We start from the raw sequence: 288,358 nt of genomic DNA on the forward strand, positions 1-288,358 counted from the left end.
GCTACCACTTTGCAGCAAAGGGCATATATCATTATTTTGTTCTAATCTGCAACCACCTGACAGGCTCAAGAAGCAATCATGGCTAAGAACCAGAATCTCAGATATTGTATAAGTCATTGTTGCTTTCCAATTTAGATTTAGCTGATTCAAAGCTAGCAAGAAAGGAAATTTGCATGAGAGAATATTATATGAAAACAGAGTTCACAGTAGTATGCTTTATATATATACACACACATACATATGTGTGTCTATATGACATTAGGCAAATTAGCCAAGGCCTCAAATTTCCTCTTCTGGAAAATGGAGATAATAGCATCCATCTATCTCATAGGATTACAAAAGTGAAAGCGTTAGTCACTCAGTTGTGTCCAACTCTTTGCAACCCCATGGACTGTAGCCCATCAGGCTCCTCCATCCATGGGATTTTCCAGACATAAGATTATGGTGGGTGTTAAATGAGATTATCTATGCCAAGTGCACAGCACAGCACCTGGTAAGAATGTGTACCATAATATATAGCTTATGTAGCAGTGTATAATTATCCATTTTTTAGAGCAAAGGTTGGATAGATATAAACCTAAGTCTTAACAATGGTTATTTGCAGGGGCGGGTATTACAGGTGATTTCTATTTTCTTTCCTTTGTTTTGATACTATTTCTAAAATTTCTCCCATGAGTCTATATTACTTTTTTTTTTTTAAATAAGAAGTCAGTGTCCCTTTTGTACTGACTACCAAAGTAGTTAGGAGGTTCTCACTTACTGGAATTATGGGGCATATAAATGAGTGTCTGGAACTGCCTGTGGTGGGTCATCATAATGGTCCCCAATGAATCCAAGTGTCCATGTCCCTTTCCAAATGTGATTTTGCTGCTCCTCCCATCAACAAAATGAGTCCAATTTTCCACCACTTGAAACTGAGCTGGCTTTGTGACTTGCTCTGACTGATAGAACATGACAGAAGCAATGCTGTGTGAATTTCAGGACACAGATCTTAAGAGAACTTGCAGCTTCTGCCTTTGCTATCTTGCAACCCTGAGATGCTTCATGCTGTGCAGACGCCCAGTTTAGCACACCTGGAGGACAGCCATTGGGCCCCGAAATACAGCCAGCGTCAACTGCCAGACACGTGAGTGAGACCATCCTAGACTCTGTCGCTCCAGGCAAGTGGTCAGATGACTACAGCTACACAAGTGACCACAACTGAGCCTGAGAAGTAGACATCTATTCAATATACAATATTGAGAGACACAGTATAATATGGATATTTTAAATTGCCTTGTGTTGGGTTGATGTGTTACATAGCCATGGGTATCTGAAACACTGCTCTTCATAGATGCCTAGGTTGCCCTACTTCATAGTGGATGCTGCAGAAAGAAGGGTTTCTCTCCAAACATATTCATTGTACAGTTGCAGAGAGTAAAAAAAAAGTCTTCCTTTTATCTTTGCTTTGTTATCTGAAGTTAAGCTTGTGTGCGTGTGCCTGCTCAGTTGTGTCCAGCTCTTTGCAACTCCATGGACTGCAGCCTGCCAAGCTCCTGTGTCCATGGAGCTTTGCAGGCAAGAATATGGGAGTGGGTTGCCATTTCCTTCTCCAGGAGATCTTCCTGACCCAGGGATTGAGCCACATCTCTTGCATTGGCAGATGGATTTTTTACCATTAGAGCCACCTGAATTTAAGCTTGCTGCTGCTGCTGCTGCTGCTGCTAAGTCACTTCAGTCGTGTCCGACTCTGTGTGACCCCATAGACGGCAGCCCACCAGGCTCCCTTGTCCCTGGGATTCTCCAGGCAAGAGCACTGTTGTAAATCGATATGATTGTCCCTTAGTGTATGAAATTGAGGATTTCCTTAATCACCTATGCCAGGGGCAAGAGTGCTCATTGCCAGGGGTCAGTGTTGGAAACTTTTGATAAACGTTGTTTCACTCTTAATTTCTTGTGTGTCCCTCATTTTTTCTGGGGCTACCCTGACTTGGATATCAAGGGCCAAAACATTCATTCATTCGTTATAAGTTCAGTTCAGTTCAGTTGCTCAATTGTGTCCAACTCTTTGCGACCCCATGAATTGCAGCACGCCAGGCCTCCCTGTCTGCTGGGGTCCAGCCTCGGCTGATCCAGGGAGTTCGAAGCGGGGACGGCGTCGGTGAGGATCAGGATACAATAGCTTCAATTAGATATTAATTAAAGATGTAAAGAGTAATAGAATGAGGATAGCTCAGTAGGAAAATTCAGTGGAGAAAAGAGGCTGAGTAGCTTGGTTTTCACGGGAGACCAATAAAACTTCAAGACAAGAAGCTTGCACCACTTACGTAGGCCACAGGCGTCCTTCCGTTCTCCCGAAGGAGAGGAGATACTGAGGCCTCCCCGGTCGGATCTTAGAAGCCCAGGCAAAATTAGTAAGCTTGGTGGGTTCCGCGGTCCAGATAGAGACTCAGCCAGAGTGAGAGAGAGAGAGAGACATGGGGAGACTGGTATTTCGAGAAACTGATCCCAATTCTTTATTTTCCATGGTCTACTTTTATACACTGAGATGTTATGCAAAAGTCACGCGGGGTCAGCAGTCCTGACTTTTATCAAAGTCAGGTGCTTCATGCAAATGTATACAGAGGTCTTAGGGGTGTTACATCATCTTCTGGCCAGGGGGCCTGCTGACAATTTATGACCCTCTCCTTGTGACAGTGGTCAGTCAACCAGGACACTTATTTCTCCAGGGGTGATTATTCTTAAAACAGACGCCACCCAAATAAAGTTACATTCCTATAGGGTGAGGGTGTAGTGGGTTTTAGTTAAGGGAAGAATTTACTTAGCCTAAGGTCTAATGTGGTTAATATCAAAGGTTAATACTTATTTCTTCTATATATTCATTAATGTGTGTAAGGGCAGGGGATGTGGAGACTTAGCAACAAACATTGGCTCAACAAATGAAAAACCCTTCACCAATACAATTTCTAATCAGCCCATTATACTTATACTAATAGTTTTCTAACTTTTCTAAGGAACCTGTTCTTAGAAGGTTTAAAGCATCTCATGCCTCTCACGGTTGGGAGGCTGTGAGCAATCACATGTGGCCGGACAAGCCTGTCAGGCAGGCTAGAGAACCTTCAGAGGAGTTTGTAGGTTAAAACACTCTTGTCACTCCCAGGAGTTTTTATTAACTGGAGCTCTAAGTTAACTCCTTCTCTGAAAGAGGTGGTGGGGGACAGCCCCCCGTAAAGTCAGAGGTATAGATGAGCACAAAGTAGTAAAGTAGGCAGGCTCTGCTTATGGGGGTAGATGCTCGAGGATTTCCAGGGGGGCTCCTGAGGCTTGATCCTGCCTTTGCGTAAGTTGAGCCTCCTTCCTCATGACCTTTGCCATGGGCGGAGTGCCTCACTTTGGCCCCCAACACCTGTCCATCACTAACTCCCAGAGTTTACTCAAACTCACATCCATCGAGTCGGTGATGCCATCCAGCCATCTCATCCTCTGTCATCCCCTTTTTCTCCTGTCCCCAATCCCTCCCAGCATCAGAGTCTTTTCCAATGAGTCAACTCTTCCCATGAGGTGGCCAAAGTACTGGACTTTCAGCTTTAGCATCATTCCTTCCAAAGAACACCCAGGACTGATCTCCTTCAGAATGGACTGGTTGGATTTCCTTGCAGTCCAAGGGACTCTCAAGAGTATGCTACTCCTTAAATATTTGTTGAGCACACTGAGACTGGGTGAAGCAATAAAGGAAAACAGATGACTTTAAGGCATGGTCACTGGTCTCCAGGACAGGAAGACAAGATATGCAGATAATGTTACTAGAAACTAATACATGCTACAGCACAGAGTGAATTACATACAACTCATCCAGCATATGAGTGTAGGGGAGAAAGCCTTCCAATTATAAGGGTCCGGATTGGGTGTATAGGAAACACACAATTTGACTTTAGCCTTAAAGACTGAATTAAGAATTTGGTGGAGGTGAGATAGTAAACATCCCTCTGGACAAGGAAATATTCACAAACAAAAGACAGGAAGGAGAGACATACAAGACACAAGAGAGGTGTCCAGAATACAAATTTAACTGAAGTGGAGGGTTCATTGACTGATTCATTTATTGATTTAACCAGTGTTTACTGAAGGCCTGCTAAGTGTCAGACACTCTGTTAGTCTCTGAAGAAAATATCTCTGAGATAAATGGCAGGTGGCTCATCTCTAAAGAATCTAGTGTGCCTGCAGCAATACACCATTGTAGTGGATAGGATGATAAGTATCAAGGCAGATAAGTCTGGAAAAGTAGGTCTGAGGCCTAACTATTGGAAGACTTTGAAAGCCAGGATTTCCCCCCTGTGGTTCAGAGAAAGCTCCACTTAAAAAAAAAGAAGGAAAAAGAAACTTTCTTTTTTTCACATTAAGCTTTCTTTGAACAGTATAATAGATAAAAATGGAATTTTTCACTCTCCATCCTTTTCCTTATGGAAGCCCCAGGGTTCCTCTACAGTTTTAGAGAACACAGCTTCAAACATGATATTATTGTGCAGGCTATATAGAGGCTTATTGAAATTCTGTGGTTAGAATCAAGAGAGTCACATAATGTATGTACAATGTCCAGTCAAAATAGATCAAAATTGTTGAGCAATTTACTAGGTAGCAGGTATCATATCTACGGTTTCTTGTATATCATTTAATCTTTACCACAACCCCATCAGGATGGTTCTATTATTATTAATATTATCCACATTTCAGAAGGGACAAGGGGTGTTCAGAGGTGAAGTAAATTCTCCAAGTTGCTTAGAGGCCAGAATAGAGTCAATGAGACCTCAGGCTGTGTATCAAAGTAAAGCTGGGCATGAGGCCTCTAGGCTATACTTTCTCTTAATCTACTCATCACACATCAGACACTTGATTACTGGTATTTCTTAGTATTGTCATTATTTCTAGAGTACTTAAGAGCATAAGTACCTAGGAATTGCTTCATACCTTTGGATACTATCATTTTTGGATATATAAATTTAGTTAAGGCAGCTCCAGGAGATGGTGAAGGACACGGAAATCTGACCTGCTGCAGTTCATGCAGTTGCAGAGTCAGACACGACCAAGTGACTGAACAACAAACGCAGAAGAGTTAATGGCTAAGAATCACTAAGTTTAAAGACAACTTGTTCCAATACAGTAAATAAGATAGCAAATGACCCATTATTTACTATTCATTTGTTCTATTGGGGTGTTACACAGAATCATGAGAATATCATCTTAGTGGGTTTTGAGGTACTTATAACCATTTTCTCCATAAAGAAAAATGAAAAAAAAAAAAAAAAAAGGCCAAGAAAAGTACTAAGAATTGTATGGATATAACTCATAGTTAAAGAAATGTAATTTCAAACAATGAGTTTCCAGAGCTGCCAGGTAGAGTCGTTCAGCTTGGACAATGTGCAAAGGTGACTGACCAAGGGAGGAGCGGTGTGGAAATGGAGCCCTGAATGGAAAATGTTACACTCTGTTGTGGTTGGTGTGCATTTAGAAAGTTGGGGGTAGGGAGGGAACTTTTAAAATTCATTCACCCAGGCTGATGGACCAGCAGTAGCTACAAAAACTAACCCCAGATCCTACCTTGTTATTAAAAAGATTTTGGATGCTTAAAAATTTTTTTTTTCATTCACCCAGAAGGGACATCTTTTTAAAAATTCAAAGAAATGCATTCTACAGGTGTAAAGTAATATTTCCCACCTATTATCATTGGCAAAGATGAAAACCTTTTTGTTAAGCCCACAATTGGTGAGAGTGCAAGGAAAAGGGGCAGTCTCTTGCATTGATTTTAGGAATTTCTGGAATTTAAATTGGGACTGCCTTTTAGGAAATCAGTTTGGCAATATCTTAGATTAAAAAAATGTTCTCGCAGCATTGATCTAGGAATTCTACTTCTATGAATCTATGCTTTAGATATACTACACAAGTGGGCAAGGATAGCATTATAAAGTGTCCTTTGCAATGTTTGTGAAAAAAACAAAAACAAAAACCCAGAAAACTATCTACATATTAGTGTAGGAAAGTCTGATTAAAAAATTATCGGGACTTCCCTGGAGGTCCAGTGGTTAAGATCCTGTGCTTCCAATGCATGGGGTGTGGATTTGATTCCTGGTCAGGGAACTAAGATCCTACATGCCTTGCGGTGCGGCCAAAAAAAAAAAAAAAAAAAAAAAAAAGGTGTGTCTATATAGTGGTGTAATATGGAGCCACTAGGAAGATATCTGTATGTACTAGTATGAAAGGATATATGGAATGTATCTAAATGAAACCAATCAGATTGCACAACATTTTACATATTATACTCTCATTTGTGCAAAAAAAAAAAAAAGGGAACATACATGTGTGTGTTTGTGGAGCTACAGGACATTTCTGGAAGGATATATGAACAATAGTTAACAAATGATTCCTTCTGGGAAACTAGGAGAGTAGTGGTATGGATTTTAATCTTCCATTTTATATTCTGTTTGGTTGTTTATTAAAAAAAAAAAAGATGAAAACAGACAGGAGGCGTTTTGGGTTCCATGTTCACTGACCATGAGGGTATTACATAAGGGAAATGAGTCAGAGAAAGACAAATACTGTGTGATATCACTTACACATGGAATCTAGGAGAGCTGAACTCACAGAAGGGAACAGAAGGATGGTTACCAGGGTTGGGGTGTGGGGGAAAATGGGGAGATATTGGTCAAAGAAGAACATACTTTCAACTGTAAGATGAGTAAGTTCTGAGGATCTAATGTACAGCTTTGTGATTATAGTTATTATTATATCATACACTGCTGCTGCTGCTGCTGCTAAGTCGCTTCAGTCGTGTCCAACTCTGTGCGACCCCATAGATGGCAGCCCACCAGGCCCCCCCCGCTCCCCCCCGGCCCCATCCCTGGGATTCTTTGGGCAAGAACACCGGAGTGGGTTGCCATTTCCTTCTCCAATGCATGAAATACACTAGAAACTTGCTAAGAGAGTAGATCTTAAATGTTCTTACCACAGACAAGGAAATGGTAATTATGTTACATGATGGTGGTGTTAGCTAGTGCTATGGTGGTAATCATTTTGCAATATGTATATATGTATATACTGGTCATACAGTGGATTTATACAATATGTCAATTATATCTACTACAGCTGGGAATAAGGGAGTTTGAGGGAAGCCAGCTGTGAGACAGAGATAACTGTGCTGCAAGTTTATTACTTGGCATGCACAGTTGTGTTCAGCTCCTGTGAAAGGGAAGGGAAGGAAGCAGGATTGGGCAGGAAGAAGGTGGGCTATGAAATTGTCTCAACAATACTCTCAACTAAGCCTTTTGGAATCTCTGGAGCTGGAGTGGCTCTTCAGAGTTGTCCTGCATTGGAGTGAGAGGGCCAGGTAAGTCTTGATGTACCCTGGCACCAACCCGTCAACAGTAAGCCTGTCATAGGAAGATGTAACCTCGGGAGAGGAAACTCAGTGGCTGAGTCAAATCTGGTCTCCTATCATGCAAAGGAATAAGTCTCCCAGTAATTTTATTTTTGAAATTTATGGCATGCTAGATCTTAGTTTCCTGACCAGGGACTGATTGAACCTGGGCCCCCTGCAGTGGAAGTGTGGAGTCTTAACCACTGGACTGCCAGGGAAGGTCCAGTCTCTTCCTCCTAAAGAAGGAACTGAGTGGTATATTTAACAGCACTACCGTTGAAAAGAGGAGGGCATGGCAACCCACTCCAGCATTCTTGCCTGGGGAATCCCATGGACAGAGGAGCCTGGAGAGCTACAGTCCTTAGGGTTGCAAAGCATTGGATACGACTAAAGCAACTTAGCACACACGCACGCTGTTGCAAAACCCATTTTTCTGTAGGCTCAATAACATTTTGAATTTGTCAGGAAAACGCCACATAGTTAACCCTTTTATAGACAACTGATCCAGCTAAGAATGGCCCTGGCTTTTGGCTCTTATTCCTCAAACCTCGCCTTCTCATATTAAAATATCAACCAAAACCATATAATTGCTGGTCTTCCTGAGCCCTTAATTTCTCATATTCAGCAAATTGTAAAAGATGAAATGTCTTCTATATTAGAAGCATCACTTAAAAAAAAAAAAAAAAACCAAACTCTGCTTCCACCCACTCATTGCAGTGGTCTTAAATCCTCAGAATATGCTACCTGCCCTTGGGAATTAAGGGAATACTGCAAGCAGCAGCAGCAATGGCACCCCACTCCAGTACTCTTGCCTGGAAAATCCCACGGACGGAGGAGCCTGGTGGGCTGCAGTTCATGGGGTCGCTAGGAGTCGGACACGACTGAGCGACTTCATTTTCACTTTTCACTTTCATGCATTGGAGAAGGAAATGGCAACCCACTCCAGTGTTCTTGCCTGGAGAATCCCAGGGACGGGGGAGCCTGGTAGGCTGCCGTCTGTGGGGTCACACAGAGTCGGACACAACTGAAGCGACTTAGCAGCAGTAGCAGCAGCAGTAGTACACGTAGAAGTAATACTTTGACTACACAGAAACCCTCATTCTTTAACACAAATAATGTTTTATTGAAGCTGAAGAAGCATATCACCTTCCAGTGTTTTTATATTAATAATCAAGCTAGCTTGTTTTGCCTGTTCAATAAAGGGGCGAGTAATTTGAAAGTAATTAAGTTGGCCTGGTTTACAGGAGTGTACCACCTTGTAAATGAGTTTATCTGGAGAATCTGGATGCAATCAAAACATAATGGAACACAACCTCCCTTTGGGAAAGTAAATCATGTGGCTTGAGAGGAAGACAAAGGAAAGCTCTCTTGAAGGGAGCTTGTGCTTCTGAGTTTGTGGGTTTAGCAAGATCGGTTCTGGGGTTGGATGGCAATAATACTGGCTTCAAAGCAGTCTTTATCCTTTAGTAATTCCCTAATCCTTGTTGTTATGTGAACCAGCAAACATCTGAAAGGCAAAGCTGTAGAGTGGAATTAAGATGGTTTCCTGAGGCGGAGAGCTTCAGTGGGAGCAAAGAACTTGCAGGGTTCTGCTGGAAGCCTACATTTTGAGAAATTTAGTGAATGTCAATTAGAAACAAAACGTTCAATGAATCTCAGGATAATTATCAGTGCTAATCACAGGTATACAAACCACCAAAGTGGCTTCCACATTATAGAAAGAGTCACTAAAAGGGGGAGATCTCTCCCAGGGGTGACACGGAATTGTATGTGTTGGGAGCTTACTGGTTTGGAACTGGAGGCTGGAGGATCTACTTCCAACCATTTACAAAACGCTGAGAAAAACCATGTCTAAAACATTGGTCCACTTCAAAGAATGGAAGGTGTCATTGCCAATGGAGATGATGGATGCATCGAAGCCCGCTCAGGTCGCCCCTGAATGCTACCATTTTTCTTTTCTATGAAAATAAATATTCAATGAACAAAGTTATCAAAAGACCATTTCTTAACGTTTTGCTTAGGGACTCTGATTGTGAACTTAGTTGTATAGCCGTATATAAACCGGGGTTTATTATTACTGTTACTAAGGAGAAACCCAGGAGCTGCCTTTAAATAAGATACTAGGTCATAATAATTGACTAAAATTACTGATTGATTGGATAACATCATTAAAATGTAATTTTCAGTTTCTTGAGGTGTAAAAAGCACAACAAATAGCACATATTTAAAGTGTACAGTCTGGTAAGTTTTGACATATAGATTCACCTATGAATCCGTCACCATAATCAAAATAATGAACACACTTATCACCCCCCAACCCTGCGCAAGCTTCCACGTGTCCCTGAGTAATTCCTCTCCCACCTCATTCTCAACAGCCATTGGCATGATTTTTATCACTATGGTTTAGTTTGCATCTTAGTTTCCATGTACTTTTTTTTTCTTCTCGGTCTGGCTTCTTTCACACTGTTCAGTTTTTGAGATTCGTTCGTGTCATTGTGTGCATCTCATAGTTCATTCCTTTTTGTTGCTAATTAGTATTCCATTGTATGACATGATGGTTAATTTTAGTGTCAACTTGACTGGGCTAAGGGACGTCCAGATAGCGGGTAAATCATCATTTCTGGATATGTCTGTAGAGGTGTTTCAGAAGAGATTAGCATTTGAATTGGTAGACTGAGTAAAGAAGATCCACCCTCACCAATGCAGGTGGGTATCATCCATCTAATTTAGAGGGTCTGAAAAGTGAAAGTGAAAATCTCTCAGTTGTGTCCAACTCTTTGTGACCCCATGGACTATGCAGTCCGTGGAATTCTCCAGGCCAGAATACTGGAGGGGGTAGCCTTTCCCTTCTCCAGGGGATCTTCCCAACCCAGAGATCGAACCCAGGTCTCCTGCATTGTCTGGATAGAACTATAAGGCAGAGCAAGGGTGAACTCGCTCTCTGAACAAGAACATACAACATGTTAAAATTATTTTGTTTTCTATTAAAAAAACTAATTAAAAAGTAATCATAGCTTTCAACTTTTTAAAAAATTGTAATAGAAGTCAATAGGATTTACCTTTACAATTTGAGTGTTTGCACATTATATATGAGACTGTTAGAAAAGGGGATAATTTGGGGTGGGTTGGAAAGAACGGAAACTTCTGCTGCAGCAGGGAATAGAGGACTGTAGAGACTAGACTTCTCAGGTGGAGGGACAGGGCATTAAGTCTATAAAAAGAGGGGATATAGGAGAAATGGAATATAGAATCATAGAACTTGAGGCACAAAATTCTTTAGAGGTCACCCAGTCGAATGTCTCATTTTTGAAAAAAATGTCTGAAATGCCATGGGATAGCACAGAGCCTAAGACAATAGAAAAGATGGAAAGGGAATATGGAATATTCTTGATGTTTAAATGATGACACCTGAGGTCTATGTTAGAGGCCGGTGATACCATTACTTTCTAAATTATCTTTGTTAAAACCAGAAATGCCTTTGGGCTGATAGACTCATAGGCACCCAGCCTGGTTAAAAAAATGTGTGCTGGATTTCAGCCTTCTCCTACCCCTTGGGCAGTGTGCTTTCGTGAGGTGTGCAAAAGCCACACAAGTGTCCTTCCCCAAGCCAAAGAGAAATCTGGGAACCAGCATTTCTAACTTCTTTGGTTTGAGAGGGAGGTGATTAGAGTCAGTGCAGTTTGAACATGAAGGTTCAAACAAAAAATAACTTTTCCAGCAATCAGGCATAGAACGGGGTGGCTAAAACTTGACAGTAAGGCCAGTGGATTGAATTTAAGGCACTGAGGATCTAGGGTAATAGTGGATTAAAGGCAAACTGGAGAACTCTATTTGCAGAGGTCAGGTTCCAGTGGAGCATCTGTAAGGCTAAAGAAGGATGATCACAAGGGTACCTGAGAAACTGGTTAGTATACTATTCTGAATGTAGCTGTTCAGTCATTCAGTTGTGTCCGAATATTTGCAACCCCATGGACAGCAGCACACTAGGCTTCCCTGTCCTTCACCATCTCCTGGAGCTTGCTCACACTCAGGTCCATTGAATCAGTGATGCCATCCAACCATCTCATCCTTTGTCATTCCCTTCAAATCTTTCCCAGCATTAGGGTCTTTTCCAATAAATTGGCTCTTCACACTAGGTGGCCAAAGTATTGGAGTTTCAGCTTCAGCATCAGTCCTTCCAATATATATTCAGGACTGGTTTCCTTTAGGATTGATTAACCAATCAATCCTTGTAAGGAGATCAAGGAGATCTCTTGATCTCCTTGCAGTCCAAGGGACTCTCAAGAGTCTTCTCCAACACCATCAATCATCATCTCCAAAAGCATCAATTCTTGGGCACTCAGCTTTCTTTATGGTCCAACTCTCACATCTATACATGACTACTGAAAAAAACAATAGCTTTGAATATACAGATCTCTGTCAGCAAAGTTATGCCTCTGCTTTTTAATATGCCGTCTAGGTTTGTCATAACTTTTCTCCCAAGGAGTAAATGTCTTTTAATTTCATGGCTGCAGTTATCATCCACAGTGATTTCGGAGCCCCCAAAAATAGTCTGTCACTGTTTTCATTGTTTCCCCAACTATTTGCCATGAAGTGATGGGACTGGATGCCATGATCTTAGTTTTTTGAATGTTGAGTTTTAAGCCAACTGACACTTTTAAGGCAGCTCCCCTCTTTCATCCTCAGCAAGAGGTTCTTTAGTTCCTCTTAGCTTTCTGCCATAAGGGTGGTGTCATCTGCATATCTGAGGTTATTGATATTTCTCCTGGAATCTTGATTCCATCTTGTGCTTCTTCCAGCCCAGAATTTTGCATGATGTACTCTGCATATAAGTTAAATAAGCAAGGTGACAATGTACAGCCTTGATGTATTCCTTTCCCAATTTTGAACCAGTCCTTTGTTCCATGTCTGGTTCTAACTGTTGTTTCTTGACCTGCATACAGGTTTCTCAGGAGGTAGGTAAGGTGATGTGGTATTCCTATGTCTTTAAGAATTTTCAGTTTGTTGTGATCCTCATAATAAGCAGAAGTAGATGTTTTTCTGAAATTCCCTTGCTTTTTCTATGATCCAATGGATGTTGGCAATTTGATCTCTGGTTCCTCTGCCTTTTCTAAATCCAGCTTGAACATCTGGAAATTCTCAGTTCATGTACTGTTAAAGACTAGCTTCGAGGATTTTGAGCATGACCTTGGCTAGCATGTGAAATGAGTGCAATTGTGTGGTAGTTTGAACATTCTTTGTCATTGGGATTGAAACGAAAACTGACCTTTTGCAGTCCTGTGGCCACTGCTGAATTTTCCAAATTTGCTGGCATATTGAGTGCAGCACTTTTAACAGCATCATCTTTTAGGATTTGAAATAGCTCAGCTGGAATTCCATCACCTCCACTAGCTTTGTTTACAGTGATGCTTCCTAAGCCCCACTTGACTTTGCACTCCAGGATGTCTGGCTCTAGGGGAGTGATCACACTATTGTGGTTATCCAGGTCATTAAGATCTTTTTTGTATAGTTCTTCTGTGCATTCTTGCCACCTCTTCTTAATATCTTCTGCTTCTGTTAGGTCTATAATGTTTCTGTCCTTTATTGGGCCCATCTTTGCATGAAATGTTCCCTTGGAATCTCTAATTTTCTTGAAGAGATCTTTAGTCTTTCCCATCCTACTGTTTGCCTCCATTTCTTTGCACTGATCACTGAGGAAGGCTTTCTTATCTCTCCTTGCTATTCTTTGGAACTCTGCATTCAGTTGGGTATATCTTTCCTTTTCTCCTTTGCCTTTCACTTCTCTTCCTTTCTCAGCTATTTGTAAGGCCTTCTCAGACAACTATTTTGCCTTTTTGCATTTCTTTTTCTTGGGGATGGTTTTGATCACTGCCTCCTGTACAATGTTATGAACCTCTGTCCATAGTTCTTCAGGCACTCTGTCTATCAGATCTAATCCTTGAATCTATTTGTCACTTTCACTGTATAATTGTAAGGGATTTGATTTAGGTCATATTTGAATGGCCTAGTGGTTTTCCCCACTTTCTTCAGTTTAACTCTGATCTGAGCCACAGTCAGCTCCCAGTTTTGTTTTTGCTGACTGTATAGAGCTTCTCCATCTTTGGCTATGATACTCTTTTTATAGGGTTGTAGTACTCTTTTTTTTTAAGTAAAATTCTGAATTATTTAACATTGATTCAGTTATAGATTGCTGCTTAAGAAACTTTTCTGAAATGTAGTCACTTAAAGGAGTTGTTTATGTAGCTCATGAATCTGCAATTTGGGCAGGGCTCAGTGGGGAAGACTTGGTTCTTCTCCATTGGATGTCAGCTGGGGTAGTTTGAATAACGTCAGGAGGATCTACTTTAAGATGGTTCACTAGCATGGCTGGCACGTTGATGCTGGCTGTCAGGTGGAGCTCAACAAGGACTGACAGCCTGGGGCCTCTCTTTCCTTCCATATAGTTCCTTCCACATGGGCCTCTCCATGGGTTGTTTTGGGCTTCCTCAGAGTATGGTGGCCGGGTTCCAAGAGTGAGCATTCCAAATGGCAGGAAGTAGAAACTGCCAATTTCTTACAGTCTGGGTCTGGAAATTTGCATAGTGTCACTTCTGCTCTATTATATTAGGTAAGCAGTCACAGATCTAAGATTCAAGGGGATGAAATGTTGATCCTTCACCTCTTGGTGGGAGGAGTTTCAAAAAATGTAGTGGGTGTATGTTAAAATTATACAGGTAGAAAAATGCACCAACCGTAAGGGCAGAGTTAAGAGAATTTTTTTGAGTTAAGAGAAATTTTGCATAATAAGTGTATCCATGTAATCAGCAACCAGAAGTCACCCTCTACTCACCCCCATACACTGTCCTCTTCCACTCACTACTCTCTCAAAGGCAATCAACATCCAGGACTCTAATATTAAAGATTAGTTCAGTGTTTCTCAACCTCGGCTGGATAATTCCCTGTTAGGGGTGAGATGGGGAACTGTCCAGTTCATTGCAGAATGTTTAGCAATATCTTTGGCCTCTACCTACTAGGTGCTAGGAACACCCCATCCCCTTATCGTGACAACTAAAATGTCTGTAAAAATTGCCAAATATCTGGGTGGGGGGGCAAGTGAGATCACCCCTAGACCCTAGTTAAGAATCACTGGGTTAAAGATATTATCTCTTCTTTATTATTTGTCTAAATCCCACTTAATCATTGAGAACATAAGTTCTAAGAGGCTTCATGTTTTTATTTTTTTATTATTATTAATTCTGTTTTGCTTTCAACTGATTCCTCAGTCCCTAGAATACTGCTTGGAGTATAACAGAAAATTGAGACTACGTATTGGATGAAGGAGTGAATGAAAGATAGCAATTCTGAATAGGGATTTAAAGACTCAACTCTACATATGTTTATGCAGCTAAACCTTCAGTCACACATAATTTGTTCATTTTTGTTAGAGATGCCATTTTGTGAAGTTCCCATGGATAAAAAGTCGAGAATATATATGCTTGTAATAAAAATCTATATTGGTTAATTTCTTCCTGCAGCAACAAAAAATATGGGTCACAAGAATAGACAAAAATTATAATCACCCAGACAAACAGGCAGCATCTCATGATAGTGTTAATGATTTACTGTAATAGGCCACAAAATGTGGTTTGTAATTGCAGTGATGGCTTTGTGAAACAGGAATGTGCAATAACAAAGTTTTCTTTAAAACCTTGGGTGAGGTACTAGGTTCTAAAAGATTAGAAGAGGAAGAGGAAGAAATACGAGATGGTAACAAGGGGGTGGTAAGTTATTTCTTTACAGGAAAAACCTAAAAATTTCTTTTGGAAGACAGCCACTGACTTTATTCTGAAAACATACCTTCTTCCCTCCAGCATGTGACAGTGTGACGTCTTACTAGGTAAATTTCTTAAAGGTTATCCCAAGAAGAGTTTTCAGAGAGATTCTCAATGACTTTTGGCAGACATGCCCTTCTTTTTAAAATTCCTAACTGCATTTATTTACTCTTCAGTCAAAATTGTGTCAGAAAAATGGACACAATTACTAGTATACAAGGCAACTGAAGTTAGGGGTTTCATGAAAACAGAAGTTTGTAGTTGAGAAGGCTCTTAAAGATCATATGATCATTCTGAAGAGGCAAACTATAATACTGCACAATTTTGAATACCTTGGGTGTTATCCTGCTTTCTGGGTCATTCTGAATTATTTTATCTCCTTGAAGCCACCTCTGTTAAAAGTGAAACTTGTGTAATCCTCAGCGTGTAGGGTAGTGACTTGCCCAAAGAACTGGTTAATCACAGGAGAAGTATTATTTTAAATATATTTTACTTTTATTTATTTATTATTTATTTGGCTACACCAGGTCTTAGCTGGGACATGCAAAATCTTTAGTTGTGGCATGTGGGGTCTAGTTCCTTGACCAGAGATTGAACCGCCACTGAAACACCAGGGAAATTCCAGGACGAGTAATTTTGAGCCAGTCCTCAAAAGAATCCCACCCAACATACATCTTATGTAGCAAAGATAGAAGAAATGTAATACATAAAAGCATAAAGCAATAGATGAGCACAAATACTTCTATCATCAACCTTACAGGCTTGACTGACTTCACAGGCTTTGTTGCCTGAATAATGTGGCTAGTTAACGTCTGAATGAAATAAATTTGATATGGATCATTCAAATCCTTAAAGTTCAAAAGATGTTACGCTGTCTAGATTTTTACATTGGAATTTGAATACCACTTGTAAAAGAAGTATGTCTGTATAGTGGGTTTTTTTTTTTAATTTCCTAAAGATCTGAATATGTTAAGACTTGTTACGCTGTGAAATGCTTATGAGTCATTTCAGCAGAAGTGGTTAGGGATGAGGAAAGGGTGGGAGTGTAAGTGTAACAGTTCTGTATGAGGCAGAAAGGGAGATGAAGGAGAAGGGAGGATATTTTTGGATTCCCTTTTTGAATAAAAAATAGCTTAAATCAGGTAATTTGTTTACTTTTAAAACAGGAAAAAAATGACCAAAAATCTGGTTTGGATTTTCGTGAATGACACACAAACTCTATTTCAGGAGAATAATTGTCATAACTGCAGTTTGCTTTCTTAAAATATCTGAAAAAATTCCTTCCTAAACTGTAACTCCACAAGGATAGAAAAACATATTTATACCACAGGGTACTTGTACACAAAAGGTATTTGCTCCTTCCATGTAACTTCTACAGCAATATTTAAAGAACTTGGCAAATTTACTGCTTAAATTAGAAAAAAGGAAGGGAAAAGGAATTGACATGTAGTTTGCTTTCACTAGGTATAAAGTTCTTTTATTTTCATTCCTTATCTGACAAAAATATACAGAATATGACAGACACATTGGGCTAGATGCAGGGGGTGTAAGGATGAGCAAGACACAGTCCCTGCCCTCCAAGTGTTTTCAGTCTAGAGGGAGAAACATACACATACCTTTAGAGATACATGCTCACACACACAAACACACGTATCCCTATACACAACATATACACATTCACACACAAACATACCCAGCACCCATACACTTTCACACATGCATACACATTTATATGTAAAAATATTTATACACACACACACACACACAAAGTTTGGGAGCTCACAAAGTGGAGACCATGAGTAGAGGATGCTTTCAAGTTACAAAGGGAAGGAGAAAGAAATAGCAGAGACAACAATCCTGTGAGACAGCTGTTACAGAAGCTCAGTAAGGATGAGAACAGAGTCACAGTGGAGTTGTTAAACGCTAAGGAATTGGTTTACTGAGATCTGCATTCAAGTTCGAGTCTTCCATTACTACCTTTGAGGCCATGACCATGCTATTTATATTTAATGGTGTCTCAGTTTTCCTCACTTTTACGTGGGAGCTATCACAGAACCTACCTCACAGGGTTGATATGAGGTTTAAATGAGATGATGCATGGAAACCACACAGCGCAGTGTCCAGCATGTAGTAAGCACTCCATATATATTCAGTTTCTAATTTTCAGTGGTATCCCTGCTGTTATCAGTGAAGATTAGTGATCTGATAAATTGTGAAAATAGTTCTCCTCTTACCAATCTGTTAGTGAGTGTTAGTGACAAAACATTGGGTATTAAATGAATATTATATATATGTATATATATATTTTTTCCACGTGGTCACTGTTTAAGCTTAATTTTTAAAGGATTAAAAATTCAAGGGAGCCAAATTATTTTTTACAGATAACACAAACATCTAGATATTACGGGAATCCTAGTCATTACTGGGAAAATTGGAATCTGTCTAAATATCGTCTCATTTGGCATTATTAAATAATTTCTGTGGGTGTAGCTCCATGGAAAAGCTATAAAAGCTATTATTAACTCTCCATGATCATTTCACCAAAGTATATTAGTGAGGTTCTTGATCATCTCATTTATACAATAATGACAATGTCATTTGATATTATTCATTGATATGATGAAGCAATTTATAAAATATGAGGTAAAAGTGGCCAGTATATACCTGAAAAGGCTACATCACCAATAATCAGAGAAATGTCAATAAGAGATAATTTTGGACTATCTTGGCAAAGATTAAAAAGACGGATTGGTGCTATTGAGAGTCTGGTAAAACTGACATTCTCATACATAGATTGTTAGTAGGAAGAGAGAGCAGCACTCTACAATCTTTCTGGAGGCCAATTTGGCAACAGGTAAAAGCACTTTAAATTATGTTCTTTGAGTCAGCAGTTCCACTTCTTGAACTTTCTCTTAAAGAAATATAATCAGACAAATACACAAAGATGCTTGTATATGCATGCTCACTGCAGCGTTGTTTGTAATGACAAAAAACTGGAAACCACCTAAATGCCTGCCAATGGAGAAATGCTTCAATAAACGATGGTACAGCTATATATACTGGGATTCTATGTCCCTATTAAAAAGGATTAGATATATCTATTTGTGCTGGCATAGAAAGATGTCCATGATCCATATCAGATGTCATTTTATATTAAAAATCATATGCACAGAAAATAATTTGGTCATATTTTTTTGGTCATACATCTATAACTTTTTAAAAGTAGTTTAGTTTTGGTATAATTCCTTTCTCCAGGGGATCTTCCCAACCCAGGGATCAAACTTAGTTCTCCTGGATTGTAGGCAGATTCTTTACCATCTGAACCACCAGGGAAGCCCCAAATTCACCCACTGTAAGTCTACAATCCAATGATTCTTGGTAAATGCCTATAGTTTTGCAATCATTACCACAATCCAGTTTTAGAACCTTTTTATTACCACTCAAAGTTCCCTCCTGCTCATAAGGTTTTAACTCTTAACATGGTTAGGTTGGGGGTGAAGTTGGGTAGGGTGAAGTCAAGAGGGGAGAATTATAGACAGCTTCCTAGTTTATCATTTCTGTATCATTTGACTTAATTTACAACAAGAATATGCTATCTTTTAATTGAGAAAATGGTAAAGGTTTTTCTATCTTGAAAAGAACAAAAAAAGGAAAGACATATCCTTGGACCCAAATCTACTTCTTATAATTTATCCTAAGGAAATAATCAAATATGTGGAAAAGGATCTGTGAACAAAGATATTTATCAATGTTTATCAATGAAACAGAGAAAAGTTGGTATGTAATCTACTAAATATCTCATGATGGAAGAAAACACTAATCACTGAAATATGAAAAGCACAAGTTTCAAATCTTTATAGGCAGTATAATTTTATCCATGTAAAAAAAATTAATGTACAGCCAGAAAGTTCTGTTTGGAAATATGATGAAGTCTTGCCAATGGTTATCTCTAAATGGTAGAACTATAACACTTTTAATTTTTTTGTGTATTTCTTCATTTTCCACAATGAGCACATATTATCTTTTCATGTAAGCCACCTACATAAATGATAGCAATTGAAAATAGATTAATTATGGCATTGTTTTCACAGGTGTTTATGCTTGTCAAAACACAAAAGTATATAGTTTAATTTTATTTATTCCTTACAACGACTTATTTTTTAGTTTTAATTTTTATTAAAATATAGTTGATTTACAATGTTATTTTCAGGTGTACAGTGAAGTGATTCAGGTATACGTATATATATTATATATACATGTTCGTTTTTATTCTTTTCCATTATAGGTTATAAGACTATCAAAAAATATAGTGTCTTGAGAAACAAAATCACCATATTCCTCTTACTGGAAACCGGGTTTTGTTATGTCACTTTGGGATTGGACGGCAAAATGATTTGGTAGGGTTGCTGCTGCTGCGGCTGCTAAGTCGCTTTGGTCGTGTAGGACTCTGTGCGACCCCAGAGATGGCAGCCCACCAGGCTTCCCTGTCCCTGGGATTCTCCAGGCAAGAACACTGGAGTGGGTTGCCATTTCCTTCTCCAGTGCATGAAAGTGAAAAGTGAAAGTGAAGTCGCTCAGTCGTGTCCGACTCTTCACGACCCCATGGACTGCAGCCTACCGGGCTCCTCCGTCCATGGGATTTTCTAGGCAAAAGTACTGGAGTGGGGTGCCATTGCCTTCTCCGTTGGTAGGGTTACATAGCAATATGTCTTCTGCTCCAGATAACATTCATTCATTCATTCATTCATTCACGAGACCGGCTTACCTGTCATATGCCAGGAATGTTGGTATAGTACCTGGATATCACGATGACTAATCAGCGACTGCCTTGAAAGTGCTCTCTTCTGAGGACGGGAAGGCACCATCTGACAGATCCTAGCCAGCGCCCACAGTAGGTAGTCTTCCACTAGTGCTGTACAAGGGGGCAGGAGACAGGTCAGGTAGTGAAGGCCTTAGTTGGCGGTTCAGATGGAGTCATGAAGGGTGATACCAGGATGATGGCTATGGAAGTGGCCAGAAGACAGATTAGCCTCAAAAGAATGCCCTAGTCATCACTTAAGAAGTCGGCTTAACTTCTTTATATTTATGTCTATTTTACGTGCACATTTTTAATAACAGCCAGAACTGAAATTGAGCATTTACCAGCGCAGGCACAGTGCATAGGGATTTTTTCCATTGCCTTTACTCCTCGCCACAATCCCCAGATCGGGACTTTAAGGACCTTGACTTCATCATGAAGAAACTGAGGCTCGGAGAGGTTACCCGCCCAGGGTCAGAGAGCTGATAAATTCTGGATCCTAAGCAAACAGCCATTGCATATTCTTCCCTCTCACTCTATTCTGGGGCTCGTTTGAGAGCGAAAAAGTCCAGATCCGGGCAGCTCAGCTTTCACTCTTTACACATTTTCCCAGATCCAGAATGGAGGCAAAATCCGCTAGCACAACCAAGAGGGTCGTGCGCAAAGGGCAACTCCGTCAAAGCCGTGGACTGACAAGGATTTGGGGCTTGGAGGGCAAACCCCGGGGAACCATCAACCCGCTGCCCGCTCTACGATCCACCTCGCACCCGGCGTAGGGCGCCAGCAAGCCTCTTTGGGCAGCCAGCTTGCGGGACTCAACGCGCGTGCGCGGCGCTAGAGGTGCCACCCCCGCGCGAGCGCGCGGAGAGCCGAGCGCGCGGCCGGGGGAGCCGGCGGGCGCGCTGCGGCGTCGGCGTCGGTGCGCGCTCCAGGCAGAGGCTGCGTGGGCTCGGGAGGGAGCGAGGCGGCGGCGGCTGCGCCCCAGAGCCCAGGGGACGCGCGGGCCTCGAGCCGCGGGAGCTGACTGCTGCAGAGGAGACCCGGGGTTTCCGGCCCGGGGCAGGAGAGCTCGGCCAGCCGACTGCTCGCCTCAGAGCCGCCAGCTGCGTCCCTAGCCCGGAGTAGCCGCCGCCCCTGGAGACTCGCTTTGACAAGGGCCTAACCGCCGCGGCCGCTGGCGTCCGGACCGCTCGGACCCGTCGGGCCGGGTGGGGACGAGCGTCGGGGCAGGTGCCGCCCCACAAGGGCCGGCCGGGGGCCAGGCGTTTAGCCGTGCAGCTCGCGGGCCGGGCTCGGCGGAGGGGCCGCCGCGCAGCGCCCCCACCCCGTGGGCCGGAGGGGGAGTCGCGCCCCGCCTTCCCCCGGGACCGCCTGGCCGGAGCGGCGGGAGCCCGAACTGCCCGCGCCCGCCGCCGCCGCCCGCCGGGCTCGCGCGGGAGACGAGGGAGGAGAAACTTTGCCTCTTATTGTTTTTGATCCTTAAGTGTGAGGAACTCTGTTGGGGAGGAAAAATGTCCTTCTTCAATTTCCGTAAGATCTTCAAGTTGGGGAGCGATAAGAAGAAGAAGCAGTACGAACATGTGAAGAGGGACCTGAACCCAGAGGAGTTTTGGGAAATTATAGGAGAATTGGGCGACGGAGCCTTTGGCAAAGTGTACAAGGTAAGAGGGAGAAAAGGGAAGTTACACTTGAGAGATCAAACAGCCAGCGGCCGGGAGTGGCACGAGGATTTCTCGCTCTCGCGTCCCGTTCCTATCTTTGGGACCTTCTTTTGACTTCGTAAACGTACGTTGAAACTTTATTTAGGTTACCATCCGAGGAGTAGCTAAGACGTAGGGTTTACAAAATAGGGCCTGCATGTAGTTTAAAGAATGGTTGCCAAAGAGAGGCAAGGGATACAGTCTACTCTGTTAAAGGTTAAAGGAAATGAGGGTGTTCTTACATTAAAAGGAGGGGTCTGTCTGGTTTGGCCCTCAAATGTTTTCATATCAGAAACTCATTATACTTTAAAGTGGATTTCTATTTTTCTGTGAAGCTGTTTGCATTCATTTAAAGTGGATTTCTATTTTTCTGTGAAGCTGTTTGCATTCATATATATGCTTATACTAAAATAGTTCCCTTTTGGGGTCCAGGGTATGTATTTGGTTGTATCTATAGCTTATACATAACCAGTCTCTTGGGATGAGAGCAAAGCGATTGCTACTTGTAGACTATTCTTGAGTTGGTTGCTTGACAGCATACTGTAAAATGGAATGTAATTTCTGATAGAAAATTTCCAGAAGGAAACCTGCATCTGATACTAGTTTCTAAATATAATAAGCACTGACTAGAAATCCATTCCAGGGCTTAAGAAATTAAAAAACACGCCCCCCCCCCCAATATATATACACACAAATATTTTTTATACCCAGATATTCATCTCAGTAGAAGGAAGTTTGCTGTTTTAGTCTGAGGGCATTTGTGTTAAATGTTTACTATCCTGTAAGGAGTATACGAATGATGTCATTGGAATATTTTCATCTGAAGGGTGAGGTTTTTATGAGACAGTTTTTAAGGGGAAGGACCCACAGGGTTGCCTAGATGTGAAGTATAAATAACTTATGTTTAACTTACACTAATTTGGCCCCCACAAAAGTCCTGGGAGACATGCAGGTCACTAGTATCTCCATTTCATAGATGAGGATGCTGAGACACAGAAATTGTTCACATTCACACCAGTCACAGCCTAGATTTGAACTCAGCTCTTCTGACCCTGTGTTTATGATTACTGCTTTTTTTTTTTTTAACTTAAACCTCTGGTGGTAGAAGTGATATCATTTTCCCTTCTTTCTAAGCACCATCCCACCCTGCCTTTACACTGGCTCTGACACATCTCAAAGCCCCGCCTTCTTAGTCTGAAATGTCTACTCTCTTCTGTGTGCTTTCAAAACACATTGTTCACATTGCTACTATGGCACTATTAACACACATGTTAATGTGTTTATGCTATTATGATAAGACCAGGGGCCAAATTCTGATACACATTTGGGTTAATTCTATTGCCTTAGCACATAGTGCATTTCTCTTTCTATTTGTTGAAATGAAAGAATGTGAGTTACCTGCTTGTGAGTGCTGCTGATGCTCTTGTGTGCTGTGAAAGTTGGCAGAGTAAACTTCAGTACCTAATGTGGAGGGTGTGGATTTCAACAAGAGCTTACAGTATAGAAGTGTGGTGCTGCTGCTGCTGCTAAGTCGCTTCAGTCGTGTCCGACTCCGTGCGACCCCATAGACAGCAGCCCACCAGGCTCCCCTGTCCCTGGGATTCTCCAGGCAAGAACCCTAGAGTGGGTTGCCATTTCCTTAGAAGTGTGGTAGACAGGGCTTTTAGTGCAGTGGGAAGATGCTTCTGGGAGTTAAGAATTGTGTTTTATTGCTGGTTGTTGCAAACGAGCTTTGAGGTCTTGGACAGGACACTTAATGTCTCTGGACCTCCTTTTTCTTAGCTGGAAAATCATAGATTTCCCTAAATGTTTAGATTCCTTTACCCATTAATGTTGTGTGAGTATGCAGTTATCTAGGAAAGGCAGTAATAAATCCTCGAGGTATCTGGGATCTGGTAGTTAGAAGGCAGTAGGTGATTATGGGCAGTTTTCATGGTATAAATGTTTTATTGAATAGAAACAGTGTAGTATTAAGATACTGGCTCTGGAGTTGGACTGTATCTTGGCTCCCTCAATAGCAACCTCTGACGTTGGGTAAGTTACTTAATCATTCCATGTCTCGTTTTTCTCATCAGTAAAACTTACTCCTCAGTATGTGAGAATTAAAGGAAATAATAAATGTACGAGACGAAAAAGGGCTCAGGAAATGGCAGAAAATTACTGTCGTTATATTTAGAGCTTGAAAGCGAAATATGGGATGGGACAGGAAAAGGGACCTAGGAAGATAGTAAAACCATTTTCTGGCACAGGCAGATTGTGTTGACATGCTAATACTCTGTGATTTAATTCTTTCATGACATTGCAAAGTGAATATGTCTTCCTATAGTGAGATACCTATTGAAAATTTTCTGAAAAATAAGAGCCTTACTCCATGTAGTTTAACACTGTAAGACTGTGTCAAGGATAATTTTTGTGGGCTTGGTATATATTTTAGTGTGATATTTGAAGAATGGGAGTTCTTTGCATCTTCTGTTTTTGTCTCACTATTTTATGCTTCCAAGGAGTAAGCTGGGAGCTTTTTAAAACAGAAAATTTAAAATTTAAACTTGTCTCACTTGTTACGTCTTTTTCATAACCTCTTTTCCTGTCCAAGATTCCCTAGAACATTTAAAAATTTATAAACTTCTTCCGTGTAGGAGAAAAAGCAATCAAACCTTACAATAGTATGTATAGCGTGCAACAGAAAGCTGTTTCTGAAGTTGATTCCAACTCGCATATGTTTATAACTGTTTACAAAGATTAATTTCTAAATAGGCGATTGTCTTGTGTATTTAGTTTGAAACATTTTTTCATCATATAGTTGTATTCTTTCCACTTAGTCCTGCACTACATAGCTCTGTAACAGTTACTGTCTTGCTTGAAAGAGCTTCCTGATTTTAAATTTATTTTCTCTTTTTTTAATAGTATTATTTGACATATAAATGAAGATATGTAATATCCCTCACTTTTTTTTTACATTTGGAATTCTGTTGCTTTTAACAGAAAAAAAAGAAGGAATGCCATAAAATGATCTGTTGAATTGAAGCTGGGTTACTGACTTGCGCTGGATGAAAAGTGATTCATTTTATGACCCAGATGGGCATGCGCCTTTTTAAAAAATAGTGAAACATATAATCATTATATTGAAAAGTACAACACATAGATGTACATTTAGCAAACAGTAATAAAGTGAACTCAGTATTAACAACCGTCAGAGTAAAGGAATTCTGCCAGTGTTCTAGAATCCTTTTCACCTCCTTTCTGAATTGGTTCTGCTCTCCCACTAAAGGAAACCACTATCCTGTCTGTAAGTTATTCATTTCTTTGCTTTCCTTATACTTTACTACCTAGCAGTGTATAACCAAGCATCCTAACTTTTGTGTGTACTGAGTGTATTTGGCGTCTTACCTCTTTCAGAATAGCTTTAGGTTTGTGAGATTTGTCTTTCTTATCACTAGAGCTATAGTTAATTTTAATTGTTGCATAGAATTCCAATATATGATTATATCACCAGTTATCTACCATTGTCCTGTTGGCTATATCAGTTGTTTTCAGTTTTTGGCTTTTATACTGGTGCATGTATGCATGAATTTCACCAAGACTTAACTTAGAAGTAGAATTGCTAGGTTATAGGGTAGTGTATACCGGTTTACACTCCCACCAGCATCCTATGAGAATTTTCCTTACTCTGCGTTCTCTCCACCATTTGATATTGTTGGAATTTTTTAGTTTTGACAATCTGATGTTTTATTTTGCACTGTGGTTTTAATTCATCTTTTCTCTGACTACTACTAAGTGTTTCTTTGCATAGGATTGTTAGTAACTTGGATTTCTTCTTTTGTGTTCAGTGTCCTGTTCATGTTTCTCTTGGATGTCTTTTTCTTGTTTGTTTGTTGTGTGTTCTGGATTTTATCCATTTGCTGATTATGGCTATTGCAGATACATTCTTCTTCTGTGCCCATCTTTTCATTTTCTTTATGGTGTCTTTTATGAACAAGAAATTCTTGGTTTTAACATGCTTCATCTTGTCTGTTTTTTCTCTTTCAGTTACTGCTTTCTGTATTGTATTTGAGAAGTGCTTTCCTGGGGTGCCCTTGCAGTTGTTGGATGGGATGCTGCCTGATTCATGAATCACCTAATAAAGCCAATTCGATTTTTGAATTAAAAAAAAAGGCGAGAAAAGTTTTCCTAACCTTAGATCATGGAGATAAACCGCTATCTTATCTTCCAAGAGCTTTTATGATTTAGCCTTTAACATTTATGTCTACAACCCACTTAGTGAAGATTTTTGCAAATAGTATGAGGCCGGGGGTCCAATTTCCTTGTTTTCTACAGTGGGCACACACTTGTCCCATGGCTCGTCATTGGGGGAGACTGTTCCTCACTGCTCTGTAGCATGTGTCTGTTTCTGGGGTTTCTAGTCTCTTCATTGATCTGTTTGTCTGTTCCTTTATCGGTTTTCCACTGTCTTAATTAGGGAAGCATCAAAACAAATCTCTGCTAGAGAAAGACTTCCTTTTCCTCTTCTTCAGCAATGTCTAGTATATTCTTGGCCGTTAGGGCTTTCATGTACATTTTAGAATTAGCCTAACTGAGTTACACAAAGGGCTTCCCATGTGGCTCAGTGGTAAAGAATCCTCCTGCCAATGGCACCCCACTCCAGTACTTTTGCCTGGAAAATCCCATGGATGGAGGAGCCTGGTAGGCTGCAGTCCATGGGGTCGCTAGAGTTGGACACGACTGAGCGACTTCCCTTTCACTTTTCCCTTTGATGCATTGGAAAAGGAAATGGCAACCCACTCCAGTGTTCTTGCCTGGAGAATCCCAGGGACAGGGAAGCCTGGTGGGCTGCCATCTATGGGGTCGCACAGAGTTGGACACGACTGAAGCAACTTAGCAGCAGCAGCAGCAGCCAATGCAGGAGACACAGGAGATGTAAGTTTGATCGCTGGGTCGAGAAGATCCCCTGGAGAAGGAAATGGCAACCCACTCTAGTATTCTTGCCTGGGAAATCCTGTGGACAGAGGAGCCTGATGAGCTACAGTCCGTGGGGTTGCAAAGAGTCAGACACGACTAAGTGACAGAGCCTGCACACACGCATGCACAAGTTACACAGAAAACCTGTTGTACGTTTTTGAAGGAGTTTTATTGAATTTATAGATTAACTTTGTAAAAAATAACATCTCCATAATACTTGGTCTTTCCATCTATGCATCTGTTTTATTTCTAGATCTTTTTAAAAAATATCTGTCAATCAGATCAGATCAGTTGCTCAGTCGTGTCCGACTCTTTGCGACCCCGTGAATCGCAGCACGCCAGGCCTCCCTGTCCATCACCAACTCCCGGAGTTCATTGAGACTCATGTCCATCGAGTCAGTGATGCCATCCAGCCATCTCATCCTCTGTCGTCCCCTTCTCCTCTTGCCCCCAATCCCTCCCAGCATCAGAGTCTTTTCCAATGAGTCAACTCTTCGCATCAGGTGGCCAAAGTACTGGAGTTTCAGCTTTAGCATCATTCCTTCCAAAGAAATCCCAGGGCTGATCTCCTTCAAAATGGGCTGGTTGGATCTCCTTGCAGTCCAAGGGACTCTCAAGAGTCTTCTCCAGCACCACAGTTCAAAAGCATCAATTCTTTGGTGCTCAGCCTTCTTCACAGTCCAACTCGCACATCCATACATGACCACAGGAAAAACCACAGCCTTGACTAGACGAACCTTTGTTGGCAAAGTAATGTCTCTGCTTTTGAATGTGCTGTCTAGGTTGGTCATAACTTTCCTTCCAAGGAGTAAGCGTCTCTTAATTTCATGGCTGCAGTCACCATCTGCAGTGATTTTGGAGCCCAGAAAAATAAAGTCTGACACTGTTTCCACTGTTTCCCCATCTATTTCCCATGAAGTGGTGGGACCGGATGCCATGATCTTAGTTTTCTGGATGTTGAGCTTTAAGCCAACTTTTTCACTCTCCACTTTCACTTTCATCAAGAGGCTTTTGAGTTCCTCTTCACTTTCTGCCATAAGGATGGTGTCATCTGCATATCTAAGGTTATTGATATTTCTCCTGGCAATCTTGATTCCAGCTTGTGTTTCTTCCAGTCCAGCGTTTCTCATGATGTACTCTGCATATAAGTTAAATAAGCAGGGTGACAATATACAGCCTTGACATACTCCTTTTCCTATTTGGAACCAGTCTGTTGGTCCATGTCAATAATGAATCATAATTTTCGTCTCTAGAATCTTAGGAGCTCAGACTACTTTGGGAGTGTCTTAAATGCTTTGTTTTTGTATTGGAATTTCCTCCTTGTTTTGGTTATATACATCTTTCAGTAGTCTTCTGAGAAAGGATACATGGAAGGTTTATTTTTTTTTTAAGACTAGGCCTGTCTGAATATGTCTTTATTATAAAGTCACACTTGATGTATAGTTTGGTTGTAGAATTCTAGTTCAAAAGTACATTATTCTTAGGATTTTAAAGACTTTTCCATTCATTGCCTTTTGGCCTCAAGTGTTGCTACTGAAAGTCCGTTGCCATTTTGTTTTCTGGTCCATTGTGACCTTTTTCTCTTGATAGCTGTTAGAATTTGCATTTTATCCTCTGTGCATGGTAATGTACTTTGATATAGGCATTTTTTTTCTTCCTTTCATTTTGCTGGGCTCTTGGTTAGTCTTTTCAGTTTAAAGACTCATGTTCTTCAGTTCTGTGACATTTTTCTTGCTCTTTTTATTTGACATCTCCTTGCTCACCTAATTAAATGGCTCTTGTGGTCTTAGGATTCAAGTAAAAGAGTTAAATGGACACTTAATTCTTTTACTTGACCTCTCTCTGGAGCATTTGAGACCTTTGACCATCATTTCCTTTAAAAAGCTGGCTTTTAGGTCACCATAGTCCTGAATTTTCTCGTACCTCTGTGTCTACTCTTCAGATGTTTTTGCTGGCTCTTCTTGCTCTTCCTGACTTTCAGTGTTGGGATTCCACAGGGCTGGATTTAGGCCCTCATCTTTTCTTTTGAGAGCCCATCTTTTCCCGTGGCTTCAGTTACCATCTACATGCAATTTTGGTCTCTATCTCGAGATCTCCTTTCTGAACTCTGGATCTACCCATCGAGCTATCTATTAGAGCTTTCCACTTGAATGTCTCACTGCTGCTGCTGCTGCTAAGTCACTTCAGTCGTGTCCGACTCTGTGCGACTCCATAGACGGCAGCCCAACAGGCTCCTCTGTCCCTGGGATTCTCTAGGCAAGAACACTGGAGTGGGTTGCCATTTCCTTCTCCAGTGCATGAAAGTGAAAAATGAAAGCGAGGTCGCTCAGTCGTGTCCGACTCTTAGCGACCCCATGGACTGTAGCCTACCAGGCTCCTCAGTCCATGGGATTCTCCAGGCAAGAGTACTGGAGTGGGTTGCCATTGCCTTCTCCGTGAATGTCTCACAGATTCCTTAAACAGCAAGTAAAAAACATGAATTAATTGAATTCCTGATGTCAGTCCCAAATTTGCTTCTCCTGTGTTCCTCATTCAATAATTGACATCTTCATCTACCAATTGCATAGACCAGGGACCTGGAGGTCATTCTTAACATCTTCTACTTCCTTATCCCCCAGACCCAATCAATCACCAAGCCTGTTAATTTTACCTATAAATATTTCTTCAATCTGTCTCCTCCTTTCTTTCTTTATTGTTGTAATACTAGTCATAACTGCCATTCTCTCTTACTTAGACTACTGCAGCATTTTGGTGTATTTTGGGGCTTCATATAAATGTAAGTATACGTGTGTTTTGTGTCTGGCATCTTTTATTCAACATTATGAGTAAGAATTCGTCTCTAGTTGTATGTAATAGCCCTCTCATCTTTTTTGTTCATTGTTCTATAGTATTGCAATATATGAAGTACTAAAATTTATCCATTCTACTTTTGGTGAACTTCTGGATTGTTTCCACTTTTTGTATATTAAGAATAAGACTTGTGAATATTGTTATACATCTTGATGTACATTTACATCCATTTCTATTGGATAAGTACCTGGGAATGGATTCTCTAAGTTATTGGCTACATGTGTTTTAAGATTCAGAAGATACTGCCAGTCTTCTAAAGTGGTGGTACCAATTTACACCCCATCAGTAGGGGTGGCAGTATTCTGAATTGTTCTATATCCTTAGCAACACTTGCCACTGTTATTAATATTTTATGTTAGCTATTGTGAGTGAGAAGTGGTTTTATTTATATTTTCCTGACGACTGAAAAAATTGAGTACCTTTTCATGCCTGTTGAATGTATTTGGGTATTTTTTTCCAGTGAATTTTCCTATTTGTTGCCGATGAAAAAAATAACTTTATCAATGTATATAAAACACAGAATTCACCCATTCTATGTATATAATTTGTTGAGTTTTAATAAATTAGTACAGTTGTGCAACCATGACTGCAGTCTAGCTTTAGAATCCTCTTATGACCACCTGAAGCTCTCTTGTGCCCATTTACAGTCAATTCCTGTTCCCACTGGGGTTTTATTTCTCTGATTACTAATGAGATTGAGTTTCTTTTTATATACTTATTGGCAAGTGCTCATGTTAAAGTCTTTTGGGTTCTTTTTCTCATTGGCTTACGGGAGCCTGTACTCCCTGATACTAATTCTCTCAAGGTATATGTGATGCACCTTCTTTTCTCTTGCTTTACAGTATGTCTTTTGTTTCTCCTTATGATGGCCTTCTTTATATAGATGTTTCAGATTTTAGTGTAGTTCAGTTTATTAGCTTTTTATACATAGTTGGTGCTTTTTGTCTTCAGAAAATTTCCTTACCCAAAGTGGTGAATTGTCCTTCTGTGTTACATTCTTAAAGTTTTATGGTGTTGTCTTCTCTATTAGGTCTGTAATTAAACTGATGTTGGTTCTTGTCTACAGTATGAAACAGGGAGTCCAGTTTCATTTTTTCTATGTAGATACCTAGTTGTCTCAACACCATTTACTGAAAAGATCACCCTAAAGCCATATTGCTTTTCAGTGCCTCTGGCATATGTCAAATGTCCATATACTCATGATATATCTCTCTGACATTCCTTATTTCTTTAGGATAAATTCTTAGAATTGTTAGGGCAAAATACATGATCATTTCTTAATGTTTACTGTGAAGTTAACTCTAGAAATGTATAAACTTATCTTAAAATTAATTTTTAGTTTTGCAACGAATTTCTATTGATAAGGAACATTAACTTATTAGGGATAAAGTTAGTCTTTTTGGCCATCACTCTAATTATTGTTCCTTCTCTTCTCTCCGTAAATGTAACTATTCGGTTTCTGTATCAACTACCATGGTTTCTTTCTTTCCTTTTTCCTTCTGGCCCTGCTGCACAACTTGCAGGATCTCAGTTTCCTGAGCAGAGGTTGAATCCAGGCCATGGCAGTGAAAGTCACCACCAGGGAACTCCCCATCATCAGTTTCATGTATATGTTCCTCGATATTTTCTGTATACTTAACATACATGTACATGCGTTATGCCTGTTTAAACAGCCTAACAATGTTCTATTTCTGTGCCTTTTTGTTCCTTGACCTTTTTCAAGGTTAGTTTTTATCCTTTTAAAAAATATTTACTTTTTCGCTAGACAAAAAGAGTATCTGTTTATTTCATTTTCCATATCTTTGATTTCTAAAGATATTGCCATTTTAAAAATAATTGAATTATCCATATTCTGATGAGCTGTTTGTTTTCTTGTTGATCTGAAGGTACATTTTATGTACTATGAAAATTAGCACTTTATTATAATGGTGCATTTATTTTAGTTAAATTAGTTTTTGTTGCTTTTTTGATATAAAGACATAGTGTTCTTTATTTTAAAAAAATCTGTCAGTGTGTTTCTTTGCCTTTTTTCTTCTTCGCTTTCATGCTTAGAAAAACTTTTCCCTACCCAGGAATTAGATACATATTTATCTATATTTTCTTCTTGACTTTTAATAGTATAAAGAGTTTTAATTTTAATTTATCTGGAATTTAATTTTTTTCTGTAAATTGACATGAAGCTCTATTTACCCTTGTCGTTTAGTCACTAAGTTGTGTTTGACTCTTTTGCAGCCCCATGGACGGTAGCCCACGAGGCTTCTCTGTCCATTGCATTTTCCAGGCAAGAATACTGGAGTGGATGGCCATTCCCTTCTCCAGGTTGTCTTCCCAACCCAGGGTTCAAACTCGCGTCTCCTGCATTGGCATGCAGATTCTTTACCACTGAGCCACCAGGGAAGGGCCTGTTCTACCTGAAAAAAAAAAAAAACCCTAAAATATATTTTATCTGTTTCTAAAAATTTGAATACTATTCTTGAAATAATATATTATATTATAATATATATTATATTAATATAATATAAAATATTATATTATGCAGAATATAAAGGCTATATAAAATATTATATTAATATATAAAGTATTATAATATATATTATGTTAATATAAAATATTATGTTATGCAGATTATAAAGAAGACTATATAAAAATAATACCTTTTAGGTTATATCTTTTAGGTAACCTGTTAACAAAAATTCAAGGGGATACTAATGTGGTTAGAAGGTTGAACAGTACAAAAATGATAAAATTGAAAAATGAAAACGTTTCCCACCAGTTTTTTTCCCCAAAGTCAGTCACTGTAACAATATCTGTGTGTCTTTTCAGATAAAATTTTATGCCTGTTTGAGCATATGTATGAATGCTTGTTTGTAAAACTGAAAATATATTGACACACACACACACATGTATGTACAGGTGAACTCAACTGCATATCAAATTGATAACATAGGCATACTGGAAAAGTGCTTGAAATGATTTTTGAGTAGAGTACTCTGACTAGTGGGATATATTTATTTATTTATTTATTTTTAAATTTATTTATTTTAATTGGAGGCTAATTACTTTATTGTAGTGGTTTTGTCATCCATTGACATGAATCAGCCATGGGTGTACATGTGTTCCCCATCCTGAACCCCCCTCCCACCTCCCTCCCCATCCCATCCCTCTGGGTCAAGACTAGTGGGATATATTTAAAGGATAAAAAGAATAGGAAAGAATGCTTGAACTTGATTTATTATTATTATTAATTTAAGTTTATTATTTAATAAACTAGGTTTATTACTAATAGTGATATTGATGTTATAATTCTGAAAATACTTTATATATACTATAGGATAGAACAAATTAGTTAATATAGTTTTGTTTTAAGAACTAGGGTTATAACTGAGAGAAAGGGGTTAAAAGCTTGAAATGTAAGGAAGAACCCTGTGATGCTGATTTTTGAACTAGAGGTTTTAGTTTGAACTTACGATATAACACATTCACTTGTGTGCACATGTACACACATACAATCAGTTCAGTTTAGTCGCTCAGTCGTGTCCGATTCTTTGCGACCCCATGAATCGCAGCACTCCAGCCTCCCTGTCCATCACGAACTCCCGGAGTCCACCCAAACCCATGTCCGTTGTGTCAGTGATGCCATCCAACCGTCTTATCCTCTGTCGTCCCCTTCTCCTCCTGCCCTCAATCTTTCCCACCATCAGGGTCTTTTCAAATGAGTCAGCTCTCCACATCAGGTGGTCAAAGTATTGGAGTTTTCAGCTTCAACATCAGTTCCTCCAATGAACACCCAGGACTGACCTCCTTTAGGATGGACTGGTTGGATTTCTTTGCAGTCCAAGGGACTCTCAAGACTCTTCTCCAACACCACAGTTCAAAAGCATCAATTCTTCTGCACTCAGCTTTCTTTATAGTCCCAACTCTCACATCCATACCTGACTACTGGAAAAACCATAGCCTTGACTAGATGGACCTTTGTTGGCAAAATAATGTCTCTGCTTTTATAATATGCTGTCTAGGTTGGTCATAACTTTCCTTCCAAGGAGCAAGCATCTTTTAATTTCATGGCTGCAATACATGTATACATATTCCTATTTTCCACCGACAAAGGCCTAGAAATTATGATCATTAATACTCCTAGCTCTGGGTTTCTAAATACCATTCCCCATTAAAACTAACCAGGACTCATTGAAATGTCTGATCCAGGTCTAAACTAGAGAAGTACAGAATTGATAAAATTGAAAAGTAAAATCCTCCCCACTCCTCATTTTTTCCCAGAGAATCCCGGGATATATTGTACCAGAAAGCTCAAGAATATGAGCTTTATGCTCATATGCTCAAAAATCAAAGAATATGGTCAAAAATTAATGGGGACATGCCAAAGAGTACAGGTTAGTTTGAACTACAAAAATATCAACAACAAAATAGTAACCTGCTAGAGGAATGCTAACTAGTTGATATATAAAGACTGATATAATTCAAAAAAACTCATGCAACCATACGATAGTAATTCAGGCAAAAATTATTGATGGACACTAAAATCATTGTGTGAAAGAGTGTGGAGGAACAGGGTTTCACCCCATAAGTATTGTGATACCACCCCATATAACTCACCTTTACAGTAGAGAGAGCTGATGGATACCATCTTAAGTGATCAAACCTAGGGTTAATCAACAGTAGTAAGATAAGCTGTGTTTTCTGGTGCTACTCATTGGGAACTGTATAATCACCTAATGTTGTGTTTTTTATTAAAGATATTTAACCTGAATCTGATAATGAGGAAACAGACAAATCCAAATAGTGGGACAGTCTACAAGAGAGGGATTTGAAAGCAAGGATGACAGATGTTAACAGCTGGTAACTCTGGGTGAGGGCTGTGTGGTTGGTCACTGTCTGTTTACTCCATTTCTTTGTAGGTTTGGATTTTTCAGATTAAAAAAGGAAAGGATCATATTTTTAAATACTGTTCTGCACATTGCTTTATTTCACTTAACAGTTCTTCTTTTCTCATTTTTTCTCCCTTTATATAGTCTTCACTTTTCTCTTTTTATGAAAGAAGAAAGAAAGTCTCTTTTCAGAATGGGTAACTACTTCTGTATTATGCTACTGAAGTTACCTGGTGTTTATTAAATGCTGCATTGTATTTTGTACTCAATACCACCTGAAGTCCAAATTCCTAGCATATATACATTTATGTTTTAAAAGAGGTAACTGAAAGTTTGAATTGTAAAAATGGCTTTAATGTGCTGGCTTATCTTTTTTCCTTATAAAAATCTTAGTATTTGTGTTGAATTTCTTATCTTGACAAGAACTTGTTTTGGCCCTTTTATAATTTAACATTGAGAATGTTTGTGTGGTAATGATCTTCCTTACCATTTAAAAGTCTTTATTTTTCTTGAATTAATTTCCAGAGGTAGTATGTCTTTGTCCTATTTCAAAATATTTAAAAAAAATTCTTTTTGTGTTCTCATTTTTTCAGCCTTTCAACTATGTAACCCTTGCAAAGTCCTAAAGCTTATCTATCACAGAATTATCAAAAATGTTGCAATTTATTCATGCTGCTCAGAGTCAGCAAGTCCATGAAATAAATGGGAAAACTATGTTATCTGAGAATTGGTAAAACATTTTAGAAATTACTGATTTAACCAACATTAACTTACTATTGACATTCTGTTGTTAGTATCTTGACTGACCAATAACTAGGTTTTCCGTAAATAACCAGAGCAATATAAATAAAGTAGCATTTGGGAATATAAAGTATATTCTTTTCTTTTTTGCAGAATTCAGGAAATGGCACGAAAATGTGTTCTTTTAAAAGCATTTAAATTAATTAATTTGGCCACACCACATGGCATGCAGGATCTTAGTTCCCTGACTAGGGATCAAACCCGTGTCCTCTGCAGTGGAGAAATCCTTTAAAAAAGGATATCTGTAATATTTTCTACCTGTTAATGTAAGAGTATACTGTATAGCTGATCCTCATTATTTGCAAATTTATCTACTTACTAAAATCTATTTGTAGCCCCCAAACCTGTACATGCGGTGCTTTCGCAGTTATTTGTGTACACGTGCAAAGCTATATAAGATGTGAGTGCCTGGATGCCCTTGTTGCGTGCTGAGCTTGAACTTGGTAGTGCTCTGTCTTGTCTCACCTCTCATACAGAGAGGTCCGGAGGATGGAGACAGGCGGGGCTGTGTACTGTAGTGCAAGAGGCTCCTGGTTTGAGACCCATTGGATGGGGTTTGAACCCAAACTCTGGCACCTGTTGTTGGGGCAGCCTCGAACAAATCACCTAACGTTTCTGAACTTCATTTTGTCTTTTGTGAAACAAATAGAATCTACCAGGATGAGTTGTTTGAGATCTAAGGTCTGTATGGGACAATGTGTGTATGTATTTCATCTAGGAGTAGTGGTTCAGTATTCACTAATTCAGGGTTTGTAGTGACTATAGAACAAATGAGAATAAATAGTGGAAATTAACTGTGTATCTTTGCTAAGTTATGTTGAGTAATTTTATTCTTATCTGATATTCACTCTTATTCCTACCAAAATCTTATCTGGTTTCTGAGAAGATCACCAGGATTAGCATGTAATATAAAACAGTTAATAGTATCTAAACAGTCTAAAACTATCTTCTTTCTCTAGTGCTGTTTTTTTTCCCAAACTGCTCTTTGGAAATTTGAATATTTATTAACCAAATATTTAATACTACTGTGTCTTAGTTCTCCCATCTGTAATCCTCAGCTCCCAACACCCCTTTCTGTGGTTCTGCTTTGTGACGTTGTTCTGAGATTTTTGCAGATTACTGTTTCTGTCTTGCCAGGTGCTCACTTTTAGGTTTCAGAAGCGTTGAACACTACAGGAAGGCTGCAAGGAGGCGGAGAAAGAGCCTACATCTTTCTGTTGCCTGTGGCTCCCTGTCGCTTTGCTGTTACTTTGACCATCATCCTAGTGGAACTTCTCACCCCAGCAATAGCTGTCCCAGATTCAGTTTGTAGTTTTTCTAACACTCACAGAGCTAGTCTTATCATAACCTTTACAAACACCAGCTCTGATTGGCTAGTCCTTTCTTCCTCAAAAGGTACCCTGGTCTCACAAGATCCCTCTTCCAAGTTCAGAGACTCAGCAGCAGCTGAGCACCACTCTGTCCTCAGGGATCTGAGTTTCAGCTTTGCAGAATCTTTTCCTCCAAGTTGCTGAGTTTGTGTCATTGCCATCTCTTTCTTTGGTGCCTGTGATTCGTGAAGATAAAAACATAGTGATTTTTAAGTGATCATCACTGATTTTTGAAAACTTTACCTATTGAAATTATAGCTCCTTTAAAATAACATCTGAGTGTTTGTTATTTCATTCTTGTTTTTATTAACATTTGTTTAGTTAAAATTTTGTCTAGAATTTTTATGCTTTTAGGTAGTAGATGTGATTGTTTCTTTTTAACACCTTATTTGCATTATGTTTGTTTAAAGTATGGTTTTGCACACATCAATTTATTTCAGTTTTGAATTTTAGAGTTCTCTCAAACCAGATTGTGATGAATATTTTCAATCAGTAATGTAAGAGGCACTGTATTTTCTAATGTAAAATTTATTTAGTATTTATATTAAACCAAATGGTACTATCACTGACTTAATCAGTATATCCAAGGCAATGGAATAATGAAATTTGTTGCTACAAAGAACCTTAGAGATTATCTAGTATTAATTATTTTTCTTCTTTCATGCCATTCTATTAACAAGTGAAAGATACGTCTTTAAAATCTCTCCTGCCATGGGTAGAGGCATGCAAAAGAAGGACGACTTTTTAACTCTCCTCACAATATCCTTGGTCTCTTACCACTGCTTGTATTTTATAGTGTTCCTTTTCAAGGACAGTTGCTCTGCTCTCTTTCTTCCCAAAGTGTTACATTAAAATGGTGAGAGAAGGACATTTCTCACTGACTTATTTCCTGACTTGGGGGAGGGTGAGTTCCATGTATTATTTTTTCAACTAAAGTGTCTTTCGTAGATAAACTTAATGCCATGTTTCACCCAGTTATGATAGACCTTCAGCTTTTGAACATTTCTGAGACTGGGACAAGTCCCGATTTATTGTTTGATGCCTTCACATTGTTCGCCAGGCGGCAGTTGTGATATGTGTCATCGTGCATTGTGAATGTAGTTGTATCTCCGGTATTATACAGTTGCAGCCATTGATGTTTTAATCAGTAAACCATTTAAGAATGTTGTGAAGAAAGAATGTGAGTCCTGGTTGTCATCTAAAAGCTTCTTTTAGCATCTGTGATAAGATGAAGAGAATATCAGCATTATGATTTCAAAATAGGAGGTAGTTGGCTTCAAAGAAAATTTTCGAGACAGTAGTAGAGGAATACTTTTTAAAGAAATGCTGTATCACCAAAGCTTTTCGTGGCCAGAGAATAATATTGTGTGAAAACACAGACATTAGATAGTTCTGAGTGAAAAAGTGACTCAGAAGAGTTAAGTGTGAAGAAGTGTTTTATTTTTCCTGTATTTACAAAGATAATATACAATAGCAATTTTTCTCTAGCTCTATCCAAAAGAGCTCTTAAAAAGGAATAATGTGAAAATTCTAAATGACAAACTTCTGTCATAGTTTATTAGCAGTTTTTCTTTCTTTGCAGAACATAAGATAATGGGTTTCCCTGGTAGCTCAGTCAGTAAAGAATCCGCGTGCAATGCAGGAGACCAGCTTTCAATCCCTGGGTGGGGAAGATCTCCTGGAGAAGGAAGTGGCTACCCACTCCATATTCTTGCTTGGAAAATCCATGGACAGAGGAGCCTGGTGGGCTAAAGTCCCTGGGATCACAGAGAATCTGACATGACTTAGTGACTACACCATCATTCTCTGAACCCTAAACATTAGGGTTACTTTGTTAGTAATTAGCATTAATTTCTACCTCTGTTTTTACCTAAGGAGGGAAAATGAAGCAAAGTCTACTTAGGAGAATTCCCACATAGAGGCTTATACCTAGTTTAATTGTTCTTCCATCATCATCTCCAAGATTAGGTAATAGATCCCTAAGAAATATCCCATAGACTGATGTTTTAGTACCTTATTGCCTCTATAAAAATAATACATGTCCATTTAAAAATGTAAACTGTGAAAAATACAGAGAAAGTCAAAGGCACGTGAAACTGCCATCCCCCGATGATGTCTTTCCAAGTATTTCTTACATAACTGCTGCTGCTGCTAAGTCACTTCAGTCGTGTCTGACTCTGTGTGACCCCATGAACGGTAGCCCACCAGGCTCCCCCATCCCTGGGATTCTCCAGGCAAGAACACTGGAGTGGGTTGCCATTTCCTTCTCCAATGCATGAAAGTGAAAAGTGAAAGTGAAGTCACTCAGTCGTGTCCGACTCTTAGCGACCCCGTGGACTGCAGCCTACCAGTCTCCTCCATCCATGGGATTTTCCAGGCCCTATGTAAAAATGTATGTGTAGTTTTTGTAAAATCGCATACCTTTCCTGTTTGCTGCTGCTGCAGCTGCTGAGTCGCTTCAGTCGTGTCTGACTCTGTGCGACCCCATAGACGGCAGCCCACCAGGCTCCCCCCGTCCCTGCTATTTAGTAAGTTGCTTTCTTCCATTCAGCAATATATTGTGATTTTTGTTCTGTCTTAAGAAATATTAATTGATTAGTCAGTTAATTTTAATGGTTGCATAATTCTCCATTATAGAGGCATACTGAATGATTTAAGTAGGTTTTTGTTAATGGACATTTAGGCTGATTAAGTTTTCTTTATTATAAACAGTGCTTAGATGAATGTTTTCTGCATGTATATATATATTTTATAAAATTTTCTCCTTATAAATTATTAAAATGGAATTGGACATTTATTTATTAAGACACTTATTACTAGCTTTTGAAAGTTTGCTGTTTTTTCTTATAAAATGATAGACTTGCTGAAGTGATGGTAACATGCATACTGTTGAAAATCTCCTTTAAAGACCTTTGTGTGTGTGCTCACTCAGTCTTGTCCAGCTCTGCAACTCCATGAACTGTCGCCCACGAGACTCCTCTGTCCATGTAATTTTTTAAAAAACCTAGTTAGTATTTTATGATTTGATTCCTAACTTTAAAATAATGATCTTGACTTCTACTACACATTTGGAAACCTTTCCTTTGTAATAAATGGAAATGAGAAGTTATTCAGTTAAAGAAAGAAAATGGAAAAGTTAAAGTACTAAAAACAATGAAAAATGATTAAACTGATGGAAATATAGGAAAACTGGGAAGGGTAATGATTAAGATAAAGAAAAAGTTTTAGAAACAGCCTGGATTTGAATCTCGATTCTGCCTCTTACTTCTTCCTGACCTTGGGGAAGCATTTTAATCTAAGTTTATTTATCCTCCTTTAAAGCAGGAATGCTAATATATCATGGTATCATTTTGCGGATTAACTAATAATAGTAATAATTCGAGATAACATTTTCGAATCCTTTTTACTATGAATGGCAGGCAGTATATTAAATGTTTATATGTATTTTTTCCCTTGGCAAATATCTGTTATATTAATTCTCACAAACTTGTGAGTTGTAAGTACATTTTATTGATGAGGAAGCTAAGTCTAAGGAAGGATTTTGTAAGTTGCCCAAACAACATAGTTATTAAGTGGCAGAATCAGAATTTGAACCCTAACAGTCTGATCCAGTAGAACCTGCAACTTGAAATTCTATCGGTATTAAGCACTTAGCATGTATCTGTTAATATTTATGTTTAGACTACCTTTAAAAAATAAGTATAACAGAGAATGAGAAAATAAGCCACTGACTGGGAGAAAATGTTTGCAAATGACATATCTGATAAAGCACTGTAATTCAAAATACATTAAGAATTCTTAAAACTCAACAGTTTGAAAACCTTTGGTCTGATTAAAAAATTACCAAAAGATTTGGGCATCTCACCAAAGAAGGTATTCAGATGGTCAGTAAGCATATGGAAAGATGCTCAACATCATCTGTCATTAGGGAGTTGTAAATTTAAACAAGGGGATACCACTACACACGTATTAGAATGACAGAAACCTCCACCAGCACAACCAAGTGCTGGCAAGGGTGGGGAGCAACAGCTCAGTGCAGTCACTCGCTCATGACCGACTCTGCGACCCCATGGACTGCAGCACGCCAGGCCTCCCTGTCCATCACCAGCTCCTGGAGTTTACTCTAACTCATGTCCACTGAGTCCATGCTGCCATCCAACCATCTCATCCTCTGTCATCCCCTTCTCCTCCCACCTTCAATCTTTCCCAGCATCAGGGTCTTTTCCAGTGAGTCAGTTCTTTGCATCACGTGGCCAAAGTATTGGAGTTTCAGCTTCAGCATCAGTCCTTCCAATGGATATTCAGGACTGATTCCCTTTAGGATGCACTGGTTGGATCTCCTTGCCATCCAAGGGACTCTCAAGAGTCTTCTCCAACAGTATAGTTCAAAAGCATCAATTTTTTGGTGCTCAAAAAAAAGTTGGACTTTATAGTCCAACTCTCACATCCATACATGACTACTGGAAAAACCACAGCTTTGACTAGATGGACCTTTGTTGGCAAAGTGATATCTCTGCTTTTTAATATGCTGTCTAGGTTGGTCATAACTTTTCTTCCAAGGAGCAAGCATGGCTGCAGTCTCCATCTGCAGTTATTTTGGAGCCCCCAAAATAAAGTCTCACTGTTTCCACTGTTTCCCACTTTAGAAGACAGTTTGTCAGTATCTTGCAAAACTACACATACTTTTACCATATGATCCAGTAATTCTGCTCCTTCGTACTTACTCAGAGAAGTTGAAAACTTAAATCCACACAAAAAGCTGCATGCAGATGTTTATAGCAGCTTTATCCATCATTGCTAAAACCGGGAAACAACCAACATGCTTTCAGTTGCTGAATGAATAAACATGCCTGCTGCATCTGTGTATCCAACTATTATTTAGCACTAAAAAGAAATTAGGTATCAAACCATGAAAAGATGTGGAGGAATCTTAAATGCATGTTACTCAGTGAAAGAAGCCAATCTGAAAAGGCTACATACTGTATGAAAAACAGAAGACTATGGAGACAGTAAAAAGATCAGGGAAGGGGTTAGGAGAAAGAGTGGGATGAATAGGCAGAGCATAGAGATTTTTAGGGCAGTGAAACTATTCTGTGTGATATTAACATGGTGGATACATATCATGTATTTTGTCCAAACCCATAGAAGGCACACCAGGCGTTCATGCTAATGTAAACAGTGCACTTCAGGTAATGATGATGTGTCAATACAGATTGCTCAGCTTTAACAGATGTACCACTCTGGTGCAGAATGTTGGCAGTGGGGAAGGCTGTGCATGAATAGGGAAGAGGTGTATGTGGCAACTCTTTGTACTTTCTGCTACGTTATATTTAGTTTGTGTACATTATATCTACTACTGTGGACAAGAATCCGTTAGAAGAAATGGAGTAGCCGTCATAGTCAACAAAAGAGTCACAATGCAGTACTTGGATGCAGTCTCAAAAATGACAGAATGATCTCTGTTCATTTCCAAGGCAAACCATTCAGTATCACAGTAATCCAAGTCTGTGCCCTAACCAGCAATGCTGAAGAAGCTGAACGGTTCTTTGAAGACCTTCAAGACCGTCTAGGACTAACACCCAAAAAAGATGTCCTTTTCATTATAGGGGACTGGAATGCAAAGTAGGAAGTCAAGAAATACCTGGAGTAACAGGCAAACTTGGCCTTGGAGTACAGAATGAGGCAGGGCAAAGGCTAAAAGAGTTTTGCCAAGAGAACGCACTGGTCATAGCAAACACCCTCTTCCAACAACACAAGAGAAGACTCTACACATGGACATCACCAGATGGTTGATACTGAAATCAGATTGATTATATTCTTTGCAGCCAAAGATGGAGAAGTTCTATACAGTCGGTGAAAACAAGACCAGGAGCTGACTGTGGCACAGATGAACTGTTTATTGCCAAATTCAGACTTAAATTGAAGAAAGTAGGGAAAACCACTAGGCCATTCAGGTATGACCTAAATCAAATCCCTTACGATTATACAGTGGAAGTGAGAAATAGACTCAAGGAATTAGATCTGATAGAGTGCCTGAAGAACTGTGGACCAAAGATTCGTGACATTGTACAGGAGGCAGGGATCAAGACCATCCCTAAGGAAAAGAAATGCAAAAAGGCAAAATGGTTGTCTGAGGAGGCCTTACAAATAGCTGTGAATAGAAGAGAAGCAAAAGGCAAAGGAGAAAGGAAAGATATACCCATTTGAATGCAGAGTTCCAAAGAATAGCAAGGAAAGATAAGAAAGCCTTCCTCAGCAATCAATGCAAAGAAATAGAGGAAGACAATAGAATGGGATAGAGATCTCTACAGGAAAATTAGAGATACCAAGGGAACATTTCATGCAAAGATGGGCACAATAAAGGGCAGAAATGGTATGGACCCAGCAGAAGCAGAAGGTATTAAGAAGAGGTGGCAAGAATACACGGAAGAACTGTACAAAAAACATCTTCACAACCCATATAATCACGATGGTGTGATCACTCACCTAGAGCCAGACATCCTGGAATGTGAAGTCAAGTGGATCTGAGAAAGTATCACTACAAACAAAGCTCATGGAGTTGTTGGAATTCCAGTTCAGCTATTTCAAATCCTGAAAGATGATGCTGTGAAAGTGCTGCACTCAATATGCCAGCACATTTGGAAAACTCAGCAGTGGCCACAGGACTGGAAAAGGTCAGTTTTCATTCCAATCCCAAAGAAAGTCAGTGCCAAAGAATGCTCAAACTACTGCACAAGTGCACTCATCTCACATGCTAGTAAAGTAATGCTCAAAATTCTCCAAGCCAGGCTTTAACAGTACATGAACCATGAACTAACAGATGTTCAAGCTGGTTTTAGAAAAGGCAGAGGAACCAGAGATCAAATTGCCAACATCCGTTGGATCATCGAAAAAGCAAGAGAGTTCTAGGAAAACATCTATTTTTACTTTATTGACTACGCCAAAGCCTTTGACTATGTGGACCACAAGAAACTCCGGAAAATTCTGAAAGAGATGGGAATACCAGACCACCTGACCTGCCTCTTGAGAAATCTGTATGCAGGTCAGGGAGCATCAGTTAGAACTGAACATGGAACAACTTGTTCCAAATAAGGCAAGTAGTACATCAAGGCTGTATATTCTCACCCTACTTATTTAACTTGTATGCAGAGTACATCATGAGAAACGCTGGGCTGGAGGAAGCACAGGCTGGAATAAAGATTGCTGGGAGAAATATCAATAACCTCAGATATGCAGATGACACCACCCTTATGGCAGAAAGTGAAGAGGAACTAAAGAGCCTCTTGATGAAAGTGAAAGAGGAGAGTGAAAAAGTTGACTTTAAAACTCAGCATTCAGAAAACTAAGATCATGGCATCTGGTCTCATCACTTCATGGCAGTGGATGGGGAAACAGTGGAAACAGTGAGAGACTTTATTTTCTTGGGCTCCAAAATCACTGCAGATGGTGACTTCAGCCATGAAATTAAAAGAGTATTGCTCCTTGGAAGGAAAATTATGACCAACCTAGACAGCATATTAAAAAGCAGAGACATTACTTTGCCAACAAAGGTCCGTCTAGTCAAGGCTATGCTTTTTCCAGTGGTCATGTATGGATGTGAGAGTAGGAGTATGAAGAATGTTGAGCGCCGAAGAATTGATGCTTTTGAACTGTGCTGTTGGAGAAGACTCTTGAGAGTGCCTTGGACAGCAAGGAGGTCCAACCAGTCCATCCTAAAGGAAATCAGTCCTGAATATTCATTTGAAGGACTAATGCTGAAACTGAAGCTCCAATACTTTGGCCACCTGCTGTGAAGAACTGAGTCATTTGAAAAGACCCTGATGCTGGGAAAGATTGAGGGCGGGAGAAGGGGACGACAGAGGATGAGATGACTGGATGGCATCACCGACTTAATGGACATGAGTTTGAGTGAACTCCAGGGGTTGGTGATGGACAGGAAAGCCTGGCGTGCTGTAGTCCATGGGGTCACAAAGAGTCAGACATGAATGAGCGACTGAACTGAACTGCACTGTACTTTCTGCTTAGATTTGCTGTGAACTGAAAAGAAAAAATAAAGTTTATTAAAAAATAATAATATTTATAAATCAAGTATGCATTGTAATTGTGGACATAATGATACTTTTGTTTTTAGGCTCAGAATAAAGAGACCAATGTTTTAGCTGCTGCAAAGGTGATTGACACCAAATCTGAAGAAGAACTTGAAGACTACATGGTTGAAATTGATATATTAGCATCTTGTGATCACCCTAATATAGTCAAGCTTCTAGATGCCTTCTATTATGAGAATAATCTTTGGGTAAGTATTTTGGTCAATCTGTAGGAATAGCCAAAATAAGTTAATCGTCCTGAAGAGATTTCTAAGTTGTGTAGACCTTCTTTGAACTACCTCTTCTATTTAGTTACTTATGCTTCTTGAGTGAGAATTGACCCATTGATGAGAGGATGATTAACAACATAGCAACATATCCTTAGCTTCAACAGATGTTTAGATGTGTATTTTAGAACACCGTGTTTCATGATTATTTGACATTGGACTGAAATGTAGAAACTTGGTGAAGAATTTAAAATTTCCTAAATAACGAAATTACATTCCTTTTTTGTTTTGAATTAATATTTTTTTCCAGTTGGAACTTCTTTCTTTCTCTCAAGTCTTTTTTTCCCCCCAGTTTTTTAATTTATTTATTTGTTTTTTAATGTTAGTTTGATGTGTCTTATATAAGTTTCTTAATTTAAATTTAAGTATTTAAATTTTTTTTTAAGTTTCTTTTGTTGTGGCCAGGTCTGTATGTAAAAATTTTATTCATTTTTAGAAAATGTTAGGCATAAATAAATATATAAATAAAATGTTAATATTTATAATAACCAGTCAGTCACTTGCTCTGCACCAATACTAATTTAATCAAGAGGACTTTTTAAAATGGAGTTTTAGTTTGTCTCCTTAAAGGAATAAGCAAAGTATTACAAAAGAAGAGTAGATAGTATAAGCTGTACCTGGCTGCAAATCAAAAGACCTTTCCTTTTTTATTTTGGTGATACTAGGCAGGAGCTTGGATAAATCAGTTAATCTTTATCAGTCTGTTTACTCCACTGTAGGATAATAATGATCTGTCTCCCAAATTATTTTTCATATGATATAATGAATTTGAAAAACAACTTATTGTAAAATAAGCTCCTGTGAAAAATAAAGTGTTGTTCTATAGAGGAGAAAAAACTATGAATCTATACAATTTGTTAAGCTCTGTAATTAAAAGCAACAGCTAGACAACTATGAGGGACAGTGGGAGGGAGAGAGAGACATGAATTAATTGAAGAATCATAAAAATACAAAATGAAAACTGTGATGAGGATTAAGAAGGAAAAATGCATGGTGCTATGTACCAGGGAGGTTTGGGAAGGCATCCAGTAGGATGTGATAAGTGAGCTAGTATCTGAAGCTTTTGTGTGTGTTTTCCCCAAGTTTCTAGAAAACTAAAAGCAATCTTTCAGGATGTATTCCTGTTAGTAAAGTTAAAAAATATTCTTGTTCATTTAACTCACAATAGTTACCTTAAGAAAGGAGAGTATAAAGTCTTTGAGTGGTGAGGGCGTGGATGTATAATATGGCCCTTAATAAACATTCTGTACCAGATAACTTTAGAGAACCTGGGACACTACAAGTTGTGATGAACAAAAATGCGCATACTTCCACAGTGTGTTCCCTTTGTACTTTCTCAAATGTACAGCAAGACTTGTGACTCTTTTTACAAAGGAAGTCTTCATGGTTGTTAGCATAATATTGTTTATGTAACTTAGGTTATTTGATAGCTCTCTCTTTATATTTTTTGCTAGCTTGAAGGAAAAATACTCAGAATCAGTGTGGTGTTAGACATGTGCTTTTTATTTGCCTGCAGATCCTCATTGAATTTTGTGCTGGTGGAGCAGTAGATGCTGTGATGCTTGGTAAATGCCTTTTTGTTCCTTACATTTATATCTTAAATTATACTTTTAAAAAAGTCAGTGGATTTCAAACATTTATACATGTATATTTATCTTATTGTTGAGTAACATTCAGTAAGTTAAATCAGCCTAATTTTTGTATTCTTAGATGACCATGATAAAATTTTAAAATTAAATGTTGTTGCTTCCTGACCTGCATATAGGTTTCTCAAGTGGCAGTTCAGGTGGTCCGGTAGTCCCATCTCTTTTAGAATTTTCCACAATTTATTGTGATCCACACAGTCAAAGGCTTTGGCGTAGTCAATAAAGCAAAAATAGATGTTTTCCTGGAACTCTTTTGCTTTTTCGAGGATCCAGCGGATGTTGGCAATTTGATCTTTGGTTCCTCTGCCTTTTCTAAAACCAGCTTGAACATGTGGAAGTTCATGGTTCATGTATTGCTGAAGCCTGGCTTGGAGAATTTTGAGCATTACTTTACTAGCGTGTGAGATGAGTGCACTTGTGCAGTAGTTTGAGCATTCTTTGGCACTGCCTTTCTTTGGGATTGGAATGAAAACTGACCTTTTCCAGTCCTGTGGCCACTGCTGACTTTTCCAAATTTGCTGGTATATTGAGTGCAGCACTTTCACAGCATCTTTTTTTCAGGATTTGGAATAGCTCAACTGGAATTCCATCACCTCCACTAGCTTTGTTCGTAGTGATGCTTTCTAAGGCCCACTTGACTTCACATTCCAGGATGACCTGCCTCTTGAAAAACCTATATGCAGGTCAGGAAGCAACAGTTAGAACTGGGCATGGAACAACAGACTGGTTCCAAATAGTAAAAGGAGTTCGTCAAGGCTGTATATTGTCACCCTGTTTATTTAACTTATATGCAAAGTACATCATGAGAAACGCTGGGCTGGAGGAAGCACAGGCTGGAATCAAGATTGCTGGGAGAAATATCAATAACCTTAGATATGCAGATGACACCACCCTTATGGCAGAAAGTGAAGAGGAACTAAAAAGCCTCTTGATGAAAGTGAAAGAGGAGAGTGAAAAGTTGGCTTAAAGCTCAACATTCAGAAAATGAAGATCATGGCATCTGGTCCCATCACTTCATGGGAAATAGATGGGGAAACAGTGGAAACAGTGTCAGACTTTATTTTTCTGGGCTCCAAAATCACTGCAAATGGTGATTGCAGCCATGAAATTAAAAGACGCTTACTCCTTGGAAGGAAAGATATGACCTAGACAGCATATTAAAAAGCAGAGACATTGCCAACAAAGGTCTGTCTAGTCAAGGCTATGGTTTTTCCAGTGGTCATGTATGCATGTGAGAGTTGGACTGTGAAGAAAGCTGAGTGCTGAAGAATTGATGCTTTTGAACTGTGGTGTTGGAGAAGATTCTTGAGAGTCCCTTGGACTGCAAGGAGATCCAACCAGTCCATCCTAAAGGAGATCAGTCCTGGATGTTCATTGGAAGGACTGATGCTGAAGCTGAAACTCCAATACTTTGGCCACCTCATGTGAAGAGTTTACTCATTGGAAAAGACTCTGATGCTGGGAGGGATTGGGGGCAGGAGGAGAAGGGGACAACAGAGGATGAGATGGCTGGATGGTATCACCGACTCAATGGACATGGGTTTGGGTGAACTCCGGGAGTTGGTGATGGACAGGGACGCCTGGTGTGCTGCGATTCATGGGGTCACAAAGAGTTGGACATGACTGAGCGACGGAACTGAACTGAACTGATAATATGTGAAGAAACTAATATTTGTGTTATACTTTTTAAAAAGTCATTTCATTGTATATAATCTTCAACAGTGACAGTAAAGGTATTAAAGGTATATAACCTGCTGATACACTTTCACTGTACAAAAATGATTATTTTTTTACTTTTTCGTTGCAGAGCTTGAGAGACCATTAACTGAGTCCCAAATACAAGTAGTTTGTAAGCAGACTTTAGAGGCTTTGAACTACTTACATGATAATAAGATCATCCACAGAGATCTAAAGGCTGGCAACATTCTTTTTACCTTAGATGGAGATATTAAGTTGGGTAAGTTTATTCTTTTAGATAAACCATTTGGTTTTATGCTGTGAGGTTTTTCCCTATATGTCTGTTACTTAATATTGTTCTGTTAGGACTCAAATATTAATATGTGAAACAAAGAGAAGTACGTTAAAATATGTAAAACATGAGAATTACTTCATGTTAATTTTTTAAATTGGGGCTTCCCAGGTGGTGCATTGGTAAAGAATCTGCCTGCCAAACAGGAGATGTGGGTTTGATCCCTGAATTGGGAAGATCCCCTGGAGAAGGAAATGGCAACCCACTCCAATATTCTTGTCTGGGAAGTCCCATGGACAGAGGAGCCTGGTGAGCTGCAGTCCATGGGGTCGCAAAGAATCAGACACGACTTAGTGGCTAAACAGCAGCAGCGATTTTTAAAATACTTCTTGGAGGGAATTCCCTTGCAATCCAGTGGTTAAGACTTGGTGCTTTTACTGCCAATGGCCTGGGAACTAAGATCCCGCAAGACTGAGGTGAGGCTAAAAAAAAAAAAACTTGGGCAAATAGTTATTCATTAACTCCCAGAATTTCTAAGTATAGGCACCTAATATAAAGACTCTTTAAACAATAGGAAAGGATGGATTGTTATTTTTAAAAAGACACACTTTTAAAAGACTGCCTAATAATTTTTCCCTTAAATTTTTATATGTAGAATTAATATTTATAAATACAATACATTTAGAAAATGACACATTATGTGAAACCATTTAGTTTTGTCTTCATTTCCAAAACTCATATCTAGTTGTTTTCTTTTTCCGTCTTTAGTTTTATATTCTATTTTGTAGATACGGTATCTTGGCTAAGCTCACAAAGTAACTAAGTGTAAAAAAGATGCTAAATTAAGTATAAGATTGAAAATAGTTTTTTTTTTTTTGCACTGAGGGAATAAATGATAATTTCATAAGGAGGAATAGATACAGACTTTAGATGGGAAATTAATGAATTTCATATATATACATACAGATAGAAGATACAGTCCTTTTTAAGTATCCCCAAGGTATGAATTCCGAGAAGGCAATGGCACCGCACTCCAGTACTCTTGCCTGGGAAATCCCATGGACAGAGGGGCCTGGTAGGCTGCAGTCCATGGGGTCGCTAAGAGTCGGACACGACTGAGCGACTTCACTTTCACTTTTCACTTTCATGTATTGGAGAAGGAAATGGCAACCCACTCCAGTGTTCTTGCCTGGAGAATCCCAGCGACAGAGGAACCTGGTGGGCTTCCGTCTATGGAGTCGCACAGAGTCGGACACGACTGACGCGACTTAGCAGCAGTAGTAGCAGCAAGATATGAATTAAGAAAAAACCTCTGGTGATGAAGCCTGAATTTGAGTATTTTGGACAGATATTAAAAGGACAAAATATACCCAAAGGCCATGCTGATACCAGTGATCATAGTTCACTTTACTTTGTCATGACCTCTAAGCAGGTATACTTTGATATACTGCTGCTGCTGCTAAGTCGCTTCAGTCGTGTCCGACTCTGTGCGACCCCATAGACGGCAGCCCACAAGGCTCCCCCGTCCCTGGGATTCTCGAGGCAAGAACACTGGAGTGGGTTGCCATTTCCTTCTCCAATGCATGAAAGTGAAAAGTGATAATGAAGTCGCTCAGTCGTGTCCAACTCTTCACGACCCCATGGACCCACCAGGCTCCTCCGTCCATGGGATTTTCCAGGCAAGAGTACTGGAGTAGGGTGCCATCACCTTCTCCTTTGATATAGTACTAAATTTTAACTTTTTTTTTTGAGAAATACATACAGATACAGGAAACCACATTAAGAGTTGTGTAGCTTATTGACTTGTAGCTCTGTACGCAATAGCTTTGTAATCACCACTTAGATAAAGAAATGGAAGTATGTCAGGCACCTTAGGAGCTGCATCACGTGCCTCATCTCAAGTCACTGTCCTCTTCTCCACAGGTAACCTGTATACTAACTTTATAGTAATCACTTCCCTGTGTTTCTTCATGGCTCTATCACCCAGTGTTCATCTCTAGACTTTAGACTTGTCCATGTTTAAAACCTGCTTTTTCTTTGAAGTCTCTTTTGATTTATGGGTCATACCCCCCTCCCCACCATTCCTTTCTTCTCTTTATGTTTTATCTATGGCATGCGTTTTCATGGCATGCTTTCTCAAAGAAATAAAATTTTAGTATTACCATGGTTGTGACCCTCCAAAGGCCCACTGATAGTACATGAACAGATATACAGTATATCTGTGACATTAAAATTTCACGAGGAGAGAGGATCGGAGAAAAATGTCTAAAAAGGCTCTTTAGGAGAGGTGAAAAAAGAAGTTGAGAAACACTCTTCTGTGGGACCTGAGCTGTTAGACCTGTAGTTTCTCTTATCTTGCATTTTGCTGGCTGCATACTCTTGATGCCTTAAGTAATTTCCTCTCTGTATTTCCCTCAGTTTGCAGATAAATCCAAAGACTTTTTGGCAAGAGTCTGTGTGGTTTTGTATTCTTTCATTTAGTAGGACATGGTATTTTAAGACCACAGTCTGAATGTTAAGTATGCTTATAGTTTCTGGACTGGCCTTCATTCTAGGCCCTTCCAAAGGACAGAGCAAGGCTCTCCTGAATTCCTACATATGTCCTATTCAAATTCATGTGTTAATGTTCTTCCTTTTTGAGGCTGAATAATGTTCTGTTACCAGCATATGTATGCACCACGTTTGACTTACTCATTTATCCATTGATGGAGACTTTGGTTGCTTCCCCCTTTGGGCTTCTATGAATAATGCTGTTGTGAACATGGTGTACAATATCTGTTTTGAGTTCCTGCCATCATTTCTTTCGGGCAGATACCCAGATTGTATGGTAATTCTATGTTTAATTTTTTGAAGAACCATCGTACCATTTTCCACAGTGGTTGCACAAATTTACACTTCCATAGCAATGCACAGGGGTTCCAATTTTTCTACCTCCTTACCAGCACTTGTTATTTTCTATATTTTTGATGATAACCGTCCTAATGGGTGTGAAGTGATAGTGGGTGTGAATTTGTTGTGTTTATTTGCTCTTGCATTCCTCCTAGTTTAGTCTTTGTTTCTAAAATGGTTTTTTATTTCTAATTTCTCTTGTGTTCTGTCACCTCATTCATGAGGTTTAAAATGCTGATATATGTTACTTTTTTATGTCTTATATCATATTTTAAAGTCTTATTGCTTGTTTTGAAATAGTATAATTTGGATCTATTTTTGGTACATGTTTTCTGTAAGTGTTCTAAAATCTTATTTGAATACAGCAGTATACTTTTGTATAAAATAATACATGCCATTAAAAATAACTATATTTTTGAAGATTTAGGATGCTGAAATAGTTTTGCGTTGGTTGACATTTAAAATAGTTGCACTTTATTTCATTAATTCATGCATACAGAATGTCTTCCATTTCTGTGACATTGTATTAAGTATACACAGATATTATAGAACCGTAGTATCCTTAGGAGCCATATATACATTGCAATAACCAAATTTTTATTATCAGATCACATTCTTGCAAATGGAGATAAATATGTAAATGCTATTTCAACAGGCCAACATATATCTGCCACATTATTGTAAGTAGAACTGTACAGTACTTATTAATGACCTTAATTTCCCCCTCGCACAAGAATGAAGGTGGCCTCTTGTCCCTCCTCAGGTTACCGCCTGCTCGTAAGAGTGCTCAGGGAGGTACGGCTGTTGGCGGTGGGCATTTGTGGTTTAGGTCTGGCTTTGGACCTCCTTTCCCAGTCATGTTCTGAGGGAAAAAAGTAAAAAGACTGCTAATGGTTCTCAAAAAACACTGAAATGGAGTAAATACTGAGTTGACTGTGTGCTTAATCGCTCAGCTGTGTGCAACTCTTTGTGACCCCATGGACTGTAGCCTGCTCCTCTGTCCATGGGGATTCTCCAGGCAAGAATACTGGAGTGGGTTGCCATGCCCTCCTCCAGGGGAATCTTCCCAACCCAGGGATCAAACCCAGGTCTCCCACATTGCAGGCCGATTCTTTACTGTCTGAGTCACCAGGGAAGCCCAAGAATACTGGAGTGGGTAGCCTATCCCTTCTCCAGGGTATCTTCCTGACCGAGGACTCGAACTGGGGTCTCCTGCATCGCAGGCAGATTCTGTACCATCTGAGCTACCAGGGAAGCCCTCATAACACCATATTAGGAAGTGTAACATCATTCTGTAGGCAGTAGGCAGCTACCAGGGTGTTTTAAAGCAGAACTACCTGGTTAAAAAAAGAAAAAAAACTATATAATAGATACAAATAATTAGAATACAGGGCAGGATTTCATGAGTTTTAAAAGTTCTACTGCCAAAGTATCACAGAGGTTAAAATTACATATATTATTAGTGATAGTAGCTGCCATTTATTGTGTGTATTCTGTGCCAGACCTTGGGGCATGAATACAAATACTAGATCTTTGGGATTTATTCAGTTTTGAGAATTGTGGCATGTCAGATGAAACTTTAGGAGTGAAATGTATATGGCATGAGGTAATTTATGCCGCAGTAGCAATTTTGTGTTGCTATTAATGATCAAGCTCTAAGCTGAAAAGGAGAAAAAACTGATAAAGTTATGATGTTGCTGTGCCCTGTGATTTAAATCAGAAAACATCATTCCTGAGTTTTTTCTTTGTGATGTAATATTATGAGGGAATTAGCAAGACATATGCTGTCATTTGGGCTTCCCCGGTGGCTCAGCAGTGAAGACTCTGCCTGCAATGCAGAAGACGCAGGAGATGCAGGGTCGGGAAGATCCCCCGGAGAAGGGCATGGCAACACAGGCCAGTATTCCTGCCTGGAGACTCGCATGGACAGAGGAGCCTGACAGTCTACAGTCCACGGGATCCCAAAGAGTCAGACACAATTGAGCACGCAGGCATGCTGTCATTTAAGGCTTCTTTGGTGTAATTTCTGTCTTTCACACTATAGAAAAACTGTCCTTCAATTTAATTGTAACATGTAGCACTACTGGACATTTATTTTGAAATGGACAGACTGGTCTGTTTTAAAATTACTATTTTTTTTGTCAGTTCTGAAGAATTTGTGATCTGAAGATGTATAAAGATGGTGGTATTAAGTGTATTAATGATGGAATCTTTTCTGTGGCAGTTTTTTTTTGTGGGGTGGGTGGAGATATGGTAGAAAGAGCGTGGTCAAAATTAGGGTGAGAGGGAAGTTACTTCTCTTTCCATTTTGTGTGCTGTGCTTTGTCACTCAGCTGTGTCCGATTCTTTACAACCCCATGGACTGTATAGCCTGTCGGGCTCCTCTGTCCATAGGGATTCTCCAGGCAAGAATACTGGAGTGGGTTGTCACTCCAATTCTATTTTTCTTACCCTTTAATGACAGTGGTCTTATTAAAGACTTGATATGCTTCTCCCTTAAGTTGAATATAGCAAACTTTGCTTAAAAACTATCAGTAATACTTTTGTATGGTTATTTGTTTCAAGCGGATTTTGGAGTATCAGCTAAAAACACAAGGACAATTCAAAGGAGAGATTCCTTTATTGGCACACCCTATTGGTATGTATTCAGTTTTATGGATTTGCTGCATTAGTTATGTCAGCAGTTATTATATGTTAATTTTGTCCATGTTTGATTATACTGTCTGTCTTTTATGTGGTTTGTGATCACCATTTTAAGTTAAACATCTTAATTTTCAATTCTCTGTCTTCATAGGATGGCTCCTGAGGTAGTCATGTGTGAAACATCAAAGGACAGACCCTATGACTACAAAGCCGACGTTTGGTCCCTGGGTATCACTTTAATAGAAATGGCTGAGATAGAACCACCTCATCATGAATTAAATCCAATGAGAGTGCTGCTAAAAATAGCAAAATCTGAGCCCCCTACATTAGCACAGCCATCAAAATGGTAAAATATTCCTAAACAAAACTTTTTAAGAAGCAAAACTTGAAACTTTATTCTTCTAGCTTTCCAAGGGTATTTAAACTTAGGTACATGGTACGAAGGTTGTATGAAATAGAAAACTGATACTGGTGTGTTTTCGAGACTTAAGGATTATATAAATGTGTATAATTAACTTTCCCCATCAGTTTGAAAATAGCAGTGATTGGAGTTCTACATGAAAAAGTATTTTCTGTGAGAAGCTAAGGCATATATGTGATCTGTATTTGTGGAGGTTAATATAATGGAAGAATTTTTGTGATTTTTAGCTTCCTTATGAACATTTGACTGTATCTCAATGACTTAAGACTATAAGCCTACTTACATACATGTGACTTGTATTTATAAATGAGTGACTTATGGATGTTCTCATGAACTAGTTTTATGCTGAGTTAATACTATTACATACATGATAGAACTTAACCATGGTTTATCATAGTTTTGATTTTAATAACAAGAAAATAAAATAGAATGTCATTATTAAAATTTTATTTTGAAGGTCTTCAAATTTTAAGGACTTTCTAAAGAAATGCTTGGAAAAGAATGTGGATTCCAGGTGGACTACATCTCAGCTGCTGCAGGTAAAATAAGAGTAGTGTGACAGTGGCAAACCATATAGCTGTTGCAGCATCTCTTTAAGATGAATACAGATTCAGATTCCTTCAGTTTTCCTGTCCAAACACAGGATACATTGAGTAGTTAACATTTACTTTACAAACGTGTGGGCCCCTTACTAAGAGGCATTTATTTAGCTTTTAAGTAATTTCTCCTATGCTTTTCTGATTCAGTTTGTGTTCTTTTCATTTTGTTTAGTTATTTCCATTTTGTCAATCACATCCATTCAGTTTCTCCATTACTAGAAAACAAGTACCTTGGTGACAGGGGCCGTGAGCTAATTAATTTTTTTTTTTTAGTGTCTCTTACAGTGAGGGTAAATGTTTAGTAAATATTGCTAACTTTAAGAAAAAATGGGGTTGAAGTGATTGAATAATTTTGTTTTATAGCAGGACTTGTTTGTAATATTTGAAATAAGATTTTTTTTCATGTTTTATTTATTTATTTTAATCTTTATTTTATTTTTTTAATATAAATTTATGTTGATGTATGGCAAAACCAATACAATATTGTAAAGTAATTAGCCTCCAATTGAAATAAAATTTTGTCAAACAATAGTACAGGTAGACAAGTAGAATGACGGATCTTGAAGCAGTTACTGTTCAGTTCAGTTCAGTTCAGTCGCTCAGTCGTGTCCGACTCTTTGCGACCCCATGAATCGCAGCACGCCAGGCCCCCCTGCCCATCACCAACTCCCGGAGTTCACTCAAACTCACATCCATCGAGTCAGTGATGCCATCCAGCCATCTCATCCTCTGTCATCCCCTTTTCCTCCTGCCCCTAATCCCTCCCAGCATCAGAGTCTTTTTCAGTGAGTCAACTCTTCGCATGAGGTGGCCAAAGTACTGGAGTTTCAGCTTTAGCATCATTCTTCCAAAGAACACCCAGGGCTGAGTTATTGTACAACTCCTCCATTATAGTTTTTTAGGTTGCTATTTATCTGGAGGAAGAAGCAAGAAAAATTGCCTTTCTGTCTGTACAAGTATAACCTTCAAATGCATCTTCTCTTGTTTCACTTCCTCCACACTGGAAGACCTTAGTCTGTGCCAAACACTAAGTGCAGAGTACAGAGATGAATAAAATATCTTCTTACTCTTAAAAACATTAGAACTATGTAAAAAAACACAGGTGTTTATATTCACTTTTAACAGAACTTTAAAGCTTTCTGTAATTATTGAGGTTTTATATGAGATGTAAGCATACTATTACTTTTTAAGAACTAGTACTTTATTTGAAACTTGGTTTAATTTTAATTTAGGTTTTAGATTATGAAATTTTCAGACATACAGCAGAGTACATGAAGCTATTACCCAGAAGTAATGTGTTGTCATTTTTGACATATTTCTTTCAGATTCTTAAAAAACATGTGCAGATAGAGTTGCAGGCGGCTCCTATTCCTATTCAGTTCCCTTCCCCACCATCTTATCCCAGATGTACTATCATCTGAAGTTGTTTATATTTTTCCTATTTACATGTCAGTGTTTTTACCACATAAGAATGTGTTTTATATATATGAAACTCACTCCACAAGCATTTCAGTTGTTACTAAGTGAGCTCTTTTTAACGATCAAACAGCATCCTTTTGTGACCGTTGATTCCAACAAACCAATTCGGGAGTTGATCGCAGAGGCAAAGGCTGAAGTTACAGAAGAAGTTGAAGATGGCAAAGAGGAGGATGACGACGAAGAAACAGAAAATTCTCTGGTCAGTATTTAAAAACAAAATTGTGTTTTGGTAATTTTTAGAGTTGAATTTTGAGTTACGATTGCATGTATGTCTAAGAATTAATTGATTGCATTGTTGTTTAGTTGTTAAGTCGTGTCCAGCTCTTTGGCAACCCCATGGACTGTAACCCATGAGGCTTCTCTGTCTGGGATTTCCCAGGCAAGAATACTGGAGTGGGTTGCCATCTCCTTCTCCAAGGGTCTTCCCAACCCAGAGATCAAACCTGTGTCTCCTGCATTGGCAGGTGGATTCTTTACTGCGGAACTACCAAGGAAGCCTGATTTATTGGGTAGCAATACAAAAACCTTTAATTTAGAGGTGAAGATTTATTGAGTTTTCTCCTTGCTTTCAAGTTTGCTCCTTGCTATCCATTTTTGTCATATTTATTATGTGAAGATTTGTCAGTTCTTTAAGTTATTTTTATAATTTTATCAGATTTTACTGAATAAAAATATTAAATCACTATATATATGAATTCATCATTCATATATATATATATATATATACGCACACACATATATGAAATATTGTTTTGGTCACCATCTTATACATTTTTAACACTAAAACTGTATAAAATCTTTTTTAGCCAATACCTGCCAGTAAGCGTGCCTCCTCTGACCTGAGTATTGCCAGCTCTGAAGAAGATAAGCTTTCACAAAATGCTTGTATTTTGGAATCTGTCTCAGAAAAAACAGAACGTAATACTTCTGAAGATAAATTTAACAGTAAAATTCTTACTGAAAAACCCACCAGTGATGAACCTGAAAAGGTTGTGGTGGGTACTGATGAACATGTTAATGATACTCATTTAGAAGCTATGGCTGAACTTCATAATAAAGCAGCAGTAATTGAGGAAAATGGAAGAGAAGAGAAGAGACCCAAGCTTGAAAATCTTCCTGACACAGAAGACCATGAGGCAGTGGACATTAATTCAGTCAGTGAAGGAAAAGAAAATAACATAATGATAACTTCAGAAACAAATACTGAACAGAATCTGAAACCTGAAGAAGAAACAGATCAGGAAAAGCAGCAGATATTTGAAAATAAGATTATAAATTCTGAAGAAATTGAAGATACTACTGTCCAAGGAATGGATTTAGTTTCTGAAGAGACTGGAGAAAAAGAGGCAGATATTCAGGCAATTGAAAATGAAGTTGAGTTTACAAAGGAAGACATCCAAGAGAAACTGGGAAAAGATGACAAAACTGAAAAAGATAGGATCAGTGATACAAGCAAAGTGATAGGAACAAATGAGGCAGAAGATGTTGCTCAGAGGGCAGCTGAGAGCAGTGCTGAGGATGCTCAGCGTAGTGATGGGAAAGAAGTGGGTGACGTAGGCCAGACATTAGTGATCAAGGCCACGGAGGGTCCCGAGGCTGGTGGTACTGAGAAAGCTTCTGTTGAAGAGAGAGTTGAAACTAATGAGACAGACAAAAAATCTGTAGACGGTGAAGGTGAGGAACAACTAATCAGCAGTTCAGAGAACCGATTGGAGACCCGTGAGGAAGTTGGGACAAATGATGTTGAGATTACTGAATCAAGTGGCACTGAAGGAACAGAGGTCAGAACTGTAGTGACTGATACTGACCAGAAAGCTTTAGAAAATGAAACTCCTGATGTTCATAAAGCCACTACTGAGATGGACACAGAGCAAAAAGAAATTCCATGTGAAGTGCCAGTTAAAGCAGAACCTCAGGTCACTGCCGCTCCACAGCCCAGTGAACCTCAGCTTGTTCCAATACCCAGTATTAATATCAATCCTGAAGATGCAGAAAATAAAGGAGAAATAGGTGCTTTGTCAAAAACTGAAACCATGTTACCAGAATCTGAAAATCAAAAGGAAAATGATACTGATTCAGGCACTGGTTCCACTGCTGATAATAGCAGCATTGACTTGAATCTATCCATTTCTAGCTTCCTAAGCAAAACTAAAGACAGTGGATCAATATCTTTACAAGTAAGTGTATATGGGTCCTTGTTTGGATTTGTCTTTGTCGTTTTGGCAGTTGAGAGTTTATGTAAAACTGATGACTTTCAAACAGACCAACACTAAATCAGTGTAGTATTAACCCTATAAAATTCTTCAGGGCTATGAGAGCAATCAATTAAAAAAAAAAACTAGAGAGATTCTGGATGTAATCGTTAAATTTTTTGGTAGTACCTATTTTTGCCAACTCAATATAAATAGTATAATAAATTGCTTACTGGTATTTGGGTTTTCCTACTGCACATCTCTTTGTAGAATTTTAGCAAGAATCAGTAATATTTGACAGAATAGAGGGCTTATAAGAATGATCTCTTTTAAAGAATGTTGAGGATTTAAACATTTCTTGATTTACTACTGGCCATGTAGATGAGCACTCTTAACTCCTCAGTCATAGCCATTTCTGTTGCTGTGTAAATGATTGTGGGAAAACCAAACCAAACACTAAAACCCAGAATGCTTGGAGCTGTTAGAGCATAATTCTCCAATCTGAGTGTGCTTAAAAAGGTAATCATTAGGGAGAGCTATGTAGAAGTATGGAGTGAGGCCGGAGAATCAGTGTTTGTAACAGAAGATCCCATGGAATTCTGACACAAGTGAGCCACAGACTGCTTAGAGACTCTGGATTGACAGGTGGCAGAAAAGCAGGAACTTAGAACTGACCTTAGGGATAGGACTCCAGGGCATGGCTGATCCGCCTGCCTATAATGCCCCAGATTATCACTACATGTATTGCTTAGATGGTCTTCAGTTTTCAGTTTATTTTGTTTCAGTGCCTGAAATTCCATTTTTCTGAAGTTCATTTACAAACTTAATAGTTACAGTTAGCCTATCCAAAAAAAAAAAAAAAAAGGCAAATATTTCTGTGAGAAGGCAACATTAATTGTGGATGCTTTAGTAGGAACTGAAGAAATGGAGAATTTGGAGGTTACAGGGAGGTAGGTTAATTTTGGAGCATGCCCACTTTAGGTTTTAGAAGATGTCTGGATAGGGTGGCCATAGTCCAGAGCTTAGGGGAGAGCAGTGTGAGGATACTGGAAACCTCGAGAGTGGAACAGTAAGAGGGTGAAGACTGCAAAGTGCCAAAGACCAACTTAAAAATTCTAATGCCTTTTAAATGTAGTATTTTCACATTTTCCTTTTGATCCCTCTGCTTTCTAACCATTTCCACCTATCACAACTAAGTAATTATCTGTTCTCAGTGTTTATATGTTTATCAGTGTTACATACTTCTGTTATTTCTCTTTGCCTTTAAAAAACATTTGGATACCAGTTGAGGAATGAAGAGTTTGGTCTTGATAAAGGATTTCAGGCAGAAGCTAGCTGGCAGATCTGGTGCTTTGGGTGGTGTGGTGGAGGTGCTGTCTTTCTAGTAACTCTAAAATCACTCCATCTCTGACCCTGAAATGAAGGAGGGCTGGTGATATTATTGTTGTTGATTAAATGAATTTTGAATCTCAGTTGTGGCAGTATTTTAAAGTTATCTGAGAGCCTTTTCAAAATAAAAGCCTCAGCCTTTTCAGACTTGCTGATTTAGATTCTTTTGAGGGATGTGCCTCAGGAATTCATTTTTAATGGTGTTGTGTTTCTGAAACAGAAAAACAGAGGTGTCTGAGAACCTACAAGGTAAAAAGAGGAAGAAAAGATGGTTAACATATAAAGATTGTACTAATTACTCATTTTGTGAATTGGTCATTACCACTTGTGGCTAATTGTGATGTGGTATCATAAGAATTATACATGCATATCATCAAAATGCATAATTTCACTTGAAAAAGATTGATTTCATCTGTAAAGTCATGTGAAAATCAGATGAGGTGTATTTGGTATAACTGGTTTCAGAGATGTCTTACTGCTTTCTGTTCAGCTTTGTATGTGTAGTCTTCATAGCAGTTAGTTCCATTTCTTGTTTTTGTTTTTTTAAGAATATGTTTTCCTTCTCTAGTATTCCCCATATAACGCCTAACTAAAATAAATCTTCCTCAGGAAACAAGAAGACAAAAGAAAACATTGAAGAAAACACGCAAATTTGTTGTTGATGGTGTAGAAGTAAGTGTAACAACGTCAAAGATAGTTACTGATAGTGACTCCAAAACTGAAGAGTTGCGGTTTCTTAGGTGAGTAGAGGAACAACGTGACTTCAGCTGGTTTTGTGACTTCTCAGGTCTCTGCAGAGTCTGAAGAATAGAGAAACAAGTAGTCTTGGCTAGTTTTGAGTTATTGTTTTACTACTTTCCCATTGGAAGAAAATGTTAGTTTTCAAGTTTTTTCTTGTAAAGCATTACTTCAATGGTGTAATTTTTGCTCCTCTTTTTCTGTTGTCACCGTTAAATTTTATCAGACGTCAGGAACTTCGGGAATTAAGATTTCTTCAAAAAGAAGAACAAAGAGCCCAACAGCAGCTCAATGGCAAACTGCAGCAACAGCGAGAGCAAATTTTCCGACGTTTTGAGCAGGAGATGATGGTAAAGTCTTGGAATTTTGTACCATCTTGTTCATAAAGAAATTTACTGCTTAAAAAAATCACTGCTGGGAGGTTTTAGAACTTCTTCTCTGGTTACTAGATTTCTCTGGCTTTGTGATATGTTTTTGGCCTTTGTCTCTTTGGTGTTCTGGGTGTTTTCTTTTTCTTTTCTTCCGTTTTTGGCCATTTGCCTGACTTACAGTGTGTTGGGTGTCTTTGTTTTTCTTTGATTAAAATCTGTCGTGGAAACCTGGAATCATGAAGCTAATAGATGGTTTGCAAATGTCAATTGCTGGACAACTTTTTATTGCTAAAATTTTACCTCTCAGAATCCAAGATTTTAAGCTGCTCTAGAACAGTTGTCTTCAAAATCGGTTGAGTATTAGAACTTCTTGGGGGATTTTTCAGAATATGCTTACTTCTCTGGCTACTACAGTTCAGCTTCCACATCCCTTTTCACAGCTGCTAGAGAAGTTAGTGCTGACTTATCAAGGGTAATTGTCACTGAGTCTTTAAATTTTTACTTTGTGTCCAAAGTTGGAAAAGAAATTGTTAACATGATATAAAATTTCAATAACTTAAGTTGAACATCTAGCTTAATGTAGGTTAGAAAAAAGGATCATTTGAAATGTTATAGGATTCATGGTTGATTATAGTTCTTATGTTTTTTAAGTGGTAAGGATTGTTTTGTGTGAAGTTTGGCATTGCTGATTTCATTTTTGGGGTCCTAACTGAGAATTCCTAAGGAAATAATGAGCTTTTGTTTTCACTGAGTATTTTTGCAGTATATTCTGTTTTTTCAGAACCTTACAAAAACTCTGTTTCTCCTCTCCCCATATTTTCCAAAATATTTTACTTTTTAATTTTTTAAAAGAAAACACTCTTTACAAATAAGTACCTATGTCTAACATTGCAGTGTTATTCAAGTATTATATAAACAGGAATCTTTTGTTGAGAGAATAGCTTTATAATTCTAAAAGGTTTGTTTCAGTGAAATAGGATGTTTATTTTAAGAATTTTGATGAGGAAGAGTAAGTCTAAAAATGACAAGTAATGGTATGTTCTTAAAATAGACTTCAAATATGACCTTTGATTTATCAAAAATCATATAGGAAAAATATTGAAATTTTTCTTTAGTATTTCATAGCAATTGGATATTCTTCTGGATTGTCTATAATTTTTGAATATTCTATACTTATATAATAGAAGAAAGTATTTTCCTTATTAGAAAAAAATGAAAATGCTCATCTTTTTGAAAAATTTTAAAACATATTTTAGTGAATTTGACTTGTTCAGTATTGCAGAGGGTACGTATTTTATCACTAAGTTTAAATGCCAGTTATCAATATGTGCTCTTAGTAAACATTTTCAGTATAAGTTGATATGAGCATTAATGTTAAATGATCTTGAGCTACATCATTTTACAGAGCAAGAAACGACAATATGATCAGGAGATTGAAAATCTAGAAAAACAGCAGAAACAAACTATTGAACGTCTAGAACAGGAACACACAAATCGCTTACGAGATGAAGCCAAACGCATTAAAGGCGAACAAGAAAAAGAGTTGTCCAAATTTCAGAATATGTTAAAGAACCGAAAGAAGGAGGTAAGTGTAACTACCCTTTTCAATGTACATGTGTTTAAGGAGTAAAAAATAATACTTGTTAGTTAAGTGGCACTCATTAATTTTTTTTTTCCAGTCTTCCCAGCAGTCATGTAGGGTAGCAGTAAGGCTAGAAGCTACCTAATTTTACTGCCAAGAAAACTGGAGTAGAAAAGGTTTTAATGACCTTTTCAAGTTCATAAACACACATTAAATATCCAGCTAACCCTTGAATCAAGACTTCAAATGGAGTCTAATCCATTTTCCTTTTAACCTATCATTCCTCCTTTATTAATGCAATATTCAAGTCCTGACATAGTGATGTTTTTTCCAAGAAAACATGCTATGATCTATTTGCAGGTGGCAACAATATTTCAATTTAGTGTTTATTTGCAATATTTAATTCATGCTTAAAAATTATTTTTTCTTGATTATCTTGAGTACCTTTCTGAGATACTGTGTCCAAACAAAAGCTGAATAACTTGAAATTTGAAATAATATCTCCAAGTTTATCAAAGTGTGAGATACTTTGAAGAATCACAGGTGGAAAATATCTGTAAAGTCATTTGACAAGAATGAATTTTTTCATTTTTCCTGAAACTGTTCCATATTGTCATAGAATCTGTTTTTGTGGTATTATTTACTATTATTATTTTTATTATTGTATTAATGTGTCTTTTTCTTCCCCAATTAAAATAAAACTAAGAACTTTTACATACTAGCAGTTTTGAGAGATAATTTTATAATTTATTCTGTTCCTTTAGTGTAGGAGGAGAATTTATCTTTATCTTTATGGACAATATTATGATCAGATTTATTAGTTTTGGAGCAAACTAACATCAACCAAACTAGGGAATACATTTTCACTTTTGTTGCATGTCCCCAGTACTCAGATTCATTGATTTTAACAATGAAATGCAGAAAATGGAATATCATATTGCTGAACTTCAGGATCTGGTTTTAAAAGGATAGAATCAAATATTAATCGTACATTCTTTGATTTCTCTAGGTAAAGATGAGTGAAATGGTATATAGCCATTTGATGTGGCTTCCATTTCTAAAAATTACTGTTTTGTTACTGTTTATTTTATTTCATATAGAATTGCTTTATATACCATGATGTATGACTTTACTGAGACCAAATGTTAATTTTTCTTAAAACCATGGATAGATGGATAGTTTTTATTAAAAGGTTGCTTTCTAATATCAGATTAAATTTTAAAAATTTTGTAGGTAAATATGTGATTTAATTTTAGAGATAAAAATGTTTCTAGTTATTGTTACTGTTTTAGAGTAGGAGAGGTTTAGCCATCAAACGTGTTTGAGATCGTGATATGCATATTTAAAATAATTATGTATTTTTTTCCTTATTGCTAAACTTCTTGCATTTGGGGAGTCTCTTCTTTTTAATGGTGATTTGGTTTCATGAGAGATTACTGATGGGAAATTGTAAATACACTTGTTAAATCAAAATCAGTCTGTTTCACAGACCGTAAATGGCATGTGGTGATTTGGAATCTGGTTGCTTTTGGTGCTTCTACTTATACACACATGACCGTCTTTCATAGTTGGATTACAGATTTGTTCTTAGGTGGAATACACGTCTCGGATTTTGAAGTGATTAAAAGAAGGAGCTCTAAAATACACTTTATTTTATAATATATTTATCTGGTATAATAAATCATAGCATACTAAACTTATTTTTTGAGGGCTTTATATTATAGATTTTAAAGTTGACAATTGATTTTGGCTTAATTTATCAGCAAAGGAGAATGTTATTCTAATTTAACCCCAAAGTTTTCAAATATGTTCATTTTTATCACACCATGTATAAAATGGTGTTTTATAAAAAAAGAAAACTTGGTGTGCATTTATTTCTCCTTTGTGTTATTCTAAGGCTTACTATTGTTTTTCTTTTGATCTCATTAAGTGGATTTCATTTAGAATTATCTCAGTGGTTTTATCAAGCCAATCATGAAATGTTGCAGTTTTATAAATGAATGGTGTTAGTTTTCCTTATATCCAGTATATCAAACAGTGTCAATAGACAATGTCAATAGATACGTTTATAATTTTATGGTCTTTCAAGGTCAGTTGGGTTTATTGCCTTTAGTTCAGCATCAGTGCTGCAAGTAATTCTTTACTGATCACCTTCAAATTTAAGAGAGAATGATATGTAGGGATAATTAAGCAGCTAATTAACCTTTATATGGTGTAATGTCCCTTTCTGCATTATGATTAAGCATGTTCTATCCTTTCATTTCTTTTTCTTCAAACTAACACCTGTGCTGATGCATGTTGAAAGGAACTTTTTAACAGCTTTATCTGACTTGTAGCTTGTCTGCTCACATAAATGCTTGCTGTGGAGAAAGTATTTTTCCCCACCTCCTGCATGCTTATACACTGTAGGTTATAAATGAAGTGGAGAGAGCACCCAAAGAGCTGAGAAAAGAGCTCATGAAACGCAGGAAAGAGGAGCTTGCACAAAGCCAGCATGCTCAGGTAACAGCAGCAGCTTAATGCTACTAAAAACAGAAAGCGGCATTATTCTCACAGCTCAATAAACCATGGTTAAAAGGGTAAATTCTGTACTTATTATATGATGTTGACATCTCCTCAGACAAAGGGTCCCAGGGCATTCTTTATGTAGTGCTAAATTCACACTAATGGTGACATTTAAGTTGCTAATATGAAATTAAGTGAAATGTTTAGAAAGCTGACTGCAGATGAAATAAACATGTATGTTAATGTATAATCCACTGTATTCTTATTTTAATCGTGATGGAAGCTTACATTTTTAAGTGGTAATGTCAATGTTTGATAGAAGACTTTTAGGACAGAAAAATATAGAGGGTGAGTATATAAGCTTTGTGCGTACAAAAAGAATGCATATTAAAAGGCCATTAATTTGGGAGTCCTCTGTTGGCCTGGTGGTTAGGATTCTGGGCTTTCACTACTGTGGCCTGGGTTCAGTCCCTGGTTAGGGAAATAAGACTCCACAAGCTGGTAAATGATAATGTTAAATGGTAGATCAAACATTTATTACTGTTAAACTCAACAATATAAGCTACTTAAAACCGTATTTTAAATATTAAGTATGTTCTTTTTGATTCAGAATCTAGCAGTTACAAAAATAGTTGTTACCTAAGTAAACTTGATTTTAGGTTATAATAAGGCTGAACCTGTTAATGGGTAAATTCTTTACAAAACTAGATAAATTGGTATTTTCAACAGAATTTTCTAGAATTACCTCACAGTACTCTACGAGGTCTTTTATACTTGGGATCATCTTTCTTTTAATTAAGTTTGTACTCAGCCTGGAGGCAAAGAGAGAAATGAGCTCAGTTTGTAGTTACAAATGTTAATGAAAGGGAGAAGAGACATGGATTATTTATTATTTGTTGCTTTAAATTTCCTTTTGAATGTGGGTTTTTATATAATTTAAAAAGTTGGATCCCAGCCTTTTGAATTTTATAGATTCATGGAAAGGAATATAGAAACCAACAGAAACCTTTGGGGACCATGACCAGTGCATTGTCATTAAAATTTTTTTTGTTGTTTTTTGTCAAGGCAGGATATTTGAAACTGTCATTTACTTGTCACTATCATTTCAAACTAGGAATTATTTTAACACCATGAAAAATAAGAAAAATATCTTGGAACTTTAAAATTTTAATAAAATTAGGCTATTTAAATAAATTTATTATTTTTTTTTTCCTGTGAGTCAAAATTTTGTCTTGGCCTAGTATGGGAATTGCTACAGGCACACCTCTTTTTATTGTTCTTTGCTTCTTTGTGGTTTTGCAGTACTGTGGTTTTTTTTTTCCCCCACAAATTGAAGGTTAATGCAACCCTGCATCAGGCAAGTCTGTCAGCACCATTTTTCCAACAGTATTTGCTTGCTTCATGTCTCTTTGTTACCTTTTGGTAATCTCACAGTATTTCAAACTTTTTTATTATTATTATATTTGTTATGGTGATCTCTGATCTAAAATCTTTGATGTTACTACTACAACTTACTGAAGGGTCAGGTAATGGTCAGCATTTTCAGCAATAAACTACTTTTTAATTAAGGTATGTATGTTGTTTTTTTCAGACAGTGCTATTGCATACTTTATTTAATAGAATACAGTATAGCATAAACATGACTAATGTATTTGGGAAAATTCATGTGTTTTGCTTTATTGCGTGGGCTAGAGCTGAACCTGCAGTATCTCCAAGGTTATCTCTGTTATCAGGTGATAACGCAGGCGCAGTGTTCACTGTGGGTCGTACTGATTTCACCTGTATGAACTCGTGTAGCCTCACAACATAGGAGGTAGTTACTCGTACGACCCACATGCTACAGGTGAGGGGACGAAAGCACAGGAGGGTGAATGTCTCTCCAAGTTCACACATTTGGTTAATGGTGGAGCTGGAATTCTCATCTCGGCACGTTTGCCTCCACGTTTCACACACTGAACCATGTCATCCTGCCTCGTATTTAAGCTACCTGTTCTGTGCCTGGTCTGAACTCTTACTGGCTTGGCCCAGTGGTCGTTAGCCATGTCTTACTGATAGCTGAAGAGGAAGTCCTTCTTGGCCCCACATCTGTTTTTGGATAATTTCAGATTTCACGCCAGATAACAACAATTTGGTTTTGCCTTGTGAAGGGATATGGAGTTTAATTCCAAAAGGCAGTATGTCAGACTCTATTATAGAGTCGAAAGTAAGAATTTAGTGTTGACTGAATCAGGTGATCCAGTGCTTTAATAATGCTTTAATAAAACTTTGTAGGTGATTTTTCATATAGTTTGCGATGCTAGCCTGTATTTTCCGACTAAAGCTAAAATCAGTAGTAAATTTCTTTCTGTAAATTTAATGACAAATTTAGTAAATAACTGATTTCAAAAGTTTTTATATTTAGCTACTGCTTTTGATGAAAATGCTAGATAACTTTACAGAGTCTAATATTTTAAACTTTTTAAAGACTATGAATAATAACCATATAGCCACGAAACTAGAATTTATTTGATAATCTAGTCCAGTGGTCTTCAGACTGTACTCCTAGGAGCTGTTGAGTTTGGAAGGAGCACATTGAGAATTCTTCAGAAATGAGAACAGTAGAGCTCTGTACTCCTAATTCCAGAGCAGTACCGCTTTTCATCTGTTTTATAAACTGAGATTTTTTAGACGAATTTTTTAAAAAGAGAGTTCAGCTGGTTTAAAAAACAACAGCAACAAACTATAGAGGTTGGAAACCACTGATCTAGTCCAGATCCTTCATTCTACAGGCCCTTTTGTTAACTGACTTGTTCCAGGCCTCAGGAAGTTCAGCGTTTGTATAATTATTCTTGCCGTTTACAAAAAGTCATTCAGCTCTGTTCTCACCTGGGAGGCGCGTTGTATTCTGATCCACAGGGCGTTGCTCAGGTCATGATTCAGTCTTTTCAGTTGTCATCTTGTGCAGTCTTCAACGCCCCAATGCAGGACGTAAGTCCCCCGTGCCTTACAGGAGGATGCCTTCTGTTTTACCTGCTTTTCTTTGGCTCACATGTGCCTTTTCACTGTTAGTTTCATTTGTTATAAATCTGTAAGATTGATAAATGACAATGTCAATAGTAATAACCCGACATGAACTTTATAGTATAGTATTCTTTGAAGAATATTCACAATTCTCACTGCCAACCCCCTAATATGGAGGTGGCGTGTACCCATTTTACAGATGAAGACATCGAAGCACAGAAGACTAAGTGATTTGCCTAAAGTTGCAAAAGAGATTAGTGGTAGAGCTGGAACTAGAACACTTCTACTATAGTGTTCTTTTTTCTGTCTACTCCACCACAGATTTTAATCTGAGATTTTCCTCTTTTTTTCAAGAAATGTCTTCCCAATAGTTTTTTCTGTGTTTTTGCACATGTGAGAAATTGAATGAATGCTGTGATTAGATTTTTATCTTCGTGTGAAGTGACGTTTTGATTGCATATATGTTTATGTAGATATTTTAATTATGGTTATGGTCAGAAAAGCCATGTTAAAAGTGGTGATTTCAGTTCCATTTAGTTTTCACTATTCAAATTGTCCCATTATGAATAGTGGGTCGCTATTCTCCATGTTGTAGTTTTAAATTAAGTGTGGAATTCCAGGCTGTATTCTTTCTCACAGTTTCTATAGGGAAATGAGTAGCTTATTTAACACTATAATTTTGTTTGTGATGTTTGATATACACAACTGGAATAGATAGAATACAGCTTGATTTCAACCCCTTCTTCCCCCTCTCTTGAAATTACTTATTTATCTTTATTATTGACAGCCATTGGATTCTATTGTTTTCTAAAAGAGTAAGCAAAATGTTATTTTATGATGAGAGGGAGGAATTAATGAATACAAACACTTTTCTGATCATTACCATTTTACACTTTTCTTTTAAGTTAAAATGATCAAATTCTGTATCCAAATAGCCCCACATATCATAATTCTTCCTTATAGTTTCCTAGAACCCAAAGCTGTATTTTTAACGTTTACAGTTATCGGACTAATAAAATTCCATATCAGAATTAAAACTTGTACATTTAAAGGGCACTCATTTTACAATTTGTATGTCCATTTTGAAATTGTTACTCCTAGTGATAGAATTGATCTGTTGTTATTTTATTAAAGTGAATGTAGTTTGTGCAGTCTTTTTGGAATGTAAGATCACTTTTCTTTTAGATCCTAAGTAATTTCTAATTACAGGTTCCCCTGTGAATGTATTATTCTCGGCTTTTGAAGTTAGGAACTTTAATGAAAGCTCAGTGATACTAAATCTTCATTTCTTTTATGATAATAAAATATATTCATTAGCATGTAAGGGACCCTTTGGACTTCGCTGGTGGCTGAGACGGTAAAGCGTCTGTCTACAATGTGAGAGACCTGGGTTTGATCCCTGGGTTGGGAAGATTCCCTGGAGAAGGAACTGGCAACCCACTCCAGTACTCTTGCCTTGAAAATCCCATGGACGGAGGAGCTTGGTGTAGGTTACTGTCCTTGGGGTCGCAAAGGGTTGGGCGCGACTGAGTGACTTTGATCTTCCCTGTAGCTCAGATGGCAAAGAATCTGCCTGTAACGCAGGAGACCTAGGTTTAATCCCTGGGTCAGGAAGATCTTCTGGAGAAGGGAATGGCAATCCACTCCAGTATTCTTGCCTGGAGAATCCCATGGACAGAGGAGCCAGGCGGGCTACAGTTTGTGGGGTCGCAAAGAGTCGGACACAACTGAGTGACTAACATTGCTGCTACTGCTAAGGGCTCAATAAATAGGAGTTAACTATATTGGTGTTGAAGAAAGGGGACAGATAACTGTGATGGAAGTCAAATCTTAACCATATTGAAAATCAGTATCAAGAATACCTAATGAATAAGGGACCCTTTTAGGTATTTTTAAGCTTTAATATAAACATCAGTTGCATATATTTTGGCTGTGTAATCATCCACACTCTGCTTAATTATTCAAGCCCATAGCTCAGTAAGGCAGTTGATGTCTTTGCAGACTTGGAAGATGAGGAAACATTTCCATCGTTTATGTGCCTTGGTTCTTACCTGTTGATCTGTGTTTTATCTTCTGGAGAAGCATGGTGCTAGTTGTGCCAGCTTCTAGATAACAGTCTTCGCTCTTTTTTTCCCTCTTATATACTGGCCACTTCAGGGCATGCTTCTGCAGTTCTTTGTCATTCACTTTGAATCTTCATTTCTGGATCCTTTTATTCCTTGCTTTGAGTTCTCTGTGGTTTACTTTGGAACTTCTGAACGTATGTTACTGAGGGAAGGGGCCCACTATGCTTTATAGGGACTGACAGATAAAACCAATTTGGGACCAATAGCGTGGAAGCTCCTTGAAGGGAATGCTGTCTTTTATTGATTTTAGTAACCATGGAAGTAGCACAGACCCCAGCATTTATTAAGTGCTTGAAAAAGGTTTTCTTTGAACTGAACTCTTACTTAATTTAGACAAATACAATAATATAACCAAAAATTGCATTGACAAGAAATCACATTCACTTTTTTAATGGCACTGGTTTATACAGGTGACCCTTCAACAATTTGGGTTTTGGGGTGCTGACCGTCCACGCAATCGCACATTCACGTACAACTTCACAGTTGGTCCTCCACATCACAGTTCCACATCTGCACAGTCAGCCAACCACATGATGTTTAGGACATATTTAGTGAAAAAATCCACCTTTATTTGGACCCATGCAGCTCAAACCTGTGTTGTTGAAGGGTTCACTGTATTTACCTTTTTATTTTCACCTAGGTACTTATTTGTCCAATCTTTTACAGTTGATTTCTTTGTCCAAATGTAATATTTATATTTATGATAATTTGGACCAATTATTTTTGTCCACACATATTTTTTTTAAGTTATATATGCAAACTAATGATAAAAATACTGAACAAAATAAAATTTTTGATGTATCTGCAGGTTATATTGTTTATTAAACAAGTTTACATATAGAAATTTTACAGTGAAATTAGAGAATCAGTTTAATTTTTATTATAAATGATATTTACTGTAAGAAAAGAGAAGCTTGAACAACTTATTTTGTTATAACTGCTTATGATAGGATGGAGATTTTGCAGTCTTATTAAATAAATCTAATTAGCTTTGTAATAGTCATTGAGTTCTTTTCTTTTTTGCTATGATAAAGTTATGTGACTGTAGTCAAGTTGGCATTTGTAATTTTTTTTGTATAAATGCTCAGCATTAATTTTATCTATGAAACTGACAATGTACATTGTGTCTTTTTTTAATGACACATAAATACATTTCTTGTCCGCAGTACAAAAGATCATAATCGATACAAAACTCTACTGGCAGTTGTACTTCTTAGAAACAGTTCACTAGTCTTTCTGCTGTACATTTGTATTCATGCTAAAATACAAATCACAATGCAGATGATACAGCAGCATTTGTGACAGCAAATTAACAGGATGTCATGGATGGTGAGACCTGATTCTCATTTCCAGAGAATCAGTAGTAAGAGAAGCATCTTGAGGAACATTGCCAGGCTCACTCTGCATTGAAGACCAGGCTGGTGGTGGTCCAGATGCTGCCAGACTCTGTCCAAGGCCTGAAAAATGGTTCCAAAACAAATCCTGAGGTTTTTATCATCTCTTAGATATACAAGAGAAGGGATTATAGGTGAAGTGCTGCTTCAACCCTAAAGCTCTAAACCCACACTCAAATTGATAAGAATATCCCTTGAATTAATCACAAGCTACCGTAACTGCCAAATGAGGGATAGAGATCCAATTGGTTACTTGAAAATTTTGCATTTCTTCAATATGGGTATTGTTCCTGTTCCATCCACAAATGTATAATCTAGCATAGCAACCATAAGTCCCTTTAACCTTTTCTTTCCTTATACAGTAATTGAGGGATTTTTAAAAAAGCATAAATTTGGCATTTGAGCAAATAGTATGTATTCAGTAAATATTTGTTGAATGAGTGACTCCCAAACATGTTGGTGGAATTCTCTGATTATAAGGAATTTTGTTTGTAGAGTTATAAAGTGTAGCTGTCTTTCCTGTTTCTAGTTCCTGCTTCTCTAGCAAAGCATTATTTCTCACTAAGTCCTTAAAGTATGGCTCTTCTTACACACAGGCTGGAGATACAGACACTGTCTTTCTCTGTTAGTATAGCCATGGTGTTGCTTCCTAACTCTGTTAATAGAAAAATACAGACTTTAAAATTCCCAACTCCTGTTTTACTTGTTTGTTCTTTATTGCCCCCCTTCCTAAAAGGCATTCTTTTTCATTTTTATTGTAGCCACACTCTAGTGGATTGAATAGTCAGTTTTAGAAGGTGTAAGTTTATTTTTTTCTCAAAGATGTCAGCATATTGGGCATTTAATCATGAGTAGTTTATATAGACTTCTTTTGTGTGTATTATTCTTAGTAGTGAGTTCACAATATTAAATATGCTAGTACTTTCTTTCTGGTCTTGAGTTGGGTGACAAATAACATGTTATGCCTGTACTGTATAATTTTTAAATCTAGTTAACTTTAGAAACTTGGTTCAGAAATCTTGTTAATCACTGAGACATACAGCCACATAGATAACTGGATGTTTTGCTCCATAGATACTTACTAACTGATGGTTATGTCTATTAGGAACAAGAGTTTGTTCAGAAGCAACAACAAGAATTAGATGGCTCTCTGAAAAAGATCATCCAACAGCAGAAGGCAGAGTTAGCCAATATTGAAAGAGAGTGCCTGAATAACAAGCAGCAGCTCATGAGAGGTATATGAAATATGTGGCATATGTATATACATAATATGTCTTGAAACATTGCAGAGATATGCTTGGAAATTATTTGAATGCTTTCTTTTGCTAGAGTGGTAGAGGGAAAGATAAAAAGGTAAATAAGAGGAATATACTTTATAAAATTCAGAACTACTGCAGGACATAGAATTCCTTTATGGCAATAGAAGTGAACAATAGAAGTGAAGTAAACATATAATCCCTAAAACATCTTTTTGTCCAGGTGATGCTAGAAATACACCTAAGTAATTTTAGGTGTTCCTTATACCCTGTAATGGTATACTTAATTGGCTACATGATAGAATGGAATTTTAAGCACTTATTTCCTTGAACAAATACCTTGGGTATTTTTTCTTTCTCACTGAGATGATTAAATGGAATTTTAGTGTTGGGAGTGGGGCATTCTTTGTTTACAGGACATTAGAACAGAATGGAAAGTGGTAATGGATATTATCTTTACATTGGTAATATTTCTTTTATAGCTCAGAATGTCTTGTGTGTATTAATTAGTGTATTAGAACACTTTTATGTAAATATTAAAACAAGGACCAGAGTACATTCGTGAAAAGAGCAAAGTGACATTTTGAAAATTACCTTCTCCTTCCAGCTCGAGAAGCTGCGATTTGGGAGCTTGAAGAACGACACTTACAAGAAAAACACCAGCTGCTCAAACAGCAACTTAAAGATCAGTATTTTATGCAAAGACACCAGCTACTTAAGCGCCATGAGAAGGTTAATGAAAAGAAATTTGTTCACTTTTTTGTTCATTTTAAAGTTTGCAGAGCTGTTTATTTTTGAAACTTATATTTTTTACAGAATTAAGTTTTAAGTATCCTTTCTTTTGTCCTAAAATTTATTTGATGAAATCTGGAGTAATTAATATATGTTGATCATTATTGCAAACTTCTTTTCTACAAATTCCAAGAAAGGTAACTAATAAACAGTGCTTAAAGACCTGTTACACATTATAGTCTTCATCTTGTCTCTCAAAGGTAGCTATTTTGGCTTCTTTTTAATTCAGATATCTTAAAAATGTGGACTCCCTGTATTTAGTATAAGAGAGTTAACATAAGACTCTTATTACTATTAGCTTTATTTTTCTTATAAATTTCTTTCTTTCTTTTTTTTTTTTTTTTTTGTCCTAATGGTTTACTGATCAGAATGTAACAAGGGAGAGAATAATTTGGGGAACAACAGCAAAATGACATGTTTGAGCATATTTGTGGGTACTGGGTATTAAATTATCTCAATATCACTGGATTCTGAAACTTTCTTAGGAAACAGAACAAATGCAGCGTTACAATCAACGACTTATTGAGGAATTGAAAAACAGACAGACTCAAGAAAGAGCAAGACTGCCTAAGATTCAGCGTAGCGAAGCCAAGACTCGAATGGCCATGTTTAAGAAGAGTTTGAGAATTAACTCAACAGCAACGCCAGATCAGGACCGTGACAAAATTAAACAAGTAAATAAGCAGATTACTCTCTTCTTTTTTTAGGTGTAGAAGTTTTGGATGGTCTTTAGAAGGACCACATAATTGTGTTGTAAACATTGGGGCCACTTTGGGGTTGTTGATGTTCACCATGGCTCCGTACACACATGGTGTGTCCTAGCTCCCTCTCCTCCAGTGCTGGCCACAGAGAGCTGCTGTCTCCCAGGCCCCGCACAAGATCCAGGTTGATCCCAAGACCGGCCCTGGGAATAAGGTGATTTGACCAGCTTTACAGTCAAACATACGGCCTCACTGTACTTCTGTAGTCACAGTTCCCACACACAAATTAACTGAGGTCACTAAGCAGATAGGAGAAACAAGGTTTGAATCAGAAATCTCTCCCCACCTCCCTACCCCAACCAAAGCCATGATGTAGACTCCAGCTTTGAGTCCTAGCGTATTATTACTTGTAGCTTTAGTTTATTGTACTTTAAGCTTTGTTAAATTCCTTAATTACACTTTTGGAAGATGCAGAAATTACATTGCCTATTAACCATATTTATCTTGTTTTTCTTTTTTATAGTTTGCTTCTCAAGAAGAAAAGAGGCAGAAGAATGAGAGAATGGCTCAGCATCAAAAACATGAAAATCAAATGCGGGATCTTCAGCTGCAGTGTGAAGCCAACGTCCGCGAGCTGCATCAACTGCAGGTCAGCTCCAGAAGCCAGAAGGCAGAGCTGGTGGTAGAGGCAGCACCAGCAGCACCGGTGGCTGGCTTTAAGGAAGTGATAGGTACTCACAGTAAGCTGCACATGGCTTGAGAAGATCCCAGAACGTAAAGGTTTTCTTTCCTCTGTAGACCCAAAGGAAGATCAGTTTAGTATCAGGGGCACCTGTTGAGATTTCCTACAGCCATGATTAGTATAAACATGAAGCTAATTTATGATATAAGAAGTTGCATCTTTCAAAAGTACTATTGAGAATTTGTAGTGTATTTTGCAAAGAAGATGAACAAAGTTTTGAAAATAATGTAGGCTGTTTTGTTCTGAATTTTAAAATTCTTTTATTTCAGTATAAATAGTTCATTTTCTTCAAGGTTTTTGAAAAAAGCGATCAATATATGAGAAATTTTCTCCTGATATATAATTTCTAAAATGTTTACAATTTCAGAGTAGTATATATACATTGTGGATATCGTATATACTTGCTTAATTTTCTAGAGCAGAAAATAGTTTCTAATCCCGTGTTCTGGTACCATTGGATAAAATGCTTGCAAGGTGCCCTCTGAAGTGTCAGTTTTGTGAGTAAACCTTAGAATGGGAAATCAGGATCAAACTAGTTCTTTCCAGTCAAGTTCTTTTTATATGGTAAGTAACAGATCTAGCCTCTAAATGTGCAAAAGTGAAACTATGACTCATTTCATAATTCTTGGTCCTTGGTTGTTAGAAGACAATTTCAACCTCAGTAGTAGCTTTATGTTTGATGAATGTATATATATTTTTATTTTGGAAGATAATTGTATTTGTGAAAAATTGCTAATGTCATCTGAAATTTTTTTAATTCAAACTTTCTTTTCAGAATGAAAAATGTCACCTCTTGGTTGAACATGAGACTCAGAAACTAAAGGAGTTAGATGAGGAACACAGCCAAGAATTAAAGGAATGGAGAGAGAAATTGAGACCTAGGAAAAAGGTAATTTTAAAAGCTTTAATTAAAATACACTTGCATTCGTCCTCCTAGCTGTTGGCTCTTTACCTAATATGTGTCAGGGACGAGAGACACAGAGATGAGGAGTCCAAGTCCCAAAGGTTCAGAATCTAGTTGACGAGCAGCTGCAGATGAGTAGGAGCGTTTCTCTGAAGGAGGTAAGTACACAGTACAGAGTAGAGTAGCACAGTGTACCAGCAACAGAGCAGGAGTACTTCAGTCTGCCCGGGGAAGGCAGGAGGCGTGAGAGAGGAGATGCCTTGTGAGCCAAATGAGGCCTGATGGATGAGTAAGAGCTTGCTGGAAGGACAGACAGATTGGAGTGGGATGGGGCAATTTAAGTACAGAGAAGAGAAAGAGTGAAAATGATGTGTACAGGAATCACATGTGGCTCCCTGTCATGGTAGGGTGAGAGGCAGTGTGTGCCTGTGTGTAGGCATTAGGGAGGGAGAGAAGGAAGGGATGACAGCTTAGTCTGGATGGATGAACTGGAGCCAGATTATAAGGCTCTTACGTGCTGTGTTCATTGACAGTCTAGGAAAGTAAGAAAGGCTTCCTACCCCACAACCAGCCAACCATCTTCCTTATGTGCACTTGACTCCCTGCTAGCCTGGCCCAGCTGGTCAACCATTTGAACTCTGTCTTTTCTATTCCTTATATGATTCTCTCAGTTTTCAAACTTAAACCTTTATTTTCTCTTGGGCTTCCTGCCTGCTACACATTTCAACCATTCCTTTCTTCCCTTCATCCAGTCAGTTAATCAAGGAAATAATATTTAGTTCCTATCATGTGCTGATAAAACTTTCTAGAACTGACCAAGTGAGCTGATAGTGTGGCTTTTAAACTTGAATTTTGTTTATTGTTATGTTTTTGAATAGGTGGTACATTGATGTGTTTCTGAATTCAAAGGGTACACATGGGATGAAAGTGAGAATTCCCTTCTCCAGTTCCTCCTTTCACTCTAACTGTTGCTTTGAATTCCTCCCCAGTTGAACTGGTTGACAGTGGTCACAGTCCGGTGGCATTATCCACCTGTTATTCTTAAAAGTCTCGTCTCACCTGAAGTTTGTGACATAGTCTCTTCTTTCTCTGTGCCTTTTTTTTTTTTTTTTAATCACTTTTCTATGTCATCCAGTCACCTGAAAGGTGGACATTTCCCATTTTGCATTCTTACCTCTGCTCTTTGCATGATGATCTTACAGATTGTCCTGGCTTCAGCTGTGGCATATTTAAGGACAATTCCACAACTTGTATAGAATACAAATTCTAAAGTGATGCAAGTCTGGGTTCGAGTCTCAATGCTGACACTGGTTAATTTTTTCTCCTAACACCTCTGAGCCCCGTTTTCCTCGTGTGTAGAATGAGGATGTTACTGCCTCCCTGATTGGCCTTGTTAAGACAGTAAACAGAAGCTGTGTGTACAGTCCTTGTCAGTTCTTTACAGCACTTAAGATTTGGTCAGGATCAGTGAGTGTTTGTTATTGCTGTAATTTTATTGTTTTTATTATTGGTTCACGCTCTCAGTTCCCATGTCCCATCTGAATGTTCCATTCCTCCTCATTTTATTCCTTCTGTTCCATTATCATCTCATCAGAGGTTTCTTTTTTAGATGACTGTATAAAATAGCTTCAGTGCCCACCTTGAACACTCCTCTGTCCCCTCACCTTTCTTTGTTTCTCTTCATAATATTTATCACCACCAGACACATTTCTTTATTGTTTGTCTTCTCTCACCAGAATGTGAGCTCCTTGAGGGCAGGGGCATCGTATCTCTGTTCACTCTTACATACCCAGCTCCTGGAACAGTTCCTGCACATTGTAAATGATCAATACATGCCTGTTGAATGTTATTCAGTGTTGACTAAAGATTGTAAACTCAGTGGAGGTAAAACTAAACTCAGTAACCCTTTTCATTCGTCTCCATCTCACCTTTCCCCTCTCTCCAGTCCTACCCACCATCGGGTGTTCTTCCCAATATTCCTGTCCTCTTAACTGACATCTAGGCTAGAAACCTGAATTATCTTTCATTTCCATCAGACCCCACATTCAGGCAGATAACAAATAATTTGGACTCTCATTTCATAATCTTTCTTTCCCTTTGCTGTCTTCCTTCTTAAAATTGTTAGTAATGTCCTAAAGGCCCACCTGGTCTCTTGTTCCCTTTCCTCTCTTCGTCCTTGGCTGCCGTCACCAGTGTTTATCCTCAGGAGCATCTCTGATGCTGTCATAGTGGTACTGGTAAATCTTTAGTTTCATCAGAACAGAATGTAAACACCTCACTTGGACTTTGACGCCTTCACGGTGCCACACTTTGGTCACGTCAGCCCTCCTGACTTACCTCCCGCTCGCCACCTTGTTCCCAGTTTCTGGTCCAGTGCTGGGTGTGATCACCATTACTCACAGCAGCTCCAACTTCCTGCCTCTGCATTGTGTCAGCTCACCCTCCCTGGGGTGTCTTCCCCATCCTGTCTGTCAAATTCTTATCTGTCCATTGAAACCAAGCTCACAGTCTTCCTCTGAGAAACTTGCCTGTGTCCTTCTGTCTTTTCCTGTACTTTGTTTTCTGCAGTAGGACTTCTCCTGAGTCACTTTGTCCATAAAGTAACTGATTACCTCAGATACTTAGCAAGTACTTAATATAGTTGTTCCATACTGTATGTAAAGATGAATCTGCCTTAGGTCTTATCTTTAATCTGTGGCTCAGTGTAGAAGAGAAGACATGCATATCAGTAATCAAAATAAAACGTAGAAAATGCTGAAGTTCCAAGTGGAAGAGACGGATAGTAGTTAATAATAGGTGCCATCTGCTGAGTGCCTAATATGGGTTAAGTACATTATTAACACATTTAATCCTCACATAACAACCCAGTGAGGTAGATGGTATTATCCCTGTTTCACAGCAGAAGAATGAAATGGTTCTGTAATATAGAGAAGTAATTGAAGTTTCATGTGGCTGAGCCAAGACTTGAACCCAGAGCTGCGCAGCCTGTGGTCCTGGTGTTGAACAGTGTCTTCTTCGTTAGGATAACGTACAAAGACTTTGGGGCAAGTGATTTTGTCTTGACTGTTTCAGAGTAAATTCTGTTTGTAATACTAGTGCATTATTTCTTTTTCCCTTCCTTTTTAAGACACTGGAAGAAGAGTTTGCTAGGAAACTACAGGAACAGGAAGTGTTCTTTAAAATGACCGGGGAGTCTGAATGCCTTAACCCATCGACACAGAGCCGGATTTCCAAATTCTACCCCATTCCTAGCTTGCATTCCACTGGATCGTAACAGAGGGAAGCATGCTGTGGTTGGGTTTGGCTTTTTAAGTACGTCATTCTGTTCTCTTCATCTTTAGCCGTAGTCTATCAGAGAGCTCACGAAGACAATCACCTGCCTCACCTTCTCGGTGTTTTTTGTTTGTTTTACTTGTTTAGTAACGATGGAGGGGAAGGAACTAAGACAGATGCTGGGCCATGTTGGCAAAGTAGCATCTCACAGTAATTCCCTAAGGTGATTTTTGCATATGCTCTTAAAAATCGTGTTATTTAGATACTGTTACCTGAAAGTTATTTAAAGAAAACTGTTACGTCATTTAAGTATTAGTAAATATCTTTTTACATGACAACTTCTCAGTGATGTCTAAAATCTATAATTGAAGCTCTCTACACTGTGGAGAATTGGAATAATTTTTTGGTGAAGTAGCTCTCATGAAAAAATTTTGAGTGGCTCAAAATATGATATTGATTCAGTAAATAAATCTCTTTAAATGTTAGCATCGGACTCTTTTAAAAGAGAAAAATTATTTCAGTAATTTGTCTAAAATAATTACTTGTTTAGACATAAACTAATAATTAAGGGTGCTAGCTTTATTATATAAAATAGTGCCTAAAACACTAAATTTCAATTCAGTCTAAAATAGCATTTCCTCCTTTTGATTCAACAGGGACAAAACACCCTTAGCATTAAGCATTATTGTTTTTTAAATCTTGCTCGTATTACCATTTGATAGAAGTTTTCATCCTAAAGTATAAGTTGGAAAGATGAAAAAATAAAAGGTAGCTTTTAGATGTCCAAATTGAAAATATAAAACTCACCAAATTAAAAAAAGATAGATTTAGCTATCTCAGCTTATTTCCTAAAGTAATACATGAGCTGGTTAAATGGCTTCTCCCATCTTAGCAACTTCTGTTTAAAATTCTGTCATAGGCCGGCAGGCTCTGAGTTATATTTATGAATATATTTTTCTGAAATGAATCTCAAAAGAGGCATTTGTTCAGAGTAATTTTGAAGGAAGAATTTAAATAAAATATTTAGGCAAATACCAGAAATGACTTTTTATTGTTTTGAGATAAAGTCATTCATATTTTGGTTTTGTTTTTTCCATGTTTAAATTATTTACATGATTTGAGTGGGAAAGTCCTAAAACCTTTATCCTGTGGCTGCTTGATATGTGTAATTATTAATGAAATGTTCACTCTAGTCCTCTTGAGGGTTAGATTTTCAAGCACGTGTCAGGTCAAACAGTATTACAAACCATATTTTGAGGTTGTGAGACAGCACATTTGTACATGAAGCTTGCTGCCTGCCGTTTGCAGCCTATTAATGAGTGCTAGGTACCAAATTGTAGAAATGTCAGTTTTTAGTTATGTTACAGTTGAGGCTGGTGAAAAATGCAAATGAAACTTTGTGGGAACACTGATTCATGTTAAGAAAATGTAAATATCTGTAGCACTTTCTTACAGTTAATTTGAAAACTTTGAATGCTGAACCTTAGTTTGTCAGTGGTTTATAGATGATTTAAAAATGCATGTGATTTTAATTTTGTAATTGTTTTGACAAGCATAATTTACTTGGACAACTTTGTAGGTAGCCTTAATTTCTGCCCAAGTTTGTTTTTTATATAAATATATATACATATATATATTATGTATGGTTGTAAATTCATACACTTATCACATGAATGTGTTACTGTATACAAAACTTTGAACGCTTTATTCTCAAATGCTGGACTGAAAAATGTTTTGAAAGCCTTTTAAAATATATATATATATATATATCTTTATAATGTTCAGGATGATGGAAATTGTTTATATTGTTATGATAGAAATGACAGTATAATGTTACCCAGTGTATTTAATGATTTATTTGAAGGAGAGGAAGAAGGTTCTCCTACCACTTCCTCCTTTGAGATTTTCAGTATATTGACTTTTTAAAAATGAATACTTCAGGCAGTAGACATTTTTTCAGTATCATTTAAATGATATCCTATGTGATGAATGGCTTATGGCCCATAGTTAATTTGGTCTGAATATTTGGTTCTTTTTATTCCTTTCAACTTGACATTCAGAGAATTGAATAAAGGAAAGAGGCTCAGAGTAGAAGGATGGACCCTCTGGTAAGTTTATTAGCAGCTCTTGCATCTCTGTAAAATTACCCTTTGGATTCCTTGTTCACACTCGAGTTCTCTTTCAAATATGACCAGACCATATTCATGTGGGAGCAGGACTACAGAATGATACATATGTAGAGGTAAAACCTTCATTTTAATACTTAGAGTTACATAAATCTTTGCAAAAAGTGTTTTGTTATAGACCGTGCTGTTTGTGCCCATCCCTGCCCCCTTCCTGCTAGGCCCTGTATTCACATACAGAAGAGTGGTCTTTCTCTCTTCCATGAAGTGTACATAGGAGGTTGGGGGGGGCAAAGACACCTTTGCAGTTGAAGAATACAGTCAAATCCATTCCTGATTTGGTGGTTTTGTTGCTGTGACAGAATGTGCTAGGAAATGCGTAAAAGCAGTTCTCCATCCGTGCCCCGTAGTTACTCGGCCTCGCCCCGTCCCTGCGTGCTGTGGACACGCTGGCCACCACACTTCTGCAGGCCTAGCTCATGCAGCTCGTTGCACCAGGTTGCCTTTCCTAGTCCTGTCAATCCATGGTTAGGTGCGAATTGCTGAATTAGCTGCTATAACTCTATGGAGTCAGTTAAGCTTTTTCTTACCCTTTTCTGTGAGGAAGCTATAGGGTGGGTAAAGAGGAAATTTGGAGTGCTTATACCTTGCTGAAAATGTTAACACTTCCCTGTGACAGGATACAGCAAATTGTAATTAAATATAAACTAGAACCAGAGCTACCTCTAAGGAGTGTCTCCTCAAGCACAAAGCTCTCAGGCACATGAGACTCACTGTCACAGAGGGCCTCTGACTTCCTGAGCGTCAGTGAGCTTCAGAAGTGACTGTCCTTTTGTACTCTCCTAGTTCCCTTGTAACTACAGTTTTCCCCATTCCACACTGTGCTGAAATGACAAAGACTCTTCTGAGAAGCCAAATCTGTCAAATGATTTGCTAGAGATACTGTTGACTGAAGGAAAATGGACAACTGAGGTGGAGGAGGAGAGCTCTTTAGTTCCAGTTCTAATAGGCTTCTGATTGAATAAATCCATTCTTTTCTGGGAAATGATCTTTTATAGGAAATGGGATGTTTTCAGTGCTTTTCTTAAGTTGAAGGCACAGCAGTTAATGCCACTCTTGTTGGTAGCCTATGGCTGACGTGGTTTTGATACAGCTTTAAAACTTCTGCTGCTCAGCTTGGGGTAGAGTGTTATACCAGTGTTAAATGTTGGCTGTAGCTTTTTGTGATCCTTCTCTGATTTGCAGTGTAATAACTCCACAAGCTACATTTTTCAGAAAGAATTTGTTTCAGAAAATGCCTCTTGTCTGTTTGGGAGCAACATGTCTTTTCAATCATGGGATTGACAAATGAAAAATAAAGTTATTTCTTAATCTACTTTGGGAAGCAGTCTTTTATTGAGACTCTTTGAAACTAGATTGTCCTGCGTGAAAATGTTCTGTAGCCGTTTTAAAAATCCTAGCTGTATTTTAAAGCTTGCAGTTCTCCAGATCGTCTGACCGGGACAATCAGAGGTACCATTGTTCCAGAGTGTCTACTCACCACACACAAGTGTCCTTTTCACTGCTAACTTGGAGGGAGTGGCTTTTGTCAAGCAAACCCCTCCTTTGAGTGGTGCTTAAAATATTTCCATCAACATATGTGTATATATATACCTCTCTTTTAATGTCCTTTTTTTTCCTTGAAATAGATTATTTTTCTCAAAACATTTCACAAACCACATGACTCATTTCTGCTAAAAATAACCTGTTTTTTTTCATCACTAATATGTTCTGTGAGAATCAGTAGACATTAGGCAGCATCATCTGGCGAGTAGTCAGCTTGGCCGGAGGGAGGCACCATGTGTCACTTTCTAATCCAGGAGCATTGCATACTGCAGAACTCATGCTTGACTTGTTTTTTTTTTTTTTAATGAAACAAAAGAGGCTAAGACCCACTTCCATCCAGCTGAGGACATATCTCATATCTGGGTTCTATTCAGAGAAGTTAGCAGTTTGGGGCTTTTACCCTATTTCTCTTGGGTGTCAGATTCTGTGAAGACTTTGGATAGCTTGGATGGGTAAGTCTCAACTAGGACAAAACTCAAAAGTTTGGTTAATCAAGATAAGAATCATTAACGGGGATATGAATACTTGAGCTAAGGCTACTATTACAAAGACAAATTGAGTCAAGCCTCTAGGTAAAACTAAAATATGAAAAAGGCACGATGCAGTCATTCATTATGCATAGTAAGTTTTCATTAGTAAAACGTCAAACTTAATAAACCAAAAACTATTTTCTTTTCCTTCTTTGCCTCCTTTCCTTTCTTCCTTCGCCCCCCGCCCCCGCCCCGCTTTTATTTATTTATTTTTTGGTTAGATAGATCACATTAAAACATAATGTTAAAAAAGAAAAAAGCCCTTTAATTGGAGATTTTGCAATTGAAATGACTCTTCATCTAACAGACCACGTAAATGTTTATAGACATTGAAAAGTGCTTTCAAACCAACTGCACCCAGTCCCCCACGCGTTTCCTAGGTGCAGAGCAGGGGTGCTGGCTTCCCCGGCAGGCAGGCTGCTCTCCCTCCCCTCCCCTTCTTTCCTCTTTGCCCCTTGCCCTTCTCGTCCTGTCTGCCACAGCCTGGTTCAGGGTAACATACTATCAGCTCTAGTGTGGACCTACGGGACAGCATAGCTGCAATCAAACAGACTTCCTAAGTAAGTGGAAACGTGATACACAGTGAGAAAGAACTAGTAGAAACCCTGTCACCACCCTCAAGGGAAGTAGATTTCTTAATTTTTTCAGTTGCGAGAGTTTCTTCTCAACCAGCTGATTCTGTTTGTTACGACTAGAGAATGCAGGGTAAAGAGGAGAGAGAGGAGCTGGGAGCACAGCCCTGCAGCGTTAACCAAAACAGCCTCCTCGAGTGGTACCCCAATCCCGTCTTCCAGTTTCTGGGCTTATTTTTAAGGAAAAGCTCAAGGGCGCCTGAAACAGCTTTTATGTATCTGGCTTTCCTAGGCTGGTGTTAAAAGAAGCCAAGGCGCTCGGGCCTGGACAGCAGGGAGACCGGCCTCATCCTACAACACCGCACGTGGCCACTCCCGAGTCCACCCTGTGAAGCTGTCTCAGACTGTGTATCTTGGACTGAATTCTGCAGACATACACATTGTCCCAGACTAAGATAAGGGTTCTAGTTGACTATTTGCTGTGTCAGTAAGACAGTGAGCCTCCAGCTTTTACCCTCTGGAGAAGTCTCGACCTAAGTGCCATAAGCCACTGCAAGAACTGGTCCAGGGGGCTCTTCCACCATGGGTTGCTTATGGCTTGACGGCAATGCTTCTCCTCCTCCGCCCAATGTAGAATTGGTCACCTAGAAGTGGGCCAGTGAACAGGAAGTTAGGAAATGCCTTGCAGTCTCTGGGGACTTTCTCTTGGGTAATCACAGCAAGTGTGACCACGGCAAAACTGGCTTGAAAGATGAACTCTTCTGTAAGACTGATTTAAATGGATTACCCCATTTCATTACCAGCCTGGTTTTCCCTCTCCTCCTTGCACTGACACTCTCCTTCCTTTCCCCCTGGTGGTTCACTTGATTGTTACACAATTGACATTGTTGGCAGTGTCTCCTTGTAGTAACTGGCATTTGCCTAAGATTTTCAAGCTTGCTGTGGCACATGCCGCCTGTCTCCCAGGCCTCCAGAAACCCACACCATAGTCGTGAGCCTTACCTTTGTCTCCTTTTTCTCCCTTGTGCCCTCGAGGACCTGGTGGCCCAGCAGGGCCCCTCTCACCTAGGAGGACAGGGGGGCACAGCTAAGTGGGGGCACAGTACAGGGCTCCTCCCCACAGGAGGAGCTGCACGCACTCCCCCATGGCTCTGGCAAGGGAGCTGCTTCCCACAGGGGTGGTCGTTCCACAGGTGGCTGTTTCAGCCACCACTTACCTTTGGGTCCAGGGATGCCCATCTCTCCCTTCTGCCCAGGGGGTCCTGGGATGGCTCCATAAGCTGCAAGGGGGAGAAGCGGGCCTTAGACTAGAGATCACCCGGGTGCTTGGCAAGTAAAGTGATTTGTCGATAATGGTAGAGTTTGGACTTGTAAGAGGAAAACCAAGTTTATCAGCTTTTTAGCATCTCAAGTGTTAATGAGGTTTTTCGGGACTCTGGTTCGTGAGACTGTGCAGCAAGGTAAGTCTGGGGAAGGTAAATGGGGGCTGCCCTTACTTCGGAAAAAGTCCATGAGGTCCTCAGTCACATTGCTGTAGGCGGAGAAGATCTTGCTGATGCCAGGGGGCCCCTGGGGCCCAGGCCGGCCTGGGGGGCCCTGCACCGTGTAGGCCATCCCTTGGAGCAGCCCCTGACCTGTGAAACACAGAGTGTGGTGGGCACAGGGAGTAGGGGTCACCGGCCCCCTCTTCAAGGTGGGAGCGCAGGGCCCTCTGACTAACTCCCAGTACAGTTTTGACTCTTATGCAGCAGCGAGGAAGGAGCCCTGCAACTTTTGTCTCCGGTGTTGGTGAGCAGGTCTCCACCTCCAAGGGCTTATATTGCAGGCCTTTTACTATACATTGTTGTATTGGTAAGCCACAAGGGGAAAGGGCTTAGCCACCAACCTTCCCTCAGCCCCCCTCCACAGTCATAGACACTTCTGAGAAGCACAAGTAAGAAGGGGAAACAAAGGAACCCCAGCTTCTCTGCTCCCTGCAGCACAGGTTGCAGTGCTGACTGGGCCACTTGAACTAAGCTCGTCTTCAGTCCCGGCCCATCTGATGCCAGGACCGCTGTCCTCCTCAGCGTGGAGGTGCTCTCATGCTCCCAACCCCACAGCCCTGAGGCTTCATGGCCCGACTTACGCTGCAAGCTCTCCGACACCCGAACAGCCAGCTCGTTGTAATCCAGACCTCCGGCAAAGCCAGTCCCGAATCTGCCATTGCCGCCATACATGCCATTCTCGGCTGCGGCCCCGTAGCCTCGGCCCATGTCCATGCCAAAGGCTCCCGCTTCGCCCAGGGAGCCTCCACTGGCTCCTCCTATGCCCATGGAGGAGCTGTAGGAGGTGTCCCTACTGAAAGAGGAGGAGCTGCCACTCCGGCTGTAGGAGCTGTCCGTGGACACCAGGCGGGTGTCCCCGGGGGGCCCCTGGGGCCCAGGGGGACCCGGGGGGCCAACGATGAAGCTACGCACATCAGGACCTGGGGGGAGGAAGCGGCATTACTGGGAGCCGGGTCTGGGGGAGAGGAAGAAGTGGGAACTGGGGTGGGGGGCTGGTTCTTGACACCCTTTAGCAGGATGTGAACTCGCACTGAGTGGAGTGTGGGCTGAGAAGAAGCCGGACTTCTCCTGCTGGGGTGGCTAAGGTGTTTAGCCACCAGGCCCTTCAAACCCTGGCCACCCTTTCACAGAGAGAAGCCCGGACTGGGAGGGGACAGAGGAGGGACAGGGACGCCAGGGGCACCTACTTGTGAGATAGCTAATCAGCTCACTCCGGAAGCTGTCACTGTTTTCAGCTGCGTATGTCGCCAGAGCTCCTGAGATGCCCGGGGGCCCTCTAGGGCCTGGGGGACCCGGGGGACCAGGAGGGCCTGGGATGGATGATAAGCCGGCAGCTGAGCAGGAAGCAAGAGACAGAGAAGAATCAGGGATCCAGCACCAGGACCACTGAATTCCCAGCCTGGGCCCCTCTAGAAGGAGGCAGAGGGAGACCCACACACCCGGGTCCTGGCTTCCTCCAGAGTAAGTGCTCCCCACTGCCCTCCACCCCCAGTCCCTAGCCTCATTCAACCCACATCACATCCCCTCCCCCAGCTCTTCTGGGACTCAGAGCTCCCGGCTGGGCACCTGGTCATCTGCTGGCCCGAGCTCTCCCATGACTTCAGAGCACAGTCTCCCCAACCCACCCCCACCCCCACCTCGCCACATCTCCCCCTGCAGGGCTGAGAGCACCTCGCCTGCCTCACTCCTTACTCTGCAGGTAGGATGAGAGATCCTCCGTGCTGATGCTGGACCATGAACTGCCTGGGAGCCCTGGGGGCCCAGGGGGACCTGGAGGCCCAACGATACCTCTGAATTCAGACCCTGAGACACCGAGGAAGAGCAAGGATCAGTTAGGCCTGGACCGCGGGGCTCTGCCCTCCACCCTGAAGCACTTGATCAGATGGCCCTGATCAGCCCTACCTTGGAGCAAGGAGAGGAGCTCCTCATAGGATGTGCCCGGCAAGCCTGGGGGCCCCGGGGGGCCAGGAAGCCCGATGCTGACTCCAGTGCCTGAGGAACGAAATCCCAAGTTGTGATGGATGCAGGTCAGGCAGGGAAGGGAGGGTGGAAACACCATATCGGAGAGGAAGCCAGATGGAAGCCACTTGAACGGAAGTAGGGGCCGGGAAAGGGGTGAGAGGGGCAGTAGGGAGAGACTGGCAGAGACGCAGGCGTGAGATCCTGGGCAAGGACACTGCAGAGGAGGGACTCTGAGGCTGGGGAAGAGTGCAGGTCAGCTCTCTCCTGCTGGGTGTGTGCATGTGTGCGTGCATGCAAAGGTGGGCGTGTGTCTAGAGAAGTGTGCATGTGAGTAGTGTGCACAGTCCTTGCAGAACAGTGCCCGGGGCACTCGCTCTGGCTTCCCTCGCCAGGCTCTGTGACCTGCTCTGGGGCACAGGTTTGAACCGCTCTGAATACCACCCCTCCTCTGGGTTAGGTGCAGCCTAGTGGGAGAGGGTCAGGGATGTCTAGCCCCTGCATGCCCACCCAGGCCCTCCTGCCCCCCTTGCCAGGGGTGCAGACACTCACTGGACATGTAGCTGAGGATGCGGTTGCTCAGCTCTGCATAATCCAGAGACTGGAGGAACCAATCTCCACCGGCTCCTTGCGGCATCAGGTACTGCTGTAGATACTGACGCACATCATCTCCTGAAAGGAGAGGAGGCGCCATGGGCCACTGGCCAGCTTGGCCTCCTTGCAGACCGGCCCAAGTGATGTGTGAGCTTGGACATTGGCAAGCTGCCAGTAGCTGAAGGGGTACCTGCTACACTCATCCCTCAGGAGAGATCTGACACCCTCTGTCCAGCTGACTGCTGGGAGCGAAGCGGGAGTGGCTCCTTGGCCCGAGGGACCGCCAAGTGTGCCTGATAAGTCAGCCAGGAGAGAGGGGCACCCTTCAGCCCCCCAACCCCCACTGCCCCCCCAGGCAACTCACGCCGGAGCGCAGCCAGGATGTCTTCAGAAGAGATGGAGGTGGAGGATGTGCCAATGTTGTAGCCGGAAGCTGTGGGGAAGGAAACCGGGTCACCTGCTTCGCTGGTACTGAAGCAGTGCCCTCATAACTCCAGAATCAAAGGCCTGGTCACCCAGCTGCTTCCCTTGGGGGGAAATGAATGAATGGGGCATTTGCAGGATATTTATAATTTCTATTTTTCTTAATCTGAACAAACCTTTTTTGGAAGCTAGATCCAGCAGCCTGATTACTATGAATTTAATATTGAGCATCACATTCACAAAAAGGGCAAAGCAAGCAGCAAATTAAGAGATGAGGCTCCAGGAATGACCGTGGACCTGGGAGGAGGCTTGTCATCACAGGGGTGGCAAGAGGCTTACTCTGTAAGTAGCTCACGACGAGGCTGGCCAGCTCTGAGTAGTTGAAAGTCTCACCGGTGATGGTGGTGACAGGCCCGGGGGGACCAGGTGGGCCTGGGGGACCCTGAACTCCAGACAGATAAGACCTGATACTGTCACCTGCCAACAAAGAAAGCAAGTCAAGCCTGTCCCCAAGAGGGCGCGTCTCCCCCACAGAGGTGACCTGAGCACTTAACCCACTCGTGGGCCAAGGCAGGTCCAGCAGGGAGCCTGGACCCCCCTTGTTACAGATGGAGAAACTGACGCAGAGTCTGTGCTTGGCCTGGTGGATCTTGAGGGCTGTGGGCCAGCAAGACCCCAGTCGGTGACACATCTGACCAAGCTCTGGTGCCCATGTGTGTGGAAATCACGCCCTCACCTCCATGGAATGTGCAGGGATGCAGCCTGGGGCACGCACACAGGGGTGAATGTGTGTGTGTGTGTGCACACATGGAAAAGTGTTTGTGTATATGAGCCTCTACTGGGGCTCTGTGTCCATGTACAAGTCTATGTGCGTGGGCAGGTGTGAGAAGGTGGGAGTTAGGGAGCTCATGGACCTGCACACCTAGTACACACCTGTGCACACACATACACACGCATCCTGCCCCACTCAGATGTGGGGTACTCACTCTGCATGTAGTCAGAGATGTATTGCTGAATCTCCAGGCCAGAGCTGCTGAGGGAGCCTGGAGGCCCGGGGGGCCCTGGTGGGCCTGGCGGACCCTGCATGAATGTGGTACTTGACGACGATCCCCCTGCAGGAGAGAAGGCCACTGAGTTGGTCTGTCCTCTCTGGGGTCAAACCAAAGAGCACAGGCAATGCCTTCACAGTCTGAGGAGAGAGAGGCTTTCTCAGGAGAACTAGGACAGTGGCAACGAGCTCCTAGGAGCTCTCCCAGGCTGAGTCCTCCCTTTCCTTCGACAGCCTGCGCACTGCCCACACAGCCCTCCTCACCCCTGCACCCCTAGCTCCCGATCTCTGTTCTCGCCGTCACTGTCATCGGCATTGTTAGTCATCTTTATCGTGCAGGCATCCTTGTCTCCCACCCCTGCTATCTTGTAACCTCCTCAGGGGCAGTTCAGAATCTAGCATGTAGAGAAAGTACCTCATTAACACTGAATCATGGATTCGTGAATGAATTAGTTAATTAATATCCTTATTGGCACAATCAACCTCACTTGAAGACGGGGAGAATTTTGGGCACCTTGGCTTCTTACCTCGAGAGGGCCCACCAGGAATGCCAGGAGCCCCTGGGACTCCGGGATCACCTGGAATCCAAAACAAGAAGCTGTTTGCATTGCCTCCTCCAGGAAGCCTCCCCTGGTTAAGCTCAACCACTCTATATCAAATTGTGACTCAACAACTGACCCATGTTTCTCAGTCTCATTTCTGAAATGATACCACAGCTTCCTTGGGCAGAGACTGTATCCCTCCAACCCCGTCCCTTTCTCCCTCAGGCTCTCCTTTCTTCAGCCTCTTCTTCCTCCCACGGCTGGAGCACCAGCACTTAGTCCTTGCCCTCTCTTCGGGCTCTGGGAGCCAGCCTTGTTCCCACTCTCCACTGCCTGCACTGACCTTTGTCACCCTTGGGTCCCTGAGGGCCGGGTGGGCCTGGTGGTCCCTGCAGGTTGAGTCCAAGAGAACCGGAGCCTGGAGGCCAACAACACAGTGCAGTCAGCGGGCGGGAGAGGCTCCAGCAGAGCCTCTGGGGAGAGGCTCCAGTCGGGGGGGACGGCGGTGCTCAGCACTTACCTGAGCCTGACAGCCCTGGGAGGCCTCGCTCGCCTGAGGGACACAGCAGAGAGGGGACGGTCAGCTGCGCCCGCCTCCCTCTCCTCATGCCCCACCGAAGACACCACCTCCCTCCCGAGGCTCCCTAAGACTTATGACACAGCTGGGGCAGCACCGGCCCTCGGGCAGTACCTAGAGCTGCCGCATAGACACGTGCACACACGCACACGCAGGCACACAATTCTCAACCACAGACACCCTCTGATCACTCATTTGGACCAAACCCCAGAAGCTCAGGGATCTCGGAAGGTCAGCCTCCACCCCCTAGGATCGTTTGAGGCCAGTTCTCCTGTACCTTGGTGTCCTCGGGGGCCTGGGGGGCCTGGGGGAGAAAGCAGACAGTTGTGAGACATGTCCCAACCAGATGCTGCGACTTCAAGGGGCCCGAGGAGGGGGCGGGACAGGGCTCTGGGCCCAGAGCAGACTCAGGGCTTGGGGCTCCCCACACCTCTGCTCCAACAGGACAAGGCAGAGGTGGACATGCTTTGCAGAGCTTCTGACCAACCCCCGGCCCCTGCTCCAAGCTGCTGAGCTCCTAATGGGGTGTGGCAGGAGAATGAAGACCTGCCCCAGCTCGTCCAGCCTTGTCCAAATTCCTCTGGCCACCAGCAGGCCAACCAGGGCCACACTGACTCCCGGGCCCCCTAAGACACTGCTCTTACCTTGGTCTCCCTTGGGGCCTGGGGGGCCAGGTGGGCCTGGAGGGCCAGAGAAGAAAGTCTCTGTTGAGGGAAGAAACAGTTTTGAGTGTGGACGCAATGATGTTTGCGAGGGAGCAGCATCTAGAACAGCACCAGTCGTTCTGTAGATGATCAACATTTGTCAAATGGATGGATGGATGGTTGGTCAGGAAGTTGGATAGAAAAATACTTAAAAGTAAAGAAGGAATGAAAAGCCTGGTGCATGGACGGATGCATTTTCTGCGAGGGATAAGCTCTGGGCTCAAGTTTGCCCTAAACTTATTTCCGTATGCTTCTATGTTCTATGGTCAGCATTTATCTCATGTCAGGAGCATGTGTCCTGCCTGCTTTATCAGAACTGGACTCCCTGATGATAGGAATTAGGTCTCTCTAGTCAGCCAGAAGCTCCCCACAACAGAATCGGCTGTCTCCCCCAGGCTGGGCTACCAGGGGCTCTCAGGGTGGCTGGGCTGGCATCAGCACCCTCCTTCCCTGCAGCAGGTAGCACGGCATTTATGCAAACACATCCATGGTGGCAAGTCAGAAGGAGGGAGCGTGGAGAGTAGGTCAGGAAGACTGCACGCCCATGACCGCTGCGTGTGTTGGGGTTGGGGCTGGGGCCGAGGTGGAGAACAGGAGTGATTTGACCCCCCAGCATTACCTGAGCTGGTCAGGAGAGATCCTGGTGGGCCTGGTGGGCCTGGCAAGCCTTCCCCTAGAAAAGAGAACCGCCCAAGACTTATCAATTCCAAGAGGTGGCCAGGAACCCTCTGCCCAGGAGGAAGAGCAGAGAAGCTCTTCCTAAGAACCAGCCAGGAAGCAGCCCGGGCTCTGGTCCCACTGTCTCCCACCTACCCCGCTCTCACCCGCTGGGCCTGGGGGTCCTGGGGGGCCTGGCATGGACAGTCTTGTAGAAAAGGGTAAGGAAGAAGCAATGCTGAACCCAGGATCTTGCTTCCTCACTAAGTGCCTTGAGCCCTGCCCTGCCCCCAAGATTTCCCACCTTCCAAAGACCCCTGAGTGCTCACCTGGTGGCCCGGGAGGTCCAGGTGGGCCTGGGGGGCCTCGTAAATCAATACCCTCTGTGGAAAGAAGAAACCAGAAATGAGTAAAAGCTGTCATGAGACTGCTCTCTCTGCCAGCGTTACCCCTCACCAGGATCATCAGCAACTCTACTCACACCCCACACCAAGTCATGGGTCATGGCCTGGGACCCTCCAAGACACCCTTGGCTAGAGGTGCCTTTTGCTCTGAGCAGGGTGGGGCTGAGTGGCGCTCCCTGGTGGCTGTTGCCGGTGTGGCAGTGACGAGCAGGAGCATGGCTTCGGTGTCAGGAAGCCTGAGTTCAAGTCCTGCCTGCTGGCTTGTGACTTGGGGCAAGATCTTGAGGTCTTTCAGCCTCAGTTCCCTCTGCTGTAAACCAGAGGCCCGAGACCGGTATCACCAGGGCGTTGCACAGGCTCTGTGGGACACCAAGGCAGAGTGGCAGGCACATGGCAACTGCCGGACCGGGGCCGGCGTTGTCTTTGTTAAGGTGTCCAGTTGTTAAGGTGTCCGGGAGGGCGGCCCGCAGCATCTCTGCCTGGGCTCTTTAAAGGATGGGGAACAGGAGGACCCAGGAGTCAGCCCTGCCAGGCCGAGTCTGGGGCTGAGAACCCAGGGACCCCTGTGGCGGCTTTGGGTGGGGAGGTCCAGGACTCCTCTCATCACACCCGCAGGGCTGGGTGCAGACACCCCATGTGGCCCTGGTCCTCCTGGAATCCGAAGAAGCTCTCTGACAGCTGCGCCAGCCCCTGTGACTCATCTCCATGGCTGATAAAGCCCCTCTGTTCTCTTCTCTCAGCTAGCACTGCGTCTCAGAGGAGCTGGCCATCCTTATGCTGGGGCTCACGATGACTCCCGGGTGCAGCTGCCGCAGGCCCCCATGCTCGGCCACCTCCCCACTCCCACCCCCGCGCCACCTGTCCCAGAGAAAACGGTGGTACTCACGGGTGGACAGGACCTCAGAGAAGGAGCTGCTGCTGCCCATGAATGATTCGCCAGCCAGGCCCGGCTCCCCTCGCGGGCCTGGGGGGAGGACAAAGAGTTGGGGGTCACCGCTCTCAACAATCTGTCAGTGTGGGGCTGAGCTGAGGATGGGCGGGAATGAGCCAAGTGTGGGTGGGGCCAGAGTGTTGGCTGGGAACCAGAAACACCCCAGGAAGAAATGGAGGATCTGGAGCCAGATGGTATTTTGGATACAGTCTGGATATTTGGCTAAGTTGCTGGACAGTGACCTGATTCTCAGGATCTGGTCACAAGAAGCCTGAGGCCTGTGAAAACTGCTAAGCTAGATCCTGATCCAGGAGCCTCAATCTCCCTTTCTAGGGGAACCCCTACCTCCTCAGAAACATGGAAGGGGGTGGGAAGAGGTGTCTCCTCTGGCTGCTGAGGCCTTGCAAGGGCCTTGTGATGAGCTGGGGGGCCCCCTCGCCTCCCTTCCCGGGATGCAGCTCTCTCATTTCATTTTAAAGATGGGCATATTTCCACCCTGGGAAGGAAGCTCTCCCCACAGCCTATGGTCATGCATTCTTTCAGAGCGACACATACCTTGCTGTCCTGGAAGACCAGCTGGACCAACGGGGCCTGGAGATGGGGTTGGGGAAGAATAGGTTTTACCACACCTTGAGGGTCAGAGTTCTAGAAGAACTGAAGAAAAGGCAGGTGCCTAGGTACATAAGTGGCTTTCTCACAAGGCATGGAACAGTGGCCCAAAGTGATCAGCTTGCTTATTTGAAAGCAATAAGCAATTTGAGACCAGCCCTGTGGTCTGTTCTGGTGAGAAATTCTCTGCCAGGCCCTGGGGCCCTGGGATGGGCAGGACTCTGACACTGTCCTCTGATGATTCGAGATTTCTAAACGCCCACAGTGTGCCCTCTGTCGCTGGAATTTATCAGGAGAGAAGGCACTGGTCTTCTTGCACTGGTCATGTTAAATAATGTATTTCACTTACACACAAACATTTTAAATAATTGAAAAAGACATAAAAAAATAACATGCATTTTAGATAAATAGAAAAAACATCACCCATAATTCTTTAACTTGCAGGCATTTTGTTTTATTTCCTTCCAACAGTTTTTTCTTATAAAAATGTAGTTGCAACCACCGAGCACACATTATTGAGCATGCTGTGCTAAGTCACTCAGTCGTGTCTGACGCTTTGTGACCCCATGGACTACAGCCTGCAAGGCTCCTCTGTCCATGGGATTCTCCAGGCAAGCATACTGGAGTGGGTTGCCATTTCCTTCTCCAAGGGATCTTCCCAACCAGGGATAGAATCCAGGTCTCCCACATTGCAGGCGGATTCTTTATTGACTGAGTCACCAGGGAAGCCCATTATCGAGAATTCTCCTCTTTAAACACCTTTCCTTTAAGTCTTCCTATTTTTGTAGCCATCTCATTCTTGTTGGACAATTTAGGGATGTTTGCTTCAAATAGACTCCTGGCATTTTTGTTGCCCCTGATGCATGTTATCAAGTTGTTTTCCAAGAGGAAACAATTTGAGGACAGACTCTTGAGAGGAACCTGGGCCAAACCCTGACTCAGCTACTTCTTGGCTGCATGGCCCTAAGCACATCGTTTACCTGCTGGGGCCTGAAGTGGTGCTGTGGGGCCTGTGGAAGCAAAGCACACTCAGGGCTTGGGATACTTGCTGGGGAGTAATCAGGGCTCACCAGGCTGCCAGGGAGGGGCTTTCTCAGCCTCTTCCTACTCTTCCCCGGGTTCCAACCCAGGTTTCAGATTTGACTGAACGCTACTGTAGTCAAACATCAGCAAGCCTGATGCTGACCTGGGGCAAAGCAAGAGAACAGACTGACCTGGGGCTCCTGGAGGTCCCGGAGGTCCCATGGCTCCAGGAGGTCCCGGGGGACCTGGGACAGTGATAGTCGACGATCCCTCTGTAAACAGAAGGCACATTCAATGCTGAGCCCCACTCTCCTCATTCAGAGGCACAGGGACCAGGCCGGGCTGTGGGCCAGGTTGGGCCAGTACAACCTCTAAAATTCCCCCACCCTCCTCCCTCTGACTGGCAGAGCCAGCACTGCATTCTGCCCAAAGCACTGAGCCTGTAGATGTGGAGGGTGTGGAGACAGAGCCAGGACAGATGCCCAGTACCCTCTGCAGGGCCTGCCTACCTGAAGTCATGATCTTGCCTGGAGCTCCTGGTTCACCTGGGAGGGGAGGAAGAGGAGAGTGGTTCAATAAATCATTTTCAAGGCTTCTGATTGCATTTGAGACCCATTCCTAACCCTCAGGCTAAAGGCATTTGAATGAACTGAAGGGGAACAGGCAGGATGCATTAAGCACCAGTCTGTGCCCAGGAGACCCTGGAGGCCAGAGAGTCAATCTTCTTGGCTCACAATAGCTTTTGGACGAAGCTGGGTCTCTGCAAAGGGGCTTCACTGGTGGGTGTTGGAGAGTGTGCCTTTTGATGAGGCCAGAATATGCCAATTTAGGAATCATTCCCACTCCCATAGTCTATCTTCTCTCACCAGGGGCATCGAAGGCTCTTACTGGGAATTTCTTTAGGTGGAAAGAGTACCGAGAGGTCAAAGAGCAGAGGTAGTAAGCCTGCAGGGTCAAGTCTAGTTCCCATGCTCCTCAGGTGCCAATTCCCCGGGACAGGATAGGGGCCGTGCAAAGTTAAGGTGGTGGTGGTGGGGGGTGGCGGTCTGTGGTCTGAGGAATCCCGAGTTATGTAAAGGTTAACAGACGTCTTTTCTGCCCTGTGTTTCAGAGGATTGAAAGGGCAAATGTGCATGGGAGACTTCCAAGACGGGGATGGCAGATTCACACTTTCTCAAGGCCATCTCAGTGAGGGATCTCTGTGGACTGGAGACCCACAGATTCTAGAGAACCAAGAGAGTGAAGTAGAGGACAGAAGAGTCCTTGACTGGAACTTTCTTGTCATTTCCCAAGGCCTGTGGGTATTCAGTCATCCACACACAGAGGGGTGATGCTGATTTCCCCCTTTGGGGGAGCAGAGGGGTGGTCTCTACTTGTGTCCTGCCAGCCCCTGGGGGTCAAATCTAAGAAAAGTACTTGAGTTATTTTTGTTGGAACACAATCCAGTATCAGGTACAATGTCTGCCTCTTGTGCACACTGGACAGAAAGCCACAGCCCCTGGAGAAGGGCAGGGGCTCTCCTGGAGAATCCCAGGCCTCTCCCTGAGCAAATCTGTGGACCCAGAGATGTGTTTGGCCAGGATGTGCCTGAAAGAACTCCTTGGCCCCAACCAGTTGTTGGAAATAGTTTCTGGAAAGTAGGTCCCCACAAGGTGACGGTGACAGAGGGCAGCTCTATGGAATGTCAGGGTTCAGGATGGTAGGCTCACAGGGACAGAAGGAGAGGACCGTCCCTGAGCAATGCCTGTCCTGGACTGGCCCAGGGTTGGGGGCGGATGCTAGCGTTGCCCTACGCGGAAGGGTCCAGTCCTGAGGATGCTCCCCCCAGAACTCTGACTTTGCCCTCTCAGTAGCTTCTGAGACCCTCCTGAATGAAAGCCCCCTCTCAGAAAGGGGGTGGCAGTGTCCCAGTTACACTGAGGTCTATGTGGGTTATAAAACCTGTCCCAGGGAAGAGTCACACTACGGGGGGACCAGCCTAAGTGAGGGGATGGAGCACTCTCGGGGTGTTTTAGAGGTGGGATGGAAAGGCCTTCAGGGGTGGGGGCAGCACCCTTCCAGATCCTCCTTCATCAAAGGCTGGGGGAAACCCAGGCACCAAAGTGAGGTTCTAGATTGTGGGGAACAGAGTGGGGCTTGAAGATTCAGGGCTTAGTTGATCAGAAGAATCCTTGGCTCCTCAACCTCACAGCCTTCCTCTGAAGCCACTAGATGCCACTGTTGATCCAGGCTCTTGCCAGAGAGGGGCCTCCTGCAAAAATGACTAGTGACTGTCTAGTTTGTTTGCAAAGCCACTTACCTTTAACTCCTGGTCGGCCGGGGGTACCAGGAATTCCTGATGTGATTGAAAACAAGTGAGTCAGGATGATGAAGGGCAGCAATCTCAGACACCCTGTGGTGGCACCTAGCACTGGGTCACCTAGCAAGGCCGCAATCACGCACTGAAACCTGCAGGCCCAGCTGACTGACTTCCACCTGGGCCCAGAGGCCCCTCAGGCAGCCTCTTGCTCTGAGCCCTTCTCCATCTCTAGGAAATGGGGCAACAGCTGGGCTGGAGAGAGGCGGAGGTGCATGGACCCTGCTGTGGGGGATCCCCTGAAGCCTCGGGGAGTAGGGACTGGGCTATATATCTGATATATCAGATACATTCCTATATATTCCTATATCTGATAACACTGCCTCTTGCTTTCATCCACTGAATTCCACCAGGAAGCATTAGAAACAAGTCCCTGTGTGCTGAACTGTTGGGGGAGATGTTGTTTGATTTTATTTTGTATCTTTGCCTAATTTCCTTTAAGAGTTGGGGCTGGTGTGGTGACAGTTTCTCAGATCCAGGTGGGTGCACACTATTCAGCTATTGGACAGACTGGACACTGGCGCTGTCCCAGAGAGGCTGGGCCCTTCTGCATGACACGACACCCACTCCCTGCTGAGCCATGGAGGCTGTGGTCTCTGTGGGACTAACGGGACTTCTGAGCCTCCTCACAGGGTGGGGGGGAGTGTGTGTGTCGGTGGGGGGGGTGGGGAGGTGGTCCCTGCACCATAGGGGGCCAGGCTCAGGCAGACAGAATTTGCTTGTGATCTAACCTCATCTCTCCAGAATGCCTTTCTAGATTGTTCTGTGAGTATTTTTCCTGCCTAAGGTGTTTCTTCAGACTCAGTAAAATGACCTGAACCCATTCTTGCTGGAGGGTGAGGGGAGGAGTGGAAACACTCTGGTGACTGGAGAAGCTTCTGCAGAATGCCAGGGGTGGGAGTGACCCAGTAACTCACCCTGAGGTCCTTGGGGTCCAGTGAGACCTATGCAAAACAAGACATGAAAGGAGAGTTGAAGGGCTGAGGAGCCCCCGCCTCAGCCCAGGAGCGGTGCAGGGAGATGAACCCTGTGTGTGGGGCAGCCGGACTCCAGGGTCCTCGTCACCCTCTGGGTGATGTGCAGTTCTCTGACCCACCGCTCCACTGGGGGGTGGTCCTTAGCCTTTTTGGCGTCTCAGACCCTTTGGTGTCTGAGAGCTACAAACCCAGAAAGTTCACACACTCATTGACTCTCATGCTGCCCCCTAGGCTATCTCCTTGGCACTCCCCATCTGTGTACCGGCCAGAGGAGCCAGGGGGCCCCCTGCTCCTCACAGGCCTCGGAGGATTGCCATCCGCCCTCTTTCCTGTTTTGATTTATCCCTCCTGCAGCTCTGGGGATCTTGCTCCTGTTGGGTCTTTGGTGGTGACCCTAACAGCGGCTTCTTTTCCCAGACTGGCAGCCACTGGTGACTGTCCCAGCTATGGCCTGAGGAGGTCTGGAGGGCTCAGAGGAACCAGGAACCGAGTGGGTGATAAACTGCCATTTTTAAGACTCCTTGATGCTTTCTAGAACTCCTTGCTTTTGGTGGTGTTTTTTATTTCCTGAGTTGCCAGACTTGGTGACTGGGCTGTCAGGACCCACAGCCATTATGCCTGGCTCCAGCCAGCATTTTCCTGATGAGCTTCTGGAGGAAAATGGACTCAGAAAGGTATACACGCACACACACACAGCACGGCCAGCTCCCCCTTCCCGCTCTTTACCTGGCTTCCCTGGGTCCCCAGAAGGTCCTGGTAAGCCCCGGGTTCCCGGCATTCCTGGAAGACCTTGTTCCCCTAGAGAGAGCAGTGCCACACGGAGAGTTTTCCCTCTAGGCAAGCTGGCTGGCCCGCACCTGGGAGCTGGGCGCTCTTGGGGTTCTACTGAATAACTTGCCAGCAGATGGAAGGGAGGAAGTGGGTGAGACCCGGGCCTTGCACACCTCCCTGTGATATACACCCACTGGCATTGTGATTGGGGTGCTGGGAGCTGCCTGCTGGGATGTGGATGGGGCTCAGAAGGGTAGGCGGGGGAGGGGGGAGAGTGAGGAGAGCAGCTCCGTGACCAACCTCTTGGGCCTTGATGTCCGTCAGGGCCAGCAGGTCCTGGGAAAGCAGATCAAAGCTTTTCAGTGACTCTGGGAGCTTCCCTGGGACTCCTCCTTCAACCACCCTACAGCCTCACAAGCTGTCTCCTAGGTGGGGGAGGGGGAGCCCATGCAGCCCCTCCAGCAGCCATGAGACACGGAAGAAGCCCTGTCCTTGTCACACTGCTGGGCACAGCTTTCCCCTGTCCTCTGCTCCTAATGCCTCTTTTCCTGCCGAGAACTCTTCCATGGCCCACACTGCATGTCCCCGACAAGATGCTCAATGTGTGTTGGCCTGGAGGTCAGAGCCCTCTAAGATCTTGTCTTCTCTGCTGTAGGCATCATTCTAACCTCTGTCCAAAGTCATGTCCATCTGGGGCCAGCTCTTGCTTTTTGCCACCTCTCCGTCTTTCCTCACTCATATGGCTGCCTCTGGGGTTAAAATCTTCTTTACTTTTTCAAACCATCTGAAGAGCCCCTTCCTCCCTTCTTCTGGTTGGAAGAAACCTCTCTCTCTGCTGTTTCTTCAGAGCACCCTGTACCTCTCATGACCCTCATCACCTCACACGAGCTTTATCTCCCCTCGAGGGAGGTAAAGCATCTTATTGCCCAGCACAGCATCCTGAACTCCATCAGCACTTCCTAATAGTTTGTTAAATGAATGAGATCATCAAGGCACCACATCCCCATCAGTGGGGCTTAAACCCTTCTGGGACATGTTGCCAAATGCCTGGCCACCTGGGGGGTCTTTGGCTAGCTTCCTTGTCCTGGCTGACAGGCCCCTCAGGAAGGGTCAGCCAAAGGACTGAACTCTGCGATCTGGCTGTGAGACCAGCCCTGGAGTATCAGGGCTGTGCCTAGAATTCTGCGGGTTCTGAAGAACCTCAGCTCTTGCCCATCCTCCCCAGGGGCCTGAGTACCTTGGAGGCAGGAACTGGCGGGTGGAGGGGTGCGGAGGAGGGTGGCAGGGGAGTGGGGTGGACCATATCTTGCCAAGGCCCCCCACCCTCAGAGCAGTAAGACGCTGTCGGAGACAGTGGCAGCTCTGTGAGCCCCAAGAGGATGCCCAGATCCAGGAATAGCCTGTAAGTGGAGTCTCTGCCAGGCGTGGACAGATTGATTAGAGAATGGGAGACACAGCTCTACACGGATCTCAGCTCCAGGGCATGATGATGATGGCAGCGGCGCAGACCCATGGTGCCTGCTGCTTTGAGACACTCACCCATCGCTCCTTTAGCCCCGGGCTCACCCACGGCACCAGGTAAACCTTTCAAGCCAGGCTCGCCTGCAAAGGAAGTGGACTAGGTGATGGAGGAGCTTGACCATAATAGAGCATGCCACCCTGCCAGACACCCTGAAGCCTGCCACCTCTCTGACCAGAGGAACTTGGCATGCCAACCGGAGGCTGGGGACACAGCGTCTGCTTTCATTCTAAAGTCAGGCCTCCCACCCCTGGCAGCAGGCATGGACTGGCCCAGAGGCCACGCCTGGTCTGGAGGGGCCTGTGTCTGAGTCTCATTTCCTTGGCAACAAAAAGCTACCTCCTGTGGCCAAAGCACTAGTACTATTTCCTTTCAATCGTGCAAGCTGGCAGGAGGTGAGAGGAGAAAGGGATATGAGTAGTGTAAAGGCAACTAAATTCTTCAAAAGAATCAGAGACAATCAAACTATCTTTCCTGTCCCAAACATATATTGCTGATGCTGGCTTATACTCCAGTCCAGATTGCAAGTCCTCTGAAGGTTTTTAGACAGAGATTCTATCTGATGCTTCTGTATTTTTTTTCCCCCGCTTACAGTATCCAATGGATTTATAAAAAGTCTTTAAAGTAACAGTAGATTCCTGTGTGGGACTGACCTGTGAGGCCTCGGGGTCCTTTCTCACCCTGGTCACCTGAAATAAACATGGGGTGGGGGGCAGGGGTAGAGAAAGCAAGCATCAGTCAGGAGCAAGGAAAAGAATCTCACTCAGCAAGGGGAACCCTGGTTGCAGAACAGTTCCCATAGTATCTGGAAGCTGCTGTCAGCTGAATGTTGGCGAGAACTCAGCGTTAACAAAGACCCAGAAAGCAAGCTAGATAGATTTCTCCTGGGTCAGGGCCCACCTGCAAACTGACCCAGGCCTTTCTGTCTCACCAGTGGGTGCTGGGGGTAACAAGGAGTCCAGTCTAGTGGGGAGAGGCCTCAGGGCTGTGTCCTTGCCACTCCGAGGACCACCCGACTACAGCGCTGTGACGCTGGTGCTGCTTCCCCTCTCTGCCTCAGCAGCACTATCTGAGAGGCTGGACTAGAGTCTTGGATCCCTCCCAGCCCTAGGGTCTGGTCATCAAGACCCCGGGGCAGGGTTCACATCTGGGTTCCCAGGCCGTGGTGATGTCCGAGCAGCAGCAGGAGCAACATACCTTTGGGCCCCGGTGGTCCCATGGGTCCTTTGTCACCTGAAAAGGAAATGGTCACCTCAGTGTGAAGAGCCTTGGTGGGACGAACAAGAAGGGGCAGAATCTGTGTCTGAAGTCAGGCTCCCCCACCGTCCTGACTGCCCCTTCCCCTCATATCACCTGTCAGCCTGCACAGGCTGTTGGCATGTCCACCAGACCCTCCCTGTGCCCCAGACCTCCTTCTTGAGTGAGTTGCATCTCTAAGCTAATGTCCCCTCCCTCCAGCCCCTCCACCCAGCTTACCTTTGATACCAGGGAGTCCCACTTCACCTCGGAGTCCTTGGGGACCTATAGAGCCTGCACACAGAGGAAACCACATGGGTGGAGGAGTGTCCCCAGCTTTGGAAGGGATGGACACGCACATGGATACATGCCTACATCCACACACACATACCTCCTGGGCACACACATGCGCAGACAAACACACTCCCTGGGGTAGAAGCCAAGCGCTGCTGTTTACGGTCTCCTCCCACGTCCCCACTGCTTCATCCTGGACTAGGTTCCTGGCCCCTGCGATTCCCAGGCCCAGGCATGAGAGCCCCTTGTGGGCACCCTGGCAGAGACGCTGGACCGCAGGACAGTGTGGGCTGCAGCTTGAGACGCCTGGCACGAGCTCTGGCCCACAGGGATGAGGGGAGGCAGGCGCTTCGCTCAGATCACGGCAGGATGGGAGCCGCCTGCTGGGAGGGCTGGAGGGTCTGGTGCCCCAAGTCGGGTAAGAACAGAGTCTCATGGGACCCACTGTACCTGACCTTAGCCACAGGGGACACACAGGCAGAAGTGAGCTTTGTGTCTCCAGGAGGCTGTCTTTAGAATTGCTTCTTTGGCTTTAAGAATATTTGTTTCTCCATTTAACCGCCCTCTCTTTGCCTCAGAAATAGCATCTATTTTTGAGAAGAAGGCCACTGACCTGGGGGACCCTGCGGGCCAGGAGAACCGCTGGAACCTGAGGAGGACAACGCGACAGTAATGACCAGATGTGTCAGGTACAGGCCGGGACACTGACCCCATGCGGAGTGGCATGTGGCGGGGGTGGGGCGTACACCCCAGGTGAGGGCTGCGCGTGCGCACCAGGACCCCAGAGTCGGCGGGTCCAGGAGTGACCCCAGTGTGAAGTCCTCCTTAGGAGGAGGCTGTGGCTGCCAGGATCAAGAGACCCCTTGCTCCTTCCCAGTTGAGCGTTTGGGCTGAGGCAGGGGCAGGGAGGAGAGGGGACCAGCTGGACATCGCACTGTGAGAAGGCCCTATCCCTTGGCGTGTCCAGACAGATTGCTCTCGAATGTTTGCCTCTGGGCCCTGACTGGCAAGGAAATTGTCTGACTTCACCCACTTAGGGGCCACATAACAGGGTCATTGAACAGAGATGGAGGCATAACCCCCAAATTCACCACAGAGCCAAAAATACAGCTCCAATCCTGACACCCAGGGATTCTTTTCTGGGGAGGGGGACCCTCTCTGGGCCTGTCAGCCCTGGAGCTGTGGATTAGGGCTGTCTGGGCTCCCAGTGCCTGGACCTCTGAGATCCTTCCTGGACATGGCAGACCTGGGCACTGTGTGGTCACTGGACTTACCTTTGGGACCGACAGAGCCTGGGACACCAGGTGGGCCCGGAATACCCGGTTTACCAGCATCCCCTGGGGAGAAATAAGCACTCTGAGAGGGCCCCCCCCAACTTCAGTTGCCCACTCAGCCCATGTGGTATCCTTTGCAGGGTGGAAAACACTTCCCACCCCGCTGGTGGTCTTGGATCCTCTGGGCCTGAACCCACTTCCCAGCCCATGCCCCTTTCTTAGACCACAGGATCCAGCACAGACCCTGGCTCAAAGCAGGTGCTCAGCTAATGCAGGTGAAAGAGGGAGGGAAGGAGAACCACGTGAGGAGGAAGTGGATGCACCCAGTCCTCCCAGTGAAGGAATCGCCTCTTACCTCTGTCTCCTTTCTCTCCAAACCCAGGGGGCCCTGGTTCACCGCGAGGTCCCATGGGGCCTTCTCGCCCTCTCTGGCCCATGGGTCCCTCCATGCCAGGCTCACCTAAAGACAGAAATGCCCACCTCAGCTAGTCGCCAGCTAGGCAGCATCTTGCTGGCAGGACGCCTGCCTGGAGTCTCCACACCCATCTCCCTACTTCTCTCCCTCTGCAGCCCAGACTCAGTGCAGAAGCCAGAGAGCTTGAAAATGCAAGTGGATCATGTCCCATTTCTGCCCCAACCTGCAAACAGCTTCTCAGTTCACTGAGAATAAAAGCCATATCCTTGCAAGGTCTCCAAGGCCCCTCCCTCTTGACTCTTGGCCTCCTTTGAGGGCTCCAGACACCCTCCTCCTCCTCCTCCTCCTCCCCAAGCTCCTAGACCCTTGCCCCAGGCCTGTAGCTTCCCCCTCTGCCTGGAAGGTCCTGCTGGATCATCTTAGGCCTGCTCCCTCTCCCACTTCACATCTCTGCTCAAATGGCACCGTCTCAGCGAGGCCTTCCCTGCCAGCCTTATTTTCAATTACCCCTCAGCCCTTCCAGGCCCCCGGGCTCTATGCTCCTATTTCACCAGTGACTTCCTCCCTCTGTATACTTCACTTATCTATCATGTCTATTGTTTATCTGCACCCAAAAGTAGAAAGGCGTTCTCTGTTTTGTTCGCCATTCTCTCCCCAGCACCTAAAAGGGGGCCTGGCACACAGCGGGTACCTAACAAAAACATTTACTGAATGAATGAATGAATGAGGGCATAAGTGAACAGAGACATGATTCTTACCCACGTTGCCTTTCTGTCCCTTTGGTCCCTCCGGACCTTGGTGGCCCAAGGGCCCAGGGATACCTGCGGACACACAAGAATAGCTCAGCCTTGCTTTCCTCCCAGACCCCAGGAGCCAGGACCCATTAGTCCGCAACCCTAGCAGCACCCTCAGAGGCTACACACCTGGAGTTCCAGGGAACCCGCGGTCTCCTGTGGGAACGGAGAAAGAAAAGTCAAGTAGAGGACCCGGGCTGATCACCTAAGGGAGCCTCCGGTGGAATTCAGGTAGGATGGCCAAACCGCAATATGGGATGCTCAGTTAAGTCTGAATTGCAGATAAACACTGAACAAATTTGTAGTGTGTGGGGCATACTTATAGTGAAGAATGAGTTATTGTTTATCTGTGATTCAGATTTGACTGCATGATGGTGTGAAATGAAAATATCTCCTATATTAATGAACAAGAAATTTCACAGCCATCAGCGATTTCTGGCCTCCAAATGTGGATGAGGACTCCCCAAACTGCGATCCAGCAGATGCTGCCATGCCCACGGTGATTGCTGAGGAGCTGGGGGGATGCAAGAAGCAAGGTGAACAAGGAAACAGGATTGAGCCCAGACAGCTGGGTGCACACGAAAGAAATGAATTCAGCGAGCCCAGAGGCTTGCCTCCTTCCATACACAGAGTGCTCACTTCCTTAACTGGATATCTGGTCTTTGATGTTCAGACCGCCTGCTCCCTTTGTTGCAAACTTGTATATAGCCTGACCCCCACTACCCGCTCAGAGCAGTTCTCTCAGAGATCCTGACGCGCTGTTTTCCGGGCTCAGGGTCCTGAACATTCCCACCGAACAAAACAACTCTCCACTTTCAGGTTGTGACTGTACTTTTCAGTCGACAACGGTCAGGATGTGTTCACAGCCTGCAAGCCGGAGCCTTGGGGAGTGGAGTGCAGAGGTGGAGGCCCAGAGTGTGCGTGGGGGGCAGGGAATCCTCAAGTTGGGAGGCCGCCAAGTAGAGGAACCCCAGTTCCTGCACTGGGATCTCTTGGGAAGGGCGGTGAAGCTGAGAAGAGAGGGGGTGACCCTGCCATCTCCAATAGCGATTCTCAGAATGGTCTGTGTACCCCTGGCCTTGGAACCACCTGGGCTGATTCAGACCACAGGCCTCCTCAGGGTCCTTGCTGTGGGAAGCCCTGAGATCGGGTCAGCGACAGTACTGCCCCAGGGGCGCAGCTCTGTTCTGTTGGGAAGCCCACACCTCCCCCACTCCCTGCCCCTTCCCCAAAAGTCTGCGGGTCTGCACGCTGCTCCACAATTCATGGTCCTATCACAAGTGGGGGATGGCCAGGGAGGGTGGGAAGTGTGTTTTCTGGCACTTGCTGACTGCTTTAAACTGTCAACCCTCACTAATATCTAAGGTAAAAATTTACGTGTTCTATTTACCTTTAGGGCCTTGAACTCCCATGTCACCTAAAATAAGAGAGACATGAAAACTGTGAGATGTGGTGAGAAGCCAAGGGCTATTCTCTCCTAGAGGTCAGTGGACAGCATGTAAATGACATTCCATAGTGAGCTGGCGTGTGGCGTGGCTTCCTCTCCATCACCATCGGTGTCTCCTGGGCTCGTCACTCGCCTCTCTTAGACGACACTTTAGCTCCCTTCCCATTCTAAGATATTCTGACGGTAGAGCCAGTTCTCAGCCCTCCCAACAGATTCTGTAAGATCTTTCCACTGCTCATCCTTTAGTTTGAAAAATAAAAAGTTTTCCAACCCCTCCCCCCCCACCCAATCCCCACCCCCAGAAAACTTGGCTCCAAGTGCAGGAAAAGGGCTCCATCCACTGCGATACCTTTAGGCCCAGGGCTTCCTCGGAGATTTCCTACAAGAGACAGCAAAGCCAGAGTTAGCTGCACATCTTCTGTGTCACACACACACAAGCACAACACACACATACCTGAAGGGGATCAGGGGCATGGTGGGATGAAACAGGCTAGGGCTAGCTACCTGATTCTAAAGTATGCAGGCTGGACAACGCTCCCCAGCTCTCAAGTTTTCTAACCATAAAATGGGATACCAATATGGGTCCTCCCTCCCTCCCAGAGCTGTCAAGAGAGCTGAGTGAGGAGCGCTGGGGATTGCCCTAAACAGACACCACTCCACATACAGGAGCCAGGACTGGGAGCTGCTGGCCTTTCCCCCTGTGATGTGCTCACCATTTTCCTGTTCTGTCATCAGCCTGACCTTCATGAATTGCCAGACGTCCTCCAGATTGTAGTCGTCAAGCTCAGATTTTCCTAAACCTTCCCCCAGCCTGGGCGCAACCCCCTGCACAGAGTCCTGGCTGCTCCTCTCCATCTTCTCGTTGTAAGACAAGCGGCCCCGCATTTTCTCCAGCTCCTCCACACGTGCCTTCAGTTTCCTCACCTCCTCGGCTGGAACAGACACACAGAGACAGCATCAGCACAGGAGCCTGCCAGCCAGTGCCCTCCTAGTGCTCCAGGGGAGGCTGAAATGGGGGCTGTGGAGTGGTGGCTTCTTCACGCTGGAGGGACATTTTACTGGAATATTTTTGGGGAGATAGTCTGCCGTGGCTACCAGCAGGTTGATCTACTCAAAACTGGAACTGAGCCTTGAAGAAGCCTGGCCATGGTGACAGAGCTGGCCCTCAAGTCTCGCAAGGCAGCTGGTGTGAGAGTCAATGGAACGTGGAAAGTAGAAAGGCTGTGAGAGGTCTGACCTGATTATTAAGGGCAGCCAGGTGCTTGGAGCAGGATGCCACTGGCATGGGGCCCTGGGCCCCTGAGAACCAGAAGCTGTCTTAGAGACTCAGCTCCGCCATGGAGAAGTCACAGGACCTTGATCAGGGGCCTCCTGGAGCCCCAGCCTCCTCATCTGCAAGAACAAGGGGTCTGCACCCATGATCTCAGGCCCCTTGGCACCTGACACTTGGGATACTTGCTGGTTCCTGCCCTTCTGAACAGGCAGCGGGGAGCTGCCACACGTACCCAGAGCGATAAGGCCGAAGAGCAGCCCCAGGAGCAGTAGCCAGGTGAGCAGCAGGCCCAGCAGCCACTTCCACCAGCTGCACCAGGAGCCACAGGGGCACCAGGTAGGCGCTGCCCCCCACGAGCCCTTGCCCCCTCCACCAGCGGCCCCACTGCCAAGGGCACCGCCGCTGCCGCCGCCGCCTCCACCACCACGGCGGTGGTCGTAGCCGTGGATGTCTGTGGAAGAGAGGGCAAGGGTAAGGTGAATGCCGGCGGCTCGTGCCCCGCCCCCTCCCTCCAAATTCTCTAACTTGTGGTGATTTCCTGCAGGCCTGAGTGAATATGAGTGGGCTTGCAGGTAGGTCCCTGTGGCTCCTGGAATAAACATGGAGCTGTGGTGGCTGGTGCTGAGCAGAGGTCTGACAATCCTGGGCTTGAGCTGTGTGAGCCTGAGAAGGTCCCTTAAAGTCCCTTAAGGTCCCTTAAGGAGAAGGTCCCTGTTTCCTCTTTTTATAAAATGGAGTTCAAAGTTGACCTTTCTTCATGAAATGGATGTTAAATGAGATAAGGCATGCAGCGTAATTCGCAGAGGATGTAGCAGAGAGCATCAGGGTTAAAATTCTTGATTATTAATATGGATCTGCCACCACCTTCTGCATTTCACTAAGCCCAAATCTGAATAATCCCCATCTCCACATCTCAGTTCACAAGCCTCTTTCTTTGTAATCCCCACAGTGCCTAGAACTATACTCAGCACTTAAAGGGTGGCCAGGAGGCTTTTTCTTTCTTTTTAGTGAAAGTGTATTTTGTTTTTAATATCTAAAGTGGGCCTATACTCCTTGATTTCCTTCTCTCACAAGATGATGGGAGCAGGTGAGGAAGGTGTAAGGGACTGGAGATGTGTGTGATCTTAGGGTCACCTTGAAGGTGTGTGGGCAAGGGGAGGAGAGTGGTTTGTAAGACCCACCAGTAGCCCTGCTGTATTGCTCCTGCCATGTTGACAGATCCTGGACAGATAGTTGGCACCCAGGCAGTAGGCACCCAGACAGTGGGCGTTCTGCAGGTACAGTGTGACTGTGAGCATGTCTCCTGAGCTGAGCTCCTTCTGCAGCCCTGCTTTGGCCCCCAGCCAACCCCTCCACCGCCCTCCACCCCACTCCCTTTGAAGGCTTTTGGGGAAACTCTAGAGCTAGGGTGTTCATGTGTGCACTGGCTCCAGGCTAGGGGGCTGTTATCTGGTCCATTCACCATCGCCAGCTCCTCCACTCCTGATGCTGTGGGACCCGCCGCTCTTACTCACCTGCAGAGGCCCCGTTGCCCTTTGCAGTCACAGTCTTCACATCTCCTGAAAGAAATACCGAGATCACTGTTTTGGCTGTGCCCTTAAACTGCAGGAGCCCACAGGATGGTCCAGCCTGTGCGTAGACCTGGAGAGGGGCTTGAAGTAGGTGTGCCCCAGGGACCTCGTGGAACAGCCGTGTGCAGGAACACCATTAACTCAGTCCTCACGGATCTCATACTGCAATAATTATGTTGATGAAGACTTGGCTTGGCAAACAGTTCACAGGGGGCAAAAATACACTGTAATAAACTTTTGTGACCTTAAAGCCCAAGACATTTTTTGGAGGATGTACTAGGGGTGACCATGGCATTCAAACAATAAATGTGCTTGTGAGAAATGACTCTTGATGTCTTGGTTAAAAGGCTTTGCACACAGGTTCCTAACCTGAACTGGAAGGAAAAGAAAGGCAAAGATGGGCTGGGAGGAGGGCTGAGAGTGAGTCCCAGATGCTATACAATCACTGAGTTTGTGGGTGTATGTGAGATTTTCTGGAAAAAGTGTTTACAGCTTTCACCAGGTTCTGAAAAGGGTCCTTTGGCTCCACAACCCAACCTCCACCCATGTAAGGAACTGCTAATTTAGAAGACCTAGCTTCAAATAATCAAAGAAGAAACACGTAAGTATCTCGAAAAAAAAAAGTAGAAGACTTAGTGTTACACCTTGAGAGGATTGTAATTGATTTCATTTGCATTAAAAAAAAAATGTTCCGTGGCTTAACTTTTCTCTTCCTTTATTGAGCTCCCTGAAATCCATGATTTGGAGAGATTCACAAGAACCACCATGTGAAGAAATATGGTAATCCAGGACAGAATCCAGGTATTCAGGAAGAAAAAAAAGCTAGCAAGTGGTTTGCAAAGCTTTTTTCTATGAGTTCTGAAAGTCATGGGAGGACTAGTAAGGGCCACAGGAAGTCTTTGCTTCCATGATAAGCACACACGAATCAATAGGGGAGTTTGGGAAAATGCAGTCTCTGACACAGTAGGTCTGGGTTAGGGCCCAGGACTCTGCATTTCTAACATCCTCTTGGCTCTGATGATACTACTGGTCAGGACCACACTCTGAGGTCTGAGGTCTCGGAAGACAGATCAATGACAGACGGAACGGCCAAAGTGGACAGCGATCAGATTTGCTCTTACCGTTAGCTTCTGACACTAGGTAGGTGTCGGTGTATGCAGCTTGTTTTTCCTTTTTTAGGGTGTCCTCTGAAAAAGAAGCTGTGCACACAACCCGTGATGATCCTGGATCTTCTCTCCCCACTCCCCCACCCACATCCTTTCCCGCTTGCAGAGGTGGAGGTTGGCCTGGTAGGAAGAGGGCCCTGCTTTCCTGGGGTTAACCCCCCCGCCCCAGTCTGGGCCTGTGGTTAGGTAACTTATTATTGCCCAAAGACCCTGTTAGGAGCTCTTTGCTGGAATTTTCCTAGCTTGTCTGCATTCAAGGCAGACCCCGGGACATTACTCAACAGACAGTTTTCATTTGAATGGAGTGACTATGGTTTCATCACTCAAACATCTCATACCACCTTGCTAGGACATTTGCCTACACTGTCTTTCTTCCAAAACCTGAGTCTCATGGGCTCCCACGTACTTGCAGCGACGCTGGCTGGGGAGGCTGTAAAGACCTTCCCGCTGTCCTTGGTCATGATCAGCAGCTCCATCTCCTTCTTGGCGGGCGTGTTGTCCTTCTCCAGGATCAGGAATTTACAGTCCTTGTGCAAGAGGTCATCATTCTGGACATTTGTGGTGCTGGCTGGAGAGGAAAGAAGTGGGTGATGAGGATGGAAAAGGTGGAGGGAAAGGAAAAGGGAAGAAGTAACCAGGAGAAGAAAAGGAGGGTGGAGGAAAAGAAAGGGATAAGTGGGTGTGTCTGAGGGGCTCCTGCTCTCGCTGACACTGACAGCCATTACTGAGAAGCATCTTGGGGACCAGAGACATCTTCCCCTGCGTGGCTGGGCCTGGCCATCAGGAGGTTGGGTCAACATCAGAAGCACTGGGGGCTGGCCTGAGGGGCTGGCTCCCATCTGGACTCTGTAGGATCTTCAGTGAATAGGCCAAAGTTGGTATGCCAGGCAGGCCCTTCTTTAATTAATTGGTAGGTTCATTTCTGATGGAAAGTCTCAAGTGTTTGCATGCTGAGGGAGCTTTTCCAGACCACCGCATCCAGCATGCACACATCCCTGTCTCTACCACCTCACTATGTCTGTCCTTCAACTACGTGTCATATTCTGTAATTACATTGTATACTTTGTCCACTTGTCTGTTATCCACTTTGAACTGTCAGCCTGGGGAGAATGGGAACTTAGCCTCTTCATCTGTGTCTGCATAGCGCCTGCCTGTTCAGTCGCTAAGTTGTATCAGACTCTTTGCAACCACGTTGACTGTAGCCCACCAGGCTCCTCTGTCCATGAAATTTTCCAGGCAAGAATACTGGAGCAGGTTGCCATTTCCTCCTTCAGGGGATCTTCTCAACCCAGGGATAGAACCCTCATCCCCTCCATCGGCAGGTGGATTCTTTACCAGTGAATCACCTGGGAAGCCCCTGTGTCTACTCCTGGCACTCAGAACACTGTCTCACACAAAGCAGGTGCTTGGTAAACAGGTTTTGGATGGATAACTTGTTGAATGGAGGGAAACACACCAGGATCAGAGCAGCGGAGAAAACAGGCTACCATGTGTCATGTGCCGGAGTTGGTAAAGATGCCAAAGAAAGTAGGGAGGGTGTGGCAGCTTCCAGGGGGCACCTTGGCTCTTGTGGTGGGGGCTGGGCTGTGTGGGCCTGACCTTGGGCAGGTATGGAGGGTGGAGCTTCATGGCCCCCTTGGACAGGAAGGCCAAGGTAAGGTGAGAGGCACACCCAGCTGCTCACTTCTGGAAAAACCAAGAGGCCCTCGGGGTGAGTCCCATTTGTAGTCCCATTTGGACCCCCCATGGGTTATGTCCCCTCCTGCCACATGTGACTAAGGAACAGACCTTCCTGTGTGCTGGCCTGCCTCCGGTAGCTGGCGACAGCACTTACCTGCAGAAGTGGACACCCCAGTGCTCACAGCAGTGGGGCTCTGGGGCATGTTTTTCTTCACACCATATGCTGCAAGACAAGAACCACTGAATGAGTGGGGCACAGGAGGCAGCTCCGCACTGTGTAGAAGCAGCTGACCTGCCCTGGAGACAGGCAGCCTCCCCAGGGGAGAGGAAGATGATAGTGAACAATAATAATGAACAGAATAATAATGAATCATGAAATCAACTCTCTCCAGCCATGGGGACAACAACTTAGATGAAACTTTGTATGATATAATCCTCATCCTTGGAGGATTGTCCCAAAGGCCACCTCCTCAATGAAGACCTCTTAGACTCCCCCCTCCCCAAACACACACACACATCTACTTCCCTTCTGAACTCCTACAGTACCAACACCTGCTCGGTACACCTTGATTCATGCTCTGTTACAGGATCCCCCAAATGTTTCATATGTGTGAGATGTTCACTCTTTGCGACCCCCTGGACTATATAACCTGCCAGGCTCCTTTGCCCATGAGACTTTCCAGGCAAGAATACTAGAGTGGATAGCCACTCCCTTCTCCAGGGAATCTTCCTGACCCAGGGACTGAACCCAGATCTCCCACACTGCAGGCAAATTCTTTAGCATCTGAGCCACCAGAGAAGCCCTCCAACTAAACAGTAAGCAAGTTGCGGGCAAAGGCTGAGGCTCGTGCCTCTTCTGCCCTGCCTCCCCCACGTTTGCACAGAGGGGTGCACTAGAAAGTCAGCCAAATGACTGATATGCAGTGACAGCGGGCAGTTAAGGACAATGGTGAGACGTGGGGACACAGAGGACACACCCCAGCAAGGCTCTCACTCGCGTCTGAGCCAGCACTTGACCGAGACTGGCACCTCTGGTCAGTGTATGGAGGCTTGTTTCTTTGGTGGCAAAGGTCAATTGACTTTTAGGGACATTTTGGTCCCACTAATTCCATTGCTGAAAAGGCCTATTGTGAGCTATAGCTGCAAAAAGGCGTTGCTTCCCAGCCCCTAGGCTCCAAACCCCAGTTACAGACCTGTGGAGGTGGCGGCCATGCCATGGGACAGGGTGGATGAGCTGGGGGCCAGATTGTTCTGCATGCCGAACACTGAGAAGAATTGAGGATGGGTGAGAGCAGGTACATAGATGAGGCCCTCTAAGTAAGGCAGCCAGCCCCAGGAGCCCCCTAAACCACTTTCACGATGAGTGCTCTTGCATATGACAGAGATTCTGAACCTTCTCAGTTCCCACACTCTTACTGACATGGTAATTTTTTAAACACTGTTTCTTCCTCCCACTGCCCCATCCAGAAAATTCCTAAGCTCCATTTATTGACTAACTTAGGTCCACACAACTTAATAGTAGTAGTTTGCATAGGGTCTGACAGATGTTACGGTATGCCTCAAATATTTCAAATATCCCAGGGGTTCCCTGCAGGACCCGGGGATGCCTTGGTATACAGCATGGGAACTGCAGATCCAGACACAATGGCTGAGGCACCAACAGGGAAGGACCCTATTTTTCCTTCTGACTCAAGCACATAGAAGTCCCCTCACCCCCAGTAGTATTTCAAAGACTGGTTGGTTGTCCGTTTTTAACAGTGTAGAAGCTCATTCCTCCCTAGCTAACAGCTTCTTGTATTCCATCCTATCTGGAGTTTGGGGCACAAAATCCAACATCAGCCCACCCTCCTGAGTGAGGACTTTGCAGAGTAAACTAGCAAAGGCAAGAGGAAAAAAGCTTGAATCTGGTATCTGCTGGGTTTGTGGGACACTAGTTAATTGGAGGTGTTGAAATCAGAAGTTAAGAAGGTCAAGGAAAATAAAAACGGCCTACATCACTATGTGATATTAGTCGTGATATCACGAAAGAAGGCAGATTCCTTTAACAAAAGAAATGGGCTGATAACTTATTCACATATAGGCTATGATGAGTGAATAAATACTTTTAAAAGATTATACATCTGCATTGGAAGCAAAGCAGTAACATTGTTTGAGCCCCCAAGGAACTACAACATTTAAGATGCAGTTAAGTTCTTTCTAAATTAACAGTGCTTTCCACCTAAAAATGTCGCGAGCTCTGCCTCACTTAGTCCCTTTACTTCCATCTCTCCGCCTCTCATATTAGATAAAGGGACAGGCACAGAATAAGCACGTAAGTGCAGCCTCTGGCCCCCTTTTCCTTGGGGACTGAGCTGCTTCTATGATGGAGGGCAGGCTCTGGGCCTTCTAACGCAGCTCCTTGGTTACTGTTCTGTGCTGCCGTGTGTATGGAGGAAGTCCTCATGCTCTTGGTCAGGAAGAACATCTTCCCTACAAACCATTCCATTTCCCTCACTAGGCAAGAGCAACCATTTTTTTCAGGCTGGCAAGCACTGACCTGAGGAGCTGGTGCTGATTCCGGGCTGCAGAGTTGCGGAGCAGGAGGCCATGTTATTTGGAACTCCAAAGACTGCGGGGGAGGGAAGAAGGTTGGTGAGAGTACATCCACACATAACAGGGGCGAGAAGCACTGGAAGAAAGGCCAGCGTTGCACTGTGTTACACTACTGTTTTTAGGAAAACCTTGGGCTCCTGCTTTGCAGCATGGAACCAATCATTAGTCCATGGTGTGCCTTGGGTCATAATAGCCAGTGGGCAGCCGCAGGTTGGTGGGGTTTTGAATGGACATCGATTCCAGCCAAGCCCTTCTCGTTCGTGACTGCTTCATAGAGAGGGCACTTAAAACCTAGAGAAGTTAAATGATCTCTCAAGTTCACACACTTAATCCTTATATTTGTTTTCATGTTCTTTCTCATGATAAAGATATAGATATAGCTATAGATAGATACACTTTACCATATAGTCCTTTCCATAGGGGACCCACCAGAGGAATCAGCATAGAAGTTGAAGTTCCAGTGAAAAAATCTTGGGCTGCTTGGCCACAGGAAGCCCTTCTAGGAAGGCATGGGGATGGCAAATGCCGGTGGGGCCGTTCAGCTCCAGCGTGAGATGTGGAGGGGTCAGGACAGGGAGGGGCTGTGAGCCGCGAGCCACATACCTGATCCTGCAGAATAGGCATTGGTGTTGAGCAGGGATGAGCTCTGGGTTGTGATGTTGTTGTGATAGGTGCCCATGGAGGACCCCGCCGGCAACGTGGAGGACCACACGTGGGAGGGAAGGTTGGCATCCAGGATGGTTGTATCATAGGTGCCAGACACTGAAAACATACACACACCCCAGTGAGACAAACCCATTCTCCGTGCTGGGGGAGCCCAGTGGGCTTGGTTTGCCAGGACTTTCCCAGTTTAGCCCTGCAGGTCCCTAGTCCTGGCAACTCCCTCAGTCTAAGGAAACTGCAGGAGCTGGTCATCCCACTTCTGTCTGAAATCTTGTTGCTGGTGAAAACCTGATCTCTTGGGTCAGAAATTCTTGTTGGCTCTTGATGAAATTTGAAGTAGGTAAATTTTGCTCTAGGGTCCACCCATTTCTCCTGCTAAGCCCCCCTCACCACCTCCCAGTGCACTGTCCCCGCAATGGTCTCTCTCTCTCTCTGTTGCTGACCCCCGTTCACAGATGCCATGGAGCTATGACTCCTTTACAGTAGAATTCCAGACAGCAGTGCAGGAAGGGAAGTCCTCAGTTCCGAGGCCGCTCTGTACCGGTGGCAGCCTTCTCCTGTTGAATGCTCCTTAAACATTTCTTTGTGCCAACCAGGCCCAAGGGGCATGCTGTTACCCTGAGTGGCCTTGGGCGCATCTCAAATCTGAAGCCAATTCTGCCTATTTGTTACCTGAGTGGGAGTTAGCCACACCGGTCACAAACTACTCTGAGGTTTTGGTTTTATATTGAAAAACAAAAGATGACTATCTCAAGCTTTTTTTTTGTTTTTTTTTTCAGTAGTGAGAGGAAAGCTTCACCTCATATATAGCAGAACTGGCTTCTCCTCACCTCCCCCCAGGGACCTGCTGATTCATCTCTCTGCCTCCCACAGAACCCACCTTGCACTTGGCAGGCACATGATGTATGAGTGCTGAACTACACTCATCCTGCTTGTCTTCCCCTCAGTCTACCCTGCTCATTGCCTTTCCTCAGTGCCCGGTGCTTGGAATAGAGGCAGTACATAATAAATGTTTATCGGGTGAGTGAATGAAGGACAGAAAACACTACAACTTTCCCCGATATTCTTCTTTCAGGGAACCTGGCCAACACATTCCCAGGACATGTCAAGAATTTCCTGGGAGAATCTCTAGGCTCTAGAGCCAGACGATGGCCTGCATGCGGGAAGGCTGATGGAGGTGAGGTGAGGAGGATGCAGTCCACGTTTCACGCTGCAGGAAGAGCAATGCTCAGGGTTTTGCGAAGGCTCCGCTGCATCCTGAAAAGCCTGCCCGGGCACGCCTGCACCTTATTCCCTTCCTTCCACAGCAGCCTGGGGCTGAGGGGCTTACCTGACTGGGAGCTCGCTGTCACCACCTTGGTCTCCACGGTGCCTTTCTTGGGGATGGGGAGTGTGTTAGAGGAATTCCGGGTGGGGCTCACGCTTGCTGAGCGGCTCCCCTTGAGCAAACGCTTGACGTCATCCAATTCTGTCCCTGAAAGGAATCCCCCAGTTTTTCATTAGGCTTGGGATTCCTTCCCAAGTCCGTGAGTGGTGAACATTCACGGCACCCTGAGCCCCAGGGAGGACGAAGCATCCACTTCGCCTGCTGGGACATTTCTGGTTAGCCTTGTCATTTCTGCATTTTGCCAATTTATAGCACTGATTAACCTGGCACTTTGTAATGTTAATGGCCTCATAAATCTAGTGGCTCTACAAGGAGGTCAAAGTCCTCAGTAGATATTTCCTAATTAGACATCACAGGGAAGATTCTGTGGCTGGAAGACCCTGTCATCCTGGATCGAGGGGGAGCATTCACACCTGGGATAGCCAGAGAACAAGACTCCTTGAAACAAATGATTCAGCGGTGGTCTCATCCCGGGCAGAGGCTGCCTCGGGTGTGGGGTCTCTGACCTTGTATGCTCTGAAGTGTCAAAAGAAATGTGTGTCCCTTAACTCTTAAACATTACGCTGCTCTCCTGTGAATTAATTTCCAGACCCGCTGGCTGATAGGATTTGCGATGAGGAGATTCAGTGGAGTAAAACACGCTGTGCCTCCCAAGGTGGCAAAGAGAAGAGGAGGGCGGCATTGTGCAAGGGCAACGTGTGAGAGGAGGCATTTGCTGATGACATGTGCCGGAGGACTGCCAGGCACCCCCGCCCCTGAGAGCTCCCGACTGTGCTCAACAGCCCCCTCCCCAAGCCTGGAAAGACTCAGGTGAGACCGTGTCAGGCCTGGAGTTGGATCCCACGGCCCAGGCCCTGAGCTCTTGGGACAAGTCCCAGTCTCTGCTTCCTGAGCCACCCGAGCCAGCTCTTTCTCTTCCTGGTCTTTGTTCTTGGCTCCCACCCACCCACAACAGGAGTGCCACACGGTCAACAGAGACAAGGGAACCCCTGACATCTGAGATAACCAAGTTCGAACTCTCACACTTCTGCCTTCTCTGGAAGGTGAGAAGGATGTCAGACCTCCTTGAGTCCCCTCCTGCTCCTTTTCCTTCAGGTGTACCGAAACTTCCTCCCGTGTCTCTGCCCACTCGTCTCGCTGAGACCTTCCTTCAGTCTCCCTTCAAGTGACTGACTAACCCGGGAAGACTCCTCTGGCCCTGACTCCCTCTGTCCCTGAGCTGTCATGGCCGGTGCTTTATTGTCTGTGAACTACAACGCAGCAGGGACCAGGACTTGCTCAGCTCCTCGCCCCTGCACGCAGCCGTGGGCCCCTGTCACAACCTTAAACATGTTGTTTATGGCACGAGTGGCTGCGCACACACAGCGGGAGCCCTGGACTCTTGGGTCCTTCCCAGGATGGAAGCACTTACAGCGGGTAGATGGGGATGCGCTCTGCAGTCGGACTCGGATCTCGCTCTCTGTACAGGGAAGAGACGGAACAGCTGTGAATGAAGGAGCTGGGCTCACAGTGCCCTACACTGAGCTCTGGGCTGCACATTCATCTTTGGGCTGCTCTGTGATCCGGGGACAGAAAACCTAGGTGTGCCCTGGATGAGTGCTGCTTAGAAAGAGGTGTCCTCTCCTTACCCTGGATCACAACTGCACTCCCCCCGCCCGCTCCCACCCCACCAGCCGCTGAGAGCAGGAAACCCCAGGCTGAGCCTGGAGGTGCCATCATAATCGATAATAACCGACCCCTTTTCTAGGGCCCTGGAGAAGGAAATGGCAACCCACTCCAGTATTCCTGCCTGGAGAATCCCATGGACAGAGGAACCTGGTGGGCTGCAGTTCATGGGGTCGCAGACAGTCGGACACGACTGAGCGACTCAGAACAACTTCCTAGGCCCCACTCCTCTTTACCAGAACCAAGCTGCTCTCCTGTCTCTAGGGTTTCTCAGCCAATAGCAAGAGAATTCTAGTGTTTCCTTAGCCATCTTGGCCTCTTTAGGGCAGCAAGTGGGTGATTTAACATTCTAAGTTTCAACATCAATCAACTATCAAGTTATGCGTGGTTGGTATGTGCCTAACTTTCCAGGCCCCTGGGAGGCTTAGACTGGCCCTTATGAATGCCCAGGGCCTAGGAATCCTGCCTTCAGCACTGCCCTGACACACTTCTTGCCACCTTCATCAGATAAATCAAGGGCAGCTTTCTCCAGGACCACATTCCCTCCTAGGGCCTTATCCACAAGCAGTTGTGGAGAGTGTAAAACTCTCGCAGAGAACTTCGTCCCCTGGAACAATGCAAAAGAGGGGCTTGTGCTCATTTTTTTTTTTTTTTGCTGTGTAAATGCAATTACAGGACAACTTGTTAAAGTCACCCAGGAGACTGGGCGTGAAATGAGATGTGATGCTAGCACCTTCAGACAATCCACAGCAGAGTGAACCACTCCACACGCTTGCTAGACTGCTGTTAAAAGCCCACCCTTCCCAAAGGGGACCCCCAGGTGCTACAGGCTCCTTGAGGGCAGAAACCGTGGCTTATTCATTCTTTACTCCTCACTTTTCCTGGCTCATGTCTGGACACATGTTAGATGCTCAGAAAATACTAATTGGATGAATTGAACTGAACCCAGTGACAGAGATTACCTCGTGTTTGGCTCCGTCCTCTGGTTGAAGAAGATGCTGAGAAACAAAGAAAAGTAATATTAGGCATATATGAGAGGTGGCATGCTAAATATCTGTGACATGGAGGCAGACCTATTTGGGTGGGGAGGTTGTTTTCATAGTGCATTTATATCCAGATAGAAACCTTTATGGATGGTGGATGTTTAATAAATGATGCCCACATGGCCAAAGGGAAGAGAAAATTATGTAAGCCCCAGTGTGTTTAGGGTGTTAAGTTAGCAAATGAATGTTAAATTGGCTCACACTTAGAATGTTAACTAAGGTAATCATGATCCATTTGGACTGGTTGATCACATTGATTAAATGTATCAAAAGACTGCCAGGTCTTTCCTTTAGCTTTTTTTAGAGACTGTCTTGGTTTTTGCACTGTAGGCAGGTAAATAAATGAAATTATAATCACTCATATCATCAATTCTTACGCACAGTGGGAACCCAAGACTGTGGACTCAAGATTTAAGATCCCACCTCATGTTTCATTTGGTTAAAACGTGCCCCTTTAAGGCTGCTGTGGTAGAGGTGCTGGGATGCTTGATATTTGTGCATCCTCACCCCTACTCCCCTTTGTAGGAAGGTCTCTGTGGGTCCTGTGGAAGGGAAAACGCTATGATTGTTGCCTGGCCTTAGGGCTTATCTGCCCAAGCCTGAGCCTTGTATGAGAAGCTTGCCATTTCATGAGCAAAGACTTTTGACGGCAAACTGATACGTCTGACCATCCATCCCCTTAAGAAGCTTTAGGATAAAGAGCTGAGAAAAAGAGGTCAGCAGAGGTCAGACTCTTCTAGAAGAAGCCACTTAACTCATGATGCTCCCTCCCCATCCCTGCCAGGGTTGACCAACCATTTCTTTAGAAAGTAAGGATAGGACATACCAAATTCCTTCCGAGGATACTCGGGGGAAGAGTTGCCACTGGAGCTCCCTGGAGAAAGGACAAACAGTACAAATGGCCACTTAACCCAAATAGCTTCCGAGAGGGTGGGTCCTTTCTGCACCTCTGCAGCCTGGGTGTTCAGCCCAGGATTTAAGCACATTATGCCCAAGGGACTTGCTTGCGGCACTTCCTTCTGGTCACTGATCTACTTCGGTGGGACGAGGTCTGAACAAAAAACAACTGTTTCATTTCCTTTTTGTTTTCACTTCCTCAACTCTGCCCTATGCAGTGCCGACGCCGATGCCCATCTCTGATCAAATGAACGTGCTGTCGGCACCAGCAGTTCTCTGACCTTGTGCGGCTTGTTCCGGAGGTGGGGCTTGTTATGAAGAGACCAGTGCTGGCAGAGCGGCAGGGTGCACTTGTGGTGATCCCCTCCACCTGGCCTGGATTTAGAGTTCTCCCTACCCTTGGCAGCCCTGGGTCAAAATCATTTACTGGGATATCCAGAAGCAGGATACCCTGCTTTTTCATCACCAGTACCCATCTCATTCACTATTAGACCCATTTGCACCGGGCTCGTCTGTTTTCCACTAAAACTCTAGATTTATGTAGACCACCAGGAATTCCAGTAACCTTAGGAGAAGACCCCAGATGTCTTCCTCTCACCTCCTCCTTCTTGATCATGAGCTTGCCCCCTTTCTCTCTGACTTAAATGGCATTGTAATTGACTCTTCCTTTTTGTGATCTGGCTCTTCTTTGTGCATTTCCCCCCAAACTTTATCTTTCTGTGTTCTCTTCTGCTTTTGAACTCTCTTCCCTGACAAACTCCTTCAGTTTTCCAACTTCTGCTAACAACCCTTTGTGGATAACCCCACACTGGGTGTCTTGCCTTGACTTCTTCCCTGAGCCCAAGTCCTGTGTGTCCTGTTGCCTGCGAAGTAGCCCCACCAGAAAGTCATGCCAGAGGCTCTACTTTAGGACAAAATAAATTAATTCATTCAAAGGATGAGAGAAGCTACTGAGGGGAGAGAGTAGTTCTTTCTTAAAGTCTGTGGGCCCGTACCTTCATATGTTCCATGGCGGGTGACATGAGTCTTCCTCTCAAAAGTTGAGCCTGGTGAGTTGGGCAGAGTGGAGGCAGGTGAATGGGCCCTCCTGTAACTGGAGGTGGAGGCATTGCCTCGCAAGCTCCCACCTACAAGTGGGGAAAGACATAAACCCTCAGAGCACTTCACGGGGTGACATATAGTTATACTAGGTACACGCTAGTATACTAGCTTATACGCTTATACAGTTATACTAGGACACACTAGTCAGTCCTAATGAAGGAGGGCCCTGTGGAGGGGCCAGAGGCCTTCAGCAGAGCGTGACCGAAAGGGTGCTCAGAAATGGAGGTGTAATTACTGCTGCTGCCCTTTTCAAGAACCCTGAAAGGCAGGGAGGTCCTTTCTGTGTGTAGCCAAAGTGCATGGAAGTGGAGAAGCAGGATGCTTCCTAAAGACCTGGCCTGTAATTGTAGACCACTGCTGGGTGCGCTGGAATACAACCCCACATGCAAATATTTCTCCACAGGTAAGGACATATGCAGCTCTTTAGCAGCTCAGCTGTTTGCATATCTTGGGTCTTCTCTCTTCAGTGTCATTCCAAGATTTAAAAAATGACTTTGGACTCACAGACTTAGAGAATGAACTTCCAGTTGCAGGTTGAGGCGGGGTGGGCAAGGGGAGAGAATGGGGAATGGAAGTAAAGGATTGTTAGGGAGTTTGGGATGGGCTTCCCTTGTGGCTCAGTTGGTAAAGAATCCGCCTGCAATGCTGGAGACCTGAGTTTGATCCCTTGGTTGGGAAGATCCCCTGGAGAAGGGAAAGGCTACCCACTCTAGTATTCTAGCCTAGAGAATCCCATGGACTGTATTGCAAAGAGTTGGACCCAACTGAGCAACTTTCACTTCATTTCACTTTGGGGTGGACATGTACACACTGTGGTGTCTTAAATGGATAAGCAACAAGATCCTACTATATAGCACAGGGAACTCTGTTCAATGTTATCTGGCAGCCTGGGTGGGAGGGCAGTTTGGGGGAGAATGGATACATTTATATGTACAGCTGAGTCCCTTTGCCATCCACCCGAAACTACCACAACATTATTAATTGGCTATGCTCCAATATAAAATAAAAAGTTTAAAACTATAGCTTTAGAGGCAATGTGCATGTATATGTGTTTTCCCTGCTTTGTTTGTTGTGTTTCGGTTGAAAGTTACCAGGAAATATTATTTCTTTGAGATCCACTGGGTCTGTGGATTTGCCCAGTGGAAGCTCACACTGTCTGGGGTTGCATGTCACCGGATTTCCTTAGCACAGTAACCTAATCCTTAAGTTTCTTTTGTTGTTTTTTTTTTGTTGCTAATTCAAACTGTAAACCCTCAGACATGGATACCCTTTTCTAAAAGAAATGACTTAAAGAGAGTTAGTAGTTCACTGGGAAAGGAGTCACCTCTCTAGGAAGGCTTCTTAATCGTGTTATTTATATTGGGGACATAATGACAACTGATCCCTTTTGAAATAGGCCTCACAGCTCCTTGGGGCATTTGGAATGGGTGACAAACAGTGGTAATGATCCCTCTCCCTGCCCATCTATCCTTCCCCGGCCCCTCCCACCAGCAGGCACTTACTTGAGTTTATGTAGCCGCTGCTGCCATGCGTCAGGCTCTGTTTCTCCAGCCGGCTCCCTCCACCCAGAGATCCTGTTTTAGCATAGCCATTGCTGGTCCCCCCTTCTGCAGAAACGAGGAGCAGGTGACTTTACAAGTGGACTCAGCAGCCCCTCTCACCCGCCTTCCCTGGCCTCTCACCCACGACCCTCTTGGTTTGGAGCCCCTTTCCCACCGGATCTCATTTTGTTTGTTTTTGATACAAATGTCAAGAGCAAATATTCTACCCACAAGAAAGTTTCCAGGGTGATTGCTGATTAGGATAATTTAAATATTAGAAAAGTCAGCAAGTGATGAAAACTCCTTGAGGCCTGGGCCCAGGTTGGACTTTTATGAATGCCTGGCCAGTGCCCTGGACCTGGCAGCCACTGGAAGTGTCAGAGGGCCGAGTGCCAGCGCTGTGAGGATGGTGTTTCACCTGGCAGCCCATCACACTCCAACCTGTGTGTGGATGCGGAGGCTTCCCATCCCCTCCTGAACCAGGATTCCCAGGAGGTGCAGGGCTAGCTCAGGGGCTTGGATCTCCATTATAGAACCCACTAACCCCAGCGACCTCCTGAGAGAAGAGCAGATTCAAACAGAAGCCTGACTATGGTTTCCTCCTCCTAACCTAGGCCCAGGCTGGAGAAGATTTCTGGTATTTTAGTGTCCAATCAAATCTATAGAGACAGAAACCAAATTTGTGTATTTTAGAGGCCAGGGAGAGGGGAGAGAGGATGGAAATGTTCTAAAATTAGATTGTTGGGGCCACATGACTCTATGGACGTGCTAATGACCATTGAATTACACACTTCAAACTGGTGGATTCCGTGGGATATAAGTTAAAGTCAACACAGCTGTTAAAAAAAAAGATTTCCGATATTCTGGATTTGCTGGACTGACGAGTGAGAGCCCATGAGAAAGGTTACACGTGGAGCCCTTCACATGAGCCTTAGTGAGATGCAAGTTCTCAAAATAAGTCACTTACTTGGTGGTAAGGATGTAAGTCTTGTAGTTACTGTTTCTGTGATGACTAGAAAAAGACAAAGAAAAGAGGAGATCTTACATAATGCACTGAAATTCCTCCACTTTGGCAAGGTCTTGCATCTTTCATAAGCTCAGCACATTAAGTTAGGTTCAAGGTAGATTTTTATACACTTGTGCTTCAAGGGATTTGATTTGACCTTCTGTAAAAGCAAATAGGTGCAATAACAATGGGACTTAATGTACCTAGAAAATAGGTTTATATTTCTTTGGGACCAAAAGTAGTTAGTAACCCACTGATTTGAAAAATGAGTTACCGTGCATTAATGTCTCTCATCTAACAATTAGATCTAGCTCAGGCCTGGATTCACCTTTGAAGAAGGGTCAGAACCTCAAGCCACTTTTCTCTGCACTGTCCCTTCTGAACTGTCACCCAGTCCAGCTGAGGCCAGTACATCTTCCTGGCTGATTCCACTGTGATGTGGATAATGACCTTGAACTTCTCTGTGAATTTGGGGGTATCTCAAGGGCGCATAATTCATTCTAAAATCTTCAGGGCCATGCCTGAGTGTGAGGAGATGTATGAAGGAAGGGGGTTGATAAGTCACATTTGGTGCTTGGTGAAATCATGGACAGGTGAATATCCAAGACAGACTTGAGAATCAGTCCCTTTGCCTCCTGAAATGGAGAAGGTGCCAAGTGCCACCGTGGTGAGGCTATGGAGGTCATAAAAGTTTTTTGTGTTTTTTAAAAACACCAGTTAGAATAAACTGAGTTAGAATAAACTCTTGCCTTCCTGAATCACTCTCTCCTCTACAGCAGCATGGGGGTTGGGTAGATTCTGAAACCATAACTGGGCCAATTTTGTGCTCTGACTGTGACCATCACCAACCACTACCTCCTTCTGGGTTGGACATCAGGTGCCCCTATTTAGCTGAGCCCCCTGTTTTCTGAAATCACACTTCTCATGCATATGTGTGTGCACAAGCCCAAGTATATGCATATATGTGGTATGTATGCAGGTATGGCTCATGAGAAGAGAAAAGAAAAGGATGAAGAAGATGATGAAGGAGATGGTGGGGCGTCACTTGGTGTGCTGGCAACTGCTCCCTCCCACACGGGTCTTACTGCTCCTACCCGTCACCCTTTCTTTCTTCACTCTGCGTGTTCCTATTAGTTTGGTTGTCTTCGCAGCAACACGGGGTTATTAAAGGAGCAGAAGCAGCATCACATGCATAAAAGGAAATGGTTGTAGAGACAAAAATGGCAGCTTGATTTGAATAATAGTCCTTGAGCGTTCACTAAACCTCTTGTTGTGTGGACTTCTGGGATTCCATGACACATAAAAATAAATTATTTCTTAACTTAAGAGTTCCAAGTCTGTGGACGCAGAGTTTTTTTGTTTTTTGTTTTTTATTGGAGATATATGAAAGTCACAGGATAGATGAAAGAGTTAGAGCTGCTAAGGGGACAGTTTAAATGTCTCTGAATTTATCATCTGGGCAGTTTCACACAAGAAATGTGCCTGTTTTCAGTTTTCAGTGTAGATTGCAACTGTGACACCAGTGTGATTCCAACTTTGTCCCAGTAATGGGGATATTATTCTTTTGGATTTCCATCACCTTGTATCCCTAAATAAGAACACGACTGAATAAACTCTAGCAAATTCATTCAACAGGATATTATGGAATCATTACAAATGCTGGTTATAAAAACTGTAACATTGAAATGGCAATTCTGGTCTTTGAAGAAAAAATGGAACACATTTCAATTACAAGTGTATTAAAAAAAATCAACAAAAGCCTTCTTAAAGGAAAAAATAAAGCCTATTTAGGAATACATTTAAAATTGTACAGTGAAAAAGGCAAAAAACTAAGAAAAAACTAAAAACAAAAAACATAAATAGAAAAAAAGATACAGTAGTTGTGGTAGAATTAGGAATGAATTATTAACTTTTTCCAAATTTTTGATCGCTTTTATAATGACATTTATCACGCTCTTACTTCTTTCAGTGACTTCAGTGCCATCCCGTTTGTTCTTCTGGGTTATGTCCATATCATCGCCACCTACAGAAAAAGCCAGAAACCAGGACTAGCCATGTCCGTTACCACCCCTTTTCATAAGTGTAGGTCCCTACTATTCAAGCTGAGAACTAAAACTGGATTCCCATGATTCAAAGCATAATTCTTTCGTGTGCATAGATTTTAATAAGGGTCATTCCCATTTCTTGTATTAGTGTGGGAGTAATTTAATAGTTCCAGCTTGGATCCTATTCTTTTGTACTGAGATCTTTTTTTTTTTTTTTTCAGGGTCCAGTTGACCAGGTTGCACCCTGCTGAGCATTAAAGGTCTTACATAGATCTGGCACCCTGACATTTGACTATAAAACTTCCACTTTTTGTCAAGTAATACAATATCTCCCAAAGCATGTGGTGCTTTCAGCTAATTCATTTTGATGTATCCCACAATGTTCAGTGTTCTATACAATGCTCTGTGAATAGAAGACATTCACGCTTCATTATTTAGAGTTCAGATGTGAGAATGATGTTTGATGGGTTGAAATCAGGATAAAAATTATTATGATTGTCATACTTGTGTGGAACTTTATACTTCACAACATGAAATTTTCTCTTTAACACAACAGCCCTACTATGCTTCTTTACAGACTTATGTAGGAAAAAAAAAAACAAAAAACAAGAAAGTCAATGTAAAATCTGTTGAAATATGTAGGAAAAGATTTGTACAAGTCATCTGCGTTCTCCCTTCACTCTTACTCGGGGCAGAAAAAAATCACTGAGATCTTGTCCACTGTGTCCTGAAGCATGGATGGGATGAGGCAAGGCTTTAGGGGTGGGGCGGGGCTGGGCTGGGCTGGGGAGGAGCACGGTTCAGGAGACCAAGGCAAGGATCCCTGTTCCAACTGGGTGCTTTTGGCTGTAGTCACCAGTCTCAGGCTCTGCAAGGACTTGAAACCTGGCTTTCCCTGGGGTTCTCTCTGCCCAACCTTCCTTTCCTCCTACTTGATCTTTTGGGTGCAGTTCAGATTGGGATTTTAGAATTCAGGAGCAAGCTACTCCCACCCAGGACACCCCTTTCTTGAAGATCTCTCCTTTCAGTCTTTTTCTCCTGCCTGGTGACTTTATGGTCTACTTATCCACTAGGTGCAATGGACACAGGGCCTACTCCCATCATACTTTCAGGGGCCCGCAAATCAAACGGAAAAATGAACACACTCTAACTTGGAGTATATTCTTTCAAGTCTTTTTTTTTTTTTTTTTAATGGAGGAAGGACATCCACAAAGGCAAAAGTATCTAGGTCGACAAAAGTCCTAATGCAGCCCGGGGTGAGCTCCCCACTGAAAATCAAGACCACGCAAGACCAACTGGTCAACTGCCTGGTGGAATCTACCAAGATCCGCACAGTTAGTGTCAGAGCCTGATCGAATGTGCCAACTCTTTGCTCACCGGGGTTTTTTAAATGCAGCTCTAGGCAAGGAATGAGGCATCATGGAAAAATTCCTGGCTGCAGCTAAGAAGACACAGATGTTCTTTGCAGGTATGTTTCCCAGAGCCGAAGAGCAGAGGCTCCATGAGCAATTTAACAGTGGAGTCCAGCTTTATCAGAGGGCCAAACCTGACTTGTGACTCTGTCTGTACTCCTGTAGGCCTATGTCCCACCAATCTACGTACAACCTGACACCCTCTTTGAAATCCACCGTTTAAGCATTAATTGCCTTTGGCATCTCTGAAGCTCCCCCCACCTCTTTTTTTTTTTTTAATTCATCATCAGCTATGAACCAGGAGGCATTTTGGAGATTAAATGTTCACATGCCCCTGGCTGCCAGTGGGGAGCCACCTAGCATGGCAGCACCTGAATTGTTATAAACAGTTCCTTTCAGGATAATATTTCATAACAACCTATGGAAACTTTAACTTTCCACAAGTTATCACTTATTACCATCCTTAAATGAAAGTTGCTGCTGGCAGCTATAAATTTGGATTGGCTGGGTCGTTTCCACTTATAGCCATCAAGGCAGACTGATGATAGCTCCAGTCCATTTGATAAGAGCTTCTAGGCAGCCAAACTGGCAAGTGTTTTCTTGTTCTTTCTGTACCTAAAAATATAACAAACATTTCTAGGTAGCTGCTATCTTTTTCTTAGGTCCCAATGATGAACCCTTAAGATTTGCAACAAAAAAAGCCAAGAGTTCCCTAACTTCCAGAAGGCACAAGGAGATAGCCTGCTAAGAAATCAGATGCCCCCCTCCAGAATGGGAGGGAGGGGAGCCCTTACTGCTCAGTGCTCTAGAGATAGAAGGGCCCCTGGGTGGGTGAAGGTAGATGCAACCTCTCTCTCAGCCTGGAGCTCCTACATGGCTGCATCCCATGGCCTTACACAATGATTTCTTGGGCCTGAAATAAGGAAGGAGCTCTGCTGGCTTTACCCAGACCAATAGTCAGAAATGGTAGGGATGTATCAGGAGACAAATGCATTTCAACCAGAGCTGAGAGGAAATTTTCTGTGACTTATCAAAGCGAAAATGATGGGTTGAGGCACAAACCTGGATGGGGATCATCCCATGGGGCTACAGTTTTCCCACAGGATTTCCTTCTTAAATATTTTAAGTGCCGAGAGTTTTTAAAAAGTGTAACATAAGGGAAAGAAAAGTACATGCCCAGACTCGTGGCTGAGCCTGCCTCTCCCAGCAGTGCTTATCTGAACACCTTGCCCCAAAAGTACTACTTAACGAGAGCACAGTCAAGTAGCATAATTTTAAACTTCTGGGATGTTTGGGCCACTTTACTAGAACTGAGGATAAGCAAGTCATTCAAGTTCTCAATTCCAAAGTTATGTTAACTTCCATTCATAGTTCTAAGGGGCTGCTTCGTGGTTATTTCATAATGTTCTTTTGAAGACATAAAAATGATCCTGTGCCATTTTCTTATGTAAGAAAACACAATTCAGAATCATTTTCCTACTTTTATGAGTTTTTTTCCTTTCCTCTTCATTTAAATGGTGTCACATCGACCTAAAACTATTACTATTGATGATGGGGTGTAACCCAGGCACAAACAAGGCCAAATTGCTGATACCAAGAGAAAACCATCTCAACCGACCTTCTTATAACAATTCACGAAACACTTGGTCTTTAGCACAAAGAAGGGAACAGAGAAGGAAATGTTTTTCTATTTTAGGAATAAATGTCCCTATCCTCTGCTAAGGAATCATAGGTATCCTTACAGCTCTTGTTACTCCAATCTTTGTACACTTTACATTTTAAAACAATAAAATAACCAAAATGTGGGAAAACCACCCACTAGCTATTGCCCTGTTAACACAGACAGGCCAAGCAGTTTGCAGGGGGTATCAACCTATCAAGCCTATCATGCCCTAGGGTTGATAGTCTCAGAGGCTTCTGTCTCTACACCCCTCTGGCAAGCAATGGGTGCCCCCACCTCTGCATTTAGCATCCTCCATTTTCATAACCAGGGCTGGGGGAGCTTGGGCCCTAGCTTGGTGATTAAGCTGCTTGTTTATAGCCATGTTTGGTTAAATCCTGCTACCACTAACAATGGCAAATGAGCCAAACCAGGCAGATGCAAACTTCTTTTGGTCAGGCATAATTTTAAAATGTGGTTAGTTCTTAGGTCAGAGCGGTTTCAGCAATCTGGGTTTCTATCCAAGCTTCAAGCAAGACTCCTTGCTTTAAGTGCCCCCATGTTAACGCTGATCAGATTCGTGGGAGTGTTTTGAAGGGGCTGAGAGTAAAGCAAGCCTTCTCTGATTTTCAAAAGGGCTCCACTGGTGGCTGTACATTTAGTTTAGTTTCAACTTAGATTTGTGCCTTAGCTCTAAGAGAAAGCATATGGGGGTAAGAGAAACGATTCTGCTCTCCAAACAGATTTCTTTAAAAAATCTCCCTACATTTTATGGAAAGAACAAATCCAACTATTAAGCTACTGATTAGCTGCTTCTCAAAGAAATGAGGCGCTAGAGGATTTGCCAACACTTCAAAAAAGTAAAGTGGTAAATTGTCAGTTAGTAGTTAATGTGGTCTGTGAGATACCTAAACTGGTAGTTCTCATCCCAAAATGAATTTATTTTGGTCTACATTGGCCTGTAAAATGTGACAGAATTTTTTTTTTCTTGTTCCAAGTTAGACTCCAGGAAGTTCCTGGATTAACTATATCATTTCAGACATTTCACTTTACTTTAGATTAGGGGTGGTAAGTGTAGAGTGTGATAAGCTCAGCCAACCCCTTGAGCTTAGTCAGAAGCTGCCAGCACAGACTCTGGGGGAGCACATTGGTGCTCAGGGGTTACTTCTAGAAACCCCCACTCAAACCCCCACTTTGATTTCTGAGCTGTTCTCTGCTATCAAGGGGAGAGGGGGAAAGTAGAGAAGGGTGGAGAGAGACAAGGAGAGAGAAACCCAGATTGAGAGAGAAGGAATTTTAAACTATTTATATTCTAAATAAAACAGTTTAACACAAGTCATTTTACAATACTGAAAACAATACCAAAGAAATTTTGTCACCAGAGTTCACTTTATCTTCACTGGCTTTTTTATTCTCTTTCCCACTGTCAAAACTTTCTTGTCCCTTTAAAAGACCTACCCTGAGTAGAACATATAAGTCAAACTAATCATTTATGATCAATTAATCACATCAACAGAACACTGGAAATTAAAGGATGTCATCTTAGATTCTCCGACAAACATTCACGTTCTCAGCGGCAAACCTCAAATTAAAGTCTCACAAGGAGCAAGAACCACCAAGTTCCTATGACTTACCTAGTTTGAGATGCTGAAGGAATCGGAAACAACTTTGAGTAAATGCCCCTTCTTTCTTCCCCTGACGTTTTCTTCTAGACTGTTTGCCGTTCCCACTTTTTTTTTTAATCCAGACCCAGCCAAGGTGTGTTAGAGCTGAGTGATCTTTCAAAAATGTTCACTTCTCTCCCCCTTGTTTCTTTCAGTTCTTTGCTTCCAAACAAGTCCTGACAAAGGTGTGTCGAGGTTTAAAGCATGACTCCACCCTTCCAATTATCTGACACTTGCAGGATTAAAAAAAAAATCTGCCTCCAGGAATCAAACTTTACAGGAGGCAGAAAGCTTCTCCAGTTTAGAGCTATGGGATTAACCATTTATGGGCCATGGGAAAAGGGAACAAAGGTTCAGCATAAAGGAAATGACCTTTTATTACTCCTCCTTACCTTTTATAGCCAGAGGACTGCCACAGCTTGGTATTCCCCTCCCTCGCTGCCATCAGATTGGCTCAGTTCAGTCGCTCAGTCATGTCCAGCTGTTTTTGACCCCGTGGACTGCCGCATGCTAGGCCTCCCTGTCCATCACCAACTCCCGGAGTTTACTCAAACTCATGTCCATTGAGTCAGTGATGCCATCCAACCATCTCATCCTCTGTTGTCCTCTCCTCCTCCCACCTTCGATCTTTCCCAGCATCAGCGTCTTTTCAAATGACTTAGTTCTTTGCATCAGTGGCCAAAGTATTGGAGTTTCAGCTTCACCATCAGTCCTTTTGATGAACATTCAGGACTGATTTCCTTTAGGATGGACTGGTTGGATCTCCTTGTAGTCCAAGGGACTCTCAAGAGTCTTCTCCAACACCACAGTTCAAAAGCATCCATTCTTCAATGCTCAGCTTTCCTTATAGTCCAACTCTCACATCCATATATGACTCCTGGAAAAACCATAGCCTTGACTAGATGGACCTTTGTTGGCAAAGTAATGTTTCTGCTTTTTAATATGCTGTCTAGGTTGGTAATGGAGAAGGCAATGGCAACCCACTCCAGTACTCTCACCTGGAAAGTCCCATGGACGGAGGAGCTTGGTAGACTGCAGTCCATGGGGTCATGAAGAGTCGAACATGACTGAGCGACTTCACTTTCACTTTTCACTTTCATGCACTGGAGAAGGAAATGGCAACCCACTCCAGTGTTCTTGCCTGGAGAATCCCAGGGATGGGGGAGCCTGGTTGGCTGCCGTCTGTGGGGTCGCACAGAGTCGGACACGACTGACGTGACTTAGCAGCAGCAGCAGGTTGGTCATAACTTTCCTTCCAAGGAGTAAGCGTCTTTTAATTTCATGGCTGCAATCACCATCTGCAGTGATTTTGGAGCCCCCCAAAATAAAGTCTTTCACTGTTTCCATTGTTTCCCCATCTATTTGCCATGAAGTGATGGGACCAGATGCCATGATCTTAGTTTTCTGAATGTTGAGTTTTAAGCCAACTTTTTCATTCTCCTCTTTCACTTTCATCAAGCTCTTTAGTTCTTCTTCACTTTCTGCCATAAGGGTGGTGTCATCTGCATATCTGAGGTTATTGATACTTCTCCCAGCAATCTTGATTCCAGCTTGTGCTTCTTCCAGCCTGGCATTTTGCATGATGTACTCTGCATGCTGCTAAGTTGCTAAGTTGCTTTAGTTGTGTCTGACTCTGTGTGACCCCGTAGATGGCAGCCCACTAAGGCTCTACCGTCCCTGGGATTCTCCAGGCAAAAACACTGGAGTGGGTTGCCATTTCCTTCTCCAATGCGTGAAAGTGAAAAGTGAAAGTGAAGTCGCTCAGTCGTGTCCGACTAGTAGCGACCCTATGGACTGCAGCCTACCAGGCTCCTCCACCCATGAGATTTTCTAGGCAAGAGTACTGGAGTGGCTTGCCATTGCCTTCTCCATGTACTCTGCATATAAGTTAAATAAGCAGGGTGACAATATACAGCCTTGACATACTCCTTTCCTGATTTGGAACCAGTCTGTTGTTCCATGTCCAGTTCTAACTGTTACTTCTGACCTACATACAGATTTCTCAAGAGGCAGATCAGGTGGTTTGGTATTCCCATCTCTGTAAAAATTTCCCCCAGTTTGTTGTGATCCATACAGTGAAAGGCTTTGGCATAGCCAATAAAGCAGAAGTAGATGCTTTTCTGGAACTCTCTCACTTTTTCAATGATCCAACAGATGTTGGCAATTGGATCTCTGGTTCCTCTGCCTTTTCTAAACCCAGCTGCCATGGGAATAGTCAAAATCCCAATGTGTGTGACTCGTGGTGTATCCAGGCCCGTGGGGGACCTGTGGTCAGGGTCTGAGCCTGAGCCCTAGAAAAACTATGAAGTTGACAGGATTTATTTCTGAGATCTGTTTCCCCTATATATCACGGACAAATGCTGGTGGCTTAAACAGTAAAGAATCTGCCTGCCATGCAAGAGACCCGGTTCTATCCCTGGGTCAGGAAGATTCCCTGGAGAAGGAAATGGCAACCCACTCTGGTATTCTTGCCTGGGAAATCCCATGGACAGATAAGCCTGGCAGGCTACAGTCCATGGGGTCGCAAAGAGTCGGACATGACTGAGCAACTAACACTAACTAACTAACTCCCCTATATATACCTTTTCCCTCTTTCTCTGATTCTGCCCCAACCCAGGTCAAGCTTACCTTAAGGAAACAGTGGTGAACTAATTCAAAGTAAAATGTTAATGACTGAAAATACAGAGTAATTTGGTGGCATAGGGTTCACATTTTTAAAGTAACCAGATAAAGTAATACTGACCCCACAGAATGAAGTGAGGAACAGGATTTTAGGCATTTAGCCAGCTAATAATGGAAAGAGATACTGTTGGGGAGGGTTAAGGACCTTCTTGACCCTCAAATCAGCATCCACGTAGTCTCTATACAAGCAAAGACACATATGAACTCCCAGAGGCCCTGTAACTCCAGGTACAACTCATAGGACCCTTAGACTTTTCTGGAGGGCCAATTTGCACCAATCTAGAAAGTTCTCATGAACACTGGATGGCATCTGGTTTTCTAGGACCCCCCTAAAACTACTTGAGACTCTTGGTATTGGTAATATGGGAAATCTGACCCTGGAACTCACTCAGGCAGTTCTTTGGAGCCATAACATCTTCTTGGGACCCAATGCCAAATCTGGATTCCTTGATCTGAGGCATCATTCCTGGATCCTAGAGGGGAGTTGTGGGATTCTGGTAGCATAGTATCCATGCTTGTCTGGACCATGCTACTGTGGGTACTCATACTGAGTGGACGAGTAGCAGACTACAAGCACCCCCTATGGGGTTCTCACTCATAAGCTCCCAATATTTCTGCACTGCAGTTGCTCATTTCAGAATACTTTCAATGGTCTAGAATGTGACACTATTGGGTTCTTGTCTCCTGGAATGTTCCTGACTTCCCTAAATAGTTACTCATCATGTCTGCTGTTCATCTCACAGAAGAGTATTGAAGAATCTGGAAGATGGAAAGCTTTCAGCATGAAATTAACATAACGCTGTCTCATTCATTCACTTATTCATTAATTCATGAATTAAACAAAGATATACTGGCTTTTTGGCTCTTACTTGAAGTCAGACATTGAACTGAGAATTTGGTGGTGAAATATAGATATATTTTCAGTTATTATGGAGTTCAGGGTCCAGTGGAGGCAGACAGGTCTTAAATGTATTAGTCTGCTAGGGCTGCTGTAACAAAATACCACTGGCCTTGCTAAAGATAAACAGCAAGCCCCAGATGGAGTCATTTGCCCCAACAACACAGCAAACCAAGACTTAATTGCAGTTTTCACTTTTCCTAGGAATGGAATCTTTAAGTAGACAATCCTAAATTTCCTAATCAGCACTTAGGTAATTTGCATAATAAGAACCATGCCATTCCCTTTCCACCAAAATAACGACCTGGCCTGAAACAATCTTTCTTATCTTTTGCTAATAACATCCTCGCCCACCTTCCTCTGTCTATAAAAACCTTTCATTTTGTACAGCCCCTCAGAGAGCTTCTATTTATTGGACCAGATGCTCCTTGATTCTTGAATCTTTGAACAAAGCCAATTAGACCTTCAAATCTACTCTGTTAACTTTTTCTTTTTTAACAGATTGGTGGCAGCAGTGGGATCCAGGTGAACTTCTGAAGGCATTCAGAACATTCAGGCCTGGTGCCGCATAACCCATTCTGAGTTCACTCCTTTCTCACTGTTTCCAAGGGATGTTGGCGAGTTCCTCTCTGCTAAGCTATGCTTTTTTGCATTCAAGCTCCCAATCTAATCGGCTTTCCTCCTCAGGACAAGTTTGCTTGAGCATGTAGATGGTTCTACTCAGAACCCAACTGAACTGGCAGATGGTTCTGCCTGCAGCCCAGCCTCTAACCTTTCAGACCACAGTTGCCCAGGTGGGAAATCCAGCCCTTGGCTCTGTCCCTGGATTCCACACTGAACACTGCTGATAGTTTGGTCTGCAGTTCTGTTGTGAATCCTTCCTCAGGTTTCATGTTGGTAGCTGCTGCTGGTAACTGGAGCTTTCCATTTATGTGGAAGCAGATCGCAGGCCCCATTCCTTGGGGTTTGCTGGTCCAATCCTTTCCCCAGTCCAAGGTTCCACGGGAACTGATGGTGGTGCACACAAGGCTGTCTTCTGGCCAGGACATGTGAACATCTCTTAGTTGCTGCCAATACATTAAGGTGTTTGTCTTGTTTTGTGCAGATAAAGGCTATTGCTCAGTTGGTACCTAGAAAACCAAAAGAAACTCCTGTGAGGTTTTTCACCAGATCCAGATCCCATGTTGGGAACTACTGGTGGCAGTGGTAGCCCTTTATTTGGAATCATTCCACAGTCCCCATTTTGGGGGACCTGTGGATTCAGTTCTTTCTCCATGCCCCAGATTATTAGTGTGGCTCCAAGAAACTCAAAGGCCTAGTTAAGAGCAATGGGATACTTTATATCTAAAGAGTTGTGTGAGCCACCTTATGGCACACTCATTTGCTTTATGTTTAACATCAATAGGCCCGGAATGGAAGTTGAAGATGGCAAGATTTTACAAAAAACAAGCTAGAATTACAATGGTCATTATGAAGAAAATTTCAAACAGACAAGATCATTTTAAAAGTGACCCAGCAATCCCACTGCTGGGCATACACACTGAGGAAACCAGAATTGAAAGAGACACATGTACCCCAATGTTCATCGCAGCACTGTTTATAATAGCCAGGACATGGAAGCAACCTAGATGTCCATCAGCAGATGAATGGATAAGAAAGCTGTGGTACATATACACAATAGAGTATTATTCAGCCATTAAAAAGAATACATTTGAATCAGTTCTAATGAGGTGGATGAAACTGGAGCCTATTATACAGAGTGAAGTAAGCCAGAAAGAAAAATACCAATACAATATACTAATGCATATATAAGGAATTTAGAAAGATGGTAATGATAACCCTGTATGCGAGACAGCAAAAGAGACACAGATGTATAGAACAGTCTTTTGGACTCTGTGGGAGAGGGAGAGGGTGGGATGATTTGGGAGAATGGCATTGAAACATGTATAATATCATATAAGAAACGAATCACCAGTCCAGGTTCGATGCAGGATACAGGATGCTTGGGGCTGGTGCACTGGGATGACCCGGAGGGATGGTATGGGGAGGGAGGTGAGAGGGGGGTTCAGGATGGGGAACACGTGTACACCCGTGGTGGATTCATGTTGATGTATGGCAAAACCAATACAATATTATAAAGTAATTAGCCTCCAATTAAAATAAATAAATTTAAATTTAAAAAAAAGTACACTTAAAAGCAAGAGTTCCCAAATCAAACAGAATGGAATACCTATTTTAATTAGTATGATGAAGCCTCTAAAATTTTTTGAAATTTCAAAACAGTTTCATTAAGTTTTTTTGTAAAAGACTAATGAAAAATGAAAGACACAGCCAGTATTTAAAACAACAACTAGGCCTCCCCCATTACACTCTTCTAGAAGTTCATCAAAACACTGGCCCAGAAATTGATGTTTCAATTATAAACAATGGAAAGAGACACTGGAAAAAAGATTGTCCTCAAAGGCCCTAGGCAGATTCTTCAACATCAACTTAGGTGCCCTGATATAGAATCCTCCCAAAGTTGACAAAACGAAGGGATTTTCTGGTAAACTGATGCATTATTCCCTTAAACAGCCAAGGGGGAACTAAAGTTAAAATTTATTGGGTTGTTCAATACTGCCAGAAATATTCAGTTGGTCCCAAATTAAACCTGACAAGATATTTGAAAGGATTTAATGACTTTATGATTAGAAATGTGGCCAGATTGGAAGCTGTTATTCAGGGCCTGCTAGGAATTTTTTTTTAAAGGGCTTTTCCCCTAAGCTAAATATATTGAGAGAAAGAGACATTCCAACCATAGGTGGATGGGTGCACCAATCCTTTTTTGTCAATTCTCAAACCTCCTTTATTCATTTCAAAATAGTTGTAGATATCAGGACATTAGGAACACAATTGTCTGGTAAATATGCCCCCCAAACTCCATCTTGGAGAAAATTTGGATACCTTCTCTATGAATTTTCTACCCTCATCTTCTCTAGAACCTAAGAGCCATTCTTTGAAATACACATATTTCTCATCAGAAAAAAAAATGGGGAAGAAGTATTTGGAAATTGGGAAGATTAAAAAAAAAAGCAAAAACTCAAGTGTCTTCTCCACAAATATGAGTTGCTATAAGATCTCTGCTGGCATGTCTATGTGTGTCTATATGTACATGTTATGGATGTGTGATACTTTGTACCTATGGCTGCTATTGCCAAAAATAATTTTGCAAAAGAGCTGTATTTAATTTGTTTTAAACTCAAGTGCTTATATAAACTAAGAGTTGGGTATTCCACAACTCTCAGAATATAGAGACTAACCCAAATGTTCATTTTTAAGTCCATGTGATCTAAAATTAATCTTTCATAAATAAAATCTAGTTAAAGTTTGTTGGTTTAATTAAAACAGACATGTCTTTAGAGTTATCAGCATTAAATATTAACACTTTTTATTCTATATTTGTTTACAAATTTATCAGTAAGAAAAATAGATATAATGAAGTTCAGATAGTACAAACCACTTTTGGGACCAAATGATTTAGTTTGGGAAAAGAGTTTATAAACATTTTAACAATTATATTTTCTGGCATATGTACTTAAAACTAACTTCTAAAATATTTTAGTAAATTGGAACCTTAGAGTTTTGGTAAAGTAAGGTTAATGATAGAAATTCACTGAATAGAGTGTTTCAAAAAAACTAAAATATTATTTATTGAACATAGGTTTATCTATTTTGGGCTTCTTTTTAGAGGAACTAAAGGTAAACTTGGTTCTGTTAGAAAACACGTCCTTTTTTCACAGTGAAAGTTTACATTGTGAAGAAGCACGTTTTTAGAAATAATGAAACATATTCACAAATTTGTCAATCTAAAGAATGCTGGTATATGAGACAGTGTAAAATTGTTTACATCCTAAATTTTCACTAGAAATTAAGGGTTTAAAATACTAACATTATTAAAGCTACTGAAAACAAAAAGCAAAGCATCTCCATATGCCAGGAAAGTAGATTGTGTTTCTGGCTAAGAAAAGGAATGAGGATTGAAGATGCATTTTTGTTAAGAGGAAGTGAGAGTAATTTTGTCTAAACTAGAATATCTGTTTATTTCAGAGAAAGGGAAGAAAATGAAGGACAGAGTAAATGTATACAGAAAGAAAGGGAAAAAAATTATTGCACCTCATGTAATCAAACTGGTTAAAATCCAATTTTTACTATAAGGGTTTTAAAATTTAAAGTTTAACATCATAGTGTATTTATGTTAAAGTAGAACTTAAATTTTCTTTCATCTGCTAACTAAATAGTTAAGAATTGTTTTATATTGATCCATAATCCTGTTTAGTCAAGTGTCCAACCCTTTGGACATTTCTGACAAAGTTTCCAAAATCAAGTTCCAAAAATGAAGTCTTTCTGATCTAGAAAAAACTTTGGGATTTTTCCAGAGGGCCCCTGGAACATCCCAAAAGATTTGTTAAACTAGTTAGACTTTCTTCATATATTAAATTACATGAGAAGCATTGCCAGATAAGAAGTAACATTAAGATCTTTTTTTTTTTTCTTAATGTTGTGTCTTCGGAGGTAGATGCTGTAAGTGTTCCAGAAATTATGTTAAATTCCTGGAAGTCTAACGCAGCCTGGTATAAAATGTCATCTGTCATCAAAATCGAGGCTCACACTAGAAGGACTGAACATGATATCAGGGAAATTCCCTGGCTGATTTTCATGCAAGGGCAGCAGCAATAGAATCTATAGCGATTGTGGCCCTTGGGGGTGAGGCCCATTCTGCTGCTGCAGAAAATGACCCCTCGTTGCCTAACTTCTGACATTCGGATGTCCTTGTAACATGGCAACAGTCTGCTCTTGAATTGGAGACATTAAAATGGGTAAACAATGGCTGTAAACGAAATGAACAGAAAGGGCTGTGGGGAAAAAAAAGGCAGTGGCTTGGTTCTTCCTGGTTCCCTGGCAAAATCCATTTTGTTTTCAAATTTATTAATCCACAATAGGGAAAACTTTTTATTTGTCCCCAGAGGCCTCAGAACTCCTCCTTCTGGGTCCTTGGAGTGTATCTACCTGGACTTTGTTCAGTTGTCATTTAGTACAGGCGATCAATATGTTTTTGTTGCTGCATGTATGGTTTCTGGATGGGTTGGAGCCTTCCCTTCTTGCACCTTCATCAACAATCAGGCCAAATTTAATATAAACAAGTTAGCTTCACTGAGATTATGCTTGGGAAAAATATAAAGAGAAATATTTTGTGCCTTTATAGATATTAGATTCTAGTCCTGTTAATTATCTTTGAGGTTTTGTTATATAAATGTAAACTAGACTGAATCCTGAACTCTTCTTCTGCTGCTGCTAAGTCGCTTCAGTCGTGTCAGACTCTGTGCGATCCCATAGACGGCAGCCCACCAGGCTCCCCCATCCCTGGGATTCTCCAGGCAAAAACACTGGAGTGGGTTGCCATCTCCTTCTCCAACTAGAATTCTTCTAGTTTCCTAGAATATCTGTCTGGGAGAAATGTTTTTAAATTTCTCCCACCCTTCTGTTTTGGAATCACAAGAACAAAGATGGCCCTTCGATCACCTTGAAAGGGGCTGTGACGGGTCCTCCTCACTACCCAGATGGCAGTGAGACTACAGGACCTGAGCCTCGGATACACATCTCACAACTACAAGGACTATACCTGACCTGTGGTTCTGTACAGATGCTAGAGATCTCCAAAGCTGACAAGGAAGAGCTGCCATCAAGTTAGGCTGCTTCCAAAGTGATAGATTAAGCTGCTGCTAAGTCACTTCAGTCACGTCTGACTCTGTGCGACCCCATAGATGGCAGCCCACCAGGCTCCACTGTCCCTGAGATTCTCCAGGCAAGAACACCAGAGTGGGTTGCCATTTCCTTCTCCAATGCATGAAAGTGAAAAGTGAAAGTGAAGTCGCTCAGTTGTGTCCGACTCTTTTCGACCCCCTGGACTGTAGCCTACCAGGCTCCTCCGTCCATGGGATTTTCCAGGCAAGAGTACTGGAGTGGGGTGCCATTGCCTTCTCTGGCAGACAGGACTAAGAATCACCAATTTGGGAGATTCTCCTCACCTGAGACCTTCTAGCTTCAGGCTGAGATGTATTCGTGGCCCCTCTGCTCAGGCTGTTTGATGGGGGTGGACCCAGTCCTTTCTGTTGCTTCAACAAAGACCCACCCAGGGCCTGAATGGGCTCACACTCTGCACTGTGATACCTTCCCAGATGCTGCAGCAGTGGGAACCCACCCTGGCTCAGGAACGAGTCCTGGCAGCCCCAGTGAGGCCTAAGCACCTCCCTTGGTGACATGTCCTGGGGCTCCAGTGTTTTGCCCAAGCTCTCCACTGTCCCTGGCCCTGATTTGGAGAGTGATGGGCTGAGCTGGGCAAACAAGACATGCCGTGGGAGACAATAAAGATCTGCTCCCATTCAGACATCCTCTTCCCTTCACCATCCAGAATCCCATGCTGACGGATGGCAGGAGGCCCCAGCCTCGGGCTGATGGCTCACAGAGAGGGCTGACAGCCAAAGACTGGCCAAAAACAAAGGGCTTTTTGACTTTCCAATCCCAATGAGAAGCCTGGATGACTCCAGCAAGTTTGTTTCCCTAAAACTCACTCTCCTTGGGAACAATTTAAAAAGCTCAGAACAGCCAAAGGGAGGCATGGTCTTGGGGCAATTAATGACCCCCACAACAAGCTAAGGTCATTTCTATTATATGTAAGCTTGTTGCTGCTGCTGCTGCTAAATCACTTCAGTCGTGTCCGACTCTGTGTGACCCCATAGACGGCAGCCCACGAGGCTCCCCCGTCCCTGGGATTCTCCAGGCAAGAACACTGGAGTGGGTTATGTAAGCTTGTTAGTGAGAAAGAAACCACCGGTTGTTGCTGGCTCCTGCCGGTGCTCAGTTACTGTGGTGGGAAGGGGCTTGGGCTGTGCCAACTGCTCCTAATTAAACACGTCAGATTGCAGAATACCCAGGTCAGTACAGCTCAACTGGAAGAGAAATTAGGGTTCAGTCTTAGCACCTCAGTTCTGCCCCACAGTTAGAGGAACTTCCTGTGGCCTTTCTCGCTCTAGCCACTTGCCTGAAATAATAGCAGAGGAGCCTTGTGACCAATGGTCCAAAGCCCCTTCCCACCACAGATAGATTAAGACCTCCTACTTAAACATGAAACCCTTTCTTCTCTTTCCTTTACTCTGACATTGACCTAGAAAGATGACTCCCTCATCGGTATCTCCCAAGACACTGATAAGGGGAGTAACCTCTGAAATTTAGAGCAACTTTTATTTCAGGCTAAGAGAAAAATCTCACCAACTCCTGACTTGAAGGGGCTCACACAACAGTTCTTACAAATGAATCCATTAACAGTGCCGCCTTCATGGAAGCAAGTTTGTGCCCCAACAGGATTCGCTTTTGTCTGTGGTTGTAACCTGTGAGTGGACCTATGGGTGCCTGAATGGCTGAAGCAGCTGAGCAGTGCCTCCTAGGTTATCTAATCATGTCCCTAACTATTCTGGAAAGGACTGACCGGGAGTTTTTTCCTGATTCACAGTTTCTGTCGTTAGCAGTGAACACAGCCTAGTTTTCTGATTAGGAGTAGTGAGACTACTATGATCAGTAACCTCTCTGAAACTCTTTTTTTCTTAGTTCAGTTTTATTGAGATATAATCTACATACAGCACTGTATAGGTTCAAGATGCACAGATGAGAGACTTGATCTTCACACATCATGAAGTGATTATCACACTGAATTTAGTGAATGTCCATCATCTCACATAGATGTGAAATTAAAGAAATAGAAAAAAATATTTATTCTTTGTGATGAGAACTCCTAAGATTTACTCTCTTAATGATTTTCATATATAACATATGGCAGTGTTAATTACATTTATTTTGTTGTACATTGAAACGCTAGTACTTATATATCTTATAACTGGAAGTTTGTACCTTTTGACCGCCTTCATTCATTTCCCCCTCCTCCTGCTCCTCACCTCTAGTAACCACAAATCAGACCTCTTTTTCTGAGTGAGTTTGCTTTTGAAATATAGTTGGCCAACACTATGTTAGTTCTTGGTGCACAATATAGTTATTTTGTATTTCTATACATTTCAAAGTGACCACCGTAAGTCTATTTATGTTACTGTATGGAGGTATGATGTAGTTTTTGACTAGGTTTCCCACACTGTACATTTCATGTTTGTGAGTCATTTACTTTGTACTTCTTAATCTCCCTCACCTATTTCTCTCCTCCCTCTATCTTCCTGAGACCTCTCCTTAACCCTTGATGATAAAGCAGATTTTCTTGCTAAGCAATTAGCTTCCCAGCAAAAATCACTGGACTCTCTAGCCAAGTTTGTTCTTGACAATAGGATAGTCCTTGGTTTTCTTTTAGCTGAGTAAGGAGGTGTCTACGCTGTGGCCAACACTACGTGAGGCACCTGGATTAGCACTTTGTGAGGAGCTGAAACTTGGTTACAAATGATTACTGAGGGTACTCTTTCTGCCCCCTTCTGATGCCTATGTCAGAAGCTTTCTCTATCTCCTTTATACTTTAATAAAACTTTATTATACACACACACACACACACAAAACAAATGATTACTGAGTAAATAGATAACTAATGAGAACCTACTCTATAGCTCAGGGAACTCTGAGTGAGTGGAAGTCGCTCAGTCACGTCCGACTCTTTGCAACCCCACGGACTATACAGTCCATGGAATTCCCCAGGCCAGAACACTGGAGTGGGAAGCCTTTCCCTTCTCCAGGGGATCTTCCCAACTCAGGGATCGCACCCAGGTCTCTGGCATTGCAGGGGATTCTTTACGAACTGAGCTATCAGAGAAGCCTGTGGTGACCTAAATGGGAAGGAAATTTAAAAAGAGAGGATATACACACACACACACACACACACACATATGTATAGCTGATTCACTTCACTGTACAGTAGAAACTAACACATTGTAAAGCAGCTATACTCCAATAAAAATTAATTGAAATAAAATTTAAAAAATCACTGACCAAGCCACTTGGCTTAGAAATAACCCTTTGATGGTGTCCTTTTATTTGATTCTGATTGGTTTGGGTTTTGGGGACCATGGCTCCAAAAGTGCACTCCAAACCCTGGGAATTGATCTATTTATAGTTATTGTAAAAATCCCCCGGTGCATCATATCCTCTCAAAAACTGTAATATATGTTCGCAGCCACTAACTGCCAAGCAAATCATCTCCGTAAGACTGGCATGTCAGAAAAGGGAAGAGAATGACCGATTTAAGGATTATGAACAGGGACCTGTGACTGTCACAGGGATTAAACCAAAGAGAAGGACCTCAGGATACCACACCCAGGATTAACGAAGCTGCAAGAACTACAGAGTGGTGGCCAAGAGTGGCACTAATGCCTTAAATTTTGATCATGTCTCTCAGTTAGAGTTTATCAAAAGGGGATTTGCTAAAAAAAAAAAAAGACCCAAACCATTTGTCCCATGCTAGCATGCTAAGTTGCTTCAGTTGTGTCCAACTCTGTGGGACCCTATTGACTGTAGCCCACCAGGCTTCTCCAGGTAAGAACACTGGAGTGAGTTGCCTTGACCTCCTCCAGGGGATCTTCTTGACCCAGGGATCAAACCCACGTCTCTGATGTCTCCTGCACTGGCAAGCAGGTTCTTTACTACTAGCTCCACCAGGGAAGCCCCTCATTTGCCCCAGCAACAGCTACATGAGATTTAACTGCAGTTTCAACCTCTCCAGGTATGTGACTTTTAAACAGACATTGAAATTTCCTGATCAGCCCTAGTGAGGTAATCTGTATAAAAAGACCCTTGCCATTCCCTTACTCTCAACATAAGATGACCTGGCCTGGAACAATTCTTTTTCAAGCCAATAACTTATACCAGACCACCTGACCTGCCTCTTGAGAAACTTGTATGCAGGTCAGGAAGCAACAGTTAGAACTGGACATGGAACAACAGACTGGTTCCAAATAGGAAAAGGAGTATGTCAAGGCTGTATATTGTCACCCTGCTTATTTAACTTATATGCAGAGTACATCATGAGAAACGCTGGGCTGGAGGAAGCACAAGCTAGAATCAAGATTGCCGGGAAAAGTATCAATAACCTCAGATATGCAGATGACACCACCCTTATGGCAGAAAGTGAAGAGGAACTAAAGAGCTTCTTGATGAAAGTGAAAGAGGGAGTGAAAAAGTTGGCTTAAAGCTCAACATTCAGAAAACTAAGATCATGGCATCCGGTCCCATCACTTCATGGCAAATAGATGGGGAAACAGTGGAAACAATGGCTGACTTTATTTTTCTGGGCTCCAAAATCACTGCAGATGGTGATTGCAGCTGTGAAATTAAAAGATGCTTACTCCTTGGAAGGAAAGTTATGACCAACCTAGATAGCATATTCAAAAGCAGAGACACTACTTTGCCAACAAAGGTCTGTCCAGTCAAGGCTATGGTTTTTCCAGTGGTCATGTATGGATGTGAGAGTTGGACTATAAAGAAAGCTGAGCGCTGAAGAATTGATGCTTTTGAACTGTGGTGTTGGAGAAGACTCTTGAGAGTCCCTTGGATTGCTAGATCCAACCAGTACATCCTAAAGGAGATCAGTCCTGGGTGTTCGTTGGAAGTACTGATGCTGAAGCTGAAACTCCAATAGTTTGCGAAGAGCTGACTCATTTGAAAAGACCCTGATGCTGGGAAAGATTGAGGGCAGGAGGAGAAGGGGACGACAGAGGATGAGATGGTTGGATGGCATCACCGACTTGATGGACATGGATTTGGGTGGACTTCGGGAGTTTGTGATGGACAGGGAGGCCTGGCGTGCTGCGGTTCATGGGGTCACAAGGAGTTGGACACAAATGAGTGACTGAAATGAACTGAATAACATACTTGCCCCTCTCTCCTTCTGCCTATGAAAGCCTTCCATTTTGTACAGCCCCTAGGAGAACCCTTCTGTTTACTGAATGGGATGCTGTTTGATTCATCATTGAATGAAACCAATTAGATTTTCAAATTAACTCCATATAATTTTTTTAAAAAAAGCTTAAATGACATAAATTAATCGTCTCCCAACTCTTGATGACAGAAGTCCCAGATCAAGGCATTGGCAGGCTTGGCTCATCCTGCGGCCTCGCTCCTTGGTTTGCAGACAGCTATCTTCTTGCCTGGAGTGCTGCAGTCTATGGGGTCACAAACAGTTGGACACGACTGGGTGACTGAATGACAACAACATCTTTCTATATTTGCATGGCCTCTCTGTTCATGTGCATCTCTGATCTGTGTGTCCTAATCTCCTCTTACTATAGGGACACCAGTCAGATTGGATTAAGGTTTACCTAACAGCCTTTTTTTTTTTTTAATTTATTTTAATTGGAGGTGCTTTACTTTACAATGTTGTTGTGGTTTTTGCCATACATTCACATGAATTCAGCCATGGGTATACATGTGTTCCCCATCTTGAAACTCCCTCCCACCTCCCTCCCCACCCCATACCTCAGGGTTGTCCCAGTGCACCAACCCTGAGCACCCTGTCTCATGCGTCAAACCTGGACTAGCAATCTATTTCACAAATGATAATACACATGTTTCAATGCTATTCTCTCAAATCATCCCACCCTCGCCTTCTCCCACAGAGTCCAAAAGTCTGTTCTTTACATCTGTGTCTCTTCTGCTGTCTCACATACAGGGTCATCATTACCATCTTTCTAAATTCCATATATATGCGTTAATATACTGTATTGGTGTTTTTCTTTCTGACTTACTTCACTCTGTATAATAGACTCCAGTTTCATCCACCTTATTAGAACTGATTCAAATGCATTCTTTTTAATAGCTGAGTAATATTCCATTGTGTATATGTACCACAGCTTTCTTATCCATTTGTCTGCTGATGGACATCTAGGTTGCTTCCATGTCCTGGCTATTGTAAACAGTGCTGTGATGAACATTGGGGTACACGTGTCTCTTTCAATTCTGGTTTCCTCGGTGTGTATGCCCAGCAGTGGGATTGTTGGGTTGTATGGCAATTCTGTTTCCAGTTTTTTAAGGAATCTCCACACTGTTCTCCATAGTAGTAACAGCCTTGTTTTAACCTAATTGCTTCTTATAAGGTCATATCTCCAAATATTATCACATTCTCAGGTATTGGGGGCTAGGCTTCAACATCTGAATTTTGAGAGGAGACAATTCATAACAAATTATCCACATAACAAACACATATGTACCAATGTACAATTAAGAATGTAATAACTACTATACAGAAGAATTCTGGATACTGTAAGAGAGCAAAAGAGGAGACACAATCTTAAAGGATACACAAGAAAGTGCTGCTAAAAAAGTGACACTAACCTGGTGAAGGGAGAAAAGAGATTACACAGGGGAAAGGAGAGATGGAGAGTTCTGGAATCTAGAAAAAGGAAAGAGAAGGCTCTTAAGTGAAAGACACATGGTGAGCTTGAGGAAGAGTGATGGAGCAATATATTTAAGTGCACCAATTGAAGGGAGGGTGGCAGTGAAGAGAAGCTGGAGAGATAGGCAGGGACTAGATCACACAAGGTCTCATAAGCTGTGGTAGGGAGGTGTTTTTTTTTGGTACTTTACAAATGTTCTTAAATTGACATTAGGGAATAACTCTATGCAGCCACTGACTGAGTGTTTATACCATTATGAGAAAAGAGAGAGTAGAACTAATCTTTCTAATATGTATTATGTGCCAGATATTTTACACAATTATTTTAACCTCTACAGTAACTCTTAACCTCTACAGTAACTCTAAGAGGTATATACTGTTATTATCTTCATTTTATAGCTGAGAAGGGTGAAATTCAGAGAGGTTTAGTCACCAGGCCAAAGATCTTACATCTAATCAGTGGCTCCAGAAATAGGTAAGGAGATAAGTTAATGATTGATAATACCTACATGATGAGGCCTCCATAAAATCCCAATAGTATGTGATTTAATGAGTCTCCATGTTGGTGAACACGTCTACGTACTGGGAGGATGACACGCCTCATCCTCCCCCAACTCCATGGGGACAGAAGGCTTTGCTCTCAGGACCCTCCCAGACCTCATCCTATCTATGCATCTCTTTACCTAGCTGGCTGTTCATCTGTATCTTTTATCATATCTTTTAACGATTGGTAAACAAAAATGTTTCCCTGAATTCTGTGAGCTGTTCTAGCAAATAATCAAATCCAAGGGGAAGAGGGTAATGGAAACCTCCAGTCTGTAGCCAAGTTGGACAGAAGTTGTGAGCAACCTGGGGGCCTATGACTTGCCATGGGCATCTGAAATTGGGGAACCATCTTGTGGGACTGAGCCCTTAACCTATGGGATCTGATGCTGTCTTCAGGTAGAGAGCATCCTCACTGATTGAATTGTTGGATATCCGACTGTAGCAGCACTGACTAGTGTGGGGATAAAAATGCATGTGGTGTCAGGAGTGTTGAATATGGTAGTGGTGTGAGAGTAATGACAAACAGGAGGAGGATGGGAGATTTCTACACAGTGGCAGAGCCTATATTCCACTTGACTTTTGAACCCTTGTGTACTGTATCTTAAAATATAAGTATGCCCATAGCTTTGAATTGAAATAGGCAGTATCAGAACAGGTCAGGCTGAGGACAAGTGAAATAAGTTCTTAAATAAGAACTAAAATTATTGGAATTGTGGGGATATTTTCAGTCGACACCATTATGGTGCTGGTATAATTCATTGATGACTTTAGATAAAAGTCTGTCTATTAGGACTTGACACCCACAGAATCTATTATTCAGCTATAACTACTATATAAAACCAAACATGCTAACCAACCATAGGAATCAGCATGACGGGTTTTTTCCTTCCCTTGGGTTTCTGTAATAATATGGGTACTCTCCAGGGACAATGAAAAAGTCAGATCTAAAACAGATAAATCACAAAGTATTTCATCCAGGATCCTCTGAGCTTACTCAATAGCTGTGTGTATGGAGGTATGTGTGTTTGTGGTGTGTATGGATGCTCCCATCTATTCATATGTGCATGTGGATACTGTTTACAGAGTCTTGTACTAGGCACTTTGAGGAGAAGAAAATTAGAATTAAGTCCTTATATTCTAGTTACTCTAGGCTCATAGTTTATTGCGCTTGGCAAAATCATTTGCAATAAGACATTATCTTGGTACATGGAGTAAAAGAAACCTTGTGTTCACCCACCACTCATATAACATGTTCCTACCATATGCTTGGTACTGAAATAATGGTCTTCTAAATGCTTTAACTTAAACCAAGAAGCAACAAAATTCTTGCTAAAATGAAGAACGAGATTTAGGAGATAGCAGTGACTAAGACACCGGAAAGGTGTTCCTTGTTCCTGCTCCATTTGGAGCTATGTTGATGAGTCATTTAATCAATTTTTTGATGCATCAGAAAGAAAATTTCCTTAAGAGGCAACTGAAAAAATATTCACCCTGCCCAGATTACCTACTGACTTTTAAATAGGTTGGGAAGGAAAAAATGTCTGTTCACGTGTAGCCCAGACTGGCACCTGGTGACCACTTTCATCCCTCACTGAGTGAACAAGAGTGTAGGTGGCCCCCATTTTCCATGGCTGACGAGTTTCTGAAAAGTGATGTGTAAATCCAAGTTTTGTCATCAGGGCGGTGTTTTTGTCAAATGGATAGTTACTACCTCACCAATCGTAGCTTTCTCTTGATTTGTTTGGTTAAAAGGAGTGAACCCTATAGATGGATTTCTACCTAATCTCTGAGCCTCTACCCATAAAACAGAAACACGTGAAAGTGACATGGCGTTCTTATGACACTTTCATCTGGGGATCCTGAAGCTTTGGGACACACTTGCCTTGCATTTCTAAGAAACAACATGAAGTGAAGTTCACTGAGAAGGAGGTGAAGTTCATGAGAAGGAGGTGAGAGAAGAAAGTTTTCTATTTAGTGAGACAATTTCAGTATCCATAATCATTGATTCAGCTCTTTTGTGGACAGTAAATCTGCTAAATTTAAAAAATGAATTCCTACACATTAAAATAAAAATGACACAATAATTATTTGCCACTGTTTGAGACTACCTTTCTAAGGCTAGAAGATCATATTTCCTATTAGCTTTCTCTTTGGTTAGCAAGTGCTCATGGATAATAAGACTTCCCTGTAAACAAGTATGATAGCAGCATATGTCAGAGTCTATGGAGAGGTTTGGCTTTTGGAATGGTGCAGCTAAAAAGTAGTACCAACTCCTACCCTTCACTATTAGCTTAATGTCTCCATCTGCTCTTCTTCTATAATGGTTCTTGAATTGTTCCCAAATTTTGTTCCTTGCTGCCTTTATTATAATAACAAAGCACCCTCGTTTCCTTTCTTCTAATTTCAGATCTATTGATTCTTTTATCCATTCAAAACTCACACTTATTTGTAGAATGCAAAAAGAAACATCTATCGAGAATCTACCATGAACAAGGTATTAGGTGTATAGTCACCATTGAGAATGAGCTCTAAAACCTGCCCTCGAGGCACTCACAATGTAAAGGAAAGATACATGGTTAAATTCACCACATGGACAAATAATAACAATATAGGGAAGAATAACTCACAAGAGAGTGAAGAACTATGGAAATCCACTTCCAGCTGGGGGCAAAAGCTTCATGAAAGTGGTGTTATTTGAGCTGGACTTTGAAGGCTGAATGGTCCTAAGAAAATGGGGGTGAGGATGGAATTTCAAGTACAGAGTCCATCATGAGAGGCACAGACCCAGGAGAGAGTAGAGGAGAGGAGGAAGGTGAAACATATTTTGAAAGAGGAGTAGGCAGGGAGAGCTCTGAAGCATGGGTGTGGCCTTCAGAGCATGGGGAATCTGAAATGCCAGTCTGCGAGGGTCTGTGTTGTTCCGTGGGTGAAGGACAGTTGTGGGAAGTAAAAAAAATAAAATGAGAACTGGGCTAAAGATGGATTTGGTGATAGTGTGGAGTAAAATAAGAGTAGAGATGGGATAGTGGGGCTGATCAGAAGACTATGGCAGCAATAGTTTAGGTGAAAGACAATAAGGGCCTCAAGTTTAGCAAGGCAAAGGTGAAAAAGGAAAGGAACCCAGGTGTATCAGTGAGGCTAGGACAAGACATCTAGCGATTCCTGTTGAATGAGAGAGAGGGCAGGGCCTAGGAAGACGCTGAGAGTTTTCCAAACCAAACACACACCACAGCACCTTCCCTCCCCTTTCCTACTAAGTTACCTTCCTCAAAAGTCTACCTGTTAGAGCTTACATTTCAGTGAAGGATACAGGAAAAAAAAGTCACCCTCTTTGGTTTGGATTCTTCTCTGTCTCCATTTTGTCTATGTTCATGACCTAACACATTACAAATACGAGGTTTTAAAAAATGATTTACTTTTCTGTCTTGAAAAATGTAGATATTAAGACAATAGGATAATATTAGAATTTATGAACAATAGGTAATACACTTAATAAGTGAAAAACCACCATGTGTTATGGCTAACACATGCCCTACTAAGTTATCTGCAGCTTGTTTCTAATAATTCAACATTTATAGATAGTTTTACCAAAAGTCAGGAACGGACCAAAGAAAAATAAGTAACATGTGGGTCTTAGCAGATGCCATTCTTTCATAATCAGAGAAAAATATGCTTGTAATCCAAAAGCTTCCTGCATTCATGGAAGAAATGAAAATCCTCTTGTCTGAGTGAGAAGTGATTTCTAGCCTTACATTTGGCAGTGTTGACCTGCCTACCCTGGTGGTGTTAAGCCTTTCTAAGAACTGGGGAAACCAAGATATTTGCACTTTATTTGCTCAGAAGTGACATGGGAGATATGTCAGAAGCATCAAGGGGATGAAAAGTTCAATGCTGCTCAGACAAAGATGTGCACTCAAAAGTGCATATAAGTAAGCCAGTTATTTAAAATTTGTATTAGGCTTTATCTCTATTGAGAAGCAAGAGAAAACAATTTAACAAAACAGCAGGAAACCACCTGACAGAGGGCTTTATTACTGTGTTCTATTGGCTTTTAGCCCAAAGGTTTGCAAGGTCTGTGTCAGGTGATGAGCTTTCCTTTGTACTGTAGGCCATGATTCAGAAGATGGGTTTGGTTCTCACAAAACATGTCCCCACAAGGACTATCTTTGTTAAGATGAAGACCACACCCTATTATCTGGTTTGTGATTACCACTATTTTCCTCATGGGTATTAACTCCTGTATGTAGACTCACACTGAAAATCAGATCTCATTGTCTGACATTATTCCACTGATTATAACATGCATTTGAAAGCTTCTGAATTATTGTTACACCAGTGGTTCCCATCTTGTGTTTTGGAGGATCTGGTGTTATAGCCATCTGCCAGAATCAGATGTAAGTCACATAAGTTACATTCAGTAAAATTTGTCTTAAGTGTCCTATGAGTTTTGTCAAATGCATATAGGTGTTTAACCACCACCACATTCAAGATACAGAACAGCTCCATCATACCCCCAAATCCCTTGTGCTCCACTGCAGCCCCACTTTCCAGTTCCTGGTGACTGTTCCTCTACTCTCTGTTCCAATAGTTCTGCCTTTTCCAAAATGTCCTGGCTTCTTCGACTTAACAATTGAGATTCATCCATATTATTATGCACATGATTCCTTTGTATTTTTATAACAAACTAATACTCCATTATTTGGATATGCAATTTTCACACATTCACATATTGATGGTCATTTGGATTGTGTCCAATTTTTGTTTAATTATGAATAAAGTTGCTATAATCTCATGTACAGATTTTATATGAATGTAAGTTTCCATCTCTCTTGAGTAAGTATCTAGGAGTGGAATACTGACTGAGATAAATACAGATAATGGATAAGAAACTGGCAAATTGCTTTAAAAAGTGTTTGTACCTTTTTGCATGTCTTCCAATAACATGTGAGAATTCATTGTTCTGCATTCTTATTAGTTCTGAGTATTGTCCATTTGTTTGATTTTTGCCGTTCTATTAAGTGTGGAGTGGGATTTTATTATGGTTTTACTTTGCATTCCTCTGGTGACTGATGACGTGGACCATCATGATGTGGATGGGTTTATTTACTACTCATATATCTTCTTTGGTGAAGTGTCTGTTCAAATCTTTGCCCATTTTCAAATTGGGTTGTTTTCTTATTATTGAATTTGAGAATTCTTCATATATTCTGGATACAAGTCTTTATCAGATAGGTGTTTTTCCAAATATTTTATCTTAGTTCGTGGCTAGAAGTGACATTTTATTGAGTTTCTTGGAAGTCCAATTTATCTTTTTTTTTCTATTATATTATTGGAGACATGTAAGAAATCTTTGCTTAATTCAAGTTCACAAGGATTTTCTCATTTTTTTTCCTAGAAGTTTTATTATTTTCAGCTTTACATTTATGTCTATGAATCATTTTGAGTTAATTTGTGTCAAGTGAGAGGTATGGATTAAGATTCATTTTTTAACACAAGGATGTCCAATTGTTCCAACATTATTCATTGAAAAGATTACCCTTTCTTCACTGAGTAAATTTGTCAGAAATCAACTATTCATAAATCTGGTTCTATTTCTGAGCTTTCTGTTATAGTCCATTGATCTGTGTGTCTATGTGATTTTTTTTTTAGCCTATTGATGTAATGGATTACATAAACTGATTTTTAAATGTTGTATCAGGCTTCCATACTTGTTACTGATTTCTAGTTTAATTTCATTATAATTGAGAGCAGACATTATATAACTTTTATTTTAAATTTGTTTAGGTGTGTTTATAGCCTAAACACACCTAAACAAATTTAGCCTAAACACACCTAAACAAATTTCGGTGTGATGTGATCATGTAATTTTTTTTTAGCCTATTGATGTAATGTATTACATAAACCGATTTTTATGTATATGATTGTTCATATGATTTTTTTTAGCCCATTGATGTAATTGTGATTTTTTTTTTAGCCTACTGATGTAATGGATTACATGAACTGATTTTTAAATGTTGTATCAGGCTTCCATACTTGTTACTGATTTCTAGTTTAATTTCACTGTAATTGAGAGCAGACATTATATAACTTTTATTTTAAATTTGTTTAGGTGTGTTTATTGCCAAGAGTGTGATTTATTTTGGTGAATGTTCCATGGAATCTTGAGAAAATGTGTATTTTGTTGTTTTTGGATGAAATAGTAGTTTATAGATAGCAACTATATTCAGCTGATCAATGATGTTGAGTTCAGTACTGTCCTTACTTATTTTCTGCCTGCTGAATCTGTCTATTTCTGATAGAGGAGTGTTGATGTCTTCAATTATGATAGTTGATTCATCTATTTCTCTTTGAAATTCTGTTAATGTTTGCTTCATGTAGTTTGATGCTCTGTTAGGTGCATACACATTAAGAACTGGGAAGAGCTACCCACTCCAGTATTCTTGCCTGGAGAATTCCATGGACAGAGGAGCTTGTCAGGCTACAGTCCATGGGGTCCAAAGAGTTGGACATGACTGAGCAACTTTCACTTTCACCTTTTTATAGTATTGACCTCTTTATCATGATGAAATGCTTTTCTTTACCCCTAATAATTTCCCTTGGTTTGTCTGCCAAATGAATGAATATTCCGGTTTCTTTAAGTTGTTAGCATGTTATGTTGTGTTTCCCTGGTAGTCCAGTGCTTAAAACTCTGTCCTTCTAACACAGGGGGCACTGGTTCAATTCTTGGTTGGGAATTTTCACGTACAGTGCGGCCAAAAACAAAACAAAACAAAGTCACAGTTGTTCTATTTTTCATCCGTACTTTTAATCTACATGCATCTTTATATTGAGAGTGGGTTTCTTCTAAACAACAAAGAGCTGGTCTTGTGTTTGGTCCACTCTGACAATCTATTTTAGTTGGTGCATTTATTTATTTATTTATTAAGATTTCTTTATGGACTATTTTTAAAGTCTTTATTGAATTTGTTACAATATTGCTTCCTTTATAGTCCAACTCTCACATCCATACATGACTACTGGAAAAACCATAGCCTTGACTAGATGGACCTTTGTTTGCAAAGTAATGTCTCTGCTTCTTAATATGCTGTCTAGGTTGGTCATAGTTTTTCTTCCAAGGAGCATCTTTTAATTTCATGGCTGCAGTCACCATCTGCAGTGACTTTGGAGCCCCCCAAAATAAAAGTCTGCCACTGTTTCCACTGTTTTCCCATGTATTTGCCATGAAGTGATGGGACCAGATGCCATGATCTTAGTTTTCTGAATGTTGAGCTTTAAGCCAACTTTTTCACTCTCCTCTTTCACTTTCATCAAGAGGTTCTTTAGTTCTTCTTCGCTTTCTGCCATAAGGGTGGTGTCATCTGCATATCTGAGGTTATTGATATTTCTCCCGGCAATCTTGATTCCAGCTTGTGCTTCCTCCAGCCCAGCGTTTCTCATCATGCACTCTGCATATAAGTTAAATAAGCAGGGTGACAATATACAGCCCTGACATACTCCTTTTCCTATTTGGAACCAGTCTGTAGTGGGTTTTTTTCTCTCAACACTTTAAATATTTCAATCCACTCATTGTATGGTTTCTGAGAAGTCAGATATAATTCTTATCTTTGTTCTTCCATAGGTAAGGTATTCTTCTGACTTATCAGCATTTTTTTTTTTAATCTTTTATTTTCTGTAGCTTGAAAATAATATGCCGATGGGTAGTTTTTTTTTTTTTTTTTTTTTTTTACCATTTATCCTGCTTGGTGTTCTCTAAGCCTCCTGTCTGGGGTTTGGTGTATGACATGAATTTGGGGAAATTCTCAGCCATTATTATTGCTTTAAATATTTCTTCTGCATCCTTCTCCCTTTATTATCCTTCTTGTATCCATGTCAGATGTGCTGCACCTTTTGCAATAGTTTCACAGACCTATATTTTGCAGTCATTTGTTCTTTTGCTTTTCTGTTTTTGTGAAGTCTATTGATATACCCTCTTGCCCATAGACACTTTCCTCAGCTGCGTCTAGTCTATTAATAAGCCTGTCGAAGGCATTTTAAAATTTCCTTTATGATTTTTTTCTATTATCTAGGATTTCTTTTTGGTTCTTTCTTAATATTTCCATCTCTCTGCCTACATTGCCCCCTCTGTTCTTGCATCCTGTCTGCTTCATCCATTAGGGCCAATGGCATATTAATTGTAGTAGTTTTAAATTCCCAGTCTGATAATTCCAAAATCTCTGCTGTATTTGGTTCTAATGCATATCTGATTCTTCATATTATGTTTTTTGCCTTTTGGTGTGCCTTCTAATGTTTTATTGATAAGCTGGACACAACGTACCAGGTAAAAGGAATAGCTGTAAATAGACATCTAGGTATATGGTGGTGAGGTGTGGGAGAGGGGAGCGTTCTTTAGTCTTATGATTAGGTCTCAATCTTAAAGTTTACGCCTTTGGACTGCGAACTTTACAACTATTTGGATTTTTTTTTTCTATCCATGTAAGTGGGACAGAATAGCTAGAGTTGGCTGGAGCTCGGTATTCCCTTCTCCAGGTCAGTTAGGCTCATGAAAATACTCCAGCAAGTTAGGCTCTAGTTGTTTTCCCTGAGGGTGGGCCTTGTTAAGAATGAGTTCTTTGGTATCTTTCAACATGATTCCTTTTTCCTCCTGCCAGAAGCAAAAGGGGATTTTTCCTCCAATATTTACTATGGGAATGAGGTCAAACACCTGAAAGTTAATCTCACAATATTATGGCGCTACCTATAACTGGGTCCCTCTGGAGTTTTCAACCCTCTGAGTTGTCCACACAGAGTCTTTAGCAGTTTGCTGGCTACAGTTCAGGTTTTCCTAAACCAGCACCTGTTTCAGGGGTCGTTTCTGCTCATGAATCTCTGCTCCAGTAAAACATGACTCCCTCTGTTCACCTAACTCTCCAATCTTGGGGGCAGTGGTTTGCTCTGTGTTCTCCCCTCTCTTAGGGATCCAAGAAGACCTGTCGCTTTTTCAGTGTATTCAGACATTTACTTGTTAGGCCTGAATGTTGGCTACATACATGTAGAACTGGAAAACCAGAAGTCTCTATTTTTTCATAGTCTCAGTTTCATTCATTTCTGCTCATTTATTATTTCCTCCCTTCTGCTTGATTCTAGTCTTTTTTTTTTTTCTTTTCTGGCCACACCTCAAGGCTTATGGGATCTTAGTTCCTCAACCAGGAATTGAGCCTGGGCTCTTGGCAGTGAAAGCATGGAGTCCTAACCATTGGACCGCCAGGGCATTCCTTGCTTATTGTTTCTTAAGATGGAAGCTTACATAATTGATTTGAGATCTTTCTTCTCATCTATTATAACCTTTACAGGTTTCTCCTGTGGCTCAGCAGGTAAAGAATCCACCTGTAATGCAGGAGATACAGGAGTCGTGGGTTCAATCCCTGGGTTGGGAAGATCCGCTGGAGGAGAGTATGGCAACCCACTTCAGTATTCTTGCCTGGAGAATCCTATGGACAGAGGTGCCTGGCAGGCTATAGTCCATGGGTCACAAAGAGTTGGACACCACTGAAGCAACTGAGCATACACACACATTACATTATAATGTGTAATATAAACATTACTGCTAAATATTCTAAGTATGTACAGTCTCCCACAAATTTTGATGTATTGTTTTCATTTCATTTGAGACATCTTTTAATTTCCCTTGTGACTTCCTTTTTGACACAAGAGTAATTTAATTTTAAAATATTTGGGGGATTTTCCAAATACTTTCCATTATTAATTTCTAGTTTTATTACATTGTGGTCAGAGAACATACTTGGTATGACTGCAGTTCCCTTAAATTTGTTGAGGTTTGTTTTATGCCCTGGAAAAAAGTCTTCCTTTATTAATGTTTCATATGCAGTTGGGAAAAAAAGGCTTTGAAACTGATTAAAACTTTTACCTGAATTTTTCTTAACCTCATTGTAAGGTGACTGGGGTCTTTCTGTGTGCCCTGCTATAGATGACCAGTACTTGTGTTCTGTGTCCTGGGAAAAGGCCTGCTGCTGCTGCTGCTGCTGCTAAGTCGCTTCAGTCGTGTCCAACTCTGTGCGACTCCATAGACGGCAGCCCACCAGACTCCCCCGTCCCTGGGATTCTCCACACAAGAACACTGGAGTGGGTTGCCATTTCCTTCTCCATTGCATGAAAGTGAAAAGTGAAAGTGAAGTCGCTCAGTTGTGTCCAACCCTCAGCGACCCCATGGACTGCAGCCTTCCAGGCTCCTCCGTCCATGGGATTTTCCAGGCAAGAGTACTGGAGTGGGGTGCCATTGCCTTCTCTGCAGATCTCTACAGCGAGGGGAAAAGAATTGAAAACATCCTTGCTTCTCGGTGCCAATACTTGAGCACCTGAATAAACAGTCCTGAGGCCACCTTACCTCTGGATCCTTTGCATGTGCAAGCATAGACTTTCTTATCATTTAAGCCAATATGGTTATTGGTGTTGAAAGCATCCTCACTGATACCTAAAAATAAATAATAGTTTTCTTCATATATAGATACATAATAAGTAATAGTATTCTCTAAATATATGTAAATGCTATTGTGAATAACAAAATACAAATTTATTTTTAACATTATCTGAGTCAACGTAGCCCTCTGGCATAGCCTAATTTTCCAACCAGTTGATTCCAAAAGTACAAGTATCATGATATAAAACTCTACAAAATATTTGACCTTCAGAAGAGGTATTTATATCTTCAAGAGTTGAGAGTGATTCACGCAAATGTAAAGGCTCAAATGTACCTCCCTCATTGTGAAGACCACACAGACACCTAGTTTTCACAAGTACCATGAAGAGATTAAACATTCTCCGAAGAACACTAGACTCTGAGACTAATTTTGGTTTAAAATGGGCATGGTTCTAATATTAATATCATAAAATCTTGGAGCTCAAAGAGGTCTTAGAGATCAATCAACAATGATGCAAGTGAGAAAATTGATAATCAAATAGACTGAATAAGTTGCTGAAGGTAATTAATGGTAGAGTCAGGACTAGGATACAGATCTTTTGTTTGCTTGTTCATGCTATGGCATTTGAGAAAGTTGTTTAAGATGCTTTTACCTATCCTAAATACTGAGGAACTTCAAGAATCACACCCAAATTTGTGGTCCAAATCTATGCTATTAAAATCTTGTGAAAGTTTTAACAATTCTCAGTTATGAGGTTTTTTGCTGACTTTTTCCACCCACTATTTTCTCTTGGAAGAAATGGGCTCAGATCTCCTTCATACTAACAGGTTATTTGAAAGGGCAGGATAATTAGTGTGGCATAAAGTCAAATATGTTGTATAAGGTAATGTTTTTGCCACTTACATTTATCAGACTGTATGCATTTCATCTATATTAAAATAACTGCATCAGGAAGAGTACCTGAAATGGGGTACTAAAATTTAATAATTTCTGATTATCTCAAATACTCCACCTCTCTGGACTAGCTAAAGAACTTAATTAAACTTTTCAATGGCAAAAAGGTAAAGATCCAAGAAGCAGTCCTTCTTTTTCCCTAGAAGCAACAAGAAGCAACTGTAACTTCAATATAAGTATTTCATAATAATCCTATGTAACTTTCAAGAGTATTATGAGGTTCAAGAAGTAATCAGTTAACAATATATTACCATAACTTAAACACCATTTTTTTAAAATAACATTTTAATAGGTAGTTTTGAAAGGAAGTCACCAATCTAAACTGAAAACCTGGGGAAACAAACCCAGACTGAAAAGAAATATCCCAGTTGATGGCTTGCCATATCCATTTACTATATATAGAAGCCTTGCCAATATTCAAGGCTGTCTGCTTTCTTAGGGATAACTCGTCGGTAGAGAGTAAGGTTCTTGGCACAGGAAAAGCACAAAAGGGGACTTTTCCTTTAAAGGGATAAAAATGTAGCAGGTATGTGACCTTTGAGTTTCCACTTTTGGTTTGTCTGGGTTAACTCAGACATCTGAGAAAGGATTGAGTGAGTTAAGTTGTTTACATGAAACTTAATTTATTCAACCTACCTATGAAGATTTTTTAGGTGAGGAGAGAGACACGAATGGAAGACAGAAGAAAGAGGAGAGTTTTCTCTGATGCTCAGACAAAAGGGGCTGGGGGTGGTTCAGGGTGGGAGGGAACTTGCATTAGTTTCAAGATCTGATAAGTTAATACTCAAAGGGGGTTTTATCACAAAAGCTGGAAAGTCTGAAACAGAAAGTTAATTTCATTTGATCTCATACCACACAAAAACTCCACAGTAATGATCTACTTGTACTCCTAGTTCTTACAGCCCATCAGATCGCCAGCTTTATCACCCCAGAATACCCTCAGGCTTGTTCTAGGGCCCAGAAAACTCATGGGAAGAGATGTAAAGATATCACTGGCTATTTTGCAAAATCAGTATAGTGTTAAGCCTGACAATAAAGCTAAAGAACCTAAGCTTCTTTAAACTACTTGGAGAGAAGATCTTACAGGTAGCCATGGATTTCCTCTCCCCATATAAAGGTGGAAACTGTTCTGCCACTCAGAGATCAGTACCCAGTTAGAGAAAGAAGAACACAAATCAGAAAAGCTAACATCCCATGGGTGAGACTGGGGAAAACAATTTGATATCGATTGAGCCTCAAGGGCCAACCTCAAGTTTAATGTCTATGGACACCATTCTGGCTGTTCTGCTTAATGAAACTGAGAGTCTGACTTGACCCTGTTCCCCTGCAGGGGGAGGGAGGGGGGGTACCTCTGGTCACTTGTCCTGTGTGTGTCTTCAGCATCTGCCCATTTTTTTTCTCTCTGTGTCTTGTAACAGTTGAATTTTCTTAAAATACTTTGTTTTTTTTTTTAAGTCCTTGGAGAAATGGGCCGAGTTTTATCTTTTCACTGTATTCCTAATATTGAACACAGTGCCTGGAGTATAAGGGGCATTGAATAAAACTCCTTTCTCTCTCTCTCCCTCTCTTGCTCCCGATTAGTATTCACAACGACTCCTACTTACCTCCACAGATGCCCTGCTGCATTTAAACTCACCATGTTAAAAACCAGACTTGTTACTTCCCCTTCTCTCTCCTCAGTCATAGTCGTGATGGTCTACAGGGCAGGGTCTGTATCAGGCCCCCTGTGACTATTCAGAAAATATTTACAATGGAATGAGGAATGAAACAAGGAAAAAGAGAACAGAAAACAAGTATGAGGGAAAAGTAGTAAAATAAAGATGGGGTTCATGAAGTTAACAAAGAAAACGAAAGAGGGAAGAGGAGAGGAGGACAGTGGATGGGATGATGATAAGTATATTTTAGATTGTTTTTCCTCAAATTGGAAGGGATTGGATGCATCTACAGCCCTCCACGGAAAAGTCAGAACACTTTTCCAGCTTAGTCCTCTTCCCTTCCAATGCTGTATTAACAGCTTCCAATTTGGGTTAGACTCTGAGACACATTCTGAGCGTGATGAGAGAAGTGACGGAGGGGCACGTTTCCATCTTTTAGCCATTCCTGTACATGCAGATGATAGGGGTGGTCGGGCCATTTGCCACTATGGAGCATGTTTCTGTATACCAGCTGACAAAAATAGAAAAGGAGCTTGTTCCTAACCTCCTAGTTCTCAAGATGAAGCTCTGAAATGAAGCTCTGGGGTTGGGGTTCATTTGTTTTTCCCATGGGGAATGCTTCCCTATTTTCCCTTAAGTAGGTAAAGGGACAAGATCTTGCTTGCTCTTTGGTCCTGGAGTTTTTACAATCTTGTAACTTTTTGTGTGTTTTCTTTTTGGGTTCTGTTGCCAGCTTATTTTAAGTCTGATGCTCTAATCTCTTTGAATGATGACATGTCATAACTGTAACCCCAAGACATTTTCAGGTAAAGGCAAGATGCAGGCACTCCTTGATTTTATTTGTGGGAGGTACATTCTAGCCTACAGGGAAATGTGTAAGAAATATTCCGTCATTGTAAGGGGCTTGGTAAAATCATGCTGACATCAGGTAGTTTTGAAGGGTGCTTAGAGCTATGAAAAGAGCATTTTCCAGAAAAATTATTTGTTTTCAATAGTTGTTCCAAAAAGAGGCTTAAAGGACATCTGTGATTTTTCTTTTTGTTTAAACCAGTGAAAGCACCTGTCATAGCTTTCTTGGCAGGAAAGCCATGACAAATCTAGACAGTGTGCTGAAAAGCAGAGACATTACTCTGCCAACAAAGGTCCATGTAGTCAAGGCTATGGTCTTCCCAGCGGTCACATGTGGTTGTGAGAGCTGGTAAAAAAGGTGGAGCGCTGAAGAATTGATGTCTTTGAACTGTGTGCTGCAGAAGACTCCTGAGAGTCCTTTTGGACAGCAAGAGGATCAAACCAGGCAATCTTAAGGGAAATCAACCCTGAATACTCATTGGAAAGACTGATGCTGAAGCTGAAATTCCAGTATTTTGGTTATTTTATGCGAACAACTGATTCATTGGAAAAGTCCCTCATGCTGGGAAAGATTGAGGGCAGAAGGAGAAAAGGGCATTAGAGAATGAGATGGCTGGATGGCATCACCAAAGCAATGGACATGAACTCGGGTGAACTTCGGGAGATGGTGAGGGACAGGGAAGCCTGGCATGCTGCAGTCCACAGGGTCACAAAAAGTTGGAAATTGGACAACTGAACAACAACATTTCTAAGGCAGCTGCCTTTACATGCTGAGTTTCAATCTGTACACTCCAGAGTTTTGGCATCCCTGGCAGAGGTTTTTCTATTGGAATAGAGAATTTCACTAAAATATGAATGGGTAAGATGTTGTGAACTAACTCCCTCAGTCAGCAATGAAGCAGGATGTGAAAATCAAAGGTGGTCCCTTTCAGGTGAGACCCTGGCCCAGAAACTTGAAGCATATTCTTTTTTGCAATCTTTTAAACAAAACAGTATGGGCACTCAGAGTTGCTTATTCACATGTTATAGACTGTATTAAGAATTTTCTGTAGGTTTCCAACATCAGTGAATACTGAAAACACAATTCAGCCTATTGCCTTCAGGTATGTTGCTCACAAGGCATTAGGCAACATTATTGATTAGGGCTCAGTACCTCCCCATACAACTCAAAAAGTTGTCCTAAAAATTTATTTATTTATTTATTTATTTTTTGTTCTAAAAATTTAGAGTTCAGAGCCAAGAGTTATTTTCATCTGAGAAGAACAGTGCATTCATTCTTAAGGCAGATGACATCCACCACACAGTAAATGAAATGAGCACACAGTTTATTTTTAGATGAATGTGATATTCCAGAGATCATTAACTCTGTGGATGGACCCTGTTTACCTTAGTGCAGTTTTAGTCACCTAAAGACAACGTGGAAAGATATTCCCATTTGAATGCAGAGTTCCAAAGAATAGCAAGGAGAGATAAGAAAGCTTCCCTCAGTGATCAGTGCAAAGAAATAGAGGAAAACAATAGAATGGGAAAGACTAGAGATCTTTTCAAGAAAATCAGAGATACCAAGGGAACATATCATGCAAAGATGGGCACAATAAAGGACAGAAATGGTATGGACCTAACAGAAGCAGAAGATATTAAGAAGAGGTGGCAAGAATACACAGAACTATACAAAAAGATCTTCAGGACCCAGATAACCATTATGATGTGATCACTTACCTAGAGCCAGACATCCTGGAATGCGAAGTAAAGTGGGTCTTACAAGCAATGCTAGTGGAGGTGATGGAATTCCAGTTGAGCTATTTCAAATCCTAAAAGATGATGCTGTGAAAGTGCTGCACTCAATATGCCAGCAAATTTGGAAAACTCAGCAGTGGCCACAGGACTGGAAAACGTCAGTTTTCATTCCAATCCCAAAGAAAGGAAATGCCAAAGAATGCTCAAACTACCCCACAGTTGCATTCATCTCACATGCTAGCAAAGTAATGCTCAAGATTCTCCAAGTGAGGCTTCAACAGTAAATTGCCAACATCTGTTGGATCATCAAAAAAGCAAAAGAGTTCCAGAAGAACATCTACTTCTGCTTTATTGACTATGCCAAAGCATTTGACTATGTGGATCCCAACAAACTGTGGAAAATTCTGAAAGAGATGGGAATACCAGACCACCTGACCTGTCTCCTGAGAAATTTGTATGCAGGTCAAGAAGCAACAGTTAGAACTGGACATGGAACAATGGACTGGTTCCAAACTGGGAAAGGAGTATGTCAAGGCTGTATATTGTCACCCTGTTTGTTTAACTTACATGCAGAGTACATCATGCAAAATGCTGGGCTGGATGAAGCACAAGCTAGAATCAAGATTGCCGGGAGAAATATCAATAACATCAGATATGCAGATGACACCACCCTTATGGCAGAAAGTGAAGAACTAAAGAGCTTCTTGATGTAAGTGAAAGAAGAGAGTGAAAAAGTTGGCTTAAAACTCAACATTCCGAAAATTAAGATCATGGCATCTGGTCCCACCACTTCATGGCAAATAGATGGGGAAACAGTGACACACTTTATTTTTCTGGGCTCCAAAATCACTGCAGATGGTGACTGCAGCCATGAAATTAAAAGACATTCCTTGGAAGAAAAGCTATGATCAACCTAGACAGCATATTAAGAAGCAGAGACATTACTTTGCCAACAAAGTTCCGTCTAGTCAAAGCTATGTATGGATGTGAGAGTTGGACTATAAAGAAAGCTAAGTGCCAAAGAACTGATGTTTTTGAACTGTGGTGTTGGAGATGACTCTTGAGAGTCCCTTGGACTGCAAGGAGATCCAACCAGTCACTCCTGAAGGAAATCAGTCCTGAATATTCATTGGAAGGACTGATGCTGAAGCTGAAACTCCAATACTTTGGTCACCTGCTGTGATGAACTGACTCATTGGAAAAGACCCTGATGCTGGGAAAAATCGAAGGCAGGGGGAGAAGGGGAAGACAGAGGATGAGATGGTTGGATGGCATGACCGACTCAATGGACTTGAATTTGAGCAGGCTCTCGGAGTTGGTGATGGACAGGGAACCCTGGTGTGCTGCAGTCCATGGGGTCGCAATGAGTTGGACATGACTAAGTGACTGAACTGAAATACATCTGAGAACCTTGCTCTTCCGAAAGCAGCTAATGGCATTCACTAGAGGACAGATTTGACCTCAGAATGGGGAAGCCTACTGGTATCTCAGTGACTTTCTCAGCCATACCTGAACCAACAGGTCATGATGTATCACTAGGTAAGAATTTTGTCAGTAAAGAAAGAGATGTCTATATATTTGCTGTTTCTAAATAAGATTTATGATCCGGTGGATAGAAACAACAAAGATGAGTAATAGAGGAAAAACATATAATTCACGATATTTTGAGAACTCACATAAGCTTCAAGTAAACAAATACTTGTTATACAATATAGGAGACAATCCAAATGAGCGAATGTAAAAAGGTCACCCTTGCTTTGCTGCACCTCAAATTCCGGTAACACACTGCTTGGTTGTAGTGGTTGAAGACACTATATTATTGAATAGGTAATTATCATCATGTTTGTAGGTATACAAGTAGGTAAAAAAAGTGTTGAAAAATGGTTTTATTTTTCAATAAATTGAAAAATAAAATTATGGGGAATTCTAAATAATTCCCCATTATTCTCTCATTTTAATATTTCCCATGAAGAAAAATTTCATTAAACCTCAGGTCATTGCATATCAATCCAGTCCTTCCTGAAGTTCTAATTTAGAAAAATTAGTATTATAATGAGACTGTACCAGTGTAATTTTTGTATTATCTGATTTAAAATGTTAGTGAACCCATCCATCTCATAACAACAATGAGTTGCCTTGGATGTGATCTTTGACTTTCATTATTTCTATTTGGGTTTCATTTCTATCTGGGGATTGTGTTTATGTGACAAGTTTTTTGGTTGTTTCTGAACACCTGTGAGTACATCTGCTTTCTCTTCTTTCAGGAAATAATCAACACTTCTAGTATGTTGTTCTTTTCAGTGACTAAAGAAGTGGATGTTTCTCTAATCCAGTATCCATAATTATATATCCAACAAAGTTCACTCTAAGGCCAAAATGCAGTCTTTAGATTTCCCCGTTGTCCTGTATACCTGCTAGAAGCTACCACAATACTGCTTATCCTTAGTAAACTAAGGCAGGAAAGAACAGTTCTCTTCCCTTCCTGGCATAATGTTAGTCATTTCTGAGGCTCTGCCCTGGGGAATGTAGAGGGAGAAGAAATCTGCTGTCCAGATCCTCTCCAGGTGAGTATGATTTATATTCATATGGTAACATGTACTAAGCTTTTTGAGATGACTGTGCCAGGAGCAAGAGCGTACACATCCTGTCCCAACTCTTGTGTTGATTCAGAGCGTGACTCAGTGAACCTCACTGTGGGGACTGAGGGTAGAATGGCCTATGGCAAGTCTTCCTTGAAACACTATAATAGAATCTTTCACCAGAATGTTGACACATCTAACTGCCAAGGACAAGTGGAAGGTAGGCTATCCCTAAAACTGTTGGCTATCCCTAATCCCAGTTGCCTGGGAAGCAACTTCTTTTGCCCAAGTTCTTAACCCTAAAGCCTTAACTTGATATTACTTAATTCAAACCAATGGCTAATGGCATAAAAAGAAATTTACATCCTATCAGGGAAACAGTCAGCAAGGGGAAAGAATAATTATTACAGAAACTACATGTAGCTAAGAAACCAAATACCAACTTAAACTAAAATTAAATTTAAAATCCATTCAACTGTAGTGGTGGATATACTTCATTACACATTTGTCAAAGCTCATGGAATGTATACCCCAAAGAATGAACCCTCATGTAAACTGCAACTTTAATAATAATGTTTCAATACTCTTTCACCAATTGTAACAAATGCACCACACCAATGACACTAGCTACTAATAGAGGAAATTATGTTGTTGGTGGGAAGAGGAAGTGAGCAGGTATCTGAGATCTCTTTGTAATTTTTACTCAGTATCTCTGTAAACCTAAAAGTGCTCTAAAAATAAAGTCTATTCATACAAGGATTTAAAAAAATTAAATATATATATATATATATATATATATATATATATATATATATATATATATAGTATTATACCTTCCCTGGTGGCTCAGATGGTAAAGAATCTGCTTGCAATGCTGGGGACCCAGGTACAATCCCTGATTCGGGAAGATCCCTTGGAGAAGGAAATGGCAACCCACTCTAGTATTTTGGCCTGGAAAATCCCATGGACAGATGAGCCTGGAAGGCTACAGTTCATGGGTTGCCAAGAGTCAAACATGACTGAGTGACTATCACACACATGTAGTATATAAAATGTAGCTAAGGTATGGAAGTGCTTGTTACCTTAAAACTAAGGATTTTTAAAAATTAAATAAATATATATATAGTATATAAAATGTAGCTAAGACATAGAAGTGCTTGTTACCTTAAAACTTAGGCTTTTCTTATAAATCCAACTGAGGTCTGGGTTACAGAAACCTTGGTAAGAGAGACTGGTATTCCTCATTTTTTTCTTAGCATTTCAGATTCCACTTCACAGCAATGAAGTCAACCCTTGAGATAAGCAGTTAGCAAAAATACAAATAATTAAAATTATAATCATGACACATCCTTGAATGTGAAACATTACTTGCAAAATGCAACTTGACTTGAACTGAAGTGTTTATCCAAGGCTTGCTTCAATAGTATGAGTCTATGTGGAGAAACCTAGACTTGGGTCCCAAAATTCACGCCATGTTCTTTGAGCCATTTTATCTTTGAATAATAAGATTTTCAAATACTTTTCTTCTATGCCTCTGGATAAACATGGTAGGCTCAGCAGGATAAACGTGCAAGAAGTAACCCTGCAGCCCCACCATAAGATGAGGGCTGTTCAAGGCTACTCAGCAGACTGGCTTCCTGCAGTTCTCAGCAATCAGTCATGCCAGTCAATGCCTAGAAATGTGCAAGACTCACCTACTTGTCAAGAGTAAGCAACAGACAAGTTACTCTGAGACTCAGAGGAGTTCTGAGAGGAAGATGAGTCAAGATTTAATCATCATGTTTTCCAAATTTGAGCACCCACCTATTCAATCATTAACTGTGAGCTTGACTGTTCTCTTCTCTTGAAGATGGCTGGTGAAGAGCACAGGCTAAAACAGGACATACTTCTTTGACATTTCCCGTTTCCTAATCCCAATCCTTGGGATATCCTCCTGTACAGTGACTCCAGGAGGTAGAGATGTACTTATTCATTCACAGCCTCTACCATAAGTAACAAAAATGTGTAACAGATCTTTTTCTTTTAAATTCTGTATCTGTAAGGCAGTGTTTCTCTAATATAAAAGAGACTTAGGAGATGAAGGGTTGGGTTCTCCTTGGATACTTTAGTAAAGTCTAAATTGTGCCCTAAAAACCAGGACTCTAGAGCTTCAGACAAGGGGATGCTGGCAATAACAGACCATGTGCTTCTGCAAGTGGTGGAGCAGGGGGATGCCATGGTGATTTGGGGATTTCATGCTTTTTGCAGAATAGCATGAAATAAAATCACATTTAATTTTGGCACTAGGAGCAATAATATCAGCAAGAAAGTGACCAAACTTTAAAAAACTTTATGAAACAATCATTTGTTAAATATTGAAGGAACACATAAAACAAATCAATTTACTGATGTTTCTTCTTAACATGAATTTTCTACCTATCCATCCTGTTATCTGTCATCCATTAACAGATGCTGAAGTTTTAAGATGAGTATACAGAAAAAAAAATTGTTTTAATTTTTCCTACATATTTAAAAATGATCACCCTAATTTTGATTTTACCTGTGAAACACCTCACACCAGCTCATAGAACACTAATGTTCTTTTGGAGCACAATTTGAGAAATTTTGGCTAAATGAAACAGATGAGAAAAGTTCCCTTATCAAGCATCTCTCTTGTGCTGCCCCTGCCACCTGCTTCCATCCTCAGCTTTCAAGTGGTGACTTCAGGTAATCACCATCTCCACTGCCAGCACTGCCGCCTCCATCCCTGTGTTCAGGGTTACTGTCTGCCACATTCCATACTAAGCACTTCATCTGCCTCACTAGATTTAATGGCATAGTTATTATTACCCCATTTTATATAGTATGAGGAAACACTTTTACTGAGAGCATGAGTTAACATGGATTATAAAGGCAGAGTTGAGATTTAAACCCTGGTATGTCTGACTCTACTATCCATTCTCTTTTTAACTGCTACCTATGCTTCCTCATGACTCAATATACGGCAACAAGGGTGGAAAACAACAATCCATTGTATTTATAAGCCTGTCAATAAGCCCTTACATCAGGTGTTCAAAAGTTTCTCAGTCACAATCTATCACTATATTATTACCCAAGGTGTCTCTGTGTCCTGTAATTGGGTTTATATACTTACAGAATATATTTAACAGAATTAGTTACAAAAAAAAGATGTTGATTGAAAAGTAGGAAGGAAGATTATATCTGGATTGTTGTGAAGACAATAACATATAGCGCAAATATCATTTTTTCCCATGAAGCCTTCCTTGACTCAACCTTCTGGGAACTCCTTAAACACTTTCCCTGTACCCTTAGCATTTTATCTCCCAATTGAACCTCCCAAAGTCTGCTAAGTCTTTTGTGCAGGTGCTGGGGATACAGAGATCAAAGACACAGTCCTTGATCTCAAATTCTCATGATGATATCAGATTAGATCAGATCAGTCGCTCAGTCATGTCCGACTCTTTGCAACCCCATGAATCGCAGCATGCCAGGCCTCCCTGTCCATCACCAGCTCCCGGAGTTCACTGAGACTCACGTCCATCGAGTCAGTGATGCCATCCAATCATCTCATCCTCTGTCGTCCCCTTCTCCTCTTGCCCACAATCCCTCCCAGCATTAGAGTCTTATCCAATGAGTCAACTCTTTGCATGAGGTGGCCAAAGTACTGGACTTTCAGCTTTAGCATCATTCCCTCCAAAGAAATCCCAGGGCTGATCTCTTTCAGAATGGACGGGTTGGATCTCCTTGCAGTCCAAGGGATTCTCAAGAGTCTTCTCCAACACCACAGTTCAAAAGCATCAATTCTTCGGCGCTCAGCCTTCTTCACAGTCCAACTCTCACATCCATACATGACCACAGGAAAAACCATAGCCTTGACCAGACGAACCTTTGTTGGCAAAGTAATGTCTCTGCTTTTGAATATGCTATCTAGGTTGGTCATAACTTTCCTTCTAAGGGGTAAGCGTCTTTTAATTTCATGGCTGCAGTCACCATCTGCAGTGATTTTGGAGCCCAGAAAAATAAAGTCAGCCACTGTTTCCACTGTTTCCCCATCTATTTGCCATGAAGTGATGGGACCGGATGCCATGATCTTTGTTTTCTGAATGTTGAGCTTTAAGCCAACTTTTTCACTCTCCACTTTCACTTTCATCAAGAGGCTTTTTAGTTCCTCTTCACTTTCTGCCATAAGGGTGGTGTCATCTGCATATCTGAGGTTATTGATATTTCTCCCGGCAATCTTGATTCCAGCTTGTGCTTCTTCCAGTCCAGCGTTTCTCATGATGTACTCTGCATAGAAGTTAAATAAGCAGGGTGACAATATACAGGCTTGACGTACTCCTTTTCCTATTTGGAACCAGTCTGTTGTTCCATGTCCAGTTCTAACTGTTGCTTCCTGATCTGCGTACAAATTTCTCAAGAGGCAGATCAGGTGGTCTGGTATTCCCATCTCTTTCAGAATTTTCCACAGTTTATTGTGATCCACACAATCAAAGGCTTTGGCATAGTCAATAAAGCAGAATATGTATTATGAAACCTATTGGGTGCTGTAAAAGAGGAAAAGCATTTAACTTTAGCTAGATGACTTGGGCAGAGGAGAACATGGGTTAATGGGAAGTGAGACAGAAAGGAGATTTCGACTCTGATCCTAGTGAGGTGTGAGGAGAAATCAAACAGAAGGAGGTGCATATGTGTTCATAGGCATGCTTGTGTGCAAGCATACACACGTGCCTGTGTTTTCCAGGCAGAAGAACCAAGTTAGATGACAAGCAGGAGAGGAGCCTGGTCTGTTTTGGGAACTGCAAGCACGTGATTCAAGAAGGCTTGTGTACAGGGTATGTGCTGAGAAATGGTACCAGCTCAAATTGGAAAGGTATGTTTGAGTGATTTAGTGAGGAATTTGGATTTTTATCCGGAAGAGGTTTGAGTGTCACTGGAAAACTTAAACATCTTTGGAACAATCGTCCTGGCAGTAATGTACAGAACGGATGGACCTGGTAAGTGAGATGCACAGAGAAAGCAGGGTGCAAGTCTAGGAGTCAGGGGATGTGCAGGCACCCAGGCTGGAGCTTGGGCAGCGCTACTGATGCTGAGGAGGAGTGAGAGACAAAATATATTTAGGCAAATAAAATGAATAAATGGGACAAAATAAAAGCAATCTCAGTTTTTCAGATAAATAAAACTTACTTACCTTCTTCTGTTGTCCCTGAAACAACTCACATTTCTCTACTTTTTCCAGAGGTTGTACTATTGGTAAAAAGCTCTGCTGCTAAGTCGTTTCAGTCGTGTCCGACTCTGTGCGAGCCCATAGATGGCAGCCCAACAGACTTCCCCGTCCCTGGGATTCTCCAGGCAAGAACACTGGAGTGGGTTGCCATTTCCTTCTCCAATGCATGAAAGTGAAAAGTGAAAGTGAAGTCGCTCAGTCGTGTCTGACTCTTAGCGACCCCATGGACTGCAGCCTACCAGGTTCCTCCGTCCATGGGATTTTCCAGGCAAGAGTACTGGAGTGGGGTGCCATTGCCTTCTCCGAAAAAGCTCAGTTAGCAGAATGAATAGAATTAGCGTTCTCTGAAGCAGCCCAACATATATCCAGGCCACGCTTCAGCAATACAAAATGAACTGTGAACTTCCAGATGTTCAAGCTGGTTTTAGAAAAGTTAGAGGAACCAGAGATCAAATTACCAACATCCGCTGGATCATTAAAAAAGCAAGAGAGTTCCAGAAAAACATCTATTTCTGCTTTATTGACTATGCCAAAGCCTTTGACTGTGCCGTTTCAGTTCAGTCATTCAATTATGTCCGACTCTTTGTGACCCCAAGAATTGCAGCATGCCAGGCCTCCCTGTCTATCACCAACTCCCGGAGTTCACCCAGACTCATGTGCATCAAGTCGGTGATACCATCCACCCATCTCATCCTCTGTCGTCCCCTTCTCCTCCTGCCCCCAATCCCTCCCAGCATCAGAGTCTTTTCCAATGAGTCAACTCTTCGCACGAGGTAGCCAAAGTATTGGAGTTTCAGCTTTAGCATCAGTCCTTTCAAAAAACACCCAGGGCTGATCTCCTTCAGAATGGACTGGTTGGATCTCCTTGCAGTCCAAGGTATTCTCAAGAGTCTTCTCCAACACCACAGTTCAAAAGCATCAATTCTTCAGTGCTCAGCTTTCTTCACAGTCCAACTCTCACATCCATACATGACCACAGGAAAAACCATAGCCTTGACCAAACGAACCTTTGTTGGCAAAGTAATGTCTCTGCTTTTGAATATGCTATCTAGGTTGGTCATAACTTTCCTTCTAAGGAGTAAGTGTCTTTTAATTTCATGGCTGCAGTCACCATCTGCAGTGATTTTGGAGCCCAGAAAAATAAAGTCAGCCACTGTTTCCACTGTTTCCCCATCTATTTGCCATGAAGTGATGGGACCAGATGCCATGATCTTCATTTTCTGAATGTTGAGCTTTAAGTCAACTTTTCACTCTCCTCTTTCACTTTCATCAAGAGGCTTTTCAGTTCCTCTTCACTTTCTGCCATAAGGGTGGTGTCACCTGCATATCTGAGGTTATTGATATTTCTCCTGGCAATCTTGATTCTAGCTTGTGCTTCTTCCAGCCCAGCGTTTCTCATGATGTACTCTGCATAGAAGTTAAATAAGCAGAGTGACAATATACAGCCTTGACGTACTCCTTTTCCTATTTGGAACCAGTCTGTTGTTCCATGTCCAGTTCTAACTGTTGCTTTCTGACCTGCATACAGGTTTCTCAAGAGGATCACAATAAACTGTGGAAAATTCTGAAAGAGATGGGAATACCAGACTCCCTGTCCTGCCTCTTGAGAAACCTGTAAGAGGAAAAGAGTTGTAAACATCAACGTATGTTATTTGTATTCAGTAAAACTTGTGTTCAAACAAAAATCCCAAATGCTTCCCCATTTTCCCCAATTTAAACTGACAACCCAAGATTATATCATGTTTAGTACAGATGCAAGCAACCTCTCCTTCACAGTTTGTGACCACAGCCCATTTCACTTGCAATTCACTGCATACAGCAACAAAATCAGCAAAGAAAAGATTTGGAAGGCCAAAGAAGAATCAAGTAGGTGAGGTCTGTGGCTTAACAGCTTTACTAATTTAAAACTTCACCTATGGTAAAATGTGGCTTATCTCGCTTATAAGATACAATCAAGTTTAACATGATTATTAGAATATTATATCAGCCCTAAGAAAGTACATGTATATCTACTAAATTCATGTTTACATCATAAAACGTTAATCATAAAATCATGAACTTCCATATCCTTTTTAGTCAGTTATATCAAAGGCTCTTAAGAACACGAAGTATGCATTTCTCGTTAAGGAGGAAATCATGATTTTCTCAGAATTTCGCCCTAATTAAGTGGGCTCAGTTCTCATGGTGTTTGATCTGCTATTTGGATCTCAAAACCCAGGTTAAATCTGCAGAATAATTTGTAGTATGGAGGAAACAAGCCTGCTGCTGCTGCTGCTAAGTCGATTTAGTCGTGTCCGACTCTGTGCGACCCCATAGACGGCAGCCCACCAGGCTCCCCCGTCCCTGGGATTCTCTAGGCAAGAACACTGGAGTGGGTTGCCATTTCCTTCTCCAATGCATGAAAGTGAAAAGTGAAAGTGAAGTCGCTCAGTTGTGTCCGCCTCTTAGTGACCCCATGGACTGCAGCTTTCCAGGCTCCTCTGCCTGTGGGATGTTCCAGGCAAGAGTACTGGAGTGGGGTGCCATTGCCTTCTCGGGTAAACAAGCCTAGTAATCGGTAATCTGTTATAAAAATTGTGTTTTAAAATACAGAAGTTTTGTTTTGCTTTTTTTTTAAGGGCAAGAAACACATAGTAAAAATATCTCACTCCCTTCCCTTTCTCCTTCCCTCTCCTCCTACATAATTCTTTGCAGTCAATTTTGAGCTCTTGAGGACAGCTTCAGTTACCAGCATAGTGGTCCAGAAGAGCTTCCTGTAATATTAGCTTGAGTATTGATTGAAAGGTGATGCATTTGCAAGGTCTGCCTTGAGAACTGCTAATTAGTACTTGTAAATGTCCAGTTTGAGTCTCAGAGGTATTCTCAATAGTCCACATGTAATTCTTACCAGTAGTCTTTCAACTGTGATAACATGCTACTTTCATTCCTTAAAATCAAGTGACTCCAGGTACTGGCTCACCACATCTTTCATATCATTGATATCCATGAACTTCTTTTTCTGAAATGGATTCTCTTCCCAGAGCTTACTTTGGGGACTTAATCCCATTCTGAGTGCAGAAGAATCTACCTAGATTGAGGGGAACAGTAAACCTGATTCTTTCAAACTATAAAAATGGAAAGTATTTATAGGGTTGTATTGGTGGGTAAAACTGGTTGATTGATTCATCCTAAAATCTAGTGACTGAAAATAAACTGCTATCCTTGTAGACAGTTATTAGAATGAAATAAAGTCAGGTTTACATACCTTCAAAACCTCAGGAAAATAGATTTGAGTGAAAATAATATGCACTGGGAAACTGCTTTTTTTTTTTTTTTTAAAGAGGAGCATCTTGCCAAAGATTCAAACTCATTACTTTTGGGGTAGCTTAATTGCACAAGCTTTATGCTAATTATTGTTATATTAAAATATTTGGCAGCTTAACAAAAATCTTAAACTTGTACATGCACGTTCAAAATACCCTGTTTCAATGGCCCAGAGTCAGGCTACGAAAGCATTTCAGAGAATGCCAACCCGTAGTAATGTTGTTGTTGTTGTTTTTCCTTTAAAACTGTGCAGTTTATAATTTATAATTTCTTAGGAACTTGCTTAACAAATATGTACGTGATTAGTTGCTTACCCTCCAAAACCCAGCTCCATGTTCTTTGGTATCAAGGGATGCTTCCTGCCAAATGACAGGCTTGAAAGCCTGTCAAGAAAACCATCTTTGCTGGTGAGTGTTATTCCTGCACTTGGTATGAATTTCACTCTCAGCACATCTTTGGCAGCATAAAGGTTGAGTTATCAATATCCAGCATTTATTAAAAAGGTACAGATTCACAAGTTATAAACAAGTATGAGGAAGAGAGTAAAAACAGTATAATAGAGTACTGTGGAGTATTGACAAGAAATTAAATAACTTTCTTAATGATTAAAAAGAAGATAAAAGTTGGAAAGTGGCTACAAAGAAAAGGATAATTTGACTCAGAATTCATAACTTACAAAAAGTGAAAAATAACTGAGATGATATATGTACTGGATAGCTGCTATAATAATAACCATAGTGACATATGGGGAAATTTTGGGAGGTGGAAACTTGGGAAGAGTTTGAGCTAAAAGTGTACATTGTTGAATGAAAAGTATTACCTGTCTTAATCTTCTGTTAATAAAGTTTAAATAGCTGAATGAAGTCTTGGAGAACCGTGTGAGGGTGAATATAGGCTGTATTCTATGTTCTTTTTCCAAGATCCTATCTATGGGAGGGATATATTTTGACTACAAAATATAGTGATATCATTTGCTAAATGTGGGTCATCAACATCATCATTAAACTTCATACATTATTTTTTTGAGAGCCACAGAAGTGTGATAGAGGTGGAGAGCTGGGTAATGTTGATATCACTGGCAAGCAGTGTAATTTAGACACAGTGTGGGGTTACTGAGCACTAGCCATGATTTTGGAGGTGGAAGGGAGAGGATCAAGGAAAGGAAGAGATGCTTTTGTCAAGTTGTCTTCCTCACCTTTGACCATGCTTCTCCAGGGGATCCTCCCTAGGGAGTCAGAACTCATGGTCAGAGGTTCTGGCATTCAGTGGGTTTCCTATTGCTCATAAACGTCCATGATGAAAATATAAGACATCTTATGTTGCCTTTGGGAGTGGTGGCAAAGGGATCAAGTTTTGGTTTAGCTCTTAGATCCTGAAAGAAAGTAAAAGTGTTACTCACTCAGTCATGTCTGACTCTTTGTGACCCCATGGACTGCAGCCCACCAGGCTCCTCTGTCCATGGAGTTCTCCAGGCAAAAATACTGGAGTGGATTGCCACATCCTTCTCCAGGGGATCTTACTGACCCAGGGATCGAACCTGGGTCTCCTGCATTGCAGGCAAATTATTTACTGTCTGAGCCACCAGGGAAGCCCTTAGATCCTGAGCTGGACCAGAAAATTCCTGGTTATACAATAATTCACAGATTTACTCTACTGCTATAGATGGTGCTAGTGGTAAAGAACCCGCCTACCAATGCTGGAGACAGGGGTTCCATCCCTGGGTCGGGAAGATCCCCTGGAGGAGGGCATGGCAACCCATTCCAGTATTCTTGCCTGGAGAATCCCATAGACAGAGGAGCCTAGTGGGCTACAGTCCACAGGGTCACAAAGAGTCGGACACAGCTGAAGCAACTTACCATGCATAATTACCATCAAAGTTTGCCAAGATGTGGAAGAGCAGAAGCCAAAAAGGTCAACAGTGTCCTAGAACATGGTAGAATCGTCTCTTAACTCCTTATTTTCCTGGTACTAATATACATTCTTAAGGCATCCGAGGAGGCTCAGTGGTAAAGAATCCACCTGCCAATGCAGGAGATACAGAAGATATGATTCAATCCCTGGGTCAAGAAGATCCCCTGTAGGAGGAAATGGCAACCCACTCCAGTGCTCTTACCTGGAAAATCCTGTGGACAGAGGAACCTGGTGGGCTACAGTTCATGGGGTCCCAAAGAGTTGGATACAACTTAGCCACTGAGCAATGGACATTCTTACTCCTTCATCTTAAAAAAGCATCACCAAAAAGAAATCTTTTATATTTTCAAGACTAAAACAGTAATAAGAGGTGAGAGTAGAAAACTGAGTTGACTTCTTTGTCGGCACTTCAAACAGATTTCAATACTGTGAAATTATCTTGGGAGTTGTTATCTCTCAAACTTCAGGTGGTTGAAGATGATTATAAGACATGTTTTGTTGCTTGAGGATTTGCTGACATCTATTGCCTTTTTTCCCCCTCTGAATAGATGTAGCAGTGACATTTCTGAGTTAATAAAGGATCTGAGAAAGATGTGGCCTTGAGCAATACTTTTATTACCATTACTTTTCCACAATCTAGCTCCTCTGCCACGACCCTCCCACTCACCCACACCCTACCCCCTTCCTCACAGTTATTAATCTAACCTGAATCACTCTATTCTTCTCCAAGAGAACACACCCCACTAATAGCAGTGAATCATAGACACTCTTACTTCTCTAGTCTCTAATGCACTTGACAAAATGCCAGATCTAATAGAATAAAAGGACAGGAACTTCATGTGAAAGGATCTCTTTAGGTTCTTATTCAGTATACTACCCTCAACATTAGTTACCAGATCAATTTTATGGTTGCCTGGTGGTGAACAGGTTTTATCATTGACCCTCCACATACCTGTTTGCTTGAAGTAGTCATTCTACTCAGTGAGGCAACCATTCAGGCATGCCTAATATCTAATTCAAGGGCTCTTCCTTCTTGAAGTTGAAAATAAAATCCTCTCTTTTTAACCTGATGAAAAAATATTAAAGAGTTTACTCTCAAAGAACACCCTTTGGTAACAGTCTTCAATGGTCTCTATAAGCAAATTAATTAAACATTACAGAATTCCATTTAAGATAACTAAGCAATAGTGAAAAGAAATAGAATTAGTTTGTCAATTATTCAAAGGAAAATTTATGAGATAACAGCACACTAAAATACATCTTCTTCATCATGGATAGGTCTATAGGATGAGACTTGAATTCATGGCAGGAGAAACCTAGAGTTTTTTTAATCAATTTTTATTGGAGTATAGTTGCTTTGCAATGTTGTATTAGTTTCTGCTATATAGCAAAGTGAATCAGCTATATGTATACATATATTCCCTCTTTTTTGGATTTCCTTCCCACTTGGGTCACCAAAGAGCACTGGGTAGAGGGGTAGAGCTCCCTGTGCTATACAGTAGGTTCTCATTAGTTATCTATTTTATACATAGTAGTGTACATAGGTCAATTCCAATCTTCCAGTTCTTCCCACCCTCACCTCCCCTCTTATAGCCATATGTCTGTTTTCTATGTCTGTGTCTCTAGTTCTGCTTTGTAAATAAGTTCATCTCTATAATTTTTCTAGATTCCACATATAAGCGACATTGTACAACATCTGTTTTTCTCTTTATGACTTACTTCACTCTGTATGACAGTCCCTAGAGGAGAGTCTTTCAACTTATATACCAGCGTCATAAGAAATATTGAACGCTAGTTGAGAGAATTTAGTAGACCTTCTTGTGAGTGTTATACAGTTTAACTTGTTCTAATGCAATTTATAAATCAACTTAATCTCACCCAAGTGAATTTGAATTCTGGTTTTAAAAGTGTGTATTTATATATTAATTGTTAAAAAATACCTATGGATACTGTGTCTACACAATATGAACTTTGTTGTCAATAAGAAAAGTCAATGGAATGGAATCTAGATCATCCGGAGGTGACTATTAAGATTATTAAAGTAATGTTAAAAATTAAAAAAAAATTAGTATAATAAAAATTTAAATTGTAGCTTAAAAGAGTGTGTGTGTATGTATGTGTGCTTTGCTGTACAGAGAGACAGAGAGACTATTCACTATTCTCTTTTTGCTATTAAAAAAGAAAAAACCCACATAAAGGTTTTTCGGTTTATGTCATTATCTCACCAACAATAATCATAGACAAGAATGGACAGAAGCATTTCACCACACCCTGATGAATAACAAAGTGGTGAACAGTAGCCTTGGGTATGAAATTTAAAAACACACAGAGAAAGCCTGCCTTAGGTTAATATTAATTACTATCATCACTGAATTCTATTGCTCAAATTGTTATTTATGGTGGAGTAGGATCCTTGCCTTCTGGTTCTCTAGGGCAGGATTTTTCCTTGCCTGAAGTTTGAATACAATGAAACATACTATGTTTGAAACATACTATGAAACATACAATGTCATGTGTGGGAAACAACTACTTACAGGCCAGTAAACTTCAGGCTCTGAAAGACATGGAAATGATTGCTAGGCCTTATCTAAAGATACAGTGAAAACTATAGAGGCTATATTCCAGATCCCTTACAGTAAATTGAGAGTGAAAGGTCTATTTACACTTTGGTATGTAATGGGAGTAAGTAAAATGCAAACTTGTGCATGGGAAAATCGTTCAGTTCTAACAACACTGGAAATCAGAGATGTAGGTCAACAAATGCACATTTCTGAAATACAGGTTCTTCTGAGTACTCCTGAAGTTCTTTGAAAATCTGGCCAAAACAATCCATTTAATATACAGGTTCATATACTAAGCAAGTCAGAACATTTGCTAGGCAAGATGTTTTCATTTATGGAGCCAGCAAAAACACAGTTCTAAGCTTAGGTTATAATGATAAAAGGGTTTTGGAGCAGCTGATCTTAGGGAATCATAAAAACAACCCAATGTTATGCCCCAAGGTGTAAAGAATATGCAGAGTGTGCATTGTGCTTCTAGTGTCAGGACAAATCACTCTGCTTTTTTCAGTGTAACTGATGCCAATGGATGCATAAAGGGAGAAATAAATGTACAGACTTGGATCTGTGGCTTAGCAAGCCAAAATCACAACTTCTCACTTTCATTTTGTAAATTCCTTGAGATTTATATAATTTTTGAAAATTTTAGAAGAATCATAATACATTATTTAACTATATGTGGCAGCTCCAAGTTTTCTGCTATTTATGGCTTACGTCCTACAAATCATTCCATCTTTTAAAAATCTGTGGCCTTTTGAGGGGAGATAAGGGATGGATGAAAGGATTATATGATGCATTCCTTTAGATCAATTAGAGAATGATGACTATACTGTAGTTCCTTATATAACAACTTTTGAGTGCTTCCTAGATATCTATTGCTGCTTTTCACTGCCTGTCCTGAATTCTCATTTAATTCTTCAAATCCTAGGATTGATACTATTATCCCCTCTTTATGGATGAGGAAGCTGAGACAGAGACACACTCCATTACAAACAACACAAAATAAAGGCGCTGGGATCTGAACCTAAGTAATTTGACTCCAACATTTATGTTCTTAATCACTGCATTAGGTGGTCTTCAAGTTCTGTGGATACATTCCACTGTTTAGCACTCAGTTATTCCTTCTGGGTCCTTGCTACTTCTAAGCCATTTATATCAGATATTAGTAAAAAGACAGTGCCAACGTTTAAAATGGCTATTCCTTAGAATTCAAAACACTGCCCCGCTAAAATTCCCAACTCCCACGTGACTCAGAAATTACTCAACTGTCTTTTCCCAAACTCAGTGCTCCACCCAATTAGTTCACTTTGTTGTTGCACAGCAACGGAACCTCGCTACACAGGAAACAAGGAAGGTTAGACCGAGGATGCCGCTGCCCAGTATTCAGCCAGGGTTTGGACCAACCTAATCTAAGTCATTGTTCTGCTTCCTGTATTGCACCCCAACGACTTTCCTTGGGCTACATTTTCTTTCAGATTTGACGAAAAGATTCGGAGCCAAGCTAAGAAATCCAAATTTTCAGGTAGATTAGCCAAAAGAAGGAAAAAAAAAAAAAACAAAACGGCCCGTGGCGGGACCGCAGACTTTGAGGCAGCAGTCTAAAAGAAGCTCTACTGCATCCGCTGGGGTTCTTAGATTTCTAATGTGTCTGACTGTCAACGGGCCATTGACCCTTCTTTATGTAGCCTTTGCCTTTGGAGTTTACAAGCTGGAAATACAACACACAGCAGGCCCGGAGTCTCTGGGTCCCGTGGAGTCTGAAAAAAGGCCTTTGCTGTGGGGAGCGCGAAGAGATTGACGGGAGCCAGAACAGGAGGGGCATTCTCAGGCGTCCTTTAGAAACACAAAAACCAGGAAGCAGCAAAGGAAGGCGGTATTAAAAAAAAAAGGAGAGCGAGGAGAAGCCGCGAAGAAAAGCGCGCCCCTCATGGGAACCGTTAGTTGCTTTAAAGCTCTTCCCAACAAACGGCCGCGCGCACAGCGCCCCAACTCTCTGGCGCTGGACAGCTCAGAGCCGCGCGTCTCGGTCAACTGGGCCAATCACGCGTCTCGGCCCTTCCGTTTCTTCCCGCCCCCTTGCGGAGTCTTGAGAACGTGCGCGCGCGCAGTCCCGCCTCTCCGGGCGCTGGGCGAAGACGAGCTGCGTGTCAATCAATCTGGCCAATCGCGCGTCTCTTCCTCTTCCCGCGCGGCCCGGCCTCTGAGACGCCGCCGCGGCTGGCGCGCTCTCGGTGCTGTCTGGGGATGGCTGAGGGAGGTACCGTGCGGGGTGTGGAGTGGGTGTCTGACAGTTGAACTTTTTCGGGGATCGGATGGGGATTTGAATACTGCTCCCTTTCCGCTGTCACGGCACCTCTCAGCTCCACCTCAGGTTTTGGGTGTCCCGAGGGCTCGTGTGGGCCTTCTGTAGTGGCGGGAGGGGAGGAAGGGCTCCTCTGGTATTTTACCCTGTAGCATTTGAGAAACTTCAGTCATTCCTTTTCACGGTCTCTTCACTATTTAGTTGAAAACCATGCAGACAGGAGTAAACTTACCTGTGCTTGTGCTCCTTATTCCTCACCCCCGGGGGTCGTTAGTTTTAGGCACACAGCTTCTAGGAATTAGGGTAATGTAACAGGTCTGATTATGTTTAAGTGGGATAATAGTGGGAAATAGAATGTGATCCATAATCAAGAGGAAGAGTAATCAATAGATAAAGGCATAAGATGAACTCAATTTAAAAACTAACCGACAAGCACTTTAAAGAAGTTATAAATATTTTTAAAAAAAAATTTAAAGAAAATATTGGGCTTCCCTTGTGGCTCAGCTGGTAAAGAATCGCCTGCAATGCGGGAGACCTGGGTTCAATCCCTGGGTTGGGAAGATCGCCTGGAGAAGGGACCGGCCACCCGCTCCAGTATTCTGGCCTGGAGAATGCCATAGACTGTATAGTCCATGGGGTCGCAAAGAGTCGGACACGACTGAGCGATTTTCACTTAAAGCACTAAAAGATTTCAATTACATTTTCCTTCATTGTGAAACTGGCTTAATGAGATTAAAGAATTCCTGACTGTTACTCTCCTCCCCCCACCCCCATATGGCAGGTTTTGAGACTTTTATCATTATTTTATCAGTCAGTAAAAACAAATGGAGAGTTCTTATCTGAGATGCTAGCTGGGTAACTTGTCATGAAAAAACTAGTAGTCACCATAATGACCAACAATCTAATTTAGAGAAGTAAACAGAAAATTGCACACAAAAAAGCAAGAATGAATCACAGCTAAGTGAAAGAAGGAAGTTACTTGGCTTGTTATATACAATAATTTGTTTAAAATTGAATATATAGAGGTGTGGGCGAATTTGATTTCTGTTTTGTGATTATTTTTTGTTTTTTAGAAGTAAAGCAAGATTTCAAGATGGAAAGTCCATCAAACTCGGCTTTGATGTTACCTAGCACTCCACAAGCTGGTGCCAATCCACCATCTCCCAATTCAAGTAGTTCAAGAAAACAAGTATGAAAATCTTAGTTCTTTCACTGGATGTATATTTCTAAGTATTGCAGTAATGGTGGTTTTAAGTCTACTGAACATTGTTAATTAACAGTGTGTAGGTTAATAAGTTGGAGAAGGCAATGGCATCCCACTCCAGTACTCTTGCCTGGAAAATCCCATGGATGGAGAAGCCTAGTAGGCTGCAGTCCATGGGGTCGCTAAGAGTCAGACACGACTGAGCGACTTCACTTTCACTTTTCACTTTCATGCATTGGAGAAGGAAATGGCAACCCACTCCAGTGTTCTTGCCTAGAGAATCCCAGGGACGGGGGAGCCTGGTGGGCTGGCGTCTATGGGGTCGCACAGAGTCGGACACGACTGAAGTGACTTAGCAGCAGGTTAATAAGTACCATTTTTATTAACAAATCATTTTAGGTGTTTCCTTTTAGAAAATGTATTGGACCTTCCCCTTAGATTTTCATCCTGACTCAATTATTTTCATTTATTTTCAGTTCAGGTTATTACAGCATTCCAAACAAAAAGTTTGATGTCATGGAGGTCTTTGGTGGAAAGATCTTTTTCCTTAATTTGTAACTAAGCACCTAACCATATCAGGCTTGGACTAATTGCTGAACAAATGTTTGTGATTACTGAGATAAGTGTCTCAATGATATTTTAGAAGGGTGCTGGCTTAAAAAGAGAATAAAACTTAGTGGTGCTTCCAGAAATTGAAAGAAATTTTGTGATGGTTACTTTAGATATATGGAGACAGAAAGCCATCTAGTGGTGTCTACCACAGAAATTAGTCTTGATTCCTAGTAGACTTATGTATATCAAGAATGTTTTTCTTGACTGACATTATTAACGTTTGATGCATTTTTTCAGCCTATGAGTGCAACCCTTAGAGAACGATTAAGGAAAACCAGATCTTCATTTAATTCCTGTTACAGTGTGGTAAAACGGCTTAAAGTAGAGAGTGAGGAAAATGATCAGACTTTTTCAGAGAAATCAGCACCTTCAACAGAAGAAAGCTGTTTGGAATTTCATGAAAATTTTAAACACATAGATAGTGAATTTGAAGAAAGTACATATTTGAAAGATACCTTCAAGAATATCAATGTTTGTGAATCTAAATCACTTGATACTGAGTCATGCAGTGATCTCCAAAATGACTTTATGAATGAGAATCTTGCCAAACATGAACTAAACAAAGAAAAAGCAAAATTGATGAAGCAGATTCAAGAGAAAGAAGACCTTCTTCGGAGGCTGAAGCTAGTCAAAATGTATAGATCAAAGGTGAGAAGAATTTCAGAGCCATTGCCTAATAATTTTTTTTGTTTTTTTTTAGATAAATGGTAGGAAAGTATTTCAAAAAGAAAATACAACTTTATTTTACAATACTGAGAAATAAGCCAATTACCAAGAGACCTGGCTTCCAACAACTTTAACTTAAATATAAGTCATAGATTAAGAAAAGAGGTCTTAAACACCAGGTATACATTTTTGAAAGCTCCGGCCCACATTTAATATTCAGTTGAAGCTTTTCTCTCTCGTTTCCATCCCACAGCAGTATTAGAAGTTTCAAATGTTAGCTGCAGATTGCATTGAGAATAGAAGCAACAGTGACAGTGAAGAGAAAAAGGCTAAAAATGGGCCACAGAGTACAATAAAAAGTATTTTTAGTAATGATTTTGTTATTAAATTATTACCAACCAATTATTAAAATGTTTCAAGCACTTTCTTTAAGAAAACAACAAAAATATAATAAATTTTAGATCTCGACCCAGGTAGGTTGAAGTAAATAGAATTTGGGCACTTGGAAGATGACCCTTATTTATCTGGATTATTCATTTATATTGTAATGGCTCTTTTCCAGTGTGTAATCAGTGATGGAATGCTATATCTTATTTGCTCTTTTGAATTTTTAGGATTTCTCTAAATACAACTACTTGAGTTTTATGAAATTGTGACACTAAAAAATATTAATTTGAATGTAATTTTTAAAGTATAGCTGTAGTAGAAAAAGTAGATATTTTTTAACCTATATTGTTACTTCTTTACATAGTTTTGCCTTATTTTTTTCTCTGAGGGTAAGATTTTTACTTAAAACCATTTTTCTTTTTTCCTGGGTAGACGTCTCATTCATGTCCAAATGTGTTACCCTTTAAACCTACTATTCATTGACTGATTTAACAACTTTCATTAAGTAAGTTAAAATAGGATGACATACATTTGTGCCTTTTTTTTGTTTCTGTTTCAGAATGACCTGTCTCAGTTACAATTGTTAATAGAGAAGTGGAGAAGCTGTAGCCAGCAGTTGCTTTATGAGTTGCAGTCAGCTATGTCTGAGGAGAACAAGAAACTAAGCCTTACTCAGCTGATAGACCATTATGGGTTAGATGATAAATTGCTACACTATAACAGAAATGAAGAAGAATTTATAGGTGTTTAATTCATAATTTTTTTCTCCAGAATATCTTTGTGAATGACAACTTAATTAAAAGATACTTATACATTTTAAAGGGAAGATATAAACTATTAGGGCTTGGAGAAAGGTATCCTGGTGAACCTGGATCAATTTAGGGCCTCTGTTATATATAAACAAGGTTCAAAAATGAAAATTTAGTGTTTTGAATAAATTTCCCAAAGAAAACTTGCCAGTTAAAGAAAGGTGAAAAAAATTTTTTTTAATTAAATCATGTTAAGATAATTTAGAGAATTGTGGAAACGAGTTTTAATACATTATCTTATTTATTGTGGTAAAACGTTTTATTTTAAATGTTCACTAGTCCATCTAGTGAACGTCTAAACGTAAACTTGTCTAAAAATACTTGCCTCCCGTAAGTTTATGCCTCTGCCTTGTTTTCACCCATTTATCACATGTTTATCTGGATGGTATAGCAGGTATTTAAACTCATGTTCAAAATTATATTAATTTCTGTCTCTTCAAATTTGTCACTTGTATTCTGTATCTCATTTAGTGAAATGGTCATCTATTTTTTATAAAACCACATATGCTCATTTTCCCACTTCAAGGCATGGTATACAGCGTCTTTTATATTCATCTGCCTTTACAATCATACCTGTGAAAAAGGTTAAAGTTAGCATATCTATTCCATTAATAGGCTTCCCTGGTGGCCCAGCTGGTAAAGAATCTGCCTGCAATGCTGGAGACCTGGGTTCCATCCCTGGGTTGGGAACATCCCCTGGAGAAGGGAATGGCTACCCACTCCAGTATTCTGGCCTAGAGAATTCCAGGGACTGTATAGTCCATGGGGTGGCAAAGAGTCAGGCACTACTGAGTGACTTTCACTTTTACTCCATTAACAGTGACTCAGCCAGAAACCCACCGGTACCTAGTCTGTTATCCTGGCCATAGACAGACATATGACCCAATCTGGCCCAGTCCTTGAGAATCTGAAACTATAAAGAAAAGAAAGCCTGTCTCTTTGTGACTGGAGTGGTTGTATGTGAACTTGGAAGCAGAAAAGCTTGTGTGTTTAAGTGTGCCCTTAGAGGGAAAGGCAGAGAGAGAACTCTGTGAGTCAGTGGTTTCTTGGTTCAGTCTTCCTGAGGACTTTCTGGGGTTTTTGGGCCATTTTAAGGGCTAACACAGCTTTGCTTGGGTTTTTTTGTTTTAGTTTCCCTCTACACCCAACCAAAAAAAAAAAACTCTTAAAAAAAAAAAGTACTTCCCTACTACTTGGTAAATAGCTATTACCCTAAGCTTCCCCCTCCACTCCCAAGTGCTCCTTTTTTTCAATCCAGTCCTTCCCCATGAGCCAACAAACTATTGATGTTGGCATATCAGGACTCTGTTCTTGTATGCATTCTGTTAGTGCCCATGTAACACACCCTCCCCTCCCCCAATTCTTACCTTCTAGACATTGCCATTGTCACCGGCTTCTGTGAATCCAAGAGGACTGGCCCAGTCCTCACATGGGCCTTCCCTGGCTCTAGTTTTCCCAGATGGGCATCCCTGGGAAGCTATGTTGACCAGCCTCCACTGCTTCTTACTGCTCAGCCTGAAGTCCTAAGTGGGGCTGGGGAAGTGGCTTCCCTGGTAATGGTGCTGGCATTTGACTGCAGCTGCCCCACTGCTGATTAGCACATCTGGAGTCACCCTCAGATGTCCACTTGGAAGAAGTACAGCATCAGTGAGACTCTGGTTTGGGAGAGTTGGGGAGGAGGTGGGGGTACAGTAAGGGGGATTTCTAAGGCATTGGCTGAGGGCTCCAGCAGCTCAGTGGGCATTTCTACAAGTGGAGGGAGATCATGGAGTATGGATGGGGATAATGGGAGAGTTTGGGGCCTAGGGATGCCCTTGAAGCAGTCCCCTTTTAAATAATTTGTTAATTTCACCTCCATTGAATAGGATATATATTTTTAAAGAACTAGTGAATAAGAACTATTTTTATCCATTAAGATGAAAACTAACACTTAGCACTTGCTTTGACCATATTTCTAAAAATATGTTAACTCATTTGAGTATTATAATTACCAAACACTCCAGTTTTAAAGACAAGGAAATTTTAAGATCAAGTGGTTATCCCAAGCAACCCAGCAACAGAGCTCATACTCTTAAGTCCTATCCTCAAAACCATGTTATGTTTGACCCAGTCAATTATATTACTACTTGATAAAATAGATAATATTTTAAAGGGCTATAAAAATATGAATATAACTGCTGTTAGTTCAGCAGAAGCTAAGAAGAATCAAGAGGGGATTGGGTTGCATGACCCATGTGACTTTCCAAAGCACCTACCAACACCCTCAAACCAGAAGATGCCTCCTGTTGAAAGTGCTGCTATGCTACTAGAATTCATCTTGGGGGCAAGAGACTCTTGTTAATTTCCATTCTGTCTATGCCACAAAGATGAGGCATTTAAGCAAGGAGCATTGCAAGATCACTCAGGGTGGACATTAAGAAACAGAAACCACACAGGTTGTTTAAGACCCAGCAATCCACAGAGCACTGTGCAGTGATATTTGTGGCCTTGACTAGTAGCAAATGGAGGCTCCAACAGTTAATTTAGGTGACATGGAAATGTTACTAATGGACACTACCATGCTTAATCAGCCAAACTGACTAGGACTCATTCTAGGGCTAAGAAGGGGAGCTGTCAAAATGATGCTGACTCTTATTTTTCTTACTATTGCCACTAAACAGGTGATCACTGAACAGGTGATCAATTATGGTATATCCTGGCAGTTTTTAAAACTTCTAAACAATTTTTTTTCTAAATATAATATTTTATAATTGCTCTCTTGGCTTTACCTACACCAGTGTACACTGGATATGGTATTGCAGATTAAACTTAACAATTTACGAATTGCAGAACAATGAGACATTGATACCATTTGGAGATTTTGGTCAATGATCCCGCTGATTATCACCTTGGAATGCAGTCAGTCCATAGGCTATGGAAAGGCAAAGCAGTTTTCTGAACAGTTAATCTCATTACTTATCATCATTTACATGAATAAAGTGAGAAACTATTTCATGGAAATATAAGAATTCCTATCACCAAATTCCTTCGCTTGTGGCTGTGTTTCTCCACACCAAACAATTCTCAAACACCATGTGGATGTCCTATAATACAGTTCAACTCAATTCTGACACATCTGGAGATAGCATCGGATTCCACAAGATAAGGTCTCAGTCCCATAAGACTGCCCTCCACTTTAGATGTCAACTGAAAGCCCAGATTGTCAACTCTGCTTCTGACCCACTGGCAATAAATAGGTTCCTGAGACTCCTTCCTTGGGCTCAACTAATTTGCTAGAATGGCTCACAAAACTCAGAGAAACATTTACCAAATTACCATATAAAAGGATCTGACTCAGGAACCTCCAGATGGAAGAAATGCATAAGGCAAGGTATGGGAAAAGACTCAGAGCTTACTTGCTCTCAGCACTCTCTCCAAACCCTGTCCTTGTAGGATTTTATGGAGACCTCCATTACATAGGCATGATCAATTAAATGACTGGTCGTTGGTGATCAATTCAATTTCCAGTTCCTTTACCTTCCCTGGAGGTGGGTGGGAGGGTGGGTAGGTGGATTGCAGGTTGGGACACAGCGTTGGTTCGGGCAACCAGCCCCCATCCTTACGTGCAGTCCAAAAGTCACCTCATTAACAAGACACCTGTACCTCTCTCATCACTTAGGAAATTCCAAGTGTGTTAGGATCTCTGTGCCAGGAATGGGGTCGAAGACCAAATATATATTTCTTATAAATCACAATATCACAAAATGAGAAAACGTGTTTTTTCTGTTTACTAAACTGTTGGGTGGGACACAAAGTTAAGTTCTGTTGTAATAAATATGAGATAAAGATGATTATGTCTAGAATGCTTACGTAGAAAATATCTTGTAATTTACAAATGATTTAGGGCTTGGTAAAAGTAAACCACTTTGTTCACATTGACAGCAGAGGAAATAATCTTTAACATTCTATGATTTTTTTTCCAATTATAGAGAAATGCTTACAGAAGAAAATGGGAAATACAGAAAAATATAAAAGATAAAAATCATAATCTCATAATGTTTCTGGTAATTCTATAAAATTAGAAATGGCAGTAGTGGCTAAGAATAATTTTTTGTCTTTAAGACTGTCTATACTACTACTGTGAAAATATTTTTAATTAAGAATAAAATAGATCTTGAATATTCTGAGATAAAATCTTATTCATTCTTGAATAAAAATAATTCATGTTATTTTAGACATTTATTCATGCAGGACAAACCTTTTTATAATGATTAAGACTAAAATCAAACAATTTGCTATCAAAAATATGACACTAAGAGAAGATTCTACTTAAATTTTCTGATATAAGAGAAATCATTTTAACCAAATGAAATTATTTTTAAAATGATTGATTTGATCTTACATTTTCCACAGTATTTTTACATTTGAACAAGAGCAGGAAATGTTTTCATTCTTAATCTTTCAACTTCAGCCTGTAGTATTGAAATCTGATCAGCTTGTTGTTTTGAAATTTTTGTTAACTTTTGTTGTCTCATCATGTTTTCGTATCGTTCTTTGGCAATCTTTTCACAGGTCAGTTTAGACCCTATCCCCAAAATGAAGAAGGAATTAGTTGAATTATTATCTATAGTTTAAAATACAGAAACAGCACTCTGAAATAGTTAAACATACGGAACAAATACTGGTAGTTTTATAACCACTGTACAGATTTTAGGAATTCTGATTACTTTTAAACAAACTGACAGTTAATTAAAGAAAAAAAATCTTACCCATTGCATTACAGATGTCTTTTCTCTCTGAGACAGCCACCAGCTCTTCTCGTAAATTGCAACTTAGGGTATAATTTGCTATATCTTTTTGATTGCTGTACCTTCTCAGTTTTTTAAGCAGCTTTTTGCAGTTCTCCACATTTTTTTTGTGGGTCTGAAATTTTTGTTCCCAGGACATCCCACAAAAATAATTTTGAAAGAAAATATTTTATAAAGATCTTATTCTTAAAATTTAAATACATTGTCATCATTAAGATATCTTACCACCATACCCCTAGTGCTTAGCATAATACCCACACACAGTAGGTACTTAAATTATTTGTTGAAAGATAGAATGGTCTGTTAATACACATTTTAGAAGAAACTTTATATATTCTTAGAAATGAGAGATTTTAAGAACACAGCCTGGAGAATACTTTGTTTCCATCTTATATATGTTAAACACTCAAAACTGAGTGCTCAGGCAGTTAGGGTAAAACAAAGCCTTTACAATGGCTAGGAAAAACTATCAACACTTCTACTACATAAAATCATAACCGAACGTGAAACAGGAAATTGACCTACACTCCAGTAGCCCCAAAGGATGTTGAAGTGCTTCACAACCTAAATGTCCATTAACAGATGAATGGATGAAGATGTGGTACATATATATAATGGAATATTACTCAGTCATTAAAAAGAATGAAATAATGACATTTGCAGCAATATGAACAGACCTGGAGATTATCATACTAAGTGAAGTAAGTCAGACAAAGACATATCATATGATCTTGTTTACACCTGGAATCTAAAGAAAATGATACAAATAGACTTATTTACAAAACAGAAACATACAGATTTAGAGGACAAACTTATGGTTACAGAGCTGGGGAAGGGTGGGGGGAAAAACAGAATGGAAGGTTGGGATTGAGATATACACAGTTCTATATTTAAAATAGATAACCAACAAGTGAAGTCGCTCAGTTGTGTCCAACTCTTTGTGACCCCATGGACTGTAGCCTGCCAGGCTCCTTCGTCCATGGAATTTTCCAGACTAGAATAATGGAGTGGGTTGCCATTTCCTTCTCCAGGGGATCTTCCCAACCCAGGGATTGAACCCAGGTCTTCTGCATTGCAGGCAGACTCTTTACCATCTGAGCCACCAAGGAAAGCAAGAGGATAACCAACAAGGACCTACTGTATAGCACAAGAAACTTCGCTTAGTATTCTGTAATAACCTAAATGGGAAAAGAACTTGAAAAAGAATGGATACATGTATATGTATAACTGAATCACTTTGCTGTACACCTGAAACTAACACCATTATTCATCAACAATACTCCAATATAAAATTAAAATATTTTTTAAAGTCCTTCAGGCTATCACAATGGTTATGGTTGCAAAGACACTATTTAGGGACCTCTAATTACATCCATCCTAAAGGAAATCAGTCCTGAATGTTCACTGGAAGAACCAATGTTGAAGCTGAAACTCCAATACTTTGGCCACCTGATACAAAGAACTGACTCATTTGAAAAGACCCCGATGCTGGGAAAGTTTGAAGGCAGGAGGAGAAGGGGAGGACAGAGGAAGAGATGGTTAGATGGCATCACCGACTCAATGGACATGAGTTTGAGTAAACTCTGGGAGTTGGTGATGGATAGTGAGGCCTGGCGTGCTGCAGTCCATGGGGTTGCAAAGAGTCGGACATGAATGAGCAACCGAACTGAATTACATCCTGAATATCATTATAAAAGACCAAGTTTTTATAGGTTCTATTTGGATTCATGGTTTGAAAACTATTACTTTGTTCATATCATTCACAAATACTGGAAATATAATGATCAATATCTTTGATTCCTACCTTATCTAAAACAGCAATAGTCTGCTCCATTATTCCAATCTGAATGGCAATCAGAGTCTCATAGTTTGGTTCATTTAGGTACTTTGAGAGGAAAAAAAGAAACCACAAAGTAAGTATATTTTTCTCTATTTCTTCCAAGAGATAATTTTATAAAGATTACCTTAGTTTTGGAAGTTCTGTTTCTCATAAAAAATATCTATCCAAGTGAGGATTGACTTGACTTTGTGCCATAATCTTTACTCATGTTCAGTTACTGATGCATTCACCTATATACTAATAACTACCAATGCCTAGTTTATTTTCTCATTCATTCATTTATTCAACTCACCAGATATTTACTGTGTTTTATTTGACAGTGTCTCATGAGTTCCATATTAACAATATCCTACTAATAGTTAAAGATACTGAGGGAGATAACAAAGATAGATAACATGACCTAGACATCAAGAAGAAGAGAATAAGTAATATGATACACTGCCAGAAGATACATAAGTGACATGCAAATTAAAAGGTGGTTTGAGATGGGCTATGATTTCTCTGAGCTTGGGAAATCAAAAGGCTTTATGGATTAGGTGGCATTTAAACCAGACCTTCAAAAGTAGATTCGGGATGTGAAAAAAATTGAGGAAAAATATTCCAGGTAGAAGAACCAGTATTGCAAAGGCACAGAGGTAGAATCCTAGAAAATATAATCAGTTTGGTTTGAAAATACTGGTGTGTAAAAGACTAACAGGGGAAATGAATTTGAGAAAGATTGAAGGACACTCAACACCACTTAAGAACTTAAAAATTCATTGGCCAGGTAAGAAGAGGAAGTTTAAAATAGAGCAGAGTAGGAATGTTAGAGCTGAATAGGAATGTGAATCTATAGATGAGATAGAGAAAAACCCAAAGTCAAGAGACTTGTTAGAAGATTGTTATAAAATACTAGAAACCATTGAAAAGGAAGAACTGAAGCAAGGTAAAGGCTAGGGGCCCAAAGAATGAGGGAATAAATGGATACACTAGGCAAGGCTTGGAAGACAAGGGAAGCAGAGGAATCAGAGGACAGCAACTTTAACCCCAAGTGAATGGCTGAAAGAACAGAAATAAGCAAAATAAGAAGAGGTGCTGTTGGGAGATCACACAGAAATAATGCTTGAGAAAGGTCAGGTTCAGAGAAGTGAGACTGGAATTGAATTGGAATCCAGAAAGCTTGGATGAGTCTTAGGAGTGATCATGGAAGTTAGAAAAAGAGAAGTCATCAAAGGAGAGGACACGGAAAGAAACACAGAGCTGAGGGCAGAATCTTAATCACTATACTTAAGAGGTAGAAACAAAAGAGAAATCAGGAAAAGAGGCAGAGTGATTTGACATGTTGGAAGAAATACAGGAGAAAGGAGGGATGATCAAAGCCAAAACAACAGGCAATATTAAAAATGAAGATGGACCTCCCAGGAAGTCCAGTGGTTAAAACTCTGCTTCCACTGTGGGGGGCGAGGGAGTTTGTGGGGAAATGTACATATGATCCCTGGTTGGGGAATTAAGATCTCACATGCTCCTGGCCAGAAAGAAAAAAAAAAAAGAGACAGAGGGAATGAAGATGGTCAATGTCAAATACTACAGGGATGGTGATGACTGGGAAAGGGATCACTAGATTTGACATTTAGGAAATTCCTGGTGAACTGCAAGATAGAACTATACTACTGACTGGGTCACAAAGAACCAGAGGCAGCAAATGTAAACTACAGAAGAAACAGACAGAATCCAGAGTCACATTATGAAATACTATGCATAGGACATGCTTGACATCACAGAGCATCTTATTAAATATTGGTTGAATGAGTGAATACTTTAATGACTGAAATTAAAATTATATAGTGGGGCACAGGGAGAACTTACCTTTTGACGATCTCTTGAAAAAAACAGCATCTGAATATCCCAAGCCTTCTGATTTAGATCTTCCATTTCCATCTCCATCTTCTTATGTTCCCACTCAATCTGAAATATTCCTTTATGGACTTCTTTACTTTCCATCATGCTAGCAACTTTCTTTTGTCCTTGAGTCTTAAAAAAAAAATCACACACACAACTGGCATTCGTATTAACATTCTGCATTCAGAATAGTTGAAGCTGAATGCTTTTCTTAGAAAACACTTGGAATGCAGAGATAATTCTATCTTCTTTTAAAAATGTAGCAGACATTAAAAATTACTTCACGGCACAATCTGATCATGATATAAAGCAAAATAGTTACTAAACAGAAAGGATTATAAGATAATTTGGCATAGCCAGTTTACTTTTATGTCAATGATTAGGCAGGAATTCCTTCTGCCATCATCAATCTGTACATGTTTGTACCCCTATTCTCCCCTGCTTCTTGACACTAAAGATAAAGGACTGTAGTTTAATGCACTAGGCACAACAGTATCTGGTTGGTAGCTAGTGAGAAAATAAGAGAATTGAATAGGTTAAATATAATATTTAATCATTTGGATGTTCTATACTTCACTTCAAATGGACTACATGAAGTTCAGTAATATTTTCATATTTTCATGTTCCCCCAGATTGCTAACAGTGAAACTACTAAGATTCTAAAATAAATTTGCATGTGAGTTTCATCAGTTAACATTTTATATTTTTCCTCTCTTCTCCTTAGAGAACTTAGCTTTTTCAAGATCATTAGACTATGGACTACTTCTCTTTGTAAAAAGTAGTATGGAGAAGGAAATGGCAACCCACTCCAGTATTCTTGCCTGGAGAATCCCATGGATGGAGGATCCTGGTAGGCTACAGTCCATGGGGTCGCTAAGAGTTAGACAGGACTGAGTGACTTCACTTTCACTTTTCATTTTCATGCATTGGAGAAGGAAATGGCAACCCCCTCCAGTGTTCTTGCCTGGAGAATCCCAGGGACGGGGGAGCCTGTTGGGCTGCCGTCTGTGGGGTCGCACAGAGTCGGACACGACTGAAGCGACTTAGCAGCAGCAGCAGCAGTCTTTAAAAAGACTACTACTCTTTTTAAAAATTATTTTTATCTTTTGATCACTGCTTGGCCTCAATTCCTCGAATTTCTCACTTTCAATGATATTTTCTCTGTTTGCTCAGCCACCCAGATCCCATGAACATACCCTTGATCTTGTCAACACCAGATCCCAAATCTTAAGGTCAAACATTTCTCTGCAGCAGTATCTCTCAAATGGGCAAAACATTGCCCCACCAGCGGACATTCAACTACATTGGGAGGCATTTTGGCTGACACAACTGGAAGGGGAGGCATTGCTACGAGCATCTAGTAGGTGGAGGCCAGGGGTGCTTCTAAACTCCACACAATACACAGCACATGAGCTCTCTCCAGCAAATAACCATCCAGCTCAAAAGTCAATAGTGCTGAGGTTGAGAAACACTTCTGTCAAACTACTACATCTCCTCTCTGCTTTCCTTTCAATTTTTTCATAAGATTTATTAATAGTCCTGGTCTCAACTTCCTCACTTCATATTATTTCTTCAGCCATCGCCATTTGAGCTCCTGAACCAACACTCCGAGTGTTGAGAACCATGCTCTTGTCAAGTAATTGATACAGTGCATGGTTCCCTCTTCCATGGAACTGTTTATTTCATGGTTTTTAAGTATATAGAAGATCAATATGGAAATAAAGGATTTGAACAAGACCTAAGAGACATACACAGAATGCCTCACTCAGTACCAGCAGAATATACACTATTCTGTATTCTCAAATACAGACCATATGTTTAGCCATAAAATGAATCCAAATACATTTTAAAAGATGAAAATCATACAAAGTGTCTGATCTGACTACAAAGGAATGAAACTAGAAATCAATAACAGAAAGAAAACCTGAATATTTGCAAATATGTGGAGATTCAATCATATATTATTAAATATTCAATGGGGTCAAAGAAGAAATCATAAGCAGTATTAGAAAATACTTTTAAATGAATGTAAGTGAAAATAGAACATACCAGAACTTACATAAATCCTTCTCAAACACTTAAGAAAAAAATTGAAAAGAAGGGAATACATTCAAACATTTTATGAGGGCAATATTTCCCTGTTATCAAATCCAGAAAAAGACACCACAATAAGAGAAAATTGTAAGTCGATATCCTTGATGAATATGGATGCAAGAATCCTGGACAAAATATATTAGCAAGCCAAAGTCAAGAATACATTAAAAGGATCATACACACACACACACACATACACCCCTAGACATATGTTCAGACTTCTGAAAATCAAAGATAAAGAGAAAATCTCAAAGGCAGACACACTATATTAAGAGGTACAAAGATTAAAAAGATACAGTAGGCATCTTATCAGAAGTTCTGTAAGCCAGAAGAAGATGAACAACTTTAAAGTGAAAAGACAGAGAGAGAGTCTGTCAATCCAGGGAAACCAGTAAAATACCTTTCAGTAATAGAGGTGAACCAAAGACAATTTCAGACAAAGGAAAACAGATTTCATTACTAGCAGACAATTCAGTTAAAAGTTCTTTAAGCAGAAGGTATATAATACAAAACAGAAACTTCAATCCACACAAAGAAAGATCTCTTGAAATGGTGAAATTGAAGGGAAATAGAAAATCATTTTTTCTTTATTTTTAATCACTCTAAAAGACAACTGACTGCTTAAAGGAACAAGAGTAATGCAATATGGGTTACGAGCAAGTAATACATGTAACAACATTAGCACATAATTTCCAAATAGCCCCAAATTCCCAAATATTTGGAAATTAAATAACATACTTCTAAATAATCCATAGTAACTTCTAATAGAAAGTTACATGAGGAATTAGATAATATTTTAAATGGAAAGAAAATAAAAATACAAACTATCAAAATGTGTAGAGTGTAGCTAAAATAGTGCTTAGAAGGAAATTTTTAACATTAGATGTTTATATTAAAAAACAAGCAAGATCTGAAATTATTTATCTAAGCTTATCAAACATCATTAGGTGAGGAAATTGACTCTAACAAAATGATGGTATAGTAGAATGAACATTTAACTCCATGGTCTTGAACTTCTTTTTACCTTAAAATTATCTGGGAAGCTTTTAGAAAATATATCCATGTCTAGATGTGGGGCCTGGACACACGTGTAAACTTCTTCAGGGTAGGAATCACCTACTGACTCAACTGAATGATTTCCCATAGAAATGGGGGAACATGAAAAATATTTGGCACAGCAGGTGACATGTTTTTTTCTTTTTAAAAAATGCTAATTACCCGAATCACAGAATTCAAGTCTTCAATTATGATCTTGTTGATGAGGATTGCATCAGAATAATCCAGCATTAACTGGAAATTCTCCAGTTCTACCTGTCCTTGTTTAAGGAGGATTTGGATCGTCAAATTCAACTGGAATTTCACTTTCTCTTCCTGTAATCTAAATTGAAAAAGACTTCAAAATAAGTAGTTGTGACATATTTATATTTCAAATTTCACCTATAATTTGATATATACATTCAATAAAATATGTATGATATAAAATTCAAAATTAATTTTCCTTAAGCTGAAAGGAAACACACTGGAGATTAATGTGGAAAATATTTTTCCAATGACAAGCTGTCCTAGAGATCTCTGTGATACTTCTTTTCTTGAGGATATGGAATTACACTTGGGCTATTTACAGAATGGTATGCACAGAAACACATTCATAAAGTTTTACTTCATGATTAAGAAAAGATTAATATGCTTTTGAACGTAAGTGGAAAAAATCAGAGACACTACCAAATAACAAATCTCTTTAGGTAGATTTGTTCTGACTTCATGTATTGATCTCTGATATTATATTAACAATGTTTAATCTGCATGCTACTTATCAAATCTATTTTTAGGTAATCCATATACTTGCTTATCACCTAGATCTGAAAATGATGTTTAATGATGAACTTGGAGACATCAGAGAAGTATTTATCAATGTGGCTATAAATACGGCCAAAAGTGAAGTAAGGACAGAAGACAGTATCTTAGTCACTCAGGAAAATGCAACAAGCTCCCCTGAAGAAAAATACTAGCTTATGAGGCATACAGATGGAAATTTCTTGGATATCTGCCTAAATTTCCACACTGTTTTGCCTGTGTGGCTTGAGCCTAAAAGTACTTACTAGCAGAAACATATTCTTTGTATTTTTATGTGGAAGGAGATTAAAATAAAAGCCTTTCCCCAAACTTACATGTTTGTTAAGTAAGTCACAGGGATGTAAGGTATACCATAGGGAATATAAATATAGTCAATAATATTATCAGAATTTTGTATGATGACAAATGCTAACGAGGCTTATCATGGAGATCACTGAGTAACGTATAGCAATATCAGATCACTATTGGTGCATCTGAAACTAATATAAGTAAATCATACTTCAAATTCTAAAAAGGAAAAACATTAAAAAGTAAAAAAAAAAAAAAAAACTTGATGGTTTGCAGTAAGAACAGGGAGCATGAAAGTAAATTTCATTCTGAAATAAGGTCTTACATAACAAAATGCACTTTCTCCAAGAGAAGCTATAAAGCACGAATAGGTAAAGTCAGTGCCAGCTGTAAACCCGTGAGTCAGCACTCTCCCCCCATGATAACACAACTTAATTTAGCCCTAGCTTATATTTTGAAAACATGAACGTGAATGAAAGGTTCAAATTACAGGATGAGCTCATGGAACACTTTTTCAATTTCATGTTGCACCTTCTCATCATCCTCAGTTCTTCTCCGTAGGAAAGCCACCATTTCTATTAAGCCAGCAGCTTTCTGCTTTACCTGAAGAAATCAAACCACAAACATCTCAGAACATATGGAGCTTTAGAAATAAAAGCAAACTAATTTTAAAGAACTTGAGAAATATACATCTTTTAACTTTATTACAAAACTTAAGTCCAACTTTCTAATAAATTAGTAAAAATTTAAATCCCTGCCATTATGTAATATAAGAAACTTGAAACTTACATGGCACATCCCATGAATAATTAGAAAAGTATCCCCCAAAAGTGTCAAAATTGCTTCTCATTGAAACACAATAGGCATGCAGCTAGGATTTTTCTTATATCTTATCATCTTAGACAAAATTTTACAGTCATAGATACTTCAACAAAAATATGACAGCCTCACACATGTGGCACCCAATTTAGGGAATCTGGGGGAGTGGAGGCAGGATGTGGTCAAGAAGCAACAAGAGGAAGGAGTCTTTTCCCAATTAAACACACTCTCAAATTGCTACTGTTTTTTTACATTAACAAAACATTCTAGCAAAACTATAAAGTTTGTTCTGGTTGGTTCTGGTGAAATATAATTCTAGTCTATGCAAAAAGAGATGAACACTACTCAAGACCAGAGCAGACAGAAGAAGTTGTGTCTATAACAGTGTTGTCCTAGAGAAACGTCATGTGAGCCATCAATGCCAGCTGCATACATAATTTTAAATTTTGTAGGAGCCACATTACAAAAGTGAAGTGAAACAGGTGAAATTAACTTTACTCTTTTATTTAACACAATATATCCAAAACATTATCATTTCAACCTGTAAAGAATATAAAAAATATTGGGACATTTTCCATTCTTTTTTTCATACTAAATCTTCTAACTCTGCCCATATTTTCCAATAACAGCATGTCTCAATTAGAACTGTCCACATTTATTTCGCATAAAAAATAACCATGTGTGGCTAATGGCCGTCATTTTGGATAGTGGGTCTACAAGTAGGCCTGTACTTAGCCCTCAATCGGACTAGGGTTAATATTTTATTTCTTTATAATTATTATTAATATTACTAACTGCTACCTTAATGGGAAACCTAAATAATTAGCTTTTCTAGAAGGACTGACCACCAGAAACTATATATTTGATACTAGGATACTAAGTGAAATGAAATACAATAGAATGATAAAATGTTATATACTTTCTGTTCATTTTCCACTTTTGCTCTTCTGGTCATGCAGAAATGTTCCCAGACAGAGGTGTCCAAGCCTTCTGGCATATTATTAGTACTGTCCAAGTCATCCATGGCTTTCATTAACTGGGCAAAGGCATCCTTATTCAATTTCCCAGATCCTGGTCGCTCTCCAAAAGGCACAAGACTGGTCGTTTCTGCATGTATTTTGTGTTTGTGAATCCTGGTATTATCAATAAAAGCCCATCAACGTTTCATATTTTCCCATACAAAACAATCACTGTTAAATAATATAACCTTTAGCAGAGGTGTGACACTGCATGGCACTTCCCTGTGGTTAGTGGGTGGATTACTCCAAAGAGAAAAGCACCTGCTGGGGCCTTTCGACATCTTTGGGATCCTCAGACATGACCGTAAGTGGACGACAGATGTCCCCCAACTGCAATCAGCACTGGAAGCGTTAACTGCACAAGAAAATGTCTCCCTTCTGGGCATTTTAAGCAGGCAAGTAAATGCCTGAGAGAAGTGCGGATGTTCCCTGGTTCTGGCCCACATGTCCTCTACTGATGTCTTTGTTGCAGGTGAATAGCCTGGAATGTGTTCAGCTATGCGTGCACCTGGAGAAGTGCCTCTTTTTTATCTACATTATGGACTGGTTTTGTTTGCCGGGCTGCAGCTGGGAAGAGAAGGGTACTGAGACTTGTGCCAGCACTTACCCTCAAGGCACCTCACAATGTGCTGTGAAGTTACTATAGTTACCCTCCTTTTCTAGAAGGAAGTGAGTCTCTGAGAGAAGTGACTGACCAAGGCCACAGGTCTGAAAGGTGTGGAGTTAGTATTTAAAGCTAATGCTGCTGGACAATACAGCTTATTCTTTTTCCATTACTGCCTTTCGATAGGTCTCACTTCTTTCTTCATAGGCATATATAACTCACTCCTTTAAAAACAGGGAAACCAAGATACAAGGTTTGTTCTAGGCTGAATTTCTCAGGTTGCATATAATCTGTCAAAAGTGAGAGAATCAGTCTGTATCTTAGACACAGATAAGCCTTTGTGACAAACTCCGTGATTCCTACATTATGTTTGATTAAAAATTACAGAAATCTGTATGGGTAAAAATTTGGAAATTTGTGAAATTAATTGTTTGGTACTCTCAAGTATCAAAATCAGATATTTCAGAACTATGTTGATAATGGTTATTGTCAGGCATTCATACTGGCATTTTTCAAACTTTGTCTTGAACACAATCACATGAGATGCTCTGAGGAAAGGGTCTGGAAAACACTTCCTACTCTATTTCTCACGTGGGATGCAAAGACTACAGAAAGTTCTGAAATGTTCTTCAGCAAAGAAAATTATATATCTTTTTCAACCCTGTATTTCCTTAAACTTATTTTGTCCTGGAAGCCTTTTATGTGTAATTCCAATTCACACCACAAGGGATGCATACGTGTTAGAACACATCTTGGGAAAAACAGTTTATAAATCTGTCTGCTATCTATATCTTGTCAGGAACGACTTTCATGTATAAAACAGAACCTATAATAGCACTATGATTACCTAGACACTTAATTTCTAAATAATGAAGTCATCAGTCTTCATTGTACTGTTAAGATATAATAATCTTTAAAAAACTGAGTTAAGATAAAAATACTTCGACATTTTCATGTAAATGATGTTACACCGAATATTATGAAATAATTTGGAGAAAAAGCTAAAATCTAATAACAATTTTTTTTTCTCAGAAACATGATAGCAAAGGAGAAACAAACCTTGGTCGGCGTTTAAAAAGTTTGTAGAGTATATCCACCTGATGACTGGGAATTTCAGAAAATTCCTTTTTAAAGCTGCGATCCAGAACCTAAAGAAAAACATATCATTCCCAGGATTGCAACTTTGTTCAGAAGGCTTTTATCTGTGAAAATACTCTTTAAAATATTAATTGTATCACTTTGATTTTTAAAAATCCATGAATATTTGGTTTATAACATAGACTTGTTAAAGGGTGACCACTCACTGTGCAAGGATTTCACAAAGATTTACCTTAAAGAAGAAGCACCTCAGTAAACTAAAAATATTATTTCATATAAGAAGTCTTAGAAACCACTTAGAACTGAAGTGAAGTGAAAGTGAAGTGTTAGTCACTCAGTAGTGTCCAACTCTTTGCAGCCCTATAGACTGTAGCCTTCCAGGCTCCTCTGTCCTTGGGATTCTCCAGGCAAGAATACCGGTGTGGGTTGCCATTCCCTTCTCTAGGAAATCTTCTTGACCCAGGGTTTGAACCCAGGTCTCCTGCATTGCAGGCACATTCTTTACTGTCTGAGCCACTAGGGTTTTATTTAGAACTGAAGTTTCACAAAATAATATTTATAAAACAGACAAGGTACCTCTATTTTGTTAATTCCATTCTATTCTTCTGTTTGCTTTTCTATCCTAGTCTTTTCCATTTATAAATCTGCTGGTCATAGCCTACTTAATTGATTTCATAACCAGCTAAGGGGGATTGCAACCTGAAGTTTGAAAGGCTCTGAAGTCTAGATGAGCTCTCTCTTTTTTTGTGCAAGAGAAAGTTTAAACCAGAGGGAAGTTTACAAACATTTATTTTACACAATGATTTTTAGAAATACACAATGGCATAGAATGGAGTTTACCCATAACTGAGAATTACAGTAGGAGAAAATTCTATGAGAAGATTAGATTGTATCCCTTTTAATCTTCCCCAAATCCAGGCAGCAGCAATGCTATCACACTGGGAAGTGACTGAGGCAACAGCTCTCACTTTGTCTTCCGCCAGTAAGTTGTCATAGTGTTCCTTGTACGTATCCAGGTCTTCTCTAGACTTCCGGATGGCCTCTGTGGTCTGGTTCTAGAATAACATCAGAAATAGAAGATTGGAACTGGAGAGTTTTCAGGATAAATACAAATATTGAGCATACTAAAAAGAAGAAGGAATTCCCTGCTGCTGCTGCTGCTAAGTCGCTTCAGTTGTGTCCGACTCTGTGCGACCCCATAGACGGCAGCCCACCAGGCTCCCCCGTCCCTGGGATTCTCCAACCAAGAACACTGGAGTGGGATGCCATTTCCTTCTCCAATGCATGAAAGTGAAAAGTGAAAGTGAAGCCGCTCAGTCGTGTCTGACTCTTCGCAACCCCATGGACTACAGCCCACCAGGCTCCTCTGTCCATGGGATTTTCAGGCAAGAGTACTGGAGTGGGGTGCCATTGCCTTCTCCAGGGAATTCCCTAGTACAAGATTAATGTGAATTGAAGTATCAATTACAGATAACATTCATAGTAGAAAGTAAACCCACTGGAGGCTTTGAAAGGACAAACATCCAATCACCTGTTTCAAAGTGTAGCCAGCTCTGTACACGAGTGTGTAAGTGACCAGGGAGCATACTACACCCTTGGCAGAGCAGTGTGGGTGATGAAATTGCACAGGCTTGGGAGTCATGTGGGCCTGGGTTCTGAGAGACTGGATACATATTAGTAAATGGAGGATGGCCAGGCCATATATAAAAATAGAACTGACTCACAGTCTGCAACCAGGCAGGAATTGAAACCACAACCTCTGCAGTGATTGGCCCCTAAACTGTCAGAACTTGGTCAATAACTTTCAGCTTTCCTAATTTTTGCCATCACTTTCAACTGAGGACCAACCAGGGAAAGCCAAATCTGCTTCCCAAACCAAACACATAGGTAGCCCAGGTTCTAATTAACTTGCCCCAGGCTTCCCCATGCCAACAAGTCTTAATCAGGATACAGCTGAAGCCCTTTCTTATTTTCATTAAATGGCTTTCTCATCCCCCAGCCTGCCTTTGCGTGTCTGGCAAACACAAGTGAATGTCATATGATACTTTAAATCATTCATTCATAAATATCATTTATTAATACTATTAATAAAACCTGACATCTTTTGAAAATTATGTGACAAGCATTTTGTATTCATTGTATCTTTCATGAAACATATCTATTAGCATTTTTAAAAATATTACAGCTTTTCATTCTATAAGCTAACCCATTACTTACATATTTAGTGAAACAGAGTGCCAAATGGCCCACAAAGAACAATACACCCTAGACAAGAGCTTGAAAATGTCTTGTCCAAGGTCCCATAGCCAGTCAGTGGTTAAAAGTCCCAGACAGGCAGCCAAGGAACACACACACGTTTGAGAAGGAATGTAGAAAGAAAGAAGGGGCCAGGCAGGAGTGTGGACTCTTGTCAAGCGGGAGCAATTGGTCAGAAACTGCTGATACTCAGATATCAGACACTGTATTTACCCTCTCCTCCTGCTTCCTTGCAAGGTAGTTGTTCAGGAATGTTTCTCTGGAGCTTATTTCTTCATCCAACAGCAAAGAGAAAATAAGGTTGTTTATTTTCAATTCCTCCTGTAGAAATATTTTAAAAGGGGAAAAACAATCAATGTGCCCACCTGGGAAAGGATTTTCTATTGAGGGTCACAGACTTGGCACTCACCAAGCAAGTTTATGACACACGAGAAAGAAAAATTCTTTTCAAGGAAAAGGGAATATAAACTTGCAATAACTACTCAGTTGTTTTTACCTTTTTTCAATTTTCATCGCAAGATAAAACATATACATAGGAAAACACATAAAACAAATATATAGTTTAATGAGTTATTATTAAGACAAAACACCACTGTAATCACCACTCAATTCAAGAACTGGAGCTTAGCCACAGCCCTTCCATGTGCCCCCATCCTCATCTCAACTCCAATAATAACCATTGTCTTGAGTTTTGCAGTAATTACTTCCTTGTGTTTCTTTACAGTATTATTACCCAAATACGCATCTTCTGGGTATGACTGTATAACTTGTCTGTTGGAAAAACTGTCACATTTTGAAAGCCTATTATTATCCACAGGTTCTCTTTCAGCCCTTTCTTTCCCTCACATTTATTTGTAGTTATCTGTAGTTTCACCTAGTCTGAGTTTTGCTCACTGCTCACTTATGGTGAGTTCAACAGAGTCCTTTACCCCATGTGTTTCTTGAAAATTTGCAGCTGGGTCGGGGGACAGATCAGACCTGTGTCTTAAAAGACCATAGGGGACATGGTGTTTTTTGATCAGGAAACAGGTAGTGTCAAATTGTCTTTCTTTCTGAGACGTTAGCAGCTGTAGATCTCAGTGCTTAGGTTCATTAATCCTTTGAGAGCTGCAAAATGGTGATACTGTATTTCTAGCATTCCTTCTTCACTTATTAATTGAAATCCTTTCATAAAGGCATGCTTCTCCCTATCTGCTATTTGGTTACCTGGCAGTGTAGTTCATACAGAAAAGCAGAGTAAATTCCTGACGCTTTCTCTTTATTAGTTTTTAGATAATAAACTGGAGAAGGCAGTGGCAACCCACTCCAGTACTCTTGCCGGAAAATCCCATGGACGGGGGAGCCCGGTAGGCTGAAGTCCACGGGGTCGCTAAGAGTCGGACACAACTGAGCGATTTCACTTTCACTTTCATGCATTGGAGAAGGAAATGGCAACCCACTCCAGTATTTTTGCCTGGAGAGTACCAGGGACGGAGGAGCCTGGTGGGCTGCTGTCTATGGGCTCGCACAGAGTCGGCCACGACTGAAGCGACTTAGCAGCAGCAGCAGCAGCAGATAATAAACTGGTTGTTATCCTTTGAAGGCATTTTTAAAATATCACAAATTCATTAACCTAATAAATTTGATAGGCTTCAATTAATTGCAATTGTTATCATTGTTGAATCTTAAATTGTCCCATTTAGGGGATCTTCTAAAGTGGACTCCTTTTGATAGTAGCCTTTAATAATTTCCTCATTGTCTTGTATGAAAATCTTCCCTGGTGGCTCAGATGGTAAAGCATCTGTCTAGAATGCGGGAGACCCGGGTTCAATTCCTGGGTCGGAAAGATCTCCTGGAGAAGGAAATGGCACCCCACTCCAGTATTTTTGCCTGGAAAAACCCATGGATGGAGGAGCCTGATAGGCTATAGTCCATGGGGTCACAAAGGGTCAGACACGACTGAGTGACTTCACTTATATGAAAGGATGTTTTGAATATGTCTTTTAAAAATAACAGCTTTATTAAGATGTCTTTCACAATCCATACAATTTGGTTCTTTAAAGTCTGTAGTTCAGTGGTTTTTAAACTTATATTCTCAGTTGTGCGACCAACACCACAATTTTAGAGTATTTCAGCACTTTAAAAAAAAAATCCGTTAGCAGTCATTTCGCATTTCTCCCCACACCTTCCAGAGGTCTTCCTGCCTCCACCCCAAGGCAACTGCTAATTAACTTTGTCTCTATGGATTTGCCTCTTCTGGACATTTCATATAAACAGAATCACTCAACATGTGGCCCAGAGTGTCTGGCTTCATTCACTCAGCATGCTTTCCAGGTTCATTCATGTGGTAGAATGTATTAGTACTTTTTATTGTTGAATAATATGCCATTACATGAATAAACAACATTTTATTTATTCATTTCACAGTTGGACATTTGGGTTATTTCCACTTTGGGGCCATTATGATTAATGCACTCCTATGACTAATGCTGGAGCACTCATTCTCAATCTCCCCCACCAACTACTATATGCACCCATTCCCTCCCTCCTGGGCCTGTGACCATGTTCTTCTCTCTGTGGCCACAACTCCTGAGGAACAGCCCGTCTCCCATGGCTACAGGTCTTACTGGGTCCTGGGAATAGTGCCCTTCCCTTGCCTCTTTAGCTCTAGTCATGATACTGGCTTCCCATTACCTCTAGTCTCTGGGAGTTTCACCACTCTTTGCTGTTTCCCTTAACCCTGCCCATACCTCAGTTAGGAGTCCCTGCATTCCCTCTCTTAAATGTAACCCTTTCAGGGTATTTTTCCTGTTGGGACCCTGACAATACAGATACTGTCCAGGAGCTTCCTTAACTCCTCTCATCTTTCTTGGTTGATCCCCTTTGCTTTGGTGAGATTCATCTTCCATTAACTTGCAGAGAATGGGTGCTCAAAAATTTTTGAGACCTTGCATTTCTCAAAATATCATTACTCTCTTTTTACATTCAATTAATAGTTTGGTCTGACATAGAATCTGTTAGGAATAATTTTCCCTCAGAATTTAAAGGCTTCATTCTTCGTCTTCTTGTTTTTAAGTTATTATATACTTCATTTACATTCTTACTGCTGAATCAAAGTAAGTCAGATTTTTCATCTGATTTTTTGGGGCATGTAGACTATTTGATCATTCCACATATAGGATGAGCCCAACCCTTTGCCAGTTGCTGGAAATATAAGGATGAACAAGAGAGACTCAGTCCCTACCCTCATGGAGCTTAGTCTTGGGAGCATTAAAAAGTAACTCAATAAATTAAAATTCAGTTGTACTAAGTGATAGAAAGTAAAAGAACAGAATATATAACAGGAAGATCTAACCTAGTTGGGACCTGACAGATGCGTAAATATAGTGCAGGAAGCAAAGAGGTTGGAAGACAGTATTATTGGCAGAGTTGGGAGCAAGGAGGTGGTGTGAACCAGGTGGCAGAGAGTGGAACATGGCAAGTGAGGGGGCGGGTGGTACAGATGAGGCTGGAACAGGATGCAGAGCCAGCAGGTCAGGGCCTTCCTGCCAGACAGGGTGCTGGTCTTTATCCTAAGAAGAGTGAAAGGCCTTGGAGGCTCCTTAAAAGAATGTCATATAAGTGAGGCTTTTATTTACCTGGTTGACAACCATCTCTGCCTTCACTCTCCTTTCAAAGAGTCTTTTCAAATGTTCATCAAAATTCTGTGTGCCTTCTTGAATAGAATTTTGAAGTTTCTTCATTTCTGTTTCTAAAGACTAAAAGGAAATCAGCAGCAAAGTCAACATGTTGGAACATCAGATGTTCCTAGGGAGTGATTGTTTACATTTTGCCAAAAGGAAGGGGCAGGTGGAGGGCAGGCCTTGTGAGGTGTTCTGGGCTTCCCCTTCAGCCACAGATGTTACTCCTGGGTCTGTTATATTGTCTCTCTACTTTTACATATGTTTGACATTTTCCATAATACAAAGGTTTTTTTTTTTTTTTTTAAAACAAACCTACAAAGGAGTCTTTTTTCTTTTGTAAATATAAGAGATGTATACAACACCTAAGACTACAGCATGCATCTACGGGAAAATCCAGTAGAGAGGGGCAAACTGGTGCTGCAGGGAAATGGGGGCGAGGGCTGGAGCGACAGCATTAAGCAGATGGATGGGACGGGACCCAGCACATGGAGTGGAACACGAGGCGTGGGTGGCTACAAGGCCATTTTACCCACAAGGAACAGAAAGGGAGGAAGGATATATGGATTCAAGGCGGGTGGGTGGTAGATGTGGTGGGAGAAGGGTAAGGAAAATCTCTTCTAGTTGCTCCTCTTCTCTGAGCGAAACCAAGGGGAGAGTTGAGGGTCAGGTGTCGGAAGTCCGAGGACAGAGGAGAGCACACGGCATGGTCCTCTAGGATCTTGCCACTTAAAGTGTAGACTACCGACCAGCAGCAGCAGCTGAACCGTGTGGTTGCTCAACAGAAATGGAGAATCTCAGGGGGCTTCTCTGTCCTCAGAATGAAAAAATCTGAATCTGTATTTTAAAAAAGATCCACCAGGTTAAACCAGGGGGAGACTGAAAGCTGGGGGGGATAGCATCGTTGAGCAGCTTTAAGAACCCAATAAAGACTAAGGTCATCAGAGTGAAACCATGGAGCATTTTTTCTTTTCTTTTTTTTAATGATCTCACAGTGATTTAATTTTTTAATTTTTCTTAATACTATGAGTGTGAACTATTATTTTTATTCTTTAAAATAGCTAACATGGGGTCATTTCCTGAGTTTGGGGGCAATGCTAAGAAAACTACAGGTATTGCCTTCTTGCATTCCCACAACAGTACAGAAGAAAGGTTCCAGAATGGCCATTTTACAGATGAGGAGACAGGTTTTGAGAGATAATAACATTTCCACGAGCCACATTGGATGCAAACTGTCCAACTCCAAAAGCAAAACTTATAGTCACTTTGTTATATTTCTTCACCCACTGTATGGTGTGAATGCAGAAAAAGTTGAGTGCTGGTTTAATCAAGGCTGACTTTTTACCAGGTGAGCATGGTCAAGGGGCAGGGGGTGAAGCTGTAGGCAAGAGACCATTTTACAGTGCAAGACCATGGAGCAAATGCCACCACTTTAGGCATCTGAATTCCGTTAACTTCTTGACATCTTTAGTGCACTCAGAACTACTTATTTTGGATAAAACGCAAGGGCACTGTTAGAGGACTGCAGTGAATAAAAACAGGGACCAGTTAACAATAGGTTCAAAGGAGATGTTCATAAAATATGGCCTCTATAAAGCTGACAAACTGTCCTGCCTTGAATGACGGTATGATTTTACTTTCTTCACAGAAGGATAAATATTAACTTGGTTGTATACCATCACCTTTTACATCTCTATTAGAATTGTAAGCAATTTCAATGTTGGAATGTTTCTTTATGATGGAAAGAGAAAAGTAGGAGACCTGCATTTCAAAAATCTCAAATTAGAATTCTATTGATTGCGTCATTCTTCTTTCAAGTCTTTTCTTGGAAATTGAGAGCAAATACAGCAAGAGCCTACAGCTTAAATTGATGTAGGCAAGAGACAGAAGTACCTTACGGTGCCTTGAACATACTGTCATAGGAGTTCATTAAACATCTGAAGAATGACTGGAGGATCAAATGAATTGAAATGATGTAAAATGGGAAATCAATAAGAACCTTCAATTTTGCTGTGTGTTCTTATTGTTTAAAATTGTTCTAAGTCTTTAAATTTATCTGCATTCACTTCCTCACATTCTCTTGAGAGTTTAAGCTGAAACAACATCCTGAGGTTACTAAAGGCACTGAGAAAATGCCTTTTGAAATGTCATTTGAAAAGATACTGAAACAAAACCCTTGGTAACGTAGGCCATATTCTCTGCTCTTCTGACCTTTCTATACTTATCTCTTTCTTCATTTAACTCCTTGACTTTTTTCTCATACTCTTTGAAGAGCTTCCTTTCCTCTTCAGACCACAAAGCATCAGGTTTTACCATGAACGGAGGCTGAGGAATCACCTGAAGAAATAAAGGAAAGCATCTAGGTTAAATATAAATGTAGCAATACAGTAAAACTCACAGTTACTGTTACAGTTTTAAAAAAGAGCCCTTTAAAAGGGTATAGTTCTTTACACTGGCGAGACAATGACCTAACGCTTTGACCAAAGGATATGAAAAAATGTTACAACTGTTTTTCTGTGACTTAAGCCAGGGTGAATAGTTTGGGATGAACCCTGATTCTGAGCTGACAAGTTCAGACTTGCAAGTTGATATCCTCATAGCTAGAGCTATGTCAGAGCTCCAGGGATACCTATATCAGGTATCAAAGGGCATGTTCCTTGGTGTATCTGGAGAATTACAGGTGAAATTTTATCCCTGCTTTTTTTTTTTTTTTTTTTTATCCCTGCTTTCTGTAGAGACCAAAACCACTGTAGTTGCTTTTTCAGTTGTTCATTTGTTGGCTTTTTTCCAGATTGGAGGACAAGCCTGTGGTTTCAAACTTCTTATTTGCCTGGTACATGTTTATAAGGTACTGAGTGAAGTGAAAATGTTAGTCACTCCGTCATGTCCAACTCTATGCTGCCCCATGGACTATAGCCCGCCAGGCTCCTCTGTCCATAGAATTCTCCAGGCAAGAATACTGGAGTGGGTTGCCATTCCCTTCTCCAGGGGATCTTCCTGACTTAGGAATCGAACCTGGGTATCCTGCATTGCAGGCAGATTCTTTACTGTCTGAGCCACCAGGGAAGCCCTTATGAGGCACTGGGGGTGGTGTATTTATTGCTGTAGAATTTCTAAAATTTAGGTTCACATAGGAAAAAATGGTCATGTTTAAGTAGCTTGCTCCATCCCATTCCACCTTCCATAAGGATGGCCAGGAATCTCACCATTCTCAAAATGTCTTCCTTCTTGACTTCCAGAACTCCTCCCATCATGTCCATGAGGGCTCGGCGTCTTGAGTCAGGGCCCTTGGGAAAGAGCCAGGGTCAGAGAGGGTCACTGAGACAGAGAGCACTCCAGTGGCACTAGGGACAGCCCCACCCCAATGTTAGATTGACTGTATTTAGGACTGGGGAGGGTGGGCAGTGGCATGCGTGGAGGGGAGAAGAAGCCACTGAGATTCCAGTGACCTCTGACCACGACGAATGCCCTAATGTGTCTCTCTGGTGGAGTAAAGTACAAGACTATTCAACCAAGTGAGGAACAAGTATCCCTGAAAGGAAAAAGGGTCTTAGGTACAACCAGAGAAAAACTGCATACCCGTGTCAGAAGCAATCGCTCCATTTCACGGGTCACAAGCAAGTCTGTTTTGGCTTTTTGCCATGGTTTAATATGTCTTTGAGCTGAAATCTGAAAGAGAAAATGCAGTTTCCTGCTGTTATTCTTACAAAACTCAAACCAAAGTTACCTTCTACACACTGGGAGGAGGTTAGACGGAATTAGGGGGATAGAGGGAATACCCAGGTTTTGCCACCAATTTCCTATTTTGGAATGAAGATGAGATCCAAAATGAGAGAGTTAGAAAAATAGATGATTACTTTCAACAGGGACTGTTAGTGCTACTATTACCGCTAAGCAACACTTTTATCTTTTGCCCTGAAATAATCAAGATTGTTTCATGTGAGCAAAGGTATTCTCTTTGAATCACTTCTTATAAATGAAATATGGTCATATTTGAAATGTTCTCTTTAGGTATTTAATTGTAACTGTCTCAGTGCCAAACAGGTTTTAAGAAGGCTGTCCAGTGAGCCCCTTCCTCTGGAACCCACACTGTTGTAATGGCTACATAATTACTGGAGCTCCATCAGTCTCATTCCCATGATGTGACCCAACCTCTATGGCTATAGGTGCTGGACCCAAGTTGGCCCAAAGAGCCTCTTTCCAGGCAAATCTGGACCTATGACTAAGAGATTATCATTTGGACCAGATGCTCTCTAGAATATAGGAGATGTAACACAGAAACTACTAGAGGCTGCTGAAATGCAGACAGAAGTCAATCAAAAGATGAAGAAAGAGCACCTCTGGTCTCCTCACAAGGCTCTGGTATGTGGTTCCTGCTTCTTTCTAGGCTTGGTGTCCAAATCTTGTCTGGACTCCATGGGATTCATAAAAGAAATCCTCATTATTTCTGGGGCTATGTTAGCTGATTTTGTTACTTATAACCAAGATTTCTACCTTATACAGTTGCTTCTAGCAGCAAAAACAAGAAGAATAAATAAGAGCCTGGAAAATGTCGTGAGAAAGAAGGCGAGAGATGATACACAGATAATCATACCTCACTACTTTCCACAACAAGTGTTCTCTCTGGCTTTTCACAGTCCTCAAATTCTGGTTGCCAGACTGATTCTTCCAACTGCAGATCTAAAATAATTTCTTTAATCCTTACATTTTTTTCCTTCACACGCGCAATTTCAATCTCTTTTTGTTTATATGCGGCATCAAACTCACTATTGAAAGCTGTTTTTACCTTGTAAATAATATCCTGAAATATCAATGTTATTATAAACACATCATGTATTATACCCTTACTGGCAACATGGGCCCACATTTTTACTTTTTCTCCAAAATCATTTTACAAATTATACACAAGTTAATCTAAAATACTGTTTGCATTAAGTCATTTTTTGGTTCAGTAATCTATAGTGGCATCTGACCATGAGCAGGATTAAGGCAACAGCATAACTGTTACACCACAATGTATACCAGAAATGTACATTGTAATTCAGTGTGCAGGTATATTAACAAATGCTGAAGTGGATAATGGATATGTGGAGGCTCTTTGGACTATTTTCTCTACTTTTGGGTATGCTTTTTTTTTTTTTTTTTAAATCCATCATAAGAACATTTGAAAAGCAACATTCAGTATTTGGGCTTCCCTGGTGGCTCAGATGGTAAAGAATCTGCCTTCAATGCAGGAAACCGGGGTTTGATCTCTGGGTCAGGAAGATCAACTGGAGATGGGAATAGCTACCCACTTCAGTATTCTTGCCTGGAGAATTCCATGGACAGAGGAGCCTGGTGGGCTACAGTCCGTGGGGTTGCAAAGAGCCAGACACGATTGAGCTACTAACACTCTCATTCAGTATTTAAGTTGGGAAAAGTCTTTTTTTTTTGGAATCGTGTTTGGGTAGACGAGGTGAAGAGAAGATGGGTTGTAGAGGTTGTTTGGAGAAGCTCCCAAAGAAGCACAACCATGTACAATATTCTTCCTCTGTATGGACAGGTCATTTTTAACTAGAAAGGGAGCCCAAGCTAGCTAGTTGGATCAGCCAATTACTAAGGTATCTCTGGTTTGGCAACTGCTTTGCCCCTAGCTCTACTGATGAGTAGAATTATGGGTCAAACTAAAAGTAGACTTAATTTTATCATCAGAGTTCAGTCTATGTATCTATTCTACTGAAGATGAAACCATTAAAGCAGGGTGGAAAATGGTCTTAGCAGCTGGCACCAGAATTTCTCCTAGCCTGAAAATACTTTCTGTAGAGAAGAGGTTTTAATAAAGTGGCAGGAAGGTGGGACACTGAGGGCATAAGTCAGCAGAAGCTAAGCAACCAAAGAGATAACTAAACAGTTCTCAGAATAAATACATAGGAATTTCAGGTATTGGAGGAGATGAAGAAGAGAAAAAATAGGAAGAGACAGCAGAATAACATAGTAGGAAGTTAGAACTCAAATTGCAGACAGGGCTGAAAGATTTTCAGGAATAGGGAGGACCAAACATTAAATATCAAACCATCTGCATTGGTGCAATCTCAAGTTACTGGGTTTTCAAAAGCCTTCAGTTGGCATGTACAGGTGGTGTGTTCTAAAGCTGACTTGTTGGGTTGAAAGTGAGGAGGAGCTTAGAGCCTGAAGGACACCATACCTTATCCCTGAGCCCCAGAAATTATAGAAATCTTAGAAAGGAAATGGTTTTTCCCCAGATTAAGGAGATAGATAAGCAATCACATCTTGATCTTACAAGGAGTTCCTAACTGACATCTGGGTTACCTAGAAGGTGGCATTCAAGGATTTCTTTTATCTTTGAGCTTCCCAAAGATCTTTGTAGAAAGATGCTTTGTGATGTTAGCCAGTGGAGGGTTCTCTTTACAAAACCTGCTATCACAGAACCCACTCCACATTGATGAAAACAACTCTTGTCCATAAGTCCTGTTTAAAGAAAATAGAGCTAGCCATCTGCATGTTTCTCTGTGTACTTTAAGGACATCATTTGATTGGCATTAGATTTCAGTTTGAGCCTTTGCAGGACACTTCATGGAAAGTTTGAGGTTTTCAAAGATAAAGAAAAAATTCACCCACTTTCAGCAATATAATTTGGTTGATTTTCTCCTCTCTGGAATGAAGTTCCAGTTGGCTTGACAATAAAGAGGCATGTACCCTAAAATCAGTACTCAGACTGCCAAGCATGTAATTCGGCAAGCTGGTATCTTTTACTGTCCCATCTTCTTCCTCTTCTTCATCCTCCTCTTCATGATGCTTTTTAACCAATGTAATTGCAGACTGAACCTCTACAATTTCTTTCCGTAGCTAAATATAGAAAAAGATGAAATGAGAGTTACGCAATAAGAAGAATTCTCTAAAGAGCAAGTTTGAGACAACTTAATTATTTCAACAAGTATTTTAAAATGTTAATTGTCTTGCCAGCAACTGAATTTAAAGTGATGGATAGTTCTTGAACCTGCTGAAGAGAAAGCTTCAGAAACTGATAAACTGTGGATAAATCATGAAACTAAAAAATGTTCTTCATAGTGTGTAATATTCATATTCTTCTGTCAGGATGACAGCTGCTTGTAAATACTTTGAGTCTTTCTTGGTACTTAAGCATTAAAAAATATACCTTCTCTTCATGTTTTATAGGAACTTACTCCCATAGGACTGTTATATGTAGGCAAGAAGAATTAAGCATGCCTTCAATTTATGTTTCAGAAAAAGAATGAATGCAAAGTTCTGGCTGAAATGAAACTATACCAATTGGACAGTATTTTTAAGTGGTTTGACAGAGATTGTTGGGAGGGAAATGCTAGGACTACTTTAGGAAAACCATATATCCCAGCAAAACAGATTCTACTTCATCCCTGGCCAACTATCTTAAAATATAATCCCCAGTGATAAGAGATGATAAAAATGAGTTATGAGTGGATGAAGAATTCATGACCAGAACAAGAACAAACTCCCAGATATAATTTTTACAAGTATATCATCATATTTGAGGGATGGTCAAAGTTGTTAGGATATAGGTTCTAGACTTACTATTGAGATATAGGCTCCTGTATTCATTAGAATATGTTGTACATGTGAACAAGGACCACAAACACAAACATAAACAATATCTAGCCTTATCTTAAGTAGTATTCCAACTCAAGTCTGTATGAAGGAAATACTGAAATAGAAAACATCGTATATAAACACACATATATATTTAAAATTGTACTTTAAGACACTCTGTTTCAATCTTCTTTTGCTGCAAAACTCTCTTCAATTCTTTCAACTCCTCATCTGTGCGTTCTTTCATTGGGAAGTTCTCAACCACATAGGGGATGTGAAAGCACTTGGGGGTGAAAAAAGCAAAATGAAAAAAAATACATTTTCAGTACAATTATGTGTATCTGGGGCACTGTGGGAGATGTTTTCTCTCATTAAAACTAACTCATAGGTTACCATCCTGCATAAGCAAAATGGCTGATGGAAGTTTTTAAAAAAGAACAACGCACGCCATCAGTATTGGTGTAACCTTTGTAAGAAAATACTGTACTTTTGTGAAAGATCTATTTCTAGAGCAGTGCTTCTCAACTAGAAGTGATTTTGCCTGCCCCTGTCCCCTCCTCTTCAGGCCCCCAGGGACGTTTGGCAAAGTCTGGAGACAGTTTTGACTGTCACTGATGGGCGTGGTGGACTCTACTGGGGCCTAGTGGACAGAGGCCAGGAAGGTTGCAAAAATCCTCCAATTCATAGGACAGCACCCATAACAAAGAATTATCCGGCCCCAAATGTGCCGTTCTCAAGAAACCCTGTTTTAGAGCAATACTCGAGCTCATAAATGTAGGGTGACCAATACTTCATGATCTAAACAGATGGCATATTTAAAAAGTGAAAAAGGTGCTGTTAATAGCCACTCCAGGATCATAGGCATAAACTGGGACTTTAGGTTACCCTAGACAAAGAGGGAAACTGCGTTGGGAGGAATCTTAATAAAAAGGCACAAAAACAGCCCTTTAGAAAATGTGAAGCTAGACACAGGTAGAAATGTGAACATTATTAGATCTAGTTTGCAATCTGTGTGGAATGTGAGTGAGGTGGCTTCTTCGGAATAGACATATTGAGACTTGGATGCAGGTGGTGTCATAGAGGAAAGAGAGAAAGAGGTGTAAGACAAATCTTAAGAGATGCTGGTTTAGAAGCACATGGGGACCGAGCAGAGAGGGAAGAATAAGACCCAGAGAAAGTGACACACGGAGGCGGATTCAGCACAGGAAGGGGCAAGGCATGGTGTGCTTTCCTATGTATGGACTTTCCTGCACTTTTTCTTTTTAAAATTTTCTGCCATGAGACTTTCAATGAAAATTTTCATTGGCTAAGATGTACTTGAAGTTACATCTGTTACCTTAAGAGCTCTGCCTTTCACAGCCATTGAATTCCAGCATTCTTCTTTGATGATTTCAGCCAAATATCTCTTGGCTAGGTTTTGCATCTCAACATCCTTCCTTATCTTAAAGAACACAGAAGGGAAAAACAATGTTGAAAATGTGACCTCAAAGAAAATAGCTTGACTGTAAATTCCTTAACCAGATGTACCTGGAGGGGGTATTCCCTATCTTTGGGAACCTAAGGTTTAGTCTGGAGGCTCAGGATTCCCTTCCTTGAGGACCAGGGTGTCAACATGAACACCACTAAGGGCAGGCAGATCCTACACAAGAGCCAAGGCAGGTGTACGGGCCGTTGCACAGCTGTGTTAGCTAGATAGCCATACACACTTTGCAGAGCTGGCTGGCTGGTCCAAGGCAGTGAAGCAAACCCACTGTGCCAAGTATTCTTGTTTTATTAGAAAGTTTGAAATAGCTAAAAATGTTGGCTTAATTCTTGTCAACACATATCTGAAGGGCCAGTTTGTGACCTCTGTCTTGGGGTCTTTACTGTACTAAATTCTTTTATTTACATCCACCTTGAAATGAACATTCTACTACTCCTGGGGATCGTATGATGTACTTTTTCCCATTTAGAAACATATGTTACCTTAATTAGCTTTTATCTCCTTAATTGATTCTATTACCTAATATTTAAGTGATGAAGTATTCTTATTTTAATAGAATTTACCAAAAGAGCTAGCCTGAAACTGACACCCAACAATCTTTAGTTGTTAGGGTCCTCTTCAGAATATTTTTTCAAAAAAATTTTTTTACTGAAATGTAGTTGATTTACAATGTTGTGCAGACCTTTTTTTTTTTTTAATTTCACTTTGTTGGAAGACTTATTAGAAAACTAGCTGAGAATAGTGTCTCCCAGATTCATTCATTCACTCATTTATTTTTATTTTATTCATTGTCTGAACAAATACCATGTTTAATTTGCATTTTGTTTTTGATTTTGTCCATTGAGTTAATGGCTAAAACAGTTTAAAATTACTTTTTCTTAAATAAACAGCTCTTTTGGCATATCAGTTGTCAGAATCTGACTGATTTCCAGGGCCCTTTCAGGCCTTCCCTTTACTACTTCTGAGGCTACTTGATCAACCCTTTCAGAAAAATATTAATACTGTTGGACAGTATTACTATTATGCATTAATTAATATTAATTAATGTCCACGTGGTCATTATTGGGCTTTGGTCTTTTCCTTATTGGTGGGATCCTGGCCAGAGCTGGCTAGTAGCCTGGTCTCTTTAGGATAGGGATCCCTTGCTCTTCCCAGGGACAAATATTCTGCTCCCAGGTGGATTTATGGTGCCATCTGCTAACAGCGTTCTGTACTGGACTGTTGGGTTCTACTATCACATCCAGTGTAGGGCTGATATCTCCTCAAAAGCCCAGAGTCCAGGAAAAATAAACAACATGAGGGAAATGAGCATGTGAAGAGCCTATCTCTGTACCAAAGTCTGAGTCAGAGGATCAAGGAAGCTCCTCCAGGGATGCACAGGAATTTGATAAGAAACAAGGAGTGGGGCCTCTGGGGCAGAGGCATGGGTTGGAGTCGAGTGAGCACAGTGGCTGCATCAGTGGTCAGGCGTCCAGAGGGGCGGGTTCACGGGGTCAAGCGGTCAGACATGAGCTTAAAGAAAGAAGCAATGAGAGGATGAGGATGGGAGCAGGCATCTAAGCCAACTCATTTTAGGGTGGTCAAGATGAATGGGCTGGGAGAAGCTGGTGGTATCCCAGGCCCGAGTGAGGCCAGGGCCAATGAGGATGAGCCAGACGCATGGTGGGCAAGACCAGGACTGCTTCCTGACTCTGACTCAAGTTGTATTCTCTTAACCAAGTGACTGAGTGTCTATGACTTGGTTCCCTTAAGTGAAGAAAACAATAACCTACCTTTTTGGGTTGTTACAACAATCAAATAACATTCAAAAAGGCCCTAGCTTGGTTCCTATCTGTTATAATAAGAAAAGGGGATACACTGCTAGTCTTCTCCAACCACCTTCACAATGGCTATAGTGTAGATGGTGCTCAAAGATTAGAAGAATCGGTGAGTACAGGAAGAATGATTTCAACTCTAATTAAGAAAGGGCTTACTAAACAAAAAATGTTTGAAGTTGGTTTCAGGTGGCTGAGGAGAATTTCAAAAATGTTCAAATATATGGCAGAAGATGGTTGTCATAAAGTCATGGTGAAGAGACCACAGTTGTCTGGCTGGTCTAGATGCTCTTCTTCCCCATAACTTCTCTGACTCATTCCATTATATACACTAAGTTTGCTTTATTCACATTATGGTAGAAAAGTTTTATTTTATTTGCATTATTCTGGTAAAGTTCTCCTTCCCATTTTCTTTTTACTTTCTTTATTAAATCTTTATGGTGCTTAAATAAAGTTTTTCCCTACCTTTTCCACTTCTTGCTCATTTTCATTACGCAGCCTTTCCAGTTCTTCAAGATCCAGGCCAAATTCTTGTTGCTCTAATTTTGCAATATCATCTACTGCTTCATTTTCTTCCATCATGCCAAGAACCTGAATTTTCAAGTAGGAAAGGTTGGAGATGAGTAAACAGTTAAACTTTAAAGAGATGCTTCCTTGAGTCTCTTCAGACAGCAACCAATAAAAAATAGATTTTCTGTTTATCTAAATGTAACTGTCAAGCAAAGAATTAGGTTAGAGGGTTAATTCATAAAAGCTTACTTATCTAAAAACAACAAAAATATGTAATGATATTAAGAAATTAGATATTTAGGTATGCTAATGGTATTCTTCTTAAGTATTTTCAGAGTTCTTATCTTTTAGATACATATACTTAAATAATTAAAGGTGAAATGATATGAAATCCAGGATAGTTTTCAAAAAAATATCCTGGAGGATACTGTATATGTGCATGGCGAGAGGTGCATGGGAGAGGATGGGTATATGCGCATGCTCAGTCACTTAGTCATGTCTAACTCTGTGCAACCCCATGACTCCTCTGTCCATGGGATTCTCCAGGGAAGAATACTGGAGTGGGTTGCCATTCTCTTCTCCAGAGGATCTTCCCAAGTTTCCTTGGGTTTGATCTCCAGCATTAGCAGGCGAATTCTTTACCACTGAGCCACTTGGGAAGCCCTAGTGGATGGTGTATAGGAAACATTATTAGTGATTAGATTTATTAGATTATTATTCCTTCTATTTATATGTATATTTGAATATTTCTATAATAAAAATATCTTTAAAAGTTTATAGCTTCAAAAGATTCAGAGACAAACGACACATCAATTCAGTTCAGTTCAGTCGCTCAGTCATGTCCAACTCTTTGTGACCCCATGAACCACAGCATGCCAGGCCTCCCTGTCCATCACCAACTCCTGGAGTCCACCCAAACCCATGTCCATTGACTCGGTGATGTCATCCAACCATCTCATCCTCTGTCATCCCCTTCTCCTCCTGCTCTCAATCTTTCCCAGCATCAGGGTCTTTTCAAATGAGTCAGCTCTTCACATCAGGTGGCCAAAGTATTGGAGTTTCAGCTTCAACATCAGTCCTTCCAATGAACACCCAGGACTGATCTCCTTTAGGATGGACTGGTTGGATTTCCTTGCAGTCCAGGGGACTCTCAAGAGTCTTCTCCAACACCATAGTTTAAAATAATTGATTCTTTGGCGCTCAGCTTTCTTTATAGTCCAACTCTCACATCCATACATGACCACTGGAAAGACCATAGCCTTGACTAGATGGACCTTTGTTGGCAAAGTAATGTCTCTGCTTTTTAATATGCTGTCTAGGTTGATTATAACATTCTAAGGAGTAAGCGTCTTTTAATTTCATGGCTACAATCATCATCTGCAGTGATTTTGGAGCCCAGAAAAATAAAGTCAGCCACTGTTTCCCCATCTATTTGCCATAAAGTAATAGGACTGTGTGGATCACAATAAACTGTGGAAAATTCTGAAAGAGATGGGAATACCAGACCACCTGATCTGCCTCTTGAGAAATTTGTATGCAGGTCAGGAAGCAACAGTTAGAACTGGACATGGAACAACAGACTGGTTCCAAATAGGAAAAGGAGTACGTCAAGGCTGTATATTGTCACCCTGTTTATTTAACTTCTATGCAGAGTACATCATGAGAAACAGAGGAGAGTGAAAAAGTTGGCTTAAATCTCAACATTCAGAAAACGAAGATCATGGCATCTGGTCCCATCACTTCATGGGAAATAGATGGGGAAACAGTGGAAACAGTGTCAGACTTTATTTTTCTGGGCTCCAAAATCACTGCAGATGGTGACTGCAGCCATGAAATTAAAAGACACTTACTTCTTGGAAGCAAAGTTATGACCAACCTAGATAGCATATTCAAAAGCAGAGACATTACTTTGCCAACAAAGGTTCGTCTAGTCAAGGCTATGGTTTTTCCTGTGGTCATGTATGGATGTGAGAGTTGGACTGTGAAGAAGGCTGAGCGCCGAAGAATTGATGCTTTTGAACTGTGGTGTTGGAGAAGACTCTTGGGAGTCCCTTGGACTGCAAGGAGACCCAACCAGTCCATTCTGAAGGAGATCAGTCCTGGGATTTCTTTGGAAGGAATGATGCTAAAGCTGAAACTCCAGTACTTTGGCCACCTCATGCGAAGAGTTGACTCATTGGAAGAGACTCTGATGCTGAGAGGGATTGGGGGCAAAAGGAGAAGGGGATGACAGAGGACGAGATGGCTGGATGGCATCAGTGACTCGATGGATGTGAGTCTGAGTGAACTCCAGGAGTTGGTGATGGACAGGGAGGCCTGGTGTGCTGTGATTCATGGGGTCGCAAAGAGTCAGACACGACTGAGCGACTGATCTGATCTGATCTGAATGGGACCAGATGCCATGATCATAGTTTTCTGGATGTTGAACTTTAAGCCAACTTTTTCACTCTCCTCTTTCACTTTCATCAAGAGGCTTTTTAGTTCCTCTTCACTTTCTGCCATAAGGGTGGTGTCATCTGCATATCTGAGGTTATTGATATTTCTCCTGGCAATCTTGATTCCAGCTTGTGCTTCTTCTAGCCCAGCATTTCTCATGATGTATGCTGCATATAAGTTCAATAAGCAGGGTGACAATATACAGCCTTGACGTACTCCTTTTCCTATTTGGAACCAGTCTGTTGTTCCATGCCCAGTTATAATTGTTGCTTCCTGACCTGCATACAGATATCTCAAGAGGCAGGTCAGGTGGTCTGGTTGCCCATCTCTTTCAAATTTTCCAGTTTATTGTGATCCACACAGTCAAAGGCTTTGGTATAGTCAATAAAGCAGAAATAGATGATTTTCCTGGAACTCTCTTGCTTTTTCCATGATCCAGCGGATGTTGGCAATTTGATCTCTGGTTCCTCTGCCTTTTCTAAAACCAGCTTGAACATCTGGAAGTTCACAGTTCACGTATTGCTAAAGCCTGGCTTGGAGAATTTTGAGCATTACTTTACTAGCATGTGAGATGAGTGCAATTGTGCAGTAGTTTGAGCATTCTTTGGCATTGCCTTTCTTTGGGATTGGAATGAAAACTGACCTTTTCCAGTCCTGTGGCCACTGCTGAGTTTTCCAAATTTGCTGGCATGTTGGATGCAGCACTTTCATATCATCATCTTTCAGGATTTGAAATAGCTCAATTGGAATTCCATCACCTCCACTAGCTTTGTTTGTAGTGATGCTTCCTAAGGCTCACTTGACTTCACATTCCAGGATGTCTGGCTCTAGGTGAGTGATCACACCATCATGATTATCTGGATCATGAAGATCTTTTTTTGTACAGTTCTTCTGTGTATTCTTGCCACCTCTTCTTAATATCTTCTGCTTCTGTTATGTCCATACCATTTCTGTCCTTTATTGAGCCCATCTTTGCATGAAATGTTCCCTTGGTATCTCTAATTTTCTTGAAGAGATCTCTAGTCTTTCCCATTCTGTTGTTTTCCTCTATTTCTTTGCATTGATCGCTGAGGAAGGCTTTCTTATCTCTCCTTGCTATTCTTTGGAACTCTGCATTCAAATGGGTATATCTTTCCTTTTCTCCTTTGCTTTTCTCCTCCTCTCTTTTCACAGCTATTTGTAAGGCTTCCTCAGACAGCCATTTTGCTTTTTTGCATTTCTTTTTCTTGGGGACACATATTACAACATATATGACAAAGTATTAATATCTTCAAGATATAAAGAGCCCTTACAAATCAACCAAAACAACAAAGACAATATAATGGAAAAAATGACTTCAGTTTCAAAATGGACTGAGAATGGGCTTTGCAATCTTCCTTTCTTGCCCCAATCCATAAAATCAAGAGAAAGAAGTGTATAATAAATCAATAAATCCAATACTGCAATCAAAAGAGGAAGAAAGAATCCTTCAGAGCATGGAAATTGGTTCTGAAATATGAAAATCAGTTGGATCTGAATGATGCAGCATAGCCCAAGGGTCCATGGGACAGTATTCCGGCAAAAGGTAGACTGGGATTATTGGCTGAAGTTAGATCTCCTACACATCTTCTTCTGAAGCTTGCTGCACTGTTGTGGTGAAATTACAACAGGGAATTTCAATTATAAAGATGAGCATGCAATAATCAAAAAAATAGATCTCCAAATATTTGGGGTATAACAAAACCACTGAAGAGAGACAATAAATTTAATAAGCAGAAAACTTGTTATGCAGAGAAAAACAGTTAATCAAGCAAGAAGAGTAGAATTTCACAGTAACTAGGGATGCAAAATATTGTATCATCAAAATAATTAAGAGATCATGGAACTGAAAAGTTTAATCTTCAAAACAAACAGAAAATTCAATAGATGGGCTGAATAGTGAAATGGACACAGTTGAAGATACTGATTGGTAAAAATCAGTTAAGAATCCTCCCTGTGTATAACAAAGGATAAAAAGATGAAAGTGTAAAAGGAAAATCAATAAATGTGTGTGATATATCTAGAAGAACCTGTTACTAATATGACTTTAAGAAGAAGAGAATAAGAGAACTGGGGCCACAATGTTTAAAGAAACAATAGGGAGAATTTTTTAAAGACACAATAAAGCATGAAAAGTCAAGATTTAATGAATAACCCAGGACTAGAAACAGACTGTGTTGAACAAGAAACAAATCCTAAACATTTCCAAAGAGGAAAAGAGTATCACAAAAATAGAAGAATAAGACCAAGGGAAGAACCCACATCAGTGACACTGAATTCAAGAATACAACGGATCAATAGCTTTGGATCAAAGTTTTAAGTGGAAGAAAAACTTTGAATCTCTAATTCTATAGTCAACAAACCATCATTCAAGTGTGAAGTCAAAATAGAGTAATTTGTAAAAATTCAGGGACCCAGAAAGTTCACTAATACCTACCCCTCTGAAAGGATTATTAAGGATATACTGAAGTCAGAGGAAATTCTTACTAAGTCTAAACAAGATTTACACATTTTTAAGAGTTAAAAAAATACCAATTTAAGCTATAATTCTAACTGATACCAGTGAGACAAAGTGGGAGAAGCAGAAGGAGATGAGAAAGTAAAAAGTAAGAACAAAGTAAGCACACTGGACTGTAATCTGGAGGGTAGATATGATATGACATGGGCTTCCTGGGTGGTGCTAGTGGTAAAGGACCCGCCTGCCAATGCAGGGGATGTAAGAGACATGGATTTGACTGGAGGGTGGCACGGCAACCCACTCCAGTATTCTTTCATGCAGAATCCCATGGTCAGTGGAGCCTGGCGGGCTACAGTTCACAGGGTCACAGAGTTTGACACGACTGCAATGACTGAGCATGCATATAGTATGACACACACTAAACCAGAGTTTCTCCAGCTTAATGTGCTTGTGAATCACCTGGGGATCGTGTCAAAATAGATTCTTATTCAGGATATCTGGGATGGGGTTGAGATTCTAGGCAATGTCAATGCCTCTGTGCTCTATACCATTAAGCAGGAAGGCACCAGGTAATGTTAAAAAAAAAAATAGTAAGTCAAGCACGTGGGCTAGAATTTGATTTTTTTTTTGGCCACACAATGCAGCATGTGGAATCTTAGTCCCCAGCCAGGGATTGAACCCTTGTCCTCTGCATTGGAAGTGAGGAGTCTTTAACAACTAGATCACCAGGGAAGTCCCATAGAAATGAAAAAAAAATAGAATTATGAAAAAAAAAAAAAGTCCCAAAATGGTAAAAAAAAAAAGAAGAAGAAGAAGAACAAAGAAAGAAAAGAACAATAATAACAAAAAATGCACAAGCAATCCAAACAGATAGGGAAGAAGGAGAAAGAAAAAACTTGGAAAGTAACAGAAAACCCAAAGTAAAATGGCAGGGATTAAGTTTAAACATATCAATAATTATAGTTAATGTGGCTAACTGTTAAGTCGCTCAGTCGTGTCCGACTCTGCGCTCCCCTGTCCCTGGGATTCTCCAGTCAAGAACACTAGAGTGGGTTGCCATTTCCTTCTCCAATGCAGGAAAGTGAAAAGTGAAAGTGAAGTCGCTCAGTCGTGTCCGACTCTTAGCGAACCCATGGACTGCAGCCCACCAGGCTCCTCCGCCCATTGGATTTTCCAGGCAAGAGTACTGGAATGGGGTGCCATTGCCTTCTCCAATGTGGCTAAATTCATCCATTAAAACTCTTAGATAGGATTTAAAGAAAGTAGTCCAGCTCTATACTAATTAGGGGACATAATAAAGTTGTAAATAAAGCAGTTGAAAAAGATATATAAATAAGAGCTAACAAAAGGAAATAGAGCAACAATATTAATATAAAAATTAAAGTGTACAGTTAAAAACAGCCAAAGAAGCAAAGATAAATATTTCACAAGGATAAAAGGAGCAATCTATCAAGGCAATCTGTCATGCACGTTTTTTCATCTAACATAAATATGATAGAAATACAGGGATAAATTGACAAACTGCTTATCACATCCTAGAAATCAGTTTAAACAGCAAAAACATAAACTTCACTAACACCATGAGATTGATCTAATAGGAATTTAAAGAACACTTTACCCACCTTGCCCCCAAAACCCAGAAAACAAAATATTCTTTCCTAACACATGAAACACGCACAAAAAATGACCAGGTACAAGGTCACAGAGATAATCTCAACAAGCTTTATTTACTGAGCATAGTGAAATAAAGTCCAAAGTTAGCAACAGAAAGATATGCAAAACAATCTGTAAGTAAATAAAAGACAAAACAACCTGGAAATAAAAAACAGAAAAATACATACATGCTTGTAGAAAACCTTTGGTTGATATGTTCAAAATGGAATTAGAAATATTTACAACTAAGCAATGATGAGAAAGTTGCATATCAAAATCAATGCAATGTAGTCAAGTGGTACACAGTGGAATACTTATGGTCACATGCACAGTATAATGGAAAAAACTAGGAAATAAACCACACTTCCAACTAAAAAAAGAGAGGAAAAATAAAACTGAATGAAGGAAGAATGAATAAAATTCTAAATTGATCAAATCCTAAATTTACAAAATGTATAGGTATAAAATTAAGTATAACGTTCTCTCAAAATAACAGAGTCAAATCAATAAAACCATACCTGATTCTTTGGAAATGTTAATAAAACAGAAATTCTGTTGGATAGGGTGATCAAGAAAAAAGATAAAAGTCACAAACATACAGCATTAGGAATAAAATAGAACTATAATGCAAAAATCAGAAGAGACTTAAAAAGTTGAATATTACATAATTTTATATTATACATTTAGACAAACAGTTTTCTAAGAAAATATAATTTACTAAATCTATACCTGAAAAGAAATATAAAACCTGGTAAGACTGATAACCATAGAAGAACTTGAAACAATAGGAAAGAATCAACTCTGCTACAGACATCAGAGCCAGATAGTTTTATATGTATGTGGGGGAGGGGAGGAGGGGGTTGTTTATCAAATCCTTTTTAAAGAAATGGAGAATTTCCATTTTATACAAACTATTCCAGAGAACGGGAAAAAAAGTAGAAAGCTACTCAAATCACTTGATAATGCTGTTCTAACTCCAATATGATAATTAGACCAAGAAAGTATATGAAAAATAGACCAATATTATTTATGACTAGAAATACAAAAATACTAATAAAACATTAGCAAGTTGAATCTGGAGTACTACTTAAAATGACCAAAGTCTATCTGAGGAATACAAAGAATACAAAACATCTGATAAATTTCACAATAAAATTAACAATAAAGCCTCCTATACAACAAGGATATCTAAGAAAAATAGTAGGCATTGCACTTAAAAGTTAGAAATGTTCCCATTAAGGTTAGTAGACAAGCACGTTCTGACCACTATTACATTAGAAGCCCTTACCATAAGATAAGAAAAAGAAATAAAGTAATATAAAGATTGATAAGAGACACATGACTTTCAGAAGATATTGATAGTCCATTTACACAATGCAAGAGATTCAACTGAAAAAGCAACACAACTAAAAAGAGAATTCAGAAAGGTGGTCATATGCAAAATTAGTAACATTCATATCCAGTAGTATCCAGTTAGAAAATGTAATAGAAAATATTCCACCCACAAAGGATCTAATAAGAAACATACACAAAGTCACTTTTAGACTATGAAACTTCACTAAATAACTTGTTAAAAATTTGAAAAAATATATATATACTTATTGATATGTTATATACTATATAAAAGATTTATAACATTTATAACATAAATGTTAAATAATATAGATAAACATATGTATAAAATTTCAGAGATGGCAAAGAAATTCTCCAAATCTGTAAGCAGTTATTCTCAATTAAGATGGGGAACACATATACACCCATGGCGGATTCATGTCAATGTATGGCAAAACCACTACAATATTGTAATTAGCCTCCAATTAAAATAAATAAATTTATATTAAAAATAAAATAAAATAAATCAGAGTTTTTTACAGAGCTTGACATTGTGATTTAAAAATTCAAATAAAAAATTGTGCATAAAGAGGCCAACATTTTCTGAAAATGAAGAGCAAAGGGAGAATTACTTTCAAGATATAACCAAATTTTATAAATCTATAGCAATCAAAATAGTTTGGAATTGGCTAAGGAAAAGATGAGTGCTCAATTTCAGAATACAGAGTATCTAGAAACAATTCCATATTCATGGGAATCCAGGGAGGCACTGCAAATCAGCAGGAAAAGGAAGGCCACATTCAATAAAATGAATTGGTAAAAGGCAATGTTTATTTTAAAAAAAAGTTAGATCTATGCCTTAGACAAAACAGAAAAATATTTGGAGTATATTTGGCTGAACCACATAAAATAGCAATCTCTGTGGTTCAATCTAACAATAAGGGCCACCTCTAGATTTGCCCAGTGCATGCCTCCATGCTCTTTCCCTCTTCCAGTTGAGTGGGATGAAATCAAGCAAGGCAACCTTAGAAGCCATGTGCTAGAAATAGCAGAGTCTCTGAATGACTGCATGGAACAGAGTAGCCACTGGCCTGAACACCCAGAACCATGATACAGGGAAAGAAAGAAGCTTCACATCCCTATGCCATTATGTTTTTGGAGTTTGTCGTCACAGCTTAGCTGTGATATCACAACACTTACAGTTTTAGCGAGTGCTTTGATTCCTCTTTTTATCTCTTTCCTTTTGTTGGAAAACAATTTAACCTCATTTTTGATGGCCTGGAATGGAACAAGTACATCATTTAGATAAGTAAGAGATCAGAGATACACATGTATGTATATAGATACACAGATAGCACTTCTCTAGAAAAATGAGGAAAAAAGTTAAAAAGACTAATAATATGAAGTGTACATGAAGGAGTAATGATACCACTGCAATACTCTGCTTAAGTCTAAACTGTTGCTATGTAAGTGACCACTGAAGCAACTTGGAACTGAGGTCAATGATAAGGCCAACAGTAAGAAAACAGTGAAAAATTAAACAGAACAGTTGATAAAGGAAAACGAGTCTGCTATTTCCTTGGGTATCGAGCGAGAGCAGACTAAATCCGGACACAGCCGCCACCTCTGTCACCCTTCTGCACATCTGAAGCCACAGTGTCTCTTCCTCGGTTCCTTATCCACCCCTTCCATGTAAGCCAACCTTGCAGCATCCTCTCAAATGTACTGCAACATGAGGTGTCACAGTTCATTCTTTGCTTTGGCACACCTGGACACTTTTCTTTGGTTTCACATTAGCCTAGGTACGGTGCTTAAAGCTCATATAACTTAATCTAGAAAGACTGAGCTGTGTTTGGTGTGCTTGCTTACTTTCAGGAAAGTTACACTTATACAATGTAATGCTCTGCCAACCAGTATCTCCACTTTCTAACTTTCCAATGGGTTTTCATAGGAAATGAATCTACTTGACACACCTACAAAGCATTATTTCAAACCTCTTTTATGTTTTATGAATACCTCTTGGCTTTTCTGTTGTATCCATGGAATTTCTTCTATATTACCAACTTTGACTAATTCCTCTTGTGATGAATCAGTGCTTAACTGCATATTCTCAGTTACCTTAGAAGAAGACAGATATTTCTTAAATTAAAAATTCATCAAGTTCTCCTCCTACCCTACTTCATTTCATTGCTTGAATCCCTCTGCACTTGTTGCATTAAAAAAAATACTAATAAGCATTTTGCCTGCTCAAGATGTAATGCTTAATTTTATTCCTTCCAATCTGTCCTTATATCAGCCATGCCCCTTACTGAGAAAGCAACAATGATCACCAAATCACTCTTGGCCTTCTTGCTGTTCCTGTAGACCAGATGCTATGGCCTGTTAAGGCCTGCCCCACCATTTGTGCTTAGGATCTTAATCTTTTCTTCCTTTTTGAGGCCTCTGCATCACCCTTCTGTATCATCCATTTCTGCCTTCTACTGAATCTTTCCCAACAGTATCTAAACATGCTCTGGAACCTCCTGTCCCAGGAAAGCTGCTCTTCACTGACCACCACATTCCCTTTTAGCTGCCACACTATTTCTGTCCTCCCCTTTGCGGCAAAAAGTCTTGAGAGAGTTTGGGATGTCACACTCTGTTGGTTCTCTTCACTGGCCGCTCCTCACTGGTTCTTCTCAATCTCCTTTGCCTCCCTGAACTCTTCTCCTGGTCTCTAGAAGTCGCTCTGTCTTAGTGCCCCTTGTATTTCTCACCATCCACTCTTCCATGATGATCTCACCTAGTGTTATGCTTTAAATTCCATTCATATACCCTCGACTGTCAAATCAATATCTCGCATCCTGGACTCTGCCCAGAACATCTATACCGTGGCCTACTTGGTATCTCGCTTGGATATGTTCTCATGCTAACAGTGTTCTAACAGTGTTCTCATGCTCAGTCCAGGGGACTGATTTTGGATTTTCTTCTTTCTCCCTACAGTGGCTCCCCTACCATAGTCTCTCCCTTCTCCGTGAGTGGTACCGTCAAGTAAAAGATCTAGGCTTCATCCTTGAGTCCTTTCTTTCCCTTTCCCTCTAGGTCCAACTCATCAGGAGTTCCGTCCCCTCTACCTCTACAACCTGCCTGGAGTCTACCCCTTCTCCACAACACTCTTCTACCTCTATTGCTGTTACCTGAGCTTTCTAACTCCTTGCTCTGTCTGCTTCCACTCCTATGCCTATCTGCTGCCTGTCAAAGCAGGCGGAATCATATTCCACACAGCAGAAGCAATCATTTTTAAAAAAGTGTAAATCAGACCCTGTAAATCCTTTGCTCAGAACACTTTAATAGGTTCTCACTACATGTAAAATTATGTCCAAATGCTACCTGGTTTACAAAGCCCTTCTTTGCCTATTCTTTTTCCCATTTCAAGGACCTCAGCTCCTACCACTCTCCCTTGCTCACTTCAACTGCACAGGTCTTTTTTATTTTTAGGTCTTCAAATGTACTAAGCTCTTTCTCCCTCTGCCCTGAGTACTTGCCCTCCCCCACACTTTTTTTTTAAGTCAAGTCACAGACCTTCTCCTTGCAGGGGCTATCCCAGCCAGTACTATCACACCAACTCCTTTTTATTCAGTAAATAGATCTTGTTACTATCTAATTTTCCTTATGTATTTGATTATTCATGTATCTTTCTCTGCTTACCCCCAAGCCCCAACTGGAATGTAGGCTCCGTGAAAGCAGACATTTTCCCAACTGTTTTTGGCTATATCACCATGGCTTAGCACTCTGTAGGCCCTCAACAAACATTAAATGACTGAGTGAATAAATGTCCCCTGGGTAGACACATTCTAAATAATGCACATGATCCAAAAGTACAGAGAGACTAGTTTGAACAAGCACCAGAATTGTAATAGATTTCTTTTTCCAGATAGACTTTGTACTATGGTTTTAAATTAGGTCTGAAATGTAATATTTGTGATTTTGCTTTGAGAAAATGTAGAATATTTTTCTCTTAAATGTAGTGCATGCTGTTTTTGAAAATCATGGGATATCTGGATAAAGAGGAATATTACTAAAATATCTGCTAAAACAAAACTATAATCTGAAAACATACCAATTTAGGAAGGAAGGCAAGAAAGGAGGGAGGGAGGGAGGAAGGAGAAAGAAAACTGTACTGAAACTCAACTGCATGTTCAGATTCTGATTCCAAATCCAAGGATTCTCTTCTTGCTATACTTAAATAATCATTCTCCTCATCCATGATGGTCTTCAGGTAAGTTGTAAGTTGCTGGCTATATTCAAGAATATCATTGGCTAAGATTCCTCCAAACCGCCTATATTAATAAAAAGGAAAACACATAGGCTGCTGCTGCTGCTGCTAAGTCACTTCAGTCGTGTCCGACTCTGTGCGACCCCAATTTGAAAAAGACACATTTAGCAGTGTTACTTACAGGTACCTATCCATTTCTACACAGAGAAATGTGTGGTCAATTCTCCACAGTGCTCTGAAGCTATTAGGACCCTGCTTCTTAGAGGACAGCACTCTCATGGGCTGCAGGACACAACAAGCTTCTTGATCTCCCTGGGGCCAGCTCTCCCCAGGCTGACCCCATGCCTTATCCTACAGGTCCTCTCTGCTCACCCAGCCTGGCCACTGCACAGAAGAGTTACTGCTCTGGTCGAAGCTTCAGAATGTACCAGGTGCTGTGCTGCCTCACACTGTATATAATCACCTTACCCTGTTCAGTCCTCACAGTCCCTGCCCCACACTGAAGCATTATTACTTCCACTCAGTATACCAGAGCATCTCAAACTTCAGGCATATCAGCATGGCCTGGAGGGCTTGTTAAAACAGATTCCAGGGCCCCACCCATAAAGATTCTGACTCAAAAATTCGATGAGGCCCAAGAATATGCATTTCTAACAAGCTCACAGGTGCTGCAGATCCCACCTTGAATAACATGGTTGTAGATGATTTAGAGGGGTTGTCAGGTGCCTAAGTAAGTTTTTACTTAAGTTATTACTGTTTTGCTTACAGGAAGCACTATGAAATAGTATTTTTGTGGAAACAAATTGCACATTGATAAGTGGTGTCCACTGGCAGATCAAATAAGGTGACATTTCAAGTCCAGGGCATTACCTGCATGATCTCTATGCCCTGGCCATTATCTGTATGCTTGGCGATTATTTGTTTATTTAGAATTTTAGTTTTAGTCTAAGCAAAGTCTAAATTAATTTAACATTGTCTGATTAGGAAAGCAAAGTCTAATTAGGAAAGTACATCTGTATGCATGTACAGAAACGCACATACCTATGTCAGGTTTTTTAGGGATAAATAGGACTTTTAAAAATGATCTACTGTTCAGAGTTGTCCTCATTCCTTGTGTTCTTCCAACAGATGTTATGATAGGGAGGACTGATCACTTCATAGGTCTTAACTGTGTCCTTTTATTTTTTGTATTTTGATGCTTTGACATCTGGGGTCTTGTCCCTTCCAGGACCAGCAAGTCTTGGAGATAGTAAACAACTTACCTGGAGCTCACCTTTCAAATGCAGACCCACAAGCCCACGACCCCAAGCAAATCCTCTATTGGTCTTTCAAACTTGGGCCACTATTTTCCTCTCCTAGTAATCCCTGGGTCACGTAGTGGACAACTAGCAGCAGCTCCTGTGGCCCAGAACCCACTGAAGTTATCCAAACTAGCCAATCCTAAGCCTGGCTGCTCCTCACCATGGAAACCAAAATGACGACTCTTGCCCATGTCTTCCCTGCTCCCTCTGTCTCCTAACCCTCCCTGGTGCCTCCCTATATGGCCCTCGCATAGCATGGCATCTTCCCTGGTCTTGGGATCATTAGTACAACAGTTGTTTCAATGGCAGTTGTCTCCAGTTACGCTGGCCCTGCTATTACCTAAATAATAACATCTGAGTTTTAAAACACCATATTATGTGAGGTTGCTTACTGCAACCTGTACTGACCTCCATCTTAGGTTAACCAGTGTGTTGTCATCTCTCCCATTCACCAGAATGCTCTGTCCATCCATTGAAATTCTCACCGATTGAATCCCGCGCCCCTGGTGAGAATGACTCCGACACCGAGTAAATGCTTCCTTAATAGTTTTAGGAACAAAGTGCAGAAATTACAAGTGCAACTTTACCACAGGGATTTTTTCTAAGGGGGTTACATGCACTTTTGCTTATGGATAAACCTTTTCCTATTTGTTAACAGCATTTTAGTTGGTATGGAGTAGCCTCTTAGTAATACATAGAACTGAAAATTACTAATACAAAATACATTCATCACTATTGATTTGATCTCCTTTCTAGGTAATATGGAAAAAGAGGAATTATTGTCACCAGTAGGGAAATCAGATATGGAAAGGAGAATAGACTTGCTGAGAATGGACAGTACAGGCAAATCCAGATGTCTTCAAGGATTAAGCAAGTCCCCTCGATGTGCAAAGAGGCTGAGCGTGATGAGAGGAGGCGATGGGCACTGAGTGAAGAATGATGGAGGAGGCCAATTAAATCAATTTAGTTAGAACCCAAACACATCATTAGTTGGTACACAGTGCAATGGTTTAAATTATTTGACCAAAAACAGATTTCTTTGTCACACTAGTTATCAACCATGATAGTTAAAAAATTTTTTTTTAATTTTTGAATAGGGAATACATTCAAATGTTTCAAAATTTTAAAAAAACTATAAAAGAGTATGCAATGAAATCTCCTTCCTTCCCCTTCCCCAATACCTCCCAAAGGCAATCAATATAATTATACCTTAACTATCCTTTCAGAGGATTTTAATGTATATAAATAAATTTTTATACAAACAATTTTTAATCTGAGGTAAAATATGTGTATTACACACTTTGCCTTTCTTACTTATTATAATAATATGTCTTGGGATTCTTTCCATATTGTTGCATTAAGACTTCCTCATGCTGTATTACAGCATAATATTCCATACTTTATTTATGCATGCTTATTTATTTATCCAGTCCTCTGTTGATGGACATCAGGTTGCTTTTACAAGCAGTACTGCCATGAACAACCACCCATATGAGGCATGTTGCACAGAATCATCCAGAAAAACTCTGACATCTTGCTGTCATGCCACTGTCAGTTGTAGCATACATTTACAAACCATTTGAATAAGAGAAAATGTACCAGTTTGCAAACTGTTCATTTAAAAATGATTTGTAAGACATTTAAGGTCTTCCCCTATATAATATGAAAGAATTAAATTGTACTGATAACCAGTACAACTTGATCTCAAAACCTAGAAAAGGGTCTTCCACCAGGGAAGAAGAAATTATTTTCATTTAATTAGAGATCTGAGAACAATGGAAATCAGAAGTGGTGGTAGGACGGGTGACCCTGAAGTCCGCAGCGGTGGGGGAGGGCTCCTCCGGGCCGCAGCAGTGGGGGAGGGCTCGTGCGCGCCACGCCCTGTGTGTTCTTCCACACCACAGGAAGACGCAGGCTGGGGGTGGGGGAGGGTGGCAGCAACCAGGCCAGAAGCCCTCCAGGCCGTGGAGCTAGCAGCAATCATCCCAGATTTGCACAGCAGTTCACTGTTTCCAAAGAAGTTCTGCATATACCCTCTCCTTTGCTCTTACCAGAATCTCACAGGGTGAGAATAAGCAAGGCCTTCCTAATATCGCAAAGGAGCAGTTCAGTGAATTTTCTCGCCACACAATAAGTGGTGATGGAGATGGGCTGGAGCTCATCTACTGCCCCATGTTCCTTCTTTGCAGATCTCCTTTAGAGACTGCATTTCCTCTCTTAGAGACTCAAACCTTGGCACATAACACCATCAGTGGTAAGTAAGTTATGAGTCAATTTACTTAACAGTTCCAATTCCTTTCCTAAGAGCTTTTGCTCCTTATATGAGATCAAGATGCAAATCCCATGATTGGGGGATAAAAAAAGGAGTTTACCAAAGTATGAATATCTCGGATACACAGAATTCCACATTTAGCTATTGTTATGAGCCACAATCCATGTGGAGACAGAGAGAGCATTCCAGGTCCATATTGTTTGCTTTGTATTTTTTGGTATGGCTTAAGAATGTGAACACCACTATGTTCCTGCCAATGAAAGAAAATGACCATATTATAGAAAAGATCAGGGGAGTGGCACCTTGCAGTTATGCGTATATAGTCAGATTCAAATCCAAAAGCATTGTCATTGGAAATAAACTGATACATGATAAAGTGGACACCTGTATTTGCACCACATTTTTTAATCTCTGATTGCAAATAAATGTTCATTTCAGCCAACTAAGAAAAGTCTCCTCTGTATATCAGCTACCATTAAAAATCCCAGCCTACAACTATCTTGATTTTTTAACTAATCCTTTTCAAATACTCCTATCCTCAACTTAAAATAAATGAGTCAATTTCCACCACCATCACCATCCCCTGCCCACCACATTTCTCACATATTCCCACCTTCAAACCTCTGCATGTGTTGTGACTTTTTTCTGGAATGTGGTTCCCCATCCCATGCCCACCAATCTGGCTTCCCTCCCTACTTCAGGAACCCCACCTCCCTGCCAAGATTATACACAATACTTCTCATGTCTAAATCTGAACAATTCTTCACAGTCCAGTTCAACTATTACTTCTACCAGGAAGCTTTTCTTAAATCCTCCTTACTACAAACCATTCCTTCCTTCTTTGAATGTCTTTGTTTCAGACCTTGCTGATAATTGGCTACTCTGAGTGAGAAGGCTTTTGATTGAAGGATTTAGAAAAAGAAGGGTGATATAATCTGGGTCAGTGTGTGTAGCAGGAAATGATGCAGTATGGAAGAAGTTTGAAGAGTATGATGAAAGGATACTAGAAACATAGAGGCATTTTGTTTGCAACTTTCTTTAAGACTCAGGTATAAAGTTCCACTGAAAATCATCAACGCTGTAGCTCCTGACCCCTGTAGAATGGATTTTCTAATGATAGATTTTTTTAAAATAGTTTTGAAAGTCACTAAACTAATATTGTGTCATCTGCGTGTTTATCTGACAAGTATGATGCATGTGCCACAAGTATGAGGTTGCTCAAATGTATTTTATGATGAATTAACAAATCATGCTAATATATCTAATTTAAAGAAGTTATTTTACTATAATAAAGACATTTGTTAACTGGACTAGAGTGTTAAAGGGTGGATCAGGTCTAATGAATACAATGTACCAATCTTGACTGCTAAGAAAAAGACAGAATGCTTAAGTTTGGCATACTTTTTCAGGAAGAAGATAGCTGCAGATGTATGGCACTTGGTTACAGAAGCCATATATTCGGTTACTATACAAGTTCAGGACCGCAGAGGACAGAGTGTGCTCTGTCTCATACACAAACTTATGAATGAATTCATCTCTCAGCCTCCCTCGTTCATCAGCAAAGTTTGCAGACACTGTAATATTTGGGGAAGAAGATAGATAATTTGTACCATTTATTGATTTTATTTTTTTAATTAGTATGACAACTATGAAAAGCAAAATAAAAAATTAAATGCTCAGTTAATATAGAGACTATTAGGGGATAAAAATGATTGGAAAACAACTTGGCTCCATTAGAAATACTTGAGTATTACATGACTAACAGTAAGTAAATTATGTTTTATCAGTTAAGTAGAGACATGATGAAACTCATTATGGTCTCAGTTCAGTTCAGTCGCTCAGGCGTGTCCAACTCTTTGCGACCCCATGAATCGCAGCATGCCAGGCCTCCCTGTCTATCACCAACTCTTGACAGTCTTAATTAAGACATAAAAGTACCTTGAGGTTTTTGACTTTCTTATACTCTATAATTAAATATTTGCAAAATAGCTACCCAGATATATTTGTTACTTAAAACAAAGTGTCTATTTTATCAGACCTTTTTATCCAGAAAGCTTTCTTTATGATTTTATCAATGAAAGTAACTACATAGTAACATATATGAATCTGACTCTGTATATTTAAAGCTACAAAAAAGAGTGGAGAAGGAAATAGCAAGCCACTCTAGTATTTTTGTCTGGGAAATCCCATGGACAGAGGAGCCTGGTGGACTCAGTCCATGGGGTCACAAGAGTCGGACACGACAACAACAAAAAGAGACATCACAAAGTGACAAATCAACTTACAAAAGTGACAGTTGATCCTTTTTTTCCTCTGATAGTAAGATTTGTATGAATGACAGGATCTAGTGACAAATAGATTCAAGGGATTAGATCTGATAGAGTGCCTGAAGAATTATGAACGGAGGCTTGTAACATTGTATAGGAGGCAGTGATCAAGACCATCCCCAAGAAAAAGAAATGCAAAAAGGCAAAATGGTTGTCTCAGGAGGCCTTACAAACAGTTGTGAAAAGAGGAGAAGTGAAAGGCAAAGGAGAAAAGGAAAGATATACCCATTTGAACGCAGAGTTCCAAAAAATAGCAAAGAGAGATAAAGCCTTCCTCAGTGATCAATGCAAAGAAATAGAGGAAAACAACAGAATGGGAAAGACTAGAGATCTTTTCAAGAAAATTAGAGATACCAGGGGAACATTCATGCAAAGATGGGCATAGTAAAGGACAGAAATGGTATGGACCTAACAGAAGCAGAAGATATTAAGAAGAGGTGGCAAGAATACACAGAAGAACTATACAAAAAAGATCTTCAAGACCTTCATGACCAGATAATCACGATAGTGTGATCACTCACCCAGAGCCAGACATCCTGGAATGTGAAGTCAAGTGGGCCTTAGGAAGCATCACTATGAACAGAGGTAGTGGAGGTGATGGAATTCCAGTTGAGCTATTTCAAATCCTGAAAGATGATGTTGTGAAAGTGCTACACTCAACATACCAGCAAATTTGAAAAACAGCAGTGGCCACAGGTCTGGAGAAGGTCAGTTTTCATTCCAATCCCAAAGAAAGGCAATGCCAAAGAATGCTCAAACGACCGCACAATTGCACTCATCTCACATGCTAGTAAAGTAATGCTTAAAATTCTCCAAGCCAGGCTTCAATAGTACATGAACTGTGAATTTCCAGATGTTCAAGCTGGATTTAGAAAAGGCAGAGGAACCAGAGATCAAATTGCCAACATCCACTGAATCATAGAAAATGTGAGAGAGTTCCAGAAAAACATCTACTTCTGCTTTACTGACTAGCCAAAGCCTTTGACTGGTCTGGATCACCACAAACTGTAGAAAATTCTGAAAGAGATGGGAATACCAGACCACCTTACCTGCCTCCTGAGAAATCTGTATGCAGGTCAAGAAGCAACAGTTAGAACTGGACATGGAACAACAGACTGGTTCCAAATTGGGAAAGGAGTATGTCAAGGCTGTACATTGTCACCCTGCTTATTTAACTTCTATGCAGAGTACATCATGAGAAACGCTGGACTGGATGAAGCACAAGCTGGAATCAAGATTGCCGGGAGAAGTATCAATAACCTCATATATGCAGATGATACCACACTTATGGCAGAAAGGGAAGAACTAAAGAGCCTCTTAATGGAAGTGTAAGAGGAGAGTGAAAAAGTTGGCTTAAAACTCAACATTCAAAAGACTAAGATCATGGCATCTGGTCCCACTACATTATGGCAAAGAGATGGGGAAACAGTGGAAACAGTGACAGACTTTATTTTGGGGGGCTCTGAAATCACTGCAGATGGAGACTGTAGCCATGAAATTAAAAGACACTTACTCCTTGGAAGAAAAGCTATGACCAACCTAGACAGCATATTAAAAAGCAGAGACATTACTTTGCCAAGGTCCATCTAGTCAAAGCTATGGTTTTTCCAGTAGTCATGTATGGATGTGAGAGTTGGACTATAAAGAAAGCTGAGTTCCGAAGAATTGATGCTTTTGAACTTCAGTGTTGGAGAAGACTCCTGAGAGTCCCTTGCACTGCAAAGAGATCCAATCAGTCCATCCTAAAGGAAATGTCTTGAATGTTCATTGGAAGGACTGATGCTGAAGCTGAAACTCCAATACTTTGGCCACCTGATGCGAAGAACTTACTCCTTGGAAAAGACCCCGATGCTGGGAAAGATTTAAGGCAGGAGGAGAAGGGGACAACAGAGGATCAGATAGTTGGATAACATCACTGACTCAATGGACATGAGTTTGAGCAAGCTCCGGGAGTTGGTGTTGGAGAGGGAAACCTGGCATGCTGCAGTCCATGGGATCGCAAAAAGTCGAACACGACTGAATGACTGAACTGAACTGAGAGGAAAGTCCACATTTCACATAATTTAGCAGTCACATCAGCTTTACTTTGTAAGACACAGAAAAGGTTTTGGCCATTTTAACCTCTTCACATGTTAAAAGAAAAAAAAAAAATGCTATCACTGGAAAAGAGAAAAAAAAAGCTATAGCAACTATTCAACTGGGTGCCCAGGACAGAATTGCTTGCTCACTTTTCTTTACCTTCTGGTAGTATTTTAGGCAGAGAAAATATTTCCAGCCTGCTTCTTCTTGTTTCTGGAAGTGGGGAAAGCACCATCACTTCTACTATGTCTGTTTCCAAAGGAGACACAGTGGATATTTGTAAAATACCTTTGCCCATCTCTGAAAGCAAATGGAAATCAACACAAGTCATTGTTGATATGTTTATAGAAGCTTTCATATTTCTAGGTAAGATATCACATTATAGACCTGTCTTAACAAATCTTTTGATCCAAATCTACTTATTGGATATTTAAGTGATCTTTAAACCTAAGTGATAGAAACATTTTTTGATAAACAGATGGGGGATTCTCCTCATGAGATGTCTAAGTGGGCAGATTCAATCCAGCTGGGTGGGACTCAGCTTCCATTCAGCCAGAGGGGCCTCCAGAGTCTGCCGGCTCTACCCTACTCAACAGTGCCCACAAGCTCTGGCCTCTTGAATGTCCACTCCAGCCATCTGCCCATTCCCAATACTGAATAAACATTTTTGCCACAGCCAAGGTATCGCAGGTATGGTAGGAATACACTTGCTGTTATGAGTGTGTCCTACAGTAAGCCAGCGAATCCCACCAAGGGGCCTTGCCTGGGGCCGCTTGGATTCTCTCCAGCTCCGCTACTGCCACTCCACACAGCTACTGCTCTGTGTGTGTCCACCGTCTCGGGCCCCATCTCAGCCCCTCCATCAGGTGTTATATAGGGTAGCCTTTCCTCTTACTGAACAAGGAAGACAGAGAACATCTGACATAAACTTGACTTCAACTTTCTTATCCTGAATCTCACATTTTCTGTTATCTTCCCTCTTCATTTCTTGACATTTTTAGGAATAAAATGTAACCCTTTCCATCTGTGATTTTGAGCCTACACCTCCAATATATCATTACACCATGTGCTATTAATTACCTCTTTTGATTTCCTTGGGTCTTTTAGGTCTTCTCCTACTGAGGCCTCAAGACTCCCCTATCTTCAGATTAGAATGTTCCTTCAATCCTGTTTCCCCACCAGTTACTAATTCTCTTTTCTCCACTGCAAACATCTGAGAGCAGAAATTGCTGTTTACCAACTTCCTTTTCTGACTGCCATTCCCACCTGAAACTCTGTCTCTCTGTCCCAAAGGAGTAGCTCTCCCTGGGCTCACACGGTGACTGCCGCATCCCAGCCCTCATGCCCTGACACTTCTGCCACAGTCCACCATTCATACAGCCTTCCTTCTCAAGCTCTTCCAGGTGCGGGTGACTCCCAGTTCTCTCGCCCATCTTTAGTTTTCTTCACTGCCTTGTCTTCCCTGTCTACAACTTCAGCGTAAGTAGCTTTTCCCATCCTATACTCTGAATGACAAGATATGTTAAAAAATGGAACATTTAGGCAGGACTGGTACCCATTCTAAGGTCAGCCATCAGTCCTCATCACACTCCATGCCATCTAATTTACATATCTAGGTTACCTGTTTGACCTCATTACACAGTTGGGTTTGCTTCAACTCTGTCTTAAACCATCTCATGAGCTTCCATGATTTCAAGATCAGAATTCCATCATTAAACTTTGAACTACAAATCTTCATTTCTGAATTAATGGTAAATGTCTCCAAATGAAGATCTTATTGGCTTCAACTCTACAGAGCTTGTCAGCTCACCCTATCCCTCAGCCTCCGTAACTTCCTTTTCCCTTGAGTTTTTACTTCAACTGATGACAGCACAAACTTCCACCATCTGGGTTAGAAACTTCAGAGTCGTTGCTGATCCCTTCCTTTCACATACAATCAATTATCAAGTTCTACCAACTCCATCATTCATAGCTGTCCACTCCTTCGCCTTTCCATGACTGCTGCAGGATCTTGTACACTGTGGATAAGAGCACAAGCTCTGAAGCCAGACTTCCTGAGCTCGAGTCCTGGCTACCTGCGTGGCTTTGGACAAATACTCAACCTCATTGTGCCTCAATTGCCTTATCTTTAAACTGGGCATAACAGTGGTCTCTACCTCACAAAAGCTGCCTGTAAGAATTAAATGAATTAACACACGCCAAGTACTTAGAATACTGGATATTACATGACAAGGACTCCTTCAATAAATGTTAGCTTTTGTTATGACTAACAGCATTTCTTGTGTGAGTTACTATAACGTTTTTCTGAATTTTTTTATTCCGTTCTCTTGCCTTTCTTCTCCAGCCTTCACACTGATGCCAGAGTCCTCCTCTAAAAACCAAATCAAATCACACTAGTCCCATCTTGAAAACGTCTGATGATGTGTCATTAGCTACAGAACAAAGTCCAGACTCCTTGGGATGATGTTCAAGACCCTCCACTTTGTTTCAAACCTTGTCGTCATGATCATAACCTGGTAAACTCATATACTTGTTATGCCAGACTTCTTACCATTCCAAGTGCCGTTGCTCAAACTTTTGTCCTGAGCTAGAATGCCAACAAGCCCCATCCTCCACTACTTTAAATCCTTGGAAAATTCTCCTGCTCCGTATTCTCTGTGCTTCCTCTTCACCTCCACTCCTTTCTTCACACCTGAGAATTAATTACTTCTTTTCCTGAGCCTACACAGCACTCTGCTATTTCTCCTCCACTAAATTTCTTCCTTGACATTTTCATGCTTCCACAGGGCCTAGGTTCAGCATTTTACACTTAGTAGGCACTCAATTTTTAAAAATCAGTACATAGATTTGAAATTTTACATTTATATTTGGTATATAAAGCCAGAGATAAAAATATTAGTTCTTACTATTTATCACCAAAGTGCTATCTCACCTGTCAGTTCTGTGGTTTACCTGGGCATTTGGACACACATTACTGAAAAAGCTGAATGTCTTTTTAAAAAAAATTTTATTCATTTATTTATTTTTGGCCACACCACATGGCTTGTGGGATCTTAGTTCCCCAACCAGGGATTGAACCTGAGCCCTCGGTTGTGAAAGCACAGAGTAAAGATGCATGTAACAAAACTTTCTTTAGATATCTTAATTAAATAGAGATCAAATACTATTTAAAAAGTTATTTCGGGACTTCCCTGGTGGTTCAGTGGCCAAGACTCCACACTCCCAATGCAGGGGGCCTGGTTCAATCTCTGGTCGGGGAACTAGATTCCACACGCGGCAACTACAGATCCTGCACGCCACCACTAAAGATTCTGGCGTGGCAACTAAGACCCAGCACAGCCACATACATAAATAAATGTTTTTAAAAAGTATTTCAGGGATAAACCAACTCAACTTCCGTTTGTAGTAACATTAAAAACGTTCAGCCATTTCATTAATTCATTACCTGATTCAAGAAGAGTTATTTAACATCAACTGTATACCAAGTAGATGTACCAAAACCTCTAAATATGATATGGGAATTCTCCTTAGTAACTTTGAACAGCTATTTAAATGTTTCTGTTTTAGAAAACATGCTACAAGTAATTGCTTCACCATGGTCCCATTTCCACAACTTTAAATTCTTTAGAATAAATTGACCAATATCTTAAGTTAATAAGCATTCTATGGCAACTTTCCTGGCGATCCGGTGGTTAAGACTCCATGCTCCCAGGGTAGGGGGCATGGGTTTGATCCCTGATCAAGGAACTAAGATCCCACATGCTGCCCAGATTGGGGAAAAAAATAATTCAGTGTAAGTACCTATGAATCCAAGAATCTCAAATAAACTTGAGGGTTTGGCATTGATAACAAAGATGTGTCCTTCTGATGTTCCAGCTAATACATACATTCCTCTCTGGTCATACCTAGAAAAGAAGAAATCTGATTATCAGATTCTACTTGTTTCACTAATAAGATGGTAAACAAATTTATTGAAAGACATCATGGAGATATATCCAAAACGAATTATTCTTATGGTTTATGATTTTTAATATTATCAGACTTTATAAAAGGTAAGTGATTATACAAAATGTAATCATTACATTTTAGGCTAATATTGTTTCTGAATTGTAACTTATAAGTATATGGTCAAGAAGATTCACTAAAAACGGGCAACTATGTCATCGTAAGTGAACAAAATATGACAGTAAAGCTTTCTGATATTTCAGGTGGACATAAGCAATTCTCAAATTAGAGATGAGTGGAGCATTCCAATGCCCCTCAGTACCAGTCCTGGCAGAAAGAAGAAGAATGTAGCAAAATGTTTCTATAGTTTGATCAAATTAGAAAAAGTGGGAAATGCAAATTAGGATAAGAGAGAAACATCTGAAAAAGGAGAGGTGCCAAAAAAATGATAGAGGAGTGGAATGTAAATGGAGAGAGATTACAGATCCTTCCCTGCAGAGGCAGCCGAGCTTGTAGGAACAGCACAGATGGTGGAGACCCAGCTCCTTGCAGTGCTAGCTGACGAATCTTGGCAAATGCTTCTTTTTGAACCTAAGTTATCTCACTTGTGAAACAGGGACAAGCATAATACTTTTCTGAATGTTTGACAAGTGTCACATTCAGTAAACTACAATGTGTAACAGCACATCAAGCTGTAAAGCAGGGCAAAAATGTCATTTCTTGTTAATACTTAGTGTTATGATAAATTAATCAAAGATATAATAATAACAATATAAGTCTAAACTCAGTGGCTCTAGGCTGTCTTCTAAAAAGTACTGTTTCAAAAAACTTGAAATCATCTAAATGTCTATCAATATACTGTCTCAAAAATTATGGAATGTATTCCATGTGATGGAATACTATGTAGCTATAAAAAAAGAATGAAGGTCTTCATGTGTGGATAGAAGACTCTCTAAGATATACCATTAAGTGAAAAAAATTGTGGTGCAGAACATTATATATAGTTTGCTACCCTATAAGAGCAAAAGCAATGACTCTGGAGCCCAATTGCCTGGGTTCAAATCTCAACATTTGCCATTTACAACATGTGTGATATTAATTGTTATTTAAATTCTTTGTGTATCATCTTCCTTAAATGGAGACAATAAGAATACCTGTCTCACGAGGTTAATACAACTGAAGTTCCTGGTACACTCTAAGTGCTAGATACACATTCATGCAATTAAAAGGAAGTACTTATTTTTCTGCTTGTTTGTGAATAAAATATGTCCAGTAAAAAGACACAAGAAACTAGTAACAAGCTGTCTCCAAGGAGGAGAACTGGGTATTTGGTGATAACAGTGGGAAACTGTATTGTACTATATACACCTCTGTATTTCTTGAATGTAGAACTGAGTCAATATACTAATTTTCAAAACAACACATGTAAAACCTAAAAAAAGTTAAAACTTCGGTGGAAATCTCAATAGACAGGCCTGACAAAGTTGCTGCGAGAAACAGGCGGTCCTTACAGGAGGTGCTGCACAGGTGATTCAGAGAGAAAGGCCTTATGAACTTCATGAGGGGATTCGACGTCCCGGACGTCGAGGAAGTGGACACGGCCGTCCTCAGTCCCCACGGCCGCAGACAGGGATGATGGAGAGCAAGCCAGAACTGTTGCCTGTTTAGGACAGATGCAAAACAGAAACAGACTCACAGATGGAAAACCAAGGAGTAGGGGGGCAGGGCAAAATAGGGGTATGGGATTAACAGACATAAACTACTAGATATAAAACACATTAGCAGAAGGGTACACTGTATAGCACAGGGAATTACACCCACTAGTCTTATAATAAGCTATAATTGAGCATACTCCACAAAGATACTGAATCACTATGCTGTTCACCTGAAAAATTAACACAATACTATAAATCAATTAGCTTCAATAAAAAATAAAATAAACCCCAGCTTCACTGCACCAAAAAATGAAGCCTGCTTTCCTACACTTAAGAGTTCTACAGTTTATTTTAAAAACCCGCAGAACAAGAAGAGTGGCAAGTGTCATGTGGTATTACAAATTATACACTCAACATTCTTCAGCTAATCAATCACATAAGAAGTCATAGGAATCTATATATCACATTCTTTTATCCTAAAATTGGAATGATAAAAATATGAGAAAATTGCCTGAACTTTAAACCATGACTTCATTTTTATCCTTAATTGATTAGAAAATGATTATACCTGATAATAATGAAAAATAAAATAGGAAATTTAAAATATATTCCTAGCATCATTTGGACATCTTTATTGAGTGTTAGTGATTTTTTAAAATCAGCATTCATCTGCTGGATAATAGTAGATCCTGGGATGCTGGTATAACTGAGCAAGACTTCAAAAAATAACTGTATCATGGAACACGTGGCCTGTCACCAAAGAAACGCATCACAGATTCCTGCTTATCCAACAGTCATTTACAGAAGATGATATCTAAGAGAACAAATTTGTGGTCATGATACTTTAGGAATCAGATTCATTTCTCTATAGTTTTCACTGACAAAGCCCACTGGGGTCCCCCAGAAAAGTCAGATGAAAACTAGGTGATAAGGTCTAAGCTCTTCATTTGTGCTTTAGTCTAATTTCTCCTGCTCACAGGGTACATGTGCAGCAGTCTCGTACCCAGCACTTCAGACAAGAGTTCTTAGTGTGAGACCGCTGCAACATCTCAGTTCCGTGGCTGTGCAGAGACGTACTGCCAGTAACACCTCAGTTCAAGACTTAAGATGGCCGCAGGGTGGCTGTGCACAGAGACGCTGCACCCAGAATTTGGATCCTGAGGGGAGCAGCACGGCTGGGCCGGCCCATGGCAACTCCGCCCTCCCCCAGGAGAACTCTACAGAGCAGCCTCAGCCTCTCCCTGGGACACAAGTGTGTGCTCCAGAAGGACAGCTCCCACCTCTCCACCCTCTGATCAAAAAATAAGATTTTCCTTTGTTGTTGAACCGAACTCAGTATTGCTCTATTGGCACAAGAAACACCAGAGAGGGGGACCCCTGTAAGTAACATAACTACATTTTGGAGGTTGTTTTGAATAAAATAACAGAATGTTAGAAATGGAAAAGATCTTGAGGTCATCCTTTTGCAGATTAGAAAGCAGAGGCAAAGGAAAATGTAGCAATTTGCCCCCAGGATCCCAAAGCTGATAACAACGCTCAGAGGAAAACTCAGGTGTCCTGCCTCATTAGAATGCAGTTTCTCCATTGAGCAGGTTTTCATTTTGTTTTTTAAAGTGAATTTTCTGAGGCTTAACCAGGTTGAGTCTATTGGTATCTCAGTATGAAACTGGGAACAAAGTGGTGAGGGTTTGGGGTTTTTTTAGTTGAAAACCTTTATGGGAGCTCTTAGTGTGTGTGTGTGTATCTGTGTTTCCTCAACACAATCAGTTGAAATTACCCTCCATTCCAGGGCAATAGTTGACTAGGCTAAAAACTGGCAGGTAACATCAAGTGAAGGTATTAGTGTTTGGGCATCCTGCCATCATGATGCTAAGCAGGGTTCTCTGAGGACCACTACCTAAAATGTTCATGGAGAATACAGTCCTGGACATAGGCAGGGCGATCTAGCCTCTGTACTGCTGGATCAACCCATTTATCAATTCTCCAGAGGGGAGCAGTAATCTTCAGTAAGGAGAAATCACTGATTTTCCCCAACAAAGGCTGATCTACATGAATGTACATGCTTGGTTTTGAGCTCAGTGAAGGGATGTCTGCTTAACTGTGACAGTTGCCCAATCTCTCCCTTCTGGTCAGGGGAAAGGAAGATATCTGAAGCAGAAAGAGGGTCTTTTGATGGTAACTATATCCCTCCTTGGGCTTCCCTGGCGGCTCAGTTGGTAAAGAATCCACCTGCAATGCAGGAGACCCTGGTTTTTTATTCCTGGGTCGGGAAGATCCACTGGTGAAGGGATAGTCTACACATCCAGTATTCCTGGGTTTCCCTTGTGGCTCAGTTGGTAAAGAATCTTCCTGCAATGTGGGAGACCTGGGTTCGATCCCTGGGTTGGGAAGATCCCCTGGAGAAGGGAAAGACTACCCACTCCAGTATTTTGGCCTGGAGAATTCCAAGGACTGTATAGCCCAAGGTATTGTATTGGTATATGGGAAAGAACAAACTTTTCCTTGGTGGCGATTATTTCTGAAACCCTAGTGATTTATATCTCACTCATGCTGCAAATTCATTGTGGATTGACAGGATCTCTTTTCCCCCATGGTCTTTCAGGGAACAAAGCTGACAGAGGCTCCACCAATTAATAGGGGCTCGCAAAGAGTCGGACACGACTGAGCGACTTTCCTATCCCTCCTTAGCCAGGAAGTGCAAGGTAAGTTCTGATTATACAAACCCTTAGGTTTGTATGTCTCTCATCTGTACAAAGAGGTGTGATCAGATGAACTTTAAGATTTTTCTAGTTCTAGTAATTCTAACAGAAATGAATACATATAAACCTTTGCCACACTGATTATGGAGTCCACACATACTCTTTTAGGTAAGAATTTTTATCTTTACTTTTTAGGATGAGTTTACTTATCTCATTGAATTATATATCTTTTGCATCTTGCATCCTCTTATATGAAGTATGATGCTTCATCTTGCATTGTTGAGATTTTAATTTACAATAGAGAAGGACTATAACTTTCCTCCCTACTATCTAGATCCATATCTCATCGAGAATTATGAAATATAGAAAAAATGATAATTTAAGAAAAAATAGCCTTACCATTGTTTCTTGGTCTTTTTATACTTTTAAAATATTATTTTATGTGCATGATGACCATGGTGGAAAGAATGGTATCACCTTATGGTAGGTTATGCTTAGGTTTAGGTGAGCAAATGTAGTTTGCCACCCAGCATACATACACCTTCCTTGTGGAAAATTTCTTGAATATCTTTTAAGAAACCATCTCTCTTCTATTTTCAGTTGAGTGGAATAGATCTAAGTCTCATTTCCAAGGCAGATTTTAAGCCAACTAGCATTTCTCATGCCCCTGTCCACAGTGATTAGTTCAGGGGTGTTATTAAGATATTAGGATATATCTACTAAGCCCTCTGAAAAGGAGAAACTTTTCTCTTCCTCCTCCTATTGTAGGAGGTTTTCTTCCCTGATGATCTGATGTGAGGTTGGTATTCGTGGCATTTGGGTATCACACGAAGTCTTAGATGAAATTAAGACATAGTACACAGACAGAAAGAAAGACGAGCTCCTTGGTAATATCATTTGAGTTGCTGGATAAAGCCACAGCTGAGCCCAGAGGAGCTCTATACTTTATAGTTAATTGAGCCAATAGCCCACACTTTTTCATTTTTGGCTCAAGCTGGTTAGAGAGGCACCTTTCTTTCATTTCTAACTGATCTTCTTGAGGTTAGATGGGGCCACTTAACTAGTTACAGCCAAGGAATGTTTTGTTTTTTATTAAAAACACTTAATTGCTAGTTCAAGACTCTCCAGAACTCTTCTCATCTCATGGTGTGCGTGCATGATCAGTCGCTCGGTTGTGTCTGACTCTTTGTGACCCCATGGACTGTAGCCTGCCAGGCTCCTTTATGCATGGAATTTTTCAGGCAAGAATACTGGAGTGGGTTGCCATTTCCTCCTCCAGGGGATCTTCCCAACCCAGAGATAGAATGCTCATCTGCATCTTCTGCATTGTCAGGCGGATTCTTTACCACTGAGCCACGTGGGAAGCCCATCCTGTGGTACTGAGGAGCTTTTAATTGGTGGAGCCTCTGTCGGCTTTGTTCCCTGAAAGACCACGGGGGAAAAGAGATCCTGTCAATCCACAGTGAATTTGCAGCATGAGTGAGATATAAATCAGTAGGTTTCAGAAATAATTGCCACCAAGGAAAAGTTTGTTCTTTCCCATATACCAATACAATACCTTATGTTCTACCCTCTGGGCTGTGGAACATACTTTACACACAAGAATTACTCTAAACATATAAGGTAAAATACATTAATGTCTCTGTAACAAGTATTTCCACAAACTGTTGACATGTGAACACAAAAAGGTAAGTTGGATTAGAATTAAATATTTTTTAAAAATCCATTTATAAGGCACACTTACTTGGATATTCAGATAAACCCTGCTGACACAAGCACCATCCTCTATACCCCAAACACAAACTTCCCCTGACTGTGTGAGTGTCTGTAAAAGAAAGAAGAAACTCAAATGGAAAACAAGACTGCTATGGGAGCATGTTCTAAACTTCTTTCTAGTATATCAATCACTGATGATTTAAAATAAAATTTCATTTTATTTATGTGGATTAAAATTACTTTGCAATCTCAATGTTAATACTTCTGATTTAAACAAATATTAACTATTACCTTTCAGTTCAGTTCAGTTCAGTTGCTCAGTCGTGTCTGACTCAGCGACCCCATGGATTGCAGCACGCCAGGTCTCCCTGTCCATCACCAACTCCCAGAGTTTACTCAGACTCATGTCCATTGAGTCGGTGATGCCATCCAAACATCTCATCCTCTGTCGTCCCCTTCTCCTCCCACCTTCAAACTTTCCTAGCATCAGGATCTTTTCAAATGAGTCAGTTCTTCACATCAGTGGCCAAAGTATTGGAGTTTCAGCTTCAGCGTCAGTCCTTCCAATGAATATTCAGGACTGATTTCCTTCAGGAGTGACTGATTGGATCTCCTTGCAGTCCAGGGGACTCTCAAGAGTCTTCTCCAACACCACAGTTCAAAAGCATCAATTCTTTGGCACTCAGCTTTCTTTATAGTCCAACTCTCACATCCATACATGACTACTGGAAAAACCATAGCTTTAACTACACAGACCTTTATTGTAATGTCTCTGTTTTTTAATATGTAAATGTGTATTTAATATGTATTAAATGCATATTAAACATGTATTTAATATGTAAAGTAGCATCTCTGCTTTTTAATATGCTGTCTAGGTTGGTCATAACTTTTCTTCCAAAGAGTAAGTGTCTTTTAATTTCATGGCTGCAGTCACCATCTGCAGTGATTTTGGAGCCCAAGAAAATAGTCTGTCACTGTTTCCATTGTTTCCCCATCTACTTGCCATGAAGTGATGGGACCTGCTGCCATGATCTTCATTTTCTGAATGTTGAGTTTTAAGCCAACTTTTTCACTCTCCTCTTCCACTTTCAAGAGACTCTTTGGTTTTTCTTCGTTTAATATGTGTTGGTATAAATTTTTTTGGTATTTATCCTTCTAGTGTTCTCTGAGCTTCCCAGATCTGTAGTTTGGTGTCTGACATTAATTTTGGAAAATTCTCAGCCCTCATTACTTCAAACATTTCCTCTGTTCGTTCCTTCCTTTCTTCTCCTTCTGGCATTCCTATTACATGTATGCTACACCTTTTGCAATTGTCCCATGTTCTTGGATATTCTGTTCTTTTTGATTCTTTTTTCTTTTTGAATTTCAGTGTTGAAGGTTCTACTGACATTTCTTCAAGCTTATTGATTCTTTCCTCTGCAATATTCAGTCTATTGATGAGCCCACCAAAGGCACTCTTCATTTCTGTTACAGTGTTTTATATTTTGAATATTTCTTATTTTCTTTCTTAGTGTTTCCATATCTCTACTTATATTTTCTAATCATTCTTTCATGTTTCCCACTGTTTTCATAAGACCCCTTAGTATTTTAATCATAGTTGTTTTAAATTTCTGGCCTGATAAATTACAACATCTTTGTAATTATTTGCAGATACAATATCTGAGTCTGGTTCTGACGCTTTCTCTGTATCTTCTAACTGTTACTGTCTTTTAGTATGCCTTATAATTTTTGTTAAAAGCTGGACATGATGTACTATGTAAAAGCATATGAATTAAGTAGGCTGTAATATGGGGTTTTATGTTTATCTGGCTAGGAGTTAGACTGTGTTTATTGTCTGCTGTAGCTGAATGTGTCAGAAACCAAAACTGCCTCTAGGGTCCTCGTTTTTGGTCTGAGATGTGCAGATTCTCCCATTGTAATCCCCCTGGGTGCTGGCTCCAGGGCTGGTTTCTACTTCTGGGTATCTGCTCCAGTAAGCTATGATTCTTTGCATCTGCCTGTCTGTCTCTATAATTTTGGGGGCAGTGGTTTCCCCTATGACCCCAATTCTCTGATGGGTCTGAGAGGAATGGTTAATTTTAAGTTTATTCAGCTTTTCTTTCCCCCTGTTGTAAGGTTCTTTACATGCTAGACTGGAAACCCAAAGTTCGTCTTGTTCATTTTTCTTCTTTCACAGGATCAAGACTGAAAGCATTTTAAAGTAACTGCAATGTGATACAGTTTAAATTCTGTTTCTTGAATAACAGGGAGTGAGTACATGATGTTGTGGATCAAGTATCTAAATTCTAAACATGAAAATCTTGTATTAAATTTTTAAATTTAATTCTTATCAGAGAATATCTGGAAGAAAAAGCATATAATCAGAATCTGACAACTGGAAGAACTCTTGAAAGTGAAGTTGCTCAGTCATGTCCGACTCTTTGTGACCCCATGGACTGTAGCCTACGAGGTTCCTCCATCCATGGAATTTTCCAGGCAAGAGTATTGGAGTGGTTGCCATTTCCTTCTCAGGGGATCTTCCCGACCCAGGGATCGAACCTGGGTCTCCTGCATTGCAAACAGGTGCTTTTACCATCTGAGCCACCAGGGAAGCCTGGAAGAACTCTTAAGTGTTACCTGTTCCATAGTTTATATATCTTTTTATTAATATTTGCTATAACTCCCAAAATCTTAATGGATTTGTTGATGAATCATATGGAAAGTGAATTATATTTCTTGAGATCAACCAAAGGTAAGCAGTTAATCATCAGAAAAAATTTTTCTTTTCTAAATGTGTAAGGTGGCTTTTTTTTAAGTAGATTGAATACATGTTTTATGCATGGCAACTATTTCATTTTCATTTTCAGATGGGGCTGGATCACTCTGAAAAAGGGTAAACACTTATAGTTTAATGAGTGTTGACAACTCACTAGCAACGAATGTGTTTAAAGATATGGCTTGGAAAGCTTGGATGGTGAATGCAAACAGGATGGCTCTTAAGATTTTAATTGCTTTGGTCATGTTCAGAGACTTAATATTATGAAGTCACAATGTGATGATGTCATTTTAACTGGGGAGTAGATCTAATGATGGAAGTGGCTGGCATTTCTACTGCATCTTCAAGAGGACACTCTGTTTCCTATTTGCAACAGGTTGCACATGAATTTCCAAATCTCATCCTTAAATCCTATTGTGGAACAAAGACAATATTCCTTACCATGCAGAATTCATTTCCAGGTGTGATGAAGTCTGTTGCCTGAAATTTCCCATCACAAGCCTCTAGGACTTTCTCAAAGGTTGGCTCCTCACCAAAAGTATAAATAAAAATAGACCCCTGTAAATATACCAAAAAAGAAAAAAATAATGCATTGTTGTGTGTTCTGTTGAACAAATAGTTATTAAATGTTCACTGTAAAGAAGACACTGTGTGGGAAAATGTGTTGGGAAAGTAGAGATAAACTCAGTAAGGCCCTGACCTTGAGGAGTTTAAAATCTAAACACTTGCTTTATTGATTCTTGAGTTCACTAATCAATTAAAATATTCAATAAGTAAGACTTCTTTTCTCCATTTCCAGGCATTTATTTTTTAGATTACAAAACATAATGAAGCACTTTTTCTTGACTTCAAAAACTATGTTTACTTATACAGAAAGTTTGAAGAATGTGGAAAACCAAAAAAGTTGTTAACATGAACTAAATTCTATCACATACTAGACCATGATGGGTACTAATGAAACTTTTAAATAAACTTTTGTGAAGCTTGTAGAGGTGTGTCTGAAGCTGTTACTTTAAAACTTGTTTATCATTCTCAGGTTCCAAATTCACCTCTCTAAAAAAAAAAAAAAATCTATCCTGTACCTTATACATCTCTGCCAAGTAACTATACTATGGTATGGTTACTAGCAATAAGAAGTCTGCTTTAAACTGATCACAAATTCTTCACATTTACTTGAGTTAAACATGAATGTTTTTATTCTTGTTTATGTAAAAAAACACAACTCTGTAAAGTCTAAACTTTGGTAGGTATTTACTGATTTTACCTTTCATTCATTCCTTCAACAAATATGGAGTGGATACACTGTGCCAGACACAGGTCTGGATGCGGGGGCTATATCAGAGGACAGGACAGGCAAAAATTCCCTGTCTTCATGGAGCTCACATTCTACTGGGTGATTCAGTCAATACATAAGATATCTAAATAATATGTATTATAAGTTAAAGAGCAATAATTGTAGAAAGAAAACAAGATAAAGCAGGGAAACAGCATATGACGTGGCAAAATAAGAGGGTAGAATTCAAACCTGAGTGTCCAAGAAACACTTTACTGAGAAGGTGAGTTTAGGGAAAAGACTTGAAGGAAATGAGGAAGGTATTCACATGGACTCTGGGGAATGCATTCCAGACAGAAGGAGCAGCCAATGCACTCTGAAGGAGGAGTGAGCCTGGTGAGTACAAAAAGCTTACATGATGGCCAGCATGACTGAAGCAGGGTGAACAAGAAGACCCATGGGAGATAAGGCCAGGGTGGGGAGTGGAGTCTACATCATGAAGAACCTTGAAAAGCATAGTGAAGATTTTGGCTTTTACTCAGAATAACATAGGCAATCACTGGAGGGCTCTGAGTAGTAGAGATGCTTTTCTCACCTTGGCTACTGCGTTAAGTACACACATTTACTCTATTAAGTACTGAGAAAGTATATTAAAATCTGTTGAGATCATGACTTTGCTTTTCCTGGTCATTTTGTCATGTTTTGCTTTATATATTTTGAAGCTATTTTATTTGGTACGTATATATCTTAAAAGTTTATAGACGTCTAGTGAATTTAACATTTTACTATTCTAAAATATTAATAAACTCATTTATCCTTAGGAATGATTTTTGCCCAAAAGTCTATTTTGTCTAATATTAATATATCTCCAAAGGCTTTCTTTTGGTCAATGTTTGCATGATATATCTTTTCCTATCTTTTTATTTACTTTGAATTTTTAATTTGCTTTCAATGTTACTATATTTTTAAAAATTTACTTTCAATCTTATGCTTTAGATACATCACTTGAAAACAGTGCATAGTTAGGTTTGGCTTTTTTAAAATCAAATATACTAATATTTGCCTTTTAACTAGATCAATATTCTGTTTTGCTTTAATTGTAATTACTAGTATATTTGAGATTAAACATTACACTTTAATTTATGCTTCCTATTTTCTTCTCAGTTGTTGGTGTATCTTCCTTCTCTTTTCTTACCTTCTTTTGGGTTGCTTTCTTTAACACTTCCACTTTGCCCCTCTATTATGTGGAAATTTCATCTGATGTTTCAGTTTTTTTATGGTTACCTTACAGGTCAGAACATGTATACTTAATTTATAAACATCGTAAGAACTTAAAACCTTTACTCTCTCAGATGGTGAAAGAATCTACCTGCCAATGCAGGAGACTCAGTTTTGATCCCTGAGTCTGGATGATCCCCTGGAGAAGGAAATGGCAACCTGCTCTAGTATTCTTGTCTAAAATATCCCATGGACAGAGGAGACTGGTGACCTGCAGTCCAAAGGGTTGCAAAGAGGCAGACACAGCTGAGTGACTAAGCACACAGCACACTCCTTTCCCTCCAACTTCACATTATTTTTGTTGTTTTACACAGTCAGTCTTCACTTACATTTCTCCACACATTTACTACTGCTCTTCATACTTTTTGCATCACAGCCTTTCCATCTGGGATCATTTTCCTTCTGCCTGAAGTACATTCTTTAGAATTTTCTCTAGTGATGACGTACTAACAAATGCTCATTTCTAAAAATGTCATTTTTCATCCCTATACTGAAAAGTATTTTCCCTGGGTATAAAATTCAGTGATAGCAACCTTATTTCACTAAATCAGGGGTCAGCAAACTTTTTCTATAAAGGGACAACCAATAAATATTTTAGGCTTTGCAGGCTGTGTGGTCTCTCACAACTACTTAATACTATCACTGCAGTGTGAAAGCAGCCGTAGACAATACATAAACACATGGGTCTGACTGTGTTCCAGTAAAACTTTATTTACGGAAACAAGCAGGAGGCTGGTTTTGACCCAAGGGTCCACAGTTTGCTGATCCCTGAGCTACATGGAAGATATCATTCTACTCTTTCTTACTTATATTATCGCCAAAGAAGTCAGCTGTTAGCCTAACTGAAAGTCCCTTGAAATAATCTGATTTTCTCTCTGACTACTTTTAAGATTTTCTCTTTGTCTTTAGTTTTCAACAATTTCACACTGGTAAGTCTAAGTGTGCATATCTTTTTATGTATCCTGCTTGGGATTCACTGCGCCTCCTGAAGCTGTAAATTCATGTCTTTAATCAGTTCTGGAAAATATCTCCTTAAATATTGCTTCTGTCTGACTCTCCTCTTTGGAATTCCAATCAAATACATGTTGGATCTTTTCACTATATCATTCATTTCTCTTACCCTCCCTTCTATATTTCGTATACTTTCATCTCTTGGGTACATTCTGAATAACTTCTTCCAATATATCTTCAAGTTCATCTATTCTCTCTTTGGCTGCGCCCAGTCTTCTGTCAGACATATTCATTTAATTTTTATTTTGTAAGTATATTTTTCTTTTGTATGATTTCTATTTGTGTCTTTCTCCCTTCTCTTAGGTTACATTTTTAATTGTTTTCTGTCCTCCATAGATACTTCAAGTTTTTCATTTATTAAAACATCATTAACACAGTTGTTTTAACTTCTGGTAATTACAGAAGCTTAAGTCTTTCCATATTTCAGTTTCAATTTCTTTTAGGCAAAAAAATCATTCAATTTTACTTGTAATTTATCTGAAATCATTGCCCAACAATATAAACTGATATTCCTGACTTAGGAGTCTTCCTAACAGCATAATTCATGTGGGCATTTGATTTTATCCTGCATTTATTTCCCTCCCTTCTTCTCTTACAGAACCTATACTCTCCCTAGAGAACCACCCATTACTACAATCTCAGTTTATGTTTGAGTAGATGACAGAGGATGAGATGGTTGGATGGCATCACCGACTCAATGGACATGAGTTTGAGTAAACTCTGCGAGTTGGTGATGAACAGGGAGGCCTGGTGTGCTACAGTCTATGGGCTCGCAAAGAATTGGACATGACTAAGCTTCTGAACTGAACTAAACTGAGATGACTCTGCCTAGGCTCCAAGGTTAGACATGTGACCTAGGCCTGGTCAATGAGAATTTAGAATCCCTCTGGACATAGTAATTGACCCAGGGGTAGAAAAGTGACCCAAGCTAGTACAATAAGTCCAGGTTACAGGACCTTTTTTTTCCAGCTGCTATCTTTCTACTAAGGTCACCAAGAGGATAAAAATATAAAACTGGAGTTTCCGGAGGTTCTTTTGACACCATCTTCATAGAAAGGGAGGAAGTAGAGAGGAAACAGAGCTAAGATATGGCAGAAAAACAAGGCTAGTAGCATCACGGGAGTGCCCAGATTTATATCAGTTCCCTGTTTGCTTTCAGTTATATATGCACAAAAAGAAGAAACAAACACTCAAGTGTTGCCTGGACTTTTAAATTGGCTGATTTTTCATTTGCAAGCTAGAGTCTTGACTAGCAATGGATCATTATGCAGCACATTCTGCCCTTCATTCCTGTCATGCAATGATGATAATAATAATATCTGAAAACTTATCAAGAAATCACCATCTAGCATACCTTGTCTGTCTGAATCAGCAACAGTCTGTAACTAGGAGAAAACATCAAATGTTCCACCGGCCTTTCAACCTCAAGAAAATCCTCTACTTTGTAATTTGTATCTTTAATAAGTAAAGAATACACAAAGCCATCCTAGAAACCAAAAACAATGAGATAAATGAAGGAAATTAGTCTCAGTCCATGCATAGTATACTTTCCTCATCAAATCAGCTAAGATTTATTGATTAGCATTTACTGTTCATTTTTGGAAACATCATCTATATTTACAATATCTAGAATGCTCTGTCTTCTTCCCTTTATTTAGCCAATTTTTAATCATGTTTCCTGGTCAATTTTTAATTTTATCTTTTTTTCTGACACATTTTCAATTACCTAAAATTTTACTAATCTCCCCTTTCTTTGAACTTCTTTAGTATTTATCACCTTGCCACATTCTTCATGATAAAGGGCGTGGGGTAGGTGAGGCAGAGTTTACCGTGTGGCTGGTATTCAGCAGTCTCCTTACTTCAAAGGACCTTAGCCTTCATGTATGTTCTTTAATTATTATTTTGTGCATTCTTAAATCTCTAAATGACTCAAAGGTAGGGAGTGTGCTGTTTATTTCCTTTGTATTCTCCTTTCTAGTTTTCACACAGTGCTAGAAACAGGGCAAGTATCCAGTAAAAATGGGTTGGTTAAATGTTGATCAGTAAGTTGTAAACAGTTTTAGGTTAATTTAACTACTTTCAAGAAGAACTTAAGTTATTTTTACAGTAATGAAAAAATTTTGGGCAAACTCGCCGTCATTTCTAGATTAGACCCCCTAATGACTAAGAGGTATTTGTGAGATGGCTTGGTTCAGACTTGGGACCTGGGGAAAAACATGCAAGGTGCTTCCAAGCTCATTATCACTCTCCATCCCTCACCAGAGCAGACGCTCCAGGCTTCCCTTTAAACTAGATTTTAAAAAAACAACCCACCAAGGGTGACTTGAGAAGGACAAATGCAGACTAAATGTAGAAGGAGGTAGTCCATTGCAAGGTTGGGGAGAGGAGATTGTGAACTAAATGTAGGTTTATGAGCTCCAGACTGCTTGCTGTTGGTGGAGCTTGCATTCTGACAGCATTTCGCAGCTGCCCTTAGGTTCCTAGAGGTGTGATCTGTGGCAAAAGAAGAGACGAAGCTAACAGTGTTTTGGGACAGCTACCAGTAGACCAGAGATTTTACTGTAGGTTGGCTTCAAACCTTAGCATTGATTACAACCACATGGAAAAGTAATATGGTATGGCCCCTTTTCTTACTTACTGAAGCTGTGGGCCCTAAAAAATTAGAGAAAGGACTTTGGAGGTTACCACGCTTGGGTTCCATTTCCAGCTTCTCCACTTACTGGTTGGTGAACTCTGGAAGACTTGACTCCTTTGAGTGTGTGTGTGTGTGTATGTTTTGGGGTGGTGGATTTTTTAAATTTTATTTTTGTTTATTTGCAATAAGACAGACATATGATAGTTCACTATAATGTTTTCTATAATTTTGTATATATATATATTATTTGTAATAAAAAGTTTTATAATAGCACCCCTGACAAAAGAATTTTAATTAATAAACTGACAGAACTTGGTATCACATATTATGGTTCATCATAGTAAATGGCAGCAAATAGAAATTTTGTGTATTTTCTTTTTCCATTTGACATATTTTTTAACCATTTTTAATTGAAGTATAGTTAATTTACAACATTGTGTTAGCTTCAGGTATATATTTTCTTGAAAGCAATTAATTTTGAAGAAAAAAAATACATTACAATTCCAGAAGCAAGCACGCCTCCCTTCTGATACACCATGGTGACTGGACTGATAAGATTTCTTTCAACTTTGGGAAAGAAAAACAAAGTAAAACAGGTGACACATAATTAAAAGTACCATACAGAGTAATTAGTCTCACTTGCTTTACTAGGACTACTCATTGCTTTGTAATTCCTTTTTCTACAGATCAACTTTCTATCAGAATATATGCTATGATGCCTCTCAAACAATAAAGAATAAAAGCTGCTTTGCAATGGTTACTGATGATAATGATTAATTAATGATTAGTGATAAATCACACAAGTTTTTTTTTATGTTCTGTATCATCAGATCTATGGGAGTAACATTGTGGAATTATATAGTAAATATATTTCCTTTTTTAAGGAAACAAATTAGAGATTTTAAGAGGCCAGGGGGGAAAAAAAGACAAAAACTATATCATTTTTAAGCTTTATACTTAAGATTTGCATATTTTATAGCATGCAAATTTGTACCTCAATAAATAAAACATAGTGGATTTTTAAAAATAAAACAAGATTTATAAGATCTTTGTTATTAATAAAATATTGTCCTGGGGGAGCATCACAAAAAGCACACTAGCTTTTATGTAGATAAGCTGCAAGAACTACAAGATCAAAGGCTCAGAGACACCTGCCAGACTTTTATTTATCATATACTACCTGCTCAGCATTTTGCCAGATGCTAAGAAGCATAGTGCCCTTTCCTCCAAAGACTGTTCACCTCCCAGTAGCTTCTTCTCTTTAATCCAACTGCCACCGAAGTCCGTTGCTATGACTCCGGCCTAGTCTAGATGCCTGCTGCTTACAGCTACTCCTTTCCTAAACGATGGATAATTTATGTCCGCAAGCACAGTTCCAATTGGGGTACATCTCCACTCAGGAGTTGATGTCATTCCACTGTCAGAGGGATTAGGTATAAACACCTTAGTCAGACATTCAAGGTCAGATGTGGTATCACTTAGATGTGCCTTTATTCCCACTATTTCTGCATAACACTTGATGCTCCAGACCAACTGGACAACTTCTTGTTTCCCAACCTTCCCCATGTTTTCTTGTTTACACAGACACCATTGTCCAAAATTTCACCTACCCTCACCTCTGCCTGTGAACCTATCCTTTAAGGGCTATTTCAAATGCCACCTACAACATGACTTAATTTGGCATTTTTCCCTCATCTGAATTCCCATAGAGCTTTATGACGCTTTCCTCACATCTTGATTTTTCTGGCTGCAATTATGTGTCAACTTGTCTTATTCTCTTCAATAAAATATAAATACCTTGAGGCTGTTGATTATGAGATTATATATTTGCCACTTATATCAACTCAAAGGCACCAGTGTCCTCCACATTGAAGGACACTGAAGATAGAAAGAAGATAGAAAACATTTGTTTGGAAGTTAAACAAAAGTTATTAAAATATATATGTATCATGAAAATGATAAGAAATAGTATATAGGATGGAATTAGTGAGCAATAAAAGACTATGTACAGGGACTTCCCTGGAGGTCCAATAGTTAAGACTCTCAACTTTGACTGCAAGGGGCGCAGGTTCGATCTTTGATTGGGGAACTAAGATCCCATATGCTGTGCAGTATAGCTAAAAAAAAGACTATATACAACTAAGTCCTAAATTGTATAAAACATCGCAAAATAGGAATTTGGAAATGAGAAATATTGTTTTATAATTCACTTTACAAACACAAAGAGGTGCCAATTTACCCTCTAGCAATCTCTGGGATTAAACTATAGAGCCAAAGTTGAAGTCACTGTTCCTAACTTCAGAGTTGATGACTAGTGGGAAAGACAGTCTTATTTAACTTATATGCAGAGTATATCATGCAAAATGCTGGGCTGGATGAAGCACAAGCTGGAATTAAGATTGCCAGGAGAAATATTAGTAACCTCACGTATGCAGAAACCACCCTTATGGCAGAAAGTGGAGAAGAACTAAAAAGCCTCTTGATGAAAGTGAAAGAGGAGAGTGAAAGAGCTGGCTTAAAAATCAACATTCAAAAAACTAAGATCACGGCATCCAGTCCCATCACTTCATGGCAAATAGATGGGGAAACAATGGAAACAGTGAAAGACTTTATTTTGGGGGGGTCCAAAATCACTGCAGATGGTGACTGGCAGCCATGAAATTAAAAGATGCTTGCTCCTTGGAAGAAAAGCTATGACCAACCTAGAGAGCATATTAAAAATCAGAGACATTACTTTGCCAACAAAGGTCCATCTAGTCAAGGCTATGGTTTTCCCAGTAGTCATGTATGGATGTGAGAGTTGGACTATAAAGAAAGCTGAGCGCTGAAGAACTGATGCTTTTGAACTGCGGTGTTGGAAAAGACTCTTGAGAGTCCCTTGGACTGCAAGGAGATCCAACCAGTCCATCCTAAAGGAGATCAGTCCTGAATATTCATTGGAAGGACTGATGCTGAAGCTGAAACTCCAATACTTTGGCTACCTGTTGCAAACAGCTAACTCATTTGAAAAGACCCTGATGCTGGGAAAGATTGAAGGCAGGAGGAGAAGGGGATGACAGAGGATGAGATGTTTGGGTGGCATCACCAACTGTATGGACATCAGTTTGAGCAAGCTCTGGGAGTTGGTGATGGGCAAGGAGGCCTGGTGTGCTGCAGTTCATGGGGTCGCAAAGAATCACACACAACTGAGCAAATCAATTGACTGAGTGGGAAGGACCGTCAGGCACAGGAGGCATTATATTTTGATAGAGGATGAGGCTATAACAAAGATGTGAGTCTGATGGAACCCCAGATGGGGCACCTGAGTTTGCCTATAGGTTGGAGTGAGGACACAGAGGCTCTACAATGGATAATTTCACTAGGTAGAGAGGAAGACATGGCATCCTAGACAAAGGTAACTCCCAATGCCAGGAGGCAGTATTTAGAGAGAGTACAGGAATGATGAGAACTTCTATGAGGCTCAAGTGGGAGAGCTGAAACTGGAATGACCGGCCAGAAGAGAGACTTATTTTTTAGAGAGCTGAGGGATGGCATTGTGAACATAAGATCAGAGGGTGGCCCAGGCCTGGAGAGTACAGATGAGAGTAATGGGAAGAGTGAGGTAGGGGGAGTGTGGTAGGCTGGGATAGGAAAGCTGAACCTAATGGCTCTACTTTCACAGTGGAGTGTGAGTCAGGGAACAGGAGAGGGAGTATATGAAGATGTGTAGATGGGGAAGACTTGCTGTAGGATGTGGTGTTTGAGCTGCAAACTGGAGGATTCAGAGTGAAAGGTGACAAGGGAATGAGCTGGCTGTGAAATGTCTGTGAAATGATGGGAAGAAATGACTGGCTAGATCAGAAAACTCATACTGGGGAGTAGTCAAAAATAATATTAATGGTGCAGGTAAGAAAGGATCAGAGAGGGCTTGAAATTAAGCCATAGTCATCCTTGAGTTAAATGTGGAAAATGGTCTTCAAGAAGGGCAGTTTGGCAGGGATGGGAAGAAGGGCAGTTTGGCAGGGATGGGATGCCTGGTTTGGGTCGACTATGGATTGAGCTCAACGAAATCAGCTCTATGGTTGCTGCAGAAATCAGGGTGTGAAAGAATAAGAAGAATTAGAGTGGAAAGTGCATTGGTCAGGTTGGAGAACTTGCCCTGGTGAGACTCCCTTCTCAAAGTGTCTACATGCAGCTTCACACAAGGTGATATTGGCTTCTCTGACCCAGGACAACTCTGATGGGACCAGGAGTGGACACTTGATCTAAGGAGAACAGATCAGATTCTCTCAGAAATGCTAGTGAGCCCACGGAAAGTAATTTTCAAGATGGCAGTTGGTCCTAAAGGAAGGTCTCGTGGAGAAAGAGTTACTGTGGAAGGCAAGGAAGGGCATATTAGCTGATTAAACAGGCATATTATGAGGAGGGCTTCCCAGGTGGCACTAGTGGTAAAGAATCTGCCTGCAAATGCAGGAGACGCAAGAGATGCAGGTCTGATCCCTGGGTGGGGAAAACACCCTGAAGTAAGAAATGGCAGCCCACTGCAGTATTCTTGCCTGGAAATTTCATGGGCTGAGGAGCCTGGTGGCTACAGTCCATGGGGTCACAAAAAGTCGGACAGAACTGAGCAACTGAGCACCTATGTATGCAGAAGGATACAGCATAGTAAGAACTTGGACTCTGAAGTCTTATTGTCTGGGTTCAGGTGTCAGCTTTATAGTTTACTAGTTATGTGAATTTGGGCATGTTTCTTAAGTTCTTAATGCCTCCATTTCTTCATCTATATCATGAAGATAAAAATGTATTTCCTTATGAACTTGTTTTAAGGATTATGTGAAATATGTATATAGAGTGAGTAGAAAGTCTAGAGCATAGAACACTTAATATAGGTAGCTAAAAGAAACATCCAGAGGACTTGGTAACTACCTAGAGGATAAAGAAGAAGGAGGAATCAAAGACGTCTCTAAAAAGAGAAAAATACGGAACAAAACATCCTTTGTCAGGTGGAAAACCATCACCAATGGCTACACTTCTGGGAAGATGAAGCAAAGCAGTTTCTTACCCCTTGGTGATCCGTCTTCTATCTTATTAAGCACAGTTACCTTCAAAGTTTCTCCATTAACCATTAAAAGGTGACCCTCTTCACAGCCAATGTATAGGTCACTTGTTGGAGTCCAGCAGTGCATAGTCGGGTGAAGCAAAGAATACAGATCGTCTTTAGGCTTCAAGGAAAGATTTAAAACCTTGTGTTAAGACAACAGTCATGCCTAAGAGCCAGAGAAATACTCAACAAAAACAATTTCCAAGATGAAAACAAATTAATATGTGTCTACATGCATTTATTGGTCCTGCCCTTTGCCCAGAGCTAAATGAACTTCTTCCTGCTCCATTTCTCTCTCTACATTTTAATTCCCTAGGAAAAGTATTAGGGGTTTTTGCCAACACATTGAGAGTTCTAGTGTCATAGTTTTTTTGCAGAAGTCTTGAGTAATAATTTGTATGCTGTTTCTTGGTGAACTTTTTGATATCTTGGACCTAAAAAAGCCATTGTTTAGCGAAAGTCACCCCATTTGAGGAAGATTTGGGTCAACCTTTTCTCTCCTGGTTCATGGCAGGGGGCATGAATGTGATTTTTCTATGGAGTGGTTGGCCCCAACCCTCTGCTTAGCTCTCTGTAACGGAGGATGAGAAGAGGACCCCTGGTCTGGTTCTCAACGCCTCTGTAGTTCATGAAACATCCTACCTGACTTTGATTCCATGGAAAACTCAGAGAGAAATGCACAAAATCTATGGAATGTACCTAGAAAAAAAACTGGCTTTGGGAACTAAAACTAAGGGTGTAGGGCAAATTTTTCCTGTAAAGGACTATGTGAAAAATAAGCTTTGTGGACCACATAGGTCTCTGTTATATCCCTTTCTTTTTTTTTTTAAACACTTTAAAAAAATGTAAAAGAACAGTCTTAGCTTGCTTGAAGTCACATAAAGGCAGGTGATAGTTTGCTGATCTCTGCCTTTGATGATAATATCTCAGTGTTATGCCCCCTGTAGCTTTAAACATTCTGTCCAGCAGGGGAGAGGCCACTCCCCCTTTCTGTCCACACAGAGCAGGCCTCCTTGAAAGTCCTGGACCACCTGGTTATCTTCCCAGAGGTACAATATTTTGGACACACCCTCTCACCTCTGCCCCCCAAAGCACTGACTAAGATTCTGAATTCAGGGTACTATAAAGTAACATAGTATGGCATTCTTTCCTTTCTATTTAAACAAGTCAAACATCCTACACTTTACTCTTATTTATCTATTTACATATTTGTTTATAACAAAACATTTAGTACTATCTGAGGGTTTTTTAAATACTATACTATTATTTAGAATTGCATTAGCTACAACATAACAGCTTTGTTTTCTTTAGGCATCCTTATAGCCATAGGAACAGAAAACATTTAAAATAAGCTAATGGCCAAATTAATAGAATTCTTATATCTTTGAGAGATCCATATTTATTTCATTCATTTATTCATTCATCTACCAAATATTTACATATCATGCACTGTTCTAAGCACAGGGATGTAGCAATGAATAAAACAAAACAAACAAACAAACAAACAAAAATATATATATATACCCTCATGGGACTTAATCTTGGTGAGGGAAAACAGAGCAAAAAGAAATTAAGGAAAAAGAATTATATATACATACATAAATAAAATATTATGTGTTGAAAGTGCTGTGAGAGAAAAATAAAGCTGGGGAAGTTGGAATAGGTCTCATGGTTGGGGAATATGGTAAACCCATATAAATAGCCATTTTGTCCATTCAAAACTTGACAATGCAGGCCACCATTGTAATAAATACTCAGTTATTTAAATAGCATACACTGCTCTTTAATTTAGGAAAGGTAAAGCAGGGGTAGCCCTGCCAAAGTAATTATTCTACTGGATTCCCAATGGATACAAAATTTTGCATTTTAGTATTTCCACAAACATTTACTGGGTATTGATTATATACCATATATTGTACTAGAGAGATCTCTTGTATTGCTAAGATTATCCCTCTTCTCAATAGGACAATCACCTATTGAAGGAGAAGTAGTTATCAACAAACATCAGAATCAGAAAACATGGTAGTTTATAGCAGAAGAGTATTTAAATATTACAAGAGAACCTACAAGAAAGCACTTTGTTCTTCCTGATGGAGTGAAGGAAATGCACAGAGAGAGAATTGTCATTTGAGATGGACCATGAACTATGAAAGCATAAGTCCTTCGTGTACAGAAGCGCTTCTCACTATAAGCTTTTTAAAGGCCAGGTCATCTTGTCATCTTTAATGTACGGTTGGTCTATTTCATGCCTCCATAGCCTTGAATCCTTAGAAAATAAAACTTGAGCCACAATTTGGCCACCCAGTGGGCATAAAAAATGGACAAAATCACTCAAAAGGATTAAACTGTTGCTGATCAATGACATTTTTGTGGTATCTAACTGAGATTTGACTCAGAGGGAAAAGAGTTAGTGACTACCATTATGTAATCTTCATAATTTAAAAGTTCTTTGGTTGTCTTGATGACATTTGACTATAAATCACAAAAAGAAAGGCTCTTTCCTAGTATGGCAATGAGCTTGAAATTTTTTTAAAAAACCACACATATTTGGTTCTCATCATGTTAGTGGACATATATGCCTCAGAGGGTGAGGATTAAAACTTGGAATTTTCTTGCCTTAGTATATTAAACTAGTACTGTGTGCAGTTTTGTTTAAGATAAACCTGGGCTTGTCTTCCTATTATTTTCTTTCATCAATAAATATGTTCTGTGCCATTTAAAAATGAATGTGATATTACACGGTGTAAGCAGAAAGAATAACTTTCAATTATGGAAATTGAAAATTTTAAAAGAAAAGGTGCTGACAGTGTTTAAAAGTATTTGTTGGTAACACCATATCCTTGCTCAGTCCTCTGGAATCAAACATTTTGATGACTTGAAGACCAAACATAAAATACTCAAGCCCAACTTAATATTGCTTCAGAAAATGTAAGCATCCGAATATGTGTCACAATACTTGAGCTTTAAGAGGAATTTCTATTTAGCAATTTTTTTTCAAGGTCGATGGAAAAAGAAAACTGGACACTTCAGATTAAATTCACTATCTTGGATACAATTTCTGCCCAGATAACATCTGCCTTTGATTTCCCCCACGCTACTACTAGATACCATTTCTAATGCCCCAAATAAGTTGTGTAATGTGATGCCTGCCCATTTAAAGGCCTATTATGTGCTATTCTACCATTAGCTACAAGAGAGATAAGGGGACTATTTAATATTTGTAATTTTATAAAAATCCACATTTGTCAATTTTTAAGACCTTTAAATAGGTCAAATCCTTACTAATTTCTTTGCCATTGGTACTGGGCCACAAGAAATTCCATTCAAAGGAATAGAATCAAGACATTTGAGATCTAAGTTTAGTTACACTTTCACTCCTATAGACATTACTCAATGTGTTAGCAATTTTTTTTTCCACCTTATTTATCTATAAGATGAAAGAATTAAATAGTGGCAAAATTGACTTCTAATTTAAATGTAAAATAAATGGCTTTAGTAACAGTCTCTGTATAATTTAGAGATGTCAAACTTTAATATTAAATTTCTGTTTTCAGGAAAAAATTGAAATGTACTGAGTTACAAAGTCCTAGGAAAGAAATATGTCTGTTTATTATGAGCATTTAAAAAAAATGGTAACTCCATATTTAAGTATTTAAAGAAGGCATTTCTGTACTATTAAAAGAATTAGCTATTTTCTATAATTTGAAAAAGTGAATAATTGTCATCCTTTAGAGGAAATACTAAGAGCATACAATCTTTTCTCTTACTTGACATTTTTTAAATGATAAGAATAATTGCCTGAGTTTTAAATGCTCTATGTAGGATCCATGAAGTTGGTACACAGGGTGAATGATGGGGTTGAAATAGTTGAAAATGTGGCTTCTTTGGTATCAAAAACTAAACAAAGAAACATATTTTCCAGCTGTAAATCGTGAAGGCCGACGCGTTTGTTTTTACTTTGCTGCCCCACTGTGGCTGAGTGTGGTTGCATTTCCAAGGCTAAGACTTGAACTATTAACAGGAATTAGTTACCTTCTGTAATCAGGAAAAGTGAGTAACTGTCATCCTTTAGAAGAAATACTATAGGCATACAAATTTTGCTTGCCAGAGACTTTTTCATAAACTAATTATTACACGGAACTATTTGAAACATCTGTAGCCTAACGCTCTGCAGTGGTCAGAAGCATTTGGGAACCTCTACTTCCATTCTCCTTGGCTTGGAGCTTTCACACAAGTGTTCACACACGCAGGTTCCAGAGCCGCAGCAGAATCCAGCTCCTTACTTTCACCCCAAAGACCCTGTAGGTGTCACTCTCTGTCCCGGGCCTCCTTCTTGACCATCACTGTGCCTTACTCCCCAGCTCCCTGTTTACTGTGCTCCAGCCACAGGATTCTCCTCTCAGCTCCTCAAGAATACTGAATTCTCTTCTCTCCCCAGGGCTTTCGCCCGTGCAGTGCCCTCTGCCTGAACACTCTTCACCCTGCTTATAGCAGGAGGAATGCCCCCTCGTCCTTCAGTCATCCCTCCAGAGGCCTTCCTTGAGCAGCCTGTTGATCTCTCCCTCCCCTCCACCCCCATCTCCCATCTATCCTGTTATAACACTCGCCACATTTTGCAACGATTTACTCTCTCTCTTTACTTTTGGTACTGATGTCTTGTCTCTGTCTCCCTAATACAATGGATGCTCCGAGAGGTAGGCCTATGCCTGGTTGGTCACCACATGACCCTGTTGTCTAAAACTGTGACTGTTATACACAAGGAGCTTGGTAAGTATCTGTTGGATGAAAAAAATAATGAGTAACTGTTGGCAAACTCCCTTATGAAACTTTCTTCCACTGTTTTCCAGGGCCTCATTCTCTCCTGGATTTTCTCCTATTTCTGTGACTGTGCCTCTTCAGACTCTACTTCTTCCTCCTGTCTTTTGCAGACATTTTCCTCTCTGGCTCTCTTCCCTGACACCCTCTCTTTCCTTTCCCTCACCCCCTACCCATTCCCCCACCTCATGCTCCATGCTCCCACTATCCTCTCTGCAGTAGTAACTCTAACTTATTTCGTCTTCAGCCCTGCCTTCTCTCTGATGCTAGGTCCACATTGCCCATTCCACCTGGCATCTCCACCTGGATGCCATCCAGCAATCCAAAATCAGTATGTCCAACTCTGAAATCACAGCTAGGCCTCCTGCTTCAGTTAGCAAGGGCCATCATCTTCCTAGTCACTCAAACTCAAACTCAGAACTCCAGAGCCTTCATCTTTCATGGTCTCCAGGGTTAATCTGTAATAAAAACCAGGAAGATCCTCTCTATCTTGCCTGTCTCATGGGATGGTCATGAAAGCCAACAGGCACACAAGGAGAGGGGCCAGGTCATTACCCTGAAAGTTTCTGCCTCTTCACCCACGAGTCCAGCAATGGCTGACACAGGGAGCACAGGTCCATAGATAGGATCCTTGGGCAACGACTGGGGAAAAATGACATCTGTCTCATTAAAAAAGGATCCATCTTCCAAAGGCAGTTTTACTGACCTGTAGGGGGAAAAAAGACATCAGAACAATCAGATTAACAGAAACTAGTCATTGATAGAACTGCTTCATATAAGTGGTAAGCAAAGTGGGAGGTGTTACAACTCATGAAAAAAAAAAAAACTAACAGAAACCATTCAAAAGTAAAAGAGTAGATTTAAAACTATTTATCATAAAAGGACAGGTAATACACAGTCATGAATCAAGTACATAGGGATTTTTCAAACATTTTAAAAGTTAGTATCCAAAGCAGAAATTGGAAACTTGAATGCTGCCAGGGGTTAGGCTAGTGTTGTGTGACCAGGTGGGACTGTGGCAGATGGGAAAGGATTTTCCCTCCTGTCTGGGCACAGAGTTCCTGAAACTCTTATAAGTTCCTAAGTGCATTAGGAGCTTCTTTTGTTCTATTGAGGCGATTCTGGGTGGGCTCCTGAAAGGCTCCTGAATGGGTACTGCTCACCAGAAAGACCAAGCCATGACTAGAGGCTTGGAAGTTTCAGTTTCTACTCCCATCTTCCAGAGAGAGCAGAGGAGCTAGAAATGGAGCAAATAATTGATCATGTAATGGTAGGGAGTCTGGAGAGCTTCCAGGTTGGTGAACACATACACTGGGAGGGTGATGCAGTCTAACCAACTCCTAGAAATGGGACAGAAATTCCTTCATTCAAGACCCTCCAAGACCTCACCCCATGTATCACCACTTGGCTGCTCATCTGCATCCTTCATCATATCCTTCAATAAACTAGTAAATGTCAGTAAGTGCTGTCCTGAGTTCTGTGACTTGTTCTTGCAGATTAATGTAACCCCAGGAGTGGGTCATTGAAATCTGTAATCTGTAGCTGGTTAGTCGGAAGTACAGGTAACAACCTAGTCTGAAGCTAGCATCTGAAGTGGAAGGGGGAGAGCAGTCTTGTAGGACCGAACCCTTAGCCTGTGGAATCTGGTTCTACCTCTGGGTAGAGTGTCAGAATTGAGTCGAATCGTAAACACCCAGCTGGTATCACGGAGAATTGTTTGGTGTAGAGGGGAAAACTTCCTCCACAAATGTTAGAAATGAAGTGTTCATTGTGAGAGTAAAGGAGACTCAGGCTTTTTTAAAAAAGAACTAGGCTTTTTCTCACAAAGAAACAGAAAATCTAAGAATTTTTTCTCTGAACACACCTCCTAAAGCTGGCAGGTGCCACTCAGTTCTAACCAAGAGGGTTGCTGAATTGTGAGAATTTTGATTTCAAGATTTCAAGAGAATATCATAATCTGGAATTGATGAGAAATTTCTCAAATTTTAAATATTGGTAACTAACTCCAATAAAAACACATGGACCAAAATTAACATATATGTAGATTAAACTCAGCTACCTTTACAACCTCTGGTATCAGGAATTTATTTTCAGATTTACCATATATTTACTTTTAAACTATAACATGGTTATAAAGATGAGTTTAGAGAACTCATAGCTTTAGTGTTAAGTTCAAAACGTCCTTGGTTCTGTTGAATAATTTTGAAAAATCATCATGCAAAAATAGTATTTACCACTCAAATGTAAGGCTTAACTAAGTATTTTCAAATCCTGCTTGTTTTCTGATCCAGGACAATCCACTTACTTGACCTCTCATTTTATTTTCTTATAGAAAAATCACAACTCAACATTCAGAACTAGAGAAAAATATTCAAGGGAAATAAAAGAAAATGCGATAAATTACTTGCCTGCCCTGGCAAAGATCTGATAGAGGCATTATCCACTTTATGAAAAGGTACAGTGTTGTCAACTCTGCCATGAGACAGATTTGGCTATTCAATCAATTATCTTAAAAAAGAAATTGAGACATAAAGAATACTGAGGAGAAAGAAGTGCCTCTCTTAGGGTTCTCCAGTTTGAAAACTTTATTAACTAGCTTTACATTTCTCTTTAAGAAGGCAGGTTTTCAAATCTGCAACTTCAAGAATGTGCATGTCCAACGTCCCCTTAGTCTTTGACTTTGGGGAGTATGGAGAGAATGGTAGGCTCAGGACCACCTTAAGTCTTTGAACTCTTTTCAACAAAGGTACCATGATCATCAGCTATCACCAGGACATTGGTCTTTTAACTTCTCTTTGACCCAATCCTATCGAAATAGGCAATTCCATGACTTCACTACATGCAACGACCCTCTTATTTATAGACAATGTGACTGAAGATATGATCTATACATTTCCCATATCTAAAATGTTCTTATTTTTGAGATTTCAATTGGGTATCAAAATAATAGGTACAAAAAACACGCTCTTTTAGAAATACATATATATTTAATACAATAGGCATATTTTGAAATGGCAAGAGTAAATACAATTTTGGAAAATTAAACCATGTTGTGATAAGGTTGATATTTAAACTCAGTGGGAAATCAAGTTAAAGAGAGTCCCTTCAAAATGCAACCAACCACTCCAAAGTATGGGAAAAGATGTTTTAAGATGTGTGTATAAAGCCATTTAATTCACCAAATCGACCCAATCCCGTTACATGAATGCAAACAAAAATCCCCACTTTGCTATGTTGTAATGAAGTCTCTTACTTTGCTTTGAGATAATGCTCCTGGTTACTTCTTTCGATGGCCCACACGGTTACTGCACTTGGACTTGACAAGCACAGCTGGCGCCAATTCATGGGGTTAAAAGTCATCTGGCTCACATCTACACCGGGTTGTGACTTCCTGCACAGAATGACACCTGATTCCCAGTTCCTGAGACAAAGTTGAGTTTGGTGAAAAATAATTCATTTGAATTTCATGTCTTGAGAACATATATCTAATTATTGGGTTGGCCATAAAGTTCATTCAGGCTTTTCCATAAGAGAGAATGAAAACCTGAATGAATTTTTGGCTATTCCCAAAACTTGAAAACAACTTACATAACTTGAGAATTTATTATATAATTTATTAATCTATTATCTTAATATCAAGATTAAAATAATTATGCTTATAATTATAGTGTACCCTCCTAGGAAAGCAAGACAATTATTTTAAAATATTACTTTGCAATGTGATACTAAGGCTGTTTCATGCTCCTTATCAAATCTGGATTTGACCCATTTATATCTAGAAAGTGGAAAGTACCATCGCATGTGCTGAAAAGTGTAGGTGCCTAAATCGCTTAGTACTACAGATGAGTACTCCTTATAAGTTGAGATGCCCTGTATGCACTGATGCCAGCTGAGCATTTACTGAGTTTTAAAAATCACAGTAGGCTTCCCAGGTGGCTCAGCACTAAAGAATCCACTTGCCAATGCAGGAGATGCGGGTTCAGTCCCTGGGTGGGGAAGATCCCCTGGAGAAGGAAATGGCAACCCAGTCCAGTATTCTTGCCTGGGAAATCCCATGGACAGAGCAGCCTGGCAGGCTACAGTCCGTGGGGTCTCAAAGAGTCAGACACGTCTTAGGGACTCATCCACCTGTCCCTGGAAGAGCCCATAGGGTTATGCTCGGTAATACTAGTACTTTAAAACAGATTACTTCATTTACCCACTTGAAAGAATATCTTGAATGCCTATCATGAGCAAGGTCCTTTGCTAGATAAACAGAAGAAAAATTCATGTGAGCTGTCCCCTCACAAGGAGCCAGAACTCCACTCAGGGTTGCGAATTGCAAACTAGAACTAAATTATGTGGAGTTCACCCTGTCTCTTGGCTCCCTCCTGCTTCCACCTCCTTCCATCCCCATCACAGAGGTCCCATCCATCATATTAACTAATCTCTTGCTGGTATCACTGATTCCCTGGATTGTTTTTACTTTCGGCCTCAGATGCCTGGGAAAACACATCAACCTTGGATGGATATGGCTGAAAACCTGAGCTGCTGAAACAAAGGAACAAATATCACAGGACTATGTGTGTCGGTGATATTATAAATTCATGTTTACCACCTACGAGGACCCTCAATACAACCTCCAACCCTCCTTTGTTTCTCTGGTTGGTTCTCTTTCCTATTCTCTAAAGTGCTGATTTTTAATATTCTCCATTTTCCTGAAGGCTCTAACTCCTCCAGCTCCTTCTTACTCTCAGTAAATGGCCTTGATTTCGATGAAGAAAACAGAGGTTATCAGCTGACAATTCCTCCAAATTTCTGAGATCAAGTGTGACAACCTGCCAAGTTCTGTATCATTCTTTCCTTATTCTCTTCTGTTACAATGGAAGACATATCCTCCCTTCTGCTTAAGGCCAGTTTTACCACCGGTGCTCTGGACCCTACAGGTCTTGACTTCTTAAGAACATTAGTTTACCCATTATTCCTTCTCTTTTGCACCTTTGGGCTCTCCCTCTCTCCTGACTCCTCTCTGTCAACCCTGAAGTGCTCATCTGTACCATCTTTTAAAAAATCCCTCCCCTAATCTCACACTTTAATGTGTCTTCCCTTGGAGCCAACCTCCCTGAGTGAGTTGTTTAAACTCACCGCATCGTCTTCCTCACTCCTGTTCTCCCCTCATCCCAGGATATCTGCACCCCATCACCACCATTCCACTGACATAGATATCTGTCTCCCATCTGTCTGTCTCCAAATCCACTGACATCCACCTTCATCCCAAACCTGGCAGGCTCTTTTCAGTCCTTGTCTAACTTAACTTCTACAGGACTGGACTCTGCTCACCACAACTACCTTCTGGGATGACTCTTGGACTCTGTCTACAAAGCTCTTACGTGAAACCCCTAACTGTCAGCCCCATGCTGTTTCTGGGCCCTGGATCACATGGGCCTAGCTGACTTGGTGGCTGTCTAACTGCATAGGCTTCAACTGACTTCATGGGCCCACTTTGCTTGCACCTCATCTCATGCCTGCTCTACACACCAAGAGCCTCAGGTTGCACTAAGTCTGAAAGTGGGGCGGAGTTAATACCCTGTGCAGGGGACTTTTGATTGATGGGGTAACAGGAGTGGTGGGCAAGTTCCCATATCTTCCTCTCCCCTTCCCAGCCCCTTGTGTCACGGCCCAGGGACTGTCCATGTTCACAGTATTCCACAAGGCCTCTCCAAAGACCACCTGTGGCAGAGCAGCTAAGTGGTGCCCAGTGAATTAATGTGCGCTCACACCGGCTCTCTTCCTTCCCTCCCTCCCCCTTTCTAGCTTGCCTCCTTCCTGAAACTGTAGTCTCTCCTAGAGAAGGGGCATGTGAGTTTCTGCCTCAGGCTCTGCTTTCTTCAGAATTCAGGCTCAGGTGCGTTCTGGAACCTCCATGCCCCTGTCCGTCCTCGCTCCATGACTGCTCCTTCTGAATGTCCTGTGAGGCCCTTTTCCGCTTTCAGCCTCTTTTATTGGTGTTCCTCTAGGTTCTGTTCAAGGTTCTCTTGTAGGTGCCCTATCCACTTTCAGCACTCTGACTACTAATCTAACAACCCCCAAATGTTAACCTCCAGCACTCTCTCCTGAGCTCTGGTCCTAGCTATTTAGGATAGAGGCAAACTGCGTCTCTCAAAATCTATTCTCCATTTCTCCTTGCTAGTAACAGAGTCCCCTAGTTTTTAACCAGGTACATGGTCACCCACAGTGAGGACCATATTTCCCAGCATGCTTTGTAGCTCCCCGTGGCATGTGACCAAGCTGGCCAGTGGGCTCTAAGTGGTAGTGATGCGTGCAGTTCCTACGCTACGTGTCCAACAAAGGTTTGTGCTTTCCCCATTATGCTTTTCTCTTCCATGTGGCTCCCAGAAATGTATGGCTGGTACCCCACTTTAGACTAGAGATGAGGGCAACACCCTAGGAGTGTGAGAACAACAGAATAGGGGAGACAGATCCCATACACCGGTAAGCCCCCAGAGCAGCCACAGGCTGCTCATACCCAAACTGCTACACGGGAGAAAAAAACTCCTGTCTTGTTTATGCCATCTCTTTAGGGTGATTTGGGTTTCTGTAGCAGCAACTGAACCTTAATCCTAACTGATATATCAACTGCCAACTAGACATCACCATTTCTTTATCTCAGGCACCCTCAACTCAGCTTGTCCCAACTCATCTTCCCCAAACGCCTCTTCCAACCTCCCTCCACCCAGGCCTTCTATATCTTTCTGAAAAGCACCATCATGTCCCCAGGTTTCCCAAGTCACAGCTCTGGGTAAAACCCTCAACTGACCCTCTCGCTCAGCACCATGCCCAACATTCAGTCAGTCACCAAGCCCAATGGTGCTGCCTCCTAAACACCTCCCAAGTATCTCCACTTTCCTGCATCCCTATGCTCACTATTCTAGTCCATGCCACGACTATCTCTCATCTGGACCACCAAAGCCTCCTAATTGATGTTCCCTCCTTGATGTGACCAGAAGATCTTTATATGCAGACTGATCATGTCATTTTCACATCCCTGGTAAAAGCCCTTAATAGACTCCCATTGCTTCTATGATAAAGGACGTGCCAACTTGCATGACTTACACAGAGGATGAGTATCCTTTTGCATTAATTATTAATAACATACCCCTTTCATTCTCACAAGTGTCCAGATTTGGATGATAAACTCCACGGTCACTGTTTACAAGGATGATCACACACTGGCCACACACTGTCCCTTTGGGCTTGCCTCTCATGGCTGGTCTCTTGTTTACATCATTACGACCTCTTAAATTAAATTAAATCTTCAAATTTGCCATATTTTCTGACCTCATGGCCTTTGAGCATGCTTTTTCTCTGCTTAGAATCTTCTTCCTTCTCCTCTTCACAAATCTCATTCCTCCTCATCTTTTAAGCATTGTTATGGATGGATTTGTGTCTCCCACAATTCATAGGTTAAGGTCCTCACCCTCAGTATCTCAGAGTGTGACCTTATTTGGAAGGAGGGTCTTTCCTAAATGAAATGAAGTCATTTAGTGTGGCCCGACTCCAATATGATTAGTGACCTTAGAAAGGGGGAAATTAAGAGACAGATATACAAACAAGGAGAACACCATGTGAACATGAGGACAGTTATTCACAATCAGGAACAAATTCTCTGTCACAGCTCAGCAGGAATCAATCCTGCTGACACTTGATCTCAGATTTCTGCCCTCCAGAACTGAGACAATAAATTTCTGTGGTTAAACCACTCAGGTTGTGGTACTTTGTTAATGGCAGCCCTAGCAAACTAAAACAATCATTAACAGGTGAGTGAGTAAACAGATTGTGCTATATACCATGGAATACAAAGGAATGAACTCTCGAAACACACAGCAGCGTGGGAGAATTTAAAATAACTGTGCAAAATGGAAGAAGTCAGATTTAAAAAACAGTATATAATGTATATGCAATTCTATAAGACGCAAACTAACTCAGAGTGAGAGAAAATACACCACTGGTTCCCCAGGGGTGAAGGCAGGGAAGCAATGGTGTACAGGCATGCGTGCCCAGTCACTCCGTCACGGCCGACTCTATGAGGCCCCACGGACTGTAGCCCACCAGGCTTCTCTGTCCATGGGATTTCCCAGGCAAGAATACTGGGGTGGGTTGCTGTTTCCTTCTCCAGGGGATCTCCTCAAAACAGGGATCAACCTTGAGTCTCTTGCATCCCCTGCATTGCCAGGTGGGTGCTTTACCCTGGGAAGCCACATGTATGTGTGGCATACCTGGATCTGAAGGAAGGATCTGAAGGAGCACAGGAAAACTTTCGGAGATGATGGATATATTCATCATCCTGGTCATGGTGATGGTTTCATGAATAAGTCAAAAGTCATCAAGTCGTATATATATAGTTTGCTGCTGCTGCTGCTAAGTCGCTTCAGTCGTGTCCGACTCTGTGCGACCCCACCAGGCTTCCCTGTCCCTGGGATTCTCCAGGCAAGAACACTGGAGTGGGTTGCCATTTCCTTCTCCAATGCATGAAAGTGAAAAGCGAAAGTGAAGTCGCTCAGTCATGTCCGACTCTAGTGACGCCATGGACTGCAGCCTACCAGGCTCCTCCATCCATGGGATTTTCCAGGCAAGAGTACTGGAGTGGGGTGCCATTGCCTTCTCCAATATATATAGTTTATTATACATCAATTATATCTCAGTAAAGTTGTTTTATTTTTTTTTAAGTTACTCTATATAAACTAAATGTTGTTCTCTGAATCTAGATTATTACATTCTTCCATGAGAAATGCTGGTGTGTGTGTGTGTGTGTGTGTGTGTGTGTGTGTGTGAGAGAGCACTCAGTGATGTCTAACTCTTTGCAACCCCATGGACTGACACCCACCAGGCTCCTTGGAACCTTTCCATGGAACTTTGCAGGCAAGAATACTGGAGTGGGTTGCCATTTACTTCTCCAGGGGATCTTCCCTACCCAGGGACTGAATCCAAGTTTCTTGCTTCTCCTGCATTGGCAGGTGGCTTCTTTAACAGCTGAGTCACCACAGAAACCCCGAGAAAAGCTGGTATGTAAGGGGTATTCTCAATCATCGTTGGAACATTCCATATTTCACCTTAATAAGACAAATTCCCCCAGAAGGAGTCTATGTTATGGATAGAACAGTGAGTGCATCTTTGAAGGTGGCCACATGAAGTGACCCAGTAAAGACCAGACTTATTAACAAGTCTTATTAACAAGTATTTTCTTTACAGCTGGAAAATGGGGTATGATGTTCTACTCTCTGTACATATAATTGTTCTAATGTCCCTAAAAATAATTACTTCAAACTGAGCTCTAATATAGGGACATCTTAATTTCAACATTAGTGGAAAATATAAAATAATTCAAAGGTATCATATGATTTAAGAAAAGATAAAACTTTATGTAATTATCCATGTATTCTTTACCTGACAAAGGAATATTATAACACATTGATAAGAAGAGAAAGACAGTAGTTAATCTGTTAGCTTTTGCCCTGCCAATTTGCTGCCTGAAAGTGGTGATTAAGCCAATGATTAGGACTTTTATTTTTTTCACTTTTCCTTGTTCCAGATTTTTCATGTAGATGTCCTTTGATACAATCTAGAAGGATACGATCAAAATGTGACCCAATGAAAAGAATTCTGCAGGAGGCTGCAACTTACCAGAGGGCCAGTTCAAATTCTGGAAGGGAGGAGTAACTAGCCAGGTAGGTGCCACAGTAACTGAAGGAAAGTAAAGTGTAGTCTAGGAGAACGTTGCCTATAATATAAAAACCCATTATAAGGATTTAATCATGTGCAGATTAACTATAGTCTTATAGTTTAATTTCCCTTATTTAATAATTTTTACATAATTCAAGAGCTTTGGGCCCTAGAATAAGACATGTCTTGACTGACATCTAACACTATTGATAGAAAGTTATGAGCAAAGTGAAGATCCATTTTTAAAAGATTTTAGAGTGAATTAAGCCATGGGGTTGCTGTCTCGTGACTTCAGTGCAAAATTGAGTACACTGCACCATGCACGTCCCCATGTGACTGGAAATGGCCCAAGAATAAATACATGAAACATGGTAATTATAAAAGTTATTCATGCAAACAGCTTGAAAAACCTTGAACAGCTGCAATAATTCTAGCTTGCTTCCATATCTCTGCCTCGTAGGTCATATCTGGCCCTTAGCTTGATATCTTTCAGCCTTTAGCACAACTAAAAAAGTTCTTTTCTCATTTGTACCTGCAGCTGAAGAAATGAAACATGACTTTAAAAGTCTTAGCAACATGTTTAAAATGTGCACAGTGAGGATGCTAATACAGGGAAGTATCTGTTTCTGCCTTCCTTATATGTGAGGCTCTGGTCTCCCCTCCTTTAGCTGCTGCTCCTCAGTGTGGCCCCAGAGATGCAAGCTTTGCCTTCTATGTTTGTCTTCTTTACATTCATGTCTTTGTATCACTTTTTACCTCTACCTTCAACAACAATAACAAAAATGTTATCAATTTAACACTCTGCCTAGCAATTATAAGCTTTTAAAAAATTGTGACCTTGATAAGCAGAAAAATTTCATCTCAGTTTAAGATACTCTTTTAAATGAATGTTGAAAAATAAATAAAATGAATATTGAGACAGAAGACTTTATGCTTTTGGACATTGTTAGTCTTGTGGTTTGGATAAGCTCTTTTTCCACTGCTCTATCAGAATATCTGTCTTTGTTCCTTATTTCATAAATTCTCTGAAAATACTTGGTCATATTTGTTCAAATATTTCCCTCAGTTTGTTATTTGCTTTTTAATTTTTATGGTATTTTAGATGTTCACAAGTTTTAAATTTGTATGTAATCAAAAATATGTCTATTTTAAGTTGCATCCTTTATGTGAAAAGTTCTTCTCCGTCCTCAAATTATTTCAATTTTCCACCACATATTTTCTAACTTTCGATGGGTTTGTTGTTTAGAATGAGGTCTTATTTTTGTTTGATATAAGTTTTGGTGTACAGTATGATAACAATGAGTACGTAACTTGATACTTTTGTTCTAATAAGTTTTCTTAACACCATCATTGAATAATTCAGATCATCTATTGTGCATGTGTGTGCATGTCTGGGAGCATCTTCATCATATACTTAGCTTTATAGATCCTAGAGCCTCTCCCCAGCCTTCAATTCTTCCACTGATGGAGTGATCTCTACACCTATACCACAATCTACCTGTCTACAACACCATAATGCTAAGAGGGCCCTTGGCCTTGGCATCAAGCTCTTTCAAATTATTCTCATTCTCTACTTTTTGTTCTGGAATAACATTTATTTAAGTACTCCTGGCTCTCTAAAACATGATAAACTTATGATTTACATTCTGTGAAGAATATGAGAAATATAGTTATAATAACTATAATTTTCATGCAGAAATACACCTTTTATGTTTAAATATTTTGTATCAGTGACTTTTATGTTTTTCTTCATTGAGATCAGTCACATTTCTTCCTTGAAGCATTCCTAAGTGTTTAAATCTTCCAATTGCATGGATATTTATTTTGAAATCGGCATCTTACTGAGCATTATTTTATTAGTCTTATTACACTATTATCTATTAACTCCTTTTCCATAGGTATAATTTTTCAGTTTCATATTTTGTTGCATTGGCTGGGAACTCCAAGTTGGTCTTAATATTAATGGTAACAACAGGTATCCTCAGTGACTTAGTCCTAACTTAATTGTAAATGCTTTTAGAGTTTCACTATTTAACATGAATGCTGGCTATTGGTTTGAATTAACTTTCATTGCTTGAACAGGGCAACAGCCAAATAATAAAGCTTTGGGAAATTTTAAAGAAGAAGGGTAGTTACATTCATGTACTGGCATACTTTGGAGATTCTGGGTTTGGCTTCAGACCAGTGCAATAAACCAAATACTGCAAAAAGAAAGTCACAAGATTTTTTTGGTTTCCCAGTACATATAAAAGTTATGTTTAAACTATACTGTAGTCTAGTAAGTGTGAAATAGAATTATGTTTTTAAAATGTACCTTTCTTAATTTTAAAATATTTTATTACCAAAAGATGGGGCTTCCCTGATAGCTCAGCTGGTAAAGAATCTACCTGGAATTCAGGAGACTCCGGTTCGATTCCTGGGTCGGGAAGATCTGCTGGAGAAGGTACAGGTTACCCACTCCAGTATTACTGGACTTCCCTGGTGACTCAGACTGTAAAGAATCTGCCTGCAATGCGGGAGACCTGGGTTCAATCCCTGGGTTGGAAAGATCCCCTGGAGAAGAGATTACCAAAGGATGCTAAGCATCATTTGAGCCTTTAGTAAATAACAATCTTTTTGCTGGTGGAGGGACTTGCCTCGATGTTGATGGCTGCTGTCTGACTGGGGAAGTGATTGCTGAAGGCTAGGTGGCTGTGGCAATTACAGGAAGACAATATGAAGTTTGCCACATCAAAGTCTCTTCCTTTCATGAATGATATCTCTATAGCATACAATGCTGTTTGATAGCATTTGACCCAGTGTAGAACTCCTTTCAAAACTGAAGTCAGTCTTCTCAAACTCTACCATCACTTTATCAACCAAGTTTATGTAATATTCTAAGCCCTTTCTTGTCATTTCAACAACCTCATAGCATTGTCACCAGAAATAGATTCCAACTCAATAAACTACTTTCTTAGCTCATCCATGAAAAGAAACTCCTCATCTGTTTAAGTTTCACAATGAGAGTGCAGCAATTCAGTCACATCTTCAGGCTCCACTTCTCATTCTAGTTCTCCTGCTATTTCCACCACATCTGCAATGACTTCCTCCACTAAAGTCTTGAACCGCTGAGTCATCCATCAGGGTGGGAATCCACTCCTTTCAAACTCCTATTAGTATTGATATTTTGACCTCTTTCAATGAATTACAAATGTTCTTAATTGCATCTAGAATGGTGAATATTTTTTATAGGTTTTCAATCTATTAATACTTTGCCCAGACCTACTAAAGAGTCACTCCCTATGGCACCTACAGTCTTACAAAATATATTTCTTGAACAATAGGACTTGACAGGAGAAGTTACTTCTTGATCCACAGGCTGCAGAAGGGATGCTGTGTTATCAGGCATGAAAACATTAATCTCACTGTACATCCTCATCAGAACCCTTGGGTGACCAGCTGCACTGTCAATGAGCAGTAATATTTTGAAAGGAATTTCTTTTCTGAGCAGTAGGTCTCAATAGTGAAATATTAAATTATTAAACATTAAATATTTTACTGAATATTAAAATATTTAGTAAAACATTCTGTAAATAGATATGCTCTCATCCAGGATGTGTAGAGACAACAGGATTTGTACAGTACACATAGAGTAGATTTACCACAACTTTTAAGAGCTCTAGATTTTCAAAATGGTAAATGAGCATTGGCTTCAACTTCAAGTCACAAGCTGCATTTATCCCTAACAAGAGTCAGCCTGCCTTTGAAGCTTTGAAACCAGGTACTGAATCTCTTCCTCTATTTCTTTGCATTTATCACTGAGGAAGGTTTTATCTCTCCTTGATATTCTTTGGAACTCTGCATTCAAATGGGTGTATCTTTCCTTTTCTCCTTTGCTTTTCACATCCCTTCTTTTCACAGCTATTTGTAAGGCCTCCTCAGACAGCCATTTTGCTTTTTTGCATTTCTTTTTCTTGAGGATGGTCTTGATTCCTGTCTCCTGTACAATGTCACGAACCTCCATCCATAGTTCATCAGGCACTCTATCAGATCTAGTCCCTTAAATCTATTTTTCATTTCCACTGTATAGTCATAAGGGATTTGATTTAGGTCATACCTGAATGGTCCAGTGGTTTTCTCCACTTTATTCGATTTCAGCCTGAATTTGGCAATAAGGAGTTCATGATCTGAGCCACAGTCAGCTCCCGATCTTGTTTTTGCTGATTGTATAAAGCTTCTCCATCTTTGGCTGCAAAGAATATAATAAATCTGATTTTGGACATCTGGTGATGTCCATGTGTAGAGTCTTCCCTTGTGTTGTTGGAAGAGGGTGTTTGTTATGACCAGTGCGTTCTCTTGGCAGAACTCTATTAGCCTTTGCCCTGCTTCATTCTGTACTCCAAGGCCAAATTTGCCTGTTACTCCAGGTGTTTCTTGACATCCTACTTTTGCATTCCAGTCCCCTATAATGAAAAGGACATCTTTTTTGAGTGTTAGTTCTAGAAGGTCTTGTAGGTCTTCATAGAATTGTTCAACTTCAGCTTCTTCAGTGTTACTGGTTGGGGAATAGACTTGGATTACCGTGATATTGAATGGTTTGCCTTGGAAATGAACGGAGATCATTCTGTTGTTTTTGAGACTGCATCCAAGTACTGCATTTTGGACTCTTTTGTTGACCGTGGTGGCTGCTCCATTTCTTCTAAGGGATTCCTGCCCACAGTAGTAGATATAATGGTCATCTGAGTTAAATTCACTCATTCCAGCCCATCTTAGTTCACTGATTCCTAGAATGTCGATGTTCTCTCTTGCCATCTCCTGTTTGACCACTTGCAATTTGCCTTGATTCATGGACCTAACATTCCAAGTCCCTATGCAATATTGCTCTTTACAGCATCGAACCTTGCTTCTATCACCAGTCCCATTTACAACTGGGTGTTGTTTTCACTTTCACTCCATCCCTTCATTCTTTCTGGAGTTATTTCTCCACTGATCTCCAGTAGCATACTGGGCACCTACCAACCTGGGGAGTTCATCTTTCAGTGTCCTATCTTTTTGCCTTTTCATACTGTTCATGGGGTTCTCAAGGCAAGAATACTGAAGTGGTTTGCCATTCCCTTCTCCAGTGGCCCACATTCTGTCAGGACAGAAATGGTAGGGATCTAACTGAAGCAGAAGATATTAAGAAGAGGTGGCAAGGATACATAGAAGAACTGTACAAAAAAGATCTTCATGACCCAGATAATCATGATGGTGTGATCACTCACCTAGAGCCAGACATCCTGGAATGTGAAGGCAAGTGGGCCTTAGGAAGCATCACTACAAACAAAGCTAGTGGAGGTGAAGGAATTCCAGTTGAGCTATTTCAAATCCTGAAAGATGATGCTGCAAAAGTGCTGCACTCAATATGCCAGCAAATTTGGAAAACTCAGCAGTGGCCACAGGACTGGAAAAGGTCAGTTTTCATTCCAATCCCAAAGAAAAGCAATGCCAAAGAATGCTCAAACTACCGCACAATTGCACTCATCACCTGGTGGGCTGCCATCTATGGGGTTGCACAGAGTCGGACACGACTGAAGCAACTTAGCAGGAGCAGCACACGCTAATAAAGTAATGCTTAAAATTCTCCAAGCCAGGCTTCAGCAATACATGAACCATGAACTTCCAGATGTTCAAGCTGGTTTTAGAAAAGGCAGAGGAACCAGAGATCAAATTGCCAACATCCGCTGGATCATCGAAAAAGCAAGAGAGTTCCAGAAAAACATCTATTTCTGCTTTATTGATTATGCCAAAGCCTTTGACTGTGTGGATCACAATAAACTGTGGGAAATTCTGAAGGAGATGGGAATACCAGACCACCTGACCTGCCTCTTGAGAAACCTTGTATGCAGGTCAGGAAGCAACAGTTAGAACTGGACATAGAACAGCAGACTGGTTCCAAATAGGAAAAGGAGTATGTCAAGGCTCTATATTGTCACCCTGCTTATTTAACTTCTATGCAGAGTACATCATGAGAAACACTGGGCTGGAGGAAACACAAGCTGGAATCAAGATTGCTGGGAGAAATATCAATAACCTCAGATATGCAGATGAAACCACTCTTATGGGTGAAAGTGAAGAACTAAAAAGCCTTTTGATAAAAGTGAAAGAGAAGAGTGAAAAAGTTGGCTTAAAGCTCAACATTCAGAAAACTAAGATCATGGCATCTGGTCCCATCACTTCGTGGCAAATAGATGGGGAAACAGTGGAAACAGTGGCTGACTTTATTTTTCTGGGCTCCAAAATCACTTCAGATGGTGATTGCAGCCATGAAATTAAAAGACGCTTACTCCTTGGAAGGAAAGTTATGACCAACCTAGACAGCATATTAAAAAGTAGAGACATTACTTTGTCCACAAAGATCCATCTAGTCAAGGGTATAGTTTTTCCAGTAGTCAAGTATGGATGTGACAGTTGGACTGTGAAGAAGGCTGAGCGCCGAAGAATTGATGCTTTTGAACTGTGGTGTTGGAGAAGACTCTTGAGAGTCCCTTGGACTGCAAGGAGATCCAAACAGTTCATCCTAAAGGAGATCAGTCCTGGGTGTTCATTGGTAGGACTGATGTTGAAGCTGAAACTCCAATACTTTGGTCACCTGATGCGAAGAGCTGACTCACTTGAAAAGACCCTGATGCTGGGAAAGATTGAGGGCAGGAGGAGAAGGGGACGACAGAGGATGAGATGGTAGGATGGCACCACCGATTCAATGGACATGGGTTTGGGTGGACTCCGGGAGTTGGTGATGGACAGGGAGGCCTGGCATGCTGCGGTTCATGGGGTTGCAAAGAGTCGGACATGACAGCAACTGAACTGAACTGAACTGACCTCTTCTCTCTGTATTAAAGTCCTAGAAGGCATCTTCTTGCAGTACAAAGCTGATTCATCTAAATACACTGAAGATCTGTTCCATAGTCTAGCCACCTTTATTAGCAAGATCTCTCGGATGACTTCCTACAGCTTCTTCATCAGCACTTGTTGCTTCACCTTACACTTCTACATTATGGAGATGACTTCTTTCTTTAAACCTCATGAACCAATGACTGATAGCTTTGAATTTTTCTTCTGCAGCTTCCTCAGCTCGCTCAGTCTTCATAGAACTGAAGCGTTAGGGCCTGGCTTTTGATTAGGTTTTGGCTTAAGGGAATTTAAGGCTATTTGATCATACAGATCATTAAAACTTTCTCCATATCAGCAATGATGCTATTTTGCTTTCTTAGATCTGTGTTCACTGGAGCAGCACTTTGAATTTCCTTTAAGAACTTTTCCTTTGCATTCACAACTTAGTTAACTATTTGGTGCAAGAGGCCTAGCTTTTGACCCCTCTTGGCTTTTGACATGTCTTCTTCACCGAGCTTAATTATTTCTAGCTTTTGATTTAAAGGGAGAGGTGTGTGACTCTTCCGTTCACTTGAACACTTAGAGGCCTTTGTAAGGTTATTGTGCTACATGCTCAGTCGTTTCAGTCGTGTTTGACTCTTTGAGACACTATGGACTGTAGCCTGCCAGACTCCTCTGTCCATGGGATTCTCCAGGCAAGAATACTGGAGTGGGTTGCCGTTTCCTCTTCCAGGGGATCTTCCCTACCCAGGGATCGACCCACATCTCCAGTGCCTCCTGCATTGCAAACAGATTCTTTACCACCGAGCTACCAGGGAAGTTATTAATGGCCTAATTTCAATATTGTAGGGTTATTAATGGGCTTAATTTCAATATTGTTGTGTCTCAAGAAATAGAGAGGCTTGAAGAGGGAGAGAGAGACAGGGGAATGGTTGTTTAGTGGAACAGTCAGCACATAACAAAAGATTTAGAGATTAAGTCTGCCATCTTATATGGGTGTAGTTTGTGGCACCCCAAAACAAATACAACGGTAACTGTATTCTATTGAATAGGGCACTGATCACTATAACACATATTATAATAATGAGAAAGCTTGAAAAATTGTAATAACTACTAAAATGTGACACAGAGACACAAAGTGAGCAAATACTAATTGTTAAAATGGTGCCAGTAGACTGGCTCAATGCAGGGCTGCAATGAACCTTCAATCTTTAAAAAATACAGTATCTATAAAGCACAATAAAGCAAAGCATAATAGAACAAGATATGACTGTAGATAGTTCCCAATGCATGAGTCAGGGTTATGTTTTAAATGTTATTTTACTCTGTTGAGAACACAGATTTCCCACAAATAAAATATTAAATGATAAATTTCTTGGCATGATCCAAACACTTCTTTCACCAAAAGTTACTGAATTAAGACGCTACAGCCTCAAGCTTTCCTGAGATTCTCCCCAAGATGTGTTACATGAGGGAATGGTTACATTGGGGCTTCAGTAGATGTGCAGTAGGCCAGTCTGGGACAGTTGTGTCTATGAATGAGTTAATAATAACTTAAATGGTAGGAAACATTGATTGATATTGTATATATGACATACGGAGAAAGAAGCGGCAACCCACTCCAGTATTCTTGCCTGGGAAATTGCATGGACAGAGGAGTCTAGTGTACTGTCCATGGGGTTGCAGGAGTCAGACATGACTAAACAATATGTGATATATATATATATATATATATATATATATACACACACACACATTATATATACACATATTTTCACATACATTATATATTATTCAATTATATATGTTATATATAATTTAATTTGTTAACAGTAGATACCATTATCTTCATTTCATGCATAAGGAAATTGAGACTCAGAGACTTATCCTTTAGAAGTTATATGATATCCATTCAGTTAGATTTTCAATAAATCATAAGGAAAGAAAATATTGTTCTGAAAAAGTTTTACAAACAGCATTTACTGTTCTAATAGAGTATTCTAATCCAGCACCTTTCAAGTTTAATGTACATATGAATCACCTAGGGAATCTGGTTAAAATGTAGATTACAATTCAGTAGGTACGGGATGAGAGCAGAGTTTCTGCATTTACAACAAGCATCCGAGGTGATGCAATGTTGATTGTAAGGAGAACACATATTGAATAGCAAGGCTCTAGCCTACTTAATTAAATTCTCAGTGATCACCCTGTTTCCTTCCTTATAAATGTGTATTCCAAAAAAACAAAACAAAAACCACCAAAACTGAAAAAACAACCTTTCAAAAGAAAAAAAAAAAAGAAAGAAAACCTTCATGTATAAGAGCTAGATCTGGTCACATCTTAAAACAAAATCTTTCCGTCATGTCAGAGGAAGGGTCTTGTACGATACCTTTTAATTTGGTCCTTCTGGTTAATCCAGGAAAGTTGTATATGTATATGAGTGGTCTTAGCCGTCGATCAGAAAAAGCCACAACTTCATAAGGAATGTTAGTTGCCACGACACCCACAATTCCATTCATACACTGGAGTACAGTTCTTTTCTTGGTTTCAATATTGATAAATATTACGAAATTCCCAGAAGGGTAGCAAATGGTGCTGTCGTTGACAAAATGAACATTCTGCTTGGGGAATCCTTGCACCCATCTTTGGGGGGAAAAAATAGGTCACATCAGTAGAATAGAATATATTTCAAATACTTTTTCTTTCTGTTTTAAACAAGGCAAACAATAGATCATGAACATTTTTGAAACTCATCTATTCTCTTTTCACCCCCTTTCTGCCCCAAACCATCTCTCAGATAAAAGAACACACAAGGTTGCTGTGAGACCAGTTCCAGTTCAGGCAATAAAGAAACTTAAGTGAAGACCTAAAGTTCCACAGGTCTTGAGAATCTTCTTCAGAGAGTTTTCTAGTGAAGCACAACCTCTGTTCAAACCTCTGAGAAAATCTCAGAAGGATTTCTGAGGTCTTGTATGCATGGAAAAGAAAAAGTAAAAACGAGAGAGAGCAAAAAGAGCTTGATCCTAATAGAAAACAGGTGTATCCTTAGCCTTACCTTTAAAACTAATTTTAATTTTAAAATAAATGTTTAAAAAAGCTTTAAATAAGATAGCCTGGATCCACCTGAAACTATCACAAGATTGTTGGTCAGCTATGCTGCTGCTGCTGCTAAGTCGCTTCAGTGGCGTCCGACTCTGTGCGACCCCATAGACGGCAGCCCACCAGGCTCCCCCGTCCCTGGCATTCTCCAGGCAAGAGCACTGAAGTGGGTTGCCACTATACTCCAATATAGAATGAAAAGTTTAAAAAAAGAGAGAGAGAGCCTGCTTAGTGGTTCTGAGCCAAATAGGAAAGTTGCTTCTTTACTAAGATGGAGTGTGTGCAGCTATATTTTAGATCTAAAACTACAGATAAATGCACAAAGTAAAAGAAGTAAGTAGACATGAATGAAAAGGTTAGAACACAAAAGTAATATATTTTTAAGTAAGGAGTGTGTGGTGAATGCTAAGCTAGAGGAAGAAGACAAAGATGAGAGTCTGAGATGAGGGGAGAGTCTACCTCTATTTAAATGTTAAAGATAAGCTTAAAGATGATGTAGGGAGAAGGCAATGGCACCCCACTCCAGTACTCTTGCCTGGAAAATCCCATGGATGGAGGAGCCTGGTGGGCTGCAGTCCATGGGGTCGCTGAGAGTCGGACACGACTGAGCGACTTCACTTTCACTTTCATGCATTGGAGAAGGAAATGGCAACCCACTCCAGTACTCTTGCCTGGAGAACCCCAGGGACGGGGGAGCCTGATGGGCTGCCGTCTATGGGGTCGCACAGAGTCGGACACGACTGAAGCGACTTAGCAGCAGCAGCAAAGATGATATAGAGGACCAGAGAAAGACATTGGTTCGGAGAGAAACTTCAAGGGAATAGGGAGTACAGCCAGGACCGGTGAAGGATGCTGTGTGGAACACGGTGCAAGTAACACTCTAGAATGTGGATGGAAAGCAATACCAATTTACACCTGCGCAGCGTTTTGTTTTTCAAAAGCCACTACAAGTGCAAACAAATCCAGAGTCGGTGGATAGGAGAGAGAAGGAAGGGACTGATGGCCCTAAGTACGGAGAAAATCACCAAAGAGCATTAGGATGGAAAGAGGGCTGTCACCGGGATGCGTGTGGGCGGTGGGGAACATGAAAGGAAAAGATTATTGAAGGTAATAGCCAGAAAGAGGAGGCAGAAATAAAGAGTGTAGGAGAGCAGTACTGGGTAAGACAGCGGCGGGGTCGGGGGTGGGGGGTGAGTTTGGGGGAGGGGCAGGGAGGAGTAGAAAGAGATGGAACTGTTGTCATTGAATAAGGAAATGAGGGGAGCGAAGTCACAGAGAAAGGAAGTCTGAAGGAAGGCGTTGGTGGCTGAAGAAGAGGTCGAATTTGTGGGACGGCAGGTCTACAGGACAAGATGAAGCAAAGGGTAAGGAGAGGTTGTAGTTCTGAGGGAAGAATTTCCGCGAGGAGTCAGTCGCAGGGACGCCGCACCTCACGGACAGGGACGCGCCAAGGGCGACGTTGTGGACTTCATCTCGTTCCCGGCCTTGCGCCATGGCCCAGATATTTCTCAGCCGGCCGGGGGCAGCCAACACCTGACCCAGGGCAGGGTCCGCAACGGCCACCTAAGGTCCCTGGCTGCTGGGCTGGCAGAGCCG

General features: G+C 40.9%; 4 protein-coding genes across 13 annotated transcripts in view; 2 read left to right on the forward strand and 2 right to left on the reverse strand.

Moving 5' to 3' along the window:
- The first annotated feature begins 20,912 nt into the window (after positions 1–20,912).
- SLK (STE20 like kinase) lies at positions 20,913–83,039 on the forward strand. Of its 2 annotated transcripts, XM_070780786.1 has the most exons (19): positions 20,913–21,657; positions 44,688–44,852; positions 46,447–46,495; positions 48,384–48,533; positions 54,000–54,072; positions 54,229–54,423; positions 54,956–55,037; positions 56,647–56,775; positions 57,383–58,753; positions 60,767–60,897; positions 61,122–61,245; positions 62,672–62,851; positions 65,258–65,350; positions 72,979–73,108; positions 73,737–73,861; positions 74,407–74,595; positions 75,146–75,271; positions 76,140–76,253; positions 79,396–83,039. In XM_070780786.1, the coding sequence occupies exons 1-19, from the start codon at positions 21,508–21,510 to the stop codon at positions 79,540–79,542; spliced, it is 3,723 nt and encodes a 1,240-aa protein (XP_070636887.1). In that variant the 5' UTR covers positions 20,913–21,507; the 3' UTR covers positions 79,543–83,039. The 2 variants fall into 2 exon arrangements, with proteins under 2 accessions (XP_070636887.1, XP_070636888.1); XM_070780787.1 differs by lacking the exon at positions 65,258–65,350 and having other exon boundaries at positions 20,914–21,657.
- A 1,004-nt stretch (positions 83,040–84,043) lies between these two features.
- COL17A1 (collagen type XVII alpha 1 chain) lies at positions 84,044–131,155 on the reverse strand. The gene is made up of 56 exons (XM_070780785.1): positions 130,806–131,155; positions 126,015–126,077; positions 124,016–124,060; positions 123,010–123,114; positions 121,402–121,533; positions 120,336–120,383; positions 119,429–119,464; positions 118,213–118,260; positions 116,745–116,888; positions 115,355–115,513; positions 114,696–114,767; positions 113,353–113,424; positions 112,314–112,382; positions 110,886–111,047; positions 110,435–110,512; positions 109,257–109,301; positions 107,975–108,193; positions 107,183–107,401; positions 106,819–106,848; positions 106,413–106,439; positions 105,152–105,178; positions 104,987–105,049; positions 104,169–104,273; positions 103,814–103,876; positions 103,153–103,188; positions 102,486–102,539; positions 102,207–102,242; positions 101,663–101,698; positions 101,030–101,092; positions 99,791–99,826; positions 99,446–99,517; positions 98,660–98,686; positions 97,686–97,721; positions 95,896–95,931; positions 95,578–95,658; positions 94,310–94,345; positions 93,710–93,787; positions 92,749–92,802; positions 92,382–92,435; positions 91,703–91,762; positions 91,336–91,362; positions 91,002–91,034; positions 90,825–90,899; positions 90,467–90,517; positions 89,878–90,003; positions 89,231–89,368; positions 88,833–88,901; positions 88,427–88,546; positions 87,818–87,907; positions 87,608–87,718; positions 87,103–87,249; positions 86,497–86,835; positions 85,868–86,005; positions 85,589–85,651; positions 85,374–85,436; positions 84,044–85,015 (listed from the first exon to the last, which is right to left on the reverse strand). The coding sequence occupies exons 2-56, from the start codon at positions 126,064–126,066 to the stop codon at positions 84,963–84,965; spliced, it is 4,458 nt and encodes a 1,485-aa protein (XP_070636886.1). The 5' UTR covers positions 126,067–126,077; positions 130,806–131,155; the 3' UTR covers positions 84,044–84,962.
- A 49,529-nt stretch (positions 131,156–180,684) lies between these two features.
- Positions 180,685–184,976, forward strand: SFR1 (SWI5 dependent homologous recombination repair protein 1). Of its 3 annotated transcripts, none has more exons than XM_070780792.1 (4): positions 180,685–180,812; positions 181,931–182,046; positions 182,911–183,321; positions 184,286–184,976. In XM_070780792.1, the coding sequence occupies exons 1-4, from the start codon at positions 180,800–180,802 to the stop codon at positions 184,475–184,477; spliced, it is 732 nt and encodes a 243-aa protein (XP_070636893.1). In that variant the 5' UTR covers positions 180,685–180,799; the 3' UTR covers positions 184,478–184,976. The 3 variants fall into 3 exon arrangements, with proteins under 3 accessions (XP_070636893.1, XP_070636892.1, XP_070636891.1); XM_070780791.1 differs by having other exon boundaries at positions 180,736–180,786; XM_070780790.1 differs by having other exon boundaries at positions 180,809–180,831.
- A 3,303-nt stretch (positions 184,977–188,279) lies between these two features.
- The window catches only part of CFAP43 (cilia and flagella associated protein 43), a 100,083-nt gene continuing 4 nt past the window's right edge, over positions 188,280–288,358 (reverse strand). Inside the window, exons 1-38 of one of the 7 annotated variants that reach the window (XM_019953168.2) lie at positions 288,192–288,358; positions 286,053–286,306; positions 276,773–276,869; positions 270,366–270,533; positions 267,668–267,818; positions 262,259–262,418; positions 257,717–257,784; positions 255,937–256,068; positions 251,462–251,578; positions 248,294–248,374; positions 243,707–243,855; positions 242,052–242,155; positions 238,410–238,550; positions 235,246–235,418; positions 233,945–234,094; positions 231,981–232,111; positions 230,188–230,335; positions 228,036–228,137; positions 227,220–227,297; positions 218,078–218,203; positions 215,652–215,756; positions 214,482–214,598; positions 213,350–213,577; positions 211,326–211,532; positions 210,311–210,400; positions 209,938–210,018; positions 208,943–209,068; positions 206,690–206,809; positions 203,286–203,393; positions 201,785–201,871; positions 200,778–200,866; positions 199,015–199,228; positions 197,767–197,879; positions 196,353–196,512; positions 193,008–193,172; positions 191,127–191,207; positions 189,284–189,437; positions 188,280–189,099 (exon numbers count right to left, since the gene is read on the reverse strand). The exon at positions 288,192–288,358 is cut by the window's right edge and continues 4 nt beyond it. In XM_019953168.2, the coding sequence (XP_019808727.2) occupies positions 188,933–189,099; positions 189,284–189,437; positions 191,127–191,207; positions 193,008–193,172; positions 196,353–196,512; positions 197,767–197,879; positions 199,015–199,228; positions 200,778–200,866; positions 201,785–201,871; positions 203,286–203,393; positions 206,690–206,809; positions 208,943–209,068; positions 209,938–210,018; positions 210,311–210,400; positions 211,326–211,532; positions 213,350–213,577; positions 214,482–214,598; positions 215,652–215,756; positions 218,078–218,203; positions 227,220–227,297; positions 228,036–228,137; positions 230,188–230,335; positions 231,981–232,111; positions 233,945–234,094; positions 235,246–235,418; positions 238,410–238,550; positions 242,052–242,155; positions 243,707–243,855; positions 248,294–248,374; positions 251,462–251,578; positions 255,937–256,068; positions 257,717–257,784; positions 262,259–262,418; positions 267,668–267,818; positions 270,366–270,533; positions 276,773–276,869; positions 286,053–286,306; positions 288,192–288,256 (5,007 nt within the window). In that variant the 5' untranslated portion in view covers positions 288,257–288,358 and the 3' untranslated portion in view covers positions 188,280–188,932. Of the gene's footprint in view, positions 189,100–189,283; positions 189,438–191,126; positions 191,208–193,007; positions 193,173–196,352; positions 196,513–197,766; positions 197,880–199,014; positions 199,229–200,777; positions 200,867–201,784; positions 201,872–203,285; positions 203,394–206,689; positions 206,810–208,942; positions 209,069–209,937; positions 210,019–210,310; positions 210,401–211,325; positions 211,533–213,349; positions 213,578–214,481; positions 214,599–215,651; positions 215,757–218,077; positions 218,204–227,219; positions 227,298–228,035; positions 228,138–230,187; positions 230,336–231,980; positions 232,112–233,944; positions 234,095–235,245; positions 235,419–238,409; positions 238,551–242,051; positions 242,156–243,706; positions 243,856–248,293; positions 248,375–251,461; positions 251,579–255,936; positions 256,069–257,716; positions 257,785–262,258; positions 262,419–267,667; positions 267,819–270,365; positions 270,534–274,429; positions 274,614–276,772; positions 276,870–286,052; positions 286,307–288,191 lie in introns of those variants that run through there. The other 6 variants (XM_019953169.2, XM_019953171.2, XM_019953170.2 and 3 more) reach the window with 6 other exon arrangements.

The sequence above is a fragment of the Bos indicus genome, chromosome 26 (genome assembly GCF_029378745.1).
Source record: "Bos indicus isolate NIAB-ARS_2022 breed Sahiwal x Tharparkar chromosome 26, NIAB-ARS_B.indTharparkar_mat_pri_1.0, whole genome shotgun sequence".
Taxonomy (NCBI): domain Eukaryota; kingdom Metazoa; phylum Chordata; class Mammalia; order Artiodactyla; family Bovidae; genus Bos; species Bos indicus.

Bases quoted from the DNA above. Each gene is read 5' to 3' on its own strand.
- SLK (XM_070780786.1), top strand. From the start codon at position 21,508: ATGTCCTTCTTCAATTTCCGTAAGATCTTCAAGTTGGGGAGCGATAAG. The intron at 44,853-46,446 runs GTAAGTATTTTG...ATTTGCCTGCAG, and splicing joins ATTATGAGAATAATCTTTGG to ATCCTCATTGAATTTTGTGC. The intron at 55,038-56,646 runs GTAAAATAAGAG...ACGATCAAACAG, and splicing joins CTACATCTCAGCTGCTGCAG to CATCCTTTTGTGACCGTTGA.
- COL17A1 (XM_070780785.1), bottom strand. From the start codon at position 126,066: ATGGACATAACCCAGAAGAACAAACGGGATGGCACTGAAGTCACTGAA. The intron at 99,518-99,790 runs GTTGGTCACGGA...TGCTCTCTCTAG, and splicing joins CGGACATCAAGGCCCAAGAG to GGGAACAAGGTCTTCCAGGA. The intron at 91,763-92,381 runs GTAATGCTGGGG...TTCCCTCAACAG, and splicing joins ATCTCTCCTGACCAGCTCAG to AGACTTTCTTCTCTGGCCCT.
- SFR1 (XM_070780792.1), top strand. The intron at 182,047-182,910 runs GTATGAAAATCT...GCATTTTTTCAG, and splicing joins CAAGTAGTTCAAGAAAACAA to CCTATGAGTGCAACCCTTAG. The intron at 183,322-184,285 runs GTGAGAAGAATT...TTTCTGTTTCAG, and splicing joins TCAAAATGTATAGATCAAAG to AATGACCTGTCTCAGTTACA.